Source organism: Simochromis diagramma, unplaced genomic scaffold (genome assembly GCF_900408965.1).
Source record: "Simochromis diagramma unplaced genomic scaffold, fSimDia1.1 OVJJ01000434.1, whole genome shotgun sequence".
Classification (NCBI taxonomy): Eukaryota; Metazoa; Chordata; class Actinopteri; order Cichliformes; family Cichlidae; genus Simochromis; species Simochromis diagramma.
This window is the reverse complement of record NW_024387090.1, coordinates 234,166-522,523: the sequence shown is the minus strand read 5'-3', so window position 1 is coordinate 522,523 and position 288,358 is coordinate 234,166. Positions and strand designations below refer to the sequence as shown.

General features: G+C 40.9%; 5 protein-coding genes and 3 long non-coding RNA genes across 16 annotated transcripts; 5 read left to right on the top strand and 3 right to left on the bottom strand.

Moving 5' to 3' along the window:
* The first annotated feature begins 63,563 nt into the window (after positions 1-63,563).
* Positions 63,564-91,150, top strand: LOC120742764 (gamma-aminobutyric acid receptor subunit rho-3-like). Its single transcript, XM_040046201.1, has 10 exons — positions 63,564-64,147; positions 71,590-71,702; positions 83,389-83,456; positions 84,825-85,048; positions 86,143-86,225; positions 86,384-86,521; positions 86,903-87,055; positions 88,041-88,102; positions 88,762-88,893; positions 90,042-91,150. The coding sequence occupies exons 1-10, from the start codon at positions 64,011-64,013 to the stop codon at positions 90,342-90,344; spliced, it is 1,413 nt and encodes a 470-aa protein (XP_039902135.1). The 5' UTR covers positions 63,564-64,010; the 3' UTR covers positions 90,345-91,150.
* Positions 91,151-93,696: 2,546 nt separating this feature from the next.
* Positions 93,697-103,504, top strand: LOC120742763 (la-related protein 4B-like). 6 transcript variants are annotated; one of them, XM_040046196.1, is made up of 15 exons: positions 93,697-93,814; positions 96,342-96,479; positions 96,580-96,702; positions 97,790-97,838; positions 98,101-98,237; positions 98,525-98,628; positions 98,801-98,911; positions 99,104-99,373; positions 99,576-99,655; positions 99,732-99,932; positions 100,875-100,944; positions 101,016-101,111; positions 101,585-101,658; positions 101,869-101,938; positions 102,552-103,504. In XM_040046196.1, exons 2-15 carry the CDS (start codon positions 96,383-96,385, stop codon positions 102,570-102,572), a joined length of 1,503 nt encoding a protein of 500 aa, XP_039902130.1. In that variant the 5' UTR covers positions 93,697-93,814; positions 96,342-96,382; the 3' UTR covers positions 102,573-103,504. The 6 variants fall into 6 exon arrangements, with proteins under 6 accessions (XP_039902130.1, XP_039902132.1, XP_039902128.1 ...); XM_040046198.1 differs by having other exon boundaries at positions 93,699-93,821; positions 101,016-101,152; XM_040046194.1 differs by having other exon boundaries at positions 93,700-93,821.
* Positions 103,505-104,792: 1,288 nt separating this feature from the next.
* Positions 104,793-179,584, top strand: LOC120742741 (disco-interacting protein 2 homolog C-like). Of its 3 annotated transcripts, none has more exons than XM_040046165.1 (38): positions 104,793-105,225; positions 129,426-129,497; positions 130,125-130,229; positions 130,920-131,045; positions 133,974-134,243; positions 134,598-134,720; positions 135,641-135,787; positions 137,603-137,722; positions 139,493-139,690; positions 141,743-141,834; positions 143,620-143,730; positions 144,653-144,776; positions 146,108-146,217; positions 147,965-148,067; positions 148,266-148,330; positions 150,428-150,521; positions 150,647-150,766; positions 152,130-152,244; positions 152,970-153,109; positions 154,894-155,030; positions 155,111-155,319; positions 157,231-157,345; positions 157,599-157,800; positions 157,889-157,989; positions 159,991-160,071; positions 160,522-160,645; positions 160,741-160,862; positions 161,043-161,154; positions 162,723-162,832; positions 163,207-163,337; positions 165,151-165,319; positions 167,872-168,042; positions 169,256-169,317; positions 169,403-169,460; positions 173,490-173,564; positions 173,817-173,991; positions 174,074-174,197; positions 175,772-179,584. In XM_040046165.1, the coding sequence occupies exons 1-38, from the start codon at positions 105,147-105,149 to the stop codon at positions 176,022-176,024; spliced, it is 4,845 nt and encodes a 1,614-aa protein (XP_039902099.1). In that variant the 5' UTR covers positions 104,793-105,146; the 3' UTR covers positions 176,025-179,584. The 3 variants fall into 3 exon arrangements, with proteins under 3 accessions (XP_039902099.1, XP_039902098.1, XP_039902100.1); XM_040046164.1 differs by having other exon boundaries at positions 133,953-134,243; XM_040046166.1 differs by lacking the exon at positions 129,426-129,497 and having other exon boundaries at positions 133,953-134,243.
* Positions 179,585-181,980: 2,396 nt separating this feature from the next.
* LOC120742760 (vasoactive intestinal polypeptide receptor 2-like) lies at positions 181,981-231,045 on the top strand. The gene is made up of 15 exons (XM_040046193.1): positions 181,981-182,868; positions 183,037-183,779; positions 194,330-194,429; positions 196,937-197,044; positions 198,331-198,434; positions 217,468-217,565; positions 220,094-220,232; positions 221,285-221,435; positions 223,197-223,257; positions 223,489-223,558; positions 226,739-226,830; positions 227,266-227,404; positions 228,103-228,144; positions 228,245-228,335; positions 229,658-231,045. Exons 2-15 carry the CDS (start codon positions 183,723-183,725, stop codon positions 229,708-229,710), a joined length of 1,305 nt encoding a protein of 434 aa, XP_039902127.1. The 5' UTR covers positions 181,981-182,868; positions 183,037-183,722; the 3' UTR covers positions 229,711-231,045.
* Positions 231,046-243,909: 12,864 nt separating this feature from the next.
* LOC120742768 (eotaxin-like) lies at positions 243,910-245,536 on the bottom strand. Its single transcript, XM_040046205.1, has 4 exons — positions 245,432-245,536; positions 244,247-244,379; positions 244,118-244,176; positions 243,910-244,026 (listed from the first exon to the last, which is right to left on the bottom strand). Exons 1-4 carry the CDS (start codon positions 245,499-245,501, stop codon positions 244,001-244,003), a joined length of 288 nt encoding a protein of 95 aa, XP_039902139.1. The 5' UTR covers positions 245,502-245,536; the 3' UTR covers positions 243,910-244,000.
* LOC120742769 lies at positions 245,457-247,653 on the top strand. The gene is made up of 2 exons (XR_005697952.1): positions 245,457-245,570; positions 245,888-247,653. It is a non-coding gene; the product is annotated as an uncharacterized LOC120742769 (long non-coding RNA).
* A 4,804-nt stretch (positions 247,654-252,457) lies between these two features.
* LOC120742773 lies at positions 252,458-253,985 on the bottom strand. Of its 2 annotated transcripts, XR_005697955.1 has the most exons (3): positions 253,792-253,985; positions 253,573-253,717; positions 252,458-253,489 (listed from the first exon to the last, which is right to left on the bottom strand). It is a non-coding gene; the product is annotated as an uncharacterized LOC120742773 (long non-coding RNA). The 2 variants fall into 2 exon arrangements; XR_005697954.1 differs by having other exon boundaries at positions 253,573-253,985.
* A 9,566-nt stretch (positions 253,986-263,551) lies between these two features.
* On the bottom strand, positions 263,552-264,525 carry LOC120742771. Its single transcript, XR_005697953.1, has 3 exons — positions 264,319-264,525; positions 264,158-264,243; positions 263,552-264,083 (listed from the first exon to the last, which is right to left on the bottom strand). It is a non-coding gene; the product is annotated as an uncharacterized LOC120742771 (long non-coding RNA).
* Positions 264,526-288,358: the final 23,833 nt, after the last annotated feature.

Genomic DNA, 288,358 nt, shown 5'->3' with positions numbered 1-288,358 from the left:
TTTACCACAAATTGTAGGATTTGGCAGAATATTCTGTGTTCCAGCACAAATGCTATGATTTGGCAGGAAAAAAATATTATTTAGTATAAATCCTAAGTTTTAGCAGAAATACTATGTTTAAACTTTAAAAAATTCTGCTATTTCTGCTGATGTTTGTTATGACTTTTGACCATTGAAATGAATGGAACACATTATCAATGGCCTCACTGATTTTGCATGCTGGACTGAGCTGTGTTTTAGCTCAGTGAGATAAGCGTCCGTTCTCAGACTGGGAGGCCGGGGTTCAAATCCCGCTTATGGCAACATTTCTTTCAGTCAACAGTTAAACTTTGTTAACTCTTTTCAACACAAATTTAAGCTTTTTCACCCCTTTTCAACACAATTTTCAGTTTTTTCACCACTTTTCAGCACAAATACCAGCTTTTACAGCTGTTTTCAACAAAAACCTCTTTTCAGCAGAATTCTGCTCATTCAACTCTTTTCAGCAAAATTTTCAGTTTTTTCTGCTGTTTTCAGAAAAAAACTCTTTTCAGCAAAATTCTGCTCATTCATCTCTTTTCTGCAAAGTTTTCAGCCTTTTCACCTCTTATCAGCACAAATCTCAGCTGTTTTCAGAAAAAACTCTTTTGAGCACAAATTCTACTGATTGAACTCTAATCAGCAACTCTTTTCAGAAGAAATTCTGCTGATTGAACTCTTTTCAGCAAAATTTTCAGAGTTTTCACCTCTTTTCTGCCCAAATTCTGCTTATTCACCTCTTCTGAAACATTTTCAGCCTTTCCACCTCTTATCAGCACAATTCTCAGCAGCTTCTGCTCATTTCAGCACAATTGTCAATCTCTCCACCTCTTCTTCGTGAAAATGACTTTGGCTCAGTGAGCTAAATAGCTACCCTTAGACCAGGAGGGCCAGGTTCGAATCCTGCTCAAGGTAGGTTTTTTTTTTTTTTTTTTTCTTCAACTTTCAATTTTTTCAGCTTTTTTCAGCAGACATCTTCAGCGTTAAGGCATCCACACAGCATTTTCGCAGGAAATGCAAATTTTTCTAGTTGTGTGGATGCTTTAAGCATCCACACTATTGAGTTCCTGTTTCTCTTTATTCTTTATTATTGTGTGGATGCCCTCAAGGGCATCCACACAATAATAAAGAATAAAGAGAAACAGGAACTCAATGATATCGATACTCCAAATAGATTTAGAGTTACAAAGCGTTGTTTGAGGGCAAGTCAAGGCAGTTTTTGCTTCGCCTCTACTCAGTTACAGTGTATTACAAGTCATATATCTTTAATAATTTATATTTTATCTCTGAATTATGAAGACCTGAAGATTCCCCCATCTCTTCTGAACAAAACGATGTCTGAATGACCGTTCTAGCCTCTACGGTTAGGAAATTATGGCCATTTGTTCGAGGGGAATCCTGAATGTCAGAAATACACTGAAGAAAACTCACACCTCTCTCTGTGTCTGTGTGTGTAAGGGCTGACTACAGCAGGTGCAGCTAATTTAACTGACCTACATATACCAAGCCCAGACTCTCAACAGCTCCTGTTCCCTTTACTCTCTGTGTATGTGTGTCTGTGTATCAGTATTTCTCCTATGTTTAAGTATTACTCCTCAATCATAGTATTTCTGCTAAAGCAAAGTACTTCTACTACATCTTAGTACTTCTGCTAAATCATAGTATTTCTGCTAAATCATAGTATTTTTGCAAAATCATGGTATTTATGCAAAATCATGGTTTTGGGGCCAAATCATAATATTTCTGTCATGTTATAGTATATGTGCTGAATATAGTATATGTGCCAAATCATAGCATTTATCCCAAATCATAGTATTTATGCCAAATTACAGTGTTTCTGCTAAAACGCAGAAATAGTACCTTTTAGCAGGAATTTCTACCAAAAGATAGTACTTCTGCCAAATCATAGTATTTGTACTAAATCATAGTACTTGTGCCAAATCATAGTATATGTACAAAAATATACTATGTCTGCAAAATCACAGTATATCTGTTATTTTATAGTATTACTACTAAGTCACAGTATTTCTGCCAATTCATAGTATTTGTACTAAATCATAGTACTTGTGCCAAATCATAGTATTTGTTGCACATCATAGTATTGGAACCAAAACATAGTATTTGTCCCAAAGCATCGTATTTGTATGGAGTAATAGTATTTCTTCTAAATCATAGTATTTCAGTCAAATCTCAGTAGTTGTGTTAAAATGCAGTATTATTGCCAAATCATAGTATTTGTACCCAATCATAGTATTTTTGCCATGTCATCGTATTTGTGCCGAATCATGGTATTTTTGCCAAATCGTGGTATTTGTGCCCAATTAATAATTATGTTATGTTATAGTATTACTACTAAGTCGTAGAATATCTGTTATGTTATAGTGTATCTGCGGAATATAGTATGTGTGCCAAATCATAGTATTTATACCAAATCACAGTATTTGTGCTAAAACATAGTATTTCTGCCATATTGTGGTATTTGTGCAAGAACATTGAACTGTTATGTTATAGTATTACTACTAAGTCATAGTATTTCTGCCAAATCATAGTATTTGTGTGAATTTGTATACTGTAATTTCACTGTATTATGTAATGGCTAAGTAGGGGGCTGACTGTTTACTAAATGCATCAGTGTAAATAGGTCATCTCTTATGTTGGAGTGCCCTCTTGTGGCGCCTTTTGGGTAGTGCCTTAGTAAATGTGAACCCTGTAAAAAGTGGCATCAGACTGATTTGTAGTGGAGGAATTTGTTGCCAGTTTTCTTAATCTTTAATCTGTATGCATGTTGTAATGCATACCCTGTTCTTAATCATAGAAACCACACCATATCACCTCTCCACATCCTCCTACTGTATGCCATACCTCCCTGTACCATCCATCTGACCGCAATAAACTCCACCTGTGGTAATCTAATCCCTGGATGTCAGCCTCTCCTTCTGACCGAGGATAGTTACTATTGCAGCACCACCCAGCATTAAACTGACGTACACCATTCTGTACAATAGTATTTGTGCTAAAAAGTAGTATTTCTGCCAAATCATAGTATTACTGCTATTTCTTACTATTTAAGCGAAATTACAGTGTTTCTGCAAAAACATTGCATTTCTGCTAAATCATAGTATTTCTGTAAACTTATAGTACTTGTACTCAATTATAGTATTTGTGACAAAGTGGAGTATTTGTACCAAAACATAGTATTACTGGTAAATCATAGTATTTGAGCCAAATCATAGTATTTGTGCTAAAACATAGTATTTCTTCCAAATCATAGTATTTGTGCCAAAGCATAGTATTTCTTCCAAATCATAGTATAACTGCACAATAAAGGTTCTTGAGCCACATCAGTGTTTGTGCCAAATCTTAGTATTTCTTCTAAATCCTAGTAATTCTGCTCAATGATAGAATTTCTGCTATGCTGTAGTACTTTTTTCCTAGATTGTAGTACTTCTGCTAAGTCAAAGTATTTCATGTAAATCATAGTATTTCTACCAAGTCCCAGTGTTTCTGCTAAATCATAAATAATGTTTTAGCACAAATTGTAGGATTTGGCAGAATTTTCTGTGTTCCAGCACAAATGCTATGATTTGGCAGGAAAAAAAATATTATTTAGTATAAATACTAAGTTTTAGCAGAAATACTATGTTTAAACTTTAAAAAATTCTGCTATTTCTGCTGATGTGTGTTATGACTTTTGACCATTGAAATGAATGGAACACATTATCAATGGCCTCACTGATTTTGCATGCCGGGTTGAGCTGTGTTTTAGCTCAGTGAGATAAGCGTCCGTTCTCAAACTGGGAGGCCCGGGTTCAAATCCCGCTTATGGCAACATTTCTTTCAGTCAACAGTTAAACTTTGTTAACTCTTTTCAACACAAATTTAAGCTTTTTCAGCCCTTTTCAACACAATTTTCAGTTTTTTCTGCTGTTTTCAGAAAAAAACTCTTTTCAGCAAAATTCTGCTGATTGAACTCTTTTCAGAAGAAATTCTGCTGATTGAACTCTTTTCAGCAAAATATTCAGAGTTTTCACCTCTTTTCTGCCCAAATTCTGCTTATTCACCACTTCTGAAACATTTTCAGCCTTTCCACCTCTTATCAGGACAATTCTCATCAGCTTCTGCACATTTCAGCACAATTGTCAATCTCTCCACCTCTTCTTTGTGACAATGACTTTGGCTCAGTGAGCTAAATAACCGCCCTTAGACCAGAAGGGCCAGGTTCAAATCCTGCTCTGGGCAGGTTTTCTTTCTTTTTTTTTCAACTTTCAACTTTTTCAGCTCTTTTCAGCCGACATCTTCAACGTTAAGGCATCCACACAGCATTTTCGCAGGAAATGCAAATTTTTCTAGTTCTTTATTCTACTTTATTCTAGTTGCTTCCGTACGTTTTTTGGCGCTTAACTACTCCCTCAGTTTTTGTGCTATTTTCACCGTTCAAATCTTAAAAAATTCTGCTCTTTCTGCTCTTTGTGGCTATATCTTTTGGTGCTCATAACTTCTATACTTTTTGAGATATTGAATATTTTTTGCAATATTTTTTGCCTATTTCTGCATAATATCAGTGGCCTCACTGATTTTCCTTGCCGGCTTGACCTGTGTTTTAGCTCAGTGAGATGAGCGTCCGTTCTCAGACTGGGAGGCCCGGGTTCAAATCCCGCTTATGGCAACATTTCTTTCAGTCAACAGTTAAACTTTTTTAACTCTTTTCAACACAAATTTAAGCTTTTTCACCCCTTTTCAGCACATTTTTCAGTTTTTTCACCACTTTTCAGCACAAATATCAGCTTTTTCAACTGTTTTCAGCAAAAACCTCTTTTCAGCAGAATTTTGCTCATTGAACTCTTTTCAGCACAAATTCTTCTGATTGAACTCTTTTCAGAAAAGTTTTTCAGTTTTTTCTGCTATTTTCAGCAAAAACCTCTTTTCAGGAGAATTCTGCTCATTCAACTCTTTTCAGTAGAAATTCTGCTGATTAAACTCTTTTCAGTAGAAATTGTGCTGATTGAACTCTTTTCAGCAGAATTTTCATCTCTTTTCAGCAGAAATTCTACTTATTCACCTCTTCTGTAAAATTTTCAGCCTTTCCACCTCTTATCAGCCCAATTCTCCGCAGCTTCTGCTCATTTCAACACAATTGTCAGTCTCTCCACCTCTTCTTTGTGAGAAAGACTGTGGCGCAGTGAGATATGTGCCTGCCTTGAGTACCAGAAGGGCCAGGTTCGAATCCTGCTCAGGGCAACATTTTTTTTTTTCAACCTTTTCTGCTTTTTTCAGCAGACATCTTCAGCGTTAAGGCATCCACACAGCATTTTCGCAGGAAATGCAAATTTTTCTAGTTATATAATTTAATTCCTCAAATGTAACCACAGACAAGTTATAATCTTGTTGTTATTTCATCATTTTAACAGTCAGTAAATATGGATGAAATGAGGCCAAACCTGACTACAGGCTCACTTGTGGTCACTGGACAGTTGTAAACAAATCCCTGCAGCTCAGTGGTTCCTCTCCAGTATCACATTTTGTCTTATCTACAGATGACATAAACTAAATCATGAAAACACAACATACTGATATTTACTGAAGCTTTTCACTAGAAAATGACAGAAAACAACAAAGCGTCTTCGTTTAGAGGAAGACGTTTAAAATAAATTATTTAGAACAGTCGATGAATCTGAGAACACGTTTCTGAGTGAAAGAGACAGAAAACAGTTGTGTTTCTCTAACAGGAGGAGCTTCTTCATACTAAACAGGACACAGAGACACTGATGCATTAGGATTGAAACCAAATCCAGGATAAATAGGTTCAGTGAATGTGGTGTTAAAGGTGTGGAGGTGAATCAGAGTGTCAGAGGAGACTCTGTAGAAGGACAGAACGCCAGCAGGACAGTCCACGTACACGGCTACTCTGTTAGAGGCAGAAGACGTGGAGGAGGAGTAGGAGGAAGACATGCTTCCGTTATTGTGCCACACAGAACGAGGGCGACCATCGCTGTAGCATTCCAGTCTCCAGGACTGATCGTTCCTTCCAAACACGCAGTCTTTACTGTCGCCTTTCCTTTCAATTCCTCTGTAACTCACTGATATATCGATCCCTCCAGTCCACTCGACCTCCCAGTAACAGCGACCAGTCAGACCATCTGTACACAGCAGCTGATACCAGTAATCAAATCTGTCTGGATGATCAGGATATGACTGAACCTCCTTCACCTGTGTCACCTTCCTGTTGTTGTCGGACAGTTTGAGGTATTTGTTTATTGTGTTTGTGTCGATTGTGAGTTGACAGGAATCTGGTGGAGACAACAAACACAAATCAGGTTCCTGCAGAAAAGGCTAACATTGTTATCTTTTTACAAAAAAACAGCTGAACATAAGAGGTTTTTGGACCAATTTTGTGTTCTCCATTCTTTAACCACCGGTTTGAGCACCGTTTAAGCACCGCACGGTTTCAAAAGTACCGGTTTGGCACCGGTATCGGATAAAACCTAAACGATACCCATCCCTAATCAAGGACACAATCAAAGGGTCAAATGATGGAGTGATCTCTCCACCATTTGACCCCAGAACTGAAGAGAACTGAGAGGTGAAAACGTCTTCAAGCAACTCAAAGAAGTCCAGACGCTTTTCTTTTCAAGCTCCTTGGACAGCTATTATGGTTGGTACTCAGGCAGAAATATCTGCCCATTATAAATATGTAAGGATTATTATGAACTGTGAGTCATGTGAAGTGCCTGTAATAGATTTCAAGGAGAAGCAAAATGGATTCTCGTTAAACACACCCTGTACATTTAAATCTCAAACAAGGTGTGGTGATAAAGCATTTGCCCTTTAGCCTTTTGGTCTTAAAGGTAAATGATAAAATGTTTTTATTACATTTTATTATGCATGATAAGTTTCCACATTATAGAGCAGCTAAGTTTCAGCTCAGCTGTTTGCCATTGTTCTTTCACTTCAGTAGGAATCTGAGATATTTATCTTTGCTGTGATTTGTTTCAGCTGAAATGAAACATGGGGGAACAAAAGTGATTATAACATTATGGTGGGCTAAAACTGTTAACATCTCAGACATTTGCAAGTTTCCCTTTGCAAGGTTTGATCATACTGTGTGTTTTGCAGTCTTTACAATGACCTCACTTCCACAGGTGTGCTGGAATGCTGTATCACCTGTTGTTTGGAAGTTTAATCTTATCAGCTAAATCTGCCCAGAAGTAGACAGAACAACACACTACAACATTTAAAAACAAAAGCCAGTAAAAAACAAAACAAAAACAAAAGCATAGAACATGTTCTAAATATTTTAAGCAATCTCAAATGCTGCTGTTTTTTTTCTGCCTATTAGTTTTCTAAAGTCATTTTACTGAAGTTTCACAGAGATGATTTCCAGTAAAGGAGTAACATGAGCTCAGAAGTGAAAGTGAAATATTCTAAATATGCCAAGAATGACACACCTCAAGTTTGACCAGCAGGTGTGCTTTTAGATGTGTAACTACTGTGAAATGTTTGCAATGTAAATCTAAAAAACACAGGCTGGGTTAAAGATTTACATTTCTGTATGTCAGCAGATGCATTTAAAAAAGCCTAATTTCCATTACAATGACAGTTAATTGTTATTCATTGTATTTTGGCTGACACTATCCTTTTTTGAGTTCCACATACTGTATTGTTTGCCTGTGTGCGACTAAAGCCTGTTCAAACTGTCATGGTCCTGGGTTGTTGACCCAGCGTTTTGTGTTTCATTTTGGTGTCATCTTATAGTTTTTGTTAATTCTTATTTTGAATTATTTCTTAGGGTTTGGTTCTTGTGTTTAGTGTTCTCCCTCTTGTGCTCTGTTCATGTCCCTGAGTTTGTGTTGTAAAACAATCTGTGAGTTTCCTGTTTTACTTCAGATTCAGCTGTGTTCCCCCCTGGTGTGTCATTCCCTTGTTAGCTTGTGTGTATTCATAGTGTGTGCCTGCCTGTGTTCCTTGCCGGTTCTTCTGCGTTAGTTGGTGTTTCTCTGTTCTCATCTCGTGTTCCTCTCTATGTTGCGTGTTCTAGGTTTATTAGTTTTTCCCAGTTTAGGTTTGTGTCTTTGTACAATCCTCTCCACCCTTGTTTCTGTTTATATTTCACCCATTGTAAATAAACGTTCGCCTGCATCTAGCTGTTTCTTGCATATTGGGTCCTCTTTCCTACAAACACCACACGACTGCTGCCCCAGCCGTGACAGTACCAACTGTTGAGACAACGCCGGTCTCTGCGATTCTTTTGGTCCTGGTAGAGATCACGCTGAGATGTTTCCAAGTATCAAGGTATCACTTTATTTCCCAATCCCAATACAAATGCGCATTTGGAGATCAACACTACATCCTGTGCAGTCCTGTGCAACTATTCTAAAGTTGATCTGAAGAGTTTTACACAGCAGCTACAGTTATAGTCTCTGGTCTCCTCCTCCTACAGTAAACCCCCCACAGTGGAAAAACACTGGTACAGTGGCCAGGTATGCTGACACCCTGACCCCCATCTCCTTTTAAGGAAATGTCCATCCACCATTGTCTGCCCCTCACCCTCAGTAACTCTTGCTACTGGGGTGGGGGTTAGATGTCCCACTGCCCTGCACTCCAGTTCTTTGTTCCCCCCTTCCAGGACTATTTTCTATTGTGTATTCCTACATTCTATCTACAACAAAATCATACTATGACACCCACTAATAAACTACATTCCCTATGACCTCAATACCTAATAGACAATCTATTATTTCTACACAACCGACCAAAGTATAGACTCAGTGGATTCGGTGAGGGAGCGACGCTCACTTTTTTGACAGGACCCAGCTAGCTCTTGGAGGTCCTCCATGCTACGGTTCCTCGCTCGTGACCTACCCTTCAACCCACGCATCCGTTTCCTCCCCTCAGACGCCAGCACCACCGTCTTGCAGAAAACACTCTAAACGGTACCGGGAGGAGTTTCATATATCAAATACTTTTCAGGATTTTATTTATTTATTTTTATTTTATTTATTTATTATTATTTATTTATTTATATATATATATATATATATATATATATATATATATATATATATATATATATATATATATATATATAATAAAAAAATATATATATATATATATATATATATATATATATATATATATATATATATATATATATATTTCATTGATCCACTTTCAGTCCATTTTATATGCTGTGAAATCTGTTATTTAACCTTGAGGCAAAGGTTTGCAACAAGCATTGCTGCTATTTAACTTGAGACAAAAAGAGGTTGGCCTAATAGTTACTAGAAACTTGTCTAGTTTTAACCCAGTTCACGACCATTAGCATCAAGTGTCAGTCCAGTTACTTAATGTGTGGCCTTTCACTTATTTTATCTAGTTGGCCTGCCCTGCTCTGGGTTTGTCATATGCTTCAAGAGATTAAAAAGAAGAAAGAAAAAGATAAGGAACAATACAAACACTGTGTAGACCTAAAGACAAACACCCCACCCTTACCAGGGAAAGACCTCTTGCTGTCAGGAATTTAGTTTTGTGTGAACTCACGTCTTGGTTATGATTAGGCCCAAAAGTATAGGCTTTTGACAATCTTAAAAACACCAAAGCTACATTTTCTAGATAATAAATTTTGATCCAGCCATGCACATTTCACCAGTAAGCAACCATCTTGGTAAATGAGCAGTGATTTCAATTTTTTCAAGTTTCTGTCTAAATGAATGAGGAAGAGGCCTTTCTTTAAATCTGTCTTTTAGTGAACAACTGAGATTAGTGGAGTGTGATATAAATGGCATACTAATTTGTAAATGGCGCTTTACTAGTCCCTAAGGACCCCAGAGCGCTTTACACAACCAGTCATCCACCCATTCACACACTGCTGATGGCAAGCTACACTGTAGCCACAGCCACCCTGGGGCGCACTGACAGAGCCCCAGGGTGGGGCCGGACACTTGCGCCACCGGGCCCTCTGACCACCACCAGTAGGCAACGGGTGAAGTGTCTTGCCCAAGGACACAACGACCGAGACTGTCCAAGCTGGGGCTCGAACCGGCAACCTTCCGATTACAAGGTGAACTCCCAACTCTTGAGCCACGATTGTACGAATAGAAAATGGGAAAAAGTTGCAACTACACTGGTGATTCTGTTTGTCTGGATGTAGCATTTTCAGTGGGAGAAACTTTTTTCATTCATCTAAGTGTTTTTCTTCAGTCTCAGTTGACTGCAGATTTTCCCAATTTGTAAACAGTACATTGCACAATGACTGAAACCAGCACCACTGAATGAACAATGTGCTGTGAGGTCATAAGGGTGATCCCGTATGTGTCAGGAGTATCGGAAAAGTTGAGACACATGTATTTCCAAACACAGTGTCTCTGTGGCTTTTAAATGCCAAAAAAATGCTGTGCCAAAAACTGGTTCACCCCTGACACAAACAGGGTAACTGACCTCCCAGCCCATAACTTATGACTAAGTTCCTTCACTGGGCTGGTTTCAGTCATTATGCAAATGTACTGTTATAAGATTGGGGAAACCTGCAGTCAGCTGAGACTGAAGAAGTTACGTGACTGAGTGACAAAACGTTTCTCCCACAAAACGCTACGTCCAGATGAACAGAATCAACTTTTGGGATTTACTTACCTGGATGATTGAGAATGCATCAAGACAACAACACTGGCATTGTTCATAGAATAACAGGGAGATGCAGAAATACACTTTAATCTTACTGAAGTTACATTTAACCATTAATTTATACACCACTTTATTCTATACATTTTAAACATTTTATCTACACTGCAAAAAAAAAAATCTGTAAAAATTATTGTGAAATACTGTCAAATGGCAACAATAACATACCATAAAATCATCCATCCATTCTCTTCTGCTTATGCAATTCCGGGTCACAGGAGGGCAGGGGGCTGGAGCCTATCCCACCTGTCATAGGGCAAGAGGCAAGGTACACCCGGACAGAGCTAACACAGAGAGACAGACAACCTTCTACACTCACATTCACATCTATGGGCAAGAGCTGCCGGCACCCAACGACTTCCCAAGGGCTGTGGTGGACCAACTGACAGGCATCCTCACCAGGCTGTTGAACCTCTACTTGACTCATGCTACCATTTCCACCTTTATGCAGGCCACCATTATTTCCATCCCCAAAAAGACTGGTATAGACAGCCTTAATTACTGCACACCTATAGCACTCACGTCTCCAGTCAGACGGATAGTGAGTGCATAGTGTCTCAGTACATCTGAGATGGATCAGGTGAATCAGGTCCCACAACTCCAGACTCACAAAAAGCTTCTTTCCCAGGGCCACACAGACTGTTAACAAACACTATCCCCCCACACCCCACCCCTGTCCACCCACCTCACCAATCGGAGCCATGATCTGAGTAAGCCTCATCACTAAATACTGTGGTGAGCCATTTTCAGAATCTACAGAGATATTAAAAACAGCTACACTAATTATTGTATGAGAACTGAGCACTAAATCAGATCTGAGAAATCAGACAGAAAGTCTGAGTAAGGCTCAGTATGATCAGGATGACCAGTAATTTTGTCTGCTACCCTGTTAAGTATAGTTCTGAACTCAAACAAAATATAGGCCTTTATGTGATGGTGAAAATCCAAGAAAATTCCGAAACAACAGCTCTAAGACACTCTTCTGGCAATAAATTAATTAAATTTATTAGAATTCTTGTTTCATAATAACACAAAAAAATGGATAATATATGTTTTAAAAAATGAGCACAGTGCAGCCTTCTGGAATAAAGTAGATATCTTAGGTGCTAAGGTATTTGTGGAAATAAAAAAAATGAATAAATCAGTTTTTACAGTCATCTAAAACTGTTCGACTACAACCTAAGATGAACAAAACACATGACATATTACATGTCATTCTTTATTTAACATCAGCAAATGTTTTTAAAACCACATTTTATAGTTTTCTATGGGGCTATCAATCTGTCACATTATCATTCGGGAATTGTGGCACATGTTTCTTACAACAGTTCATTGCTTCAGGCAATTGAGGTTTGTATTCATTTAAGCACGTCCACCACAACAGATAGAGGTCTGGATTTTGACTGAGCCACTGCAACACCTTGATTCTTTTCATTGTCAGTCATTCAGTTGTTGATTTACTTTGCTTGTCGTATTTCATGACCCAGTTTGGGCAGATGCCCTCACATTTGAGGGTATAATATTTGGTTTACAGACAGGTTCCTGGTTAACTCAATGACTGAAAGGTGTCCAGCTCTGGAAAAAGTCCAAATCATCACCGCTCCACCAGCTGGTGTTTCTGCTGATATGCTGTTTATTTCAAATGTGGTACTGTTCATGATGGGCAAGCATTTACACTATTGTTTTCATGAAGATTGTTTCAAAAGTCTTTTGGTCTGCTTAGATGCAGATCAGTTTGTTTGGATTGACACTCTTGAGAAGACTGGGAACCATCTTAAATGTTTTCCAGTTGTGAATAATCTTTCTCACTACAGAATGATGTTTGGAAGTGGCCTTCCCAGACAGATGGGCATACATTTGATTTCTGGCTGCTACTTTCCCTCTTAATTTCTATGCAAACATTAGGGATGTACACAGTTTAACACTCTGAATTTTAGCTAAGCTTTTATTGAATAAATATAAATATTTAGAATCTGCTTTTGTTGTTGTTGTTGTTGTTGTTATGTCCTGATATGTAAAACTTTAAAACTGAAAAGTTATGTTTTTTGTGTTTGTGTGGGGTTTTTTTTAACATAACTTTGTAACTTTGTAAGCATCATATTTTTACGCACCACATTATGCCAGCCCATTTTAAACATGGATGACACATGGGAGTCCTCAAGCAGAACTTCAATGACGCACAGTTTAAGTTCCAGTTTTGTGAACATTACGTGCATGTGAGACTAGCCTATATTCTGAGTGGGCTCCGGACTCTGTGACTTACTGCTCTCGATCAGCCAGGCAAGTGTTAACATTTGTCATATTTGTTAATTTCACCACGGGTTTTTCTTCATATTTATGTGGAGACACTGTGTTTTAAACAAGATCTTAACACTGCTTTATCTGTGTAATGTCCAAGTACTTTGATCAGTTAAATCTGTTTTTCACATTGAATGTGTAAAGGTTTCTCAATATTTAACAATGTGTCTTGCTTTACAGTTGACCTTATCTGTTATTCCTTTGTAATTAAGCAAAAGTAATTTTTGATTCTAAAATATATATCAGTCAACTTTAATTTCTTATGTGTTGAATATTGTTATGGTACAGATCTGACAACCACAGCTGGCAATATTTTATATTCAGAGACACATGAAGGCATTTTCAATAAATAGGATTTTAGTGCAATAATAAAGACCTTCATTTTTTTTCCAGCTTATTGATTCAAAAGAAGTAAAAATACACAAACAATACAGAAAAGTGGAACTGTTTTGCTTTGATCTGCAATTGATGCTCTCAACTTGATGTATATTTACATAAAAAATTATTAGCCAGGCAATCATTCCTCTTGCTTTCATACCTATGATCCATTTAGAGTAACCAGTTAACCTAACATACATGTCTTTGGATGTCGGAGGAACCCAGCATATTTGCATATTTGGACAGGACAAAGAAACCTAAACTTGCACAAATACTGTTGCTGCAATACACTGTAGCACCTCACCTGCTCACTGCTCAGTTTACATACATAGCAAATATGTAAGCTTAACAAATCAAATGACAGCAATGGTTCTGAATGTTGTCTGTACAGTTAATAAAATGAGGACATGGATATGAATACAGTAAAAATTCTAACCATTCGGCCTTATCAAAATATTGCAGCAACATTACAAACCCTGATTCAAGACAGCAAAGAAAAAAACACCTTCATTTTCATCAAAAGTACATTCAGCTGTAGTACCTTATTTGAATTCAATCACATGTATCCAGCAATAAAGTTGCATGAAGGACACTTCATTCATTGCAACTTCTTTAAAAAGTTACATTTTCTTAAAATCTCCAGAAGAATTAAAGAAAATGTAATTTCTTCTGTTTCTATTTACATAAGTAAGTACATAAGTAAGGTTTTATCTGTATAGCACCTTTCAAGATAAAAATCACAACGTGCTTCACAGAAAAGCTAAAACATAAAAACAGAAGCCAAAAGTTTAAAATGTATGCTCACATTGTACACAGCTTCAAAAATACAGTTTCTTACACATCATGAGTTACACTCAGTTTCTGTGTGTATCATTGTGTTTCTTCATGTTAAAAATATTTCCATACCATTTTGTTCAAGGAGATGAGGTAGAGCAAGAACTATCAAAAGTGCTCCAAAGAAGGAACAGTGATGAACCAGCGACAGAGTTATGAGCAATCAAAGCTCATTTATGCATGTGGGGACCAAAGATTAGCCTATGGTTTTTTTGGCCCATGTGGTCTGATAATGGTACTGGCAGTAGGATGTGAGAGTACACAGTGCATCACAGTTCAGTGCATATGGAGCTGCATAGCTGCAGACCAGTCGGGTTGACCCCTCCTTTCCGCTGCCAAAAGTACAACAATGGCCACATGAGCATCAGAATTAGATCACAGAGCAATGGAAGAAGGAGGCATGAGTTCATGAATCACATTTTCTATCTACATTTGGAACACTTAGCACCAGGATGCACTTTTAAGAAGGCAAGCTGGTGGAGGCAGTGTGACGCTTTGAACAATGTTTTGCTGGGAAATCTTGGGCCCTGCCTTCTTTGTGAGTGTTATTTTGGCACATACCAGCTACCTGCTGGTACCTGCTGCTGGAGATCACATACACCCTTTACATACACATACACCCTGCTCCCTCCACAGAGCAAGGAAGGAGCATTGACTCGGACCCCAAATTCCTCAGATCTCAGTCCAATCAATCATCTGCGGGGTGTGCTGGACAAACAAGTCAGCTCCATGGAGACTGCTTCCCACAGCTTACAGGACTTAAATGATCTCTTGCTAAAATCCTGGTGCCAGATACCACAGCACACCCTACGGGGTCTAGAGGAATCCATGCCACGACAGGTCAGGGTTGGTTTGGCAGGAGCAGGTGGCGCAACACAATATTAGGCAGGTGGTCATAATGTTATGTGTTATTGGTATAGGTTAATCATTTCAAAGTTCCAAGGTGCTGGCAGCAACCATTTACATGGAGTCTGTAACTGTAACACTGTAGTTGGCTCCTCAAAAGTGCCTGCAATTAGAAATTAAACAGAATTCAGTTCATAAACACTTAAAATACTTGAAAAATATTTTATAAAAAACACAGGCATACCCTCCAAAAGTTATTTCTTGAAAGCATCTTACTTTAAAAACTTTAAATTCACTACTGATTGAGGGTTTAAGGGTTTAATATATTACCTCAGAGAGTTTATTTTCCATGTTGTGTTCCAGTTTCATTTTCACTCTGTGGGAAAAAAAACTGTTGTCACCATAAATGACTTTAAAGTGCTTCAGTGAGTAATTTAAATATCTTTAGATGTCTTTAGATCCTAGATAAATGAACAGTTATTTAAGTTTTACAGTTTCCACTTAATGTTGTAAATTGTTTTTAAATTGTTTAATTGTTTTGGCTCTAAAACTGCAGACATTTTGATGTCAGCATTTCAAGTCAGATCTTAAATATAACTGAGCAGGGCCATCAGAGATGTTTAAAGGGGCGGGTGCTCAAAGTTAAAAAGGGGCACATAGAACCAGGCTGAAGAACAACAACACACATTCTTTAAGGTGACAGAAGGAAACAGGATAAAGACATGCTGTGGAAGAGAGCCAGAGATTGGAGGCACTATTACTGTTGAGGGGTTGCAGCTGCTCCTGCTGATCGTGCTGGATGGCAGTGTTGTGTTGATCTGACTGTAAAAAGTCCATAGGAGAGATGGTAGCTGATTAAACAAGTGTTGTGAGATAATAATAAAACACAAAGATTGGTGACAGCGCTTGGAACCATAAGGCAACAAAACTGTGAGAAATAAACTACGCTCTGCCTGTGAATCACTCTTTGCCTCTCTTCCTCCTTCTATCTCCTCATCTCATCTATCACTCTCCACTTGCTGTCCATCTGAGAATAAAGCACATTTTTCTATTGCAATAAACAATTATTTAATTATCCACACTTAACAACTCTTGCACCTAACCCATAATAAAGTAATAATAGAAAAATGTTATAGAACTAAAACATTGCAGGTGTGTTTATTATTGTTTTTAACTGGGAACGTGCTCTTTGTGAGCTCATTCCCGGTTCATAACCAGCATGCTCTGCCGTCAAGGGCAATCATTGGTTAATGGTCATGTGACTGATGCAAGCTATTCAGCAAAACTGTGATTAACATTTAAATATTATTGTTGAGGAGCACAAGCAGGACTCCGCACACACACACACATTAAAATAATAATAATAAATGTTTTTTTTTTTTAAATGCCTCAAGAAAAGGGCACTTGGGGCACCCATTAGGAAAGGGGCAGGTGCTCAAGCCCCCCCCCCCCCCCCCCCCCCCCCCCGCACTTGATGTGACTGAGACACATTCTGCTGGTGGTTGACAAGTAGAATAGCACAGAATGAAATAAGTGGTGGTGTGTACTTCTTACCGTAATGGGTCTTTTACAACGTACTACCAGGAATATTAGTAGTGCTAAAGCCAAAACTGCAACAAGCACTCCAATAGCAATGCCTATGACATTAGTTGGCTGTCCTGCAACAGAAAACACAAATTCAAAATGATAACCTTTTTTGTTGGAATTTTGAGGCATTTTTTTAACCTGTCCTGTTCATGACCTGAATGTGTTTTTGTGCAAAACACATTTGTCTCCAAAAGTTGATTCAGTCTTCAGTCTCTTCAGTCACTTGGGTGAGTGACAAAACGTTTCTCCCAGAAAATGCTACTTCCAGATGAACAGAATCAACTTTTGGAGACTTATTTTCCTGGATGACTGACAATGCATCAAGACATTTTAAAAACACATTTGCTTTGCCAACAGAAGCTCTATAAACCTTCCATAGGCTGCTCTACATAGTTTTTCTTTTTTAATGGATTTTTTTTTCAGTGAAACATGGCCACAGCCAATCACTCTCACTAAGCAATGTAATTGATCAGTAGGGACCAGAGAGAACTGAAATCACCCAGGTGTTTTTTCAAGACTAATGCAATCTAGAAATACATTACTCTGCTGAGTACCACAAAAATGATTTCTTGATGTCCAATTAATAAGCATTAGTGTCTTAATAAATATAAATATATATATAAACTTTTTTTTACTGCACATCAGTGACTGACGTAATAGCACCAAGGCAGCCAACAATCGATATCACTCGATTAATGTATACCTAACAACCCAACTACAAATTGCTTATTGTGCAGTACTTCAGGTAAAAGAGAGTGGAGCTATGTGCATACAGTTCTTAAGGAACACCTATAAATTAATTTCCCACTTCCAGCAGGAGCTGGAATGTTTTATACAGTCTGGTGAGAAATTCTAGGCCTCCAACCTTGTAATAAAAAAGTGGAAACATTTAAATAACAACTAAAACAAGATGAGTCTCATTAATGGAAGTAACAGAAGAATTTCCAGATCATGGTAAATGGTAAATGGCCTGTATTTGTATAGTGCTTTACTAGTCCCTAAGGACCCCAAAGCGCTTCACACATTCAGATCATAAACAAATATGAAAAATAACTTGCAGTGATTTTCTTCAAGTCCTTACTCGAACTTACCTTCTGTAATCTGAAGAACTGTGTTTTTTACGAGTGTCTTGTCAGCATTAGTCAGTTCACACGTGTATATTCCATTCTGATCTGAAGATAAGTTCTGTAGTGTGAGCGTGCCAGTCTTTGAAACATCCTTCACGTACTGCTTCCATTTATCTGAAACTGTGTAAGTTCCTCCGGATTTCATCTGTGTCGCAATGAGCTGACTGTTGTTGAATCTCCAGATGAGATTGGTTGCAAGAGTATTTGAGTCGGTGCATGGGATTGTAATTTCAGAGTCAGGACAAGTGATAGAAGCTGAAATCATCAAAGCAGGGATGAATATGAAAATAAATTATTTTGATGTCAGATTCTGACACAAAAAGAAAAACTGTGAATGTTATCTCTTGCCATAATACATAGAAAAATCTGCACATTCAGATATTTCACAGCAGTAAGACCAAAGATGTGATGAAGTTTTACACTAACTACAGATCTTGTTTAGTACTTACTTGGTTTAAACAGAGTTGATGTCTTTGTGTTTTTCCGAGTGCTGATGGTGCAGCTGTAGGTTATATTAGTATCACTGTCTAAGTGTGTCAGAGAACTACTGATGCTGTAAAGTTGCCCATCACGCTGGACGTGTGGATTTGGCACATGAGCCAAAGGTGATGAAGGTTCTGTGGACCAAGTGAGTTTAGGTTCTGGGTAGATTCCCTCTGACATGCAGAAGATCATATTTCCTTCCTGGTTGATGTTTACTTTCTGGACTGGACCTGGGAAGAAAAAAAAAAGACAAATTAAATTAAAAGAAGAAAAAGAATATATTTCCAAGGCGAAAATATCAAATTCAACCTGAATGAATGCAGGACACATGAGGTTACAATACTGAGTGAATGACTTGTGATTGTGGTTATTCAATAATAATAATAATAATAATTGTCTGTTACAACGCCAGATATTCATGGTCAATTTCTATATATTAAAGTCACTGCATGTACAGATAATCCCTGTTAGCTAAATGCTCAGTTTGAACAGCTGTTTCTACACTCTTGGCTCTACTCTTGGCTCTGTATGATGTTAGAGATGTTAGAAATACTCTAAAATGTCTGACTGAAGAACACTTGGTCTGTATAATACAGACTAAGCTTTCAGGATGGAGGTGCTAAGTTTGTGGCCTTTTTTGTAGCCAGCAGGTGTCTATGGGAAAGTTTCAAGGTGTGTGTTTTCTGTATTTGTCATACCATCTACAATCACATTGATAATTGACTCCTGGTTTCCACTGGTGACACTGGTGTAACACTTGTATCTCCCCTCATCTTGAAATTCCACTCCTGTCAGTTGAAGTGAAGCATTTCCACTGGAGACTTGGTCTTTAAAGATTGATGTCCTGCCTTTGAAACGCTGGTCCTGGTATCCAAGCTGGTCTTGGTTGTGGTAGAAAGAATGGACCTGAATGTTTCCTATTGTCTGAATCCAGTGGATGACTAGTTCAGGACCAGGTTTAAATGTGCACGGTAAGATGCAGTTTTTCCTAAACTCGCAGGAGACTGAATTATCTGTAACACAACAGGTCAAAAGAAATCATGTAATTCAATTTAATTAAAAAAAAAAAAAAGAATTGACTTAAGTCTTTTTTTTAGATGTGCTCCCTGACAAACAACATTTGTGACATGTATAGCTGTATTGTTGCATTTTATTTGGTTACATGTGCTTTGTTGCATCAGTGTTGAGGGGCTCATTCTCTAATATAAAACATTATCTTGTTATTTTGATGGAAAGAAAATGAGTTGTCAATTTTTTTTTTTAGGCAAATGTCTGCAGCAAATCAGGAATGCTATTTAACAGAGGTTTCTCTTTTACAGTATGCTCAAACACTACCCTTTCCTGTGTAGAGAGATGATAGTATCATATTAGCTTAGGTTTTTATTTATTTTGGGTTGCAAGCCTGCACTGCAGTGGTATTAAAGTTCAACAAGTAATTGTTGAACAAAAAACTCAAATTCAGCTTTGTAAACATGTATCTGTATACAGTTTTCTTTTTTTCAGGATTACACTCTTGTGTCTTCTTGTGTTTAACAAATGAATGTAATTTTAACACAGTTCAGCAGCACTGCATTTTATGTTTCAGTACAGTTGATCAATGTCTGGCCTGTCGTTTACTTTGTCAACATTAGTATGACACTCTGAGCAAAAAAAAAAAAGTCAAGCCTTGCTCTGGAGTGCTTGATATGCTTCAAGGGGTCAGAAAGAAGGAGAAGAAGAAAAGGCAGAAACAAGACATGGGGCTCAAACACTATCCTTCTTGGGGGATGAAATTTGATTCTTATTCAAGACCACTGTTATATTTTGCTATTAAGCAGTTTGCTTTAAATTTTATTCTTTTTGGTTATGTTTAAGTAAAAGAGAGTTTTAAACACGTTCCAAAGCTCACTAAGTTTCACTAAGTCAAAATCCTAGCAACTTTTTTAGCTCTTTAAATCTTGGATTTAGGTTATAACACTACTTAAATAGAATCAGTCAAATCTAGTAAAATAAGGATTATTTAAAGAAAAAAAACACACACACACAAGTTATTCTTATGCATTGTAAAAATTGTAGCACCAGTGTACAGACATTGTAGTTTCTTCCTCAACCGACCAGAGCACTGAACACATTATATTATCATAGAAATACAGAAAGTAAAGAAAAAAAGCATACAGAGAAGTACACTTGCACAATTTCTACAGTAGCAATATGTATGACACAATCGCCTTGAGGCGACTGTTGTTGTGATTTGGCACTATATAAATAAAAATGAATTGAATTGAAAATTAAATTGAACATGTCACACATCCCCAAAAGTTGATTCTGTTCATCTGGACGTAGCGCAGTGGTTGTTGATCAATTGTCATGAGAATTTGCACTAATGATTAAGGAACTGACCTCCCAGCCCATTGTTCATTCAGTGGTGCTAGTTTCAGTCATTGTGCAAATGTAATATTTATAAAGTTGGGAAAAAACCTGCAGTCAGCTGAGACTGAAGAAGTCAATTAGATGAGTGATGAAACATTTCTCCCACTGAAAACGCTACATTCAGATGAACGGAATCAACTTTTGGGGATTTACTTACCTGTATGATTGAGCATGCATCAAGACACATGCCACGCAGCTGTCAAGAGAGAGGTAATTACTGATCAAATAACAGCTTAGAGAGAATTCATGCTTCTGTATTGAATCTACACAGCACAGTAGGTACATCAACCTGTCTAAAACCATAAAACATAACATACACTGAAGCCTGTGCCATGCTCCTCTATGGAAGTTTGTGTAATGGTCATGGGGGCGACCGTGGTTCAGGGGGTTGGGAAGCTCATCTGTAACCTGCACTCTCTGTCCTGGTCATTGTGTCCTTGGGCAAGACACTTCACCTACCGCCTACTGGTGTTGGTCAGAGGGGCCGATGGCGCAATATGGCAGCCTCGCTTCTGTCAGTCTGCCCCAGGGCAGCTGTGGCTACAACTGTAGCTGCCTCCACCAGTGTGTGAATGTGAGAGTGAATAGTGGAATTGTAAAGCGTTTTGGGTGCCTAGAAAAGTGCTATATAAATGCAATCAATTATTATTATTATTATTAACTACTTAAAAGATCAGTCGCAATAATTGCCGTATTGTGGCTGATCTTTTAAGTACTGTTGGTAATATAAAACACCAGGCAAAAGCATGAATGCTAAGGCTTAGAAAGATTCCCCACAAGTCTAAATCAGCTATTAGGGGTGATCTGTTTCCATGTAGCTGAGCAATGTTCTATTTTTAGAGTTGGTAAAAGCTGACAGTAAGTGAGGAGACAGAAACGTAGTTTAGCTTTAACACTAAACTTGAAAGAAGGTTGTGTTTAAATTATATCTTTCTTTGATCCATCGTCAAAATAACCAGTAAATAACCACTAGAAGTGAGTATTTTGTTAAAATTGATAAATATAGGTAAGTAATTTACCTATATTACCTATATAAGAAACACAACTTAGGTCCAGGCGGTAAAACAGAAATGTAAAAACTTTATTTATGTGTTGTGTTTAGTTTTGTTATTTGAAACTGAAAGAATTCATTGTGCTAAATGAGCCAGTTTGGTAAGATTCCAGAGTTAGTCATGTGCACTTCGCACTGAACTAAAGTCCACTTGTAAGAATGAAGGTATGCGCTGGTAATAAGCAATCTGTTTTTGCCATTATAGTAAAAGTTAGTATACATTGTTTTTTCAAATAAACAATTAGCTTCTCAGTACTCAGCTGGCCTATTTTAGAACGTGTTATTCGTCTGTCAATCTGTGTTATCACATAGAAAGAAAGGAAGGGAATATTTAAACATATTTTCTTCCTGCTCTTTCAGGCTTCTTTCTTCCAGATGAATGGTTGCTTGATTTCCTAACACCCTGAAAACCTAACAGCACTTCATATATTTATTTATATATAGAAAAAGGTTAAACCACATAAACTAAAGAAATAAACTAAAAACCAGAAACCTTGGTACATAACAAACACTACATGTCCTTGGGGTAAGTGTGAAAACAAGGATAAATTAGTGAATTAGTTTTCTGATATTCCTGCTTTTTGTGGCTATTTTTTTAACATGCCAACATAACAGACTAATATTAACAGATCTGAAGTCAATGTTTAGACTGGAAAAGGTTAGAAAACTCTAGAATCCTCACTTACCCCCTCTGGCAATATTCCATACAAAGTTCAGATGAAAGACCACCAAAACTACAAGAAATCTGAAGACAGTCATTCTTTGAAGCTTGATTTCAGCACGCTACTGGGAACTGGAGAGAAATTCTGGAGTAGTCACTGGTGTCAAGCCAGCCTACAATAACTATTACGGAAAGGTCGAAACTTGATTTCAAAATAAAGGTCTTAAAACTTGATTTCAAAATAAAAGCTCATTAAAATTCCTCTACTCTTTCTATGAGTTATTAAACGGAAAATTCACTCTATATAATCATTTCACTCTCGATCAACAGTATAGGCCATCACAGTGTTATCATGCAAATATAGGGTGACCGGCCATCCTCTTTTCCCACTTGTCCGCTTTTCACGTTCCGTCCGGGGCGTCCGGGGGGATTTTCGAGATCGTTAAAAAAATGTCCTGGTTTTCATATAGTCCGACAGAAGGCCTAATGATGTTTAAAAGAGCCCAAAGTGTAAGTGCATCTTTTCAGACGAACTGCAAAAGAAATTTCCCTCGTACCGACCCAGTACTGGTAATTTTTCTTATGCATATGAGGCATTATTTCTGTACTGTTATTTAATTCCATAGGCTTTTAAGTTGTTTTTTTTTGCACTTGTAGACTTGTAAAAGCCTATTTGACATGTTTTTATTTCAGAATTTATTAACAGCACAGAGAAGGCATTGTTTAAATATGTTAAAAATGTTTATTTAAGCAAGTTCTTCATGACTGAGCCAAGTGTCCTCTTTTTTGGGAATCAAAATATGGTCACCCTATGATAATATCAAGTCAGTCAGGTTTTTCCTTCCAAAATAAAAGTCATTTAAAACTACCCATATATGACCTACTCCTTCAATGTCTCTGGAATGCTAATAAAAGGAAAATCGCTGTGACCCATGTGTGACCCATCACACCCCTCACACAGACCCTTTTCCCTCCTTCCATCCGGCAGACGCTATCGCAGCATTGGGGCCCGATCCTCCAGACTGCGGGATGACTTTTTCCCCCAAGTCATCAGACTCCTGAACTCACTACCAGCTCCCCCCCCCCCCCCCCCCCCCCTCACCACCACCACACATACCCACACAAACCACTAACAAACTCTATTGGACTCCACATACCACTGCCTTTGTAAATACAGATGATGCTCTATGGACAATCTTACTCTCAGGAATCCTGCTCATGTTGATCACTTTATTTCACATTGTAAACTGCAAAGCTGAATTGTTGTCATTCTTAACCACTTCAAAGTCACTTTAAATCTCAATTGTAAATTGTACATTTTAGACTGCTATTAACCCCTCTACCTCAAAGTGTATATTTACTCCCCTTACCTCAGTCTCAAGTGTATATATATTTATTCTTCTTATTCTTATTCTTCCTATACTTATTGTTGTTCTTTTGCACTGCTGTAACTGGAGCCTCGTTGTCTCGTCTCTCTATGTGCTGAACTGTATATAGCAGAGACACAGAAACACCCTCTATTAAATGAGACCTCCAACTCCAAGAGGAGGAGAGAAACTCAACAGGAAAGTGCTTTACATGAAGCTTTTTCCCCTGAACTCCCTCCAGCTTAAAGTAAAACAGAATAGCAGACTTAATTACACTAATTTATTATGAGACGTTTAAAAAACAGGTCTAGTATAATTCATAAAACATGACTCTTAGGGTGGAACCATGACGATCACAGACAGATTAACATTAATCTCTCCACGTTAAAACACGAGCGTGTTGTTTCAGTCACATCAGTGAATTATGTTTACATTCATTTTTATAACTCATCAAATTTTGAAGTTAATTTCAGTGTTTTTGGTTTAGTGTCTCTAGATTAGTAACTCTATGATGTAGATTAAAAGAAAAATTCAAGCCACACAAATTTACCCACAAACATAAACACTTTAAAAACATCCTTTGCTTGTTACACCAGTTCCATTATTCAGAAATACTATTGTTGGGTTTGTCTGGCACAGACCCACAGACAATTCTACTACAACAGCAAAAAGCATTGGATACCAAGCACAGCTCTTTATTTGATCTTGTGCACGAGGGAGAGAACTGAGACGAGCGCTGTTCCTTCCCCTCAAACATCAGTCGCTCACGTCTGCTCCCTCGTAACACTGCTCTTTATTGAGGTTACATGTATATGCACAAGTTCATGAACATATGACGTCTTACACAGGCATACATGTGAACAAAGAGTACCTTGTCTGTGTGTACGTATAGGCGTGTGTGTGTGCGTATCAAGATGTGACCCTGTGAACGACTCCCCAAAGCTGGTGCCAGGAGTCCAGCGGTCCACCTAAAAAAAGGGCTCTTATACTTAAACAGATACAGAGTAGGTGTCCTCCTATACCATAAATCAGTAAGAGAAGGTACGACCTCTCTCATGACCTTAGGATGTGTGTGTTTGCCAGAGTGCTCTGGGAGGCACACAGAGTCTTTGCAGACTGCTAAGGATCAGACCTCTATCATTATGCAATTGATTATAAAACTCTAAGCATATATGAGTATATATTTCTAAGCATGAATGACAATCCTCAATATAAACCTAACAACAACAACTACTACTACTACTACCAATAATAATAATAATAATAATAATAATAATAATAATAATAATAGGAGTTGTAGCAATAGTAGTGAAACAACAAGCACAAGTGATATTTCAAAATTAAAAAAATGAAAATCAGGGGAAAAAACGCAGAACATTTTCAGATCATACACAAACATGAAACAGTTTCTACTCAAACAAGCTTTCCTTATTCCCTGACTTGATCTTACCTTCTGTAATCTGAAGAAAGGTGTTTTTTATTAGTGTCTCATCAACATTAATGAGTTCACACGTGTATATTCCTTTCTTATCTGTAGATAAGTTCTGTAGTGTGAGGCTTCCTGTCTCTGAAACACTCTTCACATACGGCCTCCACTCCTCTGAAACTGTGTAAGATCCTCCAGCTTCACTCTCAGTCACGATGATCTGACTGTGGTCGAAACTCCAGATGAAACGAGTTACAGGACTTTTTGAGTCAGCAGCAGGTGACCACATGCTGTACGGCCAGAGAGCAGTGGCCCGGGTTGGGCCGACCTGTGGCCCTTTGCTGCATGTTTTCCCTTCTCTCTTCCTGCTTTCCTGTCCATCCTCATCCTCACTGTCACTGTCTAACAACAGCAAAGTGTAAAAAAAAAACATAATAGTATTTAAAAAAGAGAACCTCAGTGAATACAACGAGCATGAGGACACACTCTGTTGAGCAACTGAGTTCAAAGTGGATCTATTGCACTGTCACATTGGTGAATATTTAATTTGGCCAACATAAATGCAACATGTTTTTCTCTTTGTTCTGTTTTGTTTTAGCCAACGTTGAAGATGGGGAGCAAACATGATTATAACATGAGAGTGGGCTAAAACTTAAGATCTCAGATATTTGCAGGTGTCCCTTTGCTGTGTCCTTTGCTTCAGTTTCTCTCAAAAACTAATTCCAGTAAAGAAAACAAGCAACATGCCCTGAAAGTATTTTTCAAGTTAGCTGCAGTTTTTGTTTTGTGTTTTTTTTTTTAGGTCTATTCGTTTTTGTAAAAATCACGTTCGCTGAGGTTCACAGATTTTCTTTTCTAGTAAAAGATTAACAACAGCTTGGACGGGAAAGCAGTTTAAAAGCATATGAAGAATGAAGCACTTCCAGTTTGAGGAGCAGGTGGCGTTAGCCGTGTGGCTTCTGTGAAATACCTAAAATGTCTGCCTAACAAAACAACCAGCTTAACAAATCTTATAAACATACATTTGCATAATGACTGAAACCATCCCACTGAAGGAACAATGGGCTGGGAGGTCAGTTCCTTATTCCTAATTGTGCAAATTCTCATGACCACTGATCAACAACCACTGATCAATGTCCATGAGTACCATTCACAGAGAGTTGGCGAATGGCTGCAATCACAGCATTGTAAGATGGCGAAAGATGTACCCTTAGGCCCCCTCCCTGTCCAGGATGTGCACATCCTCATCATTGAAAGAGTGTCCACTGGCCTGTAGGTGTGAATAGACAGCAGAGTCCTGGCCTGACGAGGTAGCTCTTCTGTGTTGTGCCATCCGTTTCGCCAGAGGTTGTTTTATTTTCACCCAGGTGTTACACCTGGGTGGTACACCTGCTGCATTTCATGGACCACATTAACTCGGTGGACCGACACATCAAATTCACCAGGGAGGATATTCACCAGTGTCTCCCACTGAAAACGCTACGTCCAGATGGATCTTTCGGAGATTTACTTACCTGGATGATTAAGCATGCATCAAAACATTGCTGACTTCATAAGCGCTTTAATTTCTCTAAATACCAACATGATTATTTGTAGTATAGTCATGTTAGCTTTATTTCGTTTAGTTTCTGTGTGTTTTTCATACCGTCCACAGTCAGGCGGATGAACAACTCTTGGTTTCCTCTGGTGGTGCTGGTGTATCACCTGTATCTGCCCTCATCCTGAAAACTCACATTTTTCAGCAGTAGTGAGGCATTTCCACTGGCGATCTGGTCCTTAAAGATTGACGTCCTGGTAGCGCTGGTCCTGTCTGAAGATCTGAAGACTGCTGTTCACAAACGCTGTCCATTTAATCTGACTGAGCTGGAGCTGTTTTGTAAAGAAGAATGGGCAAGGATTTCAGTCTCTAGATGTGCAAAGCTGGTAGAGACAGACCCTAAAAGACTGTCAGCTGTAATTGCAGCAAAAGGTGGTTCTACAAAGTATTGATTCAGGGGGCTGAATAATTGCACACACCCCACTTTGCAGTTATTTATTTGTAACAAATGTTTGGAATCATGTATGATTTTCGTTCCACTTCTCACGTGTTCACCACTTTGTGTTGGTCTTTCACGTGGAATTCCAATAAAATTGATTCATGTTTGTGGCTGTAATGTGACAAAATGTGGGAAAGTTCAAGGAGGCCAAATACTTTTGCAAGCCACTGTATACCAGTTTGTTGAAAAACCTGGTTATAAACACAATTGTGAATCTGAACTTGCAATTTTTTTTTAATTAATTTGTAATTTGAGGGATTTTTTTCATCCTCTGTATTTTGGTCCTCTCACAAATACATTGTGGATTTATTATCCTTTATGATCTCAGATAAGTTCTGATATTATTAGAAATTATTAGAGGTTCAGAAAGGGTTTTAGAGGTTTAGGATCACAGCTCTGATGTGAGTGTTTGTGGGGATGTATTACGTTGTACGGGAGTATAAAGGTCAAGTTGCATAATATAGGCTAAAGGATTAAAAGTCACAAAGCTTTGTTGTAAAACATTAACTGGCTTAAGGTTCAGTTCAAGTGAAAAAGATACAATTTGCCTTTCAGCTGCATGCTAGAAAAGAGAATGATACCAACGTCAGGACTTGAAAAAAAAAATGTCCAGCCCAAACTTATGAGAAACATGATTTTCATCTGAGAGCTTGAAAAAAGGCAACTGAACTTTGCCACATGATAGGGTGAGGTACAGTAGATCGTACAATAATAGATACAGAGAAAAACCCAACAATCATATGATCCCCTATGAGCAGCACTTTGGCGACAGTGGGAAGGAAAAACTCCCTTTTAACAGGAAGAAACCTCCAGCAGAACCAGGCTCAGGGAGGGGCGGGGCCATCTGCTGCGACCGGTTGGGGTGGCGAAGACAGGACAAAAGACATGCTGTGGAGGAGAGACAGAGATTACTAACAAGTATGATTCAGAGGTCTACTAACACAGTGAGTGAGAAAGGTGACTAAAGAAGAAATAATCAATGCATCATGGGAATAACCCAGCAGCCTGCACCTATTGCAGCATAACTAAGGGATGATTCAGGGTCACCTGGTCCAGCCCTAACTATATGCTTTAGCAAAAAGGAAAGTTTTAAGCCTAATCTTGAAAGTAGAGATAGTGTCTGTCTCTCGAATCCAAATGGGAAGGTGGTTCCATAGAAGAGGGAGCTGAAAACTGAAGGCTCTCCCTCCCATTCTACTTTTAAATACTCTAGGAACAACAAGTAGGCCTGCAGAGCGAGAGCGAAGTGCTCTAATAGGGTGATATGGTACCTTTTGAATGGCTTAGTTCCAAAGGTGAACACTAGCATGCTCAAATAATAACAGGGACGGATATTATACTGACATTATGGATCACAATTTAGTGGAGAAACATTCTGTTGTTAAACAAAAAAAAACTCCAAGTGGAGACAATAAATTAATCAGTTAAGTGAGAAGTAGGATGATGTACAGACATGCATTTGTTGCGCTGTCTTTCTGCCCACTACAGCACATTGTTTGCATGGTCAAAAAACAGTTGTGATGGTAAAACTAATTTTTGAGAAACTTAAACCTACCCTCTAGCTCCAGCGTAAAAAAGAGAACACCAAATGTCTGCACTCAGTAAGTTCAGTGGTCAGTCTTTTTATTACCATTAATTGATTGTGACCTATTTGAAAAGAGGTGTAGTTTTATTCATTAGGATGATTCTGAGCATGTATTTAAGTATGCCAATTAGTACATGACTGGCATCAGGTTAGGGTTAAACAATGATCTCTCCAAAATGTTCTCTCCACACATCTCCAACTGTGCAGGGTTAAAATATAAATTTTGAATAAGTGACAAACAAGGGGAACATATACATACATATAGAATCCAACCTCGAAAAAAGGGAACATCCTTAACTATTTTAAAACATCATAAGATCATCAGGTTTGTTTCCACGCCCTACCCAACTTGCAAAAGACCCTTTCTTAAATACCCTTTCCCAGTTTCACCACCTATGAAGAACTGTGACAGTCTAACACATCATTTTGTCATAGTATTTAGTCAGGGCCAGCCAATGGCATGAACAGTCTATGCGTTTTTGGGTGGGGTTTTAGGGCTCAACTACTAAAGGCTGACCACATGACTGTCTGCGTTGCTTGCTCCACACACTGTAGCTTTAGTACTTTTATATATAAATGAAGATCCATTATATTAAAACCCTTGTCTGATGAGTGGACATAACACTGAATAAGCACAGTATATATTTCTGTGTAATTTAAATAAGGAGATTTTAAATCCTGAGATTCTCCCAACTTTGCAGTATTTCTGCGGTTTGGGATGCTAACTTTTGGTTTGCCCAAGCATTTGTTGGGCAAAATTGGAAGAGCTGCTATCACAATGTTACATCTCAATATGGAATCTGATTGCCCTAACATTGCACAAATGGGTCCTAAAAGAATATTTAGGAGTGGCACTCAAGGGCGGAAAAAAAAAACAAAACAAGAAAATTAGAGCTAGAAAAAAATACATGTACAGTGTGTACATAAACAACATCTGTTCACCAAAGTACTGGTACAGTACTTTGGTGAACAGATGTTGTTTAAAAAGTGCTGTATAAATAAATGTGAACTTGAACTTGAACTTAACTAGATATAACATCCTAGCAATGTTCATTTGCATCTATATTTAAAAAAAACTGCAATTGTTGTGTGTTAATGTATAGACCAGAAGAAATTAATGTACCTATGTAATTACTTCCTGCCTATATTTAAAAATAATAATCTAATGTATAAACTTTTCAGAGGCAAGTTTTTGGAACTTCTTCTGATATAAAAGGCACATCTACTTTTTCTGGCATGACTACTGCTGAGGAAACATCGTCTGAAACTTCAGACTCATGTGCTCCCTCCTCAAACATAACTGAGAACTTTACTGAGGCACCACAGGCTTCTACATGTGTTCATCTTCATTTATTTATGAGAAGTGTGAGTGATTTAATGTTTGCGCTGGATGTTTTTGGGGGGCTATATGTAAAATCTCATTTAGGGCCACCAAAATCCCAGGTCCAGCCCTGTATTCACCACTGGCTTGGTCTGAGAATAATGGCCTGGTCACTTCAGCATTTGCAAATTCAGTTAATTTTTAGTTGGCTTGATTATGAAGGTTAAGTAATTTGTTGGACTGTTTCAGGCTTAAGTTGAGATGAAACTGCTTAGTTTGATTTCAGTTGACAGAGCTCTTGTGAGAATGAAGGAACATGTTTTAACGTAGTTGCTCTATCGCCCCAGTTACATTTCTTCCCTCTGTTAGAGTATACACTACTACTACAAAACACAATAGTTAATACAGTATCTCTTTAATTAATTTTCTTTCTCATTAACTTTTATATCCAGGAGAAAGTGTCCAGAGCTGTGAAGAGACAGGCCAGGAGCTATTTTTTACTTGCTGATAGGTTGTCTACCAGGGGGAACGTGGCTAGGTCGCAAGCTACTATTAATACATGCGTAAGATGAGACCAGGCTTTAGAGGTGCATACAGCAGTCACTTGTTTGTTTTTGTGAGGAGTGTTCAGCCCTGCAAACTTTGACTCAGTAATTCCTGACTGTCCCCCAGGGCTAGGCCTCATGTGGGTACAGGACTAAGATGTGTTAAAATCTTCCAATTCTTTGATCTTTGGGCTGAAGGAAGAACAACACTCTGTGTATAAATGCTCAATCATCAATCCCTTTATTCCATACAATTCTCATTATTCCATGAAACACTTTTGAGCATTAACCATCTGGATGGGAGATGTGGACAGGAGGGTGTCCGCCAAATCTCGAAGTGTCTGACTGTTTCTCACATTCTTATAGCTTTGGCCCCCCTTCCACAGTCACAAAACCTAAACATCCAGCTTCTTTCTATCTCAGTGAGCCTAAGTTATGACCTTGGCTTCCTGTGCAGTATGTTCTGTTCCTTCCTAATCAGACAAACAAGGCCATGATTCTCTGTGAACAGTATTTCTTATGAATCAGCAGTATAATGCAATACAAAACAATGTAATAGTTATCACCTTCTTCTAAGTCAGGAGAATAATGCAAACTAAAACTACATAAAGATTTCACAATCTTTCATTAGAGGTATAATGTGGCATAAGATAATATAATAATCTCACAGATGTTTTCAATATATTTCAGAGCCTGACGTTTTCTAGAGAAAAAATAGGTTTCTGAATTCCTTAAAAAATAATTTACTGTGGATTTTGTTTGTTTATTTGTTTCTAGGATTGAGAAGAAGGCATTTTTGGGCATTTTTACAAACAAATGTTTCTGTAAGAACACTTTGAGTAACTGCAGATAGATAACTGCAAGTACTAAATGTACCAGCTCCCCAGGAAGATGCTACAACATATCTGTTTATGAGAGATGACGCATGCAGACTGCTGTACTGCCACTATTATTATCCACTCTTTCTTAGAGGTTCTCTTCAGTGTGTAGCAGTGTGTGTGTTTGTTGTGTTAGTATTTCATTAGTGACTGGTCTCCGGTTAGCTTGTAGCTGGTCTGAGGGTCTGATTGTCCGTTGGTGCTGCCAGTCAGACGGCTGTTCTCATTCAGGTTACTGTCACCTGCAGCTCCATGTGGAACAAGAGAAATGCATTCTGGGTAAGAGGATTAGATATTATAGAGTAGGCAGCTTGGTCTGCAATTTAATTGGTTCACTTGGTCACACATGAGTTACCTAAATAGGCATATTTTCTTTCATAAGGAGAACTGGATGAGAAGGTGGGCAGTGTTTAAATGTGTAAGTAATTAAGCCATTTCAAGCAGCTATTGGATTTCTTAAGACTTAAAACTGAAAATGCCAATTAAACAACAATGTGTGATGTGACAATTAGATTATACTGCTGTTGAACTTGCTGTAACCTTGTTTGGTGGTTGATTATTCAGCGTTGCCTAATATTGCAGTTGTTTGAAATATATCACACTCCCTGCTAGTATAAATAACATTTCACTGTCACCTTTGAGTTGTAACCAGTTATGCAGTTTTTGGGTAATAATAAAGAGCTTAGTGTTTGAAGCTATTCTCTGCCTCCACCTAGTGTCTGGTTTTGTAAGTATATATGAGATTTTCTTTGACTGCATGCAGCTCAGGAACTGTTTCGTACTGCATAAGAGAGAGAGGGAGAGAGAGGTGTGTGTCTGAAACAATAAATAAATCAGCAATGACTTCAGAAGCTGAAGTTGTCTGTCTTTTTTTTTTTTGACGTCCTGCATTGTGAGTGAACCTTGTGGAAAAAAAACAGCCATAACTCAAAACCACTTAGTACAGCAATAGACTTGACTTGATCTATATATTTATTGTGGTTTGATGGTATTTGAATTTCTTTTCCTTGTCCAGGTCTGGTATGGGGAGCAGAGTAGTCCAGGATGTCTTCTCTTCTGGCTCATTTAGGGAGACATCAATTCTAATCAAGCTGACAGAGAGAGATAATCCTTCAGCGTGTCTTCAGTCTGGCTCCTCCCATCAGAACATGTGGGAAACACATCAGCCAAGAGGTGCCCAGGAGGCATTCTATAGATCCCTAAATCACCTTGACTGAGTCTCGCTGAAGGAGTAGCAACTCTACTGCATTTCCCTCCTTAATCACTAATCTCCTCACCTTATCTCTAAGGGAGCCACCTTTCGGAAGATGCTCATTTCATTGCTAATATATATATTATCTCAGTCTTTTGAGATACCAGATCTTAAGACCGCAGGATAATGTAACTTATGTAGTTTGACTGGCATTTCAACAGCTTCAGTTCTGTGCTCAGCTCTGTTCTCCATAACAGATCAGTACATTGTCCATGTTGCTGGTAATCTGATGCCGTACCAATCTGTCTGCACTCTACTCTCCTACCACTTGGGAACAATACCTTGAGATATTTAAACTCCTTCACTTGTGGTAGCAATTCATCCTCAACTCCACTTGGCCTGCTGGTGGAGTTGGTGGAGCCCTATTGAGCTTCCTTAACCTGTGTATATCATCTGGTTCTGGGAATACCACCATGACATCCACAGCTCCATGCATGCATCCTCACTATGAAATATGGCACACCAGGCCCGTTCAGCATCTTCCTGTCACACCCGATCCAGCTAACTACCAGTTGGTAGTCGATTTAAAGTTCAGCCTCTCTCTTTACTCACATGCTCAGAACATACAGGCACAGGCAATTGTTGATAAAACTGATCAATGACCTGGTTGTTTTTAGCCCCAGTATCAGGTGCCTCTCTCCTGGAGCCGGACTCTGTTCCCTTCCAGTCCAGTGTGTGTTGAGCCAAGACCTAATCTAATGATCTGATTAGTATCGCTCAACCTTACATACCAGTTCAGGTTCCTTCCCCACCACAGAAGTGGCACTCTGTTTACCATAAGCCTGTTTTGCAAGCTGGGCACCAAACTGTCAGGGGCTCCAGCCAGTACACAAGATAGTGAACCCTGCTCTGGGTGGTGGACCAACAGGAGCCATGTAGGGCAGGGTAAACTGATCCACAGGTCTTCTTGCCAGCTGGTGACTAACACTTCATTAGCAGGAGAGAGTGTAGGTTCATTGCATTATCAATGAGCTTCAGCCTACCCATAACACCTGGTTTCAAATCAACATGGTAATGATAGCCTGTTACAGTCTCTGCTTGTAATGATGTCGTTTTTTTGCTTTCTTTTTGTAAAGGCAAACTGCCTGCAATTAGAAGTGAAACAGAAATCAGTCTCGAAACAGTAAAAAGAACAAACAACTGAAAATTGATGGATAAGGAGATACTCTTCCAAAGTAATCTCTTAAAAGCATTTTATTTTCCAGACTTTCAGGTTATATTGCTATGCAATTGTTTTATTATGCAAACAGAATCCAATCCACTCCCGATTCTACACAAGAGTCAGCACAGAAGAGCCAGGTAGCATGAACTGTTTCAACATGTCATCAACAGCTGATGTGTGATTAATGGCAGGTGTGTGGGGGACACAAGGTGGGAAATCTGTCCTACAATGCAGACAATGCAAACTGGCACACACACACACACACACACACACACACACACAGCTTCACTCAGGCTCACATAGATTCTAGTGAACTCCTCTGTTTGTTGTCCTGTGGGACTTTTTGCCGACATGGTCTGTTACTGTTTGAAATAAGCAGCATTAATAATGATTAATATTCCTGTTACAAAAATATTATTTACTGTATTCAGCACAAAGCAGAAGAGGTGAGCTTCCTTTTCATTTTTGGGGCTTTCCTCCTTTTTCTCCCCAAAGTAGGTTAAACATTTACTCCAATAAAATCCTTGCTGTAAAAATGAATTTTTACATAACACAGTACACAGGTAAGGTTAAGGTCATGACCTTAACCTTACCTGTGTACTTTCTTCGAGCTTGGGGATTGACATAGCAAGATTTAAGTCCTTTTGATGATTTTCTGTTCTTTTCAAAGTCATTTAATGTGTCTTTGTTTGAAGTGTTTTCAGATCTGAATCCTCACAGTTCAAATCATGCCCGATAAAAATTTATTTCTTCTCACCATAACATATGTATAAATTATGTGTGTGTTTATATTTGGACAGTGAAGAGAAAGGGAGTTCAAACATGATTTTTACTGTGTTAGGAAAATCAACCAGTGAAAATAAAACCAGTGTTAATTCAGATGTCTCAGTTTGTACCACAAAAACAAAAACATTGTACATCGTCCTGTCCAAATTGAACAAAATGCTGGGAGTTTCCCGACGGTACTCCAAATAATTGAAAAAAAAATTATTTAAATATATATCAAATTCTTGTAAAGTGACATATTTAAGCACACGCTTATTAAAAAACTTGCAAAAGATCGTTAGTGACAATTTCGAAATTATTTCACAACACTGAAATCTTGTATCTGATTCCAAACCTTCATGAGGCTGGAATGGGATCCAAGACTGTCAGCAAGTCGACAACGTCACAACTGTTGGTGCGATTATTCAAAAAGGGAAGAAATATGAAATCTTCATCAGTCTCCCCAGCTCCATGCGAGAGTTTGCCTCATGGGCTGAGGACAATCATGATAAAGGTCAGAAATCCAAAAAGACCTTAACACATACTGGACTGAAATATTTCCCCTGCTCAAGTTTACCATTGAATATCTAAATGATTCATAGAAGATTCGGGAGAAGGTCCTGAGGTCAGATGGAACCAAAATCAAAAATTTGGCATCAGCTTGTCCTGTTTGAAGGAGAAATCGTAATGAAACTTAAGCTTTGAGTTGCCAAGCCATGAAAACTAAAGGATTTAGAGAGTTTCTGGAAAGATGAGTGAGATAAAATTCATCCTAACATTTGTGCAAACCTTCAAGAAGTGACTTACTGCTGTGCTTGCCAACGGGGGTTTCTCTAAAATAGTAAGTCATGTTTTGCTCGTGGGGTCAAATACTTTAACGATATGCAATTTAATTTATATAATGTGTTTCTCTTCATTTGGTTTATATTAATTCTATTTTTATTAAATGAAGCTATTATAAAAACGAGACACTGTTCATGTACTTGTGAGCAAACTGACAAATTCAGCAGGGGATCAGATGATTATTTCCCTCGTATGTAACGAGATGAAAAATATTGAAAGCAACTTTCCAAATAATATGACTGTAACTGTGAAAACATCCTCATGTCAAAATCATCAAACTTTATGCAGATAAGATGTCAGTCTAATGGAATTAACTGTTTGTTTGTTGGTAATTAAAAAATGTGGAATGTATGGAACTACAGTTGGGATGGGTGCTGGGATGCTCTTGATAAGGGAGCCTCTTTTGTTGCTTCATGACTTCTTTTGCAGACTGTTGGGAGCCTAACTGCACCCCCTCTGTCTAACTGTTACAGAGTGTGACTAGGTGTGAATATGTGTTTTTTAGAAGTATCACAGTTTATTTCTAAAGGGATACATGTTGTTGTTGATGTCAGTTTGTAAAGTGTTGTTTTAAAGCCTGAACTCCAGCTTGGCTTATTGGAGCAAGATGCCATAAAGTGAGGAGGGACACTACACAGTCATACATTAAATGCACAAGATAGACTCACCCTAAAGAATACACTGCATTATCTTATTTAAATGAGCCCATAATAAACACACTCTATTAAACAAAACTTCAAACTCAAAGTGGAGGGAGAACCTCAACAGGAAAGTGCTTTCCTTGACATTTTTCCTCCTCCAACCTAAAGTAAAACAATAGCAGACTTAACGAGTTCAGTAATTAGTCTTTTTTAATACATTAATTTATTATGACACATTTAGAAAGAGGTCTAGTATAATTCATGAAACATGACTCTGACGATCACAGACAGATTAACATTAATCTCTCCACGTTAAAACACGAGCGTGTCGTTTCAGTCACATCATTGAATTATGTTTACATTCATTTTTATAACTCATCTTGTAAAGAGTCCTTTAAAGTTCAGTGATGTTAAGACAGCAGGATAGTGTGGGACAGGTTTCTTTTCACCTCTGCTGGGGTGTAAAATCTTCCACTAAAAATCACACAGTGGTACAAATGTCTCGTTAATCTTTTTTTCTCCATAATAAACTTTTATACCAGCAGAAAGTGGCCAAAACGTTCAGGAGCTATTTTGAACGGACTACTGACAGTCAGTTTAAAAATAGCTTTGGCTTGCTAGCTGCTATTACTACACTGCTAAAGCATGTGGAGCTATATATGTGCAAACACCATCCAGATAACTGGTGTGTGAGATGACACCAGGTCTCAAAGCTATACACAGCAGGCACTTGGTTTGTTTCTGTTGTTAAATAATAATTAACAATAATTCCTGAGTATCCTCCAGAGCAGGGCCTCATTTGGTGAAGGATCGTGATCTTCAATATAGTTCAGAGCCTGTTTTTAAGGCGAAAGTGGGCATCTCGATCACTCAGAGAGTTTTCTGTGAATTTTTTTAGTTGAGAAGAAGACATTTTTAGGCATCTCCACAAAAAAAACTTTTCTGTAAGAACACATCGAGTTCCTCGCTGTCTGGATGCAACTTTGGCTTCTGAAGAAGAAAGTATCCGTTCATGCAAGCACACAGACTTGCCAAACAAAAGTATCCAGTAGTCTTAGAAAATAGAAAAATAAAGTGAATCTCTCTAAGAAACTCCTAGTTCCTCTTCAGTGTGTAACAGTGTGAGTGCTGGTTGTGTTAGTATTTCGTCAAAGTCTGGTCTCAGGGCTGTTTTGTGGCACTCCGGAGCGCTGATTCTCACTTTGTGTCTCCATCTGAAACAGGAGAAACACAGGAGAAGGGTAAGAGGATGGATATTTGGTCTACAATTGAATCAGTGTACCTGGCTACAGCAGTTTACCCACATAAGTTCATCTCTAATTATCAAGATACTGCATATTTATAAGGCTGTTAGTTTAAGATAGAAGAGCCTGTTTTTTCTAGACATGAGGATAGATCAAATTTGGCCTTTAAAGAAAGAAGAAGAAAAACCACACTCCAGTCCAGTTCTGTTCTGACATTTGTTTAGGCAACAAAAGTCACCTTTGTACCAACCTTGGCTGAACGCAGCTCAGTGGCCTCTTCTGGATCTTTGCTGGCCTCGGTGTTTCTTCCTGCAGACAGAAGAGAGAATATCAGCAACACTGAATAAATAAATCAGCAATGGTTTCGGCTTACAACATTTCTGTACACAAGGACAATAGTAGCAATATACCTATAGCTTTTTTGCCCCCCACCCCCCAACAGCCCATTTAACTAGTTTAGGGTATTTTAACTAGTTAGGAGCATTTTGCTTTTTCTTTAGTGCTATTTAGGAGCAAATAGTTTTCAAACAGAGCACCACAAACAACATGTATCCCTTTAGAAATAAACTGTGATACTTCTAAAAAACACATATTCACACCTAGCCACACTAGCACTGTATCAACCCCCAACGTGCCTTTAATGCAACTAAACCTCTAATTATCTACTAGTCACAAACACACTGCAACAGTAAGACTTGTTGATTACACATGGATGATTTAACTACTTTTTTCTTTAGCGCTCCGAAAAGACACAGAGGCTAATAGTTTTTAAACAGAATACCACAAACAACATGTATTCTTTTAGAAATAAACGGTGATACTTCTAAAAGTGCATATTCACACCTAGCCACACTGTGACAGTTAGACAGAGAGGGTTACAGTTAGACCCCCAACAGTCAGCAAAACAAGTCATAAAACAATAAAAGAGGCTCCCTTTATCAAGGGAAAGGCTCCACCTTTCTTCTTTACATCCTACTCTTTTATCTCTACATCTCAGAGGTCAACTGAAACTAGCCCCACCTACATAAAACACCCTAAGCAGACACCCTGTATTTTTCCTCACTACTTCACATTGACCCTTGAGAGCATAACACTTCATTCATCAGCACGGTCAGCAAACCTAACAGCGTTCTTTTTAACATAGACAACATATATGGTAAGTAAAACAAGACCATTAATGGATTCTTAAATGTATACCCCAGTATATCATAAAATATTCAAACTGTTTTCTTTTTCTAAACAAAAGCCTGATTTTTAGAAGATCGGCACAACGGCACACCATACGTTTCACTTACACAAGGTTTGTGTTTCTTCTTCTTTTTTTAAAAACAGTCATCAGCGCACACAAAACAGTCTCATTGTTTTAGAAGCAATATTACCTGTTTCTCACATAGTAACATTTAAAATGTATATTTCTCTTTCTTTCTACAGGATCACAAAGCTATATTGGGCAAACTACACCTCTAAAAAACACAAGGTAAATACAGTGTTGCACATGTTTTAAATATATGCGTGTTTGTTTAAACCTTGTATTAACTGGGCTTACCCCCCAGTCACAGGTTCAATAAGGTGTCCAGAAAAACCTACAGAAGCCGGTGCAATAAGACCAAGTCATACGCTAGGTATGTATACAAGTCTCTATACATGACGCTCAATTTAAAGGGAAAAAAAAGGTTTTAAATATTTACAAATGCTCTAATACGCCAGGCCTGAGACAGAGTACGCGGCGTGTCAAGAACCGGGGCAATCCGGAATAACACAGAACAAAGTGTGAGTATAGGCATAAATAAATCAAAAGAGCCAAACACATCCTGTTTTTGAAATGATACACCATGTATATATACGTATATATATATATATTTATACTGTTTCTAACACCCGTCTATCTCCACAGCGATCAAGCAAGAAATAGCAGCTAAAGTCAACCAACATCAAGAAGCAACACCGGGGAACTTGCAAGAAATAACAGGGGATCTAACTAGTATCCAGCAGACAATAAACAATACCTCGGGTTTATTACATCTCATAAATACCACCGTTCTAAATAGGTGACTTTTAAAATCCACACCATGGATCCACCCCGTAAATTATTCAAACACAATGATGGTACCTCCACTCGAGCTAAATGGTTTGACTTTGACGCTTTTAACCAGGCGGTTGCACAATTAGTAAGCAACTATCAAGTTTTGCATGCAACACTTAGTAGTCTCGCTGCAGCACGCAGTGCTGTGTCTAATGAGCGCGCTTGTCCAACTCATCCTGAACCCATTGCTGATGATGCTGTTGATCAACCAATCGAAACACATCCGGATTTGCCTGTAGTTGTTGTTACTCAAGCTACCGTCGATTGTCTTATTACTGGGGCTTCTGTCACGCCTGAAAGGGTGTGTGCACCTAGCACACATGCTTATCGGGGTGGTGCTGACGCTATTGCATCTGTTGCTGCTGCTGCTACTGTAGATGCTGCTACTGTAGATGCTGCTACTGTAGATGCTGCTGCATCACCACACAGCCCCTCAAACAATGGAAATTCCTTAAGTGTTAACCATTCACAAACAGGTGCTGCAGCAGTCGGACCCATTGTTCAGTAGTTTGTTTCTGCACTCTGAGGGTCTGCTGAATTGTTTTTTAATACGGCGCTTTTTGACGAACTGCAGATGATGAAATTCTCTTTATTGTGGAAACTGTCCCTAAGCTATTGTTGCTCATACTTACTGAGGTCCCTAGCTACTTCTTTACTATGTCAGTAAACTCTTTGAAAGGAAAGCTGTTGTAGATTTAAAGAAACATCTTAATTGAAGCAAAGGCTAAAAATTGGAATGAATTTTATGTGACTGTTCATATTAAAGCCAACAACAAGTGAAAATCCAAAACCGACTCCAATCCTTTATTAATGATCTCCCCCCCCCCCTCTCTCTCTCTCTGTGTGTGTGTGTGTGTGTGTGTGTGTGTGTGTGTGTGTGTGTGTGTGTGAGTGTGTGTGCCCTCACAGAAGGAAGGTCACAGCAGGAGGTTTTCTCAAATGCATTTCCAATCAGTTTATTTTTTACAAGAAGTGTAGCTCATACAATGGTATAAATGTATTCTTTGCTGTACTTTATAAATATGAAGCTCTAAAGATTTTGAGTTCAGGCACATTGTGAATCAAGAATCTAAATATTTGTGTCACAATGCTTTTATAGAAATCATTGTGACACAAATATTTAGATTCTTGAGGGGGCAAAAAAGCTATAGGTATATTACTACTGACAATGTCTGCTTCTGCCCTTGTCACAGACAGGTAATAGTCAAATATTCCAAAACAGCACTTCCTTTCTCTTTGCCTGCTTTACTTAAGCTTGACCACAATGAAGATCAAGAAAAGATCTGAACTAGTGTTAAAACAGAGAAACAAACAAAAGAACTGGGTTAAAAGAACTGTGATGCACAAAGAACACAAAGCACTCACACAAAACTACTTAAAATGACACCAGATATCTGCAGTGGTGAATTCAAAAAGTTCAAAAGATGGAATAAAATATTCAAATTTTATTTTACTACTGCAGTAGACATAAATACGTAATATTTGCTGCTAATCCCAAAGGCTGAAAATCCACTCACTGGTCAGTTTTTAGTTACACCTGAACAGCTGCTCCTTCCAGCTGAGCATCAAAATGAGAAAAGAAAGTGATTTAAGTGACTTTGAACGTGACCCAGTTTTTGGTGACAGATAGGTTGGTCTGAATATTTCAGAAACATTTGATCTACACATCCAGCTCCATCAAGAGAAAATATCCAGTGAGGCACATTTCTCTAGTGAAAATGCTTTGCTGATGCCAGAGGTCAGAGCAAATAAGCACTCATTACAACCAAGCTATGCAGAAGAGCATCAGTTCACACAGGCTCTCCAACACTGAATGACAGAACAAAGGAAAAACATTGCCCGGTTTGAGGAGTCTCCATTTAAGCTGCAACATTTAGATGGGAGGATCAGGATTTGGCATTAACACCATGAAAGAGCTCGCAGCTGACAAACCTGCTGCCACTGTCCAAAGCTATCATGGCAATAATGACCTCCAGCACTTTGCTGACTCTACGTCACAAAGAATTAAGCAACGGTTCAATGAATCTCACTTTTCTTTGTATTTAAATGATTCAACTATCTCCTATTATTGCTGTAATTTAGATATTTCCCTCAGTTAGGAGCTTTCCTAAAAGCAAAACTGACAGTTACCCAAATAGAAATTGGCTGTTGCAGCTCCTCCAACTAAACACGAGGATACAGATGACGTGCAACGCACAAAAAATTGCACCAATTACAGTGACAAACTACAACATCTGAGTATGATATTGATTAGTGCATTAAACTATACATCAAGTTGCAGTCAAAATGCGGTCAAGCTGCGGTCAGCGGAAAGTTTTCCCTCATGCTCACCCTACTCAACATCAGGTGAGTACAACCACATTTATCATCTAACACACACCTATGCCCCACAACTGTGCACCGATACAGTGTGTGCATGTTAACCAACCCTTTTACTCCAAAAGAGCAAAAACTCATATGGCTCCAACGGCTGTGGCCCAGATTTCTCACCCAGATGTCTTAAATTGGTCAATATAATAAGTGTGTTGTGGTTTGATTAGCTGACGCGGTAAATTTCCAAGACAAACTTGAATTCTTTAAGATTAAAAAGTTAAATATTTGCAATAAAAACTCAGAGATTCATTTTAATTGGAGGTTAAAAAAAAACAGTCCAGCTTGTCTTAATCTATTTATGTGTATTTATTTGTGTTTCTTTTAAGTCTTATGTAAAGGCCACCATTTCTTCAAACTAACTTCCACTTAAAACATCAGTATGAGAATCAGTTAGCGCTAAAATGTTTCACGTTCTGAGTGCAGTAAAGTTGTTGTTTCACAGCTTTTCTTTCAACTGGAGTCCATCTTTACCTTTTAGCTTCCGGTAGACCAGAATCCCTCCCAGAGACAAAAGCAGTAGTCCAACCACCAGGCCCAGAATCCACAAATATGATGGACTGTCTTTTGTATAGTTCTTATCTGCACAATGCAACAAAAATAAAAAAAACAACAGAAACAGGTTAATTTCAACAATACAGATCATTATACAAAACCAACAGCCTTAAGGGGTATTTGTTATACTCAGTTTGTTTTTTACCTAATTAAACACGGCCAAGGGTTTAAAATAATGAGGTGAGAATATGTTCAAGTCATCTCTGTGAATCAAAAGCTCAGACTGAAGTTTGCTCTTAATGCTTACTATCCAGGCTTGTCGCTTGACTTAATTTGAACAGAGGGCCTTAAAATCCTAAAATCAGCAAAGCCGCTGTAGTAGAGTCTAAGATTTTAAACTATGGAGCTGGAAATGGTCATAATGGGGCTTCTTTTTAAAAATACAGTAATCAGCTGTTTTTAGAGAAAGAAAACAACATTACATATTACATTTATCTGTATTTAAAGCCAAATAATGTAGCGTGTGGATGCACAGATAAGATCATTTAAAAAAGACAATTAAAAATTATTATTAATTTAAAAAGCACATTGCTTAACCTTCGACATATCCCAGTGCTGGATGTTAGATTGTTGAAATCATTTTTGAAATCATTTCCTGTGTCTGTAACCTTACCAACAGGACTGCCGATGATGATGTCACTACGTTCAGTGTGCGTGCCGTACGGCATGGATAACACACACGTGTATCTGCCCGTGTGCTCCGACTCCTTGGGGTCCATCAGTCTTATTGAGCTATCTCCAAATGAGACCTTGAAGGGGTCCAGCTCCGCGTGGCTCTTCCAGGGCGGTGAGGAGATGATGTTTTCTGACCGGCTGTCATAGGTTAAGATGGTTGAAAGGTCCTCGCCATTAGAGAAAGTCCACTTGAGGGAGGGTTTGTTCATGTAACTGGGGACAGCGCAGGGAACTGTCAGGTCTGTCCCTGGAGATTCTCTTATTTCTACAGGAGAGACACAAATAGGATTACTGCCAAAATAAGGTACACGTTGCATCTAAAAAAAATAAAGTATTTTGCTGTTGCTTTGTACACTTTTTTACTCTGTTGGAGTCTATTGGAGTACTGGGGTATGTAATTCTACTTTAAAATGTTCTCCTTTGTTTAAAAAAAAAATCTCATACTGAGTCTTGGTGTAAACCCCTCAGTTCATCCATGTTGTTTTAGCTCCTCCCCTTTAACCCAGCCTTTTTATGATTGGCTGCCACTTACAAACAGAAGGTTTGAAGCAGGTGGGTAGGCCCAGTATGTAGTTTAAATTAACTGAAGGGGGACAAAGACTACAGTTCTTTTGTTGTTCTCAGTGAGACCTTGGAAGAGGGCCACTTTTGAACTTTTGGACAATCCTTTTAGGAAAAATATTATAAAATGTGCTTTTATAGCTCGAAGGTTAACATGTATTTGTAAATATTTCAAGTAGATGAGGTGTGTAAAGGAGTAAAGTCCTTGTGCAATTCCTACACACTGACAGGTGTAGTTGAAGGCCAAATCACCTTGCAGACCTAATGGAATGAAGTCTGTTGGTTTTTCTTGCCATTTATGTATTTGTACTGTATTTTATTGTGTATTTAATGTTTTAATGTTTTATGAATGAAGATGTTTTACTTCTATTATCCAGTTGTCAGTGGGCAATGGACTAGAAGTTGGTATTGTGTGAAATGTTTTAATCCAAAGAATTCAATTTGTTGTTTGGACCTTTAAACATATTTGGTGATTTGTCCTGAGCATACACCCTACAATTTTTGCTTCTAATGAGTCTATTACTATCATAAATGGAAATGTTGAAAGAAAGAAAATATGTTCCTCTATAAAATGATTTCAGCTCTCGTAAAGTCTGCAGGTTTACAGTTTAGCAACCGAGTGCAATATGAAATCCTTCCACTAGATGCTGTCATAACACTCCACATGCAGTCTTCAAAGGTCTGAGTGCATGTCATAAATCACCGTAGGAAATCTGGAATTTTTTTTAACTTAATTCAACAAAACACAAAACAAAATTACATGAACTGAAAAAATAAGTGAAAGGTCTGACTGCGGCATGTTTTCCTCCGTCCACAATGGAAACTGCACCCATCATTACAGAGAGGTGGAGTAGTGGAGTATATTTTAACACACAGTGGCATCATTCAACTCTTACAACTATGAAGAATGAATCACCTCGCTGTCTTATCGAAGCAGTCCAGGTCTGTCCACTGTAGAGTCTGGTGACTTTGCAAATGTAGATGATGTCCGGCAGTCCTTTCAGCTTCTTGAGACGGCTGTCCACACTGTACAGACCCATCTTGTTAGGTATTATGCGTGTGACTGGTCTGAGGGCTTCAAATGTTGGGGGTTCAGTCTCCCAGGTTACTCGAGGAGCTGGGAAGACATTGTTAACGGTGCACTTCATCTCCTCGTAGCCACTCATCCTAGACTGCTCCAGGAACAGGCCTCGGATTGGGGCTACACACACACACACACACACGCACACACGGGAGGACATAAAAACACAACATGGTAAATGCTCCCTAAGAAACTGCTTTAGCTGATATCATTCCTATATAGGCAACGTTGCAGCTTTGTGACCACAATATACAAACACAGAGAGAATATCAGTCCATGATAAAATATAATAAAAGAGAATAGGCAAACTTAAAAAGACTGGTTTTAAATGTAGGGAGAATGTGATAGGCTGCGAATGTGGGGTGGCTCAGACGAGCAGATGTCATAATGAGATAAAGGAGCTCAGAGTTCAGGAAGCACTGTGCTGAAGAACAGAGAGGTAGGGAGGTGTGGGATTGTGGACAGACTTGAAAGTGAGAAGCAGAATATTAAAATTCATGTGATATTTCAGTGAAGCTGTTGAAGGATTTGAGTAATATGTTCTATGACATGGACCTGCTGAATCTGTGGTAAGGCAGAGAGGATAGAATTACAATAATCAATATGGGTTATTTTGCTTGTTATTTTATTAGCATTATTAATGCATTGATTCATTGTAATAGCTGCAAAGATAAATGGAAAGTGTAGCACTGAGAGCTGTGAGAGCACAGTAATTTCAAATTCCTGTTTATGATCTGTACAAATGGTTTTTGACAATAAAGCTGACTTTGACCTTGACTTTGAAAGACAGTCTATAATAAAAACATTTATTTTACAATTCTTAGAAGTCTGAAAGTCAATATTTGGTATTAGCAAACACCACCGGAACTGTCTTGGGCAAGGTTTCTTATAATTTCTTTAAGTAGTCTTCAGGGATAGTTCTCCAGGCTCCTTAAACAAACAAATCATAACAACAGTTGCCTCAAGGTGCTTTCATTCCTGTCAAACTGCTTTAAAACAGAAAGAAAAAACAAAACATTGCTCCGAAAACAGTCAGGTACAACGTACTGAAAACAAATGACAAAGCAGCTGATGTGCAGCCTGGGGAACTATTGCTCAAGACCACTAAAAGTCTCACTGCTTTAAAGCAAACTCGAAAAACATAAGGAGTGATTCTTTTGCACAAGGCTGCATCTGGAATCATTAAATATCTAGTTGTGACATCGAATCGAAACTCACCTTCTATCTTCAAGATGACATTTGCGTTGTGTTCACCCGCTGAGCTGTTGACGTGACACCTGTACATGCCCCTGTCCTTGAGAACGCTGCGCCTGAGCATCAGGGTGGCATTGCCGCGAGACAGCAGAGGTTGAAAAATGTGGGCCCGTCCGCTGAGATGATCATGATTGAAATACTCCTGATGATTGAAATACTTGTAGACCACCACGTCTTGCCTGAACCATTCAATGGTCTCGTTGCTGCCGGGCTGGAAGCTGCAGGGGAGCAGACAATCCTCCGAAAAAACGCACATCACATTCACATCTGGAGAAGAAGAGTGAAGATGAGAACATGGTGATTTTCATTGAAATGTTTGGGAATGAGTCAACATGTTAATTATATGTCATCAGACTAGGAATCCTCTGCAACTGAAGTAACTCAAGTTGAGATACAGCTTGAATTTTTCCTTGTCTATCTTAGTTTATGGAACTGAATAGCTAAAGCTGGGTCCTGCTTATGGAACACGGCCTGAACTTACATGCTATATAACAATGTACACTACAGACCACCTTCAGACAGCATTACTACAGTCTTTAATGACTTATCAAGACAACATGTTCACCCCTTCACACAAAAACTCAACATGCGCTCAGCAGATTACAACAACCCCAGAAATAATGGAATATTTCAGTATGTTCTCATCCTGCGGTGTCACATAACTCTGTTTTGTCTGATTGCACTACAGAAACACTTTCTTTTGGCATCTGTGCTTTTATACAATATTGACCACCAAGAGTTCTTCTTTCAGCTGCTCCCCATTGATAATTGGTGGTGACATAAGTTGTACGTTTGTAAGGAGAGTGAGGTGTGGGTGTATTTTGCGCTCGGTGTCTCTTTTATCCCAGGGTTTAATCTTCACTCGCTTTTGATTTAGTTTTCAATTGCTGTTTAGGTTTAGGCATAAGAAACAACTTGGTTGGGCCTTGAGAAAAACATAAACTGTCACTAAAGTAATCTTCTTTCTTAAAGAAAGGATAAGTTGGGAGACACACCTGCCTCAATAAAGCCATGACATAAAAATAAATAAGCACAAAAGAATAGCACAAGGCTACTAGCACAAAAGAACTGTGCTAGTAGCCGTGAGAAAAATGTGTTATTTTACACGAAACAGGCTGGAAATCTTGCATTAAGTTCAGCACTTTTTCATTTCTGGATCTAAACCAACCAACTCTTGGTCCTTAAAGACCTCCGAAGAGAAACATATGGAAGAAATCTGTAATACTAATGATGTGGTTGTCCTTTCATTATTAAGCTGCTCAGGACATGACACATTATTTCTTCAAGTATGACGCAGGTGTTGCCAAAACAACAACAACCATGTCAAATCACTGCACGTAGTTTTTAGAAACAGAAACTGTTTTCAGACAGAATATGTTTTTTTTTACTTCCTGTTCAGACAAAATAAAAAGAAAATTTATATATAAAAGTATACATATATATATATATATATATATTTTTTTTTTTTTTTAAAGTATATATATATTTATATATAAAAGGTTCATAGACGGTACTCCTCTGGTTGACCCTGATTATTTAACCTGCTAGGCTCCAGGGGTTTTCTGAGCTTCCCCCTCAAAAATAAAATGCCCAAAATAAAAGGAGTATTTCTCTGCAATTACAAACTCTGTGTAAACAGTCTCGGTACCAAAATAAAGCTAACACTTGTGAGCTTTCATCAGAGGTGTAAATAGTACTCCCAATGTTATTATGTCAAAGTCACTGTGACTCAAACATAAAAAAACGTGATTTTTTATTTCCCTTGCCTGATTCCCTTAAAAGTATTTTATGGCAAATAACACCTTTGAAAATGTGCTTTGGTTCACATTTAACTCCAGGAAATCATGTAACTGTTCTTTGGTGTCTTTTTGGTGTCTTTGCTTTGTTTGGTGGGTGTAGAAATGGTTTATATGAGATTTTAACAGAGATTCAGAGGTTTCTGTGGCTACTACACATGTTGGGACTTATATTTCTGACCCCGTGTTATAACCGATTAGACGCGATCGCCTCCCTTTTGCCCCCTGTTCTGGGGGCGTGGATGCTTAACTAGTTAAACACTAGCAAAACATGGTACAATAGTCAATATTATTCCCGCTGCATGGCTGCTGCAATATCCTTTTTAACAGAACTGTATTATATGTGTATTCTTAATTTTATATTTGCTATTTTATTCTGGGGAATGAGTGATTAGTGCAAGCATGTATATGATTGCATGCTCTGCTGAAACACTGTGCTCCACTTTCACTGAACAATGCCCAAGTGCAACAACAATAAAGGAGTCCTTATCTTTATGTTCATCTTTTATTTTATTCTTGATATTCATCTTTATCTTTATTATTTCACACCCCTCCAAAGGCCTGCTTTAGGCTTCTCAACTTAGACTAGAAGTACTTCAGGTTTCAGGGAGTGGTGCTTAATTGTGACGGTTAAACGTTACGGTTGAATAACTGTTGAGTTCAGGGCATTTGGGTAAGCATTTTGCAAGAAATTTGCAATGTAATCCTACTTGTTTTCTACGCAGTGACACACAAACACACACTAAGTGATCATATTCTCGTATCTTTTTAAAATAGTGATACTGATACAAAAAAAAAAAACTGGGTTACACTCGCAGCTCTGCTCTAGTTCACAAGTTCCAAGAATAAGGTGCAGCTTAACAGATATCGGTATCATTCTGTTGATGTTTAGTTGGTTCAGATTCAAGGTAAACGACAGCCTGGCTCTCTGTATCCTCACCTGATCAAACAAGCCAAACTACAGGGTGGGCCATTTATATGGATACACCGTGATAAAATGGGAATGGTTGGTGATATTAAAGTCCTGTTTGTGGCACATTAGTATATGTGAGGGAGCAAACTCCTCAAGATGGCTGGTGACCATGGTGGCCATTTAGAAGTCGGCCATCTTGGATACAACTTTTGTTTTTTTAATAGGAAGAGGGCCATGTGACACATCAAACTTATTGGTAATGTCACAAGAAAAACAATGGTGTGCTTGGTTTCAACGTAACTTTATTCTTTCATGAGTTATTTACAAGTTTCTCTTTGTTCACAGCCATTGACATGTCGAAGAGGTTAACACGTGAGGAGCGGATCGAAATCGTGTTGATATCTGGTGAACGCAGTAACCAGGTCATTGCAGCAGATTTCAATGCAAGACACCCTACGAGACCACCCATCTCCCATGCTACAGTCAGCAAACTGCTTGCTAAGTTTCGTGAAACTGGTTCAGTGTCGGATTTTCCAAAATGTGGATGCAAGAAAACTGTCACTAATGAAGAAACATCAGTGGCTGTCCTAGCTTCATTCAGCAAGAGCCCACAGCGTAGCACTCGCCGCATGTCACTGGAGAGTGGCATTAGTCGAACATCCCTTCGGCGGATATTAGCTACTCACAAATGGCACCCTTACAAACTCCAGCTACTGCAGCATCTCAACGAGGATGACCCAGATCGAGATCAGCGCACAGAATTTGCAGAATGGGAAAAACAAAACTTGGAACAGGACCCTCAGTTCACGCAGAAGATTTTGTTCAGTGATGAGGCAAACTTTTATGTGAGTGGTGAAGTTAACAAACAAAACCACCGCTATTGGTCTGACACTAACCCACATTGGATGGATCCCTCCAAGACTGTTGGAACAACAAAAGTGATGGTTTGGTGTGGTATATGGGGTACAACAATAGTGGGTCCATTCTTCATCAATGGAAACCTCAAGGCCACTGGATATTTTAAATTGCTACATGATGATGTGTTTCCCTCTTTATGCACTGAAGCTGGCACGTTCCCTGAGTTTTTCCAGCAAGATGGTGCACCACCACATTATGGGTGCCAGGTCCGAGCATTCCTAGATGAACAGTTTCCTGGAAAGTGGATTGGTCGTCGTGGGCCAGTTGAAAAGCCCCCAGGGTCTCCCGATCTGATCCCCTTAGACTTTTATCTTTGGGGTCATCTGAAGGCCATTGTCTATGGTGTGAAGATACGTGATGTGCAGCACCTGAAACTACGGATACTGGATGCCTGTGCTGGCATGTCTCCTGCGGTGTTGCAATCAGTGTGTGAAGAGTGGGAGGAGAGGGTTGCATTGACAATCCAACACAATGGGCTGCACATTGAACACATTTTAGAAGTGGTCAGAAACTTGTAAATAACTCATGAAAGAATAAAGTTACGTTGAAACCAAGCACACCAATGTTTTTCTTGTGACATTACCAATAAGTTTGATGTGTCACATGACCCTCTTCCTATTGAAAAAACAAAAGTTGTATCCAAGATGGCCGACTTCTAAATGGCCACCATGGTCACCACCCATCTTGAGGAGTTTGTCCCCTCACATATACTAATGTGCCACAAACAGGACTCAAATATCACCAACCATTCCCATGTTATTACGGTGTATCCATATAAATGGCCCACCCTGTATAATAGGCAAACTCACAAAAACACACTCTGGATGAGTTCCATCATCTTTTATTCACTCGCTCATCTTGTTGTCAGAGTCTGGCACATTGAGAGTTTACTCTGTTTTGCATTAATGCCCTGCATACAGAGGACAATAAAGTGTTTCACAAAAACCCACATTCATACACATAATACTGCAGAGAAGAGAAGTATGAACGGCTTAAAGGATGAGAGGAAGCAACTGAACTGAAAACTGTTTAATCCCAAAATGTGAAAAGTGTACACTCATTGTGTGATGATGAATCTGCCTCTGATACCATTGTACACAGGTGTTGATGTGCATGTTTAAACAAACTAGTCAGTGAGAGAGAAAAACAGCCAAGCTTTGGAAATAAAACACCAAAGAGGAGCATCGAGCACTACTGGATCATCACCGGATAAGAAACATTTTATTATCAAATATTCGTGACAGCGGCAGAGCGAGAAAGCTGCTGTTCACCAGTGAGACACGATCTTAACACCAATCTTTAAACTGTTTACATGATCTCAAATGAAACCTAAATCTCATTTTTACTCTTGTTCAAAACACAAAGTGGGAGTAACAGGAATGTCTTCATTTTCACTCTAATGGCATGAAGCCAGTGCAGGCAGGTGGGTTATTCCTCTGGACAGCAATGAATAGACTGCAGTAATGTTTACCACATGAGGTGACTCAAACAGGAAATCAAACTGCATTCGTGAGAAATACAAGTTTAAAAAAATAGCCTGTTTCTTGTTCCTACATGCCCTCCTGTCATATACAGTCAGGAAGTTTGAACACATTCCTGAGATAAGATTTTTTTTTTTGATACACAAACAGCATTAATAATAAGAACAATGTTAGTGCAGCCAGTGCTAGTAACTCGTCACAACTTAAATGTCTCGGGTTTGTTCATTCTTTATGACTGCTGAGCTGTGATTGGAAGCACAAACAGCTCAACTGGCACTGAGTGGATTCACAGGGTCATCAGTGAACTCCACAAAAAGCTCAAGAAAACGAGCATGTTGTCTGTTCTCGTTTGGACTTCCTTTATTGGACACGTACAGTTGCAATACACTTAAGTTTTAAAAACCTGCTCAGTGATCTCCTAAAACAGACCAAAGGCTGCTGTTTTTAATAATATGTCCAGAAACTGGAGGATTTAGTGCATTTGTCCCAGACTGTTTTCTACAGCGGATTAATGCATTTGTATTTAATACTGCTCAAACATGCTGCGTTTATTCACAGAGAAACCACTGAGGATTTCATCACCATCAGAAGACTATTTGAGAAGAGCATAACTTTTAGTCATGTTACATAGCCAAACCACTGATGCAGTGATATTTATGAATCCTTTTTTTCCACAGAGTATTATCATGTAAACATTGTTATCAGCTAATATCTGCCATTTTATTTGTCATTAGCCTGCTGGGAAATAACAGTGGGCGGTGTTTATCTCAGATTCAGATCAACTTTATTAATGCCCAAATAAGGGCAATTTGTTTGCAGCTTACCCACACGACCTACTCTCACACAACCACCAATCACAAACACTGTTCCATGTCAAGACAAACGACTATAAGGTCAATAAACAAACCAATAAATAAATACATTAAAAGAAAGAGTAAACCATAAAATTAAACATCCACAGAAAGATTGATCTAAATGTGTCCTGTCAGCGTTAAGTGATCTAACAGCTGAGAGAATGGAGGATTTTAAGTATCTGTTTGTTCTGCACTGGAATGCAGAACAAACAAAGGTAACAGCAACCTGAGAGCAACTTCCTGAACTCAGATGACAAAACATGTTGCCTGACGATGTGATTTTGGAGGAGGTATCAATAATGCTGCAGAGGGGGTTTCTGTCCTTAAAAAATAAAAACACTGAAACAGCAGATAAAAGAAAATTCTTACAGCCTTTTAATTAATGAACAATAGAAGTTACATAAAATGTTCTTATAACATTAACAGAGTCCAGCCTCCTTTACAAATATGTTCTCTGTTGACGCTGTTTCACGATGGACTTTGTGTTCACATCGAAGTTTAGTTGATGGTCAAAGACTGAGCCTGAGATATTTATAAGACTGTGCTATCTGGGCGTCCATGTCATGAATTGCATCGGCGTTATACTCAATGTTACAGAGTCAGAAGTCAATAATCATTTCCGTCAGATTTAAGTTCACGTAGCTGTCATTACACCGCTTCACAAATTCAGGTAAAACAGGAACAGAACCTTGAAGCAAATGCAAGAGGACAGAAGGACAGCGTCATCAGGAAACTTTTCCCGTAAGACGTCAGCTGTTGGTGTGCATAATAAGTAGAAGGCGTGACAGAACATAGCTGTGAGGCAAACTGGAGCTTGACGCAATCCTACTGGACATTTGCTGGGACCTGTTGGGCTGTTGCAGTGAGAAAGTTTAAAATCAGCATCAGGTGCTGATCTGAAAGTTTAAAAGGGAATGCTCTCCATCAGATGATGAGGCTGAATCCTACTGAAAGCAGAAGAGAAATCAACAAACAGAAGTCCTGAGTCAGAACTGTGTTTTCTGAGCTGCTCATAGACTCTGTTTAATATAAAGAGGTTGGCGTCATCCACACTTGTACTTGGCTGATAAACAAATTGCAATGAACTGGTCTGGTCTGAGATCAGCCTTTATTTGAGTTGTTTTGTTTTCGGAGTAGGTATGTTAGTGGATGTCTTCCAGATTGTGGGGAATTGTCCACTATCAAGATACCACTGAAAAACTAAGATGATCAGCAGAGTTCAGAGTGTGGCCACAAATGGCATCAGGACCCGCAGCCTTTCTTAACCCTCTAAGACCCAAACTATTAAAAAATACCCAGAAAATTCTGATTTTTTTGGAACTATTTATTAACCCTTATAACAAAATCTACCAAATATCTTTTTGCTATATCATGTTTTGTTTCTTACAGATTTATTATATATTTTTGTATCACATTTCTTATACTGGGCGTTTTTTGCAACTTTTTGATAACAACAATGTTAATTTTAGACAAAAAGAAAGTTTTGTCCATAACATTTTGAAATTATGGCAAACATGGATCGAGGTCTCAGAAACTCAGGTATCAAATATGACACTAAGGGCATTATAGGATTAACTTAACCCTCCTAAATAAGGCCGTGATTTTTTCCTGAGATACTGTATCACAGTCTCTGCAAGAAGATTAAGAGGTTGTCTGTGAAGGTTCTCAGTCATCCAGGTCATCGTAGTCAAAGGAGCTTGCAAAGAAACCAACACCAACTCTCTGCCATCTATAATCCAGTTTTGAGATCCCTCCCCAGACACCTTAACGCCCACTCACATCCTGGGCCATCTGACCTCAGGAAATCACATGATAAGGTGGAGCCAGGTTTCACAATGCGCTCACCCGAAACCCTGGCTGATTGGGACCCACACCCAGTTTCACACCTTGGCTCAGGTGATTAGAGGATCATCAGGGGGTCCTTTTGTCCCTCTGTGGGGGGATACCCCCACTAGGTTTAAATCTGGGACTCCCCGCCATTTGACCTTAGAACTGAAGAAGCTTCTCGGATGAGAGGTGAAACGTCTTCAAGCAACTTAAAGAAGTCCAGACGCTTTTCTTTACAAGCTCCTTTGACTAAGATTAAGAGGTTCTTTAAATACAATTGTATTTCCTTACACATCAGACCTTTCAAGGGAGAAAAGAATGAGATAACATTTTATCTGTGTTTGAACTATGTTGTGGGCCTTATCTGACAATTACAATTTATAAAGATATCTTTGCTTTTATTACACAAAAAAGAAAAGCAAATGAGTGTATCCACAGATTCCCATCTTAAGTCTGCAGGAATGAGGACTTCTACAGTTGTATAACTGACATATGACAAATGCCAACTAGTTGCAACTAGTTGCATTCGAATAACTGGAGGGATTAATCGTTGCTTTATCACTTGAGTGTTTCTTTCATCACCCTCTCCACCTCGGGCAGTATTATGATGGAATCTGCTGGCTCATGCTGCCGCTCTTTTGGCTCCTTCTTCCTTTTCTTGTAAATTTCTTCCAAATTTCCAGCAGCAGCAGCGTACTGATTCAGACTGCTGACTCGCACCTGTGCAATGTAGCAGGCAGCTTACCTGCGTGAATGCTCAGTGATATCAAAGCCGGCTCCTGTCACACAGTGAAATGACATTTTGTGCCCTTGCTAAAGTGTTTGCAGTGAAGCAAATATGTTCTCTCTATGTTATCTTCAAAGGGTGAAAATGGACTTCATACATGCATTTACTGAATGAAATAAACACTCCGCCTAATATAATTACGCACGTTAACTGATAGGTGAGCAGATTAAAACATTAAATGGGATTACAAATATTAGCAGTACAGTTAGCCCGACTTCCCCTCCACCTTGAACTCGCTTGTAAAATCTGATGAGTCAAGCCTTAAAAGTCTATTTCACAGTTCACACTATTCATATTCTTAGTTTTTAGATAGAAGAGCTCATCTAATGTGTTGTCTGTATTTTTCTTTTAAATAACAAATCATCATATCTCAGTTAAGGCCAATAGCTTTTGGCTTCAGTTACATGTGGCTCTCTAAAGCCTCGCTGCCTGCTTACCCAGTCAGCGTGGCAGTTCAGCGAGGGAGGCAGGAAACTGCCTGTTCCACGTTTCCACGTGAAATTAAACAATCCCGAACTGAAAACTAGAAACTAAAACTGTCAGATCAATGAAACGTATAAGTCAAGTAAACTACAAGTACAGACAAAGTTGTGACATTTGGTGAGGGGTGTGCCACAGGTCCCAACCTCTCCCTCTGAAATGTTTGTGGTGATATGATTCTGCAGAAGTTTTTTTTTTCTTTTGGATGCTTGAAGTAGATAAGGACTTTGATATAGACAGCTCGGACGATGTCGGTCCTTCAGCTAGTAACAGCCAATCCCAGCAGACCACTGATACCAGCCAGCTAACCAACCAAATTTTGCTCACTGTCAGTTAAACTTCCTGCCTTCCTCCAAAGAGGAAGACAAATCAATTTGACCTTTTTGTAAAGTTCAGTTTGGGGAAGAGAAGCTGCGTTTCTCTTAGAAACGCAGCTAGCTGTTAAAATCTCAGCTGCGTCATTTTCTGTTTCCTTTCCAAGTTAGTCTCTTCAGACCAGATTAAAACCTTGCAGATGTCAGCAGCGAAGTCACAGATTCAAAAGTGATCTCAGAAGTTAGCAATGTTGCTGTGAGCTGTTCAAACTGTTTCCCCTGTAGGTTCAGCTGCTCTTTCACTTGCTGTGGCCGGATTTTTTTCCGTTCTCTGATGTCACAATTTAACTGAGAGGAAAAAACTTGAATCTGCTGCCTGACTAATCCAAGAGTCCAAATTTTGCAACGTGCAGTTTTAAGATGCATTCATTCATTCATTCATTCATTCATTCATTCATTCTGTTTCTTCTTAACAAACTGGATCTGTGTATCAGGTGCTGCAAAGAAACCCTTCAGTCCTTTAATCCGTGTGAGTGGATCAGATGAAATGAAACAGACAAAGAGGCGTTTGTGTCTTACCTGGGGTTTTGTCCTGTGTGGTGAAGCTGATCCAGAGGAGGAAACAAGCCCAGGTGTATATCGCTGACATGATTTCCTTTCAGCTATGCGCATTTAAAACGCAAGCAGACACACACACATACAGTGTGATGGCACAGAGAAAAGTATTCAGGCCTTCAGTCCAAAATCCTTCCACTGAGTGATTCCAGCCAAATTTTGCCACTCTTCTTTTTTTCCTTTCAGCAGTTTTTTCCTTGAATCTCTCTGGGTGGTTTGGTGTAACACAAATACTGGGGAAAAGCAGGAGAAAAGGCATAATTAGAGAAGCATTCATGATAACATGGAAACAAAAAGATACAGAGTAGAAAACGTGACAGAACATGTTTTTAGGGAAGAAATTCATCAGGTTTGATGTTTTCATAAGAAAAGATAAGAACAATTTATTTATTCAGCACATTTCTTCACAAATTAATTCCACACAGTAGCTCATCTACAAGAAATGGGACATAAACAAGCAGTGAAATGTGCTGTTTCAAAAAAGTTCAGAGCTTTTTCCACATTAATAATCCCCCTTTAAACTAAACGGGCTGTGACTATACCTTAAGTTAAACTCAGCCTTGTGAAAGCTGGTTTAGATGAGTAAGATGGGCAAAGCAATAACCAGTTGTGTTTTGGTGGGGATCTAATGGGGCATTGGCAGGTTTGTACCAGTGCCAGTGTGGTTTCCATTACTCTTTGAACTCTAAATTTGTTTTGTTTGGGCATTCTCATATTACAAAAAAGAAGCCTACCAGACAAATAAAGAGAGGAGTCCATAACCTACCATAAAACCCACTACCCATTTACTTCACTGTGAACCAGATGAGGTGATTCATTGCATTTGTAGACACAGAGTCACTGCAGAAGCAGTGAAGTGGCTCAGTAATGAGAGAGTTAATTTCTAAACAGTTGGAGCTCATCAAAGAGTGCAGATTGCAACTCCCTCCAAAACGACGCCATGCACATTGTGAGCACACGTATCCAGCGAGGCATCTGGATCCAGGCTTGCTTCTTTAGATCAACAGGCCATCTCTCCCAGTTTTTCTTTTTGCAGTTTGATATGTATTTGATATTTATTTGACATAAGAAGCTAAGTTTAGTTTTTCCTTATCTTTTAATGGTAAAGAAAACTGCAAATGGTTTCACAAGCTGAGCAGAGCTGAGACATTTGGTCGGCATTTGTGTGGAAATCTGGCCACAACTGTTTTTAGTAATCATACAAACAAACCGACGAACTAAATCAATCAAGACGTGAAGTACCATCAGTCACCTGACCTTCTAAAATAAATGTTTTTAACCTTTTACCAACATAAACACAGAAAACATGGACATAGACAAAAGTGCATCATTTCAAATTAAGTGTGCACAGAAGAGACAAATACCAATTTAACAATAGTTCACCTGTCATCATTACCCAGCTACAAAGTGTCTCATATCTTATCTCACATCTAGGATGCTATGGTGTAAGTTTGCGCTGGCTGATTAGTTTTATGAATGAAGATAATGGACATATTTGTATAGTCTTGTTTCAAAGCTGCTCTTAAATTACATAAATCATTTTTTTTTCCCACACAGACACAGAAAGCTCCAGAGTTTAGCTTCTCTTAGGCTTCAGAGTTGTCACACAGTCCTTAATGTGTGAAAAAAAAACTTGGCAGATGTGGTTCTAGTGTCTATATATGTGCAATAAATTATAGAAAAATAAAGCAACAAGTACTTACAGGAATTTCCAGGCATCAACAGTAAACCTTATTTTAGCATTAGTCCAAAAAGTCAACTTTGTAAAGAGGTGAAGCCTGTCAGAGAAGTGGTGATGAATCAGTGGGAAAGCAGGGAAACACCAACCCCGGTGACTTACAGTGACTCAGCTCCAGTTCAGATGAAATCCAGCAGAAAGAGGAAGAGATGGAGGGCAAAGCAAGAACCGAGCTGATCTGAGCCTCCAGAGACTGAGCGTTAGCTTGACTGGCTCAACAGGTTATCTAGAGAATAGGCTGTACACAGACACACTCACACACGGAGGCACACTTTTCACCCTTCACACAGCACCGTCAGACACACACCCTCTGAATGGGTGGAGTTTGGTTGTAATTTCGCAAACACACACAAACACACACATCACACATGCACACAGGCTCACACACAGGCACACAAGACCCTCGCAGCAATTTCTCTGCTTCTGCTGGCACAAAATGTCAGAGGGGTTTGTTTTCAAAGTCCAGAGCTGTTTTAGTGGGTGTGCTGTACCATGTGCTATGTGATGTATGCCAAAACGTCCAACCGTTTGACACCTGCTGAGGCAAACACACACACAGAGAAGCTACAGTGCAGCCCCTGAATGTTTGCTTCTAATTCTGGGCTCCAGTCTCGAAACAGAGCATCGGGGCGACACAGGATTTACATTTATTGCTCTTGTTAAATGAAAGTTTCATATAATGATCTCAGTGTATGAACAGGCGATCCCTGTGAGCCAAAGTATGAGTCTTAGGGCTGCTGTAAATGCTCCATTTTCCTAATATGGCCACTTCAGGCAGGCACACACACACACACACACACACACACACACACACACACACACACACACACACACACACCTTCTTTTCTGTTTAGATGAGATGGAGAGAAGCAAGCATGAAGCTTGAGGAATAGGAGCGATGTGGCCGTGAGCAGAGGAACCCCACACACCTGCTGCTCAAACCTTCTGTTTGTAAGCCACGGCCAATCAGAGGACGAGGATGGACTTAAAAAGACGTGAGGTAAGCAGCTTGTTTCTGACACAGGACAAACTGAGGGGCTTCACTCAGACCTGGATTTCAGACAGTTCTTTTATACTCTTGACTCTTTATGATGTTGTATGACGTTCTGTTTGTGAGAGGCAGCCAATCAGAACAGGCTGGCTTTAAGGGAGATGTGTCAAACTGACAGGGTTCAGCAAGGCCCAGTAGAAGATAAACAGAGATTATTTTGAAGCATAGTGCTAAGCTACAGTAGAGTGCAAAGAATGAAAAAGAAATCCCTTTTAAATGTACTTTTAAGTCATATTGTTTGCAGATAAACTTGTGCTCTTGTCTTTTTCCAGAAACACACTTACTCACAGTCACACCTGGAAACTGGACACCGGCACAGCGAGCTCCTCTGCAGTAGAGTAGGGCTCCTGTTTCATGGGATAAAGGCAGGTAAGTGGTAATAAGTGGTGATAAAGTTCTTTTCCTTTATCTCTTGTGCTATTATACGAATAGTTAAGAAACCTTAATCTGCATTGTGGACAGTTACACAGACGAAATGTCAGAACAAGTGCAGTCAGGCAGCAATTACCCTATAGCATAATCCGGTTGATCTGATATCCTCGTGTTGATGTTGTTCCCAGATCATCATACTAAATGTTGTTCCAGGATCAACATTGCAAGTGACCAATCAGAATGTTGTGACGTCATACTTTTGCAACTTCGGGAAACCGGCGTTGTTAAAAAACTGTACTAAAGTCGCGGAACACCGCCTCGTCCCACGCATGAACGGACCCGAACTCCTAACCGTAACCCTGAAAACCACTAAGCAGGAAGGAAGTTCGCTGCATCATTGGCATTCCAAAGCACGAATGGCTTGGACGCGCAAAGACTAATCACACCAATGTGATTTGGTCACTGTGCATGCCACCTGGACACACTTTCATGATCTGGACACTTCCAACAGAGGTACAGATTCCATTGTCTGTATATGTATACATATGTATATTTAGTGTGTACATGTGTGGGTACATGTCTATATAAATAGAATAGTAGTGGTTACAATAGCTATCATCAAGCTCATATAGTTTATGTCTTCCATATTTCCAACCTATCATCATATCAAATCACCATACTGTGTGTGCTACCATTGTATATAGTGTATTATCTTACTTTTTTCATTGATTGTACTTATTTGTATTTTTGTATTTCCTTCTGATATCTGTACCTGAGCTGAGGTGACGCAAAAATTTCCCCGTTGTGGGATCAATAAAGTCTTATCTTATCTTATCTTATCTTATCTTATTGTGAGTATTGGATGTCATTAAAACATGCAGAGTGTGCATGGAAATGTTGATGAATGTGATTTAATGTGATGGATTAGATTAAAAAAAGATTCAGATGAGATCAGATTCTGCAAAAGAAGGCAGAGCTGTCCTTACACTCATGTTTGTTGTTAGTTAATGCAATTAAATGTGTCTGGAAATCCACAGAGAGTCTCAAAGTGGGCCCTTCTTCAAATTCAGCACCACCTTTATGTTTTATCGTATGCTGTTCATTCAGTGGTACGTTATTCCAATTAGCTTTCTGATATTGATGTTAGAAGCATAATTTTAGGACTAAAAAATGTTGTAAACATTGAAATTGCTCATTATTCTATTAATAGTCACTTAAGAACAACCAGCTTTAAATGTTGGAGGGGGGGAATGATTAATAGACTCGTGTGGTTCTTGGAAGAGGACAGTACTACATGATCATGAGATAATGGTTATTGTATAAATAAAACAAGTAATGACTCCAAAGTCCTTTGCAGCACATCTCCCCACTCCAGGTAACGCCCCCATGCAGGTATTTACTCCATTACCATGCATCAGTGCAACAACACCGTTGGCTGGGTGTTTCCTGTTTTCACTGTCATAGCAGAGATAACTCAGGGTGGGAAAAGTGCCACATGAATGACATCCTTGACATTATGGAATTTTCTTATGCGCCTCTATCAGGAACTCATTAGCTATGGCTGACTGAATCTTTTCAGGCATTTGCGGCTCAGCTGGTAGATCAGAGTGTAATTACAGTGCCAGCGGTTTGTCCCTCAGCTCCTCCACCTGTCCACGAGTCCTTTATTAACACAAGGAATCCAAAGCTGTTCCCAAGTCTCAGTTTCTTCCTGATTGTGTTTGGGACATTAAACAAAAACTTTAGTAATCCACTTTCAAGTTCTACTTTTGCCTTTTTTCAGGGAACCAATCATATATTAGAGGGGCGACAAGAAAAAGACGAGGAAACAAAAAGGTGAACTTAAGGCAGCAGCTTTATTGCTGAGGAAATCTTCCATAAACCAAAACTCATAAAAAACAAACTAAAACCCTGAGCATGACAACTAGAAACAAAACACTGGGAAACTAGAAATGTGGAAGGAAGTAATGAGGGAATGGGAAACAGGAGGAAAACACAGCTGGGACTAATTACACATGAAGAAACAAGGAGAAGCGAAACTAGATACGCTGACATATGACATGGGACCGTCAGAGGAAAACAGACCAGACACTGAGACATGGAGACACGGCTGACTGGGGAGACATGGAGACAAACGTGACTAGACAAGGAACACAGGGAAGGCAAAGTAACAGAAACCGAAATCCTGGGAACTAAAAATAAACAAAGCAGAAAACCATGAATGACAATAATCTAAGAATATAAATTAACCAATAAACACAAAACCCTGTTAGTTGATCTTCATTCTTACTCCTTGTCCTCCAGTCTTTCTTGAACATACTGAATAACATCTGTTATCCTTTATCACAAGCATTAATTATAGATCGTAGCTCCATGATGTAGTTTTAACACATTTTCCATGTGTGGAGACGTGGAGACACAACGTGGAGACACAACGTGGAGACACAAAACCCATCCTTAGGGGGTCACAAACCACCTCAAGACCCAAATGGGAGGATTGCAAAATCTGTATAAAAATGAAACATGTGGATCCATCTGCAGTGGTAATGCCTCGGAGAATGAGGGAGCGGCTGCACACATGCACAGTATGTAAAAACGAACACAGACACTCTGACATCACACACTGGTTTTAGTATTTTGGGCACCACCACAATGGGTTGGGTTTTTTTGGAACCAGAAATGATCAAATTTGGTCAAGATAGTGGTGCAAGCATGGTTAGCACCCATACACTGTACAGGTGCAACACACAGTAATAGATTGTTAACATACAAGAATTTCATTCACCAAAAACTGGAGCACAGATTTTTTGGAGGCACCATAAAGCACTAACAACACAAACACAGTTTAGGGACAAACACTAGAATACAATTGCCGGCTTGAGCTGCCTGTGACATGATAATTGTCAAACAAGTGGCCACGCCCCTAACTTGAAGTCTATATAAAGTTTAAAATGGTGCAAATAAAAAGATTTAAAAAGAAAAAGAAAAACTATAAATAATGATAACAATAAAGATGTAACTGTTAAATGAAACCATGTTGCAAATAAGACAAGAGATTATGTAGATTTAGACACTCAAAGCTTTGAAACTTTAAATTGGATTGTAGCGGGGTGTGGCTTGTGGTGCCGTGCAGGGAAGGCGGACGCACCTGCACGGCATCCACAGTCATGCTCGCCGACTCAAACATGGTACTGGGTCCTGCAGTAGGGAGGTTTTTCTCAGTGAGTGTAGCTGGCAGAGAGAGAGAGCTGCAGCTAACAGTGTGTGAACAACAAACCATTAATAAAGAGATGCTGCAAAACATGAACGTGCACCTGGGTTTGTTACATGGATACATTTAAATATTAAATGTTACCATCCCATAGCCTCACTTTAGTTTGACTGTAGATCAAAGTGAAATTATTTTATTCAGTGATCAGGTATTCTTGCCATGCACAGTTTGGACCGCTTAACTTTACAGCTAGGCTTCATCTAGGCTTCAACTTGTACATATAAAACATATTGCCTCATACTTAAAACATACTGTGAACAAAATAATCTGTGAAAACACTGAGATTTGACCTCATTTTAAATTAAAACTCTGAACATAGCCTGCTCTGGCCAGGTTATGTGTCCAGGATGTGTAACCATGGTGATTTAGCCAGGCAGGTAAATAGAGCAGCCTTCATGAGACAGAAACTCTAATTTTACTCTAACCCGTTTATCTCACTTTGTAGTACAGAAGGCTACAGCCTGATACTGACACAGTTTAGTTCCTCAAAATGGCTCGAGTTAATTAAAAGTAATCGGTCTAATTAAATCAAAGGAGAACAAATGTTGTGAGAAGTGAAGCATTAATTTTGTTTTAAAGCATTAAAAGCATTAAAAACATGTTGCTGTGGCAGTGAACATTAACATTATTATTAGTGATATTAGAGTTCACACTTTTTGAGTATTTCAGACCTGCTGAAACTGTAAGAGGATATGTGTCATGTTGAGATCACTGAATTTTGACAACTCCCATGCAAAGCAGGAAATTCCAAAAAGTTGCTTAAATTACCCAAAACACGTCATTGAAAAATGCAGTTTGTGTGCATTTCTGTGTTGCTGCACCGTTTGTGTGTTCAGGATTATGTCTTCCAGAGGTGTAAGCTGAGGAAGACGGTAGGTAAAGCGGGATTAGACACATTTCCCTCCACTCTAGCTCAGATTAAACCGCGGCTGAGCTTGATGAGCTATTGTTGTTTGTGCCGCTTTCAAACCCGTGCTTCATTTTCCCTCACAAATACTCCACCTATACAAAGTGGAGGTGTGCGCTAACCTCATGCTTCTTTTGTCATTGTCCCACTGAGAAAATCCTGATTACTGATGAGTGTGCGTGTATGCATGTGTGTGTTTGTAGGTTAGTGAAAGATTGCTGTGGCTGTAGATAAGAGGATTAGGGTGGAATTAGTGTCATTCCTCTATCGCCGCGAGGAATAGATTCATATCGATTTTAATCAGGGATAGAGAGATCCACAAAACTGCAGAAACAAACAGACTGGGAGAGAGAGAGAGGGGAGAGGGAGTGAAAGTGAGAGAGAGGAGAGCAGTGGATGATTTGGAGGGAAGGCAGAAGATTCCTGGAGATCATCGAGCTGGGATGTTCAGCTGGAAACTTGGGAGCTGCAGAGACACATGAATACTTCAGGAACTTCCTCATGTTTTTGTCCTGGTTGGAAATCTCACTGACGTCCTGGAGGTCTCTGTTTGAGGAAACGTCCAGCTGCTGTGGGATGTTTGACCAGCGTTAGTCAGCAGGACTGGCCAAGACCTGGAGGAGAGATGGTCGGGATGTTAGAGCTGTGTCTGCTATGGCAGGGAAACCTGTGAAGAATGAAGGTGGACGTACTCACCTACCTGGCTCTGGCAGCAGTCAGCTTTGTCGCCATGGTGACTGGTGGCCGCAGTTCAAGCCGCAGGAAGCACAAGGATGTCTTCCTCGGGGAGAACAGCAAGTTCAAGTTTGGAGGGTGAGACAGACTCGCTGTTAGATCTGTGTGTTCCTACTGAGGCAGTTTGAGCCAGTAGTGCAGATGAGATGAGAGCTGACTTATTGTTTGTGTCTTATTTTGCTTTTTGGGACTTTAATGCAGATGTGTTGAATGTGCCGTCCTGCTGTTGGTGTTCAATTCAACGCTTCAGATCTATTTATGCTTAAAAATGTCTTTGTCTACTTGATTCGTGTTGCAAAGTAATCCATGAGATGTTTCTTCTGATTATGAAGAAAAACTAGAACATCAGAACAAATAAAGAGGCAAATAAAATAGTAAAAAGTGTCTCTCACAGCTTCCACTAGTTCCAGGGTGCATAGAGGGGTTAAACTCCTAAACACAGCCCGTTAAACGTAGCCGTTCAGTTTAAGTTCAAGATTTGATGCTATCTGTTTTCTCAGTGATGGAGGGAGGGCCTGAAGCCACATGACCATAAGCCCAACCAATCAGTGCAGATGCTTTTTTTTTTTGTGAATGTCTCCAATTTGTATTTTTGAGCCTGAAAATTTTGCCTTTTTTAACATCACAGATCACAGAAACTGTGACGATGTAAACTGGCTGGCTGAAGAGGTTTCTGTATCTATTGTTGTATACACAGCAGAACTAACAGCTAAAATGTGATATGGGCCCTGCACAGGGTAGAAAGGGTCAGACTGAGGAGAGCTGCCATACGGTTTTATTGGTACCTAAAGGAAACCAGTTGCTGCTGGACTTAAACCATAAAGATCCAGCTTTATGGTTTAAGATCCTTTTTATTAATCACTTATGAAATATGAGAGGCAGGATGATTGCCAGTCAGTCACATGGGCAACACACAGTGATAGGCAAACATTCAACCCTATGGTCAATGATAGAACTGCATATCTCTGCACTGTGGGAGAACATGCAACCTCCTCACAGAAAGGCTTCAGCAGGCTTTCAGATTTGAACAAGGAGCCGTCTTCCTAAGAGACAACACTAACCATAAACATCTAAAAATGAATTACTTTTAGTCTGCGTGAACAGAAATATTATATTACTGCCTGCTGCGGTGGCCTTTTGTGATGAGGGAGCAGCTGAAAGTAGCTTATGTGGCTTTGTATGAGTTTAAAATGCAGATTAAACCTCAGAGACTTTACATTTAGGCTGTGAAGCTTTTAAGTAAATATACTCTCCCCCACTGACATTGCTGAGTGATCTATTGATGCTTTATGAATTCCTTTCACTGTTACAGCAACACAATTATTTAAAGTTACTAGAGCTGACTGAGGAGCAGGAAGCTGAAGTTTCCACAGCATCAGTTTAGGGAGAGCAGAGACTTACAGGAAAGTCTGTGGTTGTCAGGAAGCTGTGATTCACTTCTGAAGCACACATCACAAAGAGGTTCCCATATGGGCTGCTGAATCTCACATCCCAGTTTTACAGAAAAACCACAGAGTCGGCTGCAAAGGAAATTTCACTTCTGTAGATTTCCTTTCATTTGCTTAAAATAAATAATAATGTGTAAAATTAACGTCAAGGTTCCCTGCCCTTCACAGCGTGGCAGGATTATTTTTAGTTTAAAAGTAAGTCTGCAGCACTTCACAGTTAAGTGGAAAAGCTGCTCTTTTTGCTTAGTCTGCTGTCTGCAGGAGCACCAGCCCACAGAGGAGTGACCACTGCAGGTTTAGCATATTGCAGATTTTGAAAGCTTGCATCTCAAACAGGTTTTGAATGGAAAAAAACCAGCAACAGCCAGTTTTCCAGAATCAGTGAATGCAGCTTCTGTTCTGAGCAGCTCATGCTGTTTAATAAGCTTCTTCAGATTCCTGTAGGAGAACCAAATATGTAAACTGCCTGAATGGACTTCACTCTGTCCAACCCAACATACATTTAACACTCTGATTTCTTTATCTCAGCCAAATTCAATATAAATATCTACTCAATATGTACAGTAGTTTGCAATCTGAAGTACAATTTGTGCATAAAAATGTTTCCAAAGCATGTCCAAGCACAGACAGTTATAATAATATTAATGACTCTGCATTTGATTCCATATGACACACTTAAAATAAACACATAAAGCAAATAAATGCAAATGCAATAAAAAGAGTCATGCAATAAAGCAGTGACTGAGTTTGACCCTTTGTCGTTTACACCACCTGAGAGCTGATGTATGTGTTGCAACAGTGAGATAACAATATGACCTTGATCCATGTATATAATACCATAACGCAGCCCTCACTGTTTGTACAGCAGGTAATCTCTGTGAAATTAAAGTGCAAAAACAGCCGAGTGAGTACACAGCAGAGCTGAAATTACTGCGATAAAACTAAATCGGCCTGTGATTGATGTTTGAGGTCACACTAAAAATTTTCTTTTACGTACATATGTGTTGAATATATATTACAATAAATGTAAAGAAGACATAAATGAAGGTTTGTAAATGTAGCACAGAACTGCATTGAACACTTTCCAGTAATGCAGCAAATAAGCCAGTTTCCAACAGCGTTTCCTTTAAACGGAGAAGATAAAATCCCTAAATTAGATTTGATTAGTTGTGTGTGTGTGTGTGTGTGTGTGTGTGTGTGTTCAGTGGAGTATTACAGCGGCAGTTGTGGGTGAATCCTGCTGCTGACAGCAGGCAGCCTGCCCTCATCTGTCACACTGACCTGTGCTTTTGTGTGTTCATCTATCTTTGTGAGGACCAAATGTTTCCAGCAGTAGTGGAAGTTCTGCTCACAACTTCTGCTTAAACTATTTTGCTCATTTCAGGCAAAATATTTCATTCTTGGACTCAACTTGAACAGCTTTGTATGAGTTACAGGGGACGACCCGGGGGTGTTAAGCTTTCACTGGGAGTGACCAGAAGGGACAAAATTAAGAGGAGTAAATCAAAGGGACGGCTCAGGTTGAGTGCTACAGCCCTCTGCAAACCCCAGCAGCATTCCAAGAGTCTAGGTGTTGCCGTAACTGTCGACACTTAAACCTGACAAGGTGTGGAAAACAGCATGCCTGAGTTTGAGCAATGCCTTCATGATCTCTGGGCTGTCATTTTGAGCTGAGGTTATTAAATACTTTATTTATTAAATACTTATAAAATAAAACACATTTTTCTACAAACTGTTAGTCTCAACATTATTCTTTTGAGCATAACAGCAAGACTGAGATGGGTTTAGATGTGCAGAAGGATAGTGGATATACTGGAAATGTTCAAAATAGTTCAGCTAGGAAGAAGAAGACCAGAGAGAAGATTTAAGGTTGTAGTGAAGGAGGAGATGAGACGCCGCTGTGGCGACGTCTAAAAGGAGCAGAAGAAGAATTAATAAGAAAAGACTTTAAGACAAATAGGAGCATTGTGTGTTGTTGAAAGCTCCTGAAAAAACTGAAACACAGTTGGTGCATTTTTAAGATTACATACAGTGTCCCTAAAGCCAGTTTAAGTAACTGGGAATTGCACCACTAAAGCCCCCGCCTTCAACTGCTGCCCAATCCACAGAGCTTCTTTAAACTGGAAAGGCTTCAGCTGAGGTGGCTCCACATCTGATTAAGATGCCTCCTGGAAGCCTCCTAGCTGAGGTGTTTTGGGTGTGTCTAAATGGGTGAGGGCCTCAGGCTTTGCGCTCTTATGCATCATTTATCAATATGCTAACCTCCTTGTATGATAAGAACAGGCACAACTGTAACTGTATATATTTAACTAAATGTAGTAAAACCACTGTGTGCATCTATGAAAAGTACAATCCCTGTACTGGAAAGGTTATTTTTATTAAGGTGTAAGCATAACGAGAAGGTTTTTTTTCAATTATTAAAAAGGGAATTATTATTTATCACTTTCATTCATGCTCATTATTAATACTCATGAATGCGTTTGTACCAGCATTTTCAACTTTAGCTGATTAAGGTAGAGTTTTTCTCCAGAAGCAGATCAGAGGCTGAGCTCAGGTTTGGAGACAAAGTTAGAGAAGTGAGGCTGACATGGTTGCGACATGTGCAGAGGAGGGAGCGTGGATTGTGAGTATGGAGCTGATACTGGTAGGGTGAGATACCATCTGTCAAAGAGAGCAGTAAAAGAACAAAGAAGATGAATGTCTTTCTGTGGTTGCGCTGTGACCTGTCGAGGGGATAATGCTCCAAATCAGCTGAATCACACTGTGAATGTTGGTTTTTAAAAACAAAATGTCAGCAAATAGTTCATTTTTTTTTAATCACAAAAGTAAAATGGACTGCTTTTGTCACTTTTTCAGTCACACACATTGTTGACCTTTGGATTTAGTATCATCCCCAAGGACATGCGAACCAGGAGAGGGAGGAATCAAATCACAGTCCTGCTAAAATCCTCTAACCTGCTCCGCCTGCTAAACCACAGGGACACCCACTGTGGCAACTTCACAATGGAGGTTTTATCCAACCAAATTTCAAAAAAAAAAAAAAAAAATTAAGTGATTTGAGCACAAGACCTGTACTTTCAAAGGCCATTAACGAATACTGAATTGTGTAGTTTTACAAAAAAACAAAAGGAACTTTTAGAGGAGAAAAATTTGTGTGAGTCAGAATTTTCAGTATCTGAATGCACTTCCTCCTCCAGCCTCTAAGATGTCAGGACTTTAGAGTTTAATGTCTAAAACGAGAACTCTTTATGTCATTTGAGCAACAATTTTTTAAAAACATCCAGTGTTGATTGTTAGTTGATTAAATTAGCTTCAGGCTTGAGATTAGCGCTACATTAGGTTTGTTCTGGCTGGATTTTGGAGTGTTAGTCAAGGTTAATTTAAAGGATTATAGAAATAGGATTTGGCTGAAATTATTTTTTTTAACCTCACAATAACAGAGGAATGAATGCGTGTTTGTGTGTCTGCGTGTCCATGTGTGTTCTCCTTGATGTGTGTCGAGGTGTGTGATTTTTAAAGAGGCTTTTCATCCACGAGCGGAGAAGATCTCAAACAGCTTCCATCGCTTTTACCGCTGCATGTTCACCTTTGCACCGCACATCTGTGCATGTGATTACCACGTCCACACACACACGCATGCAATTCTGCATGTATTACAACTGAAAGTCAGTTATGCTTGAGCTATAATTACACTTTATGCATCCTAAATGTCGTCTCTCTGGGGCTCCCTGTTTGAATGTCGGTCCTGCATAACAGTATCGCCTGCACTATGACTTTGTTCTTTGTCATTTGCAGACAGTTTCAACCAAAAACACTCGACACCATTGACAAGCTGCTACATAACAACCTTGCAGAGTTCCTACAAGGTTGTGTGTGAAGACTCATTGTTCACTGCTTTCTCAAAAATCTGGTTAAAAGCTCTGTAAACATTTCAGCCACATATCACAGACAGCATCTGTCTCAGCATCAGAGTCCCCTCCATCCAAAATCCACACGATAAATCCAGAAGCTTTGGAAGTCCCCTGATATCAACAAAGCCTCACAACAACCTCATGATGAAGGTCATAAGTTGCATAAAACAAGAAAATCTTATTATATATTATCTACAGTTTGATTAGATTTAGACTTTAGGCTTCATAAGCTTTCTACGTGTGTGCTTATGTTTTGTTTGTTTGTTTGTTTCGTAAATATTTGAAGGCGTTTATCTAATTGTGTGGTACTTCGCGTGTCTCTTTTAAGCACATCTGTTTTGGGTTGTTTGTATGCTTACATGTAAACATTATTTTCTCCTTGTGGTAGATTCATGTCCTTTGTCTTGTGTGTCTCTCTGTGGTCCTTTGGGTTATTTGTGGGTTCCTATGTTGTGGTCTGGTTTAGCTGATTTGTTTAGCGTTGTGATTCCTTTGTGGTTGTTTCTTTTTTCGTTCGTTTGATTGGTTTGTGTTCAAATGACGTCATCTTGTTTCTCTTTTGTAGAAATTTTCCATTGCGTTGCAGCATTGCGTGGTGTCACATGTGCCTCTGCGTCTGTGCCTGGGGTTATTAAGCCTTACCAAATCGAGCATTAGTTCAGGCAGGCCACAAAGTCAAACCCACCTGCAGTCCAGGCCAACGTCACTCTGATCTCAAAGCTATGCAAGGCTATGCATCAAATTCTCACGTAGATTGTGTTGTTTAAGCTGCTTAAGCCTGCCCGTATCTGCCCCGTGTCTTTCAATCTGCAAACCACTTTGCAACCCAGCTGCTCTGAACTAATCCACGTCTGGGGGAGATGAAAGGGTAGGAAAGCACACACAGAGCACACATACAAAATGTATCCATTTAACACTGTAGATTGAATTTTCCCAACATCCTCTTTGTTGCATCGCATGAGATTTAATATAAAACTTTGACAAAGACCAGGTGGAAGTAACGATCGCTTACTGGACTGGGCTCAATTATATGAGTATTAGTGTTGATGTAGCAGCTGTAGAAGTTTTGTTTGTCCTTGCTGTCTTAGCATGTTTACATGATAAACAATAGGTTTTTATTGTAAATTTTAATTTGATTATCACAGTCCGGATCCATGCTTGATGGCTTAAATGGTGATTCGAAAGTAGCCTAAGGTGTGTCCAGACAAAACAAACTGTGAGTGTTTTCAATTTTTATATATTATTTTATGTGTTATTAGATTTTTTTTTACCATAATGCTATTCATATTATGATATATGTAGTTTAGTATTATAGTATGTTGTAGTTTAAACTACTCTACACTCTTTTTATAATACCGACACTTTATTCACCTTTCAGTCACTTTAATTTTAAAACTGTATATTCTGTGTATTTATTATCTCACTCTCATTGCCTGTTCTTATTGTCCTTATCGTCAACGCTATGCTGCTCTGTTTTATGTTAATTGCCCCTTGGGGATAAACAAAGTCTTTCTGAATCTGATTCTAATATTATAATAATAACAAATAAATTCAAATAATACTGAAACTAATAATAAAAAGACTTTAGAACATTAAAAACAAAATTGAAATGATAGACCTCACTTTGGATACTAAACTGAACCCTGTTGTTTTTGCCATGTACTGTAAACATTTTAAGCCTTTTATATTATAATGTGTGTTATAATTGTATGGAGGATTAGTCCTGACTTCTCCGTGAAGGCCAAGAAGCCACCTCTAATGGTCCATGCAGCTGAAAATGCTCATTATCTGTGTTTGACTGTTGACTCTCAGCAGCTGTGTTTATCAGGCCTGCAGTAGCATCGAGCTTGTTTTGGAACATAATAAAATGCTTTGTGTTTTAGTTAGATGGGGAATATATGCGAACATGTGTGTGTGTGTGTGCACGTGTGTTATTTTTTCATGAAGCCCGGACATGCCTTTGATTAAGGTTTTGGTTTTAGCAGGGCTAGAGAGAACTGCATGATGGGAAGAACAAAGAGTAGGAAGAAAACTACAAATTGCATTTTTTTTCTAATCAAAATGTGCAATTAATTCAAGGACATAACTAATCACTCAACATGATGTGTGTCTATGTGTGTGTGTGTGTGTGTTTACGTCTCTGTGTGTGTTCTCTCTGCAGACGTATTGACTACAAGCTGAAGAGGCAGGACAGCACCAAAACTTTACTAATAAAAAGTGAACAACTGCTGAGGATTGAAGAGCACGACTTCGCCATGAGACCAGGCTTCGGAGGTCAGGCGCTCACACACACACACACACGCACACACACGCACACACACACACACACACACACACACACACACATAGCCAAAGAGACAAAGGCACTCCTCATTTCATCTCTGATCCCTGATGATTTAATCCGTTCCCTCACACATCGCCTAACAGAGAAAAATCACTCCTCGCTCGCTGTGGTTTGATGTGATGATGGCCATTGGGTCACACAAACAACGGATGTGATAAAAACAAAATATTACCCCAGCACTGACCCAGATATCACCATCGTGCAGCAACACCAGCATCCGTGTGTGTCTGTGTGTGTGAGAGCTTTGGAAATACAGTAGGACTCAATGTGCTCTCTCAGATGCAACTGTGCATGTGTCTGTGTGTGTTTCCAGAACATAATGAGTGTGTGTAGATGTGTGAGTCGCGGGGGTTCGAATGCATTAATCTGGATTATATTCCAGGTCTGGAGCAGATGGAGGGGTGGGCAACAAAGTGACGTCTGCAAAGAAAATCATCGCTATCAAACACACGACAATGCATTTATCCACACAGATGGTTCATGTGATTCCATGATATGGATTCAAATATTAATGTGTGAACTTGGAACGCTGATCTGTATTGTGTGTATATTAGTGGCTCTGTGTGTTTGCATTAAGGGATCAATGTACTGATGGTTATTATGCAAAACCAGATTTGGTGTTCAGCTCGAGTTCTGTGATTTTCATTGTTGACTTTTTAGGATTTTGTCAGATTTAGATTTGAGAGAATTTACTGAAGGTGCACTTTTTTATTTCGTCATCATCTTTTAAAAACCTTTTTAAAATAGACACTTAAAAAACTGCACTTCCTTGAATGTCCACTTAAGGCTGCTGCCAAAAGCGAGTCAGTGCCCATCGACTCCCATATTAAAATGTCCAACATTAGAGGAGAAATAAACATGTCTACAGCCTGCTACAAGAAAGGTTTTGATCTTTGGGGACAGCTTCTCCCTTTGTGGCATTTGTGCAGCAGGTGAGTATTTTAATGACTCGTGTGCTTAAATTACATTTAGGTTGAAAGTGTGGATTGGGCTTTGAATAAATTTTATATAATAATTTTCCTTTCTGCTCTTTTTAGTCTTTTTTTTAATATTATAGTTTGTTATAAGGTTATTTTACTAATAGAGACCCTCCAGGATGTCTGTGCTTCAGATTTGGATTTTATTAGTTAGTTACTCAGCATTAATGAGCCGTGTCTGCACTGTATCCTTGCAATAGACAGCAAGGACTGTTTCCAAGTGCCCACTGGTTTGATTTAATCCAAACCATATAAACAAACTCCGTTGATGATGAAGCCAAGCATGTGAGCTTAGAGCTGGTCGTGAGCAAGATTAATGTGGAGGCAGAAACGCATCAGGAAGCGATTTTGCTGGAACATCTTTGTGAAACTGAATATGCTGATCATCAAGAATGAGATTTCCATATTGGATTGATCAAGGCCTTGTTTAACAACAACTGGGGAAAGACAGTGGGTTTACTGACACAGAGAAGGTTCATGGATGCAGTGAGGGAGGACATGCAGAGGACTGCTGTGGCAGAGGAAGATGCCGGCGACAGGGTGAGATCGAGACACAGGGGCCCTGTAGCGACCCCTACATGAGCAGCCAAAAGAAGAAGAAAAGAGGACAGTATTAATTTTGTGTATATGAACAAAAAATTCATCTTTGTGGCCACAAAAATAAAATCAAGAATAATATCGTTACTGCCGCCTTCTGATGTAACACATCCAACGTGGAAACATTTTATTTTTAGACAAGAAAAAGTATTTTCTTAAAAAAGTCTCGAGCATCATAGTGTCAGTGGTGACTTTTCTATCTTTTGTCATCAGCAGTGGGAAATGCGTTTTTCCATGACTTGACTTCTGGCTGGTTGACATGTTTAACGCATAAATACTAAGATCGGACAAAGCCCTCTGCTGTGGGTGGCAGATGTTTGCATGTGTTTTGTCAGGATGGTGATTTCTCATCATTTAGATAAACTCTCTGTGTGGAACAAAAGCTTTAGTTGATTTATTAGCGCTGGCTTTCACACCGTGCCAGTCGTTGTCTGAACTTGTCTTCAGACTAAAGGCAGAATTAAAAGAAGCCGCTGTTGACAGCTGTTTGAAGCCAAGGTTCAAACTGCGGTCTCCACCCGATCCTGAAAGGTTTGTTAGAGGTTTTTAACGTCATTATTTGCACGACCACAAAAGGCTGCGCAGAGTGAAAATCTAAACACAGGTCTTTTTGACGTTTTAAGGACAATGCAGGCATTTTTCTGCTGGTGACAGTCTCTTCCTTTAATTCTTCCACTGATCATTTTTGATCTTTTTATTCTTGCTCTAAACTTTACTCATCTTCACTCGGAAGCTTTTACTTTGAATATTTCCTGTGGGTTTATTTCATAGATAATCACAGTTTTTGTGAAGTTATTTTCTCAATTCAGGACTTTTAAAACAACAAAAAGTAAATGTAACCATGAATCTACAAAATGAACCGTGTTTCTAGGACACACGCTTTCACAGACACACAGCCTGCTTGCTGCTTTTGTATGTTCCTCTATATGCCTGGTCTGCCGGCGTCTTTGTGGTCCTGCCTGCCATTCAGGGTGGGAACACCAAACGCACCACTGTCTGCCCCATGACCCTGCGGCATTTCCACGGACTATAATTTTATACAGAGGGAAATATCAGCATTTTTCTCCCTCAGATAAGCCTATAGCTTCTGTGTGTGTGTGTGTGTGTGTGTGTGTGTGTGTGTGTGTGTGTGTGTGTGTGTGTCTTGAGAAGCTGAAGAGCCAAAACCATCCCCTCCTCAGAGTCCTTGAAGGGCAGACCAAACTCCAGAAATACTCCTCATGGCATTTCTCAATACCTCTTTCTCATGTTTAGAACTTTTACTGTTTCTAAATCAAGGTCAACCTTTAAAGGATGTCTATAAACTTAAACTTGTCCCCATAAACTTCACACATGTGCTCCAAATGACACGTCATGTTGCCAGATGCTTGCGATTTACTATCAGGGCTTGGATTATGCTGGTATCCAGTCAAGTGGTGCTATACTTTGGCTGCATCTTCCCGCTCTGTGCGCTCACTTGGCTGCAGTGTCAGGTACAAACCTGACATTTTATTGGCAGATTCATTGCTACCATCATAACCACACCTCGGAGCATAAAACAAAAGAAAAGGTTTTGATTGCAGGTGTATCCAAAATATTTGATGACTTCTGAAACAAAGTGTGGCTGCTGCTGAAATGATGGATTATGAAAGCTCATTTAAATGGTTTTCTAGTTGTTTTGTTCTTCTACAGCGTGGAAGTAAATGTTCCAATACTTAATGTCTGTGAAGGTTCTCAGTCATCCAGGTCATCGTAGTCTAAGGAGCTTGGAAAGAAAAACGTCTGGACTTCTTTAAGTTGCTTGAAGATGTTTCACCTCTCATCCGAGAAGCTTCTTCAGTTCACTCTTTCCAAGCTCCTTAGACTCCAATACTTAATGATGATATGAGTTGAAATGGGATACAGCAGGTTAGTCATATTAAATGTCCTTATATCACAGCCACATTGTTTTGTTGTGCTGTTGTTCATTAATACAGTAATCAGTAATCTCAAAAACGTATATGGTCACACTGTACAGGACCACAGCAGGACTTTTGTAAGTTTATAGTTCATATTTTCTTTAGTTTTCATTTAAATCTAATTCAAGTCTGCCTCTGTCGCGAACCAGAATCTGATAAATTATTCAGACCGGCTTTATTTTTCTGCTGTAAATGTAATGAAACCTTTAACTCTTAGGCTACTGTTTCACATTTTCTGCTGCCTCTTTTGCTTCTGCCTCAGGAGAATATCTATCCTTAAGCTCTGATTATCTCGGTATTTGCACAACAACAACAAAAAGTCGAATTGTGGCCATCACCTGACAGCATATTTGAGCGGAGACAAGGAATTCAGAGGGAAAATGCACCCTAACTGTACAGCGAGGTTTCCCTGAAGGTCAGCTGTGATTTAGGGCACATACACCGAGAATATGCATAGAGACAGAAAACCTGTTTTCAAAGCCTTTTGCTGTAAATTCTGCAAATGTCTTAAAGTGTTTGAGAGAAAGATGCAGCATTACACATGCTTAGGCTTCGGCAGTATGGATTCTGTAGTCTGACGCTCATGTTGTCTGAAAGCTGCCTAGAGATTCACCTCTTAATCCCTGTCCACCTCTCACCTTCCCCCTCGTATGATTGGCGCCGATGGAAAGTCAAATGAGAACACACATGCGGCGATGAGGCTCCAGAGAAACATCCTGCCACCTTAAAGCTGCATTATGCTGCTTATGACTGCATGGATTGATCCATCTGCAGCGTTGTGTTCGGGGATTAGGGCGACTCGTTCTGAAACGCTGAACACACAAACATTATGGGGCAAAAAGCTGGCCGTTAAAGCTGCACCAGGCAAGGTTTCATGTTAAGCTAAATCTGGAGCAAATCACTAACCGAGAAAATCATAACACTACTCGAATAAAAGTCCAGAGTGAGATTTAGCGGCCAGCAGGACAATGAAAGGAGAGAGCAGAAGTGAGGTGGAAGTTTGCTGCCATTAAAGGTCGCATGTGGAAATATTCAGGTTTTAAAGGCGAGGTAAAGAAACAGAAGAGCTCACAAGAGACGTTTGCAGATTGTTCAGGCTGATATCACCTAAAACCACCAAAGCACTGATAGCATCACAGAGTCTCAGTGTTGCTAAAACAGGCTCAACAGGGACTTAAGAAGATGTTTTCTCCCTCTTTCCTTGTAGCAGAGCTAATCACGTGAGCTGATAAGAAAAAGAAACAAAAAAATATGTTGTGCAGGTCAGAGAGGCTTTGTGACAACAAGCGTCCTGCATGCAGCCAACGAGGAAGTGGCAGGGTCATGGTCCTGGGTCTTTTGATCCAGCTCTTTGTGTTTTTTATTATTATAATCTTGTGTTCTAGTTTGCTCCTGTTGTGTACTGTGGTTTAGACTTTTTAGTTCTTTGAGTTTGGTTCTGTGTTCCCTCTGTTTAGTGTCTGTACCATGTCTCTGTGCATTTCCTGTTTTATTGTGAAGGCCCGTGTCTCATGTGAGTGTATTCTGTTTGCTTCCTTGTCTCGTCTTCCCTAATCAGTCTCAGCTGCGTTGCCACCTGTTCCTCGTTCCCTCTTGTGGCTGCCTGTGTATTTATACTGTGTGTCATCTTGTGCTCGTCGCTGGTTCGTCTGTGTTAGTTCCCGGCGTCATTTCCTCGCATCCTGTGTTGTCTTCCCATTTTTCCCTGCGTCTCTGTGTAAAAGTATCAGGTCTATGTTTTGGTAGCTTGCCCAGTATAGGTTGTCTCAGGTTCTGCACATCCCATCATCACACGGCTTGTCCCGCTGGCCGTGACAGGCAGAAAACCGCCTGAGGCTGAAAAACAGTTCAATCCCAATCAGCAGCCTTTCATTTTCAGCCATGTCGCCTAAAACATTTACTGGTACTATTTGTTGAAATCAAATCTGAACACAAAACAGATCTTAAACACGGTAAACTTTACATCCTCCTTCGTGCATGTTATCTTGTTTACTAAAACAAAAGTGTAATTCCCTCCATTACACCTGTACTGGTAATGATACGGGTGGCTGTACTGCTAGCCGCATGCTAAAACTATCTTCTGCTAAATAAGTCACTGACTTCTTGAAGTTGATGCCTTTTGGAACATTTTAGAATATATCAGATAAGTGAAACAGCTTGTTGTGTGGTTATTTGTACCTGGAAGGTAAGACTGAGCAAAAACTGTGCAAAATGTGAGCAGATCTGATCTCCTGAGAGCGTGGTGGTGAGTGCCACTCACCAAAACTGCATGTGGATTTTTTAATTCATCACCTTTTCAGGTCTTCACCCGTATAGAGTTATGCCCTTTGGTTTACGTAATTCTTCTGACACTTTGCAGCGTCTGAAGGTTTCACGTCTGGCAGGATGTGCAGCATAACTGGTGGTCCAGGAAGAATCTCCAGCATGTATGCATCTTGTTTGATACAGTTCAAGAAGTCAGTATCATGGTTAGCACTAATTAGCAGATATTTGTGTCTGAACTCACACAGTCTGTAAACGTGTATTGCTAACCAAGCTTGGCAACCTTAGCTGATCATTTACATGCAATCACAAGGTAATGACCAGCAGCAGCTTCCAGAAAGGTCAGTGCCAAAGTGCTAAAAGCTGCAGTTTAGACTCATGTCACAAACAGGTGAACAAATGAGCAGTATGGCAGTCTTGCAGCAACAAAGTCTCATTAAGGGACAGCAGTCAAGACAAACAGTCAAGCCTATTTGCACACAGCTGACCAGAACCTATCCAAATATACATACTTTACCCAGCTGAAAAAGCCTAATGTGCTCAGCATACAACATAGTCAAGCACCTTTCGCATCAAGGGTTGGACTTTACTGCTTAATGATCGCATTAAAATGCTTGTCGGCAGCTCAAATAAGCCCGAACTTGACCTTGGTGTGCAGTTTTAACATTCTGGCACTCAGAGGTTTAGAGGATACATTTCCTCATAAACAGCATTGAGGAAATTGTTCAAAGGTGTGAGTCTGTTCTACGTCACGGTGAACCATAACCATGTTTTTAATTACAAATGATCAGATGAGGACAATACAGGTGCAATTCCAAGAGTCCAAGCTCTTTAACACGGTGTTTAACAAAAAACTGTAGCGATAGCTTGTGCTGGTATTAGCTGATAGCTAATATTCAAATATATTAGCTGTCATTTGTTGTGTCATTTGTTGCTTTATTTAAAGAAAAATGTTGTTCAGATTTTTTTTTTTATTTTTATACAGTATTGTTACAATAGTTCTTCAGAGCTGATATCAAACAATAAGACAGGGTTTAGGTTATAAATTAGGGTTGAAGCTCCTTTGCATAGCACAAAAGTGGAGAATCAGCTGTGGCCTCGCTTTGCACGTCTGCCTCATATGTACTCGGACTGGGTGTGATGTGGGAAAAGGAAAGCAGTAAAGAGCCAGGAGAGGGAGAGCGAGTGACCTTCTGTTGCAGGTTTTTCTTCCTGACAGCAGTCGTTGTCGGGGCTACACTAAATTTTTGGTCTCCACTGGTTTTATTAAGTCACACAGTCACAGTGTGTGTGTGGGACTGTGCAAGAGAGAGTTTGTGTGTCTGTGTTTGTGCATACTCAACTTTTCAAAGATTTCCAGCAAGGCAGTTTATTTTGCATCTAAACTGGATTAATGCAACGAAAGAGCATCGCCGGACGAACTCTTCCTGAACACTGATGACTCATGTCTCCCACTGTGATGTTATCCGTTGGTTTACAAAGTTAGCTTCAATTTAGCAAATTTCCCATCTCAAAGGAAAAACATAGCCTGGGTTACTGTCCAAAATGAACATGGTGTTGTGTAAAGTTTTAAAAAACTAATGACTCAGACCTCATTCTCCTATGAAGGTGGTGCACAGCTGGCTGCACTCAGCGATCCTTCAGCCCTCTGTATAAAAGCTGGAGGAGAGGAGAGAGCTCTGGCAGTTTAAAGGTGGCTCGCCCTAGAGAAACATGTGTGCCAACCTTGTGAGCTGTTAGTAACAGTCACCTCCTGCCAGCACTTTAGCTTTTTGCTGTTCCACCCCCTCATGGCCTGGCTCTTTTTGGGGAGGATGGAACAGCTGTTTCTCACAGATACCTGGTGCAGTTTTAGTTTCAAAATTCTTGGTTCAAAAAGGAATTTTTGGAAGCAGTGACACAGATTCTGCCTGATTCGCAGTAACAAAAAAAAGCGTCAAAAGCAAATATTTGAACTGGACCTTTTGTATTTTTGTATTTTTTGTGGTCATTACAATAACTGTTCTGCGAGGTCTGTCAGTCTGCACTCAGAGAAAGTAACTTACTGTGTTTTAGGGTACAAGGCTTGTCACCAGCACAGTATCCTTTGAGGCAGTGGTGTCCAAACCCATTTGTATGGAGGTGTGGTCTCACTCCTGAAATTCAGATAAATTATCTCCAAAAAATATGGCCTTAGTTTCAAGGTCTGAATAGTGACATCATTATTGTAACACTGCATTTGTTTTTGGTTTTTTGGCAACTAGGGAGCAAAACCTGAAGACTTCTGATCTCACATATCTGTGTGAAAATGGCCCCAACCTCGATAAACACCCCTCGACACCCCGTCATTCATTTCCGGTCAAACTGAATAAAACACTGAAGTTCATTAACTGTATTCTAAGTGTCAGAAAGAAAGATTGCCCAGGATATGCTCATTGACTTGATATGTGAACATGAGGATTCACAGGTAGCCAATGCAGTTATAAGTTTGCTGCTATTAAATATGTTTCATTGCTATGAAAACATGTCAGGCAAAACTGCAATATGATGGGAATTTTTAAGACCACCTTTTTAACCACTCTCTGCTTCCAGCCTATATAAAAGGTCGTTGATATATAGTTATACGAATGTAAGTATGGCAGGACTTTGAAAACAATAAAGTGGATGATAGTCTTCTTCATTTAAAACTCTACTACTGTATATGTAGCTTGACTCATACTGAGGCCTTTAAATCATGAATTATTGAGCCTTATGTCAAGAAAACACTACCCACACTAACATTCCACCCACTCCAGTCACAGTGCAACAGCAGAAATGGAAAGTTCACATATTTTGAGCAGTTTTGCTTGAAAACGGCTGTTTTCTATACCGTAACCTAGATGTCCTAAGACATTCCCATTTAATCCAAATTGGCCCGGATTAAATAAAGACACCTAAGAATGGCAACACACGCTAACAGGCTGAAAGAGTGGTCGGAGCTGGTTTTCCTTCTGTGCATTCTCCTCGTTGTTAACCTTTTAACATTACCTCCAAATGAATGGAAACATTTTTCTCCAGCAGAACGGCAGTGAAATCATTGTTGTTGCTTGTGGTCGGCGCAGGAATGAGCTGTTTTGTCTGCAGGTCGCAGCTGTGGATATATCCTAAAATTAACAGTATAGAATTCCAAAAGAGAGCACGGCCACTAGGCACTGTTATGGGATGGACAAACTTCTTTCCTAAACTTTGTCAGGTCATGATTGCTTTGTGGAGCAAACAGTGAGCGAGTAACCATAATTTAAGTGGTGCTTTTTAGGATCATTGGTAGGTTGCAGAGCCCTCCAGCTATGTGTGTTCTGCTTGTTTATGTGCGTTCAGCCTTTTTAGGAGCCGTTAAACAATCTGCTGATGAGGAAGATGGGGTGGGGTGGGGCGGGAGAGATGAAGACAGATGTCAGTGGCTGCACAGGTGAGTTGGTGCCAAAGACAAAGGATGTCACAACACAAAATGAGGTTTCCAGGTCAGGACAGGTGATTGGATTAAAGCAATAAATGAGAAGTGACTGATCTGTTGTTAAATTATTATCGGTTTTTATTCTATCCCATCTCACTGCAGGACATCAAACAGACACTAATATCTTTTCAGGCAGGCTTCCGGTGCTGTTAAAAAAGCCTCTGCCTTAAACATATCAGTAATGAGCCCACATTAAAAATAGTATTTTTATTGTTATGACAGGATAGTTTTCTATTCTTTTTTTGCTTTAACTGTGAAGGCATGTGGATTTCTATGAGCTGTGTTTCTGTTTGCACTCCACTGTGTGTATTATGTGTTTCACTAAGTGAGAAACTCATAAAAAAAATTTCAGTTGACAAATTAGATCCGAGATTCCAGGATCGTCTGTTGGTGTCATATGACAGTATGGTCCAGCCCTGCAATAACTGCATGGATTCGTCCAACTTTATTGCTTAGAATTCTTTGTTGACAGTTATATTACATTTGTCTTTATTGCAATTTGATAATGTCAATTAAAGCTGCAAGCAGCGATTGAAGGGCCCTTGCACCTTGGTGCATGCAAACATGGGTGTGTTGCAGTCGAGGCATTTCCTGCATTCGTGTGGATGTTTTACACCCTGGATTCTGACTGACAGCAGCACAAACCAGTTCCTTATCAATTCCTGTGCGCATTATCTGGCATTCAGGAACCACTAATCATGTGTGTCATTGATGGAACGCACAATAAAAAATTAAAATACATGAGATTGTGTTTATTGCCAAATGTTGTTTTTCTTTTGCCTCCCAGTGGTGATACAACTGTGGCACCTAGATGTCTCCAATCTGAGGTTTCTATCAAAAGTGTTCAGTCTGTCCTAAACTTGACAATCTACCTTTGAGTTATGAGATGATTTGTCAAATGATAGAAATACAACTTGCTGCCAAGAACATGCTTCAACAAAACCACAGCTCATATTCATCTGATTAAATCTGTGGGTGGAGTTTGTGTCCTGGGTTTGTGGGTTTGTGCCTGAAAACACAGCAAAACTGTCCTGGGTGTTGATTCAAACCCAGGACTTTCACAGCCTTTCTGTGGGGAGTTCGCATGTTCTTCCTTTGCTTCCTCACACGGATCAAAGACATGCCTCTTAGATGTAGACCCTAAATTCTGTTACAGCCCGAGGCCTTTCGTGGGGTTGTGTGTGTGTGTGTGTGTGTGTGTCTCTGCAGGAAGTGCCAGTGTTTTGCGAAGCTAGTTAAATGTTGGTTTTGTGACTCTCTTCTTTGTTGCAGCCAACAGGCTGGTTGTAACTTGACTGTTGATGGAGTAAGTAGCTTGGAAAGGAAAGCGTCTGGACTTCTTTAATTTTCTTGAAGGCTCTTCACCTCTCATCCGAGAAGCTTCTTCAGTTCTAAGAGCAAATGGTGGAGAGTCATTGTGAAACCTAGCTCCACACTATCATGTGATTTCCTGAGGTCAGATGGCCCAGGATGTGAGTGGACGTTAAGGCGTCTGGGGAGGGAACTCAAAACTGGATTATAGATGGCAGAGAGTTGGTGTCGTAAACCACCGCCTCTGTTCAAAGATGGTCGCTCACAGTGGACATAGATGGCTTCTTTCACTCCTCTTTCAAACCATCTGTCCTCTCTGTCCAAAATGTGAACATTGGCATCCTCAAAAGAGTGTCCTTTATCCTTTACATGCAGGTGGCTCTTCTATGTTGTGCCATGCGTTTATGAAGTGGCTGTTTGGTCTCTCCAATGTAGAGATGTGAGCATTCCTCACTACACTGTACCACACACACTACCTTGTGATTAGATAGAGGATCAATAGAGGGTCCATGACCCCCTTGGGGACACTCCCATAAATCTGGGACTCTCCACCATTTGCTCTTACTACTGAAGAAGCTTCTCAGATGAGAGGTGAAACATCTTTAAGAAAATTAAAGTCCAGACGCTTTTCTTTCCAAGCTCCTTAGACTACAACAAAACTGGATGACTGAGAACCTTCACTGACATGTTTGGCTGTTGATGGTTGTTAACCCTGGAGTAGACGATGATGAGGGTCCAGGGCGTGTCTTATCCAGTGACAGCTGGGATAGGCTCCAGAAAACCTTAAATTAAATGGGTGGTGCTTTAGAATCATTCTGTTACACCCACTTGCGAAACCCATGAAATATGACCCATGTGTCGAGTCTAAGTTTATAACTTTTTACGGTTTACACCATTCACACACCCCACCCCCACTCACACACAGAATTGTGACACCCATAATATATGTGCAGAGCTTGAGCTGCACAGTTCTGACTGTCTGAGTTTCTTTACTAGCACTGATAAATAATTTATGAGTTAATGGCATTAAAATGAAATACTTTCCATGCCTTTGCTTTAGGTGCGCCCATCCCCGTAGGCATTGATGTGCAGGTGGAGAGCATCGACAGCATCTCAGAGGTCAACATGGTGAGGATTTTTAATGGCATGTCACAGAGGAAAGGACCCAAATGCAAGATGTCACGATAAAAGTCCAAAAATCAAAAGTAGGAAAGGCAAGAAATAGCAAGATCTATACATGAAAGGTAGGATTTTGAAGGAAGGCGAATAAAAACAGCTAGATAACCTGATTCAGGAAAGTGGCAAATAAATCCAATAGAGAAAAAAGGAAGCCCGGGAAGTGAGAGGATAACTGAACACAGGAGATACTAATTGGACCAGTAATCAGAAAGGGAGTGTGACTAACAGGAATGAAGGAAGGTCACAAGTAAATAATCATAAAAGAGGCTGCCTAAATATATTCCTGAAAATGTTGGTTAAATGTCTTAATACAATAGTTTTTACACTGTAAAATAAATAAACAGATTAGTAGATTAAATAAACTATTGGGGTGTTTAACAGAGGTTTGCAGAATCAGGGCCAAACAGCTGGTGCTGTTCTTAAAAAGGCCTCAAACCATTTGTGTCAAATGCTGAATGTAGCCTGTGGCCCAGATATGGCCTAAAAAGAATCCAGTCAGACCTGCTGGACTGCTCTGCACACAAAGAGGGCTTAAATTATGAACTTTTCACTGTATTTTAGATCAACAGGCTTTATGCTGCCAACAGTGGCTCAATAATTTACACATTTACTAAACAGGCAAACACTTCCTGCTTTTGTCCCTCCTCCCAGGATCCCTCTGGGGTTGCATCAGGAGGGCCATCCAGGATAAATATATATATATACATATATATCTGCCAAATTAATCACATAGATCTAACCAGTGTGTCAACCTCTTTGTGCATTGTGCTGCAAATCATTAAGAATTTATTGCGTTTTAGAGTTTGGTATTAAAAGCGCTGCCAGACCACACCTAAATAAGATCATATAAGTCATTCTGATGAGCCAAAAACAATGTTCCTAAGACAAATTACACCAAAAGCTGTCATATTTTGCCCTTCTTTCATAACCTTTCAGTAAAAATAAAATCATGTAGACAAACTGAACTAAAGAGATTCCTTAAACTGTAGTTTTATGACTTTATAGTTTTACTGACGTCACTGTTTGTCAGTTGACTCTCTGGCTCTTGATCCCTGAAGTGGCCAGCTTTGAAGTCAGCGCCATGTCTAACTTAAAAGTTCTTCCAGCCAAGAGAGATGAATGAGAACAGGACGGTGCTGCAATGACAGCCTGATCTAAAACAATGGAAGTGTTGACCCCAGGTTCAGGCTCTGCCTGGAACCACATTTTCTGAGCCCCCAGATCTCCCATGAATTCAAACTTGCTTGAAAAACATGAATAAAAATTAAAGAAACATAAGAAGTATATGTTTCTCTGGTGTGTGTCTGCCGTCTGTAGGACTTCACCATGACTCTGTACCTGCGTCACTACTGGAAGGACGAGAGGCTGGCGTTCCCGTCTAGAAACAACCAGAGCAGGACTTTTGACTCCCGGCTGGTGAAGAAGATCTGGGTTCCTGACGTCTTCTTCGTCCACTCCAAACGTTCCTTCATCCACGACACCACCATGGAGAACATCATGCTGCGGGTTTACCCTGATGGAAAAATCCTCTACAGCGTCAGGTAGAGGGCAGGTGTTCAGGTGGATGCAGAAGTGTTAAGCTGCAGAGAAGACGATGAAATCCTCTGAAGCTTAGTGCAGCCAATGTTTACTTTATTAAATATATGTGGTGTCAGGAAAACATTGATTTATTAGGGTTTTTTTCATATAATAAAATAAGTAAGTAAAGCATCCCATCTTGCACTGTGCATGTCTGTAGCATCCCTTATGAACCAAGCGTCCCTTAAACTATTCAGAAGCCTCACTGATGGTTTATAAGATGACCAGGAATTTCATTAGGTGCACCTGTTCTACTGCTCATTGACCTAGACATCTGATCAGCCAATGACGTGACAGTAACAGTGACATGGCAACCTGCTGAAGTTCAAACTGAGCATCAAAATGAGGAAGAACGGTATTTAAGTGGCTTTAAATGTGACATGAATGTGAATGTGAAGGTGATTGTCTGCAGAAGACAACACATGCTTGAAGCAGATGGGCTACAGCAGAAGAGAGAAGAGAACCCGATCAGCTGCCACTCTGCTCAGCTCTGCCCAACGGGAAACTCAGGCTACAATTCACAGACAATAGGAAAAATATGGCTGGTCTGAGAAGTCTCAATTTCTGATGCAACATTCGGAAACGGCATAAATGTACAGATCATTCCATCTCCACAATGACCACATCTCTATGCATGGGATGTGTTAGAGCAGGAGATCTGCATCACGGATCTGCAGCCAGCTAATTTGCAGGAACGGCGGGAAGCTACCGTGTCAATAGCTTCACACAATTGGACCAAAATCTCTGAGGAACAAATTTCTGCCACGAATTACATTATTTTCTGAAAAAAGGAGGTCTGGTATTAAGCAAAGTGTAACTATCTGAACTATCTGGTGAGTGTGTATCAGATGTGACAAACTGACAAAACAGAAATTGTTGCAGCTAGGAAAAAAAACCCTTCTAGATGCCTGCTTTAATCTTTGTTTCCCTGCCCTATTTTCACTTTTCTGACTCTACTTTGGTTTGCTTGAGTTTCTAGGGAGTAAACTGTAAGAACGAACAGTCAAGGACAGCTGCAGGGGAAGCTGTTTTATATCTGTGTGTGTGGGTGTTTCAGGGTCACTGTGACGGCTCTCTGCTCGATGGACTTCAGCAGCTTCCCTTTGGACACACAGAACTGCTCGCTGGAGTTGGAGAGCTGTAAGACGCATTCAGTATATACACACAATAATAAAAACTTCACGTTCTTTAATCATAAAGTAACACATAAATGAAAGGTGGATAATGTCAGCTGACCTCAGTTCTTGTATTTCTTCTGTTTTCCATCTCCCTTTGTTTCTAATTGTTTCTCACTGTAGACGCGTATAACGAGAATGACCTGATGCTTTACTGGAAGAATGGCAACGACTCTCTGAGGACGGATGAGATTGTATTGTCACAGTTCTTCATTGAGCATTTCCAAGCCTCCAGTGGCCTGGCTTTCTACAGCAGCACCGGTGTGTATAGCACAGGTTGTGTACCTGTAGCATCACGTTTAGAGACAAAACACAAGTCAGATCATTATGCTCTAAAGCAGGGTCTCAAACTCCAGTCCTCAGAGACCAGTGTCCTGAAACTTTTCCATGTGTCCCTGCTGCAACACAGCTGAATACGATTAGTAGGTCATCAGTAAGATTGTGTCATAAAATAATGGAAGTGGGAGCAGATCATATTCAGTAGTCACAAACATATGGACACGTCTGTCTCTTTACTTGTAGATATATTCTTTTAGATTAGAGTGCTTTTAGAGACCTTCGGGATGAACAGGAACTCCAACCTTATCATCAAGTGTCACAGTTTGCTGAAAAGACTGAAGTTTTTCTGTCTGTCTTTGTCAGGCTGGTACAACCGTCTCTTCATAACCTTCATCCTGCGGAGGCACATCTTCTTCTTCATGCTGCAGACGTACTTCCCCACCATGCTGATGGTCGTCCTCTCCTGGGTCTCCTTCTGGATCGATAGACGGGCTGTTCCTGCAAGAGTGTCTCTGGGTATCATTCATTAAGCAAATCCTAAGTACAACCACCTCAAATCCCAGTCTTCCTGCTCTCTCCTGGCTCTTTAACCACAGTTAAAGAGGCACATTAAACCTGTAAATAGTGCCGTTTCGTTCTGTTCCTTTATTGGGGTGAAGCCTAATGACTTCAGTGATGCTCTAACATTTTATTTTACACCATCATTGATCTACTTTATCCTACACTGCAAGACAAATGATACTGCCAGGATAACATTTATATGAATCTAAAACCTACTGCATCAATATCAATTTGACACAGTTGATGGATATTTTTGATATTTATTTGTATTTTTCATCACATCTTATACAGAGTTATATAAACCACAGAAGACAGAAAAACCGGGTCAAGTTGAAGCAAGTGTATTTAGTTTGTTCTGAGTCAAAGTTACAATATTAACAGGTGGAGTGCTAAGTCGATGCTAGCGAGCTCCATCTATAAACTGTGTGAGTGAGATACCTGTTAATTTGTGCTAACAGACCAATTAAAAACTAGGATTTCACATCCTCAGACTGAAGAACAAACATCATGGATGCTCTGTACTTCACAGCAACATGACGAACACAATCACAGTCCACGGGTTCATTTCAGTGACTCCAGCTGGTGGAGCCAAGGCTCAGCAGACGGTTACCACCTTACACCTCTGTGTGTCAGCACACCTGCTCATCAAAGTTATAACAGTAAATGGATGAGTTCCAAAGAAATGTCACCCTCTGAAGAGTTGCTGTAATCACATGTATCTCTGCTGTAAAGGCTTTAACGTGGCAGTCTGTGCAGGAGGATTCATTTTGAAGCCAGCCTCAATGCAAATTTAAAGAACTGCAGTTTTTGGCTTCTTGGTGTCTACACTCATGTCCAAAAACAAAACAAGAACAAACAGTCTTCACCAAACATCACACGTTATTTGAAAGAATTTGAATGTCATATGTGAAGTCTGTCTGTGTTCTCTCGTCCCCTGCAGGTATAACCACAGTGCTCACCATGTCCACCATCATCACAGGAGTGTCCGCCTCGATGCCTCAGGTAACAGCTGTTTGTGAGAGTTCAGCAGGCCTATGTTGGCTCTGGGTGACCAAAACAGATGATCAGAAAGGAATTTAACAGCATATCAATGCCAATGTCAAATTTCTTTTAAATGTTTTGCATTTGCAGTATTTTTATTTACCTTGTGTGAAGCCAAATAGCCCAAAAGATCCTTCTTTGACTTAAACTGAACAAACTTAATCGTGGAGGAAAAGTGCAAAGATCAGGATCACATTTGGGAACTGAAAGTTTCATAATTTGTATAAACACGATGCCGTTTGCTATTTGCCATAATGCTATTTCCTAAATATGTGATAAAACCAACAAAAATGTGTTATGAATTAATTTACAATATATACATTTTGCAGCTTATCTTTAATATTGATAAAACTAGAATTATGCAAAAATGAGGAGCTGGGATGGCAATTTTGTCACTTTTTTCTATTTTGTAACTAAAGTAGGAGGATATACCATTGACTGTACATTGCTTTGTTTTTGTTTTTAGGCTTTTTTATAAAGTCTGTTGAAACTCCCATTTTAAAAATGGCAACAAAGGAAAAAAATAAGGTTAAAATTTAAAATATAAATAGATAAATGACAAAGGGGTGAACCATATTAAATGTGGCCCTGTATATGTGAAAATGTGCAATGCTTTCCAGGTGTCGTACGTGAAAGCGGTGGACATCTACCTGTGGACCAGCTTCTTGTTTGTCTTCCTGTCTGTGATTGAATATGCAGCCGTGAACTACTGCACCACTCTGGAGGAGATGAGGAAGATGAAGAGGGGGAAGGTCAGCACAGGGGGGAAGGGGGATTATTACTGTGCAAAGAGTGAGGCAAAATTTTGCTTAATGTCTCACTCTAGTGGCCGATCAGGGCCATTACATGTGCTGCACAGAACCCTCCAGCTGCCTCTTGGATCTTTACTAAGATTTACTCAAAGTTTGACATTTTCGTGCAAAGCGTGAGAGCCTTTTTGGAGCCAGAGTATCGATTCAATTCAGTTTTATTCATACAGCGCCAAATCACAACAGTTGCCTCAAGATGCTTTATATTGTAAGGTAGACCCTACAACGATACATAGAGAAAGACCCAGCAATCATAAGACCCTCTTTGGGCAAGCAGTTTAGCAACAGTGGGAAGGGAAAAACTCCCTTTTAATTGGAAGTAACCATTGGCTGCAACCTTCCCTTTCATGTGTGTGAAAAGTCAGTCATTGAGTCAATAGGTTTCAAGCAAAGTGGCCTCTCAAAGCATTAACAAAGTACTTCAGAAGGTGGAGCAGAGTTTAAGGTGGAGCATATTTTTAAACAGCTGAAATCACTACTTTATTATTTGAGTTGTTTTAATCATAAATATCAAAAATTCAAACTAGCTTTTAAAATATGAAAATCTCCAGCCGTTACTGTCTTCAGGAGGTTTTGGACTGTTGAAGGACTCAAGAGAAAAAGAATCGTCCTGGTGAAACACTGACACCTTGTGGCAAAAGCAAGCATTACGTTTTGCAAAAATATCTTTAAAATGTCAAAAGTAGTTAAAAAGAAACTGCAGTCAGGTGAACATTTCCTGTCATTTCAAAACATCCACAAGTTTTAAACTGCTTTGTGTTGTTATTACCTTCTTTTTTTTTTTAGTAAGTATCCAACATAATCAATTCATGTTGGAATTTGGATTTCTGTGTAAATCTGAAACAAACTAAGTGTCCACTGATGCATTAAAACGGCACATGTTTGATCACCACTCAAATCTGATTTAAAGAAATGATTAAAACGTTTGTCTTTGCCACAAAATGGAATTTTTAAGAGATGTCCCCCTTTTATTTATATATTACCTCTTTGCTTTTAAAGATTAATCCTCGGATTGTAATTCAAGATTTTTGAGTGCCGGGTCTCTGTCGGTGAAATCTCCACCTGCTCGTTTCCTTTCTTTGCCTTTAAAGATCCCGTCCACCTTCAACGCCAGTCAAGCAATGGCCTTTGACGGGTGTTTCCACGACAACGATATTGAGCTGACTACATTCCCCCGTCTGGCACCCACCTTGACCTCTGACCCTCTGACATCGCCAACCCAAAGCTCAGACATGCGCCCCACGGAGGGGACTCGGCTTCGCCGGCAGCGGTCTGTACGTGAAAACGTGGACCTGCTGGTCAACAACAGCTACATGATCGACTCGTACTCTAGACTGGCCTTCCCTCTGTCCTACCTGCTCTTCAACACCATCTACTGGAGCATGTACTCCTGATCCAGCACCAAATACTCTACAAATTGAGTCTGAGTGCGGCAGAGGAGATTCCTCATCTCCACAGAGGTCCAAAGAGACTTCACTGGAATGGCGCTCGGTTAGAGGGGCCTCAGCTACATCCAGCTGATGTTCTTTGCTGAAGAGCTGAGATACAAACCCTCGAGGACCCTCAGCCTGAGTACGAACTCTGTAATTGTGCATTTATCTCATCAGAAGGGCTTCAAATCCTGAGAGTCAGACTTTTTCTGTTTGGACGATTTGTACATGTGTCTTTTCTTTTTTGTGCGTCATCGTAAAGGTCATATCAATATCTGCTATTGATATATGATATCTTTATCGATTTCTTTAGCTACATGATATTAAATTAGACATAAACAGCGTGACTGTGTGCTTCTTAAAATATCAGAACATCTGCACATGTTTGAAAACTGTGATTGGAGCAAAGCAAACACTGTAAGTGTAATTTGGTGTGTTTCTTGATTAATTTCTCTCTTGTTCGCAGTGTTGGAGTGTACGGGCAGAAATATTTAGCTGGATTCATTTTTATTTGAGAAAAAAATATGGCTTATTACATATTTGCATTAACAAGAAAATATTGTTAGGTACAACAGGTGGCGGTTGGGTAAAACAAGCAGTATAGTGTAAAGGGTTAAAAGTTGTATTTTGTTAACTTGTCCTAAACAATAAAACAGAAGTTTTATGTAAAGTTGTCAAAAGATCGATTTACGGGTTCTGCAAAAACTTGGTATTATGGTTGTACCTGAAAAAAATACATGAACTATACTAAAATTTTGAGTTTTAGTGTTTGAGCGTGCAGCACGTCTTCTTCCTTAAGGGCCACCTCAGAAAGTCATCTGTCTCATATCATCCTCCACTGTTGCACCAACCATGTCCTTCACCACATACATGACTCTTCTCTGCAGTCTTCCTCTTGTCCTCCTGCCTCGCCGCTCCATCCTCCACATCCAATTTACACAAGGCCACAAGCCAGTATATGCGTAGTGGAGATTCCAAGCAGATGATAATGGAAAGGCATCTGTTGATATGATATTATACTCTTAAGCTATATTAATCTAGGGCATCCATAAACTGGCAGCCCATTTTGAAATCTGAAAAATGTCTACAGCCCACCTAACCCCTCAAACTCTACTGTGACATGATCTGACCTCGTGTTCCACACCATAACATATGCATTGTACAAAACGTTTGTGAAATTAACAGTAAAATTGTGTAAAATCTTGACATCAAAAAAGTGTAAATAGAAAAACAAAGAAAATGTTTAATTTACATCAATAAATACTGGGGCGCACTGACAGAGGTGAGGCTGCCGGACACTGGCGCCACCGGGCCCTCTGACCACCACCAGTAGGCAACGGGTGAAGTGTCTTGCCCAAGGACACAACGACCGAGACTGTCCAAGCCGGGGCTCGAACCGGCAACCTTCCGATTACAAGGCGAACTCCTAACTCTTGAGCCACAATCGCCATATGTCAGCACGAGTCTTTAGGCTTAACCTGCAGTAAATAAATGTAAAAAATGACAGAAAATCAGTCATGTCTGAGATATTTGACCTTATTATTGACAACAAGTTTACTATCTGACGGTTTATGGTCTTAGATGCCTGTCCTCCATGGTTCTACAAATCATGACCGCCCTCTTCCAGCACTGTGTCTGACCTCATGTTCAACACCATAACATATGTGGTTATCTCCTTTTTTTTTTCTTTGTCTGAATTATTTTGATTTTCTGACAGTTTGCTTGTTGAGGTTGGCATTAAGAGCCTTACTTGGGAGCTGACAGCCAACTGCTCTGTAAAAATTACAGGTTTGTGTATATAAGATCAAAACAAAATAAAAATAAACAAATAAAAGAGATTTAAAAAAAGAAACAGCATATATTATAGCATAGGTGTCGAACTCCAGGCCTCGAGGGCCGATGTCCTGCAGGTTTTAGATGTGTCCTTGATCCAACACAGCTGATTTAAATGACTAAATTACCTCTTCAACATGTCTTGAAGTTCTCCAGAAGCCTGATAATGAACTGATCATTTGATTCAGGTGTGTTGACCCAGGGTTAAACCCTCGAGGCCTGGAGTTTGACACCCCTGTATTATAGGAACACTGATGCAGAGATAAAATCGAAAAATAAAGAGGATTAAAAATGAAAAGCTATTTTTGACTTTTAAGGTTAAATATAAAAGGCAAATTTACATTTAAATTACACAATAGAAACGTTTTTTAAAGGGTTTTTTGTTTGTGTATTTGTTAGTTTACATTTCCCCCTATCCGCAGAGCCATGGCAGGGGGGGCGCAGTGTGAAAAGGGAAAAGAAAAAACAACACTTGGACACTGCTAGCACGGGGCGCCCACACAAACGCAAAGCAGGAGATGAAGCATCGCTGAATATGTTTCCAAACCAACTTCATTCTAAGACAAAGACTAGAAAATATGGTGAAGCATGTCTTCCCTTTGGCTTCACCTGCACAAGTGCTGAGGTAGGTCTCCCCTGCAGGATTGGTTTTCCCTGCATCAGGAGCAGCGCTGGGCTCTTCAAATCACGGACAAACAGGATCCCACATTCTTGATTTTTAGTTCACAAACACTTGTTGTAATGACTAACTACTCCTGACATTTTGGAGATGGTAGCTCTTTATACAATAAAGTTACAGCGGGATACATATAACATCAGGCTGATCCTGCCACGATTTGTTCCCCCGGTTCAAATCCCAGACATTTCGGTGTTTCAAAAGGCCGTTTACGTGTGGACGAAACAGCTGCGTTTTCAGAAATACCCGTGTAGGTGTGGACGTATAGCGTAAAAGAGTTAGTAGATTATTTTCTTACTGCCTGTAATTTATTGCAGATTACTTGTATTTGCTTAATTGTTTACTAAATGTTTGAGGTGTGAAATAAACCGCAATGGAGCAAAATATGGGTGTGTGTGGTTGGAGGACGTGCGTGTGCGTGCGTGCGTGCGCGCGGGGGGACATTTTTCTTGTAAAACAAAGGGGGCCCAGCAAAAAAAGTTTGGGAACCACTGGCCTAACCCAAATTTTATTAAGATAATATCTCTAAATATCAACTTAGCTTTGCTTTGCAATTTTTTTAAACTTTATTTCATTTTTTCATTTTTTCATTTATTTAGTTTTTGTCAATAGTTTAAATATATATTTTATCATTTTTTACAATATCGAAATATGACAACATACTATTATGAATAGGCATTATCATATTTTATATATTCATATTCAGACAGATATTTAACAGTGGTTACTTTTCACAATTGCATAAACATTTGGTGAGAGTATTACAAACATTTTTATTTTTTATACAGGAGTTAAAGTGAGTTTATTGGAGGGAATAAAAGTTTTTTTTTTCATTTTGTAAGCACGGTTTCCATGGCAGCCGCAAAGTTCACGGAGCAAAATAACTTAAACCTGCGGAAGAAACTCCACCGGGAGCAGAGCAGAGGTAACGGGTGAGTTTCTGTCTCACATGATGAAAACACCTCAGAGACGGTGAGCTTATCTGTGTACAAGCTAAGCTCCAGCAGTGTGACATTAACGAGGTTAAATATATATTTCATCGTTTTTATATCGAAATATGACTACATAGTATTATGAATCTGCATTATTATATGTTATATATTTATATTCAGATGGATATTTAACAGTGGCTGCATTTCACAAATGCATAAACATTTGATGAGACTATTAAAAACACATTTAATTTATGTCATACTGGCCGTTAGCACCGTAAACGTTAAAGTTAGCTTCACGGACGTTAACAGTTCTTAACGTCCACGGTTCGTGTTAAACGGATGAGGCTCTGATCCCTGCAGAGGTGTGTGTCTTTAAAGGCCGGTGTGGTCAGTTTCACTCCGCCCATCGAGGCTGATTTGAGGCCGGAGCGCAGAAACGTAACATCAACACGCCCAACTCAGAGGCTTTGAGTTATTTTTTAGATCAAGGTTTATCGCTAAGGTTCATGTTCACAGTGCTGCTTTTTATTAACTTGTTTTTCGAAAGTGCTAAAAACACGTTTTAATTCAGCCAGAGCCCTTTTTCCTGGACCTTTTATGAGTTTTGGGATTTTTCTTTTATTGAGGCAGTGAGTATTAAATATGTGTGGGGGTGTTGGTGAAATGATGAGGCACCGTGCACAAAAACACGTATCTGGGGATATGATCTACTTTGTATTGCCTTCTTCATTTGACACCGTGTAAGCAGAGATGTTGTGATATGCATGTTGTGTCTAAGTGGTATTTTGCTCTGTTTTTGTTAGCATGAGCTCAAAGATGGGGTTTACATGGGACAGGATGGTTTTAATTATTTCAATGTTTTAACTAGTGATTGTTTATGTATCTTCCCCAAATTGCAGATCCTGATTTATTTCTATTTACAAAAGAAATGTCTGGAAATTTCAGTCTTTTTTTATTTAAAAGTTCAAAAATTGCCTCAGAATTTAGCGTGTGGAGGAAAAATAAGTCGAATTTGCCTTAAAATCTCTAGAAAATTATTTGATATATGAAGCCAAAATTTCACAGCAATCATTTTATACATGACCAGGTTTTAAACTATAAACTTTTCAGGGACATCAGAGGTAGCTGAGCAGAAAATGTTGTGAAAATGTGATGATTTGAGATGTAATGACCCTCATCAGTTCAGGTGTATTTATACAGCACCAGCTGAGCAGTCGCCATGAGGTGCAACAACAATATTCATTTGGGTCTTTATCTTTATACCCAATTAAGCAACCCACTTATGAGCGATCACTTTTCACTTTGGCGGGAAGGAAGAACTCGGGGGGTGGCAGTGGTCTCCCATGACAAAGTGGAGGTTGTGGGGAAGGGGAGAAAAGGGGGAGCATAGGGAGGCAGGACAAGGCAGGACACTATGGGGGAGAGAGGACAAAAATTTAATGAAGAAAAATGAAGAAAACTCAGAACCACTGAGAGATTTCATTTTCAGGGCGCGTAGATTATTTTTTTCTACACAATTAGAAATAATTACAGTAGAAGAAGAAGACAGACTCACCCATTTTTTAAAGGTTTTCATTATTAAGTCATCCTGAGATCAGTGGTTTCAGTTGGCTGTGGACAACCACACACAGCAGCAAAGAGGACTACACCTTGGCTACCTTAGACCCCAATCAGATCGATGTTTATGCTTCAACTTCATCTTACGAGATTCACTTCCTGGGTCATGAACCTGCTGCTGCTCCTGGGGAGGTAGAGAAGGAAAGAGGTATAAGTGATGGTCTCTAAACTGCTGGGAGACGATGCAGACTCCTTCATCTGTCTTCTCTGCCCCCACTCCTGGATCGAACTGGGTCTGGAGGTGAACTGGAAGGCTGAGCTCAGAGGGCGTCTGAGGCCGAGCCTGGGCAGGGTGAGAGCAGGAAGTGTATCGACACAGCAAATCCCAGAATCTGTCTCAGAGCTCCAATCCTCTATGGCTCTGCTGGGAGCTTATCCCTACAGCACAGTGATGCCTCAGGGGACCTGCATGTGGGACTGGCACACAGATTGCATTCAGTCTGTACGTGTTCACTCAGTATGCCGACTGACTGGGCTGAGCGATAACATTCACATGCTAAATGTTCGAAGAAAAAGCCTGTAAGAACAGGATTTGGTTCATGTGTCGTGGTTTCATTCATATACAGGCAAAAATTGAGCTACCTACAACTGGAAGCAGCCATTGTGCATTAAGAAGTTACATAACATGTTACTGTTCATACAAGTGTCCTTGATGCATAAGCACAGTCTGACTGAACGGTGAGGTACATAAACTTCCTGCTAATGCTTTGATATCACAGGATCACAATTAGTAGAAACATTTAAACACAGAGTGGATACAAGGTTAACCTTTGAGCTACATTTCTTTTTGGCTTCATGGATTTTGTTGATCTTCTCTGTGGTTCAAATAACAAAGGTGTTGTATTTGTAGGTTTTAATAGGCTCATAAATATGGTGCACATTTATGCATTTTTATTATAGGAACCTGCCACCGCTCCAGGCCTCAACAATAATCCTGAAATATGGACCACAACAATTTTTACCTGAGCTACCCTGACCCCGCCTACCAGCAGGTTCAGCAGCCATGGCTGGTCCATGACAATCTGACCCTTCAGGAAGGTAGGCTAGATCTGCTTGTTTTCCATACACAGGCATTTTATTGGCTGCTGGATCTTGTTGGGTTACTATTTATTATTTGGTTATTTGTGTTCTTTTTAAGGATATATACCAGTGTTTCAGCAGGAGAACATGGTCCTGGGTGATCCTAACGCACTGGAATATCAGACACTGAGAGCCGACACTCACATATTTAACGGAGAGTCCTGTGACCCACCTGTGACGGGTACAAAGCTGAATTAAGTTTCTCTTTGAAGTCCATCCAGCTGTGTTTTTAAAATCCGGTATTTCTCACACACGTTGGCTTTACTTGGGCTGCGAGCTACGTTGAGGCAAAATGTGTTTAAAAAGAGACAATTTGATTCAACAGCTCCCTTTATTTTGAAATTTCTCAATTTCCTGACCAATTGGCTCATTGGGCGTGTTGCTGCAGCACGGTGGTTAGCACTGTTGCCGCACATCAAGAAGGTCCTGAGTTCAATTCCCCCATCAGGTCTTTCTGTGTGGAGTTTGCATGTTCTTCCCGTGTTTGCGTGGGTTCCCTCCGGGTACTCTGGCTTCCTCCCACAGTCCAAAGACATGCAGTTTGTCTCTGTGTTAGCCCTGCGACAGACTGGCGACCTGTCCAGGGTGTACCCCGCCTCTCGCCCTATGACAGCTGGGATAGGCTCCAGCGCCCCCCGCGACCCTGAAAAGGATAAGCGAATGGCGTGTTACTGTTGTGGTGGAATAATTTAGCTACTCCTCCAGAGGGGATCTCCTCTGGTCAGGCAGACCCCCAACAACTGGAAACAGTAGTCCTCGTTCTGCTCTTGAGATTATCACCACCTGCAGGTGGAGAACTAGATCGTGTGCTGCTATGCTGAGCTAATGGAGGCACAGTCACAGCATGAGAGACTCACTGGAATAGGAGTTTAGTTGTCACACAGTATGTACATTTAAATACAAAAACAGGAGTTAATCATCTAAAAGCATTGTTCCTTTAAAAAGCGTCCTTTTGCGACACACAGGCACACAGATCAAGGGTGTCTTTCTTCTAACTGAGGGGCAGCTTGTTTTATAGTCATCACAGATTTTAAAATCATCAAACGAAAACACACTATGATTTAAAAGTTAAGAATAAACAACATTAAATATACAGTGAGTTATTTAAAGGTTAAAGAACTGAACCAAACAATTCCTGCTGCCTGTTGCTTTTACCAGCATCGGTTCAGTCAGTCGAATCGAAGTCTGTGGGAAACACTGAAATTCATCTTAACAAAATCTCTCAAATTCAAAGTGACAAATGGGACCAATGACTTCTGTGATTTCAGGTGAGATCAGACAAGAGCTGAGGACCGTTTTGGAGTCCTACCTGAACAGGTATTAGCTTTGCACACATACCCCCTATTTTACAGATCCACTACTTGTAGTTGGTACAAACTAAAAGACATATGGTTTAGTATTTTTGCTGTGGTTGTAGTTTAGTTTGACCCGTTTATAAGTGCACTTATATGTAAACCTAAATACCCGAGTGGGACATTTAAATTTCTTTAATCTGACAATATATGCACTGTGATCTTTGGTAACCCCTCCATCGCCAGCATGTATCAGTGTTCTCAGCAGTTCTTCCGTCCCTCCTCAGAGAGCACCTCAGCAATGACCTGTTTCTCAAGACTCAGATGGACAGCAACCAGTATGTCTCCATCTCTGCTCTGGCCTGCCTCGACCAGATCAGGAATCTCACCACAGACCTGGACCTCATCTCCGATATTCTCAGATGTCAGTGTTTGTTTCTGTGGGTATAGGTGGAGGCAGAGTAACAGTTTGTGTCAGTTTTGAGTTATAATATTTAATGTACATGGATCAGACTTTATTTCCTTTGCTACAAAACCACGGGATCGTGATAGGGATTAGTGAAGAGGAACGTTTTTTTGGTTTTGTGTTCAAAAACTAAATCGGGTATTCTGACGATGCACATTAGAAGGAACTGTTGTAGTGTAGAGATGAGAGTGATGAACGTGGTTTATTGTTGTCCTGAAACACACTCTGCTGTTGTTCTCCCACAGCCATGCCGCTGGTCCAGTTTTCCCCGTGCGGACAGAAAGTCCGGCCCAGACCTAGCCGGTGCGTTTTAATCCTGAGGGAGATTCCTAACACCACACCTCAAGAGGTGAGACTGCACAAAATACCCCAACGCAACCAAAATCCTCAGTTTTAGTTCAGGTGTTGTTCTTACATGTACCTGCACGTGCGGGGATAGAGACGTGTGTTGTTATTTAAAGGAGTTTTAAAGGTAAATTGTGTATGTTGGCAGCGTGTTTGATATTGCTGTTGCTGTGCAGGAGGTGGAAGCTCTCTTTGAAGGGGAGAACCTGCCTAAGTTCAAGACCTGTGAGTTTGTGAGCAACGATAACTGGTTCATCACCTTCAAATCAGAAGCCGATGCAGAACAGGTAGAAAAGGGCCGGTCGAGGAGAGAAGTAAATTAGCTGCTGCTTTTTTTGGGCACATTTTTTTGGCTAATGCCATTTAGGTACAAATATGACTACCTGAGAGCAGTCCTGTTAAAAAGTGCTCCTGTTAGCCTTCTTTGTTAGGAGATCTGATAATACAATAACTGAAATAATCTGAGTCCATGTTTTCAGACCTACAAGTACCTTAGAGAACAGGTTCGAGTGTTTAAGGGAAAACCCATCATGGTGAGGATAAAGGCCGAAACAACAGCAACCATTGCTTTGGCTCCCACTCAAAGCTACCGACACCCCCAGCAGAACCAGTGCAACAGCTATTATGGCTTCTACTCCCCCGCTACCACCTACCAGCAGTCCTGCCAGACCCACTTGTCCACACAACAGCTAAACGAAGTCCTCGGTGAGGTGTGGACTGCTGCATCTGGATACCAATACTGGGCCGAAGTGAGTTTGTTAAAGATGAATTTGTGCCTGGAAAATGTATTTATGACACTTAATTTTATATCAGTGTTAAACAGATTAGCGTTTTTGTTTTTGTTCATTTCCTGTGATTTGTGGATGTCGTTAGTGTTAACGTGTCGTTTAATGTGTGTGAGGAGCTCTCTGGCTCCTCCTCTGATTAAGCGGTTGTTGTTTTCATCATTAGCCTCCTCTACTGATGAACCACTTCGTGGATGACTCCACAGCAGCTTCTGCTTTCAAACCGTACCACCCACACAGCCACAGGTAGCTCCTTTTTATCCTCTTATGTCATGACTCTTTATGATGTCATCAGTGTGAAGACTATTGTTTGTTTCTTCAGGAGAGGCTCGAGATGGTCAAACTGTGACCGTTGGCAGTCCCAGCAGCCTGCCTCCTCGCACTCATCTGAGCAGCCATCTGATCGTTTCTCTTCTCCCACATGGCCCGGTCAAGGACGGTCGCGCGGAAAGGTGCGCCTTCCGAGTAGAGGCGGAAGAAAGGAGCCCAACAAGCAGGTCACGTCTCCCACTGAGCAGGGAAGGTAACAAAAGATCAGTCCAGGTTTCAGATCTCTTTTTTTATTCTCTATTATTCTCAAGTCCTGCTATGCCCAGTTCATTAGTATAGTTCATGTAGTGAAGATAGGATATGACATAAGGGCATGTTTTCTTTACACTCTTACTGTTCATTGAGTTCAGAGACAGGGTTAAAATGGTAACCTCTTCCTTCTGGTTCAATTCACACTAATATGAAGTCAGATGGAGCGGTAACTCATCGGACAGTTTTGGCACTGTTATCATGGAACCCCGCAGCTAAAAATAAACTCAGTCATGCTCCACTTTACTCCCCCTAATGTCCTTACTTTCTTTTCACAATAGGGTCGAGACACTGTACACGAAAAGTTGTGTTTAACAGACAGAAAAAACAGCAAACAAATAGATGTGTATTCTCTGTATGATATTAATAAACCAGGTCTTAACCTTTGGAAAATGTACTTTGAAGGGCTCAGAAAACACAAGAGAAACCTAAGAAGTTCTCTCTTTGAGTGCCCTGTCTCTTTTATAACGTCTCTGCCATAATCAGCTCGTTTTGAGCAGACACAATCGCACGCACATTCAGCAAGTGTGTTATCGTCTCCTCTTTTCAAAACAGTAACTCACTGACTTCCTGTATCAGACATGTTCAGGGGAATTAAAATCCAAATTAAGCCAAGAATTATGAAGTATGGCATGAACCTGACCTGGAAGGGTGGAGGTTTGACAACAGTAGCTTCAAAGATAACAAACTGTAAGCAATAAAAAATAGAGCAGCAAAGACGAGTTACAGCCACAGTAGGCTAAAAAGACTCGATTTAAACGTCATCATCAGGTTCTCAGACTATAGGCAGACCCCTGTCTGTCACATTTTTTTACACTTGTAGGACACTTGTTCTTTAATAAAGTTATAAATCAGATGTTCGTCAGAGCTCTGTGTGTCCCTGAAGGAGAGGAAACTTCAGCCAGAGGAGGAGAGCGACCGCAAGGTCCTGGGAGCGACCCACTCGAAGCAGTCAGGTAAGTCACCACTGAGCGTTGTGTATGTGCACTTTGTTCAGAAAGCGTACTGACCATTTCTGTTCGTGTAGAATTCACAGAGTCAGTCCCCTCCTCGTCAGCCGTCTCCCCATTTTGAGCTCACAATGTTGAACTTCCCTCTTCTTCCTCCTCCAGCCTCTACCATGGCAAGTCTTCCTCCAGCTAACAGTAACACCAAGGCAACCAGGTCCCTCTGTATTACACACACACACTGCTCACCTGGGCTCATGGCCGTCAGAGCAACTGAGGCTCTGTTCACTGTCAAACTCCAGCCATACTGACTATATGTGGACAAAGACACGGTGTCTGTAACTGTGATGTTGTCTGTTAACGTGTAATCTGACCTTCTTGTTCTTTAATGTAACCTTTGGTTTGCACCTTGGCTGTAGTTTGACAGTTACACACCTGCCTCCTCAAAGATGTTCTTGATGTTTAGATGTTGTTGGATCGCTTTGTCTTCTGTGGTCTATCAGGCTCGTTCATGTTGTTGTGTCGGTCAGTGCATTCATTCTTTATAAGAATGAAGCAGATTATCTCGATTGTCACATTATGTACTTAAAGCACATGAATGAACATGACGTGATGAATAAACAGTGTTTTCTTTTTCTTTTTTTCACAGAGTGAATTACAAAGCAGCAGCTCCTGCGCCTCAGAGGCAGCGCCTTCACAGCAGCCTCAGCTGGTCTCAGAGCAGTGAGTATCTCTGACACAGCAGCTGCACGCTCTGTGTTCTGTTTTCACACGTAAGGTGTCTATACCGCTCACTGTTACAGTTGATATGATTAACAGTCTATGCCTCAGGCTTCTACAGTTATTTCACTTTGGCTCATGAGATATCTGAAAAGTAGAGAAGCGGCGGTTTTCCAGCCGTCCGTGCTGAGATAGTTGTGTTTGTGTTTGCAGGGCTGCGAATGAAGCCTCAGAGATGACCACTGAAGAGAAACCAGTTCAGCACACACAGGAACCAGTAACTGTGAGACTGCTTTTCAACGTCTTTGTGGTGTTAAAATTCATTTTCTTAACTGAATTACTATTTCACTACATAACTTTTATCTATACTACAGTATTGGAATCTTTTTATTTCAATTAAAGAATGAAGGAATTGGCGCAGACTTGCTTCTGCATCATTCCAGCATGTCCGCTTTAAATGCTGTTCTGCACCCACATCTGTTAGGTTCACCTACCAAACACTTGGAAGGAAACAGGAAGCCAATTTTTTTTTTTTTTTTTTTTTGATAGCTGGTGTTTGGTAATTCTAAACTGTACGTTAAAAGCTATAAATCACAAAAAGGGGGTTGATAGCAACAAAAGATAAAAATACAACAAATGAACTTTTGTAAAGGAAGTTAAAAAAAATCAAAAGTAGCACAGGTGCAGAGTGTTAGAGTCATATTTCATTTTATTTTTTTAATTTAACCTTTACTAAACTAGGAAGATCCCATTGAGATTAAAAACGTCTTTTTCAAGGGAGACCTGCCCAAGATGGGCAGCAGCAAGTGTCTCACAGTTACAAAAATGACTCAATCAAACACATGTTGTAAAGGTGTAATTGTGAGTTTGACCCCATCTTTACTCTGTTTGGCCAGGAGTCCAGGAAACTGACCTAAGCAGAGGTCTGCAAGAGAGGCTTATGCAGTAAGTCGGGTCCTGCCTTCACAGAACTGGGGTGATGCACCAGAGCCAGCACAGTGGAAACGCTGATGAAATGAGATGATATATACTACACTGAGTAACACATTTAACCTTTAAATCGCCTTAATCCAGGTCTGGATGTTTGGGGTGGGCAGAGGGCTCCGACTGTTTGGCAAAACCAACTTTTCAGTTTTTTAGACAGGAAGATCTGTAAAGTTTGATCTGCTACTTTCATTTCTGTTTTATTTCTTGATTTGTAGTTTAGGTCTGTTTGTTGAGAGTGAGCTTTCATTTTGTTGATTTCTTCTTGCTTTCCTGATGCATCGCCAATTATTTTCATCCTGTTTGTGTGTGTTACATGTTTTCTTAGTTGTACAGGACGTTCCGCCATGATTGTGAACTTATTTTAGTGCTGCTGTTTTATTTCTCCACCCATACATCTGTGTTATCTATGACTGCTGTGGACACACATGAAGCCTTTTCCATTAATATCATTGCTGATCAGCTGTATTATTTCCATTTTTAGATACCAGAGAGCTGCAAGGGCCAGTGTGTTTAATGGGATCTGATTTGATCTTTCTAGTTCTGGGATTAAATTGATCAAAAGCATGTTTCCCTTACTTCAGAAAAGTTTTATTTATTTTAAACAGGAGTGCATTTCTTCCCTTTTGGCTGGGTGGGTACTTACTGTGTGTCTAGAAACAACATTGTTTCAGCACTTGAACTGTATGTGAGAACTTGAATTTGATTGTAATGAAGCCATTTTTCTTTTCTTTGAAATATAAAGTTTTAAATGTTAAACAGGTGTCATGGAGACAGAGTGGGCACGGTTGTGGAAAGTTATTTTGTACAGACTGTACATATTGAACAACTATTAAAGAAGTGCCTTTGAAGTTAAGTTTGTGTATGTATTTATTCTGATCTATCTGATCATCCTCTCCATGATTAACATTTAAATATAGAGTCGGCACCCTTTACGTTAGTTCCTTCTTTGGACCAGCAGATGGCAGAAGAGTAACATCACAACACTCATTACTCCATTATCTGGCACCACCACTTGTTTACAATGAGGATGATTTGATTCTCAGAAGGCTATAGGCCTAATGAATGAGATGAAGAATACTAATGAAATACACAGCATTCTGCAGACAAATTGATGCTCAGTTATGTGTCACAGGCACATTATGCTCATTCAATCATACTGTGCTTAATTGAAGGGCGCTTGACCTTTAATATTAATGATATTATTCTGCTGAGGCTCAGTTTTCACACACAAACATGGAATATAGAACAGCCACATTAAAAGTAATGGCTAATGAGAGAAGGAGAAGAAAAGCTGTGCTAAACTGGAAAAAATCACTACCCAAAATGCAGACAGCGGTTTGACTTAAAACTTAACAAACATGACTAATAAATCTGCACTTTTAGAATGTAAGCTATGCAGTTTGATCAGGCAGCGCTTCCTTAGTTATTCAAAGTTATTCACACTTTTGTTTCCCAACAGAAAACTGTTTTAGAAATCTACGATGCAGTTTCTAATAATTTTAAATTCATTAATTTAAAAAGTGAGTAATAAAAATAAAGATGGCACTGAAACTTGATATGCCACAAATTTTTCATTGTAGAGTTTCAGCTCTACAGTTTTTTCCCCTCAAAACGTTGAGTGTTGTTGGGGTCTTTGAATTGTTTCTGGGAACCAAACAACTTTCATAATATTAAGGTAAACAAAATTTGCATCGCAAAAGACAAGCAGAACAGGCACAAATTATTTCTAGGTGGTAGAATAAACTTTTCTTGAGTGCTTTTTTGTGTATCCTAATTTTAAACCATTTAAATGAAAGAAAATATAGGTTACGCTTGACTGTTATGTTTTTTGCAAGAAATCTACAAATAAAAAAATTGCAGTTTTTATTTTAAAGGGTTCAAAATGAATACAAGTGAAATGATTACCTAATGTTCCTAATGTGAAAGAAAAAAAACATTTGAACTTATAAATAGTAATAGATTAAATAACCATACAATTTTTATTTATGTGTAATTAAACCAGGAGTTTATTTATTTATGTATTTATTGTGCCACTTTTGGGCTCCCATACAGGTTCATTTGGGCGTTGTAGGTGTGGTTGGTTGATGCGCCCCCTGCCGGTGATGAGCGGAACTCCCTCCCTTTTCCCTCCTTCCTCCGTAGAGTCACGTGACACCAGCGGCAAGAAGCTGCAAACGGCTCTGAGACCGGGGCTGCGCGAGCCTCATCATCATCATCATCATCACCGCCACAACCGCCGCAACGACAGCATAGAGAGCCTACCGAAACCGGGGTCTTTACCGATTCAAGGAGCGGGCGTCATGGCGGGCCCCCGTTAAACCAAGAGCCACATTTATCCTCTTTGTTCTCGCAGTCTTCACGCGCCTCCGCCGAGGAGGGGCCGCCAGGAGAAGCTCTCCTTTTCCGAGCGGAGGAGAAGGAGGAGGAGGCAGGAGGAGATACAGCAGCGGCGGCAGCGGAGGTAACAGTCGAACCGGGGACGTGCTTAATACGGTACGAGCCGAATGGCGGACCGCGAGGCGTCGCCGATACCGCTGGAGATCCGAGCTCGGCTGGCGGAGCTGGAGCTGGAGCTGTCAGAGGGTAAGAAATGGATCAAAAAAACACGAGGGGTGCGAGGGAGAAAAGCCTCCCCTCTCCTCCCCCTCCTACTTCTCTTCCTCCTCCTCTTCCTCTTTTCTCTCGTTATCACGTTATCTCATCACCATCACCATCCACACCGGGAGCCCGTACCTACTAACGGAATCTAACCGTTCATTCCTGCGGCCCCGTCCTCCACCTCCTCCTCGTCCCCTCCCGCTCCTCCCATCCAGATGTTTGTCAGTCAGGGGACCGGCCTGAGCAGCTCTGTGTGGCCGGGGGAGGATGAGGGCTGAGCGGGAGCAGGCTGCGGGATTCTCCCGCTGCTCTTTGTCTCAGCTGCGGAGAAAACACACACACACATACACACACACCCGACACGGCCTGTTCGCCCGTTTTGGGTCCGAAAATCGAGCCATTGTTTGACCTTGAGATGTTGACACAGTCAGCCGAGCCTACCTGTGTGTGTGTGTACGTGTGTGTGTGTGTGTGTGTGTGTGTACGTGTGTGTGTGTGTGTGTTTAATAATAGCATTGCGATGCAACGCTGCGTGACAGCGCAGCACAGAGGGGGGCAGCTTGGCTTTTGATGCCCGTGATCGCAGACTCCTGCTTGCATCCCTGCCTCGCTCTCTCTGTTTTTTTGGGCCTGAGGATGAGGAGGAATATTCTTCCCACCACCACCATCTTCTTTTTACACACACACACACACACACACACACACACACACACACACACACACACACACACACACACACACGCACACTCTCCTCTGTATGGGCCACTGAATCCCAATCACAACATCCCACCCAGTTGTTATCCCAGTGCCAGTGAGCATCTCTGCCTTATATAATGTGGAGGGCATATTTTATTTATACAGGCCTGAGAGGGTCTACATTGCACAGGGAGAGATCCTGGATACATGCTGGATGTGAGCCACCCTTTTTTGCCAACAATTTACTGCTTGTGTGCAGGTGTGCGTGTGTGTTATGCTGCCAAAATCTGATGTGTTGAAGGTGATGGAGATTGTGGTGTATATGTGTTTGAAAATCCTTTCACGTGTTCTCCGAGGATGATGAAGACTGAGTGTAAATTGTGGGGCGAGTGCCGAGTAATTAGTCCAGACAAGCAAGAAACTGCGGCTTTAATCTAAAAACATCGGCGCGTGCCTTTGAAATCCCCTGAAAGCAGTCAAACCTCGATGCATCAGACTGTCCCGTTTCTTTCTGATCAGCCTCATCATTCATAAAAGGCTTTATTTTCTCTCTGCAGTGACACACATGCACGCACACACACACATGCTGAGGTGAAAGTGTGGCAGCTGCAGGCCGACTGGAGCTCCTAATCCAGCCGAGAGTGTTTATCAGAGCAGAACCTGCTGCTGGCAGATGTTATTAATGATGGAAACGGCGGGACGACGAGGAAACGTCACGCCCAACGTCAGCCAGCCTGAAAACATTCAGGTGTGTGTGTGTGTGTGTGATGGAGGGATTGGTGGAGTTAGTGGTGGATCACAGCAGGTTGAAGGATGACAGGCCTCCTGATTGTGCGACGGACATGTCAGTGTGGGCCTGTCACGTGTACTGATCCAAACACAGGGGTGAGAACAGTGTGTGTATATATGTGTGTGAGTGTGTGTGCGTTGGATCACTAAGGGATCGTGTTCCTGTGGTCATTACAAAACAGGAGCGCGGCGAGCAGCAGATGAGGCCGCTCAGATGGATGGCGTCTCTTCAAAGAGATTTTAAAAACTCCAATTTGTTAACATCAGCTAATAGGAAACAATGCTTTGTGTTCTTGTTACTTGCATAAAAAGTGTCAAAAATGGACATAGCCACAGCGACGTCACCCACTGGTTTTGGAAGGCCTTGATTACTACCTTGTTGTTTTTTTAGATCCAAAAGTGTCCACATTTGGAAGCTAGGGTGGAGCGTTAAGCTGTCAGCGTAACCACGGCCCATTAATAAACTGCACGGGTGAGAAAAGCAACACACTAACCAATTAGTTTCAAAGTAAGAAACAGTCCAGATAAAGTCCAAGTAAAGAAACTTGAAACCTTATGTCTAAAATAATAGCCTGCCTACAACAAACAACAAGCATTATCTTGTTTTGTTTGTGGTACGTGAGTTGCTCTGCTTTGCTAAGAAGTGAAACAAGCCCTGGTCTTCTACGCTTTTCCGACTTTCCTACTGGAAATCACTAAATCCGACATCCAAAGTAACTGGAACGTGGCAGTAACCTTGGAGTTCTGAAATGAATGTTCTCAAACAGGAAGTGATTGAAACAAGTTGCTAGCCAGCTGGTTAATACTACAGTCCCACTCTTTGGATGAAACGCCTTTTGAAGGCCACTGGTGTCGGGTGTGGACATTAAATTTAGGGCCAAGACTTTTTCATAGTGAGTACCTCAGACCACACAGCAGCAGATTAAAAAGTTTGGCTTATTTGAAGTTTGCTGATTTTGTCTCAGGGACCATCAAGGTGAACTTTTACTGAGTGCAGTTAAACCCTCGTCCTACAGTTTCCCGGGCTAATGTGTTTTTATTATCCTAATCATAGTTCTGTAGCTACTCACCAGGTCGCACATTGTTACATGTGCTTCACTAATCCTCCAGACATCCTCAGTGTGTAGATTTTCGTGTCTGTTTACGACCTTTTACCTACAGCGGTGCTGTACGTTTTTGATTGTTTGAACCTTGTGAAGCAGCCGGGCTGTTTTCCATTTGAGTCAAAGGAATTTGGATAGTTTTACCTCTGGGCGGTGAGCCAGTGACTGTTTGCTTTTGGGAACTGATCGAGCATTTGGACCCGGAAACAGATAATAGTGTCGCATGTACCAAGTGGATTTGGGGATGATGTAGTCCTGCTAGGTGGCATCTGTGTGTGACGTGGTGTGGATGAGAATTAGCACCTCCAAATCTGAGGCCACAGTTCTCCAGCCAGAGAAGGGTGGATGCCCGCACCGTTTTGGGGATTAATCGCTTCTTCAGAATCTATTAATGCACATAATTAATCCACGGAAAGTGACATCACATCCGCTGGCACAAGCTACTCTTCGGTGTTGTTTCAGCAGTTTTTGTATCCTCGCGTTGTTGCTACAGTTTGAAAAGATGAAACTTTCTTTGCTTCCGGTTCTGACTTCTCCCCCACATACCAGAGGTGGAGGTTTTATATGCTGCAGGGAGCGTTCGCGCCTTCAGCACTAGTATGTTTCAGAGCTGTGGCAGCGTCACTGTTTGCGCACAAAGATCAATCAACATAGCGAACAAAAACGGTCCATCAAGTGGAGGAGTGAGTGCGGAGAGGGAGGTCTAAACGTATGTTTTGACTGGCGCACCTGTGACTCAGATAAGGAGGTTCAGAAAAATAGATGAGTGGATTATGTGTTGTTTGTGAATAAGGGATTAATTAGTTTGCAAAAAAACCCCTGAAAGTATCGATCGCCTTTATTGATCGCCAGCCTCAGTTGTTGTTAACTGATGTTTGAAAGGCTGATTTAAAGAACTCCATTTCATCTCTTGTACAGTCACTACATAAAAAACTTAAAAGGGTCCTATTATGCTTCATACTGAATTACCCCAACCAGGGACAGTAAAGAGCATTACTAGTCTATTCTTAGTTTCTTAGGTAAGTACTGAGTTTTTTAATTTTTTTTTGTCTTGGCTCTGTATGATGTCATAGAGTGCGTTGTACCTAGAATGGTCATCTCAGGCACATAAGTGCCACCCAGCCTCCATTTACACTTGGCAGCCAATCAGGTGAAAGTTGCTTTGAGAGGAGGACAGTGGATGAGCTGAGGGGCTGCGTCACAGCCTGGTATAAGATACTTAAGGATTATTTAGACTTGTGAATAACGCAAACTACTCTAAGAATAAAATGTGATGCTGGAAATGAGCAGAATTGTTCTCCTTTAAGAAGCTAAAACATGCCACAGATGATATTTGTCTGATTTGTGGCAGAGAGGTAAAGCAGGTATTCTGCCTCCTAATAAAGGTGTTTGAGGACGCCGTGCCTTTACAGTTATTGTGCAGCAATGAAAGTCAGGCTACAATTTCCTGCTGCATTTAGTGAGTATGGCTGCAGGATGAAACTTCAGTCTTTGTCTTTGAGGAGACGGTGCGGCGCTCCACCTGTTTATTAGATAAACGCAGCAATCAGCTGAGCTCTGGTAGATAAGCCTCTCCCTCACTCCCTCGCTTACTGTCGTCTAAATCGCATCATCTCTGCTGTATTGCTGTGACCTCTAGGCATTAAGGAGCCATTCTCAAGCGTTTAGCGTTCGCTCTTATGCAGAGTGACTTGCAGATGGGATGCAGCGAGCTGTCGGTGGATGATAGGAGCGTCAAAGGACGGCCGCGTTAACCGCAGAGCTCTCAAAGTCCAGCTCTCCTGCAGTCCCTGAACTAACTGTTAAAGTGCTGTAGAATGAAGCTGTGAATGTTCCTGGTGTGTTTAAGGACGTCTTGAGATCACGCTGTGAGCTGTGGGTCCAGTCTCAGGTGTTAAAAGTAAAACGCTTTGACCTGGAGAAACAAAGAGATTGAAAATGAGGGGATGTCCACACACTCGTTCATGTTTAATCACCAGAGAGCTGCTCAGGTGTGAAACCAGCAGCAGCACATTTTCTTCCTCTTGCTAAATATTTCACATGGTATCAAAGCTTTTGTTCATTTTTTTCTTTTCTTTTTTGTATTGAATATTTATCAGGAGCTGGTGAGGGTGATTGTTGCGTTTCACTTCTAAATTCTTGCAGGTTTGGGGGTTTTGTAAAATGCAATATTGCAGTTTTTTTCTCATTAACAATGAAGGCCTAGATTCTGCGTGTGCATGAACACAACAACAACAACAACAACAGCGTGCATCTGTGGCCTGAAGCCGTACATTTCAGGTCAGTGTAGCCTTGTTGTTTTTTTGTATCTGCAGTGCCTCACGCGGCCTCTTTCCCAGGGATGTTGATGAATAATTAATGAGTATTTACACTATTATGTGTGATTAAGTTGATCAGGCTTGATGAATGAAGCACTGCTGTGGAGGAGAGTTTCCAATCAGGATGGGATGCAAAGTTCTTCTTATTGTACTCCATAGATTTAGGTGTTTATAGTTCCATCCAGAGTCCAGGGTCTGTCACAGAACTGACATATATAGACAGACAACCACATTCGCACCTACATACAATTTAAAATCAACAGCTAACCTAGTGTATAGGTAGTGTATGTGTTTGGATTGTGGGAGGAAGCCAGAGAGAACCCACGCAGGAACAGGGACAAGATGCAAGCTCCACACAGGAAGGCCCCAGCCAGCTGGTGGGTTTGAACCTGAGACACTCTTGCTGTGAAGCAACAGTGCCAGTGACCACACCAACATGTCACTCAGCATATAGTTGTTGTTTGAAATTTCAAAGCACTAGATTATGTAGCTTTTGAGGCCAGAAGTAATGTTGTTCAAAAAAGCCCAAGAAACATGTGTAGTAGGTTGCTTTGGATGTCACAGTTAGAGGAGCACAAGTCCAACTTGGATATCTGCCAATCCTGATTATGGATCCAGCAGCAGTGATGAATTACTGATCTGTATTCCTCACTGTGAGGACACGATTGGAAATGATTCTTTATTGTTTAAAAGCAACACACTTGACTTAAATGTTGCTTTCCTAACTTTGACAAAAATCCCTTTAAGAATATAAATGTACTGATTTTTGGTATTATTGCAATTCATAAGGGAAAACTGCTCTGCTGTTATTCATGTAAGTTATTTACACTAGGCTCATTTCACTACATCCTATTCATCTTTTTCTGACATTTACAATTGGATATCTCCAAATAATTATTAAAGTCTAGTTTTTTTTCTTGATCGTTTAATAAAATCCTCTTGTATTATTATTATATTTCATGTAAATTAGGGTGGCAGAACCTGGCAGAGTTTTGTTGCCAGAATGCTCAAAGCAGATGCACTGGTCGATAGTGAAAAGTGCACTGACATGGAGATGTGTGAATTTAGTGAAAATGGGCTTGTTGTGCTCCTAAGCTCAGAAAATGCAGAGGTATTAATCTGTATTCATAACCTGTACAAATTATATATCAGCTTGTTGCAGATGCTGAACAAGATTCATTTGTTTTAATAATTAAACCAAACCACACACAGACACACACATCCACTGGTGTCTTGAGCTCTAAGTAATGACAAAGCAAATTTTCACAAACAGTACGCGCTGAAGCGTAATAAGTATAATAATGGTCACATATTTGTGCCGAGTATCATCTATACTGGTGAATCCACATTTGCGTCAGATAAGTATTTAAATTTTGACCCCCCAAAAAACCGCAGTTGTGAAACTCCTCTTTGCTTTGGTATGATCTGACTGTAAAGTTGGACTTGAAATTTCATTAAAAATTCTTTTAAAAGTTGTAAATCTTAGTTGACATAAGCTGTTCCTTCCTAAAGATAAATTTTGTTATATCTGTGTATATGCAAAGTCCTGCCGACAAATCTTTGGTAATATTTAAAAGTTGTTGGGTTTGTTTTACACCTTGGAGCCTAAATAGTAACTGATGAGAAAATGTCTTCAGGCATTTAATGTATTCAAGTTTAGCTGCAGTTCAGGTTTTACCCTTCTACACATCCAGTTGGTAAATCTCCTATTAGTGGTGTTTCAGCCACCCTATATTTGCATCTGCCACTGTAAGCTGCTTTGCAACCCACCCCCGCCCCAGGCCCTCCTTTCTAGCTGTGTCACTGCTCAGTTCTGTAATGATGAGTCTTGTAGTTGCTGCCTTGTTGCAGCCAGATATAAATAAGGGCAGGTGAAAATGACAGTCTTCTTGTGACTGCAGTCTGCAGGGTAAAACATCTTGATATCATCTGATGTAGTATGAAGCCTGGTAGAAAAGGGCAGCTTGACTCTCTGACATGGACGGGATTATTATAAGTCTCATGTATGACAGCATGAAACCCGCCTCAGCTGGGTTGATGTTTGTCTCGAAGCTTTGCTTGATGATTTCTAGCTTTTCAAATCTTTTCTGATTGATCTCTTCTCTAATTGGCTACCTGACCCTCTCTGCCCTATGACAGTCTGACTTCACTGTGCGTATTGATTATTGGGGATCTTATAGGTGGAGGAGAACATGAGGCACGCTACAGTCCTTTATCTTTGTCTGGTCTAAGTAAAGGCAACATGTTATACAAAACTGTTATGATAGAGGTTTTTGGACAAAGTTTGTGTTCTCCATTCTTTAAGCACCGGTTCGAGCACCGTTTAAGCACAGGCACCGTTTCAAAAGTACCGGTTTGGCACCGGTATTGGATAAAACCTGAACGATACCCATCCCTACTCACAAGGCAGGGTGACCAAGGTTTGATTGGCACATAGTTTCAGGCAAGTTAGCTACTTGTTACTGATATTGTTCATATACAGGAGGCTAATTAACTTATCCTTCATTTTTAGCCGCACAAGCAACGACCTGCTCTCTCAGGATATTTTCAGAATGCAGTCGTCTCTGGGAAAACTTTCTCTGTGACATCAATAACACTTCCCTGATCTCTTCATATGAGAATTATCCTCCACTATCATCCTCCTTTGATTCAGAAAGGAGGATGATTGTGGGTATACCCATTGGTTAACTTGACAATCACAGATTCTTAACCAATAAGCATGCAGTTTCACAGTCTGATGGAGATGGCAAAAGTTCTTACGTACGCTGTAACTGTCATGACTTGATGTGCACCTCCCCAAACGTTACTGGCCGTGATTGGCCTGTTCAATACCGTCTTTTTCTCCAAGGCATTTTCTGTTTCTGGCATCATTTTTCAAATCGACTTGAAAGAGAATAAATCAAGTCAAGGAGATAAACTAAATATAAACTATTGCCGACTACAGTTTTGATAATTAAATTGCACAGGAGCGCTGGCCACTTGCATAGACTACTTCACAGGCTTTACGTAGCTTCAGCACAGACATTTAAATTAAGCTTCAACTTGACGCTTTGCCATTGGACTTTCTCCATCTTTTATACCATCTACTCTATCAGCCTATTCAAAGTGAAACGGGAATTAAGCTTGAATCACGTCCATGTGAATCCTGTACCTCACCTTTACTCTAGACATCAAAACAAATTAGCAGCGAGCAGCTTTAATGTGTTGTGACTACGTGATGGTTTCACAGTGTTGTTTAAGGAGTCCTGATGGCTGATCATCAGCACAATCCTGACATTGATTTTCAGTCAATCTGAACGCTTCTGATCTGAGTCGTCTTCATTGAGCAGTCAAATTGCGCAACACGCCCACAGAACTGAGGCCCACAGTCTAGTTTTGCTTGCTGTGAGACTCAGCGGGCATGTGATGGAGACAGACGTCATTTCAAACACGCTGCATGACAAATGACTGACAGCCCCTCTATTCTGATAACACTCCAACGCACCACTCATCGAGCTGTCACTGGTCTGCTTCCCATTTTTAACCGGAAACCACGTGGCTATTGTTCTCCGGACTTGTTCTGTCATCCAGTACTGACTGAAACGTGTCAGCAGCAAAAGCTATTGTATAGTATAGCTTTCTTTTAGGACAGTTTTGTACTTAAGTTACCAAGTAATTCATGCTGAGTTTCATTGCTGCTTGTCTGTTTTGTTTGTGCGGTTTGTCCATTTTAAGAAGAAAGTTACATCATCGCCTAAATCACTCATCTAAACTCCCAACTTGGCATGACTTTAAGCTGCTGGACTCAACTAATTCTCAGTGGTACTACTTTTAGTATCACTTAATTTGCCCAAGAGTTTTTTTATTTAGTCTGGAGAGTGAGTGCATAGTGAAGACTGTGAAGTCCATGGCTGGATTTTAATACTTTAAAATTACATCCAGACCCAGTACTGGATTTTAAATGTGAATAATGGTGTCATGGTATCACTGATTGTGAGTTCAGCCTTCCCTGCACCGTCTACTGGACAAACTACTGTGTGTGAATGCACTGAGTGATATTCCACTATTATCCCCAACTTTGAAAAAACTAGAAACACAAGGTTTTATTGAGTTGTATTAAAAACTTGCTGTGCAAAGATCATGATTTGGCATTTATGCCCACAGAAGCTGCAAGCTCTTACATTTAGGAGGTTTGAATAAAAAGGTAAATAATTAGTTAATCAGAGTTTAATTTGTCTAATCATTTCCAGCCCTCTTCAATCAGTATATTAAAAAGTATTATTTCTTTTATTTCATATATACAGTTATTTGTATGATGTCTTAAAGCAGGTGTGGAGAACTCCAGGCCTTGAGGGCCGGTGTCCTGCAGGTTTTAGATCTCACCCTGGGTCAACACACTTGAATCAAATGATCAGTTCATTATCAGGCCTCTGGAGAACTTCAAGACATGTTGAGGAAGTCATTTAGCCATTTAAATCAGCTGTGTTGGATCAAGGACACATCTAAAACCTGCAGGACACCGGCCTTTGAGGCCTGGAGTTTGACACCTGTGTCTTAGAGGGAGGATGTCTCTAAAATGGTCATCTCAGGTAGGGCTGGGCGATATGACCCAAAATTCATATCTCGATATTTTTTAAAGCCATAAAGTAAGAACAAAAAGAGAGTTCTTAGTCAAAGCTGTGTCCCAGATGTCACACAGGCACTTTAATTAACATACAGCATAGATGTACATGAAAAAAACTACTCAAAAATAAATTATGAGTATTTATTAAATAATCATGCTCCATAAAATAAAAGAAAACTATGTTGTTTTTGTGCATAACAAAGAGCTCACAAGGCAAAATGTAAACTAAAAGACACTGAGCATAATAACATAGACAGATTTCACAGCTGCTCTGTTCCCAACCTCTACTGCGTGACTGACAGCCTGGAGTTTGAAATCTATGGGCTCAAAATGTGGTCATAAATATTTTGTACTTGTAAAAAAGATTTGTATGTGTAAAAAAGATTTGTGTGTGGACTTAGCCAAAAAAACCCTGCAAGTTACAAGTACGAATTTTGACCCTATTTTTCTTCCTTTAAGTTGATTGGTCAATGTCATGTCAATCACAAATTAAACAATCCAATCAGAGAACAGATGGGTTTGGCTGTCGGAGGGGCGCTTTTTTGAACTGCAGGTCCTTGAAGGGTAATCTCTATATAAATATCCGATAGCAGTTAGGTCCCTTTACTTTCAGCAGCTGTTGAAAGGATAAAGTTGTGGTATGTCAGTGGTTAGAAATACATTATTACTTTAGGATTAGTTTAACACAACGTCAGGGCTGACCCGGGACCATTGCTGTGAGTCACAGTGCGCAGCATAAAAGTCCTTTCACATCGGATGCAGGATGTGCTGCTAATGCTAATTGCTAACTAAAAGCAATTGATCCAGAATTTGTTGCTGGCTGCTGGGCTCTGTGGGTTTTTGCAGCAGCTCTACCTGTACTAGATGCACCTGCTCCTTGTTGTTTCTATCTCTGACTTTATGTCCTCTACAAGAGCTTCTGGGGTTTTTTTGCTGGTTCTTCAAATGTTCAATAAAAACATGTATGCTAATTCATAACAAAGAAAGCTTTGTAATGAAGACTGTCATTTCCAAAACACTGCCCCCCCCCCGCGGTCTGCAGCGCTGTTGAAAAGGCTGTGGAAGTCCCTGTATTAAACACGTAGACCTGTGACACAAAAATCACCAAACTCGGACGACCACAGACTGTTTTCCTTCGTGGTGATGAAGGAAAACGCTGGGTTGGCATGTAAAAGGGCATTTATTCCCTTCAAAGACCTGCAGTTCAAAACAAGCGCCCCTCCGACAGCCAAACCCATCTGTTCTCTGATTGGATTGTTACATTTGTGATTGACATGACATTCATCAATCAGATGAAAGGAAGAAAAATAGTGTCAAAATTCGTACTTGTAACTTGCAGGTTTTTTTTTGGCTAAGTCCACACACAAATCTTTTTTACACATACAAATCCTGATTTACAAGTACAAAACTGATTTACAAGTACAAAATATTTATGACCACATTTTGAGCCCATAGAAATCCGCTTCGTAACCATGTCTCTTAACAGGTGCCATTTATGGTCCTTATACGCACACAATAGGGTTATATTACGTTGAAGCACAGTACGTATCACTCCGCGAGGCTCCTCGGTAGCCATAATGCTCCGACAATCCATCAAGCGGTGCAGCTCCGAAGCGTACCAAAGTCGTACTAAAACATTTTTTGACAGATTGCTGAGCGCCGTGTACCACATAAAATCGGTTCGCGGTCATCAAGCACAACCAGAATTCATACATAAGGCGCACTGTCGATTTTTGAGAGAATGAAAGGATTTTAGGCTGCATGACGTTAGCGCGGTTAGCTCGTTAACACGTTGACGCCGTCCAGCCCCACGCACGGGGCGATGCGCAGTAACTCGTTAACGGAGATTTGCCGTGTTGATCTTGTCGCTGTCTGCAGGTGAAGCGATGGGGGAGGAGGGGGGGTTGTGTTCAGTGAAGGAGAGGCGAGGTCGAGTAACGTTGCGTAGAGACAAAAGTGGACAAAGAGAGGCAAACTTGCGGCTCCACAAGTATAATTATAACGTAACATAGACTATATCCATATAAAGGATATTGTCACATCTTATATCTCGTATAAAAATATATCGATATTTTTAAAAAACTCGATATATCGCCCAGCCCTAATCTCATGCACAGAAGCCCCACTCAGCTGTTGTTCATACCCATAGTCTTTGCAAGGCACCAAGGCCCAGTATAACATACATAAGGATTATTTTAAATTGTGAGTCATGCAAAGCTACCCTAATCGAGTTTAAAATGGTAAATACGGAGAAGGATGCTTATCATTATTTACGCAAACCACAGTGACGTCTTCACATTGCTTGTTTATTATGCTCCATTGATGCTAATCACTAAAACCAGTCAAATCCCAGTTCTTGAAAAGTGGAAACAAGCATTGGTTAGACATGTGACCAATAACTGAGCAGAACTGTTGAGCTATAGGAACAATTACTTACCTGCACTGATGATGTCAGTGTGAGAATCCAGAATTTTTCTCTGCAGGTTTTTTGTCCTACATAGATGATTTTTTTTTGTGTATTTTACCCAAAGAGGTTTTTATTTTTCTCAAACAGATTTATTAACTCCTCGGGCATATTGCATATTTTGGTTCCTCCAAGACTCATCGGCTTTTACATGGACTGATCCCGTTAAATGTCGTCTCACCCCAGAGGTCCCTTCATAGGCAGGAAAAACGTTGCTTTGCGTGTCTGTTTCTGCCTTAATTTGACAGTTTAACCTTTTAATTAGGTCAGAGTGAGGAGCAGCAGAAACAGAGAGAGAGGTGTCACTACAGCTCAAACGCTGAATGGATTCAGTGTTGAACTGCAAATTGAGTCTAATTTTGAACAGTTAGTGTCATTTATTGAGTGAGGAGACCGAACATTTACTCGATTAAACCACTTGAAGCAAAGACGAGCTTGTAGAGTTTTTTTCAGTGTGACTGCTTGTTTACAAGGTGCCAAGTATAGTGAAAAGTTTGCAGAGCACAGTAATGCCATCAAACGGTTTATTATCCAGACTGTAGATACACCGATTGTGAAATTGCAGACCGATTTTCTTGTTCTTTTTAATTTTTTAATATCATTTATTCCCAGAAATAAATATTATTTGGATATGGATCAATGGATCAATAAAACCAGGCACTCAAAAATGTAATTACAAGTCAATTTTCCTTGTCATTGTGTTACATAAGTACAATATGAAAACAAATTACATTAAATCAATCATTTGTGATGTGCTTTAAATCGACATCTTTTTAAAAATAAAATAGGCACAAGTGGAGTCATACAGAAAAGGAAAATATTCATTTCTTCTACATGGACACAAATAAGTACAAATGAGACCAGACAGATCTGAGCTCAAGCATAAAAATAAGGTTGGAAAATTCATGTCCAGGAAGTGCAAATCAATACATGAGTGACTGTTTCATAAACCGTGTTTGAGCGAGCGAACGATCAGTCCTGCAAAATTCAGGCAGACGACTCTGGTTTGAAGTAAGTGACTTATTGCAGCAGCAGAATACCGTCTGGCTGATGAGGCTGCGAGCTCATTACCCCTCAGATATGTTACTGACAGAAATTAGGGAGTGACAAGTAAATGCATCTGTTAATAGAAGTGATGCATTAATAATAGATGCATCTCCTCTGATAATAGATTAGCCTTTTGTCAGAAAATGTATCTGCAATTATGATATATATGTGTAGTTCTCTGCCTCCTCTTTGTAACCATTTGTAGCCTTTGTCTGTGTTTCTTTGGACTGTGGGAAACTGTGATGGACGCGTATCACTGTTTCCCCTCGGACATGATACTGTATGTCCACTGGTGGCATCTTAACCCACTGCTCCGACAGGGCGCCCTGGTTTTCTGCTTTTCTGCCATTGTGGACGTGACGCTTGGCTGCTGCTACAACTGTGTGTATATTTAGACATATACTGTATAAATGTGTGTGTTTCTGTGTGTACCCGTGTTGCCCCTGGCTTTGCTGTGGACACACAAGTTGTAAAGCCAGAGGACGCCCCGCCATCCACACGGGTCCCTGCATGTGAGTGTGACAGCCCAAGGTCCCCAAAGCATGACGCATGCTTTAGTCCTCCTTTATGTGTGTGCATTTGTGTGTGTGTGTGTGTGTGTGTTTGAGTGTGCCTGCTGGAGGTAGATTTGGTTACCATGGTGGCTTTGTGGGTGGACTGGCTGTTTATGATTATGTGATAAGAAAGAGAGAGATCAAGTGAAAGCTGGATGTTAAGGAAAAGGACGGCAGAGCAGAGTCCAGCCAATAGAACGGTTGTGTGTAATGCAGAGCCAACAGTGATGCTGTGCATCTAGATTTTGCTGCAGCCAGTTGACAGGAGAAAAGGTTCTACATCCTCTTAATTATTTTTTACGATTTTTTCTTAATTTAAGAGATGTAATTATGATTTCCCATCCAGGCACCCCTTTTCCATCAGCTCATAGTTCCTGATATATTGTTAAAGGTGCAGATCATCGAGCTGAATGACCTAAAAGGAACCACCCGAGTCACTCATTTCTGGTTATACTGAAGAAAATATTAAGTTCGTCTTGTAAAATGTGGTTTTTCAAGTGTAAGAAAGGAGGATTATCCAGGATAGCCTCATTGGCTAATCATTCACAATCACAAGTATTCAACACCGAAATTGGGATGACAAAAAAATTTGGCTCGAGGCTTTCATGATGTTACCTGTCTAACAGGTGACATCTAGGTCGCCACATCCGTTCTTTTGTACTGCTTATGCGTAGTGTTGAACTCAGTGTTAGCTTTTTGGCCATCGCTGTTTTTTGGTTTTGGTTTATTTGACCAGATTTAGACCAAAGAATGATCAGAATCAGCTTTATTGACTTTATTGAATGATACGTTATCAGGTAACATTAAGTAATGCAGTCAGAAAACTGCACTGATTGGGTGCATGGTCTGCTAATCAGTGCTAGCCCTGACAGCACCCTCACCGCCATTGCTGTGACATTGGCATGACAGAGGAGCGTAGTCAGTAAATCACGCTCCATCCAGCACAGCGCCACAAGGCATTACCGATGTAGCTTATGTGCTGCGTGGGTGGTGTTAGTGCGTAGCAGACACACTGTGTTTGTTTGCTCATTTCTATACCGGTTAGTGTTGCTTCGTCCATGTGATCCACTAGGACCACTTTAGGGCGATATTGCTTACCTCTGCTTCTCCAACTTCCTTTCTTTCTCTGACCACGCCCAGGATTTACTCGGTAGCTTGGAGATCGTTTGGGGGGTGTGAGTCGTGTAGCTGGTTAGTGTAGTAGCAACACTTCCATGTTTGGAACGATAGATCGGGGTTTGAATCCTGACCAGCCCCTGCGTCTGGTAGGGGTCCTCACGCTAGCATTAGATGTGTATTTTAGGGTTTTATTTACTCCTATGATGAGTAATTTTGGATTTTGGACCGTAAACGTCTGGTTTTCTGCTGTGATTAAAAAAACAAAAGATAATTCTTGGTTTCGGAGCACTGATCGAGCCAAACAAGCAACACAAGCACACAAGATATTCTTTAGGAAATTGTAACTACTACTCGTTGTTTTATGGTTTTATTAAATCAAGTGATTAATTGAGACTGTTGGGACTTTTTTTGTTTTTTGTGACTGACATGATTATATTGTTGCAGAAAAAGTTGGTGGTAAAACATCCAGAAATCTGGAATGTGTTCTCTGCAGACTACATCACAGGTTTATGGTGAATTTGGTAAAATAAGTTTTCATGGTTCTCTCTCACTTGCTCTCTGGCACTGTTTTGTTTTCTTTTGCCAAACCTTTCAACTGCGCGTTGGCGTAAAAACTCCAATCTGCAGTCAGCCGCTATTGATCCTCTCTCAGCTGTGTGCCATTAAAACAGGTGAGCGTCGAGGAGCGGGGAAGAGAGGGAGCGGCGAGACGAAGGAAAGTAATTAGGCTGCCAATACAGGCTGCTGCGACTCACACACACACACACCTCGCACAAACACACACCTCACAGACTCGAACATATGCACTCCCCCTGGCAGGTATCATTAGCCCACTTCTCACATCTGATGCTCCAAATCCAAGATGGCCGTTTCAGGCCTTCTCCAGGAGAACCGTTGCTAGGCAACTCCCTCCCTGCTCTGCTGCGCTGCAAGTGGAAGATGGCGTCTCCCTATGGACCGCTCGTGTGTGTGAATTAGAGAAAGAAGAAACCAGGAATAAACAGAGAAAACACCTCAGTCAGATGTAACACACACACACACACACACACACACACACACACACCTATCTATCTATCTATCTATCTATCTGTCTGTCTGTCTATCTATCTATCTATCTATCTATCTATCTATATGTTTTCCAGCCACATTTGTCAAACACGCCCACCTCACAGTGCCACAGCTCTACAATAGTTCTCTGTTTTTTTTCATGATTTTTTTAAAATTAGTTTGTGTGTTTATTAGAGAGTTAATTGGGTTTAATTTCAATTATGATTTCTTGCAGTGCACAGGAGAGGTGAAGAAAAGAGTGTAGGCAGGGTGGGGATGAGCGCCAGTGGTGATTTGATTCAACAAGAGTAAAAGGGAAGGTTTGCAAAATGGTAGAGACCTGCTATGAAGTAATGCCATTAGAACAGGTGAGTGCCAATAAAAAGACAGGAGGCTGAGCTGGAGGTGACGGAGTTGGCGATGCTGAGATTTTCGCTGGGAGTGAGCAGAATGGACAGGGTTAGAAATGAGAAGGAACAGTGCAGGTTTAGCGGTTTGGAGACGAAGTTATAGAGGCTGGATGAGCATGGACATGTGCAGGTTCATGGATGTAGTGCAGGAGGATATGCAGAGGGTCGGTGTGACAGAGGACGAGTGAAGAAGAATTTCATTTATGGCTTTTTCCACTTTTGATTTTTGCACTTCTCATAAAAGCCCAAATTCAAGCCAAGCTAATGGAAAGACAGCCTTCAGATATTTCCTAGATGAAGGTGATTGCCATGGTATGGAAGGATGTAATCATCTGCACAGTATCATTTCAGTCAGTTTTATGGGTCCCAGTAGCTTCCAGTGTCCAGTTTTTATTCTGTTTCGATTCACTGCATAGCTGTAATAATCCTAGCTCATTGTCGTTCAAGCTAAATGTGATGCAGCTCATTTTGGAAGCATCCATGGACGGTATAAAACGCAGAATAGACAACTCATTGGGTTTTCAAAGCCTCAACGTTATCAGCCGGGTTGTCTCGTTTGATTCTTGGAGCCAGATTTGACCATATTTGCGTTAGAGGTCTCCTTGTCAACTAATTTACTGTTTTGTTTAAACGACTGAAAAAATGAGAGTAGTTGAATACTCTACAAGTTAGAAAAAATCTTAAAAATATTGAATAGAATTAATGCAGTTAAACACTGACCATACAAATGTTGTGTGTGTATTTAAGAGCTATATGAAACTGTTAGTCACATTAATTTTAGGGGTGCAATGATATTCGTATCGATATTGAACCGTTCGATACAGTGCTTTCGGTTCGGTACGCATATGTATCGAACAATACAACATTTGTAATTTATTTTATCAACTTTCCTTCTGACGATGCTGTCTGTGTTGAGCGCTCAGTGGATCTGCGCTCGACAGTGCAGCCTAGGCAGAGTAGTCGAATGCAGATTCACTGAGCACAGGGCAAGCTAGTGAGACAGAAGTTAAGCTCTCCTTGCAACATGGCAAATTGAACCTCCCCCACCCTCATTCAGATCTGGTGTTTGGAACTATTTTGGTCTTCATGTGACGTATGACCCTGAAGGTAAGCGAGTCATGGACTAAAGTAAAACAGTATGTTGGATGTGCCACGCAATGCTCAATTACATGGGTGGGAGCTAGTGTGTTAGCGCAGTTAGCTCATTAATGTGTTGACGCCGTCCTGCCCCACACACGGGGCGATCCGCGGTAGCTCGTTAACGGAGATTTGCCGTGTTGTGGCGTTAACGTCATTTCAACGAGATTTACGCTGACAGCACTAGTGGGAACACAATGAATATGACTGCACATTTACGCCGACATCATCCTAGTGCAAAGACAAGTGGAAGCAGACAAAAACAACAAGCACACATACTACAAACTTCACCCGAGTCATTTAGACAGCCGTTAGCACATGATTCTCCTCATGGGGACCTGATATGTTTAATATGCTGCTGAGAATATAGCCCAGAAGAAGCGGATAGTATAGCTTTTATTTTGGAAAGAGCCATTTCTCTGTAATAAACTCTCTTTTCCAAAGATGAGGGATTTCTCCATCAGATAGATTTATTTATTTTATTACTTTGTTGTTTCAGCAACATTAAATTTAAAAACTGTACTTTTGAGTTAAAATATATATTTATAATTTTAATAAATGACAAATTAAAAAGGCATGAACATTTTTTTTGTATCGAAAAAATATCGAACCGAACCGTGAATTTTGTGTATCGTTGCACCCCTAATTAATTTATAATAAAGTCCTATTTAAGTGTTACTGAAATATAACATGCAATTGGATATGTACAGTTGCTTGACAAAAAAAGCTTTATTCTCCATCTGGTTGGTCAGTAGTTGCTAGTGGTTACAGCTTTTTGGTCACAAAAAGGCATATGGTACTCGAGAGAAAAACCCCTTCCAGTTGTTTTGTTTGCAAACACGTTGCTGCAGTCACCCATAGTTTGAGTGGAAGACATAGACTTGTCTTCAAAGGTGTAGCACCCTCTCTGTGACCAAATTCACCTAGCAACAGCCTGCAACCTCTGGCAACCATTTGGAGAGTAAAGCTTTTTTTATAGTAAGTATACGTTACCAGGGGATCGTCTCTAGAGCCATATTTCTGAGGCCTTACAGCGAAGAGTATAGCTAGTGTTAGCAGAGCTAGCACCAGCAGCAGGTCTTGCAGGCTAGAAACATCTTGGATCATCTGTATGTTACTGCAGTCTGTATAATTTATTTCCATTAAAAATAGGACTGTAAAGCCTTTTGTAGACTAAATGTTCTGTTTCTGAAAATCTCCTGGTGCGATTTGAAGCTACAGGATGATAGAAAAATACATGTGTTGGAGATCCGGTATATTTGCACGGTCACTCTGAACATCCTGATGAAGTCCATACGATGGAAATATATCACTGACCCTTTATAGGGGAGAATTTTGACCATCGAGAGCCACTTACTTACACTCACACATATCACTGCAGTTAATAGGGCTGTTCGATATAACGATATATATCGGATGACGATATAAAAACGTCTATTGTTTCATTTTACTCTATCGTTTGTTTCGTGGTGTCGCAAAATAAACTGTTTACGGCAATATTTTTTCATGGTTTTGATGGTCACTGTAGTGGCTATACTAATTTCTTAAAGTTCTCTCTTTCTCTTATATTTAATATAACCACACTACGGACGGACAAGCGCCTGTTTTTTTGCGTTGTGGTTAGCAACAACGACTGTAACAGCATCGTTTATGTTCCACTTAAACCTTTCACAATAAAGCTCAAGATCCTGTTGAGACTTTTCAAAATAAACTGAATCACGTGAAAGAGCAGATTATTTACGGATGAGAAGCAAAAAAGAGCCGCCAGGTGTTTAAAAAATAAACCTTAGACTCAAACGTTAGAACAGGCTTTTCCCCGCAGCACGCCATGTAATAAATACTCACAAAGAAAACGGCGGCCGTTACAACTTACGTCTAAAAATGTATCGTTTCATGCATCGGTTAAAACACTCGACTCCAGCTACATGATGCGCAGCTGGAAACACTTCCCGCAAGTCGAGCTGCCCGAGATTCACAGAATTTACAGAAAATGTTACATTTTTGTGATTTATATCGTTATCGGGACGATAGAATTCTTATATCGGGATATGAGATTTTGGTCATATCGCACAGCCCTAGCAGTTAACAATATTTCCTGGCTTGTATGAGAGGGTCTGACTGCACCAACACTGGACATGGAAACAGCGTCCCGTTTGGCAGCCTGCCTTAAAACCATCTTGGCTGCTGTCATGATGTTTGCAGGGTTGTTTTGTAAGAAATGGATAAAGCTGTTGGGAATGGATTAGCAGCCAGCGTGAGCTCACTGGACCTGATTTGTGGTCCTTCAGAGACTTTCTTGGAAATATATTGTTTACATCATAATAAGGTTCTCTCTCTAGGAAGTGATTTTTATGGAAACTGGATTCACTACACTTCCACTGTTTGTTTGTAGCCATAAGTTGTTTGTATTCATAGACGCACAATCACATCTGTGCCCTGAAGTCACGCACTGGAAAAAAAAAATCTGTGTGCAAACAGCTGAGCTCATCTTTTGGTAAATTGAGTAGCACTCTCCACTCAGGTGTGATAAATTCACTTTTTACAGAAACAGCAGCTTGAAATAAAGCAGAAGACTGCAGATAAAACTAGTGAAGCAAGCTTTCTGAAAGAGCCGAGCGTCTTCTCTCCTGGCAGGTCTACGATTCTCACTTTTTACAACAGAAATATGTTGGACTCTTTGGTATCACATAGATCTGACAGTGTAGATGTGTTTGTGCTCAGATAAACAGGAAGCCTGGTGATATACTACATTTTTCTAGCTGTCAGAAAGCCCAACAAAAAGACCAGAAATCAGCAGTGATTTATCGTCTGTGTATCCAAAACCCGAGCGCTCCATTGTTGGTCTGAAAACACATCAGCAAGCCACAGCGGTGCGCAGGGGGACATTTCCTTTCACTCCCATAAACACAGTGTAGTTCACTTTCACTGTTTGGACCTTCCTGGTGCTCCACATGCACTCTGTCCTCGAAATGTTTATGAAAGCTTTGCTTAAAAAACAAAGCCGGGATGTTTTATGGATGTCTTGGTGTGTTTGAGCTCTAAATGTTATTGTATTATTGTATTTCTGGTTCTTTTATTAATGGCTTTATTCTTCTGGTGTTGCTGTGTTTACTGGGTTTCGGTAGTTTTGTATTTGTCAGGGTGCTTTTATTTGCCTCAGTATTTTCCTTTGGGTTCCTCCCTCTGTCCTCTCTCTCTGGTGGTGCGTCTGCTTGATCCCTTCATGTTATTATGAAGTCTTCTTGTTTCAATGTTTTTGTCTTTGTGTCCCCTTTTGTCCATGCTGACTGGTGTTTTGTGCTTGCTCTGGTTCTGTTTGTTCTTCATGCACTTCAAGCTCTGGAGTCTTTTTCATTTGGATATTTTCATTCCCAGTTTGGACTTCCTGCTGTGCTGCTTCCACTGAGGGAAGTCTGAGAGTAGAGCCACTGGACTGCTTGCAAAGTGTGAACATTTCAGAGAAGGATGACACTTTACTACTATTAATGCTACTTCTCTATATTTCTACTAAGAAGAAATCAAGACGTTTAAGATAAAGAGCCAAAAAGGACGTTTTTGAGTTACGACTTGGTAACGACAGTCGTTTGATAGAAAGTGGAACAACATGAGACACATTGTTGGAATGTTTTCACAAATAGCTTTTACTTCTATAAACTTTAAGAAAGGAATTTTTGATTGATTTTCCTGCGCCGGCCCGCTGCTGATCAGATGGGACTAAGAGTTGCCCGTGGACTAAAAAGTGGCTGAAATGTTGAATTTAGGCTCTTGCTTAGTCATCGTCTCTTGAGCTAAACGGAAGTTTAAGTGAGTTTGAACTTCTAGGAAAAGCTAAGAGCCATGGCTCCAAAGACAAGTATGTTTGATGTGAACTTGATAGCAAAATAAACTTATTAAAGTAATCATTATTTGCCAATCTTTTAAATATTTGATTTAACTTTACTCTTAGCTGAGTTCGTCTCTTTTCTGTTCTCAGTCACTCATTTTTTTATTCTCTTGGCTCTCTTGATGTCATAGAGAGGGGAGATGGAGAAACTAAACAAAAACCTGAATGTTGTATAAAAATCTTTTATATAGAGACAGAAAAGCTACATCATTGGTTGATTTTGATGTTTTTCATGACATTTGATGACTTTAAAGGCATCTGCTGCGGTGTAATACTTTCACTTGTCTCAGAGCGACTGATATTGTAGCCTCCCGGCGTCCTTTTGTCTTTGGATTTGATTTGTCTCCCGTCTCCGTGGCAATCAAACAACAATCAATAATTAGCGAAGTGGTGTGAACCAGTTTAACAGCATTTAATTGGGACAAACAAGGAAGTATTAGCACATATTATCCCTGCAGCGAGGACCGTGGGGTGCTGTGATTGATCAGCGGCCGTGTTGGTTTTGCTGGGGGTGGGGGGTCGCCTAGGCAGCCACGACCTCCCTTAGGGACTGTAATGAATTTCTGCATCGCTGCCTCTCCACGCTGACCTCTGCCTGTCCGTCCATTAGTCTCTGCTGCTGTCACTAATCCACACTAATACTCATACTCGGTCTTAAAATCATCATGTAGTCACATAACAGGAGTACTGATGGTGTCATTTCACTTGTCATGTAGTTTATATGAAGAGATATGTTACCTACAGCTATACTATATGTTTTTCCTCTGGTGGTCAGCTATTCATGTACGCGTGACTGATCTGTGTACAGTCGATCGAGCTGAATTTTTGACTATGAATTTTCTACTATTTCTGAGTCTTTTATAAAGAAAAAGCTACATTTATTCGAACTGAATTACTAATCCCTCAGATGACTTTCATGGTGGGAGTGCAGGAAGGAAAAGATCAAACCCTGCCTGTTGACGGTCACAGTATATACAAAGGCTGCTGGGTGAGGTGCTTCCTGAATCAGATGTGATTCAATGAGCAGCTTCTTCTAGTTGCTTTCTATGGCCTTGGGTGATGTTTTGGACATGTAGTGTACAAATGATAGCACTAAGTGTATTTACTCGTGCTCCCTGCTGGACAGGAGTCCAAAAGCCAAGATGAAATTTCCTTCCCCAGTCATCCATCACGGGTCTCTCCAGCTTTGTTTCTGGTCTTTCAGGTTTTCATTTGGGACCCTTTATCTCCAGAAATATAAACGTGACACCCAAGACAGAGGCTCCTCCTGCTGTGGTGCTTAAACCCGACATGAATGTCAAGCATTGATGTTCTGATGCCAGAAAGCGAACAAGACCGTGGTGTGCTGCAGAACAAAACAAAGAATAACATTATAATGATGATCAGATTATCATACGACCTTGAAAGCTTCTGTATGCATTGGGGAAAAAACATCATGTAGCATTTGACTGTTGAACTGCAGAGTCTGTGCAGTGCATAACATTATTCCCGTTCTCATATTCATCATCTCCATTATTCATTATTCATTTCATGTTGTTTTATTTATGTTTATGTTCTTAATTAACAGTCGGACAGAAGCATTAAAAGGCTGTGAGAGACAGAGGAGGCTGGGTGACATGAGACCAATGAGGCTGCACCAGCTTATATAAAGTGGACCTGTTATGCTTTTCCTTACTCTCTGTGCTGTAGGTATGTTTTTAACATGGCTGAAATACTACTGCCTGCTAACTACTGAGGTCAGTGCATGCACAGGTAATCCCAATAAAGCACCATCTCAGGAGTTTTGGTAACACTTTATCATAACGATCATTAATAAACAGTAAATTGTTAAATAGCTATGTGAAATTTAGTATATAGCTATTGGGGTGTTAACAAACAATTAGATTATCCTGTAATTCCCATTATTTTATAATAACTGGTGTTATTATTGTGTCATAAAAAGTTGCTGGCACCTCAGACACAAGGACAAGGTTTGTGTAAATGTTGGCCCCTTTGCTCATGTGGCCACAACAGTGAGACAGATCATCCCTCTCACAGCTTCAGATTCCACCTGTGTCCGACTTCCTGCCCACTCCTGTGAAAAACAGACCTGATGCCGTTTGAACAGAGAGCCATTTCTGGGATCCTCTCCTTGCCTTGAGAGGATGTGATCAACTCTCATGCAGCCACGCCCAGTGTGTTCTCTTTGTGAAACAGACTGTAATAGCTTGTAATTGTATCCAGCATGGCCACAATGCCAATGTTTATTTATACGCTCCAAGCCCAACATGAACAGCTCAGATCAAAGCAGACACACTGCAACGCATGTGTAACGACACACACATATTGCTCTTTACTGTCATAACATCCAATCCACAGTGTTGTCTAACAGCCTGACAGCTAGCATACATCAATATAAAGCAGTGAAAATACAACCACGATCTCCAGGTAACCGTCTTGTTATTTATCCAGCTGCTAAACTACCTACTCACTTGTTCAACTGAAAAGACAGCTAAATGAATTCATTATATATGAATTATTTAAAAAGATTTCTAAATATCAGACACAACTTTACAATAATGGAAAGTCCATGTGAGGATTAATAAACTATCAAATTTCTAGTTATTCACAACTGTTACAATAAAGTGTTACCACCATTACGATGTCAGCAAAAGCAGATTTCCTTATATGGTCATGTTAGGCACACAGCTCGAGTACAGAAGCCCCACCCATCTGCTTTTGAAAATGTCTCTTTACGAGGGGCAGCCAATGAGAAGAAAACTGTATCAACAGGAGGGGAACAGCTTATTTCATACACTGACGGCTGCAATAAGGCCCAGTACTGTGAATCAGGGTTTAAAACAAAGAGTGGGAAATCAGCATAATAGGTCCTCTTTAAAGGAAAAGGAAAAAACCGTATAAGCAACCAAAACGTGTTTGATGGACACAATTTCTGGGGGAAAAAAAGATGAAGGGAAACACCCACGCACCCTCCGCTGGCTCTCTCATTCTTTATCTATCTCTATCTGTTCGCAGGGGACATCACTCAGAAGGGTTATGAGAAGAAGAGGTCCAAGCTGGTCAGGGCATATGTTCCACATGCTGGAGGTAATTTAGCAACCTCTGACTCCCCCACACACTCCCCACGCCGCGAAAATATTCCCATACCGCTAGTAGAGAATCGATCCGGTATCATGACAAATACAGTGGCAATGATACTGTACTCGACTCTATCGATTCAGTCTTCAGCCGCCGCCATTAGTGAATGTAGGTTAGGACTCCCTAGAGCTCAGCTTGGGCCTGCTCCTCTTTATCTGAACGTGCTGCAGTCGCTGTCTTCAAACACACACACGCCCTACAGGCTCTCCTGCAGCTAAAACACACACACACACATATGTGTCACCCAATCTGGTTTATCCTTATCGTATATCGGATGATTTAGCAATAACGGCTCACTGGATACTGAGGGATGTTCTATCAGAGAGCAGAGAAGCAACTGCCACATTTTTCGAATTATTATTTTTTTTACCTTCTTTTTTTTTTTATCAATTCTTTCATTTTAAGATGCCAGAAAAATCAAATTTTTCTGCTGAGTCAGATCATCTCCATGTTTATTTTTCTTTGTTGGCCCTCCTATCTTTTGCTTTTGTCAAACGTATTTGTGCACGTGTGTGTATGTCTGTGTCTCTCTATATATGTATGCATCTGTCGCTGCTTGTCTGCTTGCCTCTGTAGGTATGGAGGGGCCAATGTCTCACCGGGCCCCCCTCGGCCCTCCCTCTGCGGCCCGTTTCCACCGACGGAGAACCTCCGGCACCAGAGACGAGCGCTACAGATCAGGTACGGAAACTACAGCTGCATAAACACCACCTTCGGATCACTGAGGCTTCTTATATAGTGTCCATATTCACCTCCTCTTCATTTTCTCTCATATTTCCTCTTCCAGCAGTGGATACTCGTATTAAACAAGGTGAAAGCTTCAGATATAATGAAATCAGTGTATGTACAAGTAATCCCTGTGAGCCTAGTTCAGTATTCTTAGTATAAGATGAAGAAGGATTGTGTAGTATGCAAAGCTACTATAGCAGAGGCCAAGAATAAAAATACAGAGCTGGTAATGAACAGAATACATTCCACTTTAAATGCATTAAGAAAAAATGAATTCATAAAGCAGTGTAACCATGTTACTGCACACTCTTGGCATTCAGTACTTATGATTAGAAAAACAGAAGTATATCAGATCGCGCTGCTGGCACTGTGGTAGTTAAAATGAACTTGCTGCTCTTTACTGTGAATTGAAGGATGATTACAGTCTGGCTTTATTCATGTGTAAACTGTAATTTTCAGTTAATACATTACAGGGACTTGCAGTGTAATCAAAATGGATGGGACTTCAGCGGGTTTGTTTGTTGGAAAAGACATAGATGGAGGGGACGGTGCACTTTTTCCACTTTCATTTTTTAGGAGAACTTTCTCCCTCCTCCTTTGCATGAATGAGCCTGTTTACCTGTCTCTCTCTCTCTCACTCAGACGTCCACACTGAGGCGGTGCAGGCTGTGTTGGCGCGACACGTTGAGAGGAAGGTGGCGGTGCCCATGCCCTCCAAGAGACGCTCGCTGGTGGTGCAGACCTCCATGGATGCATACACGCCTCCAGGTGACGACACACAGACTGAGACACACACCTGTATTTGTGCTCCATGTATTTTTCTGATTGAGATGTGAAAAAATGAGACAACATATACTTGTGACGGTGGATTAAAACATTAAAACTGCAAGCTATAACAAAATACGTCAATAAAGTAGAGATAAAATATGACAAACTAGGAAAAACCCCAAAGTAAAATATAATAAGGGAGCTCAGTGATTTAACTTATAAACAGAATGTGTGAAAGTGGCTGCGTAAAGTTACACGACTTAACGATATTGAACTAAGAATAGCTCAGTGGTTCAGTTTAACAGGTCATGTGATCTTCTGATGTGCACTTTTGAGCAGGAGATTAGAAGCAGCTAAGCGTTGGATTGTTTTTTCATGTCTTTAAAATAGTGTTTAGTTGAAAGAAAAAAGTACCCAGAAGGTGCACACACTCATACACACACTCATACACACACATGCTGTGGTTATCTCCGCTGAAATGGGTTGCACTAAGCCGAAAATTTGACCCCGGAGAGGCAGGCCCGAGCCCAGACGGGATTATGTTGTAATGCCGTGTCTCTGCTTTCTCAGACGTTTTCCATTCTGACAGAAACACACTCATCTCTCCAAAAAACTGCAAACATGCACATTTCCTGAGGCGCTGATGGTTTTACAGTGAAAACAAACCACAGACAGATGTAACGTTGCACGCAGTCAGCTACTGTAAATGCGATCTGCCATCAGAAAAAGGAAAAACACCGATTAGTAGCTGACTATTCTGCGTATTTGCAACTGCAAAAAACATGGACGAAGGGGGAAAGTCGGAGCTGACCTTTACCTCGAATATGAGCTCATTAGATTGAACATAATTGGAGTTGACGGTATAATTTTGCTGCTGATTGGATTTTAATGGAGGAAATGTAATAACTTTGTTCACTGCCAATTTGCTTTTTAACCTTTGAGAAAATTCTTAAGCGATCCCGACATCACCCCAAAGGCTCGTCTTACTCATGAGCCTCAGTGGTCGACACGGGACACTTACTTGCTTCCTGTTATAGGAAAGTCAGAGCGGAAACTGAATCCCCATGTTATGTTTACTGCGCCTCCGTGTTCACACAATGAACTCGTTTAAAGAAGTAAATTCAGCCTTTTTCTTAAAGTGCAGCCCAAAGCCAGTTTTACCTAAATTGGTTCTTGTGGTTGTTACTACCTTAGCTGACTAATTATTGACATTTTCAGCTCTAGAGCCTGCTGTGTCGCCCAGAGCTCATCAAACGTCAGTGGTGAACAGAATTAATCATGGTCTCCAGGCTTTTTCTGAACCATTGTAATACTGACTGGAGACAATTGTCTTAAAAACACTCAATTCAGATCTGTTTCTTATTACCAGGCTCAGATGTGGATCAGTAGTCGTGGATTAAATGCCACGCTGGGTATAAATGAAGGGATGTGGGGTGGCACAGGAGTGGGACCTCAAACAAGGGAGGCGAGCAAGCCCACAGGAAATCAGAATGTTTGATCAGAAATAAATCCAGCGTAGAAAATTGGTGTAAAACACGATTTTCAGGCGCATGTGCAGCCACACGGGTTAGGTGAAAAATAATATGCATCAAGAGATTTGTATGCTTCTAGTTTTTCTTTTGCATAAATAGATATATATAGATATATTCTATTTATCCAAAAAGTCAGAAAATTACTATGTAAAAACAGCCAAAGCATGAAAAACAACCTAGCTCAAAATGACCTTAATGTGACCCAAAAAGGAGCTTTGTGAAATGGAAAAAAGTGCAGGGCTCATTGTATCAAGACCTAAATATAAATACAGGAAGAAGACAAAGTGCCTACTGGTTCAGTAAATGTTGTATGAGGTGGTTTGGGGTATCCATTTATTAACCATAGTCTTTCTTCACAAGCACAGTTATGTGGATTATCTCTGTGTTAGCTGAATTCAAACTGAATGATGAAAAAAAAAATTCCCTTGGCGAGTAATATAGACACATTCCACAGCTGCAGTTCAATAATCAGGCCAGAAAAACATGACTTCACAGGAAAACGTCCAGGACTACATCACTTCGAATAACAAAAACAGTGCAATTGCTGTACTTAGGTTAACATCCCGCGCTCACTGTGTTCCCTCTGGGTCTCGATTAGCTCTGAGCTCATCGTTGTCCAAATACATTCCCCATGATTATCGCTGGGACCTACAGTTTGCATTTCCCCCTCTTCGTTCTGAAGCCCTGCTAACTTCTCCGTAACTCACACATCTCGTAGTGTCATCAGCTAGTGTCATGAAGAATGTAATATCAAGAAAAACCACAAACAGACATGCAAAACTAAAAAGTTAGCAATTTCACCCTTGCATAAAACACATTGAGCAAAAACAACTTTATTGCGTTGTTTCTTTACATTTAGCAGCACAAACCTGATGTAACACAACCTGTCCACTTTGGTCAGAGCTATTTCAAATCCCATAAACAAATGACTTAACCAGTTTCTTGCTAAGAAGAATTTTAATACCATTCTCATTCAAGCACTTAGTTAGGGCACGGTTAGCTTAGCGTAACAATAAGAAAGTGAGCCTCTAATTCACTAAATAAGATGTTTTATCTGATTATTTCTCTAGAAAAACAAAGAACCAAAAAGCATTAGAGCTGGGACATTAACACAAACTTTTCTCTTTTTCTCTTGAGCTAAATTGGATGCCGAGCTAACCTAGCAAACAAATGGCTCTGGCGTCGTAGCAGTGTTTATCATTTAATTTAGTTGGAAGAAGCTAGTCTCCCAAACTGCTGAATTGTTTACTAATATTGTTTAAAGGTCTTATATTGTGTTAGCACTCATTTCAGTTCCTGCTTATTTATTATTGTTACTTTTATGCTGTGAAAGTTCTGTTATTAACATATAATGGCGGCTACTGACCCTCACTAGGTCTGTCCCCCCTGTGCTCAGACTCCTCGTCGGGCTCAGAGGAGGAGGCGGGGCCAGGTGACGACATGTCGGGCATGGAGCACTGGATGAGCCGCCCTTCCCAGCTAGGCCCCGCCCACCTAGGCTCCACCTCCTCCTCGTCCTCGTCCACGCAGAGCGGAGGCAGCGGTAATGCCGGACGGCTAGCCGACTCGCTGGCGCACATGCACATCTCGCACCTGGCGCACACGCACCTGGCGCACCTGGGCCAGTCGCACCACCAGCAGAGCCACCTGTCACAGTCGCACCACGGTAAGACTTCAGTCCTCTCGTGCATTTTTCCTAATACAGCTCTAGCATTTTGAATTTTCACCTGTGTCTTTTAATAAAGGTGATTCCTAAAATGAGGAAATTCATATAATTTTTATTATAGTTTAACCCAATGATTATTACTGATAAAGCATTTGGTCTACAAAGAGTGAAAACAAGGTAAAAGAGATCAAAGAAGTCAGTTTTCATTTTCTGACACAACTGAGGTTGTAACAAGGAGGACTAGAATTTCGTTGGTCTTGCAGTACCGTTATGGCCCAATAGGAGTGCAGCCCAAGAGTCTTTGCAGTAATTCACAGTATTTGACTGTGATACAGCTGTTTATTGCTCCTTCAGGTATCGGCCACCTGTCTCTGAAGAGGAAGGGAGCTCTTAGTATAGCAGAGAACGGCGGCTCTCTGCGACGGTCCTGTGAGTTTGGCTCCGACATGCTGTGGCCTCCGCCGCTGGAGTCAGAGGGTAGGTTTCACCTTTTTCAGAGTCTCTGAAGATGCAGAATGCCTGCAGAATGCCTTAGTGAGTATAAACAATCAAAATAATGCAGCCTTTAATCACCATTCATGATAAGACATGATAGGTGGTAACCCCAACCTTGAGTTTGGAGAAAGGCAGAATGTGTGTGAATGTGTGATGTGAACAGTTTAAAATTACACAGAATGACTCGGGGGAACTGTTTAAGTAAAGGTTAGGGTTACATTTAGAGTTGGAGTCACCACGGATGGCCGAATAGACCTCAGCAGGTTAAGAGAAGAAATGTCAGCTATTCCCAAAACAGTATGTGGACATTAAATCGTTTCCTTATCAATTTCTGTTTTTAAAACCTTTGAAAATGCACTAAATCACTCCATAAAATGTGGAAGAAGACTGTGAGGTATTGACTCAAGTCGACTTGATGCTGAGCTGCAATTTTGTGTAATACCAGTGAGTCAATGCAACTTCTCTTTAGAAAATAGGTTTGGCTGAAAAGAAATATATAAAGCTAAACAGCTGCATATCTTGAAAAAGACTGCACACATGTGCTGGTAAAATGCTGCCCCCTGGTGGTAAAAGGTTTAGTTTAATTCTGTACAGGATAGCTACAAAGTGCACCTTTAATATGACCAAAAATGTCTGTTGTTATTGATGTTTGGAGAAGAAATTTTCCGTTGAAAGCTTTACACTTGTGATGTTTTGAAGCGCAGCTATTCCAGACCCTGCTGACTCCTGTGTTTGTCAGGGCTGTGACCCAAATCAGCAGTGAAACAAGATGACCATCAGAACGTGTCTAATTGCCCGTGGACTCTATAACACACGGCACTTGACAAACAGAGCAGTGATAAAGGTGAACAGTGAGTCACCGCTGTCTGTTTCAGCTCTCTCTCTCTCCATCTGCCTCACAGAGAACCACTCGGCCCCGCCGGACGTGACGGGATACTCGTCGGACTCGTCCCACTCCCACACTGAGCGTCACCACATGGCCAATATGGGAACCATTGCCAGGAACACGCAGAAATACGGCAACGCGGAGCGCATGGAGACAGGCGATGGTAGGAGTCACCGCCAACGTCACACCTTTAGCCAGCTCCCAGCTGGAGCCTCTGAATAAAAATACTGGAGACCGTCTGATAAAAATAGCAACTCTTTAATCAGGAAGTGAGCTCAAATTGGACCAGTGCCTCAGAGAACTGGCCAATTACACGGTTTGTGTTGATGTCAGTCCCCTGGAAGACAGATTGGACTTTTTTACCATTTATTTTTCTAAGCAGAGCTGACAGAGCACCTTTGTTGTTCTTTCTTCAGCATGTTTCACAATCACACAGTCACAGTTAGAGAGCTGAGAGCTCCTCAGAATAATCACAGGCAGTGGTCCACTTAGCAGAGCCTTGTGCCAAAAATACAGAGTTTCTAATTCAGTGCCTTAAAGGGAAACCAATCTGCAAATTTCCATCTTCATACATTTATTATTGGCTTGTACTTGATTAGTATTTTATTATTTACAATCCAAATTAATCCATATTTATCATGTACCAGGCTCTTGGTGCAGCACCCAATGTTCATCTTCTGTCAGAAACAACCTGCTTTAGCTCCTCCCTCTTTAAGCCAGCTTTCCTCAGATGACCATATAAGGGATATTCTCACATGACATCATACAGAGCCAGGAGTCTAAAAAACAGTTGAAATGCAATGTTTAGACTGTAGATTGTACAAATGTTGCAGTGCTTCAAGCCTGCATTCTGTTTAATAGACCCAGAGGGGGGGGACGCCTCCAGGTCCAAAAGTACCATATTTCACTAACCTTGAATGGTTAATGGTTTACGTTGGCTAGAAATATGTTCCCCTCGTGGTTAAAAATCGAGGCCCTCTTGCTTCTTATATTAAATCCTCCATTAGGAACCTTGGTGTTACAGTTGATCCAGCTCTGACGCTGGACACACACGTTAAATCTTTGGTTCGCTCTTGTTTTTACCATTTAAGAAATATCGCTAAGCTGAGTCCCATTGTGTCACGTTCCAAATTGGAAATGATTATTCATGTTTTTGTTTCATCTCACTTAGACTATTGTAATTCCTTGTTTACTTGCTTAAGTACTGCCTCCCTGGAACGACTGCAGGGTGTTCAAAATTTCTGCTGCTAGGCTTCTGATAAAGCATCACAAATACTCCCCTGCTGATTCAACTGCATTGGCTCCCTGTCAAGTTCAGGGTCCAATTTAAGATCATAATCATGACTTATAGGGCCCTGCACGGTGTAGCTCCAACTTACATAAGTGATCTTCTTCTTCCTTATCACCCCAGCAGGTCCCTGAGGTCTTGTGACCAGGGGTTGCTGGTTGTCCAGCATACAGGGTTAAAAACAAAAGGTGACAGAGCGTTTGTATCAGTGCTCTCAGACTCTGGAGCGCGCTCCCTTTGAGTTGGAGATCTGTGGACTCAGTCATGTCTTTTAAAAAGCAGTTAAAAACGCATCTGTTTAAACTTGCTTTTGGTTGATTTTGTTTTGTTTGAGATTTTAATGTCTGTTTTCTGCCTCTGTAAAGCACTTTGTGATTTTATCTTGAAAGGTGCTATATAAATAAAATTTTACTTTACTTACTTTACATCATTTATATACAGTCTGCGGTTTAAAACATTCTGAAGCTTGAACTGTTTGCTTACAGGACTGACAAATTCTTTATTTCTCTCTCATATATGAAAGAACGTCAGAAGAAAAGCAGGATCGTTCATTCAGTATTTGTCCAGGGTTTACATCACAGGCAGCATTTTAGTCTCAGTCTTTGCAACACATCATGTAACACTGGAGGTTTATTATAGTTATCATGATCGTCTTGTAAGCTGTTCACATCACCACTTTCCTTTTTGCAGGTGTTCCGGTCAGCAGTCGCGTGTCGGCTAAGATCCAGCAGCTGGTGAACACGCTGAAGCAGCCTCGCAGACCTCCACTCCGAGAGTTCTTTGTTGATGACTTTGATGAGCTTTTAGAAGGTAAAAACAGTCTTTCTGTTCATTTTAAAAAACTATCCCCAAGTGATTCATTTAATAAATCACTTTAATAAACACGTAATGAGGTCATAGCCGGAGCTTTGCTACAGGTCAGTGTGCAAAATCAGCTTTTTCAAAGAAACACAGCTCAGTGCTGAGGTGTTAAGTGGCATTCATGCATGCAAATAAATGAACTGTGAATGTTAATTTTGCAGGTCTCAAGAAATTTTGGAAAAAAGAGTTTCTGTTAAGTTGAAGCTGACAGTTGGTCAGCTTGCAAATAAGTTTGTTTGCGTGTGATTACAGAACAGCAGTAGTTACAGCATCTTTCTAACAGCTGAACGTCTTGTAAACTGGTTAAGTCCCAGAAATTGCAGTTCCTTCAATGACCACACGAGGCAGGATCCATGTGGGAGTAAATTCCCATAGACTCCCATGTTAAAAACATTACAGCAGAAATAAACCTGTTGGAAGCTGACAATAAGAAACAACGTAACCTATTTAAATTTTATTAGCGCTTAAAGTTATGCAGTATTATAGGCCACACTGATTTTTGCAGAACAGTGCGCCCTCAGGCAGGTTTGTGCTGGTCCTGTGTGGTTCATAGCACTAACATAACATGTAATATGTCTCAAATTCATAACATGTGGTAAGCAAAGTTCTTCTCTTAGTATCTTATTCCCTTACTGGTCGCGGCAAATGGCGGCCCGTCCCTGAGCCTGGTTCTGCCAGAGGTTTCTTCCTGTTAAACGGGAGTTTATCCTTCCCAGTGTCGCCAAGCGCATGCTCAGACGGGGATGTGCTCTTCTCTCTATTATTTTAGGGTCTCTACCTTACCTCTACAATATAAAGACCCTAGGTAAACAAGTTTTCTAGCCTTAGCACTCCAGCCTTTTATGGTCCACTCTGACTCCAGAAACATCAAGCTGTGAACAGACATTAGACTGAATTTTGACGCTTCCAAACAGAGTGGACCAAAAACTTTGTGCAGATCAATAATCATCTGCTACCCTTTAAAAAGCTCTTTCTTTGAATTAGTTCATGACAGTTAAAGAACTTTCAGAATTTAAAAAAAAATGGGAAATGCAGTCAGATTTTTAGTTTTAGTTAATAATAATGAATAAAATAATACAGGAAGATGCTGGGCAGTGGTAACCAATGTGACCAAAATCTTCATTAATGCTGAGAACAACACTCACGTCCATGTAAAGAACTATCTTCATGTGGACACTCCAAGTCACGGGAAAGGTTCATATAGAGCACAGATGTGTTGTTAAAGGGTTAAAATTGTAAACGTACTGAAATATTTCCTGCTCTTTGCTCGCCTCTCTCCATCTGGGAGTGTTTTCTCTCTGTTTCTTCGACTCTCTGGGAAACTCATCCTTTTGTCCAGTTTTGTGGTCTTTTAAATCATATCCTGGAGTCATATCCAGTGTGTTGTAAACATGTGTGTTATAATCATACAACAAAATTTTGAGCTTGGGATTGATGTAGCGGTTAAAACTTCCAATTGACTCTAATTCTATTTTTTATGGCACTGGCTGAAGATTGAATCCAGTCAAATCCCTCCCCACCGCTGCCTCGCTCTCAGCCTCTCTGCAGTCTGAACTCAATATTAAAAGAGATAAAAGATTATTCACGTCCCCCTCAGTACATCTGTGTTCATAAAAGTTGTTTATGTGGTTTTTTTTCACGGCCACACTTGAAATCAAATAAACAGTAAAAGTTTGTGAGCTGTGCACTCATGAAACTCTCGGCCTCATCCTGTTACAGTCCAGCAACCCGACCCTAACCAGCCTCGGCCGGAGGGGGCGGAGATGATGCCAGTGCGAGGAGAGCCGCTAGGGGTGGTCACTAACTGGCCTCCTTCTCTGGAGGCGGCTCTCCAACGCTGGGGAACCATCTCCCCGAAAGCCCCCTGCCTCACCAGCCTGGACACAGCAGGGAAGCCCCTCTATGTGCTCACATATGGTAACCACACACTTAGTGCTCACTCATTCATGTCCACCAGAGCTACAGTTGGATAAATGTTTTGCTAGTTCAAGAATTTAAAAATGCACAGACATGCATGCTGGTTAGGCTGAATATGATTCACACCAGGGGTGGTGTACAGCCGGCCGTATGTTGCACACTCCTGGTCTTTATATTTATAATTCTTAACTTGTTTCATCTGCTGCTCACTACAAGCAAGAACAAGCATTACATTTGGACTCTTAACTGTATTTTCACAACTTTTCCAGCTCTTCCTGCTGATAAAAACCTCTCTCATGGCTACTCATCTTTCTTTGTCACAGTTAAATATGTGACTTCTTCACAATGACTGAAAGGGGAGTTTAACTGGTCCGGCCTGCTTAAGATCAAAGTGGGCTGTATGTGGCCCGCAATGTAAAATGAATTTGACACCCCGGCTCTGACGCTGACTGGAGTGGCCCTGCTGTCAGACCAGTAAATACATTTGGGGCTATTTGGCGTCTGTTCTTGTTTGGTTACGGTTAATTTGCCATTTGTCAACTTGTCAACAACTCCAGTGACACCTTAACCCCATTCGCACATACACAGGGTGATAGACTGAAGCCTGCTGACAGAGAGAAGCTAGTGCAACCAGAAATCGGTGAAAATACTCAAAGGGACCTGAATATACCTAAATAAACTAAATATAATATTTTAATTTTATTATTTTAATCTCTGAAACAAACTGCATGAAAGTGAAGTTGTTATTAAACCACTGCTTCACTTTTTTACTAAAGAGAAGAGGAGTGTGTCATGCAGGAAAGTGGTGGAACAACACAAGATAAACCATCCACAGAAGCATCTGGTGCTTTTGTTGGCCCCTCTGTGTCCCCCTGTCTCTGGTGTCTGTCATGGTTATTTATCTTTTTGGTTACTTTGAAGGTTTCTTCACTTCCTGCTCAGTATCCCGCCCACCCTCATTAGTTTCACCTGGTCTCCTTTTCAATCACCGCCTGTTGTGTGTATATGCAGTCCCCTCTTTCCTCTTTTCTTTATGAGATCATTTGTTTGCCCTCTGTTAGTCTGCCTCTTCATGATTCCTCTTTTAAGAGTCATGTTGGGTTTTTGATTTGATTCGTTTGATTTCTTTTGGTTTTAGCAAAAAAGGGACAAAAAAGTTTGAACTCTTCTGTTACAGCTCTCATAGCAAAATAAATCCCCCTAAAATCAATATAGTAATATATATATATAATATATATTAAAATCCATCAGAACAGACACATCTTAAGTAGTAATTACACGTGAATAGTTATGTCCATGACTCTGTTATAAAGCTCTTTTATTGCCTGACCTTTCTTTTCATTTTTTCATTCATTTTTTGTATTAATTAAACAACATCATGAGTCCTTTTTTCCTAATTGGCACTCGGTCATCACAACATTGAGAACCTCTGATGTAGACTATAATGAGACACTCCCTGAGACTAACACCATTAAAACCAGCAGCCTAATGATCCTGTGGGTCCTGCTGTGAACTGGGCTTCTCCTCGATGCTTGATCGGATTGGGATCTGGGGATTTTCTTAGGACCCGGGACCTCGACACCTTAAAGCTTTTTTTTGCTGTTTCTCAAGTCGGTCCCGACCAATTTTTCATTGTATTTGCAGCTTCTGTAACAGTATATGACAAGGCTGCACAGGGAAATCAAACTATGCAAAAGAAGTAGCGGCATTTTTTGAATATTCTATTTTTAATAAACTCAGAGCTGAAAGTGTGCAGGAATGTACCCTCCCCCCACCATTTTTACATGATTTCCTCTTTCCTGTGCACCTGTCCACCAACTGTGCGTTAGACACTTGCTTTTAAGTATAATCCATCCATTCTCCAGACGTCAGTAGTGACCTCTCCTGACTGCTGAAAGCTCTTAAATGTCATCACTTCAGACAGTTTTTTTCCTCTCTTATCGACTGAATTGCCTCAAAATAGAAGTGCAAGAGCACACAAACACAATCTCAGTCTCTCTCCCTCCCCCTCCCTCAATCGCACCCTCATATCCTGTGTCCCGCTCCCTGCAGGGAAGCTGTGGTCTCGCAGCATCAAGCTTGCCTACAACATCCTCCACAAACTGGGCAGCAAGCAGGAGCCCATGGTGCGACCGGGCGATCGGGTGAGTCACACTCGCCCACCACTGCAGCTCTCACTTTTCACTTTTTTCTTTTTGTTTGTGCTCACTTCACTCCAACCCTTTGATACTTTGTTCAGCCAAGTTAGCTTTTTTTTTTTTTTAATCTATTAAAACAGATAATTATATATTTGCTGGTATATTGATGATGACATGCAGTTTTTATTATTTATTTGACCAAACAATGTCTCTATAATAAAGCTCCTGTTGTATTCCCAGGAGAATGAAGGGGATACTTCACTGAGATACTGATGCCACTGTAATGTCTGTAAGCAGAATATTGAGCTGCAGTCTGCAGCTTAGCACAGCGAGCAGAAGCAAGTCTAACCTGACTCTGTTCAGCACAAAGAAAAAGCTTTTAAACCTGCACTTAAGGTGCTTTTGACCTCCTGTAGGTTTCTGTTCTGTTCAGAAAAATGCATTTGCTGGAATAGCAGTAAAAGATTGCAAGAAGTACATCACCACATGCTTACAATTCCAGTTTGTCCAGTTTGCATATGCAGCTGATGCATATGCAAAGCGGACAGACCACCAGTGCCAGTTTCAATAAATGGGAGGTGCTCAAGCAGTGGAAATGACACCAAAGCAACGTGAGGCTGTTATCAACTTTTCATTAAAAAAAGCAGTACCGACAGCTCTCTGTGGAGTGGAACAGAAAATCCTCTAGAAAAAGTCGGGAGATGTGACGCTGGTGTCGGGGTTAATGGAGCACATGTCACTGTGTGGCTAGCTCGCTGCTCTTCTTTCATTGAGTCGTTCCTGGGGAGATTTTTATTAGGAAAAGCATAATGGGTCTGAGAGGGTAGTGGTGCAAAGAATTTTGATATATCGAACAGTGATAAAAAAAATATGTGCAGCATAAATGTGAGAAACAGCAGCAGGATGCATAATACAGAAGTGTGTGTGCTGTTCAGCTGTGGCAAAAAGAAGGGCTGTTACGTTTGATAGAGAACAGAAGGGATGATTTCTTAAAGTGTTCTTAAATAAAAGGAGTATTGATCCCCAGCACTAAAGTCTATCATAGCCTCAGTTCAGCCTTCCACAGTGCGGGAAGATCAACTGATTTCAGTGCCAGGCCACGTCAGCTGAAATTCTTCTACATCTCATATTGTTCGTGGTTTTTTTAAGCAGCTGTAGACCTCCTACAGCTGCTGTGCATTTGAAAGCTCCTCCTGTTCGCACAGTTTCTGACTTAATCAGTGTCATAACTACTCTCACTGATGGCCGACTGCTCTGTGCTGCGGTCTTGGATCACCCTCCGCCCTTAACTGCTCTCAGATAGTTGAGCACACTTGATGCCAGCTCTGCCTGCCCGTCACAGTTTATACTGGGCCTCATCTCTGTTCATTCAAAAAGAGCTGCACACAGTGTTTTTGCCAGATGTAGCCACGATCACTTTTTCTTGTAACATAATGATTATTAAACTCACGCACATGCCCAGTGTTGGAGATGTTATCCTCACCGTCACGTTTCAGTGGTGGACATAATGATCTGCTCTGGATTCATGTTGAGTGCACAAACACAAGACTGTTATCAGTCTCCTCACTCTGCTCTCAGTGAAAAGCAAATAAACACTGAGAGCTGTATATTAGTCATTCTAGCGAATTAACTTGTGCTGAGCATACAGATAAATGTGCTGGTGACTTTACATGAACTTGCGTGTTGCTTAGAAACTGACTGCAATTTTCACTCCTTGTGTTGCTTTCTGAGCCTTAGAAAATGATTTCAGTTCTCTGAACCCCAGTGCTGTCTTCTGTCCTTCCCTTCTAGGTGGCGTTGGTGTTTCCGAACAACGACCCAGTGGCCTTCATGGTGGCCTTTTACGGCTGTCTGCTGGCAGAGGTGGTCCCTGTTCCCATAGAGGTGCCCCTAAGTCGCAAGGTACTTCAGAGCACTGCAAATCAGCTGTCTTTAGCCGTGGCTGCAGCTCTCTGGTTCCTTTCCTTTAAATCTGAAGCTGTTTTGTGCAGGATTAGTCTCTACTGGATGTTAGGTAATTAGATTTTTCATAAACCTGCTGTGGCCACATCTGTATTTCACCTCGCCCCCCCAGAGCTCCAGACTCCCGCTGCGTTTCATTTCAGTCGTGTTTGCACAGAAGCCTTATCCATACCTCAGACAGCTGATAAAATGTTTTGGATCTTCAGCTGCAGCCTTTTACCAGCAACAAGTATTTCTGAGGAAATAATCACATCTAAGCAGAAAGCAAAAAAATACAGTTGACACACAAGAAACGGGCCCTCCTGCTGCCCCACCGTCACACAGGAAACACACATCAGCTCAGCTACAACTGCTGATCTCTCACCTTCAGTGACCTCAGATTTCAGCAGCTTCTTTTTTGGATGCCATCCTGTATCGTAGTTGTTTCTGCTTTAGTCTCACTCTGAGACAAAGCTGCTTGTCTTTGCAGCGCAGTGGCCAGCATAGGGGTTGGCATGGTTACACAGTGATGACTTGCTTAGCAGAAATGCCTTTTGCTGCATGTCGGTAGCCTCTCTTGAACCCCTTCCCCCCTCCTGCATTTGTGCTGCAGGATTTTCCATAAAATTTACGTTTGGGCTGCTGAAGCAGTGCAGCAGCAGTGCAGCAAGAGTCACTTCTAAACCAGCGCTGCATGTTCACAAGTGTAACTGCAAGTTCACTGTATACGTGCAATAACATTAAAGGGCTGTTCTGTTCTATTCTGTGCTTCAGTAGAAGTCTTTTACAAACATATAGCTCTGCATTTACTGTAGTTATGAGATATCTGAACAGCAAAAGCATCAGCTTTATTTTTTTCATCGTGTTCTGTATCATCCAATAGGATGCCGGCAGCCAACAGATTGGATTCCTGTTGGGCAGCTGTGGCGTTACTGTGGCGCTGACCAGTGATGCCTGCCATAAGGGTCTTCCCAAGAGCGCAACAGGAGAGATCCCACAGTTCAAAGGTGAGGGAAAGTCATCAATCATAGCTGAGTTGTAAAGGCGTGATGCGGGGTGGGGGGATGGGTGGCTTTGCTAAATGTGCACGAGAGAAGAGAAAGGGTGTTCATTCAAAGTGAGCACACTGTCACAGAAACATCTTGTCACTCTCCAGAGTTTTACTGGCTCATTTGAATCAGACTGCTGAGTGGCTTTGACTAATAGTTCATCAGTAGATTTTTATTAATAATCTAGATTTACAGAGTAATTAGTAAGCTTGTGTTAGGCTGTCACTGTGTAAAACAAAGCGAGCGTATATGAAAGCAGCTGAAAAGATTGTTTTCTTTATTTTGAACTTTTCTGCACAGGTGGTTCGATTCTACCGTCGCAAGTTTTTGTTGTAATTACAATAACAAAATGCTGAGTTCTGCAGCTGTAGCTGTAACCGTCTCTTCACTGCAGCTCGACCATCTTAACTGCAGTTTTTGTTGAAAGAAATGAAAACTCCTTCGTGCTGAATCTCATCATATTTTTATGCTCCAAACCACATTTTACAATCTGCATGCATCTATTTTCAGTCACAAATGTGAGTGAAACTCCCTGCACTACTATCATCGCCTTCCTACACTGTGTTAGTGCCAGTAAGAATCTTCTCTTTCTTTCAGCGGCATTAAACGCTTCCATGGGTGTGAAAATACTAACTGGGAGGGAAAAAAATGCTCGTTAGTGAGGACTCTGTTAAGCTGTTTTGCTTCTGTGATTGGTGGAAGCGCTGTCACTGTCAGAGCAGCTGGCCAATCGAATTGCCCGGCATACATGAAAGGTAAAACTAAACAATGGACCAGCCAGTGCAGACGGAGGAGGTGATAAAAGGAACTTGGATAAAACATAATCTGACAAAGACTCACAGAAAGCATTTGGACCTGAGTATAAATATTCACAGAGAACCGATAAACACAATCAGGGTCAATCATACAATTACCCAGTCCAGTAATGCTACCACCGCCCACACCAGTATAAAGACAAGGGTGTAGCAGCTGAAGTGAAGCCTTGAACCCCGGGCGTCCTTGTTGTTTTCTGTGGAAGTTACATTAAGCTCCATGGAGCAGGTGAGGAGGGCAGCAGGTCAGACACAGGAGTGCCACACAGCACACCATCTTCTCCAAATACAAGATCCTGTGCAGGCTAAATGCTCCCAGTGTGGCTTTCAGCTGTGGGGAGGACTCAAAACCACCAAAGAAACCAAGATGACTTTCAAAATAAAACAGCAAATATCAGCATCGTGACAGTCATATCAGAACTCCTCTGTCTCTCTTCATTACTTATCGTACCTTTTGCTTCTCTCTCGCCCCTGCAGGTTGGCCGAAGCTGCTGTGGTTTGTAACAGAGTCGAAGCACCTGTCCAAACCGCCCAGAGACTGGTTCCCCCACATCAAAGATGCAAATAATGACACTGCTTACATAGAGGTGAGGCTAATACACACACACACACACATGCAAACACAAAGGCACAATGAAACTGTTGCCTGTGGTCCATCTCACCAACCGCTGGGTTGCTGCTTGTGCTGTTTGTTTGCACTTTGTGCTGATAGGATTAGTGTTACAGGCTTACTGCATATGTCTGCATTGACAAATATTTGAATTGTGGTAAACATGTTTGTTTCCTTTCTCTGGTGGAGAGAATAAAATCTGTAGGTGTAAAGGTATGTGTTTACATCGGCAACCTGTGCCAGACTATTTCTGTCGAGAAGCATCTGCTTCCTGCTGACAATCTCATGTCAGGTTTTGTATTCAGTAAGGAAATCAAACTTGTGTGAGCTTGAAAGGAGCTGGTAGCCAAGTTTGGATTTTCTCTCACCTTTGGTCAAAGCCAGACTGGACATACACTCAGCTGAGACTTTTTCCACACGACCTTAATTCTTCCATAGATTCAACAAAGTTCTACAAACATTCCTCACAGCTTTTAGTCCACATTGACATGACAGTGTCACACATTTGCTACAGATTTGTCAGCTGGTAAAACAATAGACAAGATGAGCAATGATGCTGAGGTAGGCTGTGGTGGTTAAATGATGCTTAGCTGGTACTGAGGGCCAAAGATCATGTCCCCCACACCATTACACTACCAGCTGCATTTTTGTGGCCAAATTCTTGTGAGCATGTGCAAATTGTAACCTGAGTTTCCTGCTCTTAGCTGACAGGCATGGCCACAGTGTGGCCTTCTGCCGCTGCTGTCGTCCATCTGCTTCGAGGTTCAATGTGTTGTTCATTCAGAGATGCTCGAAGCAGTCTGGCCGCACTCCTCTGACCTCTGGCATCAACAAGACATTGCCTCCCAGAGACCTGCTCACTGGATGTTTTCTCTTTTTCTCACTATTCTCTGTGAATCTCAGAGATGTTTCTGTGATCAGCAGTTTCTGAAATACACCAGCCTGACACCAACAAGCCTGCCAGCTTCAGAGTCAGCTCAGCTTGAACTGGTTACATATTAATGTTAACAAGCAGCTGAACAGGTGTACTGAGTGAACAGTCAGTTTAGTGTATAGGTGGGAGTAGCTATGCTAATTGGGGGGGGGGGCAGTCATCTACTAACTAATTTTCTCTTTTCAAAGCATACTCTGCCTTATCATCTGTTTACATGTGACCATGAGTCAAAGGCTCGCCTCCTGCTGGTCACAGGAAGGAAACCAGGTTTCATATTTTAAGTGCCCACCTTTCTCTCAAGACCATCTTTTAGAAAGAATCTGATTTCTAGGCTTGGATTGAAATGGGTGTGCTATTTCTATAGTGTTTTTCTCAACATGTTTTACATTAAATAAATAATAAACGTGAGAAAACAGGTTATATATGAAACATTAATGTGACCTACTCCAGTTGCTGCATGTAGCTGCAGACATAAAAGTGGCGTCAGTCTGCGTATGTAGGCCAGAAAGCGATAAAGCACACTTCCAAATATCAGCATGTGGTATTTTATATTGTTTTTAAAATGAATGTTTTTGCAATTATCTGGATTTTTACAAACTAAAAACAAAGGAATAAATAATCAGCAACATTTATCTTTAGTAATAATCTATTTGCAGAGACCCACGAATGTGATTTCTTCAAAGTTGAAATGAGTTTTTGTACTGAACGACAGGTACAGCAGGGTTGAGTCTGTCACTTACAGCTTCCCTCTGCTTTGCTTTCAATGATCCATCTGTTGTTTTCCTCCCAGTATAAAACCTGTAAGGACGGCAGTGTGCTGGGAGTCACTGTGACGAGGATCGCTCTGCTCACACACTGCCAGGCTCTCACTCAGTCCTGCAGCTACACTGAGGGTAAGGACGCACACACACACACACACACACACACACACACACACACACACACACACACACACATGCAGACACACACACACACACACACACACACACACACACACACACACGCAGACACACACACACGCACACACACTGTGCAGTCTCAGGGTTATATATAAGTAATTTAACCCTCTTCTGTCCCATCTCTGCCTGCAGCTGAAACCATAGTGAACGTGCTGGACTTTAAAAAAGACGTGGGTCTGTGGCACGGCATCCTGACGGTAAGATCTGCCTGTAAGAGGTCATAGGTCATGACACTAATTTCCTGTTGGTTTTAGCTGGGAGAAGGGCCGTCACTTTGACCTTTAGTCTTCAGACTATTCCTCTTTAATTTCTACTATTTTTAATTGTCAAGCAAATATTTTTCACAATGGGCGTCTTAATGGAGTCTGAAAAAATCTGAAAAATGATCAGTAAGACTTTATATCAAGAGCTGGCAGTTCGTCTTGTAATCGGAAGGTTGCCGGTTCGAGCCCAACAGTCTCGGTCGTTGTGTCCTTGGGCGAGACGCTCCACCCGTTGCCTACTGGTGGTGGTCAGAGGGCTCGGGGGCGCCAGTGTTCGGCATCCTCGCCTCTGTCAGTGCGCCCCAGGGTGGCTGTGGCTACACTGTAGCTGCCATCACCAGTGTGTGAATGACTGAATGTAGTGTAAAGCGCTTTGGGGTCCTTAGGGACTCAGTAAAGCACTTTACAAATACAGGCCATTTACCATATGGAACATGATTATAAACACGGTTGTTATTATGAGATATTTGTGTGAATGGGTGGATGACTGAGTGCGTAAAGCGCTTTGGGGTCCTTTGGGACTAGTAAAGCGCTATATGAATACAGACCATTTACCATTTTAAGTATATTAACGAGCCTTTAAGTATAAGGTAACCAGCTTCTAGCATCATTGTTAAACGTCCTTTCCTTCTTGTGTAGAATAAACACATATTTGATGAAGCATTGATCAGCGCTTTGGCATCCACCCTGTCCAAAGCAAAAACAGTGCCTTTGCAAGATGAATAAATCTCTCAGTATGAAATTAACAAGCGTTTTCATTGCTCTGACATCTGGAAGAAGAACTATATTTCAGGGTTGATTAAATACATAAATGATAATTGTGTTTTTAATTTTCATTTTTACACTTTATTAAGTCAAGTCAGTATTTTTAAAACTCACAATTAAGCATGCCGTATATAAAGTGCTGCACAGAAAACAAGAAAAACAATCAATAAAAGAAATAATTACAAGATAAATAAAAGCAAAATTATGATCCACATAAAAACAATTCAGAAGAATAAATTGGGAACCAAGAAGGATGGAAAATTAAAAGTAAGTAATAGGATTCACAGAAAGACAAGTCCATTACATTGATGTATTGAACTTGCGGAGCTCTTTAGCTGTGCTGAACGACGGGTTATGGAAGAAAAAGGCCAATGACGTGTAGCCGGACATCAGTGACCCTCTGCATTTGTGCAAAAGATCATCAAAGATGACTTTTAACACTTGGTTTTACGACACCGCCCCCTGGTGTCAGTACGCAGGTTAAACGTGTAGAGGCTGGTCTGCTGAGCTCTGTGTAGCATCTGAGTGCTGTAAGTGTTTCCTGCAGCAGCTTGGGCTCAATTCTGCCTCAAGCTTTACTCTGGCAGTCACCCGTCTCTCACGCTCTGCCTCTTCTGTTCCCAGTTGCTTCCCAAAAGCAAAAGGATCTCCTCCAGCTGCTGATGAACTCCACTGTCCTTGTTCTGTTCTGCTAAAGTCCAAACTAGTGTTTCCGTCCAAGCAGGTGGACTTGGGTTTAGTCCAACAGTGGGACAGGATCCTTTATCTGCGGGGAAGCGCCTGATTTATATTAATGACCTGCACATTAACAACCTGGCCAGTGAGCTGGTTAGTAAAGAAAACCAAAGAGTGAAGGGGCCAGAGCAAGATGATTAGCAGTGAATGGACTTTCAAAATAAGAGCAAGAGAACCAGCCTAAATTGGGTGCAGAGGGTTTTTCTTGCAGACAGATTTGAAAAATGTAAAAATGCTAAAATGAATCACTCGGCTGGGACTGATGTAGCTGGCGAGCTGCCCGAGTGAGGTCTTTGTGTGGGAAACACTGAAGCGTCTCATAAGGGATTATACCTGTCTTACCTAATGCACAGATATCTTCGTAGCTTACCTGGTTGACTTCACCTCAGGCTTTCAGCCCACGCTCCCCAGCCTCCTGCCCATTTATCATTTATGATCAAATAATACATAAAAAAACAGAAGAGTTTTATTCCAAAGATATTAACATGAAGCCTCACCTGGATGTCTTCTTCTGTGTGTGTGTGCGTGCAGAGTGTGATGAACATGATGCACGTGATCAGCGTGCCCTACTCGCTGATGAAGGTCAACCCTCTGTCGTGGATCCAGAAAGTCTGCCAGTACAAAGGTCAGGCACACATACTGACACACACCTGTCACTCATCTTAGTCAAGTCCCTCCATTCACCTGCCTGTCAAATAGATTAAATGCTAATTTCACTCTTTTTCTCTGTACGCGCATCTCCTCCTGCAGCCAAGGTGGCCTGTGTGAAGTCCAGAGACATGCACTGGGCTCTGGTGGCCCACAAAGACCAGAAGGACATCAACCTGAGCTCGCTGCGCATGCTGCTGGTGGCCGACGGATCAAACCCCTGTAAGGTCGCGCTCAGCCTTCACAGCCGAGCTCTTTCACTAACGGGGGAGTTTAGCGAGGTGTATTCCAGATAGAGAATGTCAGGGAAATGAGAAAAAAAGAAAACTCTCGGGATTTCAGGAAACTGGGTCACTTTACAGGAATAGAGCAGGATGTGTCTGACTGCGCAAACTTGGTACATGAAAAGGTTTTCAGCCTAACATGAGACAAAAATACAACAGCTTGGAACCAGGAAGTGATGTTTTTACCATCCAGACTGATGGTTTGTATCTTTAAGTTCAGTAACTGTTTAACTGGTTTAGCAGTGACCACAGAAAACTGGTTTTTCTGCATTAAGCTGCAGTGACTTGAAACTTGCATCATGTTGCATCATGTTTGGCACGAGGCAGGGTTTTCAGGTCATAGCATTTATTCTGAGCAGGTGCTGTCGCATGGTGCCTTCAGGTGTGCTCTGACATTAGAGGATCAGCCCCAGGATATCTGGTTCTGGTTGGTGATATTTATTTGAGAAAATCAAAAGAGTTTCTCCCAAAGTTTCTCGTTTCAGTGTGATAAGCATTTATGAGACATGAAATTCAAACTTTTCTATCTCTGATGAAACCTTCCTGAAATTCCCCACAAATAATGTAGAAATTTGGAGACAAAACAAATCAAAGGAGAGGTGAAGCAGCGAGAGACACAAGTGTGTCGGTACACCTTTAATCTTAGCATATCATAAACACTCAGAAATCACACAGGTTTGTCTGTCAGTGACAAACATTTTCATTTGTAGTCAAGCACACAGATGGATGCACGATAACCACTGTGGACACGTTTCAGTGAGAGTGGACTGTTGAAAGCAGTAGTGACACAAAAAGGTGTTGATTTGTTTTTTCAGTTTATCTCTCTTCACAGTTATGAATACACACTTTATTTTTACCATTCATTTACCAAATAGATACAAAACACACAGCTTTCTGGCAACATTACTGACTTTTAAATGCTCTGACATGGTGACACATGTTAGCCTGAGTGCGCTGGGATGAACTCATATTCCTGCCCTAAATAATTATTTCAGCTGATCCCTGCATACAGCTGCCCTCCAATGAGAAAATAAGAAACCCAAAACCAAAATATGAAACCAGCCGTGCGCTGTTACCTGTGCTAATGAAATAGAAAGAAACGTCCAGCACCTGCCCAGAGACGTGGTCATAAAAAGGTGACTGGCCTGGAACATTTTAAAACTTCAGTACAAAAGGTCTTTTGTTTTTTAATCACATTCAGGGATCTGTTACGTGCCTGCACGTGTCAGGAGTTTGTGGGAAAAGTGGCTCGACACCTGAACTGAAGCTGTCCTGACTCTGTTATTGTTTCTGTCTGTCAGGGTCCATCTCGTCCTGCGACGCCTTCCTCAACGTCTTTCAGACCAAAGGGCTGAGAACTGAAGTCATCTGTCCCTGCGCCAGCTCCCCCGAGGCCCTGACGGTGGCCATCAGGAGGTACGTAAACACAACCTCCACGTCACAGATTATGCAGAGATGTGCAGCAGTCTCACATGCATGCACCTGGGGAAACACACCTGCAGAGACTCTATGTACAGCTGAAAAACTTTACATAAAGCAGTCCAGTTTATTCTCTAGCAGAACAGATTTTATCACAGGAAGTAACAGAAGGAGCCTACCTGGATCCAGCTTAACATCCGAAGAAGTCTTAAAATATCTGAAATATACATTTACTAATGAAAGTCAGCTTCATTTTGGATGGATCTGTCAAGCTTTTGGCTGATAGCTCTCCAGGAATCACTGCGTGTTATGCCTGTCGAGCTGTGTTATCTCTGACAAGTTTCATAGATTCACCTGAAGAAATGGGAATAAATGATGTGTTTAGGCAGCTAGTAGCAAAGTGCCTAAAGATTCAATTTAAAATTGCTATTTGTCTTTGATGTGTAGACACAACACTGGTTCATCATTTGAGGCGTCTGTTTTATGCTAGAACAATCCAAAGGTCGGTGTTTAGTGGAAAGAGAACGATGGGGCAGGAGGACTGCGACGAGAATGAGTGAAACAGCAGCTGCTGTCTAAAGAAACACGTGGAAGCTAAATTGAAATACACGAGCGGTTTGCACAGTAGTGTGCTGTACTGCAGTGTGGCGGTCTGTCAGTTTGGACAGATGCGAGCTGTGTCAGAGGATCACCTGTGTGTGTGTGTCGGGTTGTGTGTTCAGGCCGGTGGAGGACAGCAGCCAGCCTCCAGGTCGGGGCGTCCTGTCCATGCAGGGCCTGAGTTACGGCGTCGTCAGGGTCGACACGGAGGAGCGGCTGTCGGTGCTCACTGTTCAGGATGTGGGGACCGTCACACCCGGAGGTACATCGATCTGTGTGTGTGTGTGTTGTAAGAGGAAGTGTGGTTGAGCTGGTGTAACTGAGATTTATATCAGGAAAATTACAAATACAGAACTTTAGTGTCACAAATGTTGAGTTTTAATCGTGGAAGCAGGAAGTCGGAGGTGGGATACGTTTAAACAGCAGTATAATGTATCTTGGAGAAGACAAGGGTTTTAAACAGTTTCCTAAAATGATTGCGAGCTTCACATATGCCTGACTTGGGTTTAGGGAATTTGTGTTTCTACAAAATAAAAGCGGGGATTGTAATCGAAATGTGCAATTCAAGCAAAAATGTGACTGAAGGTTGACGTAAGGAGCCAGCAAACTTTTCAAACTTTTTTCTCCTTTCTAGTTTTCCATCTATTGTAATTGAAGTTCATTAAATCGTAAAATTAGTTTAAGACCCAGCTTCTCTTTTTCATCAGTGTCCGGTCTTTAACCCCTTTCTCTCTCCCTGCTCATGAACGAGCGAGTTAAGCGTTGTTCTGCTGTACATTATGGAAACTCAGGAGAGTTTTCAGTACGGCTGCAGAGCCTGTAATCTGCTCTAATGAGCCGAGTTTTCCCCTCCAGGGTGAAGCCCACACATAGTTTAACAAGGTAACACAGAACATTGAAAAGCATTTAGGGCCAAACATCATCCGTTCAGGTCTTAATGAAGAATCCACAGACACCAGTGGCATTATTTGTTTGTCCCGTTTTACAGCAGATGGATTAGAGTAAAAATCTTCTCACTGATTAGTTTTAGTGCAGATTAGTCTGCAATTAGAGTCGTGAATAAAAATGCAATCCACAGTTAAATGTGCTCATTGAGCCGCAAACTAAAAGATTTTAATGTTGATAATAAGCAGTTGCACTCAATAATAAAACTGTTTCATCTCATGGGTTAAAAGTAAATGAGTCGTCATTTTGGAGCTTTTCTTTAGTATTACGGGAATTTGATCACCTCTTACTGTGCTGCTTCACTCAGTTAGGAACCTTCCCAAGATAAAACTGATGCTCCAAAATAAAAGTTGGTCCTTTCCAGTCGGTCTGAGTGAGCACACAGGCAGCAACAGCCTCTGTGAAGTCGCTCTGCCCAGCGTTCACCACAGAGATTATACGTGCAGCACCACAGAGGAAACTAAACTAAGGAGCAAAATCTGTTTCCTTCAGCTTCTGTGGAATCTTGCGTGCATTTCTCTTTGTAATGACTGAAATAAGAAGATGCTGAAGCACGGGGTAAAAAGTGTTTGCTGAGTCACTTCAAACTGATCTAGATGCAGCATTTTGTAGTTGTGCTGTGTAACGTGATACTTATCGCTGTCGTGAGAGTGTGTCACAGGTACTGCTGTAGCTCCCTGGACTGAGCAGGCGACCAGTCTGCTGTAGGGCTAATGTAGAGGCTTGGCTTTGAACCCAGCCCAAGGCCATTTACTCTGTGCATTGCTGCTGGTGTTTCTCCAGCTTTCCTGCTCTCTCTCCACTAACATATTACAATTAAATCTAAGAAGCCCAAAAGATTTCATTAAAAAGGGACTACATTGTCACCAGTTCAGTTTTACACGGGTAACCTGGTTTTGCTGTGACACAGACGGGAGGGGACGTCATCTCGGGTTGGAACAACCTACTTTAAGCTCAGAGTTTAGCTTTGAGAAATGAGAGTCTCATAAACAGGTGCGTTTGGAGTGAATAATGTTCCTCCTCGTGCCATAAATAACTTCTTTTTAAAACAAGCAGAGACATTTCAGGAGTGTTAACCGTGTGTGTGTCTCGTCCTCCCAGGCCTGGTGTGTGTAGTAAAGCCGGAAGGCGTGCCCCAGCTTTGTCAGACCGATGAGATCGGCGAGCTCTGCGTTTGCTCCATCGCCACCGGGACATCGTACTACGGCCTTACGGGCATGACCAAGAACACCTTTGAGGTGAGGCGAAGTGAAGACATGAACCCAAACACTAAAAGCCAAAATAAAAAAACACTGTAATGCTGTAATGTCCTCTGCAGGTTTACCCGGTGAGCTCCAGCGGAGGGTTGATCAGTGAGTACGCCTTCGTGCGGACTGGCCTGCTGGGCTTCATTGGCCCCGGCGGCCTTGTCTTCATCACAGGCAAGATGGACGGGCTCATCATGGTGAGCGGGCGGAGGCACAATGCCGATGACATCGTTGCCACTGCACTCGCAGTGGAGCCAATGAAATTCGTCTACAGGGGCAGGTGAGTGTGAAGTGGGTGGGGTTTGAGGGTCACAATAGACTGTATATAAAAGATGAACGTAGGTCCATCCCTCGCTTGTTGTTCCAAAACAACAAGATGGCCACAGTGCACACGCTCAGCTTCACAATTCAAACAGAAGGTGTCATAGTGGCCATCTTTTACCTCCAGTCTGTGGGCGTCGCCATGAGGTCATCATAACTCTCCATTAACTAGAACGGCTCCTGACAGAGATCAGAGGTTTCCAGCAGTTTGTGACCTTTCAGTTCTGCCACCAAAAGATGTTTTATGTGTATATAAAATGTTAATGACGGACAGTTGTGATTAATAACAGCAAATTTGGTTTTGGAAAAGAAACAAACCTGAAAACAGTTTAGCTCAATTTAGCTCCAGGTTTTAAAATGTTAAAACACAAAGACTAAAGTTTGCTGGACTTGAAAATGTAATATTGCAGTCACACATTTCTCAAATGTCACATGACTCGACCGCCAGCGAATCGGTTTTTATTTTGTTATCTTTTTTATCATCGTTCCCATCGACAGAAGCTGAAAACCAGCGAGATGTCCGACATCGGTACGTTGGCTGATATATGCTGATACGCTGATAAATGAGCAATGCCATCGCTCATAATAAATCTAATAAAGTAGAGCAATAGTGGATGAATCCAGAAACAGTAATAGAGTGAAGCTTAATTGTGTCCACGGCCACCGAGCAGGAAATTCGTCTTTTACCTGACGGCCTCTGATGACGCTTCCCGGAGCTATTTAAAGTTTCTACTCAGGGAGGAAGCAGCTGCAGAAACAGTCTCAGGAAACATGAAGAAGAAAGGCTGAAAGTCCACCAGGTTTCATTATACCAGCATCCATGTTTGCCTTTAGTTTCTGCTTTTGGGCTTCATTACAGGAAAAACGAAGACGACAGAGAAGAAGAAAATATGTAAAGAGAGGAAATATGCAGTGAAACAAGGAAAGGAAGCAAAGGATTGAATAAGGATGCAGGAAATAAGGTGACAAGGGTAGAAAAGGTGATATGCAAAAAAGAAGGAGGAAATCAAGAAAAGGACATGCAGTGAAACAGGGAAGTAAGAAGGAGTCATGGAAACAATATTTAGACATTTAGAAATAAAAGAAATAAGGAAACAAAGATGTTTAAAAGTATATAAATAAGGATGAAATGAAGGAAATGAGGAAAAGGAAAAATAAGGAAAAAGCAAAGGGATGAAATGAAAAAACAAACCAAGGGAATGGAAACAAGCACAAGGAACAGAATGAGCAAATAAGGGTGATAAGGAAGCTAGTTATAAGGGCAGAAAGAAGGACACATGAAAAGCCAAGGAGAAATGAAACAGACGAAGGAAGGAAGGGAAATAAAGAAGAGCGACGAGAAGGAAGAGGTTATGAAACAAGGAAAGCAAATGAAGAAGGATCCATGGAAAAAAATGAAATTGACAAACAAAGGCGATAAGGAAAGAACGAAGACTTGGGAACCCACCTTCATCAACCTGTCCATCTGCAGCGACCTCTCAGAGTTTCTCAGTGACCACTGCTGCGTGACATCACACACTCGCAGTGTGAAAAAACTAAAGGAAACACATTTTTCAAGTCTGGACACCAATCTAGATAATCCATCATAAGCTGTACTTTATTTATCCTTCGTGAAATAACTGTGTCACAAACAACAGGAACCGACCAGTCAGCCAATAAACCAATAAATAACAGAATGGAAAAAATAGATGATAAAACTCGTCAGAATAGCTGCTCTACTAGAAAGAGCTCAATAAATAGAACAAAATAAAAGACAAAGAAAGCAGCTTGATGGGTAAAAAAAAGCTGAATAGAATTAACACAGTGGGATAAAACATTATTCATGTAATAGAAAACAAACAGGTTGGTGTTGCTGTCCCTGTCTGTGCAGGATAGCTGTGTTCTCTGTGACGGTGCTGAGAGATGAGAGGATCGTGGTGGTGGCCGAGCAGAGACCGGACTCCACGGAGGAGGACAGCTTCCAGTGGATGAGCCGCGTGCTGCAGGTGCTTTCCCTGCACGTTCAAATGCGATGCAATGCAGCTTTATTGCATTTAGATCAAGTCTTATTTGAAATGTCGTTTTCTTGTGGTTATGTTGGACACTGTGTAGGACACTTGGATCGTGTACTGTGTTTGGTGCGTCTTACTCCACTTAGATATGTGTGTATTGTGTTAGACTACTCTCAGCAAAGCGAGTTACCCCATGGGGACGTTAAATCCCATCTGCAGTCTGACCAAACTCCCTCATGACTCTCAGGCCATAGACAGCATCCACGGGGTGGGCGTCTTCTGTCTGGCTCTGGTGCCGGCCAACACCCTTCCCAAGACTCCTCTGGGCGGCATCCACCTGTCGGAGATCAAGCAGCTGTACCTGGAGGGGGGGCTGCACCCCTGCAATGTCCTGATGTGCCCCCACACCTGTGTCACCAACCTGCCCAAACCGCGGCAGAAACAGCCAGGTGGGTGAGGGTCTGCTCAGGGTCTTTAGGTGGTAACCTTGTGGGTAGTTGTAGTTGTTGATGTGCTGATTGTGTCTGTGTGTGGCAGAGATCGGTCCCGCCTCTGTGATGGTGGGAAATCTGGTGTCAGGGAAGAGAATCGCTCAGGCCAGCGGCAGAGACCTGGGACAGACTGATGATAACGACCAGGTGAGGCAAACAGCTGCGTAACAAAGTCTCAGCTCAAGAAGTAACATCACAACTCCGTTTAAACCAAGCTCTGCCCAAAGAAAGGTAACTTTATGTTGAAAAGCCGAGAGATCAGAAGATCATTGAGTAAGCCACAAGTTGACTGACAGGAAGAGTAATCTGCTACACTTCTGATAAACTATTAATAATTCAGTCAAGCAAAATCATCAAAATCTCTTTGACTCCATCGTCTAGAACATTTTTCATCTCTTCTATGTTTGACATCACATCAAACAGAATATTTTGTATGAAAAGTCGTGTCAAGACTTCACCTTCATTTATGACTCAGTGAACTCTGATGGAAGTTGTTCAGTCCTGCATAAATATTTGCCAAACTAATCGTCTGCATAGTCGAATAACCACAAACACACAGACACTTGGACTCGTGCACGCTTTGTCAGGTACACACAGCTTCTGGGCTGGAGCCTCTTTTGTCTTCACAGATGCTTCATGCTTACCTTAAACAAGGTGCTGCAATCCTGCTGGATCAGCAAAGATCAGAAGATGGGTACACTGCCCATGTCATAATAGCATGAGCGTGGTCAGCAACAATACTCTGGTAGGCTGTGATGTTTAATTGATACTCAGTTGATACTAAAAGTCCCAAAGTGTGCAAAGAAAATATCCCCCACAACATTACACCAAACCAAACAAGCCAGGATGGATGCCTTTGTGTTTTTGTACCAGATTGATCAGACTCAGACCGGAAACGTTTGTCCAGTCTTCTGTTGCCACTTTTGGTGACTGAGTATGAGCTGCAGGGGCACCCAGTGTGGTCCTTTGTTGCTGCAGCTCATTTTCAGAGATGCTCTTCTGCAGACATTGGCTGTGACGATGGGTTATCCGAGTTAGTGTTGCCTTCCTGTCAGCTGCAAGGCAACATGGCATTTTCACAAAGAAACCTGCCACTCACTGGATATTCTCTCTCTTTCGGCTCATTCTCTCTAAACCCAAGAGAGGGATGTGGAAAAATCCCAGCAGATCAGCTGCTTCTGAAATACTCAGATAAGACACTTAAAAACCTTTCTTCCTCCGTGATGCTCAGTTTGAACTTCAGCGGGTCGTCGTTTTTGTGACTCCTCTATACTCTGTATCCTCCCTCTCATGGGTGAATACGGTGGTACGAGGTTAAAAACACATTTAAAAAAAATCTATTATACAGTACTTTTAGGTAATTAAAATGTTGCTTAAAGTTTTAATCTTGCTGAAACAAGAAGTTGCTCCTCTTTACTTTAATAGAAATATTTTGATGTCTTGTTTTTAGGAAATCTGCTGAAATGTTAATGAGCAGCTACAGAACTGGGAGAAGTTGCAAATTTGACATTTTCTGAAAACAACACATCTAGAAAAAACTGTTTTTATGAAAAGGACAAATTGATTTATGAACATAAACTGACAATTAACTTTCTGAATAGGCCGCCTACTTTTTCAACTGCCTGATGGAGTCAGATTTTCAGCATCATTCAAGTCAGTCAGTCTGCATCATTTAACTGCCTGTAAATATAATCTTTAGAGGCAGTTTTTTGTTTTTTTCACCTGCTTTGAAATTTCACCGCCTGTGATATTGATTAAACTGCTTTAATGTGCCGGACAGAAGGCAGAGACTCAGCAGTAAAAAGCAGTAAGTGGTGAGTAAGCACACGTTGACATGGAGTTCCTCGATGCTAAAAACTTTTTGTACATGCGCTGCACTCCCTCTGTGCTATCAGCTGTGTTTCAGTTTAATGTCTCTTGTCTGCTTTGCAGTTTTATCTCAAAATGCTGATGTTGCAATAATTGAAATGATGGGAGAAATGTATCATTTTATTCTCCTTGTAAACGTGTTTGATGCACCTCTGCTGTTTTTTGAATTACATCAGCAACTTGAACTATTTACAGAAATCAGATCTCACACACACACACACACACACAGATTAAGCTGTCAAAGTGTGTGTAAAACAAGTGTTTATTTCTGTTTTGCAGTTTCTGTTCCTGTCCGAGGTTTTGCAGTGGCGAGCTCAGACCACACCGGACCACATCCTCTACACCCTGCTCAGCTCTCGGGTACCAGCACACTCGCGCACAACTGACCACCGTAAAAAATTGTACATTTTGAACTGTATAACCTGCTGCTGGTGAACTGTAGGTGAAAGATCTGTAGATCAGTCATCACGTCTCTGTGATGTTAAGATGCTGAATACTAGGAGAATAAAAGTGGATTATAATCGATACCAAAACGGATCTTTATCCATGGAATCAGTGGCTTAAAATCAGGAATTTCAGGCTTCATTATCATGGTTAATTTAAGTAAATAAATAAAAACAGGTGTGACCATACTTAACGATGATTATGAGCTAATTCAAGCAAGTAGAAAACTGAATAATAATTATCCATAACTTTAAGCTTTAACACAGCTCCTCAAGTGGCCGTTAGATGAACTGCAGTTTTTGTCCTTTGAGTGTGGCAGGTTGCTTCTTGATGGCTCACGCCGTTCCCCCCTCTCACCTCCTGCAGGGGGCAGTGTCCAGCTCTCTCACCTGTCTGCAGCTGCATAAGAGGGCGGAGCGAGTGGCAGCTCTGCTGATGGAGAGAGGCGGTCTGCAGGAAGGAGATCATGTCGCTCTGGTGTACCCGCCAGGTGAGAGACGATGCAGATGTTCAATGTACTTTTCAGGTGACAGCACCTGGACACTGCAAGCATCGTTCACACCTGTGTGTCTCCTTCTTCTGCAGGTATAGACCTGATCGCAGCCTTTTACGGCTGCCTGTACGCCGGCTGTGTTCCCATCACAGTGCGACCGCCTCACCCTCAGAACATCTCCACCACCCTGCCCACTGTTAAGATGATTGTCGAGGTCAGACTCTTAATTTGTCTGTTAAACCGATGCGGTTTCTCTTTCAGTCAGACCTCCAAGGTTCAAGCTCTCGCTCCCAGCTAATTCCAGACTCGTATGGCTCTGGCTGACTTCTGATCTCCTCTGGGGAAAAAAGGGAGCTTAATTTCTTCTTCTGTCTTTCTCTTTCTAATTGTGCAGGTGAGTCACTCGGCGTGTGTGATGACCACCGCCGTCATCTGTAAGCTGCTGCGCTCCAAAGAGGCCATGGCCACGGTGGACATCAGGAACTGGCCCCCAGTGCTGGACACCGGTACAGCGTTTCATTCATATCCGCACAGGGAAATCACGCTACTTTAATTTAACATGAATGCAGGTCGAGCACAGCCGCCTCACAATGCAGTCTGAGTAGTTCTGGTTGCAGATATAAACCTAAAGAATGCACATTAAATGAAATCCTCTGCTGTGATGAAACCTGCCTTTACAGCTCCATCACTCTGTGATTTATCGAAAAATAAAAACTCGCTGTAGCTGCAAGTCTGTTATCAGTTTATTGAATTGATGCGTGTGGAAGTGTCTTTTCCACACCCCTCAGTCCATATCGCCGCTAGTGTTTTGTCTGCTGTCAGCACGGGTCTGAATCGAATTAATTGAATTACAATTTTGGCTTCCAATTATTATTAAAACAAAAATAATTCTGTTTCTTTATGTGCGTGTTATAAATCACAGACACTCTTTCCCTTTGTTTTTGCCCTTCAAGAAAAATCTCCAAATCGCTCTACTGACTTCAGCTGAGCCAAGATGACTAAAAGCAAAGAATAAGATCTAGATCACCCTTTAAATAGAACAACTGGAACACTTAATGTTTTCTTCAGTGAACCCACTAAAGAAATTGGTTATCTGCACTTGCTGTGGTTTTGGGATCACTTAGGGTTCACTTCCATGTGACAGTTGGCCGCCTGTTTCAGCTCCCTGTCCTTCGTCCTGTGGTTGCCATCCAAATCTCCGGCTGCTTAAACTCACCCCAGAGAACCAAACCTTTCACAGCCTGCAGTCTGGAGGTGCAACTGCCTATTAATGAGTGCACAGACCGGACAGGCTACATCTAGGCAGGTCAAAATTTCAAGACAGGTGCGGACCAGATTAAACGTGAGAGCCTTGAGTTTAGTGCACGCTGTAGAGATTTTCTTACCAGCAACAAATCTCCAGCTAGTCAGAAACTGGTCAGATGAGAACATGTGAACTGTGCATGGATGATCATTTAAATATGAAGTTTGTAGGTTTGTGAAAAATATCAGAGGGAGCAACATATTCCCTGTGACTGCAAGACAGAGATACATATTCAGATGAATATTCAGATACATGCTCTTCTCACACACATACACCCTAATGCTTTTTTTACTCTCATCTCCGTGTGGCTGTTGTGCTTTTTCAGCAGAGTACGAATACAGATTAAGAACACTTGTATATATGGATCAGGTGAAAATAAACACCGGTGGGTGAGTGCCACTGATTATAAAGGAATATCTCACCCAGCGTAACGCCGATACTCAGTGATGTAGGACGGGGATCTATCAGGCTGCAGCTGCACACACAGAGCTTGTTAGCACTGTTTGTTGTTGGTTCTGTCTTCCCTTGGGATTTGTTAACAGTGAGAGAAACACAGAGTATCACCATGCTTGTGCTTTAAAGCGGTCTCTTCTTATATGGAAAGTGAGACATCAGTCATGTTGCTGTGATTCTGCTGCAGCAGAGTATTTGAGGTCCCTTTCTCTCTGGGTTCAGCTGGAGGCCAGTGTTTGAAATGAGACTGTGCTCTTGAGTGCAATGAAATAAATATATATGTGTGTGTGTGTGTGTGTGTGTGTGTGCATGCTGCAGATGACCTGCCAAAGAAGAAGCCTCCAGCTCTCTATAAGCCCACCAACCCGGACGGTCTGGCCTATCTGGACTTCAGCGTGTCGACGACCGGCATGCTGGCCGGAGTTCAGGTCAGCTCAGCCCTAATCCTCACCAAACCACTGCCGCCTGGTCCCACTCCCCTCCTCTTCCTCCTCCTCCAGTCATTACTTTTCTTATTCCAGAGGGAAATTCAGCCATCAGAGCAGCAGCAAAATGAGTAAACAGAAAGCAGAATGAAAGCACATTTGGCTCACAGTTGAAGGGCTTAGTCCAAACACACAAACCGCTTCTTCCAACTAAGATGTCGCTCGCTTTTCAAAGATTCATTTACCGGGGGGAAAAATGTGAAATGTTTTACTTTAAATTTAAATTCATTGTGAACCTTCCTATCTTGCTCCTTGTTTGTCTTTTTGTGTGTTTCGTGTGTCTCTCTCCCTCCCCTCTCGTCTCCTCTCTGCTCCAGATGTCCCATAATGCAGTTGCAGCCTTCTGTCGGTCAGTGAAGCTGCAGTGTGAGCTGTACCCGTCCAGAGAAGTTGCCATCTGTCTGGATCCCTACTGCGGCCTCGGCTTCGTCCTCTGGTGTCTCTGCAGGTTGGTGCAGCTCCTAAATGCATCTCCACCCACTTACAAACCATTAAATATGCATTTTACACTCTTTGAGGATCCTCCAGTCATTTCATTTTGCACTTCTTTATGTTAAAGAATGGATGGTCCAAATCAAAGCAGCACAGATATGAGCTTGTACTGTATGTAGCTGCAGTAACTTAGTATCCCACTTAAGACAATGTGTATTATTCAATCACATTCAACATAGCTCATCAAGCAGCTCAGAGCAGATAAGGAGGACAGGAACTGGCAGGAATGGCACAGAAAATTTTTAGTCCCTATTCAAGCTAAGCACTCTGAAACACTCCCGCCGTGATTTGAAGGATGGAACAAAACTGTGTCCGAGGTGCAAAATCAAAGGCACACCCACCGTACTCCCAAAGTAACTCCCAGGTTTCCAGAAAAGTAAATAAAAGCAGATGTTTTGTGAATCGTTAAAGCCCTACATCTGTTTTAAGGATTAATACTCTTATTTACCCTCTCAGGCTCAAATTGAGTTTTTGTTGCTAATGCACAACCGAGTCCTGCAGTGGTACTTCTGAGTAAAAAAAAACTCATAAAATATGTACGTGGGGTAATCAGGTTGTTAGTTTTTAGCTGTTGCAAATCGGCAACACCTGCCTCGAGAGGGTTAATATATATTTATGTATTTAAGTTCATTTTAAAATGCTTTACATCTGTTTCATGACTTCATCTTTCTTTGTTTTTTCATTTAATAATGTGTGCAGTGGGTTTCAAACCTGAGCTGCATGCACCACGAGTACTGCAGCACGCTGCTAAAAACAAGCTTGCATGTTGTTATTTTGAACACCCTCCTGTTAAATGGGGGGGAAGGAAAACCTTAAGTTGAACAATGCTTAAAAACTGCTTCACTATATGGATGTAACATGACACAGGCTGGGAACTACAGATTGGAGCTGCCCCCTTTCTTTTACTCTTGCATTATATTGCATGAACCTGTGGATGCAGTGACTCATTGTGTTTGCTGACAACACTTAGTGGCAATTTAAGAAATTCATAAATAAATATAACTTTTTTATGTTGAACATTTAAAATGTTCTAAAGTATTTGAGCATTTCCTGCCCAGATAACCTGAATCCACTCCTGGAAGAGTTGGGTAGAGTTGTAAATAATAAATTGTCTTACTCTTTGAGTGTAAGACAATTTAAGTGTTTATTGATGTATTTTCAGTAAAAGGGGGGAAAATTAGCTTTTTAACATGGAAGGTTTGGTTATACTCATCCCTGCCTCACCTTCTTAAAATACAAGAACAGTGATTTGTACTTATTGATAATAATAATAAGTAATATTAATGTTTAAAGGTCTCCGTCTGAAACTCGACAGTCTTTAAATCGTTAAATCTTGGCTCCAGCCTGCAGGTCTGCTTACTTTCAAATCTTCTTCTCATAAATACTCAACTCGTCTGGAGCCGATATCTGCTGCTAAATGTCTTCGGAATAAAACAAATCATCCTCGGCTTGAGGATTTCACGTCGTCCTCGCTGACAGTAGCTCACATTTACATCAGATTGTTACACAACCCTGTGGTGCTGGTTGGCCGGTTTCTCAGGACAATAAATCATTCGTCTTAGTAAGTGTGACTGGTTATAGAGTGAGTGAATGTTCGTTTTACTGTCCAAACCAGTGCAGTACATAACCAGATCATCAACCCTCGTCAGTCTCCTGATGTTGTTAGTGCTTGTAAAAATGTCGTCCATTTTTAAATTTGTGTTATTGTTCTGAGTCGGCACATGCAGATCCCCGACACACACACTGAAAAGCCTTTGTGTTGTCTGCAGCGTGTATTCTGGCCACCAGTCCATCCTGATCCCGCCGGTGGAGCTGGAGTCCAACCCAGCGCTGTGGCTGCTGGCCGTCAGCCAGCTGAGGGTGCGAGACACCTTCTGCTCCTACAGCGTCATGGAGCTCTGCACCAAAGGACTCGGCCTGCAGACCGAGGCGCTCAAGGTCAGCACAACAGTGAGACGAGCAACGTGTCGGTTTCAAGTTCTGTCTGTTTACATATTTAAGGCCATTTTCAAACATGGGAGGTTTTGCAGAAGGCTGCAGATGCAGAAGAGCGAGCTGCAAACAGTCCTTCAACAGTAGAGACAGAAATCCCTGATATAAAATATCAATACAAAAAATGAACTTTTTGTTCTGATGACATTTGCAGCTTCTGATAAACATAATGTGTCCAGCCTCCAGTTTGCTGCTGTGATTAACTGTAGGACAGAGTCTGATGGCTGTGCAGCCTGGTCGAGGCCATCGACTGAAAAAAAACATTCTATCGACATGTTTTTCTTCATCTAGATGTGATATCTTCAATGTTTTTATTACTTTGTGTGCAAAAGAGAAGCTCTGTCATGGCCCTGGTTTTTGTTTTGTTGGATTAGAGTTCAGGCTTCAAGTGTTTGAAGAGTTCATTTCTGTGTGACGAGCTTCAGTTTCCAGCCTGTGTTTTGGTTCTTGTGGTAGTTCAAGTTCCTTCAGTGTTTCCCTGCTTGTTTTTCCCTCTCTCTCATCTTTATGCCTCTGTCCTCATGTCTGCTGTGTGTCTTCTTGTTTCCATGTTTACTGTGTTTTCCTTTGGATTGTTTCCTCTACTCGTGATAGGTGGGAGTGTTCATGTCTGTATCACTTTCCTTTGGTTACTTCCTTTACTTTTTACTTTTGTTTTCTTTCACGTCCTGTGTTAGTTTTGCTTCCTGTCTCCCTCTGAATGTCCTGATTGTCCTGTTACCCTCGTGTTGGTCCTTCCCTAATCAGCCCTCCCTGTCTATGAATAGTCCTGTCTCCCCCTTGAGCCTCGATTATGCTCTGCTGCAGACACAGACAGCTGGAGACACGACAGTCGCGCAGTCATTCCTGTTGTACTTCTTTAATATTCACCTGCTGGACACATGCAGGTGGTGCATTGTAGTGTAGTCTCTGTAACAGCATCTGCTATGCTCCAAACATTTATTTATTTGTTTCTTTACTTTCTGACCTCTATTGTTTTGGATTCTCTGTTAAGAGATGTTAGCAGTATTTGGATCCTCACCCTTACAATCCACACATCCTGACATAAGAACAATGGACAGCACTCGTATACATCACACAGTGAAAGAAAAAGCCAGACTCACTGTAAATGTTTCATGCAGCTTGCCTGCCTCGTCCACAGTGCTGCAGGCACTGTGAAGTTCTTGTTGAGTAGAGTGACTCTACTCCGAGCCTGCAGGTGGATCTGCTTGGAGGAGTCAAAAATAAAAAATGAAGACTTAGAAAACACAGCTTGCTTGCTTTTAACAGGAACCATGAAAATAGAAATATGACCGTCGGTATTTACTGAGCTTCCCTAAAAAATCATATCAAGACAGGTTCAAACCTGTAAGCTGGCCTGTGTGGAGTTGAATGTGCTGCGTGGGTTCCCTCTGGCTACTCCGGCTTCCTCCCACAGTTCAAAGACATACATGTTAGGTTAGTTGAGTCCATACTGGCCAGAGGTGCGAACGCAGAGTAGTTAAAGCACCTTAGAGAAGATAATAAAGTGCTGTGTGAAAAGGTGAGTGTGGGTTGGAGTGTAAATTGCTTTGAGTGGTCGATCCCCTACAGTTCAAAGCCTGCTCTGTAAAACATGGCCTTCTAATAGATTTATGTTTTTCTGCTGGTCCATAAAGATGTCAGGACCATGTTTTTCCCAAAGTTAGACTCAGTCAGTGGGAACATGTACAAATATGTTATCTTGCAAAAGAAGGCACACCAACCAAGTTCCTCTAGTTGTTGCTCTGTTTATCAGCCTCTGTGAGTTTGTTGTGTCAGCATGTAAACAAGCTCCCCACCTGCTGCGAGTGCTGGTTAAAGTGGATCTTGACGTTTCAGCAAATCTCCAGAGCAGAACTGTTGCCTTGTGCTCTCAAAGATGTCTGAGTTGTCCGAATGTGGTCACAGTGGCTAAACCTTCAAAATAAGACGACGGAACAGTAAAATGACACAGCTGATAAACCCACAGCCTCCATGTGAGTGAGCAGACAGCAGCTCCACCTAGTCTGACACTGCTTAGCTCACTTCCCTCACGCTCTCCTCTGCTCAGCGGTAATAAACTCTGTCTCCATCTGCTCAGCCCGAGGACACATCTGAAAGCTGGAGTTACAGACACCGACGCCTCTGATTGGTCACGGATAGAAGCCACAGAGTTAATTTTAGTGACTATCTGTCTTTAAGTTTCCATGGAGACTGAGCGTTAAACGCTGAGAGAAAAGCAGAAACAAAGCACTTTTTTCTTGTCTCCTTTACAGCTACAGATGAAGCAAACTTTATACTTTTGTACTTTTTTATTTTTAGTCACAGTTTTTCTTTTTTATGTAACACCTACACAAGAAGGGATTTGAGCGTCGTATTATTCTGGTGAACTAAGTAGGTTAAAGAGGCAGAAAGTCAGAAGAAAAACTTTATATTTGAAAGGGTTTTTCTCTCATTCCAGCAGTCCACAGCCGGACTCTCTGGGATTAGATATCATTTTCCTTTCGTCTCTTTCGCAGGCTCGGGGTCTGGATCTGTCCCGGGTTCGAGCCTGTGTGGTGGTGGCAGAGGAGAGGCCCAGGATGGCGCTCACACTCTCTTTCTCTAAGCTCTTCAAAGACCTCGGCCTTCACCCGCGCTCTGTCAGCACAGCCTTCGGCTGCAGAGTCAACCTGGCCATATGCCTGCAGGTAAAAAGCAAACCAGCTGCTCCTGCAGACTATTCTGTACGTGCAGTTATCACAAAAACTTGGTAGAGTTCAGATGGAGCTTTGCACTCAACGGTTTTATCCTTCTAAGTATTCTGCAGCTTAAATTCTTTGAATTTTTATCAGTGGGTTAGGGATGTTCCTGCTCACTGATTTCTAGTCCCTAAGTAGGAAAACTTGGACAAGGTTAAACTTTGTCTAAAGAAATATTTGAAACTGTTAATCAGATGGTTTGACAATAAAAATCACATTTTCTAAGCCACTGAAAGCTGTTACATCGCACATACGCAGTGTCAGGTTAGATTACCAAATGCACCGAGGATGAGCAATGCACACAAGTGGCCGTATTTCTGATTTGCATGGAAATCGTGCAGATTTATTATCCCCAAAGTCGGTCTGTCTTAAGGTGGAGCCGAGATTTATACAGACAGTGGTTAATGGATATCAATTGTAAGACTTCCTCCCGCGTGCACTGGTAATTGCTTATCAGGAGATCTTCAGACAGACTACCTTATAATAAGAAATCATAAAACAAAAGCCCAATCATGACAAACTTACTTTGTGAAAGTCGCCAGGAAGTCGTCCAAACTAGCGCTCCCATCGTCATTGTTTGGGAGCTTTTGTCATGATATCCTTGCACGTGAAAGCAAAATTAAATTGAAAACTTGTAATCATAAATCAGTAGATTTAACCCAGTTAGTGACCTAATCTTCCTCATCTTTAGAGTTTCCTTTTGAAATTTCCTGGATTTGCTTCCTCTGTATATTCGCATAAAGGAATCTGTTTGTACCTCCTTTCCTGTGCCTCCCCCTCCCTCCTCTTGTGTCGGCACCGAACCCTTTGTTTTGGCACCACAGTGGCTCATGTGTAGTGCTGTTGTCTGACCCAGGAGGCTCCTGGTTTTAAGCCCAGGTCAGGGCTGGGCTCTTCTGTTGGACTTCAACAGGTTTCCTGAATCCTGCGACTATTAATAATCCTCATATGAGGATCAGTTAAACGTAGAGAGCAAATATCCCTACAATATCCCACTTAGCTTCACTTCTTCTTAGCTTCTTAAACCAAAAATAGTATTTTTTTAGCTGCTTCTCTCCCGTTTAAGTTGTTGACCCACTGTACAGTCAGCTCATCGCTCCAGTGAAACGCTGTCGGAGAGTTTGGGAAACTAAATCTTTCTGATCACTGTGATTGGCTGCAGGGCACTTCAGGGCCGGACCCCACTACTGTGTACGTAGACATGAGAGCGCTGCGTCACGACAGGTACGGTAACCTGTCAGTAAGTCCCGTCAGCCGTCTTCCTCTCGCTTTACTGCAAAAAGTTTTGACGATAACACATTTGTTCCAGGGTTCGATTAGTGGAGAGAGGTTCTCCTCACAGTCTCCCCTTGATGGAGTCTGGCAAGGTGAGTGCATTAATATTTATACATTAAAATTTGCATGTAGTTTCAAATCAAATCAAAGCATCCAATCAGCATAGTGCTAAGAAGTACAAGAGGTTTCATTAAACCCCACAAAAGTTCAAGTTCCACATGAGAGGCGAATCATGAAATTTTAGGTGAAACATGAACCGACACTGAGCAGCTGACAGCAAATTACCAAAGACACGCCGGGATGAAGATGTAATTTTAATGGCAGCACGTTCCAGGACTATTCTCTGCTTTTCACTGCGTGTCCTCCCACATTCAGTGAGTCAAAACAGACAGCAGGTTTGAGTCGATGACGAGCCTTCAAATGTTCATCCTCCCTTTCTGTCGGTGGGCATGTGGGAGGAGAGAGACGACTATTAGATAGCTGTCAAACATGCGTGCTTGTCCATTAGTGCAACTGCAGAACTGCCCGACCCGAAAAGTTTTACAAGTTTTAGATTAGGATTCATGTGGATGTGAGGAGGAAGCCTTAAACGTACCCTAGAAAACCCTGTAACGTATCAGACCATTTTTATTTGCGATGTCTGAGCCTTTTCCAAATCTCTGCCTCAAAAGACAATTGAAAGATTTCTTTGTGGAGGCCTCTGGGTGAATTTTATGCCAAATCTAAAGGATGCGGTGCTTACGCTCAGTGCCTCTCAGTTCATGCGCGCTTCGAGCTCAGAGTTGGAACTTTGCCACTTCTACAGCCTTCAGAGTGACTTTGAGCCGCAACAAAGTCTAAAACAGACAAGTATAAAAACGTGTCACCCATCATAGAGTTGAAGTAGCCACAGAGACCAAACCCCCTTTTTTATAGCAGGCTGTGCGCATGAGGTTAGAGATTGAGTAACTTTTTGAGCCAGTCCTCTAACGTTAGAGGAACTGTAATTTTTTTAACTTCCATGTTCATTTTTCAGTCTCTAGAAACTCTTACTTAGCTCAGCAAAGCTGCTGTTTAGTCACTTTTTACGTGTAGCAGGAAATAAAAAGGCTGTCTTGTAATGACGGCTTTATTATTTAAATAAAAAAGGTTTGACTCTCACATGTGTTACCACGACAATGTATACCATTTATTATATAGGAAACTATTTACTTCTTGATGTACAAATAACTGTGACAAAATGCAAAAAAATAAAGACATTGCAGCTACTCATGTGCACCTGGCAGATGGCAAAGGAAGAAAAAATCATAACCTTTGGTAAACGGCTCGCCCACATTTAGTAGCTGCAGACCAGTGAAACCAGGTTATTTTTAGAGTACATTTAAAAAACAGCAAATGCTGAACAGCGTGTTATTTGAAGCTTATTTCTTTGCATTTGTCTTTCCATGTATCAGTGAAAGGACAGCTGCTCAGCAGCCTTTTTGCCTTTTGCTGCGGCAGAAATATGAAACTCACACTAGGATATTTAGTGAGGTTTAAACAGTGATTTCAATGCTGTAATTAGAAGAAACATCAGTGGTATAAATGTTTAGCAGACTAATAAAATTAGTTTGGTTAAAGTCAGTTTATGTGGTGAAAAAAGCTCAACGTGCCACGTCATGTTTCAAATCACCGTGAACTTTGCAGAGTCGGTGAGGGTCGAGTGTTTGGGACAGTGCCATAACATTTCTAATAAAGAAGGCAGAGGGCACCTGACTTTAAACAGAAACCTATGGAACCGTGCTCATTTTCACTTATTCACTGTTGCTTATTATTTGTGATTTACGGTGCTGCATTATTTCTCTTTACATCTGTTTATGGTTTGGCACAAAGGGAGTAACATCGATTACTGACTCCAGACTTCATACAGCTTGTAACATCATGCTCCTCTATAACTCACTCCTGCTTCTGCCCCTGAAAAACATAAATTGGTGACAGTAACATAGATCGTATGTATGTCGCAGATTTCTTGGTGTTTTAAGAGCAGGTGTGACATGCCTGATCTACAGCGATACACAGAAAACCAAGAAAACCCAACAGTCAGATGAGCAAACACTTTGGCAACAGTGGGAAGGAAGAACTCTCTTTTAACAGGAAGAAACTGGGACTGGTTGGGATGGAAGACACGTTGTGCAAAACACATGTTGTGGAAGAGAGACGACTCCAAACTGGAATTTCTTTAAAATCAGAGGAGTTGCCACTGGTGGCCATTGGAAAAGGTAACAAAGTTGTTCTCCATGACCTCTGGAAAAAGGTTAGCCTTTCTCATATGTAGGACAGAGCAGGAAATCTCCAGCCTCAGATGTGTCGTGACTACTGGAAATACTCTGGTTTAGCAGAGAGAGATGCCTGGAATGAACCTGCAGAGGGCAGGACACATGGCACCTGCTCACTGTGAATTCAGAGGACTATCATTTGTGTTTTTTCTCATATGGGCTCAGTCAGACTTAACACAAACTTTTTTAAACTGTTGGAATGAAAGCTTTCATTTCCGATCTGTCAGATATTTGTGATTTTAGATAAAGAACCATTCGATATGTTCTAGAAGAGTTCAAGGCTGCAGCATCTGTGTGAAAGTGGCTTTAAAGTGATTGGAATGAGCTTGATGCTTTTAAAGGAATGAAATGAAAGTGGCGCTCTGGCACTAAGGACGGGTTTTTGGTCCATGCCGCCCCCTTCTCACTCTCTGGCGTGTTTACTCCAGCTCTGTCAGCCTGATAAAGACATCAAACCTCCCTAAAAAGCTTTTAAAACTGGTGTTGGCGTTGAAGGTCTAGTGATACGTTCCTGAATACAGAGCTGTACTACAGCAACTCGGATCTGCAGAGATACTGATGGCTGAGCAGCACTTACTTCAGTTTCATTACTGAGCTCTGAGCAGCTACGTGAGACCAGCAGGAGGACTGACAGCAGTGCAAAATGTCTAAATATTAAGAGGCAGCATGTCTGCGGGATTTGATTGATTGACATGTTGAAGCTCTGAAACTAAGACTAAGCATACAGAGTCCAGTGTTAAGATGTTGATGTTAAATTAAAGCTGCCAAAATAAACTGTCTTCGGTTGAGACAGAAGATTCTAGATTTCTGTTATTTCCATCTTCAGCTCATTTATATTTGGTGGTTTGTCTCCTGTGGGAGCTGCAGCGAGGGCTCAGTGGAGAACAGAGAGAGATGTGGGATGGAGGTGGTTCCACAGCAGCTCGCAGATGCACAGTAACTGTTCGTAGGCTGAAGCAGTTTAAAAAAGGCACCGAGAATTGTACTTTACAATTGGAAGAAGAGTGTCAGCTGACAAAACAACTGCTGTGGGCTACCACTGAGATCAGCTAACACCATGATCAGTCTGTTAAAACCTTTAGTTTCTTTATTCATTCAGGATATCTCAAGACCAGAACCTCGGAAACCAGCAGTCCACAGAGAAAGACTTTTCTTGGTTAAATACCAAGACAGGGGTTTCTGAGTCTGTCTTCATTTTGATCAAAAGTTGTGAATTTGAACATTTTTCATGAGTTTCTAACCTTGCATGCTTGGTTTGATGTTTTAAAGCTCGCTGAAGCTCGTGCTTTTAGCACATGAAGTTTCCTAAACTCTCCACTGTCCCGATCTGTCCTGAAAGCAAACTGATGGATCTTTTCTTGGAGCTCGACGAGTCGTTCACGTCTTCTTCCCCCACGTTGACACACAAAGAGAGGACGTCATGATTCAGGGCTGGTCATCGATCGGCACGCTGTTGTTTTTGACTCACTGCATGTGGGAGGAGGAGAGAAAACTAATGATTGCTTTCCACTCAGTCCATCGCTTCTTTTATCGCTTCACTGACACGATGTTTGTTGTGTACGTGCAAAAACATCAGAGGACTTCTGCTCGGTAAACATGATAAATGGCTGTTATTTGAAGTGCATTCACATCCGTTTATAAGGTTGTTTTATGTATTTTATGTCCGAGCAGCTTTAACAGGCGATGGTGTGAACCGACAGTGAAATGTAAAGTGTTTTTAACATAAACAGCTGCTTCTATTTGTGGGGCTGTATTCCTGCATGAGTCAGAGTGAAGCAGGAAGCAGGGAGATTGTTTGATTCTTTATTTTTACATCTTATTTTTCAGATCCTGCCCGGAGTTCGTATCATCATCGCCAATCCGGAGACCAAAGGACCGCTTGGAGACTCGCATCTCGGAGAGGTCGACAGACACGACCCGTTTCTTTCTTTTCTGATTGTCTTCTTTTTCTTCTTCCTGTTCTTTCTTTGTTTTTGGCATTTTTGGGGCAAAATTGTTGAGCTCCTAACTCAACCTAAGAATTTATGAGCAAGAGTCCTGTGATTTATTCCATCGCTAGGCGTTCAAAGTGTGATTGGTTTATTAAAAATATATATTTTTACCGACCAAAGAGTAAACTCAACACAGCTAATCATAAATTTTACTGGTATGCAGATCTGGGTTCACAGCGCTCATAACGGCAGCGGTTACTACAGCGGTTACGGTGAGGAGGTTCTTCAGTCCGACCACTTCAACTCCAGACTCAGCTTCGGAGACACTCAGACCGTCTGGGCCAGGACGGGCTACCTGGGCTTCCTCCGCCGCACCGAGCTCACGGACGCCAACGGAGGTTGTTTGTCTCGCTGTGTGCAACGTGTCATCGCCCTCATCGCACCGTGACTAACTGTGTGTCTTTGCGTCTGCTTGAACAGAGCGACACGATGCTCTGTTCGTGGTGGGAGCTCTGGAGGAGGCCATGGAGCTGAGAGGGATGAGGTACCACCCCATCGACATCGAGACCTCCGTCATCCGCGCACACAAGAGCATCGTGGAATGGTACGTGTAACAACAGCAGCAAAGTCTTTGAAGGATATTAAACGACCACAAATAGCATGTAACAGAGGACGATAGTTCACTGAGACAAGCAGTGAATAATGTCAATGATTCACACAGTGCTCAGTCGAACGCATTGTAATGTTACAGGTAGAGTAAAGATGGGAAACCATCATCAACAAATCCGTAGTTTAGTCCTCAACAATCACCAGAGCATCACTGAACAATAGCTGCTTGGTTGTGAGATGTGTTTCTACCAGTGTGTAAGAGAAGAAGCTGCAAGACGAAAATCTTATTAGCAGTAATCAAGCTACTTTAATCAGATCCAATATCCTGCAGTTTAGATACAACTAAAAGAGACCTGCAGTAAACTCTAAGGTGAGTCAAACCATGACAGTTCTGCCTCTGAACTAAGTGTCATTTAAAATGCATGCTGTTGATGAAATGTTCATTTTTCATTTGCAAACAAAACTTTTATCTTTTTTTGTTCCTGAACCGACACAATCGGGCACGCGAATGCCGCCAAATATGAGCTGAGAGATATATGACAGATCAGATGTTATCTGTCCGTCCACTGAGCCCCTCGTCCCATAGATGGACTCCCAGTTCCACTGTTTGCAGCTGGCAGCGCTCCTCGTTCTGCTCTGCAGCCTTAGTGAGCTCGTCGTAGAGACGCATACACCGGTTTTCCAGTCATGCTGCAGGTCGTGGTTAGAGCGACCTGAGAGCAGGCTTTCAGAGCAGAGCAGAGACTGTCGTCAGCAGCTGCTGTCCATGATGGAGGAGCTGGAGTCAGTCCAGCTTCAGGATAAAAAGCTTTAACTCCAGTCTGGTCCCTACACCCTTCCCACCCAGTGGCTCCTCCTCCTCAGTCTTGCGGCTGCTGAAGGGTTTCCTAATGAAGGCGTGGATTAGAGTCTGTTGTGGACACAAACATCTCCAGACATCACGAACGAGTGATTAATAGTTATTCCAGGTTTACTTTTTAAAGCTTGAGCTTTAGTCGTTGCCCTGCGCCTCGCTCTTGGCTTATTGCTTTTATTACTTCTTGGCCTTTATTATTGACATTTAAAGCAGCAAAATAGAAACTAAAATCAGTTCTGAATCTGTTTCTGAAAACATGAGCATTAATGTGCAAAGTGTCCATGAAAGGCACTGGATTGTGTTTATTACTGTAGTTATGTGTAGTTGTTACAGGATGAGGGTTTAGAGGCTGGATTGGAACTGAGTTTGAGTCTCGGGTTTACCACAACAGGATCTCATGAGAAAACTGTGCTAGCTGATTAGCACAGGCCAAGCTCTCTTTGTCTTTACGCTGATACTTATTAGCTGCTGAAGCTCCACCAGCTTGTTGTTGTGGAGTTTTTCTTCCCTCAAGTGGCTGAAAAGGGAATGAAAGGAAAATTCTGTTCCGTTCAGCCCGTTTGTTTTTCAGTCATGTGATTCTCTGTAGAGCTCCAGAACAATGAGGCGTGGCACGTGGCCTTATTTAAACGCAGCATTTCTACTTTAATGCAGCTTTGAATTGAGAAACCACTCCAGATGTTACACTTCCTGCACGTCTCTGTCTCCATCAGTGCGGTCTTCCCCTGGACCAACCTGTTGGTGGTGGTGGTGGAGCTGGAGGGCTCTGAGCAGGAAGCCCTGGACCTTGTTCCCATGGTGACAAAGGCGGTGCTGGAAGAGCACTACCTGATCGTGGGCGTGGTCGTGGTGACGGACATCGGCGTCATCCCCATCAACTCCCGCGGCGAGAAACAGCGCATGCACCTCCGCGACGGCTTCTTACAAGACCAGCTAGACCCCATCTACGTGGCCTACAACATGTAGCCTGAGTGTGTGCGCGCTTGTGTGTCTGTGTGTGTTTAAGAGAGAGCGAGCATGCGTTTGTATGCTGTGCATTTCGCCGTTGTTGTTCATTTATTTCCCAGAATCAAGATGTACTGTATTTTTGAACCTGCATATGGTGTGGTCTTAAGTCGTCTGTTTTCTTTCTAGTCGTGTTGTGCTGGTTGATTGATTGATCGGTTGGTTGCTCAGTGGTGTTGCGACCATTTTTACACCCCCGCTTGACCTCGTGACCGTTACCAGGAGCTCGTCACTGTAGAAAGCCTTAGGGGAACACTGTGTAGGGGGCGCCGGCTCCCGCCGTCACACCGCGTGTCGTTTTAGGAGGTAAACGTAGAGCGAGAGAAGTACTAGAGCCTGTACCTGTCATCATGTTTTACCGGTCGAATTAAAAAAATCCTGGATTTGTGGTATTATTTCAAATTAGAGCAGGGGCAGCCAGATTATTGTAAAAATATAAATATTGTACATAGACATAATAATCTATATGGAGAGGTACTTAAAACACAATGAGGTGTAGTAGCCCCTTTATGCAGCTCTCTCCGCCCACACCCTCTGCGCGTGTGTGTGTGAAGACTGTGTGTGCGTGTGTGTGTGTCTCTGTCTGTGTTCATGTGTGCAACAGGGACATTTTATGTCGTTTCAATGTGAATCAAACACTGATTTTAAACAGATTTTTATCCTGAGACGATCAAAGAAGAGACATTTATGTGGAGACTGGAAACACACTGAAGACATCCAAGAAACGGAGAGAAATTCAGTGGCTGTGCGCGTTTCGGTGTCCAAAGTCTGAGAAAAAAATACACCGATTTATCTTTTTTGGATCTAGTTAAGAAAGATTTGCGTCTTTTTATCTTGTGACCTTTCTGGCTAAAAAGAAAATACCACAAATGCAATTTTAGCAGCTTTCTATAAAGTGTCTCATTTAAAGCAAACGTGCGGCAAATTTTGTAACATGCACATTAAACGTCTATGATCATCTTAGCTGTCAACCAGTCCTTCAGTTACCTTCCTGAATTACTTGCAGTCCCTATAGCACCCAAAGCATGTCAAGCAAAGTGCACTGTGTGAATATCAAAGAAATGTTGTTATTATTATCGTTATTTAAAGGGAGTTTAAGGGAAAACTGTGCATCATGTCAAAGACAACAGCATCAAGGTGTTGCTGCAGCAATTTTACATTTACTACCTTCTGACCAGCGGCCAGCAAGACTCAAAGGAAACATTCATTATCTGTAATATTATTATTATTATTATTTTCAAACTGGCCAAATTTGTATGGGACACAAAAAATATGCCAAAACAAATAAACGAATAAATAAAATGTGAGATTTAATACAGCGAAAAGAAATTTTATGAAATGTTTTAATTTTCAAAAAACTCAAAAATAAATTAGTAATATGCAGAAAAGCAAGACAAAGCATAGAAATGATAAATAAAGTGGAAAATTCTAACGGAAACGTAAATTAATTGAAGAATTCAAACAAATTGAATATGCAGGTGAATAAACATAGAAACACGTTTATGACGACGTAATAAAGACGATAAAATTCAACCTTTTTAATCTCATATTAATTCATTTTTGAGATACTGTTTTATTTTTGAGTTTGGCAGCTTTTGTCCTTCATATGTCCCATATGAACTGGCACACGATGGCTAATGAGAGAAATTGGATGAACATAATAAAATATATATGATTTTGGCAGCTTTGGATGGAGACAGGTGTTTGTTTTTGAAGGTATCTTTGGTCCTCCATGTAAAGAAAATGGATCATTTTAAAAATAATTGTGGCTCTCCATACATATGAACGGTTAAATGGATTTAAAAAAAATATGCTGCATAAAATATCCTTCTCCTGACATTTATAATGAAATCCACACACGCCCTCGGGCCTTTTTTTAATGAACGAATGTGCAAACTTGGGAGACAATAATCACTCTCAATCACAAAGTAAACACTTCTCCGTCTTATTGCCAAAAAAGACGGGTGCACCCAATCATTAGTGCGGGTAATAAATCAAGTAGCTGCTTGCTGTCTGGGGAAGTAAATGCAGATGTAGCTGCAGTAACATCTGGAGTCTGTTGTGACAAAGGGAACTCCAGATAAAGTTTACATAGAAAAGCTCCTATTGTAGCAATAATCCCCCAGGGACGTTCTTTACCGCAGGGATTCAGCTGCTGCCTGTGTGCACTCTACACATATGGGATAATTATGTTTAATGATTGTTCCAGTATTATAATCTCCCAACTTTAAACATCAGACACACAGCTGTGTAACCTCTGTATGTCGTGGAATTCCCAAAGCTTTTTCAGGCCGGCTACATCACAGAAAACAAGAACGAAGTCTAAACAGACTTTTAGTGTTTTTTATTGAGTGTAAACTGAATGAACTGAGAGGAAACATGGATCGAATGTGTTTATGGCCAAACTGAAATGTTCCTGTGTTGTTGTCTGTGTTAAAGTCGTCGCTCAAAGTACGATTACAAAATAACTCTGCCTCTGTACAACACCACAGTAGATCCTGCTGTAAATGTGATGCAGACGATATATGTTTAATATGAGCGTCCACCAGTGTTTGGCAGCAAGTGCAGAACTAATAATATATCAGACAACAAACATTTCCAAAAGTTAACAGCTCAAAAAAGGAAAGTAAGGAGTCCCACAGCAGAGTGAAGAATCCCTGGCAGAGAACGTCCTCGGAGCTTTGGTACAACAGCTACCACCTGATGTGCACTGACTTAGACACTTCCTCATATGTACTGAGGGTATATAAGATTTAAAGACAGATAGTTTAATAACTCTATGAAAAGCTTTTAAAATAATCTATATCAGTTCACGCCGAGACTCTTGGCTAACTGTGACCTATGGAAGCGTTGAAACCTGCGAGACACTCCGCAGGTTGTATAAAAGGTTTTATTCAGAGCGTTGCCGTTGTTTAGAGGAAACAGTGAAGCGTCGTTTGTTTACATCCCCGTGGCTGAATCACGTGTGACATCATCTCATCGCTCTTCTTCTTTGTTTCACTTTGAGTTTTCTCATCAGTTTTCCTCCACGTGTTTATGAGCAGAAAACTTATTTTTATGCATATCAGAAGTTGCTTAGCGCTTGTTTGGATAACTTAGCAGTTTGGGTTTGTTAGTAGCAGCGTAGCGGTCATGTTTCAGTCCCTGGATGTGTGTGTGTCTGTGTGTGTGTGTGTGTGTGTGTGTGTGTGTGTGTGTGTGTGTGTGTGTGTGTATGTGTGTGTGTGTGAGGTGGATAATGTAGATCAAGACGGAAACCCCATCAGAAACTCGGAGGACTCATCTCGGGGATTGATGGGAGGGAGACTGCATGGTGTGTGTGTGTGTGTCTGGGTGTGTGCGTGTTAGGTGTGTGTGTGTGTGTGTATATTGTATGTAAATAGTGTTGATTTTGTACGGTACAAGTGTGTGTGACTTGTTTTGTACACATGATAAAAAGATTAAATGACACTTTTATAAGAGCCTGCTACTGGCTCACCGTCACACTATACAGTGCAATAAAGTGCTTTGATTGGCTAAAACTCAGACTCGGGTTGTTATTATTTGTCTGTACAAACTCTTCACTCGTTAGTTAAAGAAAAAGCCAGATGTCTCACTTTCCTCACATCGTCACACTATAACTAAAAGTCAGTTAAGCTTCAGCCTCTCCAGGAAACATAAACCATTAGCAGGTGGTGGGAGCAGACTTCTCTCTTCATCCCTCCCAGCTGATTTTTCTCCGGTTTGACTTTTTCATAATGTCTTTGTTACCGCTGGTAACACGAGCCACTACCTGCAGCCTGTTCAAGTAGCTCAGATGATCCAGCTCCTCCGGGATGGCCTCCAGCCTCGAGCGCGTGGAGGAGGCCGCAGCAGACGGGCTGTAGAAGGCCATCAGCCCGGTATCTGCCCCACCACAGCTGCCTGCTAATCTTTTCAGCTTAAACTCAGCTTCTGAAATGTGTGTTCGTCTTATTTGGATAGATGATGGGTTGTGATCTGTGTCGTTACAGTTCCGTATTTTAATTTTATTTCATTTTTAGTTTTTGTTTTCTATCAATTTCAGGTTCAGTTAGTTTCCAGAGTGTGTTGCACTTTAGTCTTTAGTGTCAGTGTTAGTTTTAGTCTTTATGATTACTGTTATGGGGGTCAAACTCATAAAGACTTAACCTAAACTCTAGCCACATTTTATTTCAGCTAGTTTAAGAAGTTCACAAAATTATTTATTTCTTTGTTCAATTTTATTTTAGTTAACTAAAAAAAAATGTTTCACTTCTAGTTTTAGTTTTTAGTTAACTGAAAGAACCTTGTTTGGCTGGTGGGGCTGATTTTTGCTTCCTCCTCTTTAAGGTCATAAGTATCAGAAGCTTCCATCTATTAAAGGAAATGACTTCACCTGCTTGGCAGTTTGTTTACGCTGGTTTTCTTCCAGCCTGGCTCTGTCTCTCTCCTCCTGGAAGGTTGGTGCCTCTCAGCCACCCAGCTTGGTTTTCATTTGCTTTGCTTTGATTGTTTTGTAGTTATCGAGAAGCTTTTAGGTTAGCTCCTAGTTACCATTCCTTCAGTTTTTCTTTAAATGCCATTAAGAAGTTTTGAGTTAGTGAAAATTATCGCTGTGTGGATATACATGCTCTGTTATGTCTGAAATGAGCCGGGCATAACAGGGTAGATGTGGACAGATTGAGGACTTTGTGTTATTGTTGCCAGCTGCTATTTCTTGCAAATCTCTGAAGCTTTGGGCAGTTACGTCTGAAACTCACCTGGTTTCTGGAACAGTGCTCAGATTTCAGTGTGCGCGTACTTATTCTCTTTAAAACAAGTATGAGCATCAAAATAAAGGTTTTATCCAAGAAAAGAGACCAAAGGAAATATGAAAGTAATGCAGAAAAAACTACTGAAAAATAAACAGTTTTGATACCAAGCCATGTATCCTGCAACTGTTTTGTTTGTTTGAAGACCCTGTGATCTTCACTGTCTTGAGGAAAAAAAAATGTTGTCCTTCTTTCTCTCTTCTCCATCTTTCCCAGAGGTTTAGCAGATTTGGGTTTCTTGGCTCAGTCGCCAGCTTCCTCTTACTCACTCAGATTATTAGCTGTAAACAGTATTTAAAGAAGAAAAACTTATGGACAAACAGAGTAGAACTTCAATATAAACCTGTTTCTAATTTCTGTCCTCTCGATCTGATCCAACATTGTAATCAGTGAAATCTTCTCTGAGGATTTAGAGTCAGAAATGACAAAATGATGTGTGGGATCGACGACGGTGCTGATGGATGGGGTTTCCTCCCCTGTTCCTCCAGCACGTTAAAGTCCATGCGAGGCTGAGTTGGTTTATTTCGCTCTGTAAATAGTTGCACAAACAGTCAGTGGGAAAAAGCTCATTACTCCCAAAGGAAAACACATTTAGTGGATGCAGGTTTAACCTCCAAAGGCCTGAGAATTTAAAGGCACAGCTCACCACCAAAATCAGATTCACATATTTTTTCCCCTGGACCATCCACCCGGTTTCAGACTTTCTCCAGCCACTTCCTCCAGCTCTTGATGGGACACCCATGAGCCCACCTGAGAGACATAATCTCTCCAGCTTGTCCTTGGTCTGCTTTAGGCTCTGCTCCTTATGGGATGTAAGGGAGGTGTCAGCATCCTAATCAGATCATGCCGTAAATCAACCCCCCTCAACTTTTTCCACTGGACTTTAGAGCCGTTTATCTTCTGATATTGTTTTGGTGTCAGCTGCCAAGTTTTTGAGAGGGCTGCATTTTCCTCAACATTACACAACCTAATGACATTTCTTTTGAGTTTTTTAACCCTGGAGAACCAATGGGGTCAGAGCCGACCCCATTGGTTCTCCAGGGTTAAAGTAAATAATATTAGTAAATAATACACATATGTAATATCAATAATAGCATAACATAAATAATATCAGAGAATAAGTAAATAATAGTTAATCACATTTGGGAAAGTTTATTTAACTATCAATTTAGAATGTATTAACAATTGTTATTATAAAGTGCTGCGCTGCATTAAGAATGCTTTTCACGGGACAGTGTGGATGAAGAAGGATTAATGGGATTAAAAAAGTAAACGCAGTTGTGAGACAGATGTTTATCTTCTAAAATTCAAATGCAAACTGAAAGCATGTAATCCCTGATGTGAAAGACGACAGGCCTCATTTATGCATTTGTCCTATGAGCAGCTGATCTTCAGAAACTTTTTCCAGAGCGACACAATGGAGCACAAGTTAACGGTGGTCTTTGCTCGTTTAGAGAGAGTGCCTGTATTTATTTTTTCCTTTTAGACATTGCAAAAGTTTGTAAATGAAGCGACTGACGGAGCCCTCGGGTCTACGAGCATCCAGCTGGCAAACTAGCATCACATTCTATTATTGTGTAAGATGATCGGTTTTTAGCGCCTTTAAAATGTTTCAAACTTATTCTGAAAATCCTGATGCAAAGACGTCAGATTTCAATTTTAAAATTCTGTTAAAAGCCTTTGTCTTTAGTCTCGTCTTTCCTCGCGAGAAGATTCGTTTAAACTCATTTTTGCTCGATTGAGTCATTAAACGAAAACGAAATTTTGTCCTTAGTGGATCCATTTAAAGGAGCTGCTTTTTTTTAGACATCTGTAAAATTAGTATGTTACATTACCATTCAGTTTGAGGGTTACAACAGAAAATTATATATTTATTCATCACGGGGTATCAGATGGGATTATTTTAACAAACCATAAACATTTTGGCTGATAACTATTTTTATTCTCCTGTAACTTTACTATATAAAGAGCTAAATCCTTCAAAGTTTCAGGAGTAATGCGTCATAATAAGAAGTGTTTGTGAACGAAAAATCAGCAATGTGGGATACTGTTTGTCCGTGATTTACACAGGGGGAACAAATTGTGGCAGGACCAGCCTGATATTATTTGTATCCCACCATAACTTCGTTGTATAAAGAGCTAACATCTCAAAAATGTCAGGAGTAGTTAGTCATTATAAGAAGTGTTTGTAAACTAAAAATCAACAATGTGGGATACTGTTTGTCCGTGACTTGGACAGTCCAGCGTGTGCTCCCGACGCAGGGGAAACAAATTCTGTTGGGGATACCTAGTTTGGCACAACACCTGTCGGCAGTGGTTTCCACATCCACAGGAGGTCGCTGTTCGCTTTCAATATCAACACTCACTAGAAAGCGCCTTCAGATTGTGGCTGCTTGTGCTCGCGTTGGTTCAGAGACAAGCGAGGGACGTGTGACGGGGACGCGCTTTGCTTTGAACATGAACTGGGAGTGAACTCGGCCCACCGCCTCACTGGAACTCGGATCACAGGACTAAACACACCGGGTTTCGGTCCCAACCTGCAGCGGATTCCTGCCAGTTTGGACCCTTCCAGCTGCGACTTTATTGGCTTTACTTTTCTCCACATCGGGATAAACATTTACCTCAAACTTGCTCTTCTTTGGAAGACTTAAAAGTAATTGTTTCCTGCACCAAAGTGAGCCCCGCTTGTGTGAGCTGAATGAACCTGTGCGTAAAAGCGCATGCAGCAAAGCGCCTCGCTCTCGATCTGAAGACTGAGGTTTGGTCACTTCTCATAACACACGTGCTTCCTGCAGAGGATGACAGTCAGATGAGCGCAGAGCTGCTGTTCAGGTGGGTTTAACCCTCCGCTGCTGGATGAGATGCCGCCATGTCCTTTACGCACCGACTCGCTCTGCGCCTTCTCATCTTCACCTTCATCCTCACGGTCAGTGCTTCGCCTATTATCATTATTAATGCTTATTTTTCTTCAAATATCAATTGAATCAAAATGCTTTTTATGTTTTTATGACTGATTTTATGGTCTTAAAATATTACCGAGTTACCCAGTTGGCGGTTTGACGTGTTTTATCCCGTCATAGTGTTGGAATATCCATTAACTAGACGCACAGTGAGTTCATAAAGTCTAACAATGTATTTATCACCTACAATAAAATGACTTCACTGTTGTTTGGAACAAGGCTGTGACACGTTGGGAGAGACCAGTCGAGCTCTGGGCATTGATCCAGGTCTGGGCATTGGTTTATTGATTAATTTCACAGTAATGTGTAATTAAAAGCTTCCTCAGCGCTCAGACAAACAGTGATTTAAATGTATTAAGACTGAACTCATGTGAGACCAGCTTTCAGTCCTCGGGTAAAAGTGTGCGTAATTAACTTTCATTTTACTTCACAAAGCCGTGAGCAGAAAACGAGTGGAAGGTAAGCAACAGGAGTTTGTTTGGCATTGATTAAATAGAGCAGGGAATCAATGGGTACAGCAGACTGACTCTAACAAACCACCCGCAGAGCTGCAGCACACTGGCATATAGACTAAAGTCCATTTCTGTCCTTACAGGGACCATGAATGACCTTTTTGATGTCTATAAAGGGCAAATATATATTTCAGAGCAGTATTAGGTGCAGATTTGCACAGTTTTTTTCTTTAGATTTTAAGGTGACTGTTTGTATTCAACAAACTACAACAAGACACACGTTTTACTATTCGAGTTAATAAGCAGTTCATAGATTAATTATTTTTGTATCCGAGTGGTTGCTGGGTCAGCATTTGGCACGATCTCTCTGTGCCAGATTTGGTTTCCTCTGGGTGCTTTGATTCTCTCCCACAGACCAAACACATGCTTGTTACAGTAGGTTAACTGGTGACTCTAAAATGTTTTATGTGTGGATATTAGAATCTCCAAAACCTGTTCAGGGTTTATGCCACTCGTGGGCTGAGTAGTTAAGAAAATACTCTGACAATTTTCTTTTTTGTGCAGAGGTTAGCGCTGTCACCTCTCAATCTGGATATTTGAACAGGTCACTCTTGAAAATGAGATTTACATGTTTAAATGAGGGTGAAAACCTGTCACGGTGCAGGAAAATCTGAACTTGGGCGTACAATGCAGTATATAATATTTGCAGCCATGACTTTCACTTTTTTGAAATCAGTAAAAAATAATTTTCATCTCTCGTGGAAAAGAACAGAATCTTCTCACTTCTTGATCCTCAGTCATGTATTTGGCACTCATTGCGCTTTAAATCTTCTCCAACTGCAGCTGATTAAACATCACGCGATAAAGCAGCATTGTAACGTTTTCATTTGCAGGTTTCTCATTTGGCATTTTGTTTGACATAAATGATAGATTCACTTTATGGCTGCTGCTGCTTCTCCTGAGTTAATTTTTCATACTCATGCCTGAGTCACCCTCAGGCCTGTACATATAGACACTGAAGCCCAGGCCTCATTTATTAAAATGGGTCTTTGTGGGTTTGGATAAACCATCAGACACCTCAAGTGGATGATGTCTTTAAAAGTGTACGTCATTGAGTTGACATCAATGGTCCAAATGCACTCAAGTGAGAAACGGGGTGATTTTTATTTTAAAGTGAGGGGAAAAAAACTTTGTGTTAAAAAAATACTCAAGTGAAGAGAGACAGTCTTTTCATTTTATATGTATTTCTCCAGAACTAGATGAATGACATTTTATCTGATCAGCATTGCAGCTGTTTCTGCAAAGCTCACTGATGCAAACATTTATTTCCAACCTTTCAAATGTGTGTCTAAGTTTTGTTTTCTGCTTGCATTTACTCCCAGACTTTGGACGAGTCATGCATAGTCATGACTCATAACCAAAGTGACGTTTCTCTTCAGTCAGATCCAAGAGAAAAGGCAGTGATGTTTTCATCATCCCTTCTATCTAACGCTGTTTCCTTCAGCGTTTCCAAAACTTCAAGTTGTGCGTTTTGCTTTTTGGGAATGAGCTGGTTCACAGATTGTGGTTTCAGAGCATTTGGCAACAGAGAAACCTGACCGTAACAGTATTGTTTTGTAACGCTGATGTTGGTCAGCATCTGTGTCATCTTGCAACTCCTTTATAACTGAATCTAAATACAGGCAGCAAACTTCAAAGTTCAACTTTTAAACTGTTGTGGTTTCTGTCTGTTAGACACGAGGAAGGAGTTTCAGGAACACCGATGACACAGGTCTGCTGTGTGTGTTGAATGACTTCTGCTTCCTGTATTGATCAGTCTGGCTGCTCTGTGTGCAAAAAAAAAATGACAAGACTTTGGATGCAGGAGTTACTGCACACAACGTAATTTGCTGCTAACGTGTGAAAGCTGCAATTAAAAACATGCATTTGCAAACACAAAATCAGACATGTATCACATGGCATCTCTCACTGTGATGCATAAAGCTAAGCTGTGATAAACCCTTGTAATCGCCTCCTGTATTTGTACGTTTAACTGTCAGCGCTGCCTCGGGCGACTCTGCAGAGACAGTTGAACTGAAATCCTGCAGAGTGACGTCAGGAAATGGCACTCGTGTTTACGAACCACGCTTCTCTGTGAAGAAAGAGAGGTGTGTGTGTGTGTGTGTGTGGGGGGGGGGGGGGCCTCTCAGCTCAAACTGTTGCAGAAGGAGTGAAAAGGTCAGTGGCTTCTTCTGACCTTTGCAGACTACGGACAAGGTTAGCAGGGTTAGTCGATTAGCTGAAGCCGTGAGTTCTTTAACAACTGCATCAGATGCATTTTTTTAAAATGCAGAAATGTTAATGTGTGTGTATAAATAAATAAAATAAAATAAAATAAAAATGCTGCTTTTCCACCTGACCCTCAATCCCAGCTTTGAAGTTGGTTTCTTAGCATTTATATGGTGGTGAGATCTGCACTTTGTGCACTTTATGCACTTTATGGCTTACACAATGAGGGTCATGTTCATCCTGCATTATTAAAGCAGTTTATAGCCCAGCAGCTGATATGGTGTTGCACAGCTCACTGTGTAAGACACGGACTGCTGCAGCGTAAAGTTTAAGAGGTTTTTAACCAGAATTTCATCATAATTATAATTTTGGATAAAGTTGTTGCTTTTTTCCATCCAGTTTTGCTTTAAAGTCCTAATTTTTGTCTTACTTTATAAATCATCAGCAGTTTAGTTTCACCCCTGCTCAACACTACTTCACTTACTGCATGCCTGAGCTGTTTCATCGTAAACTGGCTTGCTTTGGCTGGTTTAACTGATGATGGGTAAACCAGATGATTAAAGCAGCATTAGAAAAAGTACAGCAGTTTTCTGTCTAGTTTTATATTGTAATAATATTTGGCCGTCACAAATTCCATGGCACAACATTTGAGAAATCACAGCTCTCGCTCATGCAATGTAAATATGTACTTAAGGGCTCTAAAGTTCCTTTATGCTTATGTTTCTATTGTTCCAACAGCATATTCACATGGAAATATAGTCACTGAAGTGCAAAGACTGGTAAATGACATAAATATATCAATATAAAATGTCATATTCAAGTTTCTTTAGCCTTCTTATCCTCACTGCTTCCCCTGCAAGCCACTTTGCAACCTACCCCGGTCCTTGTCCATGTCTTGTTCCATAAGGGACTTTCAGACTCCTCCCTGTAAACACATGAAAGTGCCTGAAAGGGTAAGAATAAAGCTGTAGCTTCAAATATAAAATACTGCAAATGAGTCCAGAGCTGCGTAGTCAGTGGACTAAATAGACAGACCTTTTTCAAACATACCCCTGACCTTGATGTGTTTAAATGTTCAGACACTTGAGCTCAGGCTTCTGTTTTACCGTTCTCAGCGAGCTGAATGAGTCTGACGTGGTGGAGTCAGGTCAGAGGAGGAGGAGGAGGTTTGGGATTACAGACTGGTGGAGAAAAAAAAGCGTTCTTTTGTTTAGTTTAATCCAGAACATTTTATCCCTTACCTCGTAATGGATCTGTGTGTCTCTGTGTGTATTTGTGTGTATTAGTGCTTATTAGATGAAAGAGATTATGCTGTTTGTTTAGATGGCAATGGATTAAATAAGATTGTTTATCTTTTCCTTTTGCTTGTGTCTATTTATAGTTTGTTTGTTTTGAAAAGCAGGAAGTGAGAACAGGAAGGGCATAATCCAAATCTGTAGCCAAATTTCGAGTTGAAGAAAGCAGCACCTCCATCTGGAACATCGGGACTTTAAAACAATAGTAATGATGTCAATCTGAAACTGGAGGCCTGCACTGTGATGCAGCGTTTGAGGGCCTAAGTTATAAATTCAGGTTTAAAGCTGTTTTTTGATTGTGATCAAGGTGGTTCACTTCTTACCTACATGCAAACTTCACCTGCAGGCCTAACGTGCTTGATCACCATGACTGTGCAGATGCATTCAGATAGTACATGAAGCCACTGAGGTACTGAAAAGACTCATATTTTAGTGTTTTTATGAGGCAACAAGATTTAGATCCACTGACAAACGATAACATAAGCAGGGCTTGAATTTGCTCGGAGCCCTCCTCCTCCTTCTCTTTAAGGCTCTGTGTGGATGTGCCCTCTTAGCTTGATTTTACTGAACAGCTGCAGTGTCACAGCAGCAGGATCCACATTAAGAAAGGGCCTGTGTGCATTTTAAGCAGGCGGTAACTTCATTAATTATTTACGCCTTCTAATGTGTTCCTGTGAAGTCACGTAGCCTTATTAACCCAAATGCTTTCCCACATAGCGACGAGCCGAGCTGCTGCACACATTTGCAGCTTCCACAGCAGGTTGAGGATGATCCAGGCACCATCAGACACCGTCAGAAATACCATTTAAGAACAGATTGTTTCATCTAGCGCAAGGATGTCAAAGTCAATTTCAATCGTGGGCCACATGCATGCACAGCTACTTTCCACAGTATGTATCAGTTTTTCTACACGATAGAGAAATGCTGCTGTGGTAACTGAAATCTGTTGGCTCTCTGGACCCACGGTAAAAAAACTAAATGTCTTTACTTGATAGTGTAAAAACAGGAAGCTCTATTTGTCGTATTATTGTTTATTTGTTGCACAGTTACTTTGGTGTATGATAAATAGCCATGGGAGAGGTTTTCTAGCTGTAGGAAAACCCTCCTTCACATTTGTCAGTGCCAGATTACACCCAGATTATAGTCTTATAGTCATGGTCCTGGGTCATTTTGACCCAGTGTTCTTAGTTTTCCTGTGGTTTTGTATTTTGTTCCTTATGTTCATTGGATTGTTTGGTTTGGTATTTGGATCCCCCCTGTGTCCATGCTGTTATTGTGGTGTTTGTTCTGGTACCGTGTTCCTTTGTGTTCTGTGTTCTCCTCATCCCCTCGTGTATTCATCCTTGTTCTCTGCCTCTCTCTCTGTGCTCATCTCTGTGTACTGTGTTGTGTTCAAGGCCCACATCTTGGTGTCAGTATTTTCAGGTTCATGTCCTCCCCGCTCTGTCATGAGTAATTGTCCTCAGCTGCGTTCCCCGTGTGTTCCCACTTCCCTCATTACCTTCTGTGTATTTATGTCAAAGTGTCCCTTTGTTCCGTGTTGCGTCGTCCCTCTAGGTTGTGTGCATTTCCTGTGTCTTCCCAGCGCCTCAGCTTTAGTTGCTCCCAGTGTAGTTTTGTATGACTTCTTATCTTCCTGTTAATAAAGACCTGCCTTTGAGTTCATCCACAGAGAGTTTAAAAGAGGGACGTAGTCTCCCTCACGTAGTTACTAAAGTCTAAAGTATTAAACTTGGACCTGAGCGTTTCCAACTCATGGACGTGTAATTGATAGTTGATGATGAGCATTTCCTGGATGAGGTTTGCCATTCTAGGATTCGGATATTTCCTGTCTGACTCCTGGTATGAGGGAGAATGTAGGTTTAATGCACTTTACATCAGCTTTATGTAAACACAGTTTTTGAGCTTGTTTGCTTTTATTTTGATTAGATGGTGGAAAGAAGACAGGAAACTGGGAGATGCCCAGGGGCAAAACGTACAGTAAAAGGCCTTGAGGTAGACTTGAATATGGGCCTCTCCATTAGCCTTGTGGCATCTACTCAACCCAACGAACTATAGTGGCTCCCTTTTTAACCCGATGTCCCAACCTTCTGCGTAACCTGAGAAATGTAACGGCACGTTGGGTCAATATCACAATGACTTGAATGCCGTGGACAGGTGTGGTGTAGGGGTAAAAGGAGTTTCTGGTTACTATGGAAGTTAGGCTAGGTTACGTAGTTTGGTGGAAAAAGGCTAAATTTAGGCATTTACATTTAATTTCAGACACATTATTCTGAAAATTCACCTGTTCAGCATTTCTTTGCACAACGATACTCAGCATAATCCACATTTAATGAAGACAAGTTGCGTGCAGTAAGGGTGAAGCCCCTTACTTCACTTAACAAGGACCGCCGCTCCTCTCACGTCCTTGTTTAGCACCTAATCATTCTGTAGCTGATTTCCTTTCCGTACTGGAATCAGCTCAAGTGATCGTTCATCTTATTTGATGCAGCTGTTGAGGCCTCTGTGTCTACATGTGTGGAAGTGTTGTTTGAAGTCTGAGTCTCTCCTTTGATGGGTCACTTAAAGACAGAAGGAAAGTGATGTTTGATTGGTGAGCACGATAGGTGATATCATGGTCAGGTTTTTGGCTAAAGACGTTTTAGTGTGTGTGTGTGTGTGTGTGTATAAACAGACTGACAGATCTGAAACACTGTGCAGAGTGACCATAAATCTAAGTGTAAACAGACCTCCCAACACACACGCACATTCGCAGTATATCAGTGAATCAAGTTGACACATGAACTTGTTCTGTTTGAGTGTTGTTCTTTGTTCATGTTGCCCTTTGTGTACAGTCTGTTTGAGTGTGTGTCCATGGCTACCATCAGCTGTACCAGCACACACACTCACACATATGAGGGTTTGACGGTGGCAGCAGGAAAATTTGGGTTATGGTTCTCATTCAGTAGCACTCGAGTCGGCACAGTCAGTACGAACGAGGTGAGGCTAATTAATGAGGTTCAGATTGAAATCTGTTTTCAAAGGCAGCTTCTGTGCAACTGAACCAAACTGCAACCAAATACTTTTCAAATATATAAATGTATTTCTAATTTGTAGTTAATATCATAACTGCTTAAATTTGTTATTTTTTTCTCGAAGGTTTAACTAAAATTGAACTTTCCCCTTACTATATTAACCCTTATTGAGTCTTTTGATTTTAGTGTTACCTGGATGACTGAGTTGCAGTAGCAATACCTTCACTCAGCATCACCTCATGTTGCTTTAAACTACAAGGTAAAGACCCTACATACCTCCGACAGAGCCGGGCTCCAGAATGGGCAGCTATCTGCCTTAACTGATTGGGGTCGATGGGGGAAAACAGGAAAAAAGACATGCTGTGGAAGAGAGCCAGAGATTAATAACAACTAATGGTTATATAGGGCTTTATAAGACAGCCTGATAATAATAAATTCCAATAGTTTAGCCTAGAAGTACTAAATGCATGCACTAGTTTTTCAGCATCACTTTGAGACAGGATGTCATTGCACAAATGCGAGCAGCAGTCCCACATGTTTGTTTAACACATCCTGATCAAACACATAATGACACCCAGAGTAAGAATCTGGTTAGAATCTGTATTTCTAGGATTTTTAGGCCAAACTACAATAACCTCATTTTTATCTGAATTTAGAAGCAGAAAATTAGAGGTCATTCAGGTGTTTAAGTCTTCAAGACGTTTATGCAGTTTAACTAACTGATGTGTGTTATCTGGCTTCATGGATAGATAGAGCGGGGTATCATCCGCATAGCAATGAAAATGTATCCTATGCCTTCTAATGACACTGCGTCTATAACAGCGGTCCCCAACCCCCGGGCCACGGACAGGTTTGGTACCGGGTGTGAAATTTATGGATTTCAGGGTTTTTAGCGTTAATTTGGTTTCCCTGGGTCTTTTCCCGTGTTGTAGTTGTGCGTCTTATTTTGAAAGAAATGTTTACACGTTACCATAACGACCAGAGAGCATTAAGGGGCAGAGAGGAGGACGTTACTCTCGGTGTTGTTGGGGCATTTCAGGAGGACACTGCTAATAAAGTTACACAATTACACAGCGAATTCGCGTTTATTATTATATTTACAAAATACCACAGTTTTTGTCTCGGTCGTATCATTTTATTTAGTTGTATTTATCTTTGACACCTTAAAAGTGCAAAAAAAGGTTGGAGACCGCTGGTCTATAATATATATAGAATTGGTCCTAGCATGGAACCCTATGGACTCCATAATTAACTTCAGTGTGTGGAAAGGACTCTCCATTTACATGCACAAATTGGAGTCTATTAGATAGATATGTACCAGGACCTTTAATACCTACGGCATGCCCTAATTGCTGTGATAAAATTTTATAAATAACAGTGTCAAATGCAGCACTGAGGTCTAGCAGGACAAGCACACAGATGAGTCCACTGTCAGAGGCCATAAGCAGATCATTTGTAACCTTCACTAAAGCCGTTTCTGTGCTGTGATGAATTTTTAAACCTGACTGGAACTCTTCAAATAAATCTTTCCTCTGCCAGCGATCACTCCGAGAGTCATTACTCTCAGCCCATGTCACACTGTGACTGTCTGCAGAAAGGTTGCCTCCTATCAGACCACTGCAATTGCGTTCCGATCAAAATTGTGCAGCTCTGGGAAACAATTTAGTCATCACAAAGTCAATATAATCACCAGGCAGCCCCTGCTTTTTTTTGTTTTGTTTTCTGTAGATGCAAGGAGGTTGCTGTTTTAGTTTTACTGCATTAGTTTACTCTGAATTAGGAGGTAGCTTTGTCACACTAAGTGGGTAAATTGTTGGATGATTTTTGGTTGAGCCGTTTAATATAAGTTTGCTTGATGGACATGATCTCATTTTGGTGCATGACACGAGCCTATTGTTTGTAGTATTTTTATGTAATAAAGTATCAATATTTGGTGTCCCTTTTTTATTACAATATCATCATGCAAAATATCCCAATACTGTGCTGTATCGATCCAACCACCACACGCCCCCAACCCGAGGAGTCAGTCTTACAATCGTTGGAAAATAAAAAGTTCTCACAGGCCTCTGTGCAGCCCTGTGATAGGCTAATTACACCACATGATTGAATAGGTGTCTCGGTTATAGAACCTCCTTTAGGAGCAATAACTTTAATTAACTGCTTTCTGTGGGACTTTATCGGTTTCTCACATGGTTGTGGGAGAATTTGGGCCTATACTTCTTCACAGCGTCACTTCATTTAATTGAAGTTTGTGTTCATTTGTTCATGAACAGCTCTCACCACAACATTTCAATCAGCTTGAGGTCTCTGGGTCACTTTGCAACTCGTTGGTTTTTTAACAGGCTGTTCATCAAACTCTGGGTATCCTTCTTTCATCTGGACTCACTCACACTAATCCTAACACCGACAATCAAGATAAGTGGTCACACAAAGCTTTCCTAAATTGACCGAAGGATTTCCCAATTTAACTACAAGTGTGCTCACTTGAAAAGGGTTGTGGTGGCAGCATCTAACCAATCACAAGCATGGAAGAATGTACTAAGATTACACACGCACACACACACACACACACACACACACACACACACACACACACACGATACAGGCTGGAAGTAACACAGCTGCTGCAGACAATCAGCAGAGTGAGTGGGTGTGAGAGGAAAGGTGCTGTAAAGCAGTTTAGTACCAGGGTGGTGTGAGATTGTGTGCGCACTTTAATAAAGTTTGGTCAGGTCAGGAAAGAAAGCTAGCAAAATAAGCTAACAGATGTATCAGTATCACAACTGTGTCATTAAGAGACAGGATAATCTGATGGATTATACTCAAGTACTTCATTAAATAGTTGTTGTTATTCCTTCAGCTGTAGCCTTGGTGGGGTTTAACGCTCTGAGAGTAAAAATTAAATACAAAAACAGAATTCACATAAAGATTTGGAGTATCTGCAGATTTGATTCACAAATTAGAATTAATATATATATATATATATTAATGCTTTTAAAACAATAAAACTGTTGTGAAACTGTTTGCAGCCAACATAGAATAAAATAAAGGACCAAACTTGCCTCTGAGACTCTGGACTTATTACCGATGCTCTTCAGGGAAAGACAAAGATTATAGAAACTTCCTGCTGTCTGCAGAGGCCTCTGAGGGATCCTTCATGAGTGGTGATACTGTTTTATGGAGATTTGATTGTGTCACACACGCTGATCTCTAACGAGGAACCTAACCTGCTTTGGTTTTTGCTTTTAGCAGAAGTTATTTTTTGTATTCCCAAATCATCACCACTGCCTAAATCCTCCCCCTGAAAGCTGCAGATAGGAGTGAAAGGAGAGCAGATCGCAGAAACATGAACTTTACTCCAGAAAACTGGAGCACATATGTCAAACACCAGCGTGCACAGCACAACCTGAGACAAAGAGCCTGACGCAGGAGGTTTGTTCATTTTGGAGATAATATTCATAAGATGTATTTCCCTTCATCCCGACAGGTTAATGGAATGTTTTCTCCCTGCCAGTTCTACTGGGAGATGCAGAAAGCAAAGAGTGACTGTCAGACACAGCTGCAGCCGAACAATTCCACTCATGCAGGTACGCATGCACTGAAACACACACGAGCAAGTGTTTGGAAATCCCCATCCAAGTATTTTACGATACGTCTGCTGCGTGTGCAGGAGCAGACGCAAAATAATCTGCTGTAAGAGCACCACTGAATATTAGGCCTCGGAAAAGTATTCAGATCCATATCAAGTAAGGAAAAGTGTGTGTGTGTGTGTGTGTGTGTGTGTGTGTGTGCGTGTGAGTGCACTGAATGAGGTCAGTTGATGTGAAGTGGTGTGTGTCTCTGGACGCTATTTCAGACGGTGTTGCAACACTGAGCTGTTTACCTTGTGAGATCAAACACTCCACAGAAGGCACAAACTCACACATACACGCACTCACACAAATGTACACATGTACACATACACAAATGCCAGCTATAAAGGTTAAAAAGGCTTCTTCAGTTACCTGCTTGGAGGGTGGATCGAAGAGAAATCAAACATACCTCTTTTCTGCACTTGTGCTACAATCAGATGATTTAAAAATCATTAATTTTGATCAAGAAAGGATAAAAACGTGAAGGCAAAGTGAAAACTGTGTGACCTGCATGCAGCAAATAACAAAAGCATTGAGCAGTCAGACTTGAAGACTTCATTATTCCACATCTTTGATATGCCCTCATTTTTAGAGGTCACCACAGCAACATCCTCCTCTGTCAAACCAACCCTTTGCATGTCCTCCTTCAGTACATCCATGAATCTCCTCTGAGGTATTCCTCTTTTCCTCCTGCCTGGCAGCTTCACAATCAACAATCTTTGTCCAATATACCCACGTTCCCTCTGCACATGCCCAAACCATCTCAGTCCTGTCTCTCTATGTTTGTCTCCCAACAGCTCCACCTGAGCCATCCCTTTGATGCACTCATTTCCAATCTTGTCCAATTGGTCATTCCCAGTGAGAATTTTAGCAGTGCCACAGTCTCTAAAAGATACAGCATAGCAGGTTTCCCCATCTTGTAAACTTTCCCTTTCTACTCTTCCATCCATCCATCCAACCATCCATCCATCCAACCATCCATCCATCTTCTTGCACTTATCAGGGGCAGCAGCCTAAGCAGAGAAGCCCAGACCTCCTTCTTCCTGGCCACACCCTCTAACTTGTCTGGTGGAACACCAAGGTGTTCCCAGGCCAGCCGAGAGTTATAATCTCTCCAGCGTATCCTGGGTCTGCCCCGGGGCCTCCTCCTGGTGGGGAACACCTCACCCAGCAGGTGCCTGGGAGGCATCCTAGTCAGATGCCTGAACCACCTCAACTGGCCCATCCAGAGCTCCTCCTGGATGGCTGAACTCCTCACCCTATCTCTAAGGGAGAGGCCAGCCACCCTTCAGAGGAAACTCATTCTGCAATCTCATTCTTTCGGTCGCTACCCACAGCTCGTGACCATAGGTGAAGGTGGGGACGTAGACTGACAGGTAAACTGAGAGCTTCACTTTTCACTCAGCTCTCTGTTCACCACAGTGGACCAGTACAGCATCTCCATCACTGCAGCAGCAATCCGTCTGTCGACCTCTCGCTCCCTTCTCCCCTCACTCGTGAATAAGACCCTGAGATACTTAAACTCCTTCACTTTGGCAGGAACTCATCCCAGAATGAGCCACTCTTTGGAGGTGCTGATTTTCATTCCTGCTGCTTCACGCTCGGCTGTGAACTGCTCCAGTGCGAGTTGGAGGCCTGTTATCCTTCTGTCACAATTTACGTCTGACAGTATAGAAATAAAGTAAGGTAATGCATTACTTTTTTGAGAAGTACCCCGGATGGAAACACGCATTAATTCATAAAGTGATGGTAACGTACAAAGTGACACCATGGATATGCCTGCTGTGCTCACACAAACCTCTGTGTGATGCTTGAGCTGACTGACGAAGCAGCTTTGATTTTTAACCTCTTGTTTTTCAGCAAGAATAAAAGGCTCAGAGAATAAAAGGCTTGAAGGACTGCTGCACACAGTCGGCATCAGTAGGGTCTCCAGATGTTCACGACTTATATTAGGATGATTTCTGGGTGAAACCACAACACGAGTAACCAAAGACTGACGCACAGACATACAGAGGCTGTTTGTGAACGGTCATGTGTGCGAATGTTTGAGCACAGAGATAATAAAATGTGTTTAATCTGTGTGGTCTCAGCTTTCAGACTGTGAGCTTTTTCTCACGCTGCTCTATAGATACACATGTGTGTTTGATGTTAAAGGACAGTACCAGCATTAGTTACTCTCAGGCCTCATCAGGCTACATTTATTTTTAACTTAACTATTAAGAGGCCTTCAGAGTGTTACGTGAATGTCTTTGTCCCTCCTGGCTGAGCAGTAAAGCTAAATGTCCAAACCTCACAGGCTGCTTTCATGTGGGCTGGATTTATTGTCCACGTTCAATCAGCAGCTCGCACAGAAGCTCCGCACAAGTCGCTCAGCCAAACAGGAAGTTCTGTGCAGGCAAGTTCACACTTCTAATGTCTGTGTGTGTGTGTCTGTGTGTGTATCTCTGTATATGTCTGTCCAGGATGTCACGGCGAGTGGGACAACGTTTCATGTTGGCCGAGCGCCGCGGTCGGCGATGTGCTGACCTTACACTGTCCCACCCCCTTCCTGCTGCTTTTTCACAAGAACGGTGAGCTTCTTCTCAGAGACACACTTCCTCCTGCTGCCCTTCAATCATCTTTGTTAACACACACACACACACACACACACACACACACACACACACACACACACACACACACACACACACACACACACACACACACTTGACTTGCTAAAAAAAACAAAACGTGTGTTCTGGAAATTATACAGACTTTCAGTTAAAGGAAGCTTCAACTTCCCCCGACATGTAAAACATTTTAAGACAGCTGACACTTAGTATGACCCCGCCACACAAAGTCTGAGGACTCAGCACTGTGCAGCAGTTTATGGACTGTTTAAAGACTGTGGCATACTCAACATTTTATTATTTATTATAATTTAGTTTTTGTGTGCTCGAAAACTTTGAAATCTTCATCTTGTTGAACTCTGATACAGAAAAATAAATCTTTTTAAGTATCCAGTGGATTCACTCAAATGCCACCAGTCCCAACACTAATAAGAAGGAGTGATTAAGTAAGCTTAAGTGAAAAGATGTTTGCTTTTACTACCACTGAAATTCTTTAATACTTGTCGTATTTTCAATATAACAGAACTTCTTTGACCTCTTTCTTTTTTAACTTTCTGCCATTTCTCACTTTGACTTGTGGCTCTTTTATCGTCTCCATCCAGTGCTTCTTGAGCTGTTTCTGTTAATGTTTGTGATCATTTGCACAGCGGCTGACGCCATCTGTCCGACCCTCTGTGATTTCCCTCAGTAGCATCAGTGAGCGGCTGGTTTATCCTCCTCTCGCTGCCTCTGCAGAAACACACAGCATTAATACACGAGCACCACAATCAGCACCACAGACGAGAACAGTAGCTGCTCAGTATCAAAAGTCCTCACTGAGGCCTACGAATGTGCCTGCCTCTGATGAGAGCTGTTTGAGAGGGTAAAAACGGACATGTGTCATCATTATGCTGATTGTTCGAGTGTCCAGGTTCCTGTGGCTTCAAAACAAGCCCAAATCATGAGCCCTCCACCACCATGCTGACAGTTGTGTTTGGTTTTCTCCAAATGTGGCGCTCTGATTAGGAACAAACATCTCCACTTTGTTTTTGTCTGTCCAGGCAACTGCTGCTGTGAATCTGACTGCACTGGTGTTATATAATTGTTATTCCAGTTATCCAAATCTAAAATCTGTGGACAAATATCACTGAAGCTTTAATTAAAAAAAATCGGGGCAATATATCTTTATATGCAGCACTGATGTTAGGCTTCATGAAATCTACTAGTTCAGTTCTAAAAGGCTCTAAAACCAGTCGGTTTTCTTTCAGGCAACCTCAGCAGGAACTGTACAGAGAGTGGCTGGTCCACCGTCTATCCCGACTACATCATCACCTGCACGAGCACCTTAGAGACCCCAGAGACAACCAAAAGGGCAAGTTTGACGTCTGTGGTGTGTTTACGTTTGTGCGCCTGTGAGCGCAGTTATGAGTTATATGAAGCACCACTGTGATTGGAGTTGTGCTGCTTGTGAACAACTCTTTTAATCCTTTTCCGGCCTGAACCTTTTTAGCTGGTGAATTCATTCAGTTTTCTCATCCTCTCTCAGTCCAATCTCAGGTAATGTCTAGCAATTAGAGCCTTTACATGATAACATAACATAATATATAAGAAGGACTGAATTTTTTGTCTTTACAGTGTAGAAACTGGTGTGTGTTTGAAGCCTGATCAAAGTTGTGTGTTTGGTTTTCATATCTACTTTGTAGCGGCTGAAACTCTCAGGTCTGTTGTCTAATGAAGCTGAAGGCCTTGGACCCGTCGCTGTTAATGCAAAATTGTCAGTATTGGTTTATCAGGGTTCCTGGATTCTCAGATGAGGTAGAAGATTAGTCAGAGCGGTTGCAAGGTGGTTAATTTGAAACTGCTTGGATGGTTAAAAACATGCTAACTATAAAGAAAACATGAAAATATTAAATCACTCATGGATCAAATATCATTGATACACCACAGCTGTTGATTTACGATGTATTTACCTCCATGTATAGCTTTTATGTATCAACTACGTGCATACACTTAATCATTTGAGGGAATAAAACTATTTTTTTTAATTCTTTTTCATCCTTTTTTAAATTTTCTCCTCAAAATGATATCAAATTATAACCAAAAAGGTTAATGTGTGTGTTCATCAGTGTTTTTATAGGACATAATTAGGAAACAAAGGAAGCATAAGGATAAAAAACAAATAAAAATCAGTTGTTGAAGCATTTTTTCACAGAAAAAAAATGTTTAGCTGCTTCTGATAAATGTAGCTTCTGGCTCTTTACTGTAGCAGTTCACGTGTTCATCTGACAAGCAAAAGGTCTTTGGTTTGGTTCTGGGAGGAGACCCAAATGCTTCTGGGGTTGCATCAGGAAGGTCACTGTAAAAATCTGCCAAATCAAACATGCAAAGCTCTCTGCCGGGCTGACCTCTTTCAAATAAGGGAGCAGCTGAATGTAGCTTTAATCATAAGAGTTTAAAGTTTAGTTGGAATCCTTTGAAGTGAATTTGTTTGAGGACACAGTGCAAGTGAAACTGTTGTGTACAGGTTTTAGCACCGGCGTGATTTCCGTTTGGGTTCTGATCACACAAAATGTATGTGCCACGTCCCACGCAGCACATGCTCGGCCTGTGGATGATGTTGGGAGAGTTCGTGGGCTGATTTGACCCACTTTAAAATGCTTGCATTGCAAGAGGAAGCAAACCAACCACAGAACAGTTGCAGATAAATCATTTTTACCGGATTTGATTGGGAAAAAGCTGAACTCTAGTTTCAGTGTGCTGTTAGTTGGTTTGTTGGAGACGGGGAAACTCTTTGTCCAGAGGCCTGTGCTGCTAAGAAGGCTTTGAGGTTTAGCAAGCCACCCACAAAGGTGATGCAGCTGTTACCTGGGTAAATCTCCATGGTAACTAACCCATGGTTTATGTTAGAAATCAGCACGTACAAATCACTTTTCATCTAAATGATGTCACCATTTCCAACATTATGAAGAATAGACTAAAAAGCAATGATAAAGGAGCCCCCTGTGAGCTAAAATGTGTAGCGTAAATTATTTATAACTCACCTTCAGAATGATAAATCACTATTTTGTAGCCTGACAGCACTGTGGACCAGTTTGGGGAGACATCGTCTTAAGTAGAAGTTGTTGTAACACCATTTCTGATGCTGCAGGCTTTCAGCCGGAGTTTTGTGTGTAGCATGAATAAGTAAAGACCTACATACCCTCTGTAGCTCAAATCAAAGCTGTTTGTCTGCAAAACTAATCATTCATATTTCTTTTTAGTATTATACAACACAGTTTAACTCTTGATTCTAAGCAGCCAGCTTCCACTTGCCTGACACTGGCCTCTAGCTCTTTCTCTGTAACCAGTTGTCAACAAGAACAGTGGAAAATAAGACAAATTACCACAACACAGTCAGCATATTTTGCAGTATCGGGATAATTAAATCTGTGGTTTTATGTGGGCTGTTTCAGAGGAAATACAGCAAAAAGTAGCCAGACTTGCATGCAAAGATGTGTGCAAAAAGAGGTTCTGGAGCTTCCAGTGAGACACTGAAAATCATTGAATCAGAACAGACTTTATTTAAGCAAAACAGAAGCTGTGCAGGAATCAGCAGCTTTATTTAATTTGAACTGAAATAAAAAAACAGAGATCAAACGTCTCCACTCTGTGGTCTGATCTCAGCTCAGTTTTCTCAGATGCTCCAGCACAGCGGTGAAGAGAAGGGCTGATTTCATATCAGCATCTCTGTATGTGTGTTTGTTTATCTGCCCACAGATAAACGCACAGAGAGGATGGAAAGTTCACTGGGTGACACATCTGATCACTGGTCTCTGCTGCTCTTCGTGTCTCCCCTCAGATAACTCAGACCACCGTGAAGTCGCGGCCTGACTGTGCTGGTGTGCTTTTCTGTGATTAGGCGGAGCGGACGAGTGAGAATCTGTTGCAGCGTTTTGCTCAGTTTATCCAACTGACAAACAGAAATGACACAGCTGTACTCGCTTATCTATGCAGATACTTTGAGCTTTATTTGTGCATCTCATTGTTGTCCAGTTCAGTGCTCTGGGGTTCAGAGGAATTTAATTTGTGGTGCTAAGAAATTTAAACAAAAGATGCAAAGGTCACAAAGGTAACAGTTTTTTTGGCTGCTTTGCAGATGACTCCATAAATCTTTCAGCTGATGATGAACACCACAAACGCATCATGTTTGGAGGTCAAGATAATTACATAATAATAACATATCCAAACACAGAGAGGGTTGTTAGCCTTGATTCTGTAGCTCTTCTTCTGCAATATGTAATATAATGAGTGTTACATTCTTTCTACTATAACTGCAAAAATGCTCAAATGTTGGGTCATAATTTTGTTACAGACTGAAGCATCAGTTGGACTGAGTGCTGTGAAATTTGTTTGAGATGTTCATTTCCCTACACAGTATCTTTAGTAATCCTCTAATCTTCCCCTTTGGTGGTGAAGCAGATCAAAAATGTTTTGAAGGCACTCTGTGATCTTTAATTTTGATTAACTCCCCAAAATCTTCTACAGATACTTCCCATCAGATTCTTTTAGGATAAAATGTTGAGGCATGTAGAAAACAGCAGACCGTGACGATTACCAGCAAACGTTTCTGTGTTGAACCAAAAAAGACAAAGAAGAAAGAAAAATTAAGGGTGACTCAGACTCTCAACCTCCTGCTTTGATGCTTGTGTCTTACATGCTTTGCTTACCATGCAACAAAGCAGTTTACATGCACATAAATGACTTAACATGCTGCTTACTAGTCTATATATGTGGAGGACTACGTTGCAACCAAATAAGCAGAAAGTTGAACAAAAAGTCAGATGCATTTAATTCCTTTGTTACAAACTGATCTGCACATCTCTTCCATGTTTTCCACTTGGTAAGAGAAACTCTGTCTGGACCTTCATTCTCTGTGGAAGAGAGCAAAGTTGGCTGGCCCTTTAAAAAAGTTACAGAGATGCAGGATGAAGCCTTCTGCCTGAGGTCTTAAACTTCCTCATCATTTCCACTTAAGCTCCTCTTTAACATCAAAAAAGACTTTTTTCCTCTTTTCATAGGTATATGAGAAATAATGCAAGTGACCAGAGAACATGAGAAATCCACTGGATTCAGTCTTTTGCATGGGTCTGTTCTGTATCTGTTGTGGCTAGACACCGGCTTAAATTCCCAGCTCCTCCAACAGAGTTGCGGGGTTCACTTCCCGGTCTTGGCACACTGTGCTCTCTAATCCGGCCTCATCTGTTCCCATATCTGCTTCATCACAAGATGAAGGTAAGGCTTCTCGAAATTCCCCCACCCCTTCAGCTGACTCAGAGGAGGATTAGGAACCTGAGTGACACAGGTGAGTATTTGAGCTGAATGCTGCAGGTGCTCGAGAAAAAAAGGCTTTTCCTGTTCTCAGAGCGGTATGCCTGCTCTGCTGTTTTTTTAATGGGCGTTTGAGTGTGTATGGGGATGCGTGGGTGTTTTCTTGTTGCTCAGAGGAGTCCAGCGTGACGCCATGGAGCTTATTTTCTGACCTCATAGTTATTGCTTGTAATCACGGCTGCATTCCTGGACCCTTTCTTTTATAATGAGCTTTAAACAAGCGAGTAACAACCAGGTTTAAGAGAATATCCGGGAACCATTATTGGGTCCACACTGTCCCTGAAATAATGCCACACACTCCTCTTGTTTTTTCACTACTTGCTTTTAAAAGCAAGTAGATTTATTGTATGAATTATGATGAAGTAAAAATATGTGATAAGAGCAGTATTTTATTGCATCTTGATGAATTGCAGAGTAAATGTGGAACAAATTGAAGAGGATGTCTCCTTTTTGAGAGATGCATGCTGATCATACTAAAATCAATGAGCTGCTCACTCCTTCGATTTTGCAAGGAGATGCAATATAGGTGCAAAAACAGAGTTTGTACAATTCTAAGATGAATGTCAACATTTGGTACAACCCTCTTTATTCTTCATCACAGCCTGAACTCTCTCTGTCACCTTTCTCCGCTTTCTTGTCATTTCTTTAAGTCGTTTTCTGGAATAGCCTCCAGAGATACTCCAGTCTCTTCTTTAGAGACAATCGATGCCTTTTCCTCCGTTCTGTCAAAATGATCCCACTCGGCTTGAATGATGTTGAGAGACTCTGGGGAGGACAATGCATGACTAACAGTGTTCACACTGAGCGGTTTTCTTTTTTAAAGTTATGCTTTTGCTTCATTGACAGTATGTTTGGGATCTTTGTCATGCTGAAAAATTAAGATCAGTATCTGATGGTACTTTTCTGTGTTCAAAATTGCATCATTTCTGAGAAGATCTCCAACACGCTGAATGGAACGTAGTTACAAACCATGACAGATCCTCTGCTGTGTTTTGCAGATGTCTGCAGACCTTGTTTTACTTCTCCTGACCTCTTTGACCTCCAAAACTTTAATTGGGTTCAATTTGGATTCCTCACTCCATAAGATCTGCTGACACTGATGCTCCATTTCTGATGAAGCTCCAACAGTAAATGGATCAACTGAAGGCATGCATCTCTCAGTTCCTGTGTCAGGTCTTTGCTGGATTTTTTTCCCATTTGTTAAGGACTTGACTTTCACATACTCTTCATCTGCTGTAGATGCTTTTTTAGGCGTACCACTGCTTTTGTTTGCCCTCCACTTGTCCGGTTTCCGACACACTGCACACCATGTTGAGATATGCCAAGTCTTCTAATAATAGCCCATTTTGTTTGTGTAGAAATCTGTTTTATGCCTGTCAAACTGTGCTATTGACATTTTTCATAGATTCAGCTAAAGAAATGGAACAAATGACATGTTTTCGTGACAGGCTGTAAATGAAGCAAACAGAGTGTAAAGAAACTGTTTGTGTCTGTGCTGAGTTGTTGTTATGCGTAGCCACAACAGTGGCTCATCCCCTAAGTGAGGTTCCCTTTTATGCTTCAGTTATTCATAGGTCAGTGTTAAGTGGCCCAACAGACAAAAAAACAAAAAAGCCCCCAAAACCTTCCTGTGAAAATGGTCACGTGCAAGGACTGGACTCAAAATGAGTGAAAAAGCAGCCAGTGTCCAAATAAAAGTTTGAAAGACCCTCAAATGCCCCTCGCAGGGCCTCAGTACTACTGAGTATTTTATGATATTGCCATAACGTGTAATATCACGTTCTCTTGGGTAATATTGCCCACTTCTGGTCAACATAATTATCACAATGAATAAAACATTAAGCGAATTTTGTAAATTATTGACATTTTAAAAAATCCAAAAAGAAGACATGCTGTCTGGTTAATGTCTGTTGACCGACTTGTGTGTGGTTTCACAGTCCTGTCTGGCAGCTGCCTGTCATAGCTGAAAACACCAAGACGGTGACAACAAAAACGCTGAGCTGGAGGCTTTGAAGCAGAGCTCCACGGGATGATGTCCTGTTGTCCAACGTCATCTGAAAAAACAACATGTCATAATAACTTTTGCTAATGAATAGAAAATCTAAAATAAGAGCAGAATATGTTCTGGTCGTGCAAACCTTTCATTCTCAGGCACGTCTCTATTGAATTGCCAACGTTTCAACACTGTCTAATACTATAACAAATAATGTTGTGGCAAGTAATATAACAAATACAGAACTATGAAAGCGTGTACCTGGATAAGATCAGAATCTCGTTCAGGCAGGTTGGCGCTGCCTCAGGCACATCTCTCATCTCATGAACTGGCAAAGTTTCGACATTGGCTATAAAATATAACATATAATATTATCATTATGCCCAATAATAAAACACACTAATGTGAAGATGTGCATCTGGAATAATATAACAAATAAAATAATGTGTAAATGCGTACCTGGATAAAGTCAGAATATGTCCTGGTCCGATATTTGGCTCATTATGGGCAGCTCTAAGAACAGCACGTCACAGAAGCTCAGAATCTTTGCACTTAGCTTAGCGAGTCTATTATTCTGTTATATAGATTTTTTTTAGCACTTTAAAAGCTCAGCTGTCCACTTAAACTCTTCGTACTAACAGTTAAATCATTTACAGTGTCGTATAGCAGACACATGCATTACTAGTTGTGCCCATAACACACATCTCTCATGAACTGACTTTTGTCCACCATCTCTGAGAGAGGGCGCCATTGAGACAATACAGTGTCACACATACACGGATAACAAATTGTGTTTATCGTGACAAGTGGAATCACACACAACATAAATACTGTTACATTTATATAACTCTATAAACAGCTAGTAAATACTGTGTATTGCACACAGGGATGGCCTGAAACAATAATTCAAAATGGGAATGTGGCTCCATCCCAGGCCGTTCTGTTAATCCAAACCAACAGCCACACTGTATCAGAGTTTCCTATTATGACTATTGTGGCCACAGTCCATATAGAAATTTAGAAGACAAGAACAAGAGTGACATTAGTCATTTATTAGCAAATACATTACCACTGCACTATTACAGCTGGGATAAGTCCCTACGATGGATGGGTGGATGGATATCTAAGGGAGCCAGAGTCACTATACATAACCACATTGACTTAACATTAAAATTTTGTTATCTGTATACAGTAAGACTCTTTACTGCATACTGGGATGAAAGTTGTGCCACTTCCATATCAGGTTACCTAAACATAAGCTTCCAAAGTGTGCTATAGTCATGGATTTACCCTCAAAACCTCACCATTCAAAGCACATACAAATGTACAAGGCCAGGCACAAACAAAACAGCTTGGGCCCCAGTCACACAGGCCAAGACACTGATTAGCAACCATCTGGAAACCACTAGTTGCAAGGGAAAAATGCATATTCCCCAGTCAGTGGTGAGTGGTTGTTGAGGTTTGCTGTCAGTCACTGTGCAATCAATACCAAAGCCCCAGTCCCTGAGGCCTAGAGACCAGTTGGTGATCCTTTGGCAACCAGGACTCCTGGTTGTAGGAGAAAATTGTGTATTCCACAACCACTTGGCAAGTAGTTGCAGGAGGTTGCTGGCAGTTGCTAACTGTTGCAGCCCCTTGTGATTACTTCAACCACTAGTAGAAAAAGTGCAACAATTGTTTGCAGACAATCCAGCAGTTTATGGGGGACATGGCACTCCGGCCTTTCCAGAACAATAAGGTGGATGTTTGTGCAGTTCCCGCATTGCCACAAGCCCCTCCTGTCCAGCTCCAACCACTCACCAACTGGTCAGAGAATACATATTTTTCCCTACCTGTCCAGGCCTGTGTCCCTCAGATTTTACTCTTAAACAAAGAAATACAAAGATATCACAGAGTTTGAAATAAATACATTTATGTCAAGTGTCATAGAAAAACATGAAAGAGCTCTATCTTTTTAAATCATTGCACATTACACTGCGTCCTCTGCCTTGCAGAGAAAAAAGAGGTGTCCTTGTGGGTTGTGTAGTTTTCTGTCACGTGCTGTTGAGTAATCCCAAAGGTCAACAGAGCAGAAATGCTCCTCAGGCCACCAGAAAATATCTGGTACAGCTGTAAACATTGTTTGGATGACTGCTATGAAGCTATAACCGATGTTTATACAACTTGTTTTAAACTTGTTTTAAAGAGAGTTTAAGTGTGGTGATGTAAATCACAAGACTATGAAGTCACAGTTTAGATTTGTTTTCACCTGCTGGTTGTTCAGGTTTAGGCAATAATCGCTTTGGTTTAAGAGTAAGACTGACTATCTATCCATCCATCCATCCATCCATCGATCGATCGATCGATCGATCCATCCATCCATCCATCTATCCATCGATGGATAGATGGATGATTTAAGTAGCTATTTACTGAAGCTTGATTAATATCGATTTCGTCTCAGGGCACAACCCCTCTTTTGTACCCCGAGGTTTGAATTGCTTTACAGTTTCTGGATGTGAGTTTTTAAAGTGTTTTCTTGCTGGTTTTGAGGCCATTCCAGTGCTCTATGTTTTTGATTCATTTTGGGATGTCCTCTTTTTGATTTCTTATCATTCTTATGATATTTTATCAAGTCTCTTGCTGTTTTCACATTTCAGTTTCTAGTAATAAGTTGAAGGTTGTGGATTAACCCTTGTCTGTTATTCTAAGTCATATTTTCCTCCACACTTCCCATGTTTCCCAATTTCCACGTGCCTCCCTCTGACTTGTTTCAAAGACTCAGAAAACGTGTTTTCTTTTGTTTCGCGTGTTAGTTTCGCTTCCTGCCTGTCTCCCCTAATTGTCCTGATTGTCTTCATTTCTTCTGTTGGCCTGTCCCTCTGTATATAAATATTTTTTTCTTCCACTTTGTCTTTGTCACAGTGGCTGTTATGTTTCTTTGTACACCATATCCCCTCTCTACAGCTTTCCTTATTCCCCGTGTTATTGAATTTCTGTTGGCATCTTTGGACTATACTTCTGCCTCCAACCTCATGCATTTGGTTCCAAACCACCACAATCCATTACAAACACAACTGGTTATGCATTAACCATTGCTCCTGTGAAGTCTCATGACAAAAATGACTAAATTAACACTGAAAGCCTCAAATCAATGTCAAACTTTTACCGCTCCTCGCTGTGATGCTGTTTATGCCATGTATGACTAAGATTTAAGGCAAGAAGGCATTTAGCATCTAGAATACAGATCTGAATCATCTGGCTGGGGGCCAGACTCCGCCCAGCAAAGACTCCAATCAGTTAAAAGTTTTAACTGCATTTTCATATATTTTACAGCTTTTTCAGTTGATACAGACTGTGTCTCATTTAATTAAATGACATTAAAGTTCCTGTTTTTTCACTGTCTACTACAGAAAGATGTGTTTTTGTTTGTTTTTACAGTGAGTTCACAGTCTAAAAAAATGATATGATTAAAAACAACAACCCACCTTTATATGTTATAATCACAGGACAGTGTGTACTGACATTCTGAACCGAATGAACTTGCAGAAGGTTTCCTGTAACTTTACACATTTTTCATGTAGTTTGATGGGTTCAGCTCACTTGAGGTCACAGTGGGCTGTTTGTGGCCCAAGATGTAAAATGTGTTTGACACTCCTGCACATCCATCCATCCTTGCTGAACATTTAAAAAGCCACTTTTCCTTTAAACGTCACATAAATGTCACATTCTCGTATGAATCTTTACACATAAGAGTGTTATTTTTGTAAACTTTGGACTGGAGTTTTTACAGTAAGAATCTTTGCTGCTTCTTTGGTAACAGGACATGCACCTGTGCAGTCTCGTTTTTACCATCTTTCCATTTTGCAATAATTTAGGCAACAATTCTTTTTATCTGGATTTGTAATACGCGAATGTGACACTGTAGCTTGAATTCAGATGAACACCGATGACCCTGTGTGAGAGCTGCAGTATAATGATGTGCCATTCAACACAACACTACTGCTCATCACTTGTTGTTGCACTTGTTGAGGTCCAGGTTAAGGTCATTTTTTTGTATCACTGAAGACTTTCAGACACTGTCAGGGTTTGATATGAATTTATGGCTGTTTCTTCCAGTTTATTTTTCTCAGCGTTAATACAGCCAGATGTAGGCAGATGTGTCCACAGAGTTTTCTCATTTGATATACCATTTATTCACCACTGTCATCGGGCTTTATGTTATCACTAAACAAAACCATGCCATTCTCAAAACATAGCATTAAATTATTGTTTATTATAAATATTTAGATTTTGTCAGATTTTGGATTTTTTTTCATACATATCAAAATATTTTTGTCACAAAAATTGTCCTTTTGACTATAATAATGCTGTAGTGAAAGCTCTGGTTGTAAGAGGGACCGTGAGATGGCATTAGTCTCTGATTTGATGAGTAAGAGCCACCATGTTGCTTCCTGTTGAAAGCGTGTTCTTCCTCACTACTGTCACTAAGGACTGTTCTGATACTCTGTAATATTGTACCGTCTTTAATTTACTATACAACAGTCCCTTGAGCTGATGGTTGTTGACACCTCGTGCTACATAAATAAACCTAAAATGAATTTGAACTTGATAGTTATGTTGAAGTTATCTGGGCGCTGTTCCAGATCTTTCTGTCTCACTTTAACCTCCAGAGATAAACCACAAGCGCACATTCACACACAGACATGGACAGTTGGCTTAATTGTGATCCTGTCCAGAGCTTCAGGTGTAGCTTTTTGCTTTTTAGTAAAGCTTTTCTTCGTGTCCTGTGGGAGAGATGAAGGTTTTCCATCTGGAAAACATTCTGTTGAAGCCAGACGACACCACTGGCACGGAGCTCACACCGACTGCAGAGACATTCATAGCATACAGGTGATAAAACGACGGCCTTCATCCTTGTCTGGACGTCTCAGCGTTAAACCCGCGGTTTTAAGTTTGTATTAGTCCATCCTTCTTCTGGGTTTTCATTGGCTTCTGTATACATTGCTTAGTCAGTATTTAGTTTTCTGTTAATAATACTATTTGTTAACCTTGTGTGTATGAGCCTTGTTATTTGTGACTTCAGTTCTTAGCTTTAGTTTCTGATGACTTTAGGTTTATATTTAGTGACATTACCAGTGTTTCCATTCAGTTCCTTCTAACAGTCTCATCTTTGTCTTCATGTGTTTCAAAGTAGCTTCGTGTTTCCTATTTCTGTGGTTTCTAGTATTTCTTGAAAGTCTCCTGCCTTCAATCTCTTTTTTTGGACTTTTGGATTCAACACCATCAACAGTTGAGCTTATGTTCACTTCTGTCTCCTGCATCCTGCATTTGGGCTCCAAGCAATCCACAATCCTGTGTGTGACAGCAGTCCACGGCACGCAGACTTTTATACAACCTGAGGAGTCGCTCTCTTCAGGCGTGTGGAAAAAATGTTAGTTTAACTCACATCCACACTGGTTTCACTTATCCATGCTAATGATTTTTTTTTTTTTAGAAAATTAGGGTTCTTGTCTTGAGTGCAGTCACAGAAAAGGATCAATTATTTCCTTCAGACTTGGTTGTTTCCAGTTTTCAGTTGCAGTTAGATTTAGGCTTGGTTAGATTTGGGAAACAAAACTTCTTGAACTGGTTTTCCCAACGGGCTTTAGAAAGCTTGTGCACCACAGTGGCTTTCCGATAGAAGGAATTGGAGACAATGAAACCTCTCCTTTGACCATTCCTTCTTCTTGAGTTAAAACAACATGAATGATCAGTTGCATGGACAACCTTGGAGCACTGATATTTTCATGATGTTGTTGGAACAACACCAACACGGTGATATCATTTCATATTTAATGTGGTGGCTCTGAGAGCCCAGTGACAGGGGAAGAAGAAAAACAACAGTTCTGTGATATAGATTTGTTTTATGACTTTTTCTTCTGTTTGTAATTTATGTGCCTTAAATATTGCATAATGCTTTGTGCCTCAGACAAAGAGAGAATCTTACATATGAAACATCTCACTGGTGGAGCTAATAAATGACCCCGACTATTGTCTGTAAGAAATCAGAAGCCAAATATGTGTGGAAACAGAGTTTTAATCTGAGCAACGAGGTGTAATTTATAAGCTCATCGTGCATTTTTCTTTTTGGAATTAAAAAATAACTTCTGACCAGAGGAGTCTGTGCACTGATTTCCTCTTAAAATGCAGCAATTAGATGGAAAAATAACACAAATATAGTAAAAAATAAAAGCCTTAAAATTGAGTTATGTTCAGCAATCAACACAAAGCTGCCAGGGTTCAAAACAGACTTTGAGGTGAAAAACATTTCACTGCTCACAGTCTGCATCATGGTTTCACTTTGTGAGCATGCATCCTGTTTCTGTCATGAAAGTGAAGAACGCTCATCTTTGCGACCAAAGACATTATTCACACAGAACAACTTCTCCAACTTTATTTATCTGCCAGATTAAAAACGAGGGAATGGCAACATAATTATGATTTGTATCATATGCAGCTTACTGAGAATTCATTACTGTCTGGTGATATAACTGTACTTAGGTCCATCATAAAGACTCAGTCCTGATTTTAAGATGTGAGTAAGCTGTATGTCATTAGCTGTTGAAATAGTTTTCATACCTTTATGAAACCTTTATTACTTGGTAGTGTTTTGTGAGTGCAGTTGAGAGCCTTGTCTTTGATCAATGCTTTTTTATTTAAATACATCATTTAGAAATTATTTTTAAAATCAAACAACTAATTGAGCTAACTGAGTTGTAACAGGAATATTTTTAGCCTAAATTACATTTAATGAAGAGGGCAGAGGTCTCTGTCCAACAGGTTCTAGGATTTATCTTCCTAGAACCTGTTGTCCACATTTGTGGACATCACATTTTGGGTTGTCTAGACCAAAATACTAAATTTTGCTCTACAAGGGCCTGATATCCACTTACAAGGACATTATACAGCCTCTGTTCTATTGAATTTTAAAGGAATATCCTCATATGTGCATCTCATTTTTGTCAGAAACAAAAATCAGGTCCCAATTTCGCCAAATATCAAAGAGAAATTAAAAATGCATGCCTTGGAAGAGTTGGGGTCTTAGGAGATTAAAACTCTACAGGAGCAGAAGTCCTGTAGATTTAATCTTTAACCATGGCCATGAAGATACCCAGCCTTAAGTTCAGCATTGTTTTAATCCTCCAGTGTCAGACAGGACGCAGAAATGGAGAGTGAATGTGTCATGATTCGGCTGTGTGGCAGGCAGGAGAGGACCCAAACGCAAACTCACGGAGACAAAACGTGAACTCAAAAACACAGCTTTAATGCTGGCAAAGGGTGAAACACAAAAACAGTACTAAACTAAACTGGGAAAGCTAAACATAAACTATACCAGGAACCACTGGGAGAATCACACACAGCATGAGGGAGACTACGACACAGAACTGAGGGAGACGCAGACAGAAATACACAGGGGTTAACGAGGAAAGTGGGAACACACGGGGAACACAGCTGACACAGATAACCATAACGAGACAGGGCGGGGTGAACATAACACTGACGGGAGACGGGCAGAGTCAAACAGGAAGTACAGAGGTTCAGACAGGAGGAGAGAGCACGGGGAGAACTTGGACATAGCGGGCAGGGGAAACGTGGAATAAAACATAAGGAGAGACGAGGGCTCACAGATACACAGAGGGGCACACAGGGGGTAAAAGCCACGAAGGGAAAACACTTAGGGAACAACACAACAGGGCAACTCAGGAAACATGGCCTAAATAGGGAACAAAAATACAAACATACAAGAAAACTAAGAATACTGGGCCAACATGGCCCAGGACCATGACAGTACCCCCCCCACAAGGGCTGGCTCCCGACAGCCAAAACCCGAGAACCAAGACAAAAACAGAAAACAACCCACCCAGGGCGGGAGGCGGGGGACCAGGACGGAGGGACCAGAACAGGAAACAAAAACGAACAACAGAAAACACAGGAGCACAAGACCATAGTACAAATAAAGTTCAGGGGGCCGACCCAGAGCCCACCGGCACAAAAGTCCACGGGTCGCACGGTCGGGGGGCCGACCAGGCGGGTGGCACAGGTGACAGAGCTGGTCCGGAGGCCGGCCGTGCGGAAGGCAGCGACGAAGGAGACGACGGGGCAGTTCAGGGGGCCGGCCGCGCGGAAGGCAACGGCGACGACGTGGAAACAGTTCAGGGGGCCGGCCGAGGCTGGACGGGCCCCTCGGACCCTCCAGCGGAGACAGGAGGCTGGACGGGCCCCTCGGACCCTCCAGCTGACGAAGCGTGAGGCTGGTGTGGTTCTCCGGAACCACCAGCTGACGAGGAAGGCTGCTGGACGGGCTCCTCGGGCCCTCCAGCTGACGTGGCATGACCAGTAGGTGCAGAGACCACCGGCTGAACAGAAGGCTGAGTGGGTGACGGAACAGATGACTGAGCTGAACAATGGGGAGCTGGCTGAGCTGCACAGTGGGCTAAGGGCTGAGTTAACGGAAGCACAGGAAAGTGTACTACAGACTGGGCTGCTAACAACGCTAATGACTGAGCTAAAGACTGAAAGGCATGCAGTAGTGATGGCGGTGTGGATTGTAGACCGAATTCTCCTGAGCCCTTAGTAGAAACAGGGACGGGTGCAGGCACATGCCGGACACTGGCCACTCCCACCCGAGGAGTAGGTACGGGTGCGGAGACGGGCTGTATCCTGGCTGACCTCACCCTGGGGACCGGAACAGGCACCGGCAACGGCTGGGCAACTGCCCTTCCCACCCGAGGAGCTGGTACGGGTGCAGAAAGGGACAGAGCCTCAGCCGGCCTGGAAACCAGAGCGGGGACTAACTGGGCCTCAGCCTCCCCCACCCGAGGAACTGGTACGGGTGCAGAGGTACGCTGGGCCCGAGCTGCCCCGGGAGGAGAAACACGAGCAGGAAAAGGAGCAGGCTCAGAAAAAAACAGTCTTAGAAACAGCAGGCTCAGGGTCGACAAAAATAGATCTGTCAAAAATGAACCCGCAGTCCACTTCATGTTTTGCAGTCTTAGTATTAGCAGTCCTTGTTTTAATAGTTTTTGAAATCCTTGGGTTAACAGTTGTAGAGTGAGCTGACTTGGGGATGACTGAACCGGACCTGACAAAACCCGAACAGACGGAACCGGAACTGAGTGTGTTTGACCTGGTAGAGTGGTTCACAGTTTTCCCTTTCACAGCATTTACAGCCTTTGGCGAGTGCTTATTATCTGTGATTTCTCCCTGTTCAAAGGGAGCAAAATGAAAAAACTTCTCCCAGTCTATGTCGTCGTCCATCAGGGACACATCGACAGGATCAGGAGTGTGTCTATTGTTCTTAATGTCCAGAGAAGCGGAAGAAGGATAATCAGTGTAGCTCACCACCGGGAGTTGCTTAACATGGTCCATCTTATTGCGGCGTGTGCGCCGCTTCCTACGGGGAGGGGAAGCGGGCGGAGAGAATAGCTGAGCCTCCGGCGTGCAGAACGGCGACACGGAGGCTGGAGCGTGGGCAATTGAAGGGACGCGGAGAATTCCCACCTGAAGCGGCCGCGGCTTGGGTGCAAGTGAAGCGGCAGGTGGGGGCTTTCGGCAGCTCCGGGGACCACCGAGAGCCAGCCGAGTTCCTCGGAAAATCCGCCCGTAGTCAGGAGCGCGCCACGGCCTCAAGCAGAGCTCCTCCTCTAGCTCAGCAAAGGCAGCATCCTGACGCTCACGCAGCTGAGAGCGGTTTGCTGGGTCCATGTAATGGTCGTAGTCTTCTGTCATGATTCGGCTGTGTGGCAGGCAGGAGAGGACCCAAACGCAAACTCACGGAGACAAAACGTAAACTCAAAAACACAGCTTTAATGCTGGCAAAGGGTGAAACACAAAAACAGTACTAAACTAAACTGGGAAAGCTAAACATAAACTATACCAGGAACCACGGGGAGAATCACACACAGCATGAGGGAGACTACGACACAGAACTGAGGGAGACGCAGACAGAAATACACAGGGGTTAACGAGGAAAGTGGGAACACACGGGGAACACAGCTGACACAGATAACCATAACGAGACAGGGCGGGGTGAACATAACACTGACGGGAGACGGGCAGAGTCAAACAGGAAGTACAGAGGTTCAGACAGGAGGAGAGAGCACGGGGAGAACTTGGACATAACGGGCAGGGGAAACGTGGAATAAAACATAAGGAGAGACGAGGGCTCACAGATACACAGAGGGGCACACAGGGGGTAAAAGCCACGAAGGGAAAACACTTAGGGAACAACACAACAGGGCAACTCAGGAAACATGGCCTAAATAGGGAACAAAAATACAAACATACAAGAAAACTAAGAATACTGGGCCAACATGGCCCAGGACCATGACAGAATGAGCCAGAGTTTATGGATGGAGACGATGCATTTGGACATAGAAGGCAGTGCGGCTGCAGCAGACCAGAGCCAGCAGGTCATCAGCTCCCAGCCAGAAGGCCTGAGAATCGTGCTGAGGAATGAGACACCGATGCCAGGCTGCGACCGTCTGTGTATGCTCAGATATTTGTCTCTGTGTGCGAATATTTACAGTGGACAGACAGGGACCGAAACTCTAAAAGTAGAAACGCCACAATGGAAAAAGTCTCACGCGTTCATATATTTTATCTGCGTCACCTCAAAGCCTGCAGAACAGTTTCACTAAAATGTAAATATTGAACATTACAAAGACATTTAAGCTCTATTTTAGGAGTCATTAGACTGAAGTACATTATCGCAATAGTTCAAATATGAATGACCATCGATTATCAAGATGATCCAAATAAGTTAGTGAACAAACTTTATCAGAATGATGGAAAATCTCTGGACTACAGATTGAAAAAATTTGGGGGGAGGACGTGATAGATCATTAGGCGGTGAATGTTGTGTGAAAAACAACAAGCGAGTATGTAAGAAAAATGAAAGATAAGAAATAAGAGGAAATGGAAAGAGTGACTGATTGCCAAAGATAAAAGAGACAAATTGATTAAAAAAAATTTAAAAAGAAGAACAGAGAGAACACGAAAGTCTCCAAAAATGGAAATCGTGAAAAATACAAATGTTTCAAAATGACAACTTCCACTTACGTACTTCAGGAAATCCATCTATGTGAGGACTTTAGACCTTAAAGAGGAGACATTTTCTCTGTTTTGCCTGAAACCCCGTCCTCCGGGTGCTGTTAGCCACATTTCCTGCATAACTAGCATGTTTTGTCAGTGATTTATGTTTGTCTTACCTACTCAGACATACACTGGGTTTGTAAACCCAGTGTATGTCACAGTACTTCAATAAACACACCAACACACCAAAAAAGGACATGGAGTTGTTTACTGGCATCAGGTAAAAACTACAACTGACTGGCTTGTAGACCTGATCAAGACAACCTGCTGAAGTTCAAACCGAGCATGACAATGGAGAAGGAAGGTGAATTAAGTGACTTTGGCTGTAACATGGATGTTGGTGCCAGATGGGCTGGTCGTCTATTTCAGAAGCTGCTGATCTAATGGGATTTTCCCACACAACCATCTCTGTGGACCTTTTTCTCATAAAGGAGAAAATATCCAGTGAGTGAAAGTTTTCTGGGCAAAGATGATGCGTTCATGTCAGAGGTCAGAGGAGAAAGGCCCGACTTCTTTGTGCTGATCGGACGGCAGCAGTTACAGTCAAGATATGCAGAAATGCATCTGTGAAGACAGATTAATCCAACAGATTGAACCTTGAAGCAGCAGCAGAGGAGCACATCGGGTACCACTCCTCTCAGCTAAGAACGGGAAGCTGAGGTTAGAATTTACACAGGTTCAGAGAAATTGTACAATTGTAAGGCAGTCCAGGCATCTGATTTGGATGCTTCCTGGGTGCCACTTCCAGGAAGAGAGAAAGGAGCTGCTGGATATATAAATATATCTCAGCTGACTTGGGAATGCCTGAGTGAGGGAGTTCTGGGTTTCTCTACTGTGAGTGATAGAAGATGGATGGATGGATGGATGGATGGATGAATGGTTGGATGGATGGATGAATGGATGGATGGATGGATGGAGAAGGGTGTCCACCCTCAGCATTGTGAAGCGATGTTAACCTAAAGAGGTCAGTGAGTATATTTTATATAGGCTAGATGTAGATGTGTAATGTGTATATCTGGTTAATTGCCAGATGGTGTGTCAGAGGTTGAGAATGTTGTTTATACGTGATGAGATAGCAACGAACGCCAGGCACTGACAAACCCACACATTGCGAGCAGCATTAATGCTCTGCGGGTGTGTGTTGGCCAGAGTCAGAGGAGAGGTTTGAACTGTTTTGAGAAGGAACAGATCCTCATTCTTATCCCGACCCTCCCCTTATTGTGAAAGAGCATCTCCACTCTGGACAAAGAAGCAGTGGGCAGAATGAGTGCCGTGTTTCATCAGTGTATCATCACCGCTTCGTGGTGTGGGAAAAATTTCCTGGACAGTTATTTCTCTCCCACTTTTTCCTCCTCTGTGATCAGACTGTATTTATAAAAGGAAATACCCTTGTGCAAGTTATGAAATCCTCAGTGGCCGTTTATCCTTTTTCGGTCGAACTATTTTGGGATTTTACAGGGGACTAGAGAGTTCTTCTTTACTTATTCACTATAAAACTCAAAACATCAGAATCACAAGTACAATAAAAGTCAATATCTGTCCCTGCAGTTACAACATACATACGTGTACTGGACCTCTATGCGTACCTTTATGTGGACCAAAGGAGTAAAAGGTGCATATTTGTACAACTTCTTCTAAATTTAGAGGTGCCTAGAAAAGAAAGCAATAGATTCATGGCAGAAGAATAGGACACACATGTAGACGCACATTTATTTTAATTAATTTTACTCAGCAGTCATTAAGGCAAAGAATGTCGTTAAAATCTACATGAACATTTGAGGTGCTCACAGGATCCACTGTTACATTAAGAAGCACAGTGTACACTCAGGATGGGGACCCAGCTGTGCTTCACAATCGATGTGACAGCGGCTCCATTATTTATGATTCGATAAGCAGGAAAATAATAATAATTCTGTTTTGTGTATGTCTGCAGCTGGTCTTCTACAAGGCGGTGCAGATTCTGTCCAATCTGGGCCACAGCCTGTCAATCATCACTCTGCTAACCAGCACCATCATCATCTGTTTGTTCAGGTAAAAACACTCACTGACCACAGCTCACAGAAGCACTAAGGTTTCAGTTTAATTCATGGTGACCAGAATTACAAGTCATCTCAAGGCACTGTATACTATAAAGACAAACAACACTGACAGAACATTAGTGACCACATAGTCAGAGAAAAAAAAATCCCCGTAACAGGGACAAGTCATCCAAAAAGCACATGTTCAGAGACCACAGCGCTGTCACCACTTGTTTGATGAATGGGAAAGTGGAGGAAAGAGAAGCATAAAGGAAGCTGTGGAGTCACAGACAACCAGGAAGTGCAAATATTGAGCTGTGTAGAGTTTCGTCTGATGCAGTAAAAGTAGAAATAAAAACTATGAAAGCACCTCACTACACACAAAACTGTATTATTGTCCAAAATTCAAAAGCAAAATGCTTCTGCTGCAGATGTTTAAGATGAACTCAGTTTAAGTGTTCTCATATAAATATGTAATAATATTAAATATTTAATAAAACAGCTATTAAAAAGCTACTGTTAAAAAACATCTCCTGTAACTACAAAAACTGCAACTCTTTTACTTTACACGTGATTATTCTGATAATTACTTGCTAATATTTGCTCTTTTTCCATCTAAAGTACAGATCTTATCTGATCCTAGAACACTGAAAGCAGCGCCGCAGACGACTTGTCTAGTGTCCTGATCACCCATCAAAGACGAGACATAATCCCCAATATGCATGTTCAAACAACCAGAAAAAGCAGCTGTGCTCTCAGTTTGCCCAGCTGCAGGCGCTGATGACAGGACACAAACACACCCATTAATTTGACTCTCAGTCAAGCAGACTAAAGCAGATCAATCCTACTTTAAGATACTTTAGTCCAATTTGATTTTAATCAATGTCTATTTTTAGATTTCACTGGACAAGCATTGATTGCCTTGCTTGTCCTGATGGTGCCATTAACTCCATCAAGGCATTTACTCAGGGCATAACATGTTCCATCACAGTAACCCTGCACAATAGTATTTTTACCTCTTCGTACAGTCGCCCTGAGAGGTCAAACGGACACCAGCAAATTAAAAAATGCTGCAAAAGCACACAAAACACAACTAAAGCTGAATGAAGCAAAATGGAAGTAGGGGAAAAAAAGCTAAAACTAAGAAGCAACTGATAGTATTGGATGCTTCTCTTGGCGGTCAAAGGGTGCATTAGGGCTTTTATTCTTCGCCTCAGGAAGAAAACGTGTGTTAGGCAGACTTGCTGAAACAAGCGAACAGGTTGGAGAGGCACAGAGAGGACAGAGAACACAAACGCAGTGGTGGCATCTAAGGACATGCTGTGGAAGAGTGGAGACAGGAGAAGTTGTCGCTGCTTCGTGGAAAGTCCCACAGCTGCCTGAGCCTGTGGCAGCATAACTAAGAGATAATTCATGGTCACCCGACCCAGCTTTAACTATAACTAACTATAACTAGAAGCTAAAACTTCTACAAATTGTTGCCTTTGGATGTCATGATTTATAATGTTGTGTGCACATGGACGGATTCAAATTTTCTTACTTACCTAAAGGACAAAGTAAAAGTAACAAAGACGAGGGCGATGCTTTTGAGCTTAACAAGGACACTGCTGGAAACATCCACAGGGGTGGTGGAACAACCTAAAATAAACATCTCTTATATGTAAATGAGGCTTCTTATGAAGGACAAACAAAGGTGCCTCACACTTTTTCTATTACTACAATAACCCTGAAAAGTCTGCAGAAACTCTCTTTCTCTTTTTAAACATAAAAGTATGGTGACGAATGTAAAAAAAACATGAAACTTCCCTTATGTAATTTTGAAATAGGTTTGTAAAGTTAATGATAATGACTAATCTAACATCTCAATTTAAATTCCCTGAAACTGTGAAAGTTGGTATGTGAAGAAATCAGAAACAGATGATTTTGTCTTCAGTTTTACATCATAGCTCCAGATTTCTATTCTTAAACGCTGCCAGAGTGACTTTGCACGATTCGTAGTCTTATGCTGGGCCCTCGCGCAGCCCCTCAGGTCATCTTTATAAAGAAAACATATACAGGGTTTGGAGAGCACGTTTCTTTAGAAAACTCACATTTACTACACCAGCAGATTGCAATCAGAGTTTGGGGTCATGGCTCTGACCTCTTCAGTCTTCTCACATATGTTGAATGAATCATTTTTGTTCTTCTAAAGTGCGGAAATCCTGAAAGAAACGTGAGGTGTAAAGTCAGGCAGGGTCCAGCGCTGAAGGCGAAGTTATCAGTCTTGTTGTGCAAATTTCCTGAAAAGTCAAGATAATTTGAACAAATGATGTATTCAGAATCGGGTTATGTAACACATTTTTATTTATATACTCTTAACACTTCCGAACATACGGAGCATGATAACAGTTTGTAGAGATGTGCGAAGCTCAGTCTGGATGGACTCCAGCTGCTCACTCGGCCGCTATCAACATGTTTAGATACCGCATCCTTCAGTCAATTCACACCCAGACACTCTGTAAACACACTTCTCTATGTTTGCGTGTGTGTGCGTGTTTACAGGAGACTCCACTGCATGAGGAACTACATCCATCTGAACTTGTTCGTGTCGTTCATCCTGCGCGCCGTCGCAGTGCTCGTCAAAGACACCCTGCTCTTCTCGTATGGTGAAACCACAGACTGCAGCCAACAGCCCTCGCTGGTAGCCTTTCACGCATGAAAACACACACACATTTTTTACTTCACCGTTAAACACATTTACTATATGTACAAAAACCTTTAGATGAACCTTAATTAAAGTACAAACAGGAGGAGTCTGTATTGGTGATACCAACGTTCACCTTTAAAAAACTTTCTGGGCTCTTCCAAGCATCTTGGAGATGAGCACTTTATGAGGCCATCTGTTGCAGGACTCTTGTAGCTGAACTGAATGTTTGGTTTTTTATGACTCTGGCTAAATGTTTGGACTCTTTGTCATGCAGAAGCATGAATTTGGAACCAGTTAGACGCCTTCCTGATGTTGTTTTTGTGTGTGTGTGATGGATAAGAATCTAACGTATCTAAATGTTTTGCACGGCACTGAGGGTCCTTAGGCAGATGGCTATAAATGACCTCAGAGTGAAGCATTGGAAACCATTCACATAAAGAAGCAGTTTTAGTTTAGAAAACTGTGGGTGGCTTGCAAAGTTTACCTCTATATCTGCGTTTTTTCCAACATGTCCACACATGCTGAAGAGAGTTTTCAAATTTGCATTTCTAGCACCGTTAATCCAGGAGTCATGGGTTGGATATACAGTCCTGTGCAAAAGACATCACTCAGTTTCTTCTTCCAAAAAGCCAGACTTGTAATTTATAAAGTGGTCTTGAGCAATAGTTCTCCAGCTTTGAATGTTCTACCATGTGGATCACCGTTCATGGAGCGGTTAAAAACAAATGTCTTTCAGTTCTGGGAAAAGTAAATTAGTAAATTCATTGGAAACAAGCGCAGATTTTTTTAATACACTGGCTCAACTGCACATTTACACAAAACATTTGAGAAATCTTTTCACAGTGTAAAAACAGTCACCCTAATGCCAGTCATCAAGGTTCACAATGAAGTTGGTGATTCTTCTAATTCTTTGTGAAAATGTATTTCTTTGTGGTCAAATTATAATATTACATACAGAACGTTACTATGCAAACTATAGAATGGATGTAACAAAGCATGTTGCTGTGTGTGTATGTGTGTGTGTGTGTGTGTGTGTGTGTGTGTAGGTGGGCTGTAAGGCCAGCCTGATCTTCTTCCAGTACTTCATCTTAGCTAACTTCTTCTGGCTGCTGGTTGAAGGTCTTTACCTTCACACGCTGCTGCTCGTCCTCCCCACCTACTCCTTCCGCCTCTCCATCTACATGCTCATCGGCTGGGGTAGGTTGAACCACAATGAGAGCACCGTAACTTTATGTTGTCTTTACAGTCTTATTGGCCTGGTCTTATGTGTTACCACTGATAATGTTCCTATCACCAAGTTAATGTCTTAAAACCCACTGAAACATCTGATGATCATGCATTAAAAACACTTTATTAAAACTGAATAGAAACCAAAGACAATGTAAGACAGTCTAAAGATGATTAAAAAAAACGAATAATAATGGAAACCTCAGACTCCTGGGGAAAGTTTAGAGCACTTGTATTGTGGACTTAGTTTGGTTTCTGCGCAGAGAAAGTTTAGAGTTATCTGACATGAGTGCAGTAAAGTAGAAACAGTCCATTAACATCACTCAACTAACAAAGTGGTCGAACCATCAGGGAGCTGAGCTACTTGGAACTTTCTCTTTCTTACAAAGTTTCACATGCTATGCAATCCAGTGAAAAACTAATTACATCCATGATTCAGTGACTTTTAAAACCTTCTTTATCAGCAATAGCTTGAAGTAATACCTTTTTGAATGGCTTTATCAGTCTCTTACATTGTTGTGGAGAAATTCTGGCACTCTTATTTAAAATATTACCTCGGTTCATTGAGATTTGCAGGCATTTGTTTATTCACAGCTCTCTTAACGTCCTCCCGCAGTGTTTCAGTCAGGGTGAGGTTGGACTTGCTCATAATCTTTTGTCCCAACATTTTTTTTTCCACATTTACCATCTGCTGGCCAAAATCTGAAGTATTTCCAAACAAAGCGCAGTCTCTCTCTCTAGAGACGAATTGAGTTGTGAAATTTGTTCCATCATTACCACTCGGTTGAATTAATCCTGGGCTAAACTGACCCCTGAAACTGTTGAAGATTAACCTTATGCTTTAATATGTTTTTGACACGGATGGCTTTTGTTAAGCAATCTACTTAATGTACAGTAACTAGGCTAATTGTTCCTTTTAACCTTTATGTGCACATAAAATGAGACTAGCTGACCTGCCCAAGCTTAGCTGTTGGCAAGTCAGTGCTAAACAATGTACAAATGACCTCTTCACAATGAGCAAACACACTTCTCTGCTACATAATGTCTGCCACTACCCACACAGCACATATAGGTCAGCAATACATCACTGCGCTCTCTGGGATTCATGCTAGGTTAAATTTTATCACAGGAGGTGTTGATGCAAAGCAGATCGAGCCCTTAAGAAAATCCCTGCAGAGAATTAAGCTCCATACGAATGAGGCTGCGAGAGGTCAGGAAGACCAGAAAAGTTTATGAAAATAACAATTCATTCAATGTTCCCTGGTTGCAGTTAGCGTGCTATTAACCCTGCAGTTTAAAAAAATCAATTATATTGATAAATTTAGAAATTTCATAGACAGCCCTGTTGTAGCACCCCTTTAGTGTGAGCCTCTGCAAAACACAGTGCCAGCACTCAGACAACCAGCAGACAGTGCGTCACGCTGCTGAAGTGAGCTGGTGTATTCAGGGAAAGTCCGGGCAGTAAACACTCTCCTGGCCTCTGCGTTCGCTCTCTTCCATTCTGTCTCAGCTGCTGCCTTCTGACACCTTCCTTCCACTATCCATCTCCACTTTACCAACAGTTCCTCCCCAATGCATCACCGTTCAGCCCCAGATGTTTAATGTGTGTGTGTAGACGTCATATTTCCTTTGTGGCACTTTGCGAGGATGTTCTGTGCCTGCCAGATAGAGAACCTAAACAGATCCTCTTCTCCTCCATATCTACCTTCCTCTCTACTCTCTGGTTCTCAGGAATCCCTCTTGTGTTCATCGTGGCATGGATCATTTGTAGGATATACATGGAGGACATGGGGTGAGTCTGCAAGTGTTTAAACATTGTTTTCACAAACTGTGTCAAGGTCAGTGCAAAAATCAAACGTTACAAACTTGCAGGGGGCATATTATGCTTATCCTTAATTTCCACCACATGCATGCAGTTGCATTGGTTGAAGCTTATATCAAAATAATGCATCTTTGATTTCATTTAACCATCTCTAGGTCAGGAAATATTACAAATCTCACTGACTTATTTACTCACTTCCAGGTGTTGGGAGATGAACAACACCCCCATACCAAACAGAGTGATCAACTGGCCCATCATGGCATCTATCATTGTGAGTTTTGTCCCAGGATAACCTTGCATACATCAGACAGAGTTTTTTCATGAATTAAAAAAGCACTTTTTAAATGTTTTTTCGGCATCCTGGACACAATTCTTATTAGTTATAAACAGTATAAAGAATTGACCTGAGTAAAAGTGAGTGGATCTGTGGTCAGGATGATTGTACACACAGCCCATTATGCCCCACCAGTGGGTATAACACAGTCTAAATTAATAGGTCAAGTCTGTTTCGTCTGTTTTTTGTTGTTGTTGTTTTTAGTCATTAATCTGAAATCCATTTTCATTTTCACCTGCTTTGTCCTTGTTCTCCTTTTCTCATTTTATTTTGCTTTCTTCTACTAAGATATAAAACATTGGATCATTATTTTTATTTTACAAATAAATATTCACCATATTAAAAATGATGCACTATTACAGAGCCTGCACAGCCACACATTGGTTTTTAGAGTCACACACTTACTGGACACATCGTTTAAGTGCTCCTGTTCAACTGATGCTAAATGGAAACATGCCATGCAACATTCAGATGGCAGGATTTGGCATTAATGACATGAAAACATGGATCCTGCTTTTTATCAAAGGTTCAGGCTGTTGCTGGTGGTGTAATGATGGCAAGAATGTTAGCTTCACTCACTTGGTACAAACTCAGCATCATTTAAAAACTACAAAAGTATTGCTGCTGATCTGTTTTTGGTCAGCAGCAATACTCAGTACTTTTCTATAAGGGAAGATGTTATATACAAATAACGAATGACTATAGCATTCACATCTTTATAAACCATACCAGAGTCAATCTGCACAATGAGTCCTTTTAATTTTGAAGCTTTAAGACACATAGATGGTTATACTTTAACTCTTGGACTGAACCAGAGCACTTTGTACTGTAGTTTTTATTTTGGTAATAGAGTTTGCTAAAGTACTCACAGATAATGTTTCTTTTTAACATACTGTTTATTGTTGGGTTTCCAGGAGAAAGGTTTAAGCATCAAAACTAGTTGATGAGGTTTAGCAAAAGATCACAGATTGGGATAAAATATTCTGATTATGTCAAAAGTGTCACAGCCAGAGTGATCTAAAACAAACAAGCAGTGCAGGCATAAATCATCCTTCCCATTGAAATCCGTTAGTTTCAGAGTTGCAAAGCTGCTCCAGCAACATTCATTTCCATATGCAGCATACTAAAAAATTACAGTGTGACATATTTTATCACTATTTTTGGATTTTCTGTGAGACTTGGCCTCAGATGGTGGATCTCTTTATTTACACTGGAAATCCCAGACACAATTATATCCTCTGATACAGACATTCATAAAAAAAAAGGCTGCTCAGTCATTGAGAAAACATCTGCAAACAGATAAGTTTTAGATAAAATTCAATCAGTCAGCAGTCGACTTCAAAACATGCGAACCAGCAGATAATCCATCAGAGCTGTCATGCTGAACTTTTCTATTTTTACTATTTTTACTTGTTGCAACAGTGAAGCTCTGCTTGATCCGTTGTGAGCGAACTGCTTACTGCTTGTTTTTGCAAAGCTCTATGTAACTGACGTTGTACGATTTGATTGTTGAGCATTTTGCAATAATGTGTGCTCTAATGTGTGCTTTGTGCCATCAAGTTTCCATTTATATTTGGCTATAACTACGATTTATAGATGTCTTCTAAATATATGAAATGCAGGCAGTTGTAAAGTTATTGTTCTGAAAACACAGTCATCTGTAAGGACATGCTCTCTGAATGTGTGTTTGTGTATGTTGGTACATGACTGGGCAGGTTTTGGAGCGTAGCTTTCTCGTGCACTGCTTGTTCAAACAGTATGACTGAGTGATGGAAGTCACTTAACACAGAAAACCAGAGAAAATACACTTAAAATTAGGGGAATGCAAAAAATACACCTCTGAGTGATGTTTTGTAAAAATATTTGCAACATGTCAAAAGCTTGTTTGAGGATTCAGATTTGGTTATATGGTCGAAGTTAGAGTTAAGGCGTTTTTATAATGCAGCATTATTTGAACATGCCTCCCTTGCTGGCCTTTGGTCCCACTGTGGCTAATGATCCAGCTAAGCACAGCTATTAGCTGCACTTGGTTTCATTTCGGCACCTCTCAGTTTTTGTAACCTGGTTGGCTGGTTTCTTATTCTTGAAAAAGTATTTTTTAAGTATCATCATCATATATGTCACATAAACACATGTATGTGGGTGTGAGCTCCTCCACTTACACTCATAGTGAAGAAGGCAGCTGATTTTTATCAACATATGGGAACTGCTCTTCAAAATGAATTGAAACCCAGCTAAGGCCTTTGTGTGTAGTGTTTAGATGTTCTTCCTGTGCCCGTGTTTGGTGCTGGGGCTTCCTCTCGTAGTTCAAAGACATCAAAGGTTAAAGTGCTGATGCTAAAATGGCCATGGATGTGAGATACATAAAGTCCTTAAAGTTTGCACTCTAAAGAGCTTTGAGTGGTTAGTAAAGCTCTCTGTAAATGCAAGTACATCACATTTCACTTACTCAGGTCCCCAGCAAAAAACCACCAAGTGTGGAGTGGACTGTATGAAGGGTTGTTGAGCTTTACAGTGGACGAGTATCTCGTCACTCTGCTCTGTGAGGGGAGCAGAAGACTGACAGATGGACTCGGGCCATGTCTGCAGTGATGTGAACACTATACTGGTCCGTTGTGGTAAAGAGAGAGCTGAGCGTAAAAGCGAAGCTGTCAATTTACTGGTCGTTCTACATCCCTGCCTTCAGCTGTGGTGACCTAAAGTGACAGGGTGAGGAATTCAGTTATTTAGAGGGACAGATTAGAGCTGCTACTCCTCCACATTCAATGGAGGTGGCGTGGGGATATCTAAGATTATGACCTGAGTGAGGAGGCCCCGAAGTAGACCCAGGACATGCAGGGGAGATTATGGCTCCCAGTTGGCCTTGAAATGCTTTGGTGTTCCTCAAGATGAGCTGGAGGAGGTAGCTGGGTGGAGGAAGGTCTGCGTTTCTCTGCCTAGGCAAACTTATCCAGACAGCCTGGGTAAATGTGAGAAGATGGATGGATGGAGTTCGGAAACACAACTGTACAGTCAGTTTTTGGACTCTTTGCTCCTGGACAGACAAATTTCATAGAAATTAGTTTCTAACCTTTCTACACTTTTCGCTAATATGACTCCTCTTTCTTTCTCTACAAGATCAATTTCATCCTGTTCATCAGCATCATCCGCATCCTGGTGCAGAAACTGCGCAGCTGTGATGTGGGCGGAAACGATCAATGCCAATACAAGTACGTCAAGGAACTGAGGAGTCATATTTTTACCTCCGAGCTCTCGCTGATTAGATTCATATGCATTTAAGAGGGCTTCCTGATAATGTGGTGACGAAAGCAGCAGTCATATCAAATCTCCTCGACACATTAGACAGGAACCATTATCACATTATCAGCTAACTGTGTTTAAACTTGGACATCTTAGTATCAATCTTCCTGCCTGTTTCTGCTTCTCAATCTGGAAACAAATGATTTTGATTATTCTTTCTTTACCAAACAAATAATAGCCATTCCTTCCTCGTTGTAACTCTCCTTTTTAATATCCAGAATAAACAATTTTTCTGCACTGTTGAGAAAAAGTGAAAGAAAGAGATTTCCCACTGATGGTCTCGCAGATAAGTTTTAGTCTAAATGTATTGCGTGCATTGAGTGAGTATTATGTGTGTTTATCAGGCGCCTGGCTAAGTCCACACTCCTGCTGATCCCTCTGTTTGGGGTGTATTACGTGGTGTTTTTCTACCTGATGGAACCGGAAAATGAAAACGTGAAGCAAGTGAAGATCTTCTTCGATCTCGGCCTCGGATCATTCCAGGTACTATAAGACATTTAAAAACATAAAATTCCTAAATAAAATGATTTGCCTTTTTTGCTCTGGTAGGAAAATGACTGTAGCGGAAGATAAAAATGTCATCAAGTTAAGACCCAGCAAAGGAGAGAACCACATCAAGAATTTTGACCCTTACAAGATAGTCATGTATGATTGGGAGCTGTAGCAAGAAAAATAAACATTGCATGTTCTTTTTTAGCTCATTGACTGTGTCCTAGTTTAATGTCCGGCTCTGTGTCTGCACACAGTCTCCATTCTTTCCCCACATCCTTGACTCTTCTCTGCGGTCTTCCTCTTTTCCTCCTGCCGGGCAGCTTCTGTCCAACATATCCACCATCTCACCTCAGCCTTGCCTCTCTAACTTTGTCCCCAAACACTCAGCCTGAGCTGTCACTCTGATGTGCTCATTTCTTGTGCTGTCCCAACAAACCAGTCATTTAAAGTTGCCTCCACACTTCTGCCTTCCTTTCTCTCTCACTGCCTCTAAAGGCAGAAAGAAAAGAGGAAGACAATGGAGGAGATTGATGAGTGTAGTGAATGAGGACATGCAGTGGGTTGGTGTGACAGATGAGGATGCTCGGGATAGGTGGTGACCCTTAAAGGCAGCATCCTTTAGTATTAATATAGCCTTGTTTCTGACACGTTTGCGCTGATCTGTTATGGTGGTATTTGTTTCCTTTTAGGGTCTAATTGTAGCGGTTCTCTACTGTTTCCTTAACAGCGAGGTGAGCCTATGCATGTGTTCTTCGTAACATAATTTACAAGATTTTTTAATATATAATATATTTAATATAATTCTACTTCTTCTTTTTTTTGCACATAAAGGTTCAGAGTGAGCTGAGGAGGACATGGAAGTGTTTTTCTGTAAAGCGCTGCGTGGGACAGGACTTCAGGCTCCACAGCGTGAACCAAAATGGTACAGAAAGCTCGACCCAGTGTTCTAGAAACTCCCGAGCCCAGTCCATCCTGCAGACTGAGATCACCGGGCTGTGATCTGCGACACAAACAGCCTGTTTTGTTAAAGACTTTGAGAACGGGCGCTCGTGTTCGGTCAGTGTGGAGGAATTATACTTAACCTCGCTTTTATAGACATATCGCCTGATGCTGCAGGGACTGAACTTGTGGCTTGCAAACGTTTTTGAGGTGAAAGACTTCTTTTTGGACCGTCAAACCTCCCGGAGATATATATATATATTTTTCCAGATGATCATTGTGAGATTTCACAATGATCTTTAACATTTTTAAACACATAACGGATGAAACAGTGCCTCCTATAATGTTTCCAGAACAACAAATTCATTTTTATAATTATTCTCCACATCCAAAGAATGACTAACTGACTTGAAAAAATAGTTTTCAAATAGTTAATGCACAAATTAAGACTTACATAAAATTGCTAAATCCATATTGGAGAAAGTAACCATACAGTTTATATACCTGAAGGTAGATGTATACAGAAATATTCATATTTTATGTTTAGTTTTATAGGGCTGATCTAGTTCTTCCTTTCATATAAGCTTTTCTTTTTTTAACTGATATGCAGAGTATGTTTGGTTAATAAGGTTCATCCATACCTGCTGATTAGTGCTAAGTAAAAAAAGAATCCACCTCATAATAAAAAAGCCGTACCTATATTTACATGGCTGAGTTATCTACAGTTGTACAGTTGATATGAAGGAAGAAATTAATTATAGAGACCAAACGTGTTGTTCATATCAGGCTGTAAACATGCTTATATGTGCCGTGAAGTTGGGCATTTTAGCATGGCAGGCTATGGGGATGTGGAGCCAGCCTCACGTGGCCAGTAGAGGAACTGCAGTTTTTGGTGCAGTTTTTCAGCTCTGTTGGTTGCTACTGTGACGTGGTAGATGTTGCATATTATGTTGCAAATATGCTTATAGGTAAGCATATTTATTCCTGCTTTTCAGTTCGGTCATCTCACAGGCTGTTCAGCTCATTAATATTGTAAGTTAAGACTCACTGTCCAAGAAAAGATTCAGGAAATATGCAAGGGAAAGTTTTTGTTTAAAAATCAATTTATGTTTTTTTTTTTAACAAAAACAAAGCTGAAAAAAAAAAGAAATAAAACCAAATAATGGCAGCTCAAATCCCCGACCTCTCACTTTGAAGCCCCACTGAGCTAATTGATTCAGACACTGAGCTGATTATTGACATGGGGAAGCAGAGACCACTACTGTATGTGGAAACAATGTCAACATCTGTCTGTTTTTGGTGCAGATGGGCTACTGCAGCAGAAGAAGACCATACCCGATGGCTCTCCTGTCAGCTAAGAGCAGGAAACTGAGGCTATATTTCACACGGGTTCACCAAACGTGGACAACAGAAGATTGGAAAAATGTTGCCTGATCTGATGAGTCTCGATTTCTGCTGCCACGTTTGGATGGTAGGGACAGAATTTGGTATAAACATGAAAGGATGGATCCATCCTTTCTTAGATCGGTTCAGGCTGGTGAGCACATCCCTTCGTGACCACGGTGTACCCATTTTCTGATCGCTGCTTCCAGCAGGATCATCTCAACCTGGATTCTTGAACATGACAATGAGGTCACTGTACTCAAATCGGCTCCACAGTCACCAGATATCAATCCAGTAGAGAACCTTTGGGATGTAGTGGAACAGGAAATTGGTAGTGGATGTGAAGCCCACAAAACTGGAGTGACTATGTGATGCTATCATGTTAATATGGTCCTAAACCTTAAAAGAAAGCACAGGAGGTTCAATCAGGTACTAAGAAGGGGTTATTATTAGTGTTAGGAGCAGGGTAAGTTACCACAGTGATGTAGCCACGTAAACAGAGATCCACCTTCACCTCCAGACATTAAGCTCAACATACTGCAGCCTTCTGATCTATTACTGTAATTTCACTTTGCAGTGCACCCCTCTGTTGTACCTGGCAAGATATCATTGGTGTTTCCTGGGTAACTGTAGCTCTTGTCACTCTTCATTTTTTCATGTTTTGAATGCATTTGATAACAATGTGTGTTTAAGTTGGTACCAAATTCAGGGCTCAACAAAAACAGCTGTCTGAACAGCACGTTATCGTCAGTAATTTCACTATGATCCTCTTGAAGTTCAGTTTTTTCCTGAAAGTCTATCATGGATCATTGTTGTTTTACATTTAATTTAATAAGGCCTACCACACCTGTTAAATGTATTGTTTTTTCAGTAACTCCATTTACTTTCCCTTATCACGTCAGCAGGGAATGAACGTGATAGCATTCAATTTGAGATAAAATTAGAATACAGATACTTCACTTTAAGGGTGATCAGTGTTTCCCACACACAGAATGTTCTCATCCAAACGAACTCACCGTAACAGAGTTTTATCAGCGCCTTGAGGCGACAGTTTGGATTTGGCACTATACGAATAAAATGGATTTGATTTGAATTAAAGCCAAAAACCATGCTTGCCTTGTACATAGACTGTTTTGTATTATTTTTCTTTCTTTTTTATACAGTGGAGAGTATATCGCTGGCTGATTGTAAAATGTAGAGAAAGACATCGTTGTTAAATTTGTAAGCTTTTGATCACAACTGTAAACCTGTGATTCCATATGTTTAATCCATAAAAGCTTTTTTATCATGGAAATGAAGCTCTGTTTGTTCAATCACACAAACTGAATCCTTTTAAATGTTTTTTCTTCCATATTTGCAGATATTTTCTCATCTTATGTTTATGTTTCTGTGAAGTAGCATAACATAAGCAGCATGAAAGGTGATAGGAAGACAGCATCTGCAGACAGTTCAAGTTTCTTTTAAGTGTCCTTTATTTTCTGGCGTCGCCTTTCAACAATTATCTCACAAAAACATCAGAAGCTGTGAGTCAAAATCTCACCTGCTTTATATAAAATTCCACTCACACCTGGATCTCATTAACCTCTACCATTGGGAAAACAAGGGTAGACTAAATAACACAGTCTAGACAAAGAAACAGGAATAAAATCATTTTCCCACTTAACCACTCATTCACCCAACTAAACAGTTTGAAAAGTCACTCTTCACCTAATCTGACTCATGAGTTATTTTAAATGAAATAAACAATTTTACACAAAATAAACACCCCTTCATTTGGTTACACCCAATTGACATGATCAGTGACATCATATCCTATAAAATCAGGAAGTACTGGGGCGGTCCTTCCCACATACCTGTTTTACACATAGGACCTGCTCATAGGAACACACAATGCTAAGTATAACCAAACTACATAAACAAATGAAAGATTCAAATCAATTAATGATGAAGTGACATTTAGCTTTAAGTACATTTGCACAGATGACATAAATATAACCAATGCTACCACAAACAGACCCCGGATAGTATGTAGAGCCAAGGTTGCATGTGCTGTGTTTACATTAAAGCATTATGACAGACTATAGGATAACAGAACACAGAATAACAATATACGCAAGTGACAAATGAATTCTGTCCTAGCCACTTTGTCACAGTTTCCAGCGGGCACAGTTAAAGGCATCAGTTCGCATTAGACCTGTGAGGTCAAAGATCAGAGGTCAGTGAGGGTATATTGCTTCACTAGTTAACAGAAAAAAACCAACCTGTGTTATTGTTGCCGCTCTTTACTTTTCCTGTATTTACTTTAGATTGTGACGCATTTGAGCAGAATGGAGTTGCACAATTATGAGCTGGACAGAGTCAAAGAAAGCGAAACTGATAACTGGGAAATGTGACTGGTAGGTTCAGATGTCTCATGAAAGCCTTAAAAAATACAGCTCCAAAAAAAAGAAAGAAAGGAAGGAACACTCAATTATTATGGCATAACCAAAGTCAGTTAAACCTCAGGGATATCAGTCTGTTCACTTAGGAAACATAAACCACTGCAAAGCCAGTTCAGCTGCTTTGGTGAAAGTGAAAGTAACAACAGATGCAACAGGACAACAGCCAAACCCCCCAAAAAGAAAATGATTTAGGAGGCAGTGACCACAGACTATTGCTCCCTCCTTATCCCTCTAGACTGATACGTCTCTAGTTTTCCTTTTTTGCTACTGTTGTTAGTATTAGTAACAGGAGACGCTAGCTACAGCTCATTGACATTGCACAGACAGTCCAGCTTGTCCAGGATGTCACAGTCTCAAGAGTGTGGAGGACATACCAGGATGTGGGCTTTAGCATGGCTGTTGCAGGGCATCGCCCAGCACCATCATCGGTCTCTGCATCTTTGTGCAGAAGGAATGGAAGATAGAGTAAAAGCACAATATGCTTTTTTTTATTCTTGATTTTGTGCCAAGTCATCAAATAAATCTTAATTACGAAAAATTATAACAGCTCAGCCCTGCCTAACTTTGAACCTGTGTCATGTACCGATACATATCACACATCCTCACATGTGAGGACCCTCACTGATATGCTCTGCAGTTACTACGCAGCCCTGCCTAACTTTATCCTCACCAAAGTCTCAACCTGAACCTTTAAACAGCTGTTTGGGGACTGCTGGGTGAAACGGGGGGAATGTGCTCACTCTACTGGGCTAAAACTTAATTTAAGATACAAGGATGAAAGGAGCCTCTTCGCTTCACATGATCTTTTCTTTTTCTTCCCCTGAGAAACTCCCATCTGCTTTTCCATCTGTGCTGCCCGCCCTCTTTTCATCCTCCAGTCACTGTTCCTCTCATCTTACCTGCAGTCAAGCTGAAGACGTGAACCTCGAATCAGTTATGTGGTGATACAAATACAGACACATACACAAACTAGGACATGAGTAAAGTTTAACTTAGGATTTCCTAATTCCTCAGCTCTAAAATGTTTTTTAATTAGATTTTAAAGGAAATAAGAAATGTTTAAGGGGTTTAAATCAAAAGGCATCCACCTTGGAGCTCAAGTTGCCAACATGAGCACAGAGAGACAATGATGCTGGTAACTATTGGAAGTTCAATTGACAATATAAAACCCAAAGATATAGAAGGGATAGAAGAATCTAAACATAATTTGGGAAGAAAAATAATTTAAAAATTAATACTAAACAATCTTTCTAAAAACAGTTATGCAAACAATAAATCTGCAAGCCGAATAGTTGCTGAGGAATAATTTGAGCAATTGTTTAAACTCGTGTTTATGTGAGCTGCCGTCCCCTGGTGGTCACTGAAGGTACTTCAGGTGCAAGATGTTATTTGTAAATTAAAAAAAAAAATAAAAGAAAAATACATTGAATTAAAATACTGCATTATTAAATATTAAAAAGCACAAAAAAGGAAAAAGATCCTTGTCAAGGTCAGATCTTTTATGTCCTGAGACACAGAAAAAAAATTGTTTTTACATTCAGATTTTTTTCCCCCAAAGAAACATGCTGGATCATTTCTTTTTCAAATTTGTTATTTATTCATTAACTTCTGTCCCATGAAGTGGGCACATCTGTAATAAATATGATTAGATGGCTGAGTGAGACAGAAAGGAGTTCACGCAGAATTTGGAAGTGAAGTTAAAACTCGAGCTGTCGAGAGATGATGATGAGGAGGAGGGGCCAGACATGAGAGCAAGAAGGTGAAAGTTCAGTGGAGGACACGCTGGCTTTGAAGAGCCTGAGTACGGGCAAAGTGACGATACCCAAAGTCCATCTTGGATAAGAAGCATTACGTAAACTCGGGCTCCGAAGCTCTGGGATTTGGTTTTGACCGCAATACAGGACACCAGCCTGGAATCATCTTTCATTGGCAGCTTTGTGTGTGTGTTTGTGTGGTTCCTCAAAAGCTGAGGAACCACACTGAGCTTTCAGCTTCCTGCTCTGATGTCTGTCCTTCCTCCACCTCATCCCCCGACAGCAGTAAGACTGACTCCCCTTCCACGGTTTGAAGTAAAATCCCTTCTGCCTCATCCTGCCTCCTGCTTCCCGAAGTACGGCTCAAAATCTGAAAATGTGTCCTGCTGCCCACTACAAAGGAATAAAAGTAACTGTGCATTTCTGAAATCCTACAAAATCAATGTTAGCTCTATTAGCTCAGCCCCCACAAATCTGTCATCAATAGAAAAGGCAGGATGTCCCCTCGACAGTGCAGAACGAGTCATGTAGATTGCATTAATGGTGGTTAACGCAGATTTCAGACTTAAGTCCTGACTGGGGTCAAAAATGAATTGCTGGGTTTTATATTGTACATTTAGATCAAAGACGGTGAGTCACTCCCCTTTTCTTTATATTTTACTCCTAAAAAGTCAAACTTTCTTGTAATTTTGCTAAAGTGGACTTGAGCAACATTTTTCCAGGTTTTCACGAGGTCTTTGCGGCGCCTTTTAAAAGACAGAGTTACAAAGTGCATCTAAATTTGAATAAAAGCCACACATTAAAGATAAGTTATAGACACATAATCATTTTCACAAAGACACTTCGATACATGCAAATAGATGCAATCTATGGCTCAAAATAAAGGGGAGAGGATTAAGGGAAAGCTAACATGATAACATCAGCCTGGCTGAGTTTTTATAGGTTGTTTTTATGGGTTGTACAGGTTTTAGAGGTTGTTCAAGTGATTTTTCTCAGCAACCTCAAAAATAGGATTGTCTCTGGTTTTAAAGTCAGAGTGAGGAACAGTTGGGAGACCATAGTTAGAGGATGAGAGAGGCCCGCTCAGAAGGTCTGATATAAGCAGGGTCCTGTCCATGTAAGCAGCCCCTGCTTACATCCTCACCCTGGGGAACTCCAGGCCTTAAGGGCCGGTGTCCTGCAGGTTTTAGATCTCACCCTGGGTCAACACACCTGAATCAAATGAGCAGTTCATTACCAGGCTTCATTAACCTGTCTTGGAAAACTTCAAGACAGGTTAATGAAGTCATTTAATCGGCTGTGGTGGATCAAGGACACATCTAAAACCTGCAGGACACCGGCCCTTGAGGCCTGGAGTTCCCCACCCCTGATGCAGAGCTTTGATGATAATAACAGGATTTTAAAGTGGCCTCTGAATTTCACTGAAAACAGTGAAGGGCAGCAGGAATACGTGTGATATGTTGCTCTCTGCACCAGCTGGAGATGGACACTGGCTGCTTTTTCACTCATTTTCAGTCCACTCCCTGTACCTGATCTATGACTGACTGAGGTATAAAAAGGAAAGAATAAAGCACCTCAGTGACAAGCAAGCTACCAGAAGACTTCACACAAGCAGAATTTATACTCTGACTGGATAAGACTGGATTAGCACACAGAGTTATAGGATTATGTAGAAGGACTGCCTTAAAAATGCTTTAGTTTTCAGAGTTTTTACCACCACAAACCTGGACTGTCACAGGGATAATGTTTGGCTCCAATTAGCAGCTTATGTAAAGGCGAAGCTGCTTCAACATCCTCCTTTCATTAACTCACACTGTAGAAACCGTTAAAAAACATGCCACAGAGAACAGACTTGATCTGAGAACACTTTTTATTTTCATTACTTCACTTTTGTTTCATAGCAGCCACAGGATGGCACCAGAGTCCAGTTAAAAAAACAAAGTTTAAAATCTGTTTTTCTTCACACCCCTTCACGCTCTTCTTTTTGTTTACGTCCAAAATGTAATTTAAGGTTCCCACAGTTCCCACGGACAAATAAATCTAACTAAAATCTGCAATGATGAACGAGCAGAGAACCCAACCCCAAATCATCCAATCATGTACACCTGACACCAGAGCGGTGACAATGAACAGACCAACCAAGTTTTTTTTGTCTCTTTTTCACGGATTAGAGCTGAAAGAAGAAATTCTTCTTGCTGGGAGCTATTTTCAGAAGCAGATTACATACTGCACTAAAGATTTCTTGCAGGCAGAAGGCTGGATTAACTCAAAATAAACTACACTGCATGTGTTCATTGTAATAAGACAACGTGACCACTGACTGAGCCCATTGACACAGACGGCCTAAACAAGAAACCTTTTGACATAACCTCAAAAAAGCGTGAGCTGGCGGTGGACTCCATAATTGGTCAGCTTGCAATGGCTCATTACCTGTGTGGACTCGGACTGTGAAGCAATAGCAGATACAAAGAGTTCAGCACCGAGCACCAAAACTGCACACATTCCCTTTATCATGATGGCTCATTTGAAATTTATTTAAAAGAAATTTTGAATTAAAGTTTAAGTTTCTGAGTTAAACTCGGCTACACCTGACCGTGTAAAATCTGACATTAAAAATCTGAAATTAATGTGATGTTAAAGATTATTTTTCAAAAATGATTATCTAATAGAGGCAGTGTCTTGGTTACATCTCTTGGATGAATGGATGACAGGGTGTTGCTTCAGAGACGTCTATAGCTTGGTCACACAGTATAACGTGGAGTATTTGCACACTGTTATAATGATTATTTCTTTGCATCTCTGCAGTGTTTTATGATTAAATAAAATCCTTTGAAAATGAACCAGTGGTTGAAAGTTTGTGGTTAAAAAAAATAGCAGTTTTATAAGCTGAGGTTGTCCATTTTCTGACTTTCTTTATATTCTGATAGTTTGTAACAATATGAAGTGCAAGAAGAATTGTGAAGTAATTTTAAAATATTGTTCCTAATTTAGGAACAACAACACCTGCTTCCATGTCTTGCATTAATATTTTAATAACTTCTCTGCTTATTGACAATTGTTTCTCAGATAATTATATTATCTCTGTTTGTACGATAGTTCGGTTGTTACGAAGGGAAAAACAGGGTACCCTTTTGAAAGTCTTTATGTAATTATTTATTTTTGCAAAATAGCTGCATTATACTCTGTAATTTTTCAAAGAAAATGACACTTGGGGTTCAAATGAAAGCACTGTGGTGTAACATTACTGGAGATCATGAAGATATGATGAAAACTAGCGTATGTGGATAAATCTGGTATATTTACACGATGAATTTAATACGCATTCATATCTGACTCTGCTGCTTTGTCAACAGCAGCTGTGTTGCTTCCAGTCAGTATCACGTGCTGAGCTCTTGTGCCCTCCTCCTACAACAATATTGTTTTTTGCTTCTTTTTTTCATAAATGACTTAATCATCTCGAGCCCTTTTCAAAATGATCAAACATTAAATTATTTTCAGGATTTTAAACAGTTGAATTATTAATTATTTCTTTTTAAAAACTCACAAAAACCCCAGATATTTTCCATGTAATATATAGTATCGAGAGAGTATGGATGACAAGTAAGAGTAAAAGACAAAAACTTACTTAAAAGAAAATTTATTGCCCAAATTGATCACCAATTTTATTTTTTTAAGTTGAAAAAAAAGTACAATAATGCCCAATTAGGGCATAAGAGTTAATCTTATTACAGTTCTACAGATCTCATATATTACAAGCGATTTCTCTGCAGGCCAGTATTATTGGCTGATATTAACCTTTTGCTGATATCAGTATCTTCATTTATAAAGGCTGATAATTTATTGAAAATAATAAGACATGGCAGAAACATCCTTCGATCATGTTTTGAGTATTGGTGTATTTACTTCTTCCTGCATCCCTGAAAAGGTTTCACCATCAGTCATCTTCTATGAGACCTCAGACGCAGTCGTACGCTGAGCTTTTGCTTTCCTGTGAGAAAATCAACAAAAAATAACAGTATATGAGGACTGATCACATTTGAAAAGTCGAACTGAGCATGTGAGTCAGTGGAAGGTGATGTAAAACTCACTCGAATGCAACAATCTTGGCACGAACCCAGGGGGCTCTCAAATTGATGCAGAAAACACCGGACTCTGTCTGAAAGCTGCAGGAACGAGAAATGAACGATGAACTTGGTAGCAACACTTTAATCAGTTCATTTGAGATAATATTAACAATGAGTAAATGAACTTTAACTGAAGAGCACCAAAAACATCACATCTACATCTTTAGGCTAAAGTTATTTAGCCAGTATAAGTTGTGTTGAAGTTAAACAATTGATTTTAAATGTGAAAGAAAAAAAAATCATATTTTTCAGTAATTAACAGTTTGTAATAAATCAATCCTGGGCTACAGTTGATGCTTTTAATGTGCCATAAAAAAATTACACGACTGCGTTGACACAGGGTCGGTTTGCTCTCTGGACCAAGTATCCCATAATTGGTTCAGTGATCTCCTTATTGGTGACAGTTGTGCAGCACGTGACAAAATCATTCTTTGCTGGAACAAAAACCAAAAAAAGATTTTTAAACAGAGAAGAGCCGACAGAAAAACCTTACATGGTGTTTATATGAAGTTCCATCTTACCTTCTGATCCAGACATGGCCAAAACTACCAAGACTGTGCAGAGCAGCACAGACAGGCTTCCAGAGTTTAACATTTTCAAACAGCTTGAAAAATTCTGAATACACAATTATATTTGTTCGATTTAACTTGAAGATCTAGAGATTTTTGGAAATGGTGGATATTTAATGTCTTAAAAGCAGAAGTGATTAGTCATCTTCTGTTTTCTCCTCCTCTCTCTGCATGCAAGTAAACAGTGATTTAAGAGGAATTGTGCAAAGTGACAACTTTCATCACACGATTTTTTTTGGAAAATTGGGCAATTTCTCTTCCCGGCTTAGACTGCTGAAATGTGAGGTTTTCAGAATCCAGAGGTCACGGCATGACTTTATCAGTGTATTTGTTGGAGAATTAATGGAGAAAAAAAATCAGTAAATCAGTTATTTAACTTAAATTAAATTTGTCAGGTTCTGGATGATGAGATTGCGGATACAAGCAGCGGAAATGGGCTTCCTCCGAAGGGTGGCTGGCCTCTGCCTTAGAGATAGGGTGAGAAGTTCTTGCATTCTGTGAGGGGCTCAAAGTAGAGCTGCTGCTCCTCCACATCGAAAGGAGCCAGTTGAGGTGGTTCGGGCATCTGAAAAGGATGCCTCCTGGGTGAGGTTTTCTGGGCATGTCCCACCAGGAGGAGGAGGACCGGGGAAGACCCAGGACACGCTGGAGAGATTATGGCTGTATCCCAATTCAGGGTCTGCAGCCTTAAAGGGCCGCGTGCTCAAAGACCGCTAAGGCCGGAAGTGCGAGGCTTGTAGGCTTGTGAAACGGGACGTCTAGCCTCCGTTGCACTGCCCAGGTTGCCTAGCAACCATGATACTACACAGTGCGCTGTGACGTAATCGGCCTTAACATGCGGCCTTTAAGGTTGCAGACCCTGAATTGGGATACAGCCTATATCTCTCAGCTGGCCTGGAAATGCCTTAGTGTTCCCCTGGACAAGCTGGAGGAGGTGGCCGGGGAGAGGGAGGTCTGGGCTTCTCTACTTGAGCTGCCCCAGATAAGCGGAAGACAAGGGATGGATGGAGGTTCTGGATGTTGCATTTTTAGTGGGAGAAACATTTCATCACTCATCCAAGTGACCAGTGTTCCTCCTCAGGCCAGTGGCCACTCTTTCATTGATGAGGACGTACACATCCTGGACACAGAGGGACGCTGGTTTGAGCTCCTCTGAACCGAGAAGGCATTTTCCACTGCTGTGGTTGCAGCTGTTCCCTAATTCTCTGTAAATGATACTCATTCTCACTGACGAGTGGTCATCATGTCATTAAATTGAACTTTTGGCCTATCGCTACTCAATGCTGCTAGTTTCTGTCTTTATGCAAATATAGCAGATAGACATGTAACCAAACCACATTCAGAATTTTGAAGGCATTACATTTTAAGTCGAGTCTGTTATATGCATTTTGTCTGCTACATAACAATATTAGCATTTTTGGCTTCTGAGTTTTGAGAAGTGTTCATGTTAGAGTGTAAAGATTAAGGAACAGAAACTTTTCTTACAAGAACACCATCACTAACTTTCTCTTAACTTTCTGCATCTGGTGTTTTTAAAAAGTGAAAGAAGAGGGAAGTAAAGAAGTTTGCTGCAGCCATATTCCCATCACACAGATGTTAATGCTGACATCAGCATTCAGTGTTTTACTAAAGAAAGGCTTCAGAAAGGTTCCTTATTCTGTTGGGATAATGTAAGTCGAAATATAACTAGGATAATGTGGAAAATTAAAATATAGTCTTAATCATCTTAAACAAGATGAAAAAGTAATTTGACAAGGCTGCCCAAACTTTTGCATCCCACTGTACATGTATAATAAACCACCCTCACACCTTAGTAAGTGCTGCATTTGAGTTCTCTTTTCCACACATCACATGGCCGCTGCCCCAGCCATGCATAACGCCCCTTGTTATGCCCAAATAACTCAATTTTAGTTTCATCAGTCCACAGCACCTTATTCCAGAATGAAGCTGGCTTGTCCAAATGTGCTTTAGCAAACCTGAAGCGGCTCTGTTTGTGCTGTGGGAGGAGGAAAGGCTTCCTCTGCATCACTCTTGCATACAGCAGAATGGTTGAATGATGCACATTGACTCCATCTGCTGCAAGATGATGTTGTAGGTTTTTGGTGCTGGTCTGTGGGTTGACTCTGACTGTTCTCACCATTCGTTGCTTCTGTCTATCCGAGATTTTTCTTGGTCTGCCACTTTGAGCCTTAACTTGAACTGAGCCTGTGGTCTTCTATTTTCTCAATATGTTCCTAACTGTGGAAACAGACAGCTTAAATCTCTGAGACAGCTTTCTGTATCCTTCCCCTAAACCATGATGGTGTCTCCAGGTCATTTGAGAGTTGTTTTGAGACCCCCATGTTGCTACTCTTCAGAGAAAATTAAAAGACGAGGGAAACTTACAATTGACCCTCTTAAATACTCTTTCTCATTATTGAATTCACCTGTGTATGTAGGTCGGGGGTCACTGAGCCTACCAAGCAAATTTATATTTAATAATTAGTTCTAAAGGTTTTGGAATCAATAAAATGACAACATTGCCCAAATTTATGCACCTGCCTGATTTTGTTTAAACAATTGTTGCACACTTTCTGTAAATCCAATAAACTTCATTTCACTCCTCAAATATCACTGTGTGTGTCTCCTATATGATATATTTAACTGACATTTTTTATTGTAACAACCAACGATTTATACAGGAAAACGATGACTATTAACAAGGTTGCCCAAACTTTTGCATCCAACTGTATATAACTATCATTAGCTTACAGCTTGACGTGTTTAAGGTATGTGCTAACTAAAAATAAAGACAAAATGATAGTTTATTAATTTTTTAATAAAATTTGCAGATTGTCTCAGTGGAGTTTTAATAAACTCGACAGTCTGTTCTTTCTATGTAAAATATAACAGGACCCTGGAGTAAATTCTCTACCATTTCACACTTATGTTTAATTAGTTCTCTGTCTGACATTTGTTCAACTATGTAAAAACTATAACTTTAATCTCATCCAAACCAATTTACTGAGGAACAAATAAAACACTGAAAAAAGCCAAGCAATAATATTTTCAAACTATCTGGGTGACTTATATATCATGTTTAACCTGAGTAGCGAAAAACCGTGGGGGGTTTGGATATGATGTGCTGGGAGTTCACTGTTCTCGCCGGCTCTAGTGAGTTTGAACCCTCTAGCTATCGAGCTGGTGGGTAACAGACGTCTCTGAAAACGTCGGAGCAAATATGTGGTGTCTTGATAAACCGAGCAGATATTTGAAGTTTACACAGCTACATTCTCGCCTGAAAATATGTTAAAAGTTTATTTTGTGACCCAGAAAGAGTAATACGAGTAATATTAAAACTAAGTAGTTTGTTGAAAACTGGAATTAGCTGAGCTGTGCTATGAATTCTGAGATAGGTCGGGCCACAAAGGACACGCCTGACCCACCCTTCAAATCTGGGGAAATGAAGAACACATTTTTCAACCGCGTTTGGGGGAAGTCTTCGAATTTGGACCGGCTTCGCCGTGTTGCTGTAACATAATTGGGCTACAAATGCGGCCTCCGAAGGATGCGGCCACTAAATTTGGACACTATGACGCTATGAAACCGGAAACTGGTTCTTCTTTTTCGGGGTTTAATGGCGGCTGGCATCCCTGGACATGCAGTGCTGCCCTCTTCTGTTTCAGTCCATTATTACAATCTTAAATCCTACTACTTATTTAATAGTCGACGTAATCGTGACTAGTCGACTTATCGTGGCAGCCCTAAAGTGTACGTACATGTGTGTTTTTATTTATATATACACATTAGGGGTGCAACGATACACAAAATTCACGGTTCGGTTCGATATTTTTTCGATACAAAAAAAATGTTCATGCTTTTTTAATTTGTCATTTATTAAAATTATAAATATGTATTTTAACTCAAAAGTACAGTTTTTAAATTTAATGTTGCTGAAACAACAAAGTAATAAAAAAAAATCTATCTGATCGAGAAATGACTCATCTTTGGAAAAGAGAGTTTATTACAGAGAAATGTCTCTTTCCAAAATAAAAGCTATACTATACGCTTCTTCTGGGCTATATTCTCAGCAGCATATTAAACATATCAGGTCCCCATAAGGAGAATCATGTGCTAACGGCTGTCTAAATGACTCGGGTGAAGTTTGTAGCATGCTTGTTGTTTTTGTCTTTGCACTAGGATGATGTCGGTGTAAATGTGCAGTCATATTCGTTGTGTTCCCACTAGTGCTGTCAGCGTTAATCTCGTTGAAATGACGTTAACGCCACAACACGGCAAATCTCCGTTAACGAGCTACCCCTGATAGCCCCGTGCGTTGGGCTGGACGGCGTCAACACGTTAACGAGCTAACTGCGCTAACACACTAGTTCCCACCCATGTAATTGAGCATTGCGTGGCACATCCAACATACTGTTTTACTTTAGTCCATGACTCGCTTACCTTCAGGGTCATACGTCACATGAAAACCAAAAGAGTTCCAAACGCCAGATCTGAATGAGGGTGGGGGAGGTTCAATTTGCAATGTTGAAAGGAGACCTTAACTTCTGTCTCGCTAGCTTGCCCTGCGCTCAGTGAATCTGCGTTCGACTACTCCGCCTAGGCTGCACTGTCGAGCACAGATCCACTGAGCGCTCAACACAGACAGCATCGTCAGAAGGAAAGTTGATAAAATGAATTAAAAATTTTGTATTGTTCGACACATATGCGTACCGAACCGAAAGCACTGTATCGAACGGTTCAATATCGATATGAGTATCATTGCACCGCTAATATATATGTATACTTGTGTGTGTGTGTGTGTGTGTGTGTGTGTGTGTGTGTGTGTGTGTGTGTGTGTGTGTGTTTTGCTGGGTTTCACTGCTCGGGCCCACTTATGTTCATCATGGGCTACATAAACTTGGGTAAAAGATAAAGTTTTTTAAAAACTGGACACTATACTCAGCAACCATCCTCAGTTAAAACACTAGTGGAATACATTATGTGATGTGTGTAACATTTTGTGAGAGTCTGGTGGGCAACAGAAACAACAGCAGGAAAATATTTGCTCAATAAACAAAAGTTTATTTTTATATTGTTTTTCACAGCCACATTGTTCTTCGCATAAACACAAAATGCACAGAAAGAGATTCAAAAATAAACAAAAAGAAAAGTAAAAGACAAATAAAAGCTGACCTCCAATGATCAATTACAAAACCATGAAGTCAACAGCAGGAATAAAATACATGTTTGCTCCACAGGTTACAGGAAAAATTAATCTACAAATGGCAAAAAAAAAAAAGAATAAAACAAATTTAAGTCAGGCTGAGAAAGCGCTCTGGTTTGAATAATCCTTTAATGGTGATGGAAATACTGGAAATACTGATGTAGCAGACAGACTTCACACCTTCTTCATTTTGGCAGTGACTAGAGAGGAAAAACAGACAAGCAGCAGCTTCAGTTTTTCTCTGTAAATACTTTGCATTTATTTCTGTGTGTTTCTTTTAGCACGACTTACGATCTTTGACCCACTGAGCGTCTGGATCAGCACAAAGTGGTCCCTTTTTTGTGTCAAAACTGGAAGTAAAAGACAGAAAATTATAGAGAATGTATATGTTTGTATGTAGGACAACAAGTGCTGACTTACATTATAGCCTTCACACAGCGTCCTCTTGCAGCCAGCTCACGATATGTTTGCCCCACCACCTCAGCAGTCATATTGCCTTTGGTGACTGCAGGGCAGCATGGTGGTATCCTTCCAGGATGACGACGACGAGTACCTGAGAGATTAAAGGTTAAAAATGGAATTTTCTTACCTGAGAAAAGTCTAATTAGAAGGAAAATAAAAGTTAAATCTAGTTTTAAAATATGAAGCTCCTTACATCACTAAACAGAAGATGACTTTCAAAATGTGACCTGAAATTATGTTACAGTGCACAGGCAGTGTTTTTGTGCAAATCAATCAACAAGTTTAACAAATCAATGTTCTCAACACTTCGGGGCCCTCGATTACTTTTTGGGCAATTCTGACATTATGTTAATTAAGTGAAAGGTGAAAAATATTGTCCCGTAGCTGCGAGATATTATTTTATACTCTCTCTGTGTCTCTCTCATTTTCTGCTTTCATGCCTTATGCAATGAGTCACTGAAATGATGACTTTGCTAAAAACTAAAATGAAGCAGTAAGATGTAGTTACAGAGTGAATTTGTTTGAAGGAAACCACTGCACCAACTGTGCTACACTAATAAGTTGGCAGTTATGATAGTTTAAGTGTCTTACAACATATGCCTGGCATGCAACGCAGCGTGAGACATAACCCCATAAGTGACAGAAAACAAAAGTTTGCATGTAGATAAACATAAATAGTACAAACATTGTTAATGGTAAGCAGTATAGCGTGAATGGGTATGGTGTGGCTGTCAATCAGTCCAGCAATCGAACACAAAAGTCAGGTGAATGTCGTGCTTATAAAATAAAAATCTTCTTCTAAATGTCGATGTAAAGGACGCCTTTAAAATGCTATCACTGACTAATGAAACTTAGCCCAGAAAACAGCTTCCAGGGTGTCTGGAGCTTTGTGGGTAGAAGTTGAGTGTAAATGCTGAAAAACACATGTGCAATTATAGACTGAGCAGATACCAGAATATGACTGATGTAAAGGTTTGTAGTCTTTACACAGTGGTCCTGCCCAATAAAACACCAAACTATCATAAGTGAACCTTATTCACAAACAGGCAGCAGCCATTGTTGGAAATATTCATTGCTGTGATAAATTTATCTATTTGATCTTTTTTTCCTTATTTTTCTTTATAAAAGTACGAGCACAGTTACCTTCAGAGGAGTGGCAGCACACACACACCGAGAGCAGGAGGAGAGTGATGGAGAGGATCTTCACAGACATTTTCACCGTGGTCTGGCTCACTGATCAGGTTGAAACTATACAAGCTGACCAATGCTTGGTTATTTATTGGTAAGTGTAGGAACATCTGCAGGCAGAACTGCTGACGTATTTCTGTAGGTCTTTGCATTTGTGTGTGCGTGGTTGTGGCATATCACACCTCCGCCTCTTATCATTGAGAATTCAGTATTTCAACCTATCAACACCTCACTGAGAGCTTTCTGAGAAACAGCCTCACACAAAGTTCACAGATGCTCAAATATGGTCAAGAGCCTGATGATTGATACCAGTACTTTGTGCATTTTCATGAGTAATGAGCCTAAACCTCCTGATTATTATTATTTTTTTTCCATTTTGACTGTCTGACAGTGACTCTTTTTCTCTTGTAGTTACAAACTAAACGTGCGGCCCCCTCATCCACATGGCTGAAAAAAGCAACATGGAGGCAGAAAAAACCTCTAATACTGGTTCCCAGTTTCCAGGAGAACTTGCAGGACAGTCCAGGATGACTGTGGCTCTGTTGAGGTGTTGCTCAAATATTAAAATCTAATAAAAACAATAATCAAATCTACAGTGTGGAAAAGCAAACTGAACTTGCATCTTATTGTACTGTACACTACACAGAACACACACACACACACTAAACCACTTCCTCATTACAGATGATATATATAGAAAGTTTATCAGTCCCACACATTCATGACATTTTATAAACGACTTCTCATAATTTTTATAGAAAGTCTCACATCATGGTGGAGGAAATGTTTAGCTGATTGAGGTTTTGAGTCGTTCACTTATGCGGAGCTGTCTTTAGGTCCGGCCACAGCGTTTCCATCAGGTTGAGGTTTACACTTTAACTGGGCCATCGCACCACGTTCTGTTGTGGATTTGCTGATGATAATTTTAAAGCTCCTTTTCCTTTGCATAAAATAACTGCATAGTGCTGGTTAAACTTCAAAGTTATATTTGGTGTAACTACAGAACTAAGAAAATGTGTAGCAGATGAAGGAAATAAAGACAAATGAAACAACGTTGCCCCGAGGCAACAAACCACATTTTCTGCAAGCTGCACTACATGAGAGACATCTCCATTAGGAGGCAAGATAAGGATCACTATTTTACATGTTTATAGTGAAATAAATGTATATTAAAAAAAACTTGTATGTGCATGAATATGTTAAGAAGCATATTTGATTGTTTGTTCTACTTTTTTAAATTTATTTATACAGTAAAACTGTTAATTTTCATTCGTTGTCTCAAGCCCAGTTTTTTTCAGGCAATACAATGCATTTGCATATGTGTGTAGAGATGTGTTTGTGTGCATTTATATGATCATAGTCAATGTTTTTCCTTTACAATCTGCTCATAATTACAGGACATGGATGTAAATACCTTTTATGGAAGGAAACCAAGGGAATGTGCACTTTCTGTCCTCAGAAAGTGAGGACAGTGAGCTTTCGGGGAGTGACGGTTAGGAGCTCAGGGGTCAGTTGGTAAAGTAACTGTGTCTGTGTGTGTGTTAGTGCCCACATAGCAAGCAGGTCTGGCCAGGATCTGGTATCAAGTCGGCACTGCTGGCTGACGTCTGGCATGATAAGACGTATGTCATCCACATATAGGCCAGGCCTGGCATAGATGGCACTGTCTATGTGATGGCATGCCATATCTGGCTTGATTGTGGCTTGGTTTATGTGGCCCAGGCCTACAGAAAACAGGTCTGTGCTGTCCAATTTTATGAATGATATATTATTAAGGACCCTAAAGCAACCCCCAAAACAGGGAGAAATACTTTTTTCCCCAAAAATTAAAAAGTCATGCAGTAGAGGGTTAAAAGTTGCAGGCGACACAGGGACATTAATGGATAAAAATAAGAAATGTACTGATTTCTTGGATTGTACACGTTTTAGTTAAAAATTTTAAATAAAATGCGTTGTAGGTTTCTGGGAGATTATTAAGAAATGAGATTTATTGAATGACTGGTGGTCAGAGTTTATTTGGAAATAATTTGTCACAGTCAGCTTTGCAAAACAACATGATATAGACAGATAAATGGAATCATAAAAGCAAAAAATAAAGAAGAAAAGAAGATTTGAAACTAAATATGTAACTAAACTTAAAAAAAAAAAAGAACTCAGTTGGTCCGTCTAAGCACAGATTGATGTCCAGCCTTAGTCGTCACTTTAAAGTCACACAAGACTCAGATGTAGCATCAAGAATAAAATGCAGTGTGATGTGGACAGAATTAACAGAGTAACGTAACAAAAACATTTCAAAGAAAAGATTGACATAAGGAGATACTGATGACCCGACAGGCAGCGATGCTTCACCTCACACTTTGTACTTCACACCCTCGTCATCCTCACAATGACTGGACAGGAAAGAGAGACAAACAGGAGTTTCAGTTTGTTTCTACAAATACTTTTAGTGTGTGTGTGTGTGTGTGTGTGTGTGTGTGTGTGTGTGTGTGTGTGTTTCTTTTAGCATAACTTACGATCTTTGACCCACTGAGCATTTGGATCAGCACAAAGTGGTCCATATTCTGTGTTGAAACTGGAAATAAAGAGAGAAAATTATACAGATTGAATGTGTTTATGTTTGTGTGTAGGACGACATGTGCTGACTTACATTACAGCCTTCACACAGGGTGGTGTTGCGGCCTGCTGACGATATGTTTCCCCCACCACCTCGGCGCTCTTATTCATGTAGGTGACGTCAACGCAGCACGGTCTCCTCCGGCGACGAGCTGAATCTGAGAAGTTTAAAACTGAATATATATTTACTGCAAACATTATAAAAGTATTAACAAAGTAGCTACTTACACCAGTCTATGTCCTCATTCTAGACACTATATTCTTCAAGAATGCTAAACAGTAAGAGCAGAGGCCTGTATCTGTACCTGTGTCACTTCTTACTGGGCTATATTTCCATGGAGGTTTTTAAGCAGCATCTAATGTTTGTGTTTCCCTTTTACTTGGATGGGTATTAATTTGTACTTGCTGGCCTTCTATACAATTTGCACATAATCTAAGCCCATGTTTGATTTCTGTTTTTTGTATTCAATCTTCACTCTTAGCCTGTTAAACAGCACCGAGGCTACAGCTGAAAGAACAAAAAACGAATGCGCTTCCTGAATCTTCTTACTGCTGACTGTTATGCAGCAGATGTCCAAATCTTTTTTGGAACACAAATGACATTTTACAAAGTGAATTTTAAACAGAGAAAAGCCAGTTGAAAGCTCTTACATGGAGTCTGAAGTTTAATCTTACCGTCTGATCCAGAGATGGCCCCAACCACCATGACTGTGCAGACCAGCAGTAACAGGCTTCTAGAGCTTACCATTTTCAAAAAGCTTGAAGAACAGCGAGTAAATGATTTGTTCCCCTTTGATCTGCCTTCTTCTCCAGAGTGAAGCGTGAAGAAATAGTTAAGGTCTTAAAAGCAGAAGTGATTCCTCCAGTTATTCGGCTCAGCTTTTTCTGTTTCCTCCTCCTCTCTCCTCATACAAATAAATTAAACAGTGATTTAAGAGGAACTTTACAAAATGAGACGATGTTTCATCACACAGTTCTTAGATTGTGGAAGTATGAGGCGTTCCACAGAAGTGGGAAGTCATGACGTGACATATTTCATCAATGCATTTGTTGTAGAATTGTTAAGAAAAAGTTTAGTAAATCAGTTATTTAACGTAATCTAAATTTAATGTAACCTAAAGGACCTCAAGTGTAATATTTTTTATTTAAAATTAATTATGAATAAATTACTTTTTCAAACTGGGAACCTGTTCTTAATTTTTCTGTAGCATTTATCTCACAAAACCTTCTTTGGCAAATATTCTGGACATGCTGCAGTCCTGGCTTTAAGATTTTGTTTTGTAAATAGGAAAATGAATGCAGACATTGTGATGTCAGTCCTTGCTTTCAGGCTCGAGTGTTAGTGTTTTGCATTTTTACCACGTGCAAGCATACGAACTCAAAGATCTTACATTTTATTGGAGATAAAGTATCTGAATTTCAGGAGCGGAACAATGCCTCCAAACATGCTTCTTCTGGTTCTTATCTATATATGTTCCCCCAGTTCTACAATCTGCTCATTCTAATTTACGTGACCCCCTCCTTCACCTGTTCAATTCTTTAACTTTTTCACTTCTATTTAGTACAGAAATCCATCATTGGGGATCTGCCAGGCCCAGGAGCCGCCGCCAGTCCCCTTCAAGTCCTTCCCCAAACCGCAGCTCAATTCATGTCCGTGACATTCACCTTTATCCACTAAAACACTGTCAAACCTAAAATGAGGACGTGGGCCCAGCTGGAGAAAGTCTCTTTTATGCCTTTTTGTCTGTGCAGGTTATTTAGATATGAAAACTAACTTTAAAAAATTGAATATAAAGGGGTAGAAAACTTCGGACATGATTTATGTTAAGAGGATAGTTACTATTTAACAACATTTGCACTTTGCCTGGTTTACAGTGTAAACATTACAGGCCAGAAAGGACAATTTTTTCTTAAAAGGATTATTTTGCAAACTTTCTGTTCTCCCATAAGCATCTGGTGTTTTTAAGAAAAAATTGCAAGAAGAAGGAAGTAAAGATATGTGATGCACCCATATTCCCATCATCCAGATGTTACAGCTGACATCAGCATTTGGTGTCTTGCTGAAGAACGGCTTCAGAAAGCGTCTTTATTTGGTTGGGATAACAAACTATAATTGATTTTTATTAACTTCTTAAGTTATTCTTTCACATTTCACAGGACTGACAGGGTTTTTGGGCACTCAGAATAGTCTCAGAGTTAACTCTGCATTCAGGCCAAATTAGTAGTAGATTATCCTGCAGATATTCTCTTCCAAAGATACTCATCATAACAGACTATTAGTAATTGTGATCAACATACATTTTGGAGAAGTCCTCAAACAAATAAGGAAAGAAAAGTAGTAGTAGAGAACAAGCTGTGATTTTTTTTAACCTTTGTGGGGTTTTATCAGCTGCTCAGCTTGTTAAATAAAACAAAAAAAAAAAATCCTGCTATGTTTATTGTTATAACCACAGGCTTTCAGCTGTTTTGGGATTCAGTCGACTGTGTTTCTTGCCAGCCTTCAGCCCTCAGACTTTAGATGAGTTTAACTTTTACACTTAAAGATTTTGTGTCATCAGGTCTTTTCTATACAATGTTAAGCAAAGCTAGAAACTGGCATAGCTTTTTATTTTATAGTTAATTAATGTAAAGATTCATCATCTAATTCTGACCAATTGTAACTGTCTATTGTCTATTTCACACATATTGACTATATTTTTAAATCATCCTCTAAAAACTCCAGATCGTCTTTAAAACAAATTCCCTCGGGAGAAATAAAATATTATCAGTCAATCAATCAGTCAATAAAATGCAAATGAGGAGACTTCACTCAGGCAAGTCTGCTGGACCAGATGGAGTGAGTCCCCTCGTCCTCAAGACCTGTGCCCCCCAGCTGAGTGGAGTCTTTCATAAACTGTTTATGCTGAGTCTGAGTCTGCAGAGGGTCCCAGTGATGTGGAAGACATCATGCCTCGTCCCTGTACCAAAGACGCCACGTCCCAGTGGCCCCCAGGATTACAGGCCCGTGGCACTGACCTCCCACATCATGAAGACCCTGGAAAGGCTCATCCTGGACCAGCTGCGACCCATTGTAAGACCACATCTGGATCCCCTTCAGTTCGCTTATCAGCCTCGTCTCGGAACTGAGGACGCCATCATCTACCTGCTCAATCGTGTCTACACCCATCTGGACCAGCCGGCGAGCACTGTGAGGGTCATGTTTTTTGACTTTTCCAGTGCTTTCAACACCATCAGGCCGACCCTCCTGGGTGATAAGTTAGCAGCGATGCAGGTGGATGCTTCTCTGGTGTCCTGGATTGTTGATTACCTGACAGGAAGACCACAATATGTACGTCTCCCACAGTGTGTGTCTGACAAGGTGATCAGCAACACAGGGGCACCACAGGGGACTGTCCTCTCCCCCTTCCTCTTCACCCTCTACACCACAGACTTCAGCCACTGCACGGAGACCTGCCATCTTCAGAAGTTTTCTGATGACTCTGCGGTGGTTGGATGCATCAGCAGGGATGATGAGACAGAGTACCGGGCTGTGGTCGACTCCTTTGTCACGTGGTGTGAGCAGAATCATCTGCAGCTCAACGTGGCAAAGACCAAGGAACTGATCGTGGACTTCAGGAAGACCAGGAAACACTTGACCCCTGTTTCAATCCAGGGGGTCAGTGTTGACATCGTGGAGGACTATAAATACCTTGGAGTACACATTGACAATAAACTGGACTGGGCTAAAAACACCACAGCACTTTACAGGAAGGGCCAGAGTCGTCTCTATTTTTTGAGGCGACTGAGGTCCTTCAACATCTGCCAGAAAATGCTGAGGATTTTCTATGAGTCTGTTGTGGCCAGTGCGATCCTATATGCTGTTGCATGCTGGGGGAGCAGGCTGAGGGTCGCAGATGCCAACAGACTTAATAAACTAATCCGTAAGGCCAGTAATGTTGTGGGGATGGAGCTTGACACCCTCAAGGTGGTGTCGGAGAGGCGGATGCTGTCCAAGATAAAGACAATGTTGGATAACACCTCCCACCCACTCCATGACATGCTGGTCAGTCACAGGAGCACGTTCAGTGAGAGACTGAGATTACCGAAAAGCACCACTGAACGACACAGGAAATCATTCCTGCCTGTGGCCATCTCCCTGTACAACGCATCCACTTAACACACTGTTTGCTGCTACAACTACACATGTTTCTTTTCCAGCTATTTATTTATGAGTGACGTATGTATGTGTATATATGTATATATTGTACTATTCTTAGTTAGTGTATTGTCTGTCTTGTCTTAATGTTGGTTTAAAATGGAGCACTGTAACAAAAAATAATTTCCCCCAGGGATTAATAAAGTATTCTGATTCTGATTCTGATTCTGAAATGAGTAACATCTGAACTTTATTTGTAACATATAACTACTTCTGTGGATGCAGCATCTTGTTCCCAGTTTCCTCCTGATGGCTGAAGAGAATCTTGCCGTCTATCCTCATTGTAAAGATAAGCAAGCCGAACATGGATCACTTACTTCAGCCGATCCACCTGCCTTCTCACCCTCCAACAGTAACACTGCCCTGGACTGTCAGCTTGTGCCCTGTTCCTCCCCTTTGCAACACTTCCCCTATGGATGTTCAAAGTAAGCTCAAACTCACCTGTCAATTCTCTCTCACCATTATCAGCAGTCACTTTGGATTTGGATCTAAAACTTGTCTCCTTTTCATGAAACTTCTTTTATCCTGGACCTGGAAGAACCCTTGACCCCAAGCAAGCTCATGCCAAGAGAAGGAGAAGGTTTTAGAGATGTTAAAAGTTTGCCTATACTTTCACATTTTAAAACACTAAACACAGTTACTCCTGCTACAGAACCTGCTGCCTTCTGGTGGTGTCTAATAATCCCTAGATTTAGAGTTCATTCCCTGTCCTCTCTAACTTTTCTAGATCTTTATCAGTAATCATGCCAAATAAAGTTAGTTTTCTCTGTTTTAATTTTTTTTAAATCTCTTCAAGAAGAAAAAACTGAAGCATTTACTGAAGTGTTAGTAAACCTGAAACTCTGCACTGACTCCAGAAAGATGAAAATCTTTTAAAGTTAGCAGTGCACCAACACCATCCTCACAGTACACATCTTCAGTCTGTGGTAGCAACAGAGCAGTCATGGAGGTGGGTCAGTGTTGAGCAAATATTTGCTGCCATCAAGTGGAGAAAAGAAAAAATCAACCTCAAATCAACTTAAAGTCTTTGTCTCTGAACACCCAACAATACAGTGGCCAAAGTGGAGAATTGCATGCGGGCCCCTGTTTCACTGCAAGACTGTCAGTGTCATGCGCCGCGGCGCACGTGCACAAAAGGGTCCAAACGCAGACTCAAGCGCTAGCAGAAAATGACGTGAGGAAGCCGGAATCGGGACCGTGGGAGGCTGCAACAGAAAGGGGAGAAGATTACTAGGGAGCCGGGAAGCGGGAGAAACACATCAAAACTGAGTCAGACTAGTTGGCTTACGATTAGAGCGGGACCGTGGGAGCTCGGGAGGGAACTCCGTGAGAAGGAAATCCGTGGAGGTAGTGAATGGGCCAGATGATGCACCGGGTGATCCAATTGAGCAGGAGGAAAGGCAGGTGGCAGACGCTGAACGCCGGATCGAAACCTAGACACAAGTAGGCAGATTTAACGCAGCTCCAACAAGATATTAATGCAACGCCTTCGCGGGAGTCTAGTTACCACAGAGAGGTGATTAACGGACTGGCGTGGAGCATCCGTCAGCGCCGGGTTAAGTAGCTCTTCAGGTAATCACCTGTACCATCTTCATGTGAACACATTCAAGAACATCACAGATGAAAGAAACATTAAAAACTTCCACACTACATAAAGCAAGAAAAATAGTTTTTCTTTCAGATGGTTTCAGAAAAAACAGAAACTTCGGCTTCTGCTTCTGCTTCGCCTGGTCCGGCTTCAGCCCCTGCTTCGCTGTCGCCTGGTCCAGCCTCAGCCCCTGCTTCGCCACTGCCTGGTCCGGCTCCGTCGCCTGTGGCTGCCACGCCACCGCCTGGTCCTGCCTCGTCTGGTCCTGCCTCGACTGGTCCTGTGCCCACCGGGCCTCGGCCAGTACGCCTGACACTGGAGAGCCGCCGTTGCCTTCCGCACGGCTGGCCTCCTGACCGGCTCTGTCACCTGTGGCGCCCGCCTGGTCGGCCCCCCGACCGTGTGACCCTTGAACTCTTGTGCCCACGGGCTCGGGGGCGGCCTCCTGAACTGCACCGCCGCTGCCTCCCGCATGGCCGGCCTCCTGATGGGGGATGGCGTGGCCTGTTGGGTTGCCAACCCCCGGGTCGGCCGCCTGAACTCATGAACTGTGGGCTGGTGTGTTATGTCATCTCCCCTGTACTAAGTTTCCCTGGGTCGTGAGTCATGTCTGCGTGGTTATGTTTAGTTCTTGTCATGTCTAATTTCCATGTTTCCTGTTTTACTTTGTAAATCTGTATTCATGTCAGTGTATTCAGTTTCACTCCTCCTGTCCTGTCGTTAGGTTCATGTGTGTCAGCTGTGATCCCATGTGTGGCCGCTTCCCCTGATCATCCCTCATGTGTATTTAGTCTCTGTGTTTCATGTAGTCTGCGTCGCGTCGTCTGTGTTCCTACCCTCCATGTCCTCACGGTCAGTCTGTACAACATTGTCATGGTTTTTTTGAGTCTCCTTAGTTTATCAGTACCTGTTTCCCAGTTTAGTTTAGGTTCAGTTTAGTCGATGTTTCTGCTTTGTGTTGAGACCTGTCATCAGCCACAATAAAGGCTCGCTTTCAGTTGAAGTTTACTCCGGTCCACTCTCTTGTGTTTGCATCTGGGTCCACCACACACACCCCCGCACGGTCTGTCCCCTCAGATCGTGACAGAAACTCTAATGTATGCCTGGTAGAATGCCCTGCATGGATTACAGCTTAGTTTGTAACTGTGTGCTTGGTGTGGCTGAAAAAATTGCTCATCAACTTTACTGTTGCGGCGAGGACCTGCAGACGGCGAGGCATTGTAACACTTTCCAATTAATGTGTTCTTGAGGAGGAAAAGTGGCTTCACTGGTGCTTTGCTAACACTGTCAATAAAGTCTTGATGTGTAAGGTGATATGGTGTGTTAGGGAGAAATTGTGTCACTGCAGTCCGGGAGTTCACATCGTACTGCTGCTCTGTCCTGTGATGTCTGAAGTTTATCTGGCTTAGACGTTTAGGTTCAAGGTTCTTTGCTGTCCCTGCATTCCACCTGCGCTGCTCGTCTGTACACGCAAGCCCTGTCTTTCCACTGATCGCAGCATTTTGCACCTGTAACAAACAATAGTTTTCTCTCACTGTCAGTACTCAAGATTTAACATAATGAGGAAGTTTACACTAACAAAAGCAGTACACGGTCGGTGTCCTGCATGTTATAGATATGACCCTGGGTCAATACACCTGAATCCTATCCAAAACAGATATAAACACTGGCAAAGTCACCCATATTATCCATTTCACATTAATAGTTACTTTTTGATGCAGAAATATACACCCACAGTCTAAGTTTTTTCAAAGTAGTGTGTGTGTACAAATATACATATATATAAACAAACATGTATTATACTACTCTGTGTCACTTCTTATAACTATAGTTGTTCTTGTCTTGTAAATTTGACCTTAATGTGCAGTCTTTTATTTTTTTTATATTTTATCTTCATGTGATTGTACAGCATACAGCCCACACAAAGTTAACGAGTGGCTTTCACATGTAAACAGTGCTCCACGTAATACTTGGCTAGATGGCAGTAGCGTGACTCCTTAATCACAGCCTTTGACCAGTCCAGTGTTTCTGTTTCAGTGATTTAAACATTGTAATATCCAGATAAGTGATATACCTTCCACAGAATAGCAGCCGCATGACTACGTGATCTCCCTAATCCGGCGATACAGGAACAGCCGACTGTCTCCACTACTCCACTTTCTCTTAGCATTACCCATGCTAAGTGTTTCGCTTGATTAATGCTTTGGCTCGGCTCTACATCTGCTTTAAGAAAAATAAAGTCGCCTTGTTTGTTGAGCAGTACTTGATCAATTTTGTTGCTGTGCAGGTAATTATACACCTCGGTGCTCTTGTAAATATGTAATTCCTCGCCATCAACGCCTTCGGAAAATACAAGGTAATTAATAATGTCGATGTAGCTAACATCGGGCAATAGTTTCATGTCATCTATCCACTCTGTGAGAAGTGACGGGTGAGGCACTGCAACTGAACTGTGCTCGCTGCTTTTTAAAACATCTCTACTGTGTATCCACCTTCGATGTGTTGCCATTTACTCCAGGTAAAAGAAACTGCAGTGAGAGAAATCTTTATCAACAGTGAAGGTGTAACCCCGCAACTGTCAACAACAGCGCAAGCAGAAGTAAAAAAACGGCTTCCGCTATGAATCGGGGTAATGGCGCGAACTCAGAAATACTTTTTTTTTTTTTATTGATAGAAATTTTCATATACAAAACAAGTCAAGGAAACAGACCAGAATTGTAACAATTTACATTATAAAGATGGTGAAAGCAAGTCATTATAACTTTACAGGGAGAAAATAAAAGTTTCTAGGGTAAAGTAATAAGGAACATAGACCTTTTCACACAGGCAGGAAAATTAGAATAGCAAGTATTTTGTGATTTTACAGTATAGTACAGCAGTTTTTTATTCATATTTGAAATAAGCTTAAGTGACTTAAAATATTGACAAAAGTAATTCAAGAAGACGGTAAACATAGGAGAGGCATTCTTCCACTTACATACATGAATAAAAAAACTTACATAGCACTATTACAAAATTGACAACATCTGAGATTTCAGAATCCAGATTGTCCATAAAGTAAAGAACATCCTTAGATGTGAAGGAAGGTATATTGGAAATTCTGAGTGAAACAAGTGAAAAATAGATGCTCTAGTGTTTCTTGATCGGAAGAACAGAAAGCACAAGAGTCGTCCTCAAAATTAAACCTTTTATGCAGGAATTCTCCAACTGGATAAATGCCGGATATGATTCTGAAGTGTGTTTCTTTCATTTTAGACGCAAGTGGGTATTTTAGGTAAAAAGAAAATGACTTTTCTTTCAACATGCTATCAAGGTCATGTCTGACATTGACAGTAGTTGCAGAATACTATTTGCTTAAAGGTATTAGAGATAAACTTATTATTAAATTGTTTGTCATTTATTGAGGTATTACCTATCGTCAGTGAAGGTAAGCATGTTCTTATTAGTGAATACTTTAAAGTATTTACGATAAGATTTAACAACGGTGTGGGTATCGCTTTACAAACCTTATTATAATTATTAAATAAAATGTTTATTTTATACTTATCAATAAATTCTTCATAAGATAGCAAGTTTCCGTTTTTATCAAGCAGATCAACAACAAAACATACACCGCTGTCATACCAGTCTGATTTAAATAAGGACTTCTTATTGATGACTATAACCCTATTATTCGATTAGGTTGAGGGTGCAGGAGAAATCCATTATTATTTGGTTAAAATGAGAAGAGTTATATTTAGTTGGAAATCTATCCAGTTTTTCATCTGGTGCCATATTAAAGTCACCTGCAACAACAACAACTTTTTCTATTGAATAAATGATCTTCCATTCTTCTATCATTTTTTTTCAAATCAGAAATTAATTTCCGGTTTTCAGCTCTATTGTTGAACCCATAAAAATTTACTAAAATGTACTTAGTATCATCCGACTCTATGTTAACCATTAACCAATGACCTTCCTTATCACCTTTATGATCAATAACTCTTCCATTAAAACGATGTAGAAAAATATCCACTCCTGCTGAATGAGAGTTACCATGAGATAAATAAATATCATCGCTTCCCCACTGCTTTCTCCAAAATATATGATCATCTTTACTGCTGTGTGTCTCTTGAAATAAAAAACAATTAGTGTTAGGCTGTTCCTTACAAAAAAGAAAAAACACTTTACGCTTTATGTTATTTCTTAAACCTCGAACATTTAAAGAAAATATTGAAAGAACCATTGAATATAGCTTGAGAGAGCTTTAATAACTAGAGTAGAGCAATGGAACGTTTTACCTCCTATTAACTAATAAATGCAGTCAAAGTTAAGGACCATTGAGCAAGTTACCGGCTTAAATTTAGTTGAACAGTTATACCTTCTTATCTAGGTCATTATAAAGTTCTTTCATTCTTTGATTTGACGACCATCGATGACAGCATATCCGCTTCCTCCACTCTCGGCCACAGACGTTTGCGGGCTTCTCTGTCTTCCTTACAAAAGTCTTCTCTAAACCGAATCTTCATCTCCTTGCAGAACTTCGCCTCCTTGGACATCTTCCACACTAGGTCTCGAACAGTTCTCATTGCAAACTTTTGATACAATTGAACATCAATTTATTTTCCACTCTTTGAAAAAAATTTGGCTTTGGATAATTTTTCTGTAAAGCTTCAAAACCTTGTACACGAATGGCAATAGCTCAGTTAAAATGATTAAGACTCCACCCCAAGATTTGTCCTGTTTTACAAGGAATCACCATAGCTGATAAGGAGCTCATCATCAGCCAGCTAGCTGATGACACCACTCTTCTTGAAGAATGCAAATCAAATCCGTCCAGCCCTTAGTGTTACTAGTGATTTCTCTGAGGCATCTGGTTTATGTCTAAATCTAAAAAAATGTGAATTACTAGCAATTAAAGACTGCACTGCAAATGCTCTCTGTAACATTTCTGTTAAACAAGAAGTCACATACCCAGGACTGTTAATATCCAAAGACCAAAAGTCAAGATGCTCGTCAAACTTTAAAAAAAAAAAAAAAAAGGTACGTTCTAAATGAAACTCCAGACGTCACTAATCACGTGACTCTGGCCAAACGAATCAAGCCTCGACACAGTGCTTCTGAAGCAGTTAATCTTTCTGACACACGCAGCGGAGCGTCAGCTTCAAGCGGACCATCGCTACCTCTCACATCTAAAGGTAAGTGTCAAGGTAACTTTGAACTGAGTTCAGTCAATCTTGAGTTTTTCGAAGTTTTCTGAATGAAGTTTTCTGTTGCTCTCTGCGAGAGGAGACCGTTAAAGGCGAGGCTCTCCAGAGTGTAGCAAAACAGGAAACCACAGCTGTGTGTGTGTGTAAGTGTGCAAACGAATAGATTAGAAGTGCAAGTGAGCCACGAGTAAAGAAAGGTTAAGTTTCGTGAGTTGTTTTTCTCACCACTGATCACGCGCTCAACACTCTACACATACTTGCATCACACGCGCTCTCAAGCATCAGTATCCGGTCGTTCAGTGATGATGCGATGAATCCTACTTCCGGGCCTAAACGCTCCCGTGTTCAATATGCCGCAATGCTGTGTTCCTCGTTGTTTTAACCAATCTGGCTCAAAACAACAGTCTAATCTGTCATTTTACTGGTTTCCTTGTGAAAAGAGAGAGAAGAGGAAGTGGCTGAAGTTGATAAGGTATGTTACAACTCGTAAGTGAATGAATAAATTTGTAAGATAAGAGCAAGTGGACTCTTACTTTAGTTAGCTAATATAGCTAGTGATGAACAATTAAAACCCGCTACTAAAAGACAAACTGGCTTTTACGAGTAATTTTACTTATATAGACAATGGATTTTATTGTGTTTTTTTTACTACAAAGACGTTGTTGCATTTTTGAAGTCTTTTTTTATTTCTCCAAGCAAAGATTGAGAGCTAAGGGTCACTTCGCTATATATATGAACCTTAGTTAGCTTTTGACGCTCAGAGGAATAAAAATTACGTCCAAAAAGTGATGTCTATGTAAGAAAATACATTACAATCCCCAGCCTATGTGCCAGTTAATTACCAAAATAAAGACATAACCAACAAATAGCTAGCAAAGGTTGCCAGTACTTATCTTTCTGGTAAGCTTAAAAGCAAATTAGTACAACGATGTGTAAGATTTGAATAATTCTGGTCACTGTCTGTGACCAGTCATCCAGGTCATCGTAGTCCAAGGAGCTTGGAAAGAAAAGCATCTGGACTTCTTTAAGTTTCTTGAAGCTTCTCTCATCTGGATGAAAGAAGCTTCTCTCTATTATTTATCTCTATTTTTTTCTATTAATCATAACTAATGGAGGGCTACCGTATGATCTGAAATTTCTCTCTGCCTTTTTAAACACTTCCACAGACGTGAAAACTTCACCCCAAACTGCAACTCAAGAGTCTGCAGTTGGCACTTCCCTCAAGGAAAAGCTGCGGGGCCAACAAGATTTGCATGGAACGACAGGAAGTCTTTTCAGTTCCCAGATGACCACAACCCTGTTAGAAAAAAGAAGAAAAAAGAGCAGGTCCCAGCTATTGGTGAAAATCAGAGTGAAAGATCAGATGAGCTACATCATTCCAACAATGCAGATACACAGACAGCTACTGCAAGTTCCACAAGCTCTTCCAAAAGTCTTCTGGTGCTAGAGATTCAGAATGACATACTAAGAATAGAGAATGAAAAACGTAAAAAACAAGTAGAGAAGCAGAAGCAGACTTTCTCATTCAGTAAAATATCTGACAATCCTGAAAGGGTCCAGTACTATACTGGATTGCCTGATGCTGCTTCTGTCCTGTTTTTAGAAGCGCTTCTTTCCAGATTTGATCTTAAATATCATTCTGATTGTCCAAATGATGCCCCTAATTGACCAGTTATTTCTAACCCTGATGAAGCTCAAACTTAATTTTGGTCATGCAGACCTTTCAACAAGGTTTAACTGCAGCAGAGCCACAGTAACTAATATTTTTACAACAATTGTTAGTGCACTGTATGACATTTTGTATGTTGGCATGCTGGAAAACAACATTCCCTCGAGAGCCAAGAATCAAACATCGCTGCCAGATTGCTTCCAACCATTTCCTAACTGCAGGATTGTGCTTGACTGCACGGAAGTTTCTGTTTCTAACACAGAGAGACTTGACACACAAAATCATTTGTACAGCCAGTACAAAGGACGGACCACACTAAAGGCTCTAATTGGTGTGGCTCCTAATGGTGTAATAACCTTTGTAAGCAACTTGTACGGTGGAAGTGCCTCAGATAAGGCCATAACAGCTGACTGTGGAGTACTGCAACATCTACAACCAGGTGACATGGTCATTGCAGATAAGGGCTTCACAATTCGGGACATCCTACCAGAAGGGGTCTCACTGAACATTCCGTCCTTCCTCACCAACGGACAATTCACACAGGAGGAAGTGAACAACAACAGGAAGATTTCCTGTACAAGAATACATGTAGAGCGTTCCATTCAAAGACTGAAACTTTTCTCAATTTTGCATCACATCCCACATCAGTTAAAAAAAAATATTAATAAGATCTTGAAAGTATGTGTGTGTGTTACAAATTTAGAAACACCTATTCTCCGTGAAATTGAATAAATTATACCTGTGAGAGTTCAGAGGTAAAAGAACATTGTGTCATTTTCTAACTACTTGTGGACCAGAAAATACAACTGTTGAATAAGTTTACTTTTATTATTTATAACTCCTAAGTGTTCTGGATTGTTTTATGTGTATACTCAGGATGTTACATCATAAAAACAACTTAGTTGCATAGTTTCAAATTGAGAATGGTCTCATTTGTGATTCGTAAAATGTTTTACTCTGTTTTTATCAATCGCTTGTTACATTTTTCATTCCATTCCAGCTTCCTGATTACTGCCTAGTTTTCTTGCTAAACGTTTTCAATTAAAATCAAGAATTCCAGATACATGTGTTACTCTTTATTTTCAGGAACAGTTCGTCCAAAACATTATTGTTTCAAATCAAAAATTAATATAATTTAAGAATTTATCTGAATATATTTACAAAGTTACAATGACAAAAAAAATGTACAATTTACAAATATTTACAAACAGTTTTAAAATTAACTATAAACATTTGGACTGATAAATTACTCATGCTGATATGAATTCAAAGCTGCGATAAAATATGGGGCAAAATAACTTCCCGGGAGAACGTTTCCAAAGATTCAATGTTAACAGCCCAAGTTTGTTCTCTATCCACATGCAAGATGAAAAAGTCACATGGAGTCCAAACAATAAAGTGACAGCTTTTCGCCCCTGTGAGATAGAGGTTGCCCTGGATCTGATGCCAGTAGTTGTGATTCTTTTTTAATACCAGGGAACCACTTGCCTCATCCAGCTGTAGGAAAAAGTCCTTACTTTCTGCAGCCTCCAATACAGTTTTGGTTCTGACTGACCATGGGCATTTCACCTCAATGATGCACTCATTAGAGACAGTCCCATCAGGAGAACCACCAAGCAGGCTACTGTTAGATAAAAACAGTCCCCTCTCCTTGATAGCTGCACCAGTACAGTCAGTGTACAGCTCCTTGGCCTTTGGCTCATGAAGGATCCCCCAATCACATGCCTTTGGGGATGAAAATACAACTTAGTCATAAAGGAATTCTGACCACAGAATAGACAAAGTCAGGTACAGAGTATATAAAATACATTTAAAAAATAAAGTGGGGACAGTGGAGGCAAACAGTCTGATGTATGTAGTTTACAAGAGTTTACATACATGTACAATTTATACCACATGTTAAAGTAAATATCAAAGTACCTGGGAGCATTCAGGACTCAAAATCCACCCCATCCCAGTAAAATGCTGAAATTTCGATAGGGATGCCACTGCCCATTCCTTGTCCTCCTGGGTGACAGGTCTTTCGATTCCAGCTGAAAAATAAAATAAAAAAATGCTTTTAGTAATCTAAATAAATAATAATTTTAGCATATAAAACACAATGCTTTTTAAAAAGTTAAGAAAATAATTATTATAATTATAATTCATTCAAAGAGCAAATTTTAAATAAATAACTGACCTTGTGTTGTTGATGGTGTCATCACAGACACTCTCTTGGCAGTAATTTCTGCTCCTTTGGATGATTTTACCCTCTTCCACACACATTCTACGTCAGTGCAAGAAACATTCTTCTCCACCCAAATCAACAATGCCGCCATATGATGGCACTTATCATTGCCAATCGGGCGCTCACAGGAGCTGAACCTGACTGACTGACCCTCAACATGCACCTACATTGAAAGAAAGTTAATGCTTATGTGACCAAGTGGTCGGCGGGGTTATGAACAAAATAATAAACTTGACAACGCCACCTAGGGGAATTGCACCCCCAGGAAATATATTTAAGAAAAATAGATCAAAGGAATAAAAGAAGACCGCACAGATTCAAGGATGCACACTGAGGCAGGTTGGCTTCCAATATTAAAACAGTTTTATTTATAGAAATAAATAAAATAAAATATTATAAATAATATTTTATAAATAAAATATTAAAAGTCAAGATGTAGCATCATTATTGACAGTGTCCTACAGTAAAAATAAAACAATCGTGGAACTTGGACTTACCAGCAGCCGTGGAACCAAAAGAAAATCACACAAAAAGAATCACTGCAGCCCACCCAGTGCTGTACAAAAGAAAGTGTGAAAACGACCCTGAGGTCCCAGGGCCACTGGCTCGTCCTCCGTTCACTGAAATAAAACACAGAAAAATATGTTAAAAGGATAAAAGGACACTGAGCGTCAGGCTCGCTACAGATCATAAAAAAAAAACTAAAACACACTTTAATAACTTTAATAAAATAAATCACACACACGCACACACAGGAAAGGCTTATACCCCACGGGTCAAACTACCACTCGTGCTGGTAATAATTATTCTCAGGCGTAGGCCGGTCTGGCTCCCCACCGGCTGAGACCGGCAACCCAGGCGATTTAGAGTCCCAGCACGACACTCGGGCAGAGAGTCACTTCAGCCCGATCACAGAAGCGTGGGTACGAGCAACAGTCCAAAATAAAATAGAACACCAGGCGAACCAAAGAAAAGGTAAGCCTACTTAATAAAAACAAGATAAGACAAGGCAAGACAGCAGACTCCACCAAGGAGGAGTTCACAACAGCGGCTGAGAAGGCAGTTCACTCTTTTCCAATTTAGGTTGGGCGATTTGCCATGGAGAGGTGAGTACAGCAGTGAAACCCTGAAACAACAGATAAATTCAACCTTAAACTCTTATAGTTATGAATGCTAATAAAAGTAGTTCTAACGGCTTACCCCAGGACCGGAGGCACTATATTCTCATTGGTGGGGATAACACGAACACCTCCCTCCGCAATGGCAGAATAAAACAGACTGCTGCGCTACAACAGGCTGAAAAAGTATATTAACACAAATTCCAGTATTCGGAGGGAATCTGAGGTTAAGCGAGAGCATACCTGTAGCTGTCATATAATCGGCTCTTGCTGATCAGTCCGTCGCAGTACGCCAGCATTTACTGCTGTATCGCACCAGAAGCTCGGGAGGAATGATCCAACAAAAAAACTGCTTCCCTTTATACAGGTAAAAACCACCCTGTAATCAATATGCAGGTGGGTTCCTAATTAACCCAATCACATGATACAAGGAGCGAGTGCAGCGGAAAGAGAGCGAGGGTGGTCGAGCGAGCGAGAGAGAGAGAAAAAGGGCGAGTAGCCCATCCGGCTACACTTACCCTAAACATTTTAACAAACACTTGCAGCGCTGCTCTGTGTACTGGTACTAGGTTAACTAGGCTAATATAACTGGTACTAGGCTAACATTGCCAACTCTCCAAAACCTCCATGTTATGTAGATTTTCATCTTTGTTTACCTCCACTGTTATAGCATTGCTGTACGTGTGTGTGCTTTATGAAATACATCAGAATACAGAATATCTCATGTTTAATCGTCGGCTAGCTAGCTTACTCCTAGCTCACCTCAACCTTGTAAATCTTCTTTTTCATGGATGCCTGGACACTTCCCTTTATAACTCCGCCTGGGAGAACGGTTACACTGACCACTTTACTAGAGTTGAAGGAATTAAGACCCTTTTTAACCCTAATTGGTACTTCGCTAAAGAAGGAGGTAATCGTGAACAAAGTCACTGGCACCTCTCAATGCACCTGCTAGTTAGATGGCATGTATGTGTATGTATATATTAGGGGTGCAACGATACACAAAATTCACGGTTCGGTTCAGTTCGATACTTTGGTGTCACGGTTCGATATTTTTTCGATACAAAAAAAATGTTCATGCCTTTTTAATTTGTCATTTAGTAAATTTTCACGGCACATTCCGCACCACATCTCTGTGCGTTCATCATTTGTTTGAAGCCAGCTCACCTCCTGCAACTACTTTTCCGAGAATACGTGCTTTTTTTGTGGTTCGGACTCCTGACATTTCTTTGGAGGTGGAGGAACATCACAGTAATTGCTTAAAGGAGCTTGCTTCTTCAACATCTGTAAGAGTTCTAAACAAATGTCTGTCCTCCTCCTGAAAATCTTATGTACGCAAACACGCATTGCAACTTCTTATCTTTTTTATTTTGACAGCGAATGCGCACCTGCGGACCACTTATGTGCAGCCCTGGTTATTTAGCTCGTCATATTGCAGCCACAGAAATTCTTTTGTCCATGAAACCATAAAGCTGCACTTTCTTTTTGCCTTATAGTCTGATTTGTCATAACTTTTCCGTTTTGTGGTAAGCTTTTCTTTGGCTGTCACTTCTTCACCCTGACCTGTCTTATTTGGCTCAGCAGAACTAAAATTTATATCCTGCTCCTTTTACACACGCACTCACATAACGCTCAGCAATTCTCTGCGCGATCAACCTCTCACATGTTTAAGCTTGCTGTGGGAGATTTCACTTGTCATGTTTGCATAGTAAGCTAACGATTGATAAGACGATGTCAGAGGAATTGGTGCGCAAATTATCATCACTCAACAATCAGTGCTGTCACTGTCTATACACAGTTCGCGCGATTGCAAAGTGAAAGCAAAAAACAAGCGGAATTCAAACGCGATTTCAATATGTCACATATTGACAGTGGCTCACCAATGCCAATGACATAATTACCCAGCTACATTTCCAAAAGAATGCAAAAGCATTGACATATATTTTTTCCTTCGTACGATAGGCCGACGGGCAAGGCAGAGATAGATTTTGGTAGCCCGACTGGAAAAATCGCTAGCCCCGAGACGTCGGGGCTAGCGATATGCTCAGCAGCATATTAAACATATCAGGTCCCCATAAGGAGAATCATGTGCTAACGGCTGTCTAAATGACTCGGGTAAAGTTTGTAGCATGCGTGCTTGTTGTTTGTCGGCGTAAATGTGCAGTCATATTCGTTGTGTTCCCACTAGTGCTGTCAGCGTAAATCTCGTTGAAATCACGTTAACGTCACAACACGGCAAATCTCCGTTAACGAGCTACCACGGATCGCCCCGTGCATGGGGCTGGACGGCCAACACGTTAACGAGCTAACTGCACTAACACACTAGCTCCCACCCATGTAATTGAGCATTGCGTGGCACATCCAACATACTGTTTTACTTGAGTCCATGACGCGCTTACCTTCAGGGTCATACGTCACATGAAATCCAAAATAGTTCCAAACGCCAGATCTGAATGAGGGTGGGGGAAGTTCAATTTGCCATGTTGCAAGGCGAGCTTAACTTCTGTCTCGCTCGCTTGCCCTTCGCTCAGTGAATCTGCGTTTGACTACTCCGCCTAGGCTGCACTGTCGAGCGCAGGTCCACTGAGCGCTCAACACAGACAGCATCGTCAGAAGGAAAGTGGATAAAATAAATTTAAAATTTTGTATTGTTCGATACATATGCGTACCGAACCGAAAGCACTGTATCGAACGGTTCAATATCGATACGAGTATCGTTGCACCCCTAGTATATAGATGTAAGCGTGTATGTGGAAATATGTGTGTGTATGTATGTACGGATGCATATATTGTCAGGGCTCTGTGTGCAGGCAGGCGGAGGGAGGATCCAAACGCAGGACTCAGACACTAACTTGAAACTCAAAGACCTCAGCTTTATTGCTGGTACGAAAGCAAAACATGAAGTGAACATGGAATATGGGGAACAGAAACACACAGGCATAATCTGATGGTACGACGCGACACCGAGCATGGGAAAACACAGGGCTTAAATACACAGGGTAGTAATGAGGGAATGGGCAACAGAAGGGAGACACAGCTGGGGGAGATCAGGGCTAACGAGACGGGGGAGCTAAGCTGCACACACTAACATAAGACAAAGACTTTCACAATAAGACAGGAAACAAGAATTACTAAACCAGATGCAGACATGACACTGAGAGACAGACTAGACACTGAACAGAAACTGCAACACACATGAGAACCCAAAACCTAAGAACTGATCCCTCACCAAGAATAACTGAAACAGATCTATAATGATAATAATAAACAAAGCACCAGAACATCAGAAAACAATCCATAATGCAAAAATAAACCAAAACATAATAAACTCAAAATACTGGGTCCAACGGTGTATGTATAACTTGTACATATCTTTCTTGTGTAAATGTAAATTTGTCTGTTATTGTGTAAATACTTACGCTATTGTGTACTCCACACACATGGAGAGATGCCAAACTGCCTTTCACTGTTCTTGTAACAGTGACAATAAAAAGCTATTCTATTCTATTCTATATACATACACACACCGGCGGAAGGGGCTACATGAATGGATGAGGGACCTATGGATTCTTCGATACCCAACATCCACAATGACGGCGAAACAACTAGTAGCTCAGTGTTCCAACATTCGAAAGAAGGGACTGCTCTCACAGCTAGAGATTGATGAGGTACAACACAAATGCTATGGCAAGGAGGAGTCACTACGGACAATACCTACAACCACGATTACCGACACTAACAAGCTGATCTACAATACGGCAGAAGTGATCAGTGAGATGCTTGGCTACAAGTTGAACAGCCACAAGGGGCAGTACCCTCCATGGAGAAGGAGGCTAGAGGGCAAGATCAAAGTAGCACGGAGGGAGGTTAGCCAACTAACGGAGTTGCAGAAAGGTGCGACAAAGAAGGTGCATAAGAAATACAGCAAGCTGTCCATACCTGAGGCCTTGGAAACTGCCAAGCAAAGACTCACAGCCTTGGCCAGCCGCTTGAGGAGGTACACCAGAGAGATAAAAAGCAGGAGAATAAACCAGCTGTTCTCCACAGAACCAGCAAAGGTGTACTCTCAGTGGCAAGGGAACAATAAGAGAACAGCACCACCAAGGCTGGAGACGGAGCAATACTGGAAGAGCATATGGGAGAAGGACGCAACCCATAACGGCAATGCTCAGTGGCTAGTGGATCTGAGGGCAGACCACAGCGACCTCCCTGAACAGGGTCCAGTAACCATCACAGTGGCAGATATCCAAGAAAGGGTCTCCAGTATGAAGAGTTGGACAGCACCAGGGCCCAACATGGTTCACGCCTACTGGCTAAAGAAGCTGACTGCACTCCACGAGCGTCTGGCAGCACAAATGAACCAGCTGCTAGTTAACGAGAGACACCCGGAATGGCTAACCGAAGGTCGGACGGTCCTGATCCCCAAGGACCCCAAGAAGGGACCGGTCCCCTCCAACTACCGACCAATAACCTGCCTCAGTACTACATGGAAGCTCCTGTCAGGCATCATATCGGCTAAGATGAACAGGCACATGGGTCAATACATGAGCAGGACACCGAAAGGAATTGGCAAGAATACCAGAGGCGCAAAACACCAGCTACTGGTAGACAGAACAGTCAGCCGAGACTGCAAGACCAGACTGACCAACCTGTGCACTGCCTGGATTGATTACAAGAAGGCCTATGACTCAATGCCCCACAGCTGGATACTGGAATGCCTAGAATTGTACAAGATCAATGGGACCCTAAGAGCCTTCATCAGGAACTCAATGGGGATGTGGCGTACAACACTAGAGGCCAACTCCAAGCCCATAGCACAAGTCACCATCAAGTGCGGGATCTACCAAGGAGATGCTCTGTCCCCACTGCTGTTCTGCATAGGCCTGAACCCCCTCAGTGAGATCATTAACAAGACTGGCTATGGATACCAACTACGGAACGGAGCAGTTGTCAGCCACCTCCTGTACATGGATGACATCAAGCTGTATGCCAAGAGTGAACGAGACATCGATTCACTGATCCACACTACCAGGCTATACAGCAATGACATTGGAATGTCGTTCGGATGGTAACAAAGAGAGAGAAGGTAGTCAGAACTGAGGGGATTGAACTACCAGAAGGCAACATTGCAGACATAGAGGACAGTTACAAGTACCTGGGGATCCCGCAGGCGAATGGGAACCATGAAGAGGCCGCTAGCAAAGCTGCAACCACCAAGTACCTGCAGAGGGTCAGGCAAGTCCTGAGGAGTCAGCTGAATGGTAAGAACAAGATCCGGGCCATCAACACGTACCCGTGATCAGGTACCCTGCTGGGGTAATAGGCTGACCAAAGGAGGAGATAGAAGCCACTGACATAAAGACAAGAAAGCTCCTTACCATGCATGGAGGGTTTCACCCCAAGTCCAGCACCCTGAGGCTGTACCCTAAGCGGAAGGAAGGGGGCCGGGGACTGGTGAGTGTCAGCACCACAGCCCAGGATGAGACAATGAACATCCAAGAATACATTGGGAAGATGGCCCCAACTGACCGAGTGCTCAGTGAATACCTCAGGCAGCAGAAAGCCAAGAAAGAGGAGGGAGACGAGGAACCATCATGGAAGGACAGGGCCCTGCACGGTATGTACCACCGGCAGATAGAGGAGGTGGCTGATATCCAGAAATCCTACCAGTGGCTGGACAAAGCTGGACTGAAAGACAGCACAGAGGCACCAATCATGGCAGCACAAGAACAAGCTCTGAGTACAAGATCCATAGAGGCTGGGGTCTATCACACCAGGCAAGACCCCAGGTGCAGGCTGTGTAAAGATGCCCCAGAGACAATCCAGCACATAACAGCAGGGTGCAAGATGCTAGCAGGCAAGGCATACATGGAACGCCATAACCAAGTGGCCGGCATAGTGTACAGGAACATCTGTGCCGAGTATAACCTGGAAGTCCCGAGGTCAAAATGGGAGATGCCCCCAAGGGTGGTGGAGAATGACCGAGCTAAGATCCTGTGGGACTTCCAGATACAGACGGACAAAATGGTGGTGGCTAACCAACCGGACATAGTGGTGGTAGACAAACAGAAGAAGACAGCCGTAGTGATCGATGTAGCGGTTCCGAATGACAGCAATATCAGGAAGAAGGAACACGAGAAGCTGGAGAAATACCAAGGGCTCAGAGAAGAGCTCGAGAGGATGTGGAGGGTGAAGGTAACGGTGGTCCCCGTGGTAATCGGAGCACTAGGTGCGGTGACTCCCAAGCTAGGCGAGTGGCTCCAGCAGATCCCGGGAATAACATCGGAGATCTCTGTCCAGAAGAGCGCAGTCCTGGGAACAGCTAAGATACTGCGCAGGACCCTCAAGCTCCCAGGCCTCTGGTAGAGGACCCGAGCTTGAAGGATAAACCGCCCGCAGGGGCATGCTGGGTGTTTTTATATATATATAAAAAAAACAAAACACCCAGCACGCCCCTGCGGGCGTTTTATCCTTCAAGCTCGGGTCCTAAAGCAGCTGGATAGCGTAGTGGTTAGACTACACGCCTTTGGAACCCAGGATCGCAAGTTCGGTTCCTGCCTGGGGCGTCTGTATCCAGTAAGGGTCCTAAGGCTAGACCCCCTATGCTAAGCGAGCCTACTGCAGACATGAGCGAGACATATGAAGGCATGCTGGCTCGGACGTCGCCCGGATCAACAAGGTCCGCGTCAGGTGTTGAGGAACCAGGGCACCCTGACGAAATGTGGGCTACTGGAACAACATATATATATGTATGTGTGTATGTGTATATTGGTGTGTTGGCCCACTGGACATTTGAGTCTAATAACAGGCCTCAGTCTCTCCTGCTATACTGCTAAATTTTGTATCGGTGCTCAAACCTTTGTGTTTGTTTCCAATAAGTTTCCCACCTCGGGAAGTAAAAATGTGTTCTTTTACTTGTCAGGTGAACATATGAGACACTTTGACTCTTCAGTGCAGTGTGGAGCCTAACAAAGATCTGCTTTGTGTCCCAGCTGATCAGCAGGAGGAGAGTCTGACGGAGCAGCAGAGGAACATTTACAGCTACTTGGACTCAGCTCAGCCACTACAGAGAAAACAATGAGCTCAACACAGAAGGTGACAGACAGAGCAGGGCAATATGACCAAAAATATTTATCACGATATACATTTGAAAATTTGCGATAATGATATAACTGACGATATAATTGTTGTCACTGATGAGGCCAATCACCGTGGTGTCATCTGCAAACTTAATGATGGTGTTAGAACCATCGGCAGGTCTGCAGTCGTGGGTGAAGAGGGAGTAGAGGAAAGGGCTCATTTGGTATAACGGAATAGCTTTAGTGTCTTGTTTTTAAAACTTGAGTATGAACTTATACAAAATGTGTTACAGGCCTTCGATGGGGTTTGTTTTTAAACTGTTTTTTTAACAGAAAGCAGAGACAGGAGACATCAGTTGCGTTCGGTCTGCAGGCTCTTCCTCGTCTGATTATTAACAGAGTTTAACAACATCCTTTTCTTTTAATTTAGACACACACATTTCTCTTTTAACAACACAAACATTCAATTAGGTCAATAGCTCAAACCCTTTTGTTACCTTGCACTCTCACAAGAATAAACTTACAAAATAATCATTGTATGAGTGTCCTTATTTACAATAAATCTGTAACCAATTCTGCTGCATTTCAGCATCAAAAACATTTCTGTGCAGCACCACTAACACTGCAATTAACCCGCTTATGTCACCTTTATACTTTTTTTATACTTTAACAGATTCAAACAATATATTACATTTGTAACCAATAAACAAAAATATTCTTCCATTGCTAACAAACAGTTCACAATCATCCACACACAGCATACATCAGATTATTTAGATTTGACACATAAGAACTGGGTAGGTCCTAATCAACTGTAACTTCCAATAATGCCAGGATAAAAGAAGTGTCTTAAGAGCTCCATTTGTCACAAAATAAAACAGGTAATAAGACCAGCTGCCTATTTAGACTACGAGTGAAATGGCGGCTGCCATTACAAATGGCAGTATAGTTAGCTTTCTCTCCATCGGTGAAAACACACTCTCTCACAACATTCGTGGTCTTTAAACTAAGACAGAAAAAAGGTTTCTTGCCTTTATATGTGTAACGGAGCGGAAAGGCTGATTTTATTTCCAAGGTGTTTTGTGTTTTTTTAAAAAAAGGAAGGAAACCTTCCTCAAAACGGGCAGAGCAGTGGAGCCGCCAAGGGAAAGCACACATTAAAACTGTAAGATTAAAAATATAATTTATTATATTTAAATAGTTAAAAATATAAAATGAATTAAAACAACCTTGGCCAAGGGATAACACAATAAAAATCAATAAAACACAACATTAAAAGTCCAATGGGATCCACCACTGCATAAAAGTCACAAAAAACTAAGAAATCCAGCGGAGTAGTATAAAAGGGAAACCCAGCGGAGTCCTCGCCTTCCTCCCCGCATTTCACGTCCCGGTGCACTGAAGGAAGGGAGGGAGCGGCAGTCACTATTCCTTTCGACAGTTTTACTTTATAAAAAGGGATAAGTCAGAGACTTACCCCGGGTGGGCAGAGCTCTCAACTCCGCCCGCCGCTTCTTTAAAACTGGAAATCGGCACCAGCTGTCTCACTGCTTCTGCTCTCCCGCAGTGCACAAGCTGGCTCTTGTCGTTATTGCCGTCTGACTGCCCGCTGCGCGTCCCTAGTCGCTGGTGGTGTCTCGTCCCCAGTTGCTGGTAATGTCTCCTCCCCAGTCGCTGGTGGTGTCTAGACTTGTAGTCAAGACCGCCTAATCCGAGACCAAGACAAGACCAAGACCAGAGGGTATCGAGACCAAGACCGAGACCAAGACCAGAGGGTATCGAGACCAAGACCAAGACCAAGTTGAGACGAGACCAAGACCGAGACAAAAAAAAGTCTTTAAACTTCAGCCAGATGCTATTCTATATACATATGCAGGACACCTTAAACTAGTTTTTTAATTAAGCAGCAAGGCAGAACAAAGTCGGGCCTGTATCGAGACACGAGGACTAAACCCCAATTCAACCAGACCCAGAACTGATCCGGAATTAAAACAGGACTACAACAGTAACCAAGACAGAACCAGAATCAGAACTAGATGATAGTAGCACTAAAAATCATCATAGACCTGCACTACACTTGTTTTTTAATTCTACCAAAGTACACTATTTAGATTGAGAAAAGTTTATATAATTATTTAGCCTTGTTGTGCAAACAAGCCTGCAGAACTTAATAAATATAGAATTTGAAAAGTAACAAATGGTATCTAAAAAGAAACACTAGGTACGAGATACATGTTCTGATGAGTTTTGGCAAACAACCATTTGACTAACATGTGTGTCTCACCTGCTCTTGTTCCATCTCTGTTCTGTCGTCATTCTCTCTCTCCCTCTCTGTTCCTCTCTCTCCCTCTTTGTGCTGACAATCAAGCCAAACACCAACATCATCAAATATACAGTTGAAACCAGATATTTACAAACTCTTCAGATAAAAACACAAACACTTTTTTAATTGTAACATCAAATCAGACTAAATGTTTATTTTTTTAGATTGATAAATATAAAAAACATATTTGTTAACTTTAAGAGTAAAGAGAGAAACTGTCTGTATTTCTTAATTGCAAATGGCACCAAATTGTATTCAAACTTGAGCCACACTTATGGAGCTCCACAGTTCTTTTCCTGGTGTTTTGGTTGACATCTCTTGATTTTCCCATGTCACAGAAACAGGGTCTGTGTTTTGCCTTACAGTGGGGCAAAAAAGTATTTAGTCAGCCACCGATTGTGCAAGTTCCCCCACCTAAAATGATGACAGAGGTCAGTAATTTGCACCAGAGGTACACTTCAACTGTGAGAGACAGAATGTGAAAAAAAAATCCATGAATCCACATGGTAGGATTTGTAAAGAATTTATTCGTAAATCAGGGTGGAAAATAAGTATTTGGTCAATAACAAAAATACAACTCAATACTTTGTAACATAACCTTTGTTGGCAATAACAGAGGTCAAACGTTTACTATAGGTCTTTACCAGGTTTGCACACACAGTAGCTGGTATTTTGGCCCATTCCTCCATGCAGATCTTCTCGAGAGCAGTGATGTTTTGGGGCTGTCGCCGAGCAACACGGACTTTCAACTCCCGCCACAGATTTTCTATGGGGTTGAGGTCTGGAGACTGGCTAGGCCACTCCAGGACTTTCAAATGCTTCTTACGGAGCCACTCCTTTGTTGCCCGGGCGGTGTGTTTTGGATCATTGTCATGTTGGAAGACCCAGCCTCGTTTCATCTTCAAAGTTCTCACTGATGGAAGGAGGTTTTGGCTCAAAATCTCACGATACATGGCCCCATTCATTCTGTCCTTAACACGGATCAGTCGTCCTGTCCCCTTGGCAGAAAAACAGCCCCATAGCATGATGTTTCCACCCCATGCTTCACAGTAGGTATGGTGTTCTTGGGATGCAACTCAGTATTCTTCTTCCTCCAAACACGACGAGTTGAGTTTATACCAAAAAGTTCTACTTTGGTTTCATCTGACCACATGACATTCTCCCAATCCTCTGCTGTATCATCCATGTGCTCTCTGGCAAACTTCAGACGGGCCTGGACATGCACTGGCTTCAGCAGCGGAACACGTCTGGCACTGCGGGATTTGATTCCCTGCCGTTGTAGTGTGTTACTGATGGTGACCTTTGTTACTTTGGTCCCAGCTCTCTGCAGGTCATTCACCAGGTCCCCCCGTGTGGTTCTGGGATCTTTGCTCACCGTTCTCATGATCATTTTGACCCCACGGGATGAGATCTTGCGTGGAGCCCCAGATCGAGGGAGATTATCAGTGGTCTTGTATGTCTTCCATTTTCTGATGATTGCTCCCACAGTTGATTTTTTCACACCAAGCTGCTTGCCTATTGTAGATTCACTCTTCCCAGTCTGGTGCAGGTCTACAATACTTTTCCTGGTGTCCTTCGAAAGCTCTTTGGTCTTGGCCATGGCGGAGTTTGGAGTCTGACTGTTTGAGGCTGTGGACAGGTGTCTTTTATACAGATGATGAGTTCAAACAGGTGCCATTCATACAGGTAACGAGTGGGGGACAGAAAAGCTTCTTACAGAAGACGTTACAGGTCTGTGAGAGCCAGAGATTTTCCTTGTTTGAGGTGACCAAATACTTATTTGCCACCCTAATTTACGAATAAATTCTTTACAAATCCTACCATGTGAATTCATGGATTTTTTTTTCACATTCTGTCTCTCACAGTTGAAGTGTACCTCTGGTGCAAATTACTGACCTCTGTCATCATTTTAAGTGGGGGAACTTGCACAATCGGTGGCTGACTAAATACTTTTTTGCCCCACTGTATATGCATCCACAGGTGTGCCACCAGTTTACTCACATGGACTCTACTAACCTATCAGAAGCTTCTTCAGCTCAGAATCGAATCGTCTGGAGTTTCTTATTAATTAACAATAAACTTAGTGTACATGTGCTCCTACATTTGATCAAAATGATTAAAATAGACAGCTCCCTCTTTTTATTCTGACATTTAACTAATTCAAAAGATATTTCAACATTTATTTATCTAAAACAAAAGTTTACGCTAAATTGATGTTTAAACAGTAAAAAAAAGTTTATGTTTTCTCCATAAAGTGTATGTAAATATCTGGTTTCAGCTGTGAATATACTGCTGTGTATTGAAATTCCTCTTGTTTTGCATAGATATACTAAACAACATCCAAAGCATAATATATAAAATAACATCTACCTGAGTTTTTTCTTTGAAAGAAGCTCCTAATGTCCATTGTTGTGTACATCAGTACACAATTGAAACCGATTTAGAGAGTTTGTTTTATCCGTGGGAGGGTAACAACTGAAAATATGAAATGTAAGCTAAGACTCTCTAAAAAAATCAACATTGCTGTTCGGCTTTTTATTTATCCATTTTGTTGATTCACTCGAAGAGCAAGTAACGCAACCAAGTGATCAGTTTGATATCAATCTTTTGTGATACACCGTCATATTTACATTATTAGTTCAGTACCAATGATTTGCTTTGATACCTGGTCAAACTTAAGCTCTCCTCTGTCTGCAGCAAACTCGCAGGCAGCAGCTTCTTCCCCCTCGCTCACATGGGTGCTGTGCTCAGTCACCTAGTGCCTGAGCTCGGATCATACCAAAATTAGGGGGGAATTTATGACGGTGCGCTCTGTGCTTCGTGTGTTGTTTTTGTTTTATACAGTTGTCAGTCAGGCATCTAACTAAAAAATTACACTCCAAAAGATCCCATGCTTCTGAAAAAACTGACCCGGGCTTAAGCCCAGTAAGCCCCCCCCGCTCCGCTGATGGTTGACTCCAAATCTCCCGAACACTATGTCGATTTGAGAACGCAGGACCGAAACAGCGAGACCAAGACCGAGACCAAGACAAAAGTCCGTCGAGACCAAGACGAGACCAAGACCACGTAAAAGTGGTCTCGAGACCAAGACCGGTCTCGAGACATCCAACTCTAGTGGTGTCACGTCCCCAGTCGCTGGTAGTGTCTCGTCCCCAGTCGCTGGTAGTGTCTCCTGTCGGACGCCAACTCCAACCCTCTTATGTGTCATTGAGCACTCTGTAAATTACCTTGCCTTTCCTCTCAGGTGTGTCCAATTAGTAAAAACGGGGGAAAGGGCGGAGTCTCTCCAGGACAATTTGACGGTAACTAAAACATGCAAACTAAATAAAACACTGCACAAAATATAACCAATACATGCAATATAAAAAATAAAATAAGTACACTTCACATTAAAATACAAGCACAGCAAAACAACATCCGTCCCTTCCCTGGATGACATCTGTACATTGCAGTGAGCAAACGTGAACTACTAACCTGTTTTTTTAACAGAAAAGCAGAGACAGGAGACATCAGTTGCGTTCGGTCTGCAGGCTCTTCCTCGTCTGAGGCAGAGACACGTTGCAACGGCCTATCGCACTCACCACTATCTTCCCCCCTTGTGGCAATGCAACGCAATTACATTGTCCATAACTCTAATGAAAAGTGCAATACCACCATAAAACAGGTCTTTACAATCAAAACAATTCACAAAAAAATTACAATTTGTGACCAACACTTGTGGGCGTCACAAATGCGCAAGATATTTAGTAAAAAACAGTTTTATATTGATTACAAAAAACGCTATATCGATTCATATCGGTATCGGGCAGATATCCATGATGATATCGGAATGGGTATTGGACATAAAAAGTGGCATCGTGCCATCTCGAATACGAATATCGATGAAATGCATTATCAACTTTTCTTTGGCTTCACTGTACAGGCAAAATATTTCTATGGCTTACTTGATTTAGATAAAGAAAGCAATTCTGTTAAACACACCACATTTATACTTACAAATAATATTAACGAAAAGCTGATAATGAAAGAAAACTTTCATGTAAGAGGAAACTGAGGAAAAGTGTTGCTTTGGATCATGTACATTATGTGCATTTATGAGGACACTGGGACATGAAACCTGTATCTGTAATAGGGTGACCTGATGTCCCTCTTTAAGCGCAGCTGCACAACATTTTATGTCCACCTGTCCCACATTTTGACCGACTCTGCAGGACATGCACTTTCATAAGGTCTGGCTTTAGTCAGTGCAACTGAATGGAAACATTTCTTATACTTAAATGAAGTTTAGCCTGTCTAATTCTATACCCACAGATACTCAGGGAAAGTCACGAAAGTTACACGCCATGCAGATTTTGGTAAATATGATGGAAATGAACACAAAGAAAATGATGCAGTAATATACTCTGAGAAACTGAGGGAAAATATGATGTGATGTGACATTATTTGTAAGTCATACTTGGCTAAAAATCGCTAACATATTCAGAAATGGCTAAAAAGGCATGTTGATCTACGGATACATCATTACTGAAACCCAAAGACTGTTACCAGGCAGAACAGCTGAATAAAATGCAGCCTATTGTGTGAGATCGTAACAACAAAGTTTAGCCTCCTTTTCTTCCTGTTGTATTGACTTAGCAAGAGAATTTAAAACATTGCATTAAAATATAAGATATTTGACAGCCTCCCTGCTTTGGTAATGTGCTGTTGTCCCACACAAACACTGTGTTTGTCCCACATTTAGTTTATTCATCAGAGTCAAAATGAAACCTTATGAAGGATTCATTTTACATGCCTTCATTAAATTGTATATAAAATAAGTAAATAAGTCAATAACTAAAAGCTTTGAAGAGGTCAGATGGGAAGCTGTTGTCAGATTTATCCAGTTTGATGTTGAATGATGGAGGTGTTATGATACCAGAGGTGTCTGTGGCTCTAAAGCTGAGGTAACATCCCGTCTTGCCAAAACGAGTCTAAAATATTAGAATAAAATATGTGATTTTACAGTGACGTCACAACAGAAGCTACATTTTCTTGCTGACCAGTCAGGTTATGGTTTTAATCTGTGCTGCCGACAAAATACACCAACATGTGATGTCCATAACTCGCATTAGAAATTAAATTTTTTCTCCACTCGTTTATGTTTTTCATCACCACTACCGTTGCCATGGCGCTCATTGTTGGCTGTGCAAAGTCATTTCTTGTGGAAATTTCGACACATTTGGTCTTGTGTGTATTCAAGCTGTGTCATGAGATGTTTCAGAGGTGAAACATGCAAAGCTTTACAATCTCAGGTCTGCAATGACTCTATTTACAACATGTGTATTAGTAAAACCGCTGTCAGTCGCACACCTCTGATGTCAGAGCTGACATGGTCTCTGAGGTCAGTGAACTAGCTGATCAGTTATTTATAACTCCGGTGTTTCTGTCACTGCTGCAGACAGTAAGCATAGAAATACAGTGAATCATCAATACAAAGGAAAAAGAGAGTCACCTTTCTAAATTGATCATTTATTCTCAGTAACAACTTTTGACATGAGCCTGAAAATCAGCATTTTTATTTTATTGATGCTTCTCTGTGGTCACAGTTTCATCTTCATCCAGGAATTCATATCTGTGTTTGTAGGAGATGCCTTTAGGACACTGTAGTTCTCCCTGTGGTGTAGAGAGCGAGAGAGGAAAGCAAAAGGGAGAGAGAGGAGAATTTGTAGTTAGATAAACTGAAGCACTTGGTTCATTTATTCCAAGCAAACACTGTTATCTATCTGCCTGCACTATTTCTTGATTGGTTTTTCTTACAGACCAAGAAATTTAATATTTTTTAATTCTATCACAACTTGTTTTTAACAGTAAAAGAAGAACTTCACTATGTTGGAAAGCGAGCTAACATTTCAGACATGTGCACAGCTTTTAATAACTACTTCTCTACAGTGCTTGATGTCAGTAAGGGTCTTGCAGTGGCGTGGTGGTTAGTACTGTTGCTTTATAGCAAGAAGGTCCTGGCCTCAAATCCAGGACTGTCTTTCTGTGTGGAGTTTGCATGATCCTGGTACTCCAGCTTCCTCCCAAAGACATATATATGGTGCATGTTTCTGGTGATTCTAAATTGCCAATAAGTATTGATATCAGTGTAAATAGTTGTCTGTCACTCCCGTGTTGTTAAATAATAAATCTGCTGCATTGCTGTGAGACAAATAACACCAGCTGCTCGATTTTTTGTCCCAGTCTAGCCCTGACTACCTGTCATGATGGTTTTTCCTGCCTCTATCGTTACATAAAAGAAAAAACAAACCCAAATATCTCAAAAGGAATTGGCGGGTGTGCTGGAGGGTGAGAGAAGAATTTCACAGCACATGGTGTAGTTCTTGTTGTGAAGAAAGACGGGTCCATCAGTTCTGTATGGATTGGTGCAAGATGAATGAAGTGTCACGAGTTGATCTTTAACCTACACCCCGGGTCAACAAGCTCCTGAACTGGTTAGATACTGCTTACTGTTTGGTTTTTTTTTTGCGTAAGAAGGACTATAGCAAACATTCATAGCACATCTCCTGATCTGTGTAAATACGTTATCCTGGAATTTAAAAATAGTTTGACTCAATGGGCAAAAAACTGGGACATCAGAGAAACCCATATCAGATACAGGCCTCATCATACATAATGTGCTGCAATTTTAATTATAATTGGCTGAATTAGATGTAATTATGCCTCGTGTTACATGAACTATATAAAACTATCCCTAGTTTCTTCTTACATGCAAGTTTCCCTTCATTATCAGCATTCTGTGTTTTGATAAATAATGCTTTTACTTTAACTCCTTTATTTATTTATTTCTACCTGTAATGCTTTGAAATCCTTAGAATTTGAATGAAATGTGACACTGAATCAGAACAAAAATCCCCGCTGCACTGCCACCCATCATTCATGTCAAAGAAATTACACAACAACCAGTAGATTTTAATATGCTCCATATTTATTTATTGTCCAATACTATTGATTTTATTATAGTCACAAAGAACTTTTTATTACTGTATTCACAATAAATTAAAATAACACAATTGCCCAATGTGGAAAAAACATTATGAATAAATATGCATAAATATATAAAATTTATTAATTATTTTAAAAAAAAACATAATTGTTGTCTGCAGCTTCTTTACGCTGATGTTTTTTGGTCTCATTGTTACTTTATTCACTAATCACCGGAGGACAGTTCAATTCTTCCTGCAAGAGAAGAAAAAAGATAGAGTCAAAACAGAAGTTTTGAGGGCTTGTAATGTTTTATTGGTACAGTTTCTTTCAGATAGATCGATTATAGGCGGTCTTTCCACTGAAACAGACTGTCTGTTATCTGAAGGAATTTTGGTTGAAAAGGTTTTTAATACTAATCGTTCCAGTGGTAGCTAGGAGTAAAGATGGCAGTAAGAATTCAACAATCTATAACGTGTTTAAAATGATTTAAAAGTGAAGAATGAGGGGGTCTTTGGAAATTTTAATGACTGCATTGAGATTTGAGGCAGCTGAAGACTCGGCACTACAGCAAGTAGCTCAACTATGAGGGAAAGTATTGTTCATTAATAAATGTTAAATAACAAATGCAAGTACAAAAGTATGGCACTTCTGATTAGTCGGATTAGTACAACATGATCCAGTAATATACATTTCATTTGTTTGAAGAAGAGTAACTTTGTGTAACGCCATGCCTTACTCACCTTCTCTATTTTGTCTTTGAGCCACTCAGAATTTGGATCAATGCACCATGTTTTATTTATTGTCTTTTATCCTAAAAACAGAAATGTGAAAGAGTTAACATTTTTACATATATGCCTTGAGACACTAAGTCTTAGTTTTCCTCTCTCATTCTTATCAAAATCATGCATCATCTGTTATTTTACAGATTATCTGGTAATACATCATCTATGAGTACATCTATTCACTACAAAGCCTTTAAAGAGAGCTAATCATGATTACATATGGAAAATATTTGACTTTGTTTGAATCACATCTTGCTCACAGGAATGCGTGTTGACTGCAGCCATAACGTGGTTGTTGTTCCAAACAACTTGTGATTATCGTTATTTCCTGGGTGATCACCGTACGGCAGCACGGCAAACCCAAACTTCGAAGTGAGAAATGGGCTTTATAGTCTGGGACAAAGAGACAAAAAAGGACACGTATGAGATTAAACAGCACGATAAAACTTGGAATAAATTTACAGCAAACTAATTAGACCTATGCGGTAATTTAATGCAAATGTGTCTGTAAAAATATATATTGTAACTAAAATTAATGGGGAAAAATAATCTATCAACTCTAGATCCTTTATATGTCCGCTAATTTCTATCAGCCACCTTCAAAAAGAAAAAAAAACAAACAGACAACTGAGCAAACAAGAGCAAAGCTTCTCCTCAGAGAAGTTCAACCTTCTCAAAGTTTCAAAACCTTCAGCTCCTTATTTATCTCAAAAGATTTATTTAATTGCTATTTATTGAAATGCTGTGTTGAGGATGTTTTTAGTCACTATAAAATAAAATATTCAATATTTTTCTGGTTGGATTACCATCTGTACTACAATAATGATAGTTTTTCATTCTCGATACTTTAAACAGCATTAAAAGAAGAGCTGTACCTTTCTCCACAGGGACGAGCATCACAACAGGCAGACAGAACAGAAAAATCCAGCGGCTGATGGAGAGAGTGGGACTCATCTTCACGAGCTGAAAGGTGTCAAATCTGACTCTGGATCAGTGCTCTAAGCAAGTTTGTTAGGCTGACGCTTGTGTGATCTTATATACTGTAGTTTGTCACAAAAAGAGGAAATGTGGAAACTAAACAGGCTATTCTGAGGAAATGATGTACTAAGAAACACAACCACAGACAAACACTCCCACATGGTGTCTTTCATGTCTGATATGGAATTTATTTTGGGAAAGTAGTGGTTTGGTAGTTGTGTGTAGTTACTCAAAGAGTAAGATTGTGGATTGTGAGAGGAACAAGGAGCAGGAGGGAGCTTCCTCTGAAGAATGTGGGCTCAGCCTTGGAGGTCATTCAGAGGGTTTCATAGAGGGTATTCAAAGCTCTTCACTTGTTTTGTCATCTTGTTTACTTGAAATTTCCAATAATTTTAAGTAAACTTTTTTTTTCTTCAATTTGTCATAATGGGGTACTGGATGCTTTTAGAGAACTTTTGGAATGCTCCTTGATGCATGCTCAATCATCCAGGTAAGTAAATCTCCAAAAGTTGTACTCTGTTTGTGTCGAGGGACCCGATCCTTGGGGTGGACCAATTTTTGGTGCAGCATGTTTTGAGGTTTAAAAGCCACAGAGACCCGGTGTTTAAAATATGCGTCTCAACTGCTCCGATACTCCTGACACATATGGGATCACTACAGGTTTTTCGCTTAGGCAGCGGTTGTCCTTCTCTTCCTGGATCGGCCGGAGCTTTCTTTAGGTGCCTTTCCCGCTTTGACAAAAGTCCAGCTGGGATAACCACAATTTACTCAGGGCCTTCTTGATGTGCTGTTCTTTTGCCTCCCTGGCCGCTGTGTCAGTGGGGATGGTGTCCCACTCACAGTCTAAGAAGGCTAACCTGACACTTTTCATATCCTCCCTGGTGAATTTGATGTGTCGGTCCACCAAGTTAATGTGATCCGTGAAACGTGGTACGTCCTCAGATTTGATTTTCACCCAGGTGTCATCCACATATCTGGTGGTGTTCCAGAGTAGGATAGCAAAGCCCTCTTTTCCACTTCTTCCATGTATAAATTGGCTACGATGGGTGAAACTTGGGAGCCCATGGCACACCCATGTTTCTGCCTGTAGAACTGACCCTTGTATGTGAAGTAGGTGGAATGAAGACACAGTTCCAAAAGCAAACACACTTGGTCGATGCTGAGAGTGGTCCTGTTGCTGAGGTTGGGGTCATCCTAATCTCTTACGGACTACCTCCAGCGCTTCGTGACTGGGATGCAAGTGAAGAGATGTAATGTCATCCGAGACCATGGTTTCATCTTGCCTCCATAATGACATCTCTCACCTTCTTAACAAAATCCAAAGTGTTCTGGATGTGGTGTTCAGAGCTGCCTACCAGCAGGGTTGAGGATCGAAGCCAGAAACTTGGAAATTTATAGGTGACCGAGGTTGATCATACAGACAATTGGTCTTACAGGTGCACCCTGTTTATGTATCTTCGGTAAACCATACAGACTTGGTGTAGATTCCCCTGGATATAGCCTGTGGTATCAGTTCCGGTCAATAGCCTTGTCTTGTTCCAACTTCTTCCGTCTATCACCCTCTTCCTGTAACCTCTTCCTGGGTCTCGTTCAGGGGCTCATAAGTATTTTCATCACTGAGCAGTGACAAAATTTTCTCATGATGTCTCATCCAGTCTTTCTGGTTTAGCAAAAACTGTGCACCAACCCTTGTCTGCCAGAAGGGATCATATGTTGTTGTCATTACTAAGTGATGTGAGTGCCTTCCTCTCCTCTGCAATATTGTTGTTTCGAATTGCTCGTGTCTGTGGCTGTGATTAGTTCCACTAGCGGGATTTGTCTTGGTTGTAACAGCAAAATTCAACCCTTTATCAAGGATGTTTTTCTCTGTTTGGGTGAGCTGTCTGTCAGACAAATTCTTCACCCACTTGTCCACACCCTCGATGTCGCATAATTAAAATTAAGGAACTGACCTCCCAGCTCTTTGTTCCTTCACTGGGCTGGTTTCAGTCATTATGCAAATGTACTGTTTATAAGATTGGGGAAACCTGCAGTCAGCTGAGACTGAAGAAGTCACCTGGAGGAGTGACAAAACATTTCTCCCACAAAATGCTACGTCCAGATGAACAGAATCAATTTTTTGGAGATTTTGGAATGCTCTGTTACAAAGTTACTATTGTTAGTCTAATGATCGCCTGAACTCGATTTTCAATGTTCAGAGGGCCATGCTGATTAATTAAAGTGGCATTTATCATGTCAGCCACCCTAGGTGGGTATATTGATTTGTGTCATCCGTCTTCAAATCCCTAACTTTGCAGTTTTTCAGAGCCAAAACTGATAGATTGGACAAATTTAAAAAGGGGTGGATTTAGTCCCAGGGCCTTGATTATATATATTATCTATATTAGTCTATAGTCCGATATTTTGTGTCCGTCTATCTTAGAAACAAACAAACAAAAAAAGACATGGATTAAACTGCCATAGCACATGTAGTTGTGCAGGGAAGCAGAAGATACATGCATGGCAGGATCTAACCAGTTTGTGTAATTTATAGCCATCCTCCAAATTAAATCCAGCGTCCACAGCAGACAACACAAAGCAGATTATTTTACCAAACATTGTTCTGAATTTAGATTACCTGATCTTGATTTATTGATTTATTAAACCTGTGTTTAAGAATATCCTTCATAATTAAAGAAGTGCAGTTTCCCACTTTGTCCACATTGTTGTGCTGTATGCAAAGTCAGTAAAGACGACTGGTTGATTCAAGGTTTTCTTTTCTCCACTAGATGGCGGAAAAACTGTGAGAAACACTGACCACTGAACACTAACCTTACCATGACTGCTGCAGTGTGTTGTTACCTCAGACTGATGCCGTATACTGTGTGGACGGCCTTTGTGTGGTCTTACTTTCAAAGATTTTCATCTTCATGGTTTCAGTGCAGAGTTTCAGATTTACTGCCACTTCAATCACTGCTTAAGATTGTTCTACGGTAGCTCTGAGAGGCTAAATGGATTGCAACTTAAGAAAACACCAGCAATAAGAAAAATGCTGCAAAAGTGCACAAAACACAATGGAAATAGGAAAAACGACAACGGAAATAGGAAAAAAACAGATTTCCAAAAGCACAAGGGAAGTGTTTCTGGGGAGACAATAACCCGACGGACCAGTTGCAGGAACCAAAATATGCTCAGAACTGCGCTGGGAGGCACTTAAAAGAAGTGGAGGATCTCTCGGTTTGGTGAGGAAAGAAAAGATGAGAGGTAAGTGTGTTAGCATAATAGCATAAAAATCTGTCATCAGTATTATATGAATCATGATAAAACACACCTACCATGTTTTGAGTTCCTGCAACTGGTCCGTCGGGTTATTGTCTCCCCAGAAACACTTCCCTTGTGCTTTAGGAAATCTGTTTTTTCCTATTTCTGTTTTCTTTTTTCCTGTTTCTGTTGTTGTTTTTCCCTATTTCCGTTGTGTTTTGTGTGCTTTTGTAGCATTTTTCTTATTGCTGTTTTTTTCTTAAGTCGCAGCTCGTTTGGCCTCTCAGGGCCACCGTACGTTTCTGCTGGAAGATATTTAAAATAGTCCCTTAAGCCCTTGAAAATTTAAACCATGTTGAGAAGCACGTGTTTATTTTCATAATCTCAGTTGAAGAAATCTAAAATGGTCTAATAGAGATCCATGTGGAGGGTTTGGGGTTCTAACCACTAATAGTGAGATTTTTAGACAACCTGCTCCACCATATGAATATCTATTTTTTTTTAACAACTCAGAATGTCTTTGTTATTTTTAGCTGCCAGACAGATGAATCTGTATAATCTGTAAAGGTAGCAGGTTCCATCTTTTCCATGTTACATTTAAATCCACTCCTGGAGGACGGTGTACATCAGTAGAAACACTGCATTTTATAAATAACTGACTTCATTTAAGATTGGTCCTCTTAATTTATTGAGTTTCTGGTAATGATGCTAATTGATGTTTATGTTTTAATCATTTCTGAATTGACCGCGTATGTCTTGCATGGGGCAGATTTTAAAGTGGAGACTTTTTTTTATATCATTTTGTGCTTTTGCCACAAATGACACAACGTTCTTTCTTTCATTTAACCTCTTAGCTGTAACTTTCATGTATAAATAATTTCTGCCATCTGTAGAGTCAGTCAAAAGTTATAGAGGATTCAGGGTTTTAATGAAAATGAGTGTTCACAAAGCACATATCCATTTTTTTTTTTTTTTTTTTTTTCATGTAGCTTTAAGCTAAATATATTGAAATATTAAATGATGTGGCTGTCATAAAATCCCTCAGCACATCTAGACTAGAAAAGAGGGGGAAAAGTTACTAATAGATGTAAATCTTCTGTATCCATGTCCTATCTTTAGTTATTCCCAATTGCAGGTACCATCATAATTCATCAGCTATACTGTGATAGTGAACACATCACTGCTTTCAGCACGCTTTGAGACTTTCCCAAAAAGTACAAATGGATTTAATAACAGGTCCACTTTGCTGTCCTTACAACACTTAGAAACGTTCACAGGAAATAAACTGACCACTTCCTTCCTCGTTTTTAAAAACACAGAGATTTTACGTTATTTTCTGTACAAAGCTACCGAGAGCACCAAGAGCAGCAAGCAGGTGTTTTAAATAACTTGATGTTTGGAAATTCCCTCATCTCAACTAATGTTTTTATATATGGGCACTTTAAATATAGGCTCCAAAGCAATAATATTATGTAATGTTGACTAAATGAAAAGTTTAAGCTATCATGGAGTATTAGGAATATACATTGCTAAAATGTGAGGGTTTTTTGTTTGATCTTTATTGAAAATATCAGCCTTATTTTCACTGTACAATACTTTTGTTTCACTTTTGTAGAATTGTAGATTTTTACAAGGTGTGGAGATGAGTTTCTTTGATGCCACAGTACTTTTATTTAAACCATATCAGACACCTTTTTAAGTGACTTTATGAATGAAAAGAAAAGACCGTGTTTCTGTCAGGTGGCAGGATCTCTGTAGTCAAAAGTATGGCATCTGCTCTGGGACTTCCCCACCGTTCTGTGTGCATGCAGAAGGATGCAAAAAATTTTAGTTTGCAGCCTGTCTAACAACATGCCTGGTTATAAAGCAATTCCTTTATATATATATATATATATATATAACCAGGCATCAACTTATTAAGTTTTCAGCAAACTGACAAAAAAGTTTTTCACACTAACACCCAACTCCTACAAAAATAGAAAAACTGTCAAATATAGTCATACTTCGGCCCTGATGAGCCAACCTAGCCTGCAGTACATGACTTCCAATGATGAGTCATTTCAAACTCTCTAAACAACAGATAACAACATGTGAACAGCATCACTATGGAGGTGGCACCTGGTGTGCTTTTGGTGGTTTCATTCTGATTCCTATCAAATATTAATAACAATGTGTATTTACAGTAAAAAAAAAAAAAGACACAGTAGCACTAAATGTGAACATCAAAGCTTCGTGTTATCCCACTGCGTTCTTTAAAATTTGATCTCAAAAACACTTCACAAGGCAAATCAGTTAATACATCCACCATAAGCACAGATGCATGAAATTACTCAGAAGTATGTAGAGTTAAATATTTAGATACATTTATATGAAAAGTGAGTAAATACTGCTGATAGCAGGTGATTCATTTGTGATTTTACTCATTACTGCTCTTGTATTGAAGTTTGCATCCCATTGCAGGTAGGTCACATGCAATAGTACCTTGCTTATGACTGCATAGCATTAGCAATTTAGGGACAACAGATTGTGTTGTTTACATTTCTTGAAGGAAACACTTCATTCCCATATATATTTTTTGGCCAGAGACAGGAAAGCAGGGGAGACATGCAACAAAGGGCTGCAGGTCAGACTCAAACCCAGGCCTCCTGCTCTCCATGCTGGCAGCATATGGTTCCCTGCACACCCACTGAGCTAAACTGGTGCCCATGATGCTTGTATTTTAGTTAGCGTGGATATTTAAGACTGGGTGGCTTACATGACATTTTCTGGTTTCTAATGGGTCGTAGCACTTTGACCAAATATAGTCATACCTCGGCCCAGATGAACCAATCTAGCAGTACACAGATTCCAAGGCCGTGTCAACAGCAGGTAACATCATAAAAACAGCATCACTTTTTAGGTGGCACCTGCTGTGG

Excerpts from the sequence above, each read along its gene's own strand:
- LOC120742741 (XM_040046164.1), top strand. The coding sequence starts at position 105,147 with ATGGCGGACCGCGAGGCGTCGCCGATACCGCTGGAGATCCGAGCTCGG. Across the intron at positions 134,244-134,597 it reads CCTGTCACAGTCGCACCACG|GTATCGGCCACCTGTCTCTG; the intron begins GTAAGACTTCAG and ends TTGCTCCTTCAG. Across the intron at positions 162,833-163,206 it reads GCATGCTGGCCGGAGTTCAG|ATGTCCCATAATGCAGTTGC; the intron begins GTCAGCTCAGCC and ends TCTCTGCTCCAG.
- LOC120742768 (XM_040046205.1), bottom strand. The coding sequence starts at position 245,501 with ATGTCTGTGAAGATCCTCTCCATCACTCTCCTCCTGCTCTCGGTGTGT. Across the intron at positions 244,380-245,431 it reads GTGCTGCCACTCCTCTGAAG|GTACTCGTCGTCGTCATCCT; the intron begins GTAACTGTGCTC and ends TTAATCTCTCAG. Across the intron at positions 244,027-244,117 it reads CGCTCAGTGGGTCAAAGATC|TCACTGCCAAAATGAAGAAG; the intron begins GTAAGTCGTGCT and ends TTTCCTCTCTAG.
- LOC120742763 (XM_040046196.1), top strand. The coding sequence starts at position 96,383 with ATGGACCACAACAATTTTTACCTGAGCTACCCTGACCCCGCCTACCAG. Across the intron at positions 96,703-97,789 it reads CTGTGACCCACCTGTGACGG|GTGAGATCAGACAAGAGCTG; the intron begins GTACAAAGCTGA and ends CTGTGATTTCAG. Across the intron at positions 101,112-101,584 it reads CTCCTCCAGCCTCTACCATG|AGTGAATTACAAAGCAGCAG; the intron begins GCAAGTCTTCCT and ends TTTTTTTCACAG.
- LOC120742764 (XM_040046201.1), top strand. The coding sequence starts at position 64,011 with ATGAAGGTGGACGTACTCACCTACCTGGCTCTGGCAGCAGTCAGCTTT. Across the intron at positions 83,457-84,824 it reads GCATCTCAGAGGTCAACATG|GACTTCACCATGACTCTGTA; the intron begins GTGAGGATTTTT and ends TGCCGTCTGTAG. Across the intron at positions 85,049-86,142 it reads AAAATCCTCTACAGCGTCAG|GGTCACTGTGACGGCTCTCT; the intron begins GTAGAGGGCAGG and ends TGGGTGTTTCAG.
- LOC120742760 (XM_040046193.1), top strand. The coding sequence starts at position 183,723 with ATGTCCTTTACGCACCGACTCGCTCTGCGCCTTCTCATCTTCACCTTC. Across the intron at positions 217,566-220,093 it reads ATCATCATCTGTTTGTTCAG|GAGACTCCACTGCATGAGGA; the intron begins GTAAAAACACTC and ends GCGTGTTTACAG. Across the intron at positions 223,559-226,738 it reads CCATCATGGCATCTATCATT|ATCAATTTCATCCTGTTCAT; the intron begins GTGAGTTTTGTC and ends TTTCTCTACAAG.